The 267,008-nt window shown below is 43.3% G+C and overlaps 1 protein-coding gene across 4 annotated transcripts; it reads left to right on the top strand.

Moving 5' to 3' along the window:
• The first annotated feature begins 26,788 nt into the window (after positions 1-26,788).
• PLEKHM3 (pleckstrin homology domain containing M3) lies at positions 26,789-229,012 on the top strand. 4 transcript variants are annotated; one of them, XM_040984565.1, is made up of 8 exons: positions 26,790-26,885; positions 63,350-64,267; positions 85,770-86,705; positions 113,492-113,637; positions 129,409-129,602; positions 149,498-149,561; positions 199,814-199,971; positions 227,660-229,012. In XM_040984565.1, the coding sequence occupies exons 2-8, from the start codon at positions 63,655-63,657 to the stop codon at positions 227,835-227,837; spliced, it is 2,289 nt and encodes a 762-aa protein (XP_040840499.1). In that variant the 5' UTR covers positions 26,790-26,885; positions 63,350-63,654; the 3' UTR covers positions 227,838-229,012. The 4 variants fall into 4 exon arrangements, with proteins under 4 accessions (XP_040840498.1, XP_040840499.1, XP_040840500.1 ...); XM_040984566.1 differs by lacking the exon at positions 227,660-229,012 and adding an exon at positions 200,112-201,241 and having other exon boundaries at positions 26,791-26,885; XM_040984564.1 differs by lacking the exon at positions 227,660-229,012 and having other exon boundaries at positions 26,789-26,885; positions 199,814-201,241.
• The last annotated feature ends 37,996 nt before the right edge of the window (positions 229,013-267,008 follow it).

Below are 267,008 nucleotides of genomic sequence, written 5' to 3'. Positions count from 1 at the left end.
CTCAGTGACGCCTGCCCAGCGATGTCTTCGTGGTAATCAGCAAAATAAAGAAAAAGGTATAAGGCTTAGCATGTTTTCCAATGAGGATTTTTTTTTGCAAGAAAGGATTTGTTTAAAAAATAATTTTGAGGGCCCAGCACGGTGGCCTAGCGGCTAAATTCCTCATCTTGAACATGCTGGGATCCCATATGGATGCTGGTTCTAATTCCAGCAGCCCCACTTTCCATCCAGCTCTTTGCTTGTGGCCTGGGAAAGCACTCAAGGACAGCCCAAAGCCTTGGGACCCTGCATCTGCATGGGAGATCTTGAGGAAGTTCCTGGCTCCTGGCTTCGGATCAGCACAGCACCGGCCATTGTGAATCATTGGATGGAAGATCTTCCTCTCTGTCTCCCCTCCTCTCTGCATATCTGCCTTTGCAATAAAAATAAAATAAATCTTTAAAAAATTATTTTGAGCCACAGAACTTTCAGAAGCACACACATGCAAATGATTGAATTTTAAACACCTTTGATATGATAAAAATTACTTTATGGTTGCTGAATCTAGAATACACATGCAAAGAACATTATGACACTGTGAAAAATGTTAAAATTTGTTTGATTGGCAGGTGAAGTAATAAGTAACCATGATGCAAATATTCTAATCAGACACAAAATTCTGCTCTTAGCAGAACATTTTAAAAAGAAACCAAAATCAAACTGCTTAATGCAAAAAAAAAAAAAAAAACACAAAGAGCTGCCATTCCTTATTCAATATTTCAACAGTGTTAGCCATTTTTATGAGATGGATCTTTTTTTTTTTGCTTTGACAAACAAGAAGGAAATAGCTCAATTGTGAAAATCATTGATGGGAAGATATTGGTGGGAAAAAAAAAGGTTTGCTGGAAACAATGCTTGTTATGGGGTGCAGCCAGTGGTAGCCAGCACCCGTTGACAGTGGGCAAATGAAATTTGGCTGTGTCCCCTAGCCTCTGTCCTGAAGGAGGTCCTAACAGCCATGGAATGTTAATTCCCTCCTCAACCACTCACCCCACATCCTCATTTAGCAGGATATTGGATACAGATGAGTCCAATTAGTCTAGGTGTTTTTAGCTAGGAGCCCAGTTCCTGTTCCTGCCCATCCCTACGAGCACTAATCAACTCCTTAACTCACAGCACTTAGGTATTCACTCCTGCCCACCTGTGACTCACCTATCAACTGAGAGGGGACGGTACCGCATTGTCCTGTAAGCACTCCCCTCACCATCCCCTTTAAAAGGCCCCTGAAGCAGGGGACTCTCTCTCTCTTTCTGGCCAGGTGCTTCTGTTACTCTGGCACCTCAACTCCTGGCTGACCCAGGACAGGTAATCAATCCCCTGAGCATGGTCCCTGTGTATTGCTTAGATGGGACGATGGATATAATAATGTTGTTTCTGGTTTGCGTACTAGCAGGAGTTCCAGGAGAGGTGAGGCCTAGCAGTGATGGAATGTGGGCAGAGAAGCCAGGGAAAGGTGAATGTCTGCAGCTTTGTAAGTGTGTCCAGGTTATTCACTGCATGTCTCTTAGGATAACTTATATTGTTGGGGAGGCTGGGACACAGGTCTTCAGCTTAATGGATAGACTTAAGGGTAATGACCGTATGGACTTGTGATTTGCTGTTTTTGGTGCACTCTGTTATCACCAAGCTTGGTTAATAAAGGCTCCTTAATAAACCTTAGACATGTCTGTGAACTCGCTCGCACCGCCGCCCCCCACAACAATGCTGAGAAGAGGACTGCTGTGCAAGACTGACTAGTGAAAGCGGAACGGATGCAGATACTGGCACGCGACACGCCAGCGCAGGCTCAGCTCCGACTTCCACCTCCTGCTAACGACACAAACTCTGGGCATTAACAGTGATTGGGTCAAGTGAGTAACTGCTGCTGTCCATGTGGAAAACACGGATAGGGCTTTGGGGGAATGCCCCAGTGGGTAGAGACTCCCACTTGCTGTCTCTCTCTTTTTGCCTCTTAGGTATCTCACATAAAAAATTTTAAAAGTAAAGCTAAATTAGCAAAGAAGAGCAACTTCAAGGAAAAAATTAAAATCAGGGGGAAAAATACTCTTTATAACAAACAACATGAACCCTAGTGCCCAACTTGCAGATGCTTCTCAATTCACACGAAATAATTCAACTAATGCCAATACGAAAATGAAAGCAACATTTAAGATCTGAAATATCTTTTTCATGGAAGTCAGACCAAGTCACACCTAAGGGAGACTCCATACTTTCAATGTTTTTAAATGTCATGTATGTCTCCAGATGTGGTACTGTTATCTTTCTATTGTTTCCATTTTTCTCCCCCTTGGAACCCGTGTTGTGGTGTACCAGATAAAACCACCACCTGCACAGCCAGCGTCCTCTGCGGCCACCAGTTTACGCTCCGACTGCTTCACTTCCAATCCAGCCCCCTGTCAGTGACCTGGAAATGCAGTGCAAGATGGCCCAGGGGTCTGGGCCACTGTGCCCACACGCTGTGCCCACACACACAGAGGTCGTAGGAGGAGCTCCTGCCTCATGGCTCCCACGTGGCCCCGGCCCAGTCCCAGCTGTTGCGGCCAACTGCATAGTGAACCAGCAGAGAGAAGAGAGCTTCCTCTCTTCTCCCTCTGTCTCTGCGACCCTTTCAAATAACTAGTAAAATATTTTACTTAGCGATTAGTTTGTGTCGATGTTCTCTTCTTTTTTTCTCACATGTATTTTTCATTTTTCAACACAGACAAACGCTGGGATTAGCAAATGTGTCGGGGCCCAGTTCATCTAGACTGGCAATGGAAGCACAGCTTTGTACACACAGAAGTGTGCTGGAGCTTCCTGGAGTAAGGTGCTAAAGCTCTGGGTGTTGGATATGCTTGGGAGGCCATGCTGCCGGTAACGGTCTTGGAGTTTATGTTTGTCAGAGCAGCTGGTGTCTCTTTTCCGGCCCTGTGCATTGGCAAGAAAAAAACACCAAGATCATCAATTTTGATGATGAAAAACAGAGTAATAAATTTCCTTATGCTCCCCCCTCCCCCAAATAGTTTGTCACTATTGCACAGAAACATAAAAGCTTGAAACAAATGCACTGGTGTTTGGTAATGGGTTGTTACTCAAAGAGGCACTGCAAGGGCCAGCTCCTGTCTGCTCTGGGATGCCCGGGACTCTGCTGTGATGACTTGAATGACCGAGACACTACAACGACCAGAGTTTGGCTGGTCACCTCCCCTCTCTCTAGCTCCTGTAGCTAGCTTAGGCTTCTGTGTTTGATGCCAGTTTCCACTTCGTCAGAGTCATTTTATGGAAACATAGGAGCCTGGTCAAGCTCCCAAGACATAGGAACTAGATTCCAGGTCAAGCTTGGAGCCTGGCAGAGCCCCCTGTCCTGCTGCTGCTCAGTGCAGACACAAGGGAAAACACACATGTTGCTCACTGAGACTTGGATCAGAGAAGGTGGGGTCATCTTCCATCTGTCGCATTTTTTTTTCAAGGTTTTTTAAAATTTTTATTGGAAAGGCGAATATACAGAGAGGAGGAGAGACCGAGAGGAAGATCTTCTGTCCGATGATTCACTCCCCAAGCGGTTGCAATGGCTGGTTCTGTGCCGATGCGAAGCCAGGAGCCAGGAGCTCTTCCAGGTCTCCCATGCGGGTGCAGGGTCCCAAGGCTTTGGGCTGTCCTTGAGTGCTTTCCCAGGCCACAAACAGGGAGCTGGATGGAAAGTGGGGCTACTGGAATTAGAACCAGCACCACATGGGATCCCAGCATGTTCAAGATGAGGAATTTAGCCGCTAGGCCACCGTGCTGGGCCCCCATCTGCCACATTGTTATTACTAAGGTTATCATAATATCTTCATGACAACAACAAAAAAAATCAGGTTGAATTAAACTGCTACCCAGGTCCATTTAAAAGGAATGAACTTAAGTTCTTATCCGCCACACAGTGGTGTCTCATGATCAGCCAGAGACTCACAGCTCAGTCCACAGGATACCTTGTGTTTAAAATAATGGAGATTTGCACTGTGGCACAGTTGGCTAGGCTTCCACTTGCAATGCCGGCATTCTATATGGACACTGGTTTGAGTGCTGCCTTTTTGACTTCCAATCTACTCACTGCTTTTGGCCCAGAAGGCAGTGGAGGAGGGGCCAAGGTTTGGGCTCCTTCATCTATACGGGAGACCTGGAGGAAGCTCCTGGCTTGAATTCAGCTCAGCTTCCCCACTGTGGCCATTTGAGGGTAAATCAGCAGATGGGGGATCTCGGTGTTTCTGTCTCTCCTCTCTGTGACTCTGCCTTTCAAATAAAACACAAGTCTTCGTAAAAATAAATCAATCAAATAATCGGACTGCTGGCCCTTGGCCACCCCTCCAGACACTGCCCTCCCTCTCCTGCCCCTGCCCTGTGTCCCTGGAGGCACATTTTGGCGGTCTGGCTCTGGCTGAGGTCAGCCACTGGGTGATACCAGCAGGAGGTCACCAGAGCTGCTGGGGGTGAGTGAGGTCACTGTGTTTATTCCCCTAGCTCGGTCCTGGCTGAGTCATTGTGGTCTGACTTCCCGGCTCTGCAGGCAGCCTTCCCCATTTGGTTACCCCATATTCTTTCTGGGTTCAGTCAGACCCAGGGTAGTGATGGCTTCCTGGGCCTTGCCAGCTGGCCACAGGCTGTGCTGTGATGCCCAGGGATTTGCCTCTTCTGACTCTTTGTTGAATTCCCTCAAGGCATCCTGTTTGAGTCTTCCGATTGCTGATGGCGACCGACACAGATGGCTTATTTCCTATATAACTAATGGACTAAACTTCCCCTAGTTCTGCCTGATACGCTGAGCTAAAATGGAAAGGGAAAGACCTGTTGTAGTGCAGTGTTTTGTCAAACTTTTCTTTTAATCTTTATCAAACAAATGACATACTACTATCATTTTAATGATTTTGACTGTTGTAAAATTTATGACTGAGATTAAACATGTTTCTTTTCGTTATTGTTTATAACATTTGCGCCTTCTTTTTTTTAGTTTTTTTAGTTATTGAACTCTTCAATAGGATCATTAATCTTTTAACCAAAATGTAAATTAAAAATACATTATTTTTGAAAAATATTTTTAAAAACGTTTCTACCTACTTCTTAGTGGAATCGCCTATGAATGTAGGCAGTTTCACCATTTGTCTATCAGATTTGGGTCTCTTGTCCTTTACCTAGGACAAATCTTAGAAATATGTCCTCCCCGATTATTAGTTGTTTATGATTTTGTAGTGGAGTTTTAACCACACTTGAGGCCAGCCACTTCACATTTATCAATGTCAGATTAATCAATCTTTTATTGCCTCTAGATTTTGAGACTTTTCTCTCAACAAGGTTCATTTGCCCGTGTTTGCTTCTAGAACTTGTAAGGTTTCATTTTTCTGTTTTGATCTCTGAGCGTTTAAAATTTATCTTGCACACTGTGAGAGATATGAATTTTATTTAATATTTTTCCATATGCACCATTTGTCTCAGACTCATTTAACAAAAAAAAAAAAACAACCCACCTTTACTCAATGGCTAGAGATAGCATGTCCTTCTTATAGTAATTGTGTTTCTTCTGTTTGTGGGCTTCTTATTGCATCTCACTCACGTGCTTGTCCAGCCGCGGCCCGGACTTCGCATCCCGCTTTAGTGTCTGATGGGATCTGTTTCCCTTGAAGTTTTCCTTTCATTTTTAAATGTTCCCCTGAATATGGTTGGGCATTTCTTTCCCCATGTAAATTTAATCTCAACTTGTTTGGCTCCATTTGAAAAGCCCGTTGGTATTTTTATTAGGAATATAATCATTAGTAAATTAACTTAGGAACAACTGACATCTTTGTGAGGATATCATCCTATCAAATGATAAGAGGCATTTTTAATTATAGTTTTTGCTGTGCCATTGGTTGATATTCTCATGCAATTGTAGTAAATTCACTTTGGGAGAACGGACATGAATCTCTAAAATACTTTTTGAATGTACACACACACACACAGAGCAGGATCTAAAAATGCATTCCAGATCTACCAAGGGCCAACTTCAAATCAATAATGTTGACATATTCTCTACTGTTTGCAAAAATTGTTATAAAATCATAGTCCAAGCATTCACAAAAATAACCACCTGAAGGGGGCGATAAATGACTACAGTGAGCCTTCATGGCATTTAATACCGTATCCTCCACTTTAACAACTCTGAGCCGAGAAAGATGCTGCCCAGTTACCCATGGTCAGTGAATGCTTGCCGTCATCCACAGATACCCACACACTCTTTTTATTCTTACCTTTGCCGTATGCTGATGTGTTAGTACCCATTCTCCTGGACACAGCTAACATGCGTCCTCATCTCTACTATGTTCTTGTTCAAAGTAGAAGAAAGGATCAAGATGAGGCATCCTTCCATCCTGCAACTACTGACCGAGTGCCTTCTGTGTGTGAAGTTGCTCTTGGAGCTGAGCTCATAGGAAACGACTAGCACGACCACATCGTAGTTTGTGTAGTTTGAATTCTAGAGTCAGAGCCAGAAAACAAGCCAGTGAAACGACAGAGCCTAACTTTAGGTGGTGAGCAGGGCAGTAAGGGATCAGACAGTGAGGGGAAGCCTTGATGGGAGAGAATCTCTGGGCAGCCTGGGATGGCATGAAATGGAAAACCCCAGGAAGCTGCTTGGACAAAGCTTCCCAAACACAAGGAAGCACCTGAAGGGACAGCCTGGTAGCCTGCCTGGCTGCAAGAGAGAGGCAGAGAGAAAGAGGAAAAGAGGTTTGGGGTGGGCAGTGCCAAGATCAAGCAGGCAATCGAGGCCAAAAGGAGTTTGGATTTTGTTGTGAAAAAGATGTTTTTTTTTTAGCAGGTAGATGTCATGCACAGCCTGGTTTATGTTGCAAATCTGGCTGCCATGGAGTGATTGTTGTGAGGATGAAAGTGGGAGACTGTTCAGCCATGGGGCTGTTCCTGTGAGAGTTGACAAAATGTAAGCCAGCAGACAGCTGCGGAGAGGAAAATAAGTGGGAAAGGGGAGGAATGTGGGAAGGTTCTGGAAAAACTAACAGCTCTTATGCTGGCAGACTGGATTCAGAAGTATGGGGAAGGCAGGAGCCAAGATGGTGCGTTGATTTGGGCTTAAGCAACTTGCCGAACACCAGTACTGTATATTGAGAAGGGGGACTGCTGGAGGAGAAACGGGTGTGGGGCAAAATCTCACAGGTATGTTTTAGACAGCTATTCGAGATGCATATGTGGTTACCAGTTTTTTTTCTCAAAAAAATTGTTTATTTGAAAGAGTGACAGAAAGGGAAAAAAAGAGAAAGGAAGAGAGGGGATTTCCACCTGTTGACCCATGCCCCAACTGGCCACAACAGAGAGATCTGTGTCAAACCCGAACTCCATCTTAGTGTCCCACACTTGCTAGGACCTGAGGACCTAGGCCATCTTCCACTGCTTTCCCCGATGCTTCTCTAGGAAGTTGGATCAGAAGCAGAGCAGCCAGGAAGGTGGACAAGTTGGGTGTAAAAGAAGATATGATATATGATTATTTGATTACTTCTCAAGGCCTCAAGCACCTTTGTAAAGAAATGACTAAGTCAGTATTATTTGATATTAAAAGCTGCTGGGGGTTGGTGGTTGGGAATTTGGCGCCACTTGGGATGCCCATGTCCCATACGGGAAAACCTAGTTTTAGTTCTGCCTCTGCTTCTGATTGCAGTTTCTTGCTCATGTGTCCCCTGGAGGGCAGCAGATGATGGTCCAAGTAGTTGAGTCCCTACCATCCACCTGATAGAACTGGACTGAGTTGCCAGCTCCAAATTTCAGGCTGGCCGAACCCCAGCTTTTGTTGGCATATGGGGTGTGAGCCATCATATAAAGATTTCTCTTCCTTGCTCCTTTCAAGTAAAGTGAACATAAATTAATGAAAATATAACAAATAAAAAGCTTCAGTTTGGGTGAAAAATTGCTTGACATAGATAAACAATAATTATTTGCACTTTGTACCATATCGTACATGCATTGTTCCCTTAATTGCTATTAGCATCAAGGAACTAATGCTGGGAGGCTTAAGTCTCAGCCCTTACTTATAATTAGGCACATTAAGCCTCAGTTTCCCCATCCAAGACTAGATGAAACCTGGGATCTCTTCCAGTTTTAAAATCCTCCCCGGTTTATCTGAAATATGAGCCTTTGCTGAGATGCACTTGCTAAGATGCAAATTTTTACTTTCAAATATTTTATCTAAACTACATGTTTCCAAGCTATGAAAAATGGATCACGTTTTGAAGGAAATTCGAAGGCTTTGAAGATGGGGCCTATTTACAGAACCAATTTGTTTCTCTGCATTATTTTAGCATGCACCTCTTCTCTGGTCCTGCAGCTTCCTAAGTATCTGAGGCTTCCAGAAGTGGGGGTGGAGGAAGCTTATTGCCATGGAGATAGATGGGAGCAAATGGTCACATCATCAAAAGCAAACTAGAAATGTACAAAGCTTTTGTGATGCTGATCCTTTTTTTTTTTTAAGTAAGAAGAAGAAGGAAAAAAAGGCATAAATAAAAGGACAGATCTCTCTCATTAAATCCAACACTAATTTAGTAATCAGTGAAATAAAGCTACCCTTGAAAGCCCGCTGCCAGCAACTACAGCACAACAAAGAAGCACAGAAGGTTGTGGCTGCCAGGTGTAATTTCCAGGTACTCCAAGCGCATTTGGAGTCCCTGTTCTCTTAGCTTTTCTTTACAGATTGGCCATCTTCATGGTGGATTCGAACTGTCCATTTAGTCACCCTAGTGTGTTATCCAAATATTTAGAAGGAGAAAAATTGCAGGAAAATAACCTTTAATTTTATGATTCTCCAAAGGAAACTGCTCAAAATTAAGAGGTATGATAAACTAAGAATGAGTGCTAATCTATTTTTCCGTTGCTGTCACTCTGGATAATCTGGACAAAATATTGACAGCCAGGGAAGTGTCAAAGGTTAGATAAGAGTCCAAATCATGTAAAGTAGCTTATATTAGAAAAAAGTCACCCTCAATTAGATTGCTCGCATATACGTGTGCTTATTGGTTGGTTCTATTATATTTACCCGTTTACTCGTTGCTTCGTCTCACTCTGGCAGAAGCTGCCAAAATCCTGAAAGCAGAGAAGGTTACACTCAATTCTTCCTAAATGCCCCACAGAAAAGAAGTCTTTGCAGAATCAGCATGGAAGTTAATCACTTGAATTAGAAGTCTGCTCTTAGCTTTCAGCCTATTGATCACAAGTAGTAATGACATACTTTTAGGATGTTTGAACGATCGAGATGATATTTTAAAAACACGTTGTGCTACCCAGAAACAAAACACAATTTACATATTTTAAGATGTGAATGATGAGGAAAATCGTCTCTCCTTATCGTCCTCTTTCTCTTCCTCCTTCTCTTCCCCAATTTCTCCTTCCTTTTCTATCTTGGTTATTTCATCTTGGTCTACCGCATTAAAAAAGACGATTCACAATTGCAAAGGCAATGATTTCCTCAATTGATTTGTGAATTCAGTATAGAGCCAAATAAAACAAGATACTCTTTTAGCATGACAAAAATGATTACTAAAATTAATCAGGAAATATAAATGAACAATTAGAAAAATAAGAGTAGTGAGAGGATCACTATTCCTAATTATACATTCAAAACAGTTACAGTAATCCACCTATTTTATTCTAAAGCATAAATAAATAATAGAATACAATGATCAGAGAGGAGGCAAACAGGGGTGGGAGGAGGGCGTGTTGTAGCAAAGTGGGTTACACCACCACTGTGACACCAGCATTGCTTCTAGGAGTCCTAGCTGCTCAACTTCCAACCCAGCTCCCTGTTAATACAGCTAGTAAGGCTGTGGAAAACGGCAAGAACTCGGATCCTTGCTCCTCTCCCCCAATGGGAGACCCAGATGGAGTTCCAGGCTTCTGGCTTTCGTCTGGCTCAGCCCCAGGCATTGCAACCATTTGGGAACCAAAAGATGGAAATTCTGTTTCGTCTCTCCATCTCTCTATTGTTCTCTCACTCTTTCCCTCTCTTTCCCCCTCTGTAACTCTACCTTTCAAATAAATAAAACATGTATTATGAAAAAGGTAAATGGGGAAAGTGCTAGAGAATACCAGGTTAAGCTAAGAGTTCAAGTCCTGGCTGCTCCACTTCCAATTCAGTTCTTGTTAACATGTCGTGGAAAGTGACACAGGTCAGTCCAAGTGCCTGGGTCCCTGCACCCATGTGGGAGACCTGTAAGAAACTTCTGGCTTCTCACTTCAGTTTGGTTCAGCTCTAGCCTAGCTGTTGTGACCATGTAGGGAGTGAATTGGTGGAAGGAAGATCTCTGTAAATCTGCCTGTCAAATAAAAATAAGTAAAGCTTTGTATTATATATATATGTATTCTATTACATTTTATAATAGAAATACACCAAATCTTGGAACCTAAAGGGACTACTCTAAAACACAAATTTCCAAGGTTGTACAAATTTTAAAAGAGAAAAATAAATTTCACTGTATACAAACAGATCGTTATCAATACACACTAGTTTGCACAATATCAATAAGTAAAAACTAATCAATGGGAATCTAATCAAATATATTAAAGTCTTAATTTCAACCATAAAATTATGTATAGAACAAAGAGTACATTCACATAACGATGAGCAATTTTTATATTATTTATTTATATTATTTATTATATTATTTATATTAGCCAGTGCAGTCTGGCTTGAAACACCACCAATACCATCATTGAACATTGATTTCATCACATCACTCACTCGTGCAAAAGCTTTCACATTCCTTCTAGGGGAAAATGTCTTTGATTCTTAGCTTAGATTTTAAACTTTAGACATGGCTCAAATCTGTCTTTCCAATCTCCACACCAGCATCACTGTTTGCTGTATGAGATTTTTGCTTTATCCCTAAGTCAGCCAGTTAGTTCCTTCCTCTCAACCCATTCTGATCATAGCTTCTCTTCAATGTCCAGCTTCAGTGCATTTTACTCTAGAGCCTTCCTTGATCACCCAGTTCATTACAATAATCATAATGACCATAGACTCCTTGTAAGTTCCTCTCAGAATTTGTATCTGTATGGTTTGTTTTTGCAGGCTCTTGATTTCACACGACCTAGAACCAACTCTATAGGTGACTTTTCCCTATATCTTTAACTTCTCATTTTTTTACTAGCTCCTATCCATCCCCATATAAATTTCTCAAGAGCCTCCAAGTATAAATGAAGCAGAAAGTACATGGTGTAGTGAAAGATCTGATACTGCTAAGGAAAGCACTGAGCAGGGAGTAAAGAGGAAAAACACACTAGCAGTGACTTCTGGGCTTGCCCTACATTAACCTTCCGTTACCAGAGAATCAAGCAGTGGGCTGGTGGGGAGAATAACAAGCATATTGGAAAAGAGTTCCATAAGGAAGAGCTGCAGAGGGTCATCTCCCTTGATCCAGCAATTCCATGCCTAAATACATACCCTGTGGAATTCCTGAGTATGTGGACATGTGCACAACTGATCATAGCAATATGTTTGTCACAGCTCCGATCCCAAGGCAACTCAAATGTCTATCAAGAATAGAGTAAACAGGAGTGGATATTGTTCAAGTCCTGGCTTCTTTGCTTCCAATTCAACTTCCTGTGAATGAGTTTGAGAGGCAGCAAATGCTGGCCCAAGTACTTGGGCCTCTGCCACCCAAATGGGAGGACAAGATGAAGTTCCTGGCTCCTGGCTCTGTCTCAGAATTGGGTCTGAAACAGTGGATGGAAGTCTCTCCTTCTATCAGTATCTCTTTCTATCACTCTGCCTTTCAGATAAATAAATAGCTCATTTAAATAAATAGCACAAATAAGTATACTTATGTTGGAATGTTCATATATGAATTATGGTACACTTGAAATGTAGAATATTACTGAGTGGTGAAAACGAATAAACCAATGTGACCTGAAACCACATAGATGAATCAAAGCAGGAGTTAAGAAAGAAAACCCCTGACGTCCGGGAGCTTCCCTGATTATATCCGACAGCCACTCTCAAGTTAATGTTCTGTTGAATGGCAATGATTTCACATTATGTAACATCAGACAAAGCACATCAATGACCGTGATAGATTGAGACAAAAATGAAACTTCTCTGTAATCAAGTCTGACCTCAGACAAAACATGGGTAAGGCACAAACCACAACAACGACCAATTATCCTCGTAGCCCAGCTAGTCTGCATGATAGCTGCTGTGTAGCCTTGGTCTAGCCTTCCCTCCTTCTAGATAACAGTCCATGATGCGTATTAGTGCTTCCCAATAATCCTCAGTAATGGCAAAGCTCTACTTTCCAAAACTGTCCCCTAAATCCCCAAAGAAGAGCACACATCTTATAGGGAGTCCCAACTCCCTCTTACTAAGTTGCTGCCTGCTTCCCATCACTGCAATAAGCAGCCTGCTCAGCTTGTCGGATTGCAGGAATGCTCCTGTTGGACGGGAGGACACTGACACGTTGAATCGAACAAAAAAAGCAAGTCACATCAAAATAAAAGCTTTCATTAAAATGAGCTCATAAATGGCAATACTAGTTAAGCCATCTAGGTATTCATTATCATAGTTCCCCATAGATGATAAACTGTAGACATAAAATTATTATGAGAAACGTTGAAACAATTTGAGATTTTTTTTTTTATTTTTCATGATACAGTAGCTTAAGAATTTCCCCTTCTGCTCTCCCCATGCCCTCTTGCCCCCATCAGTGTGAGTTCTAAGGGGAAGGAATGGGTGGGCAGAATTGAGGAGTGGGCATCCGTGAACGACACTCCTGCAAGGGTTCCCAGATTGGAAACGGACTAAAATCCAGCAATTGATGGCAATGCTGCCTGGGTGACCTCTTTTCCAGATGTGTCTGAGAAGAGATCAAGCATCATTTCACTTGACAGAGAATGGATTTGGGTGTGTGTCTGTGATAAGTCTTCAGTCTGGGCATATGCTATCTTCCTCAAACATCAAAACACTGCAGCCTTGCGAGGAAAATTCTCATAGAAGCAGAAAAGAAAAAAGTCCACAAGATTCCTGGGTAATGCCCTGGAAATCAATTACTACGGAATAAATAATAGGAATCTGACAGCCTGAATGGGCACAAGACAGTTTTTTTTAAGAGATAAATTATGAGTTATTAAATGGAAGGTATAGGGGGTGGGCATTTGTCATAGCAGTTAAGGTGTCACTGGAAAACCTGCAATCTCTTATTGGAGTCCTTAGATCTGCTTCTGATCCAGGTTCCTGCTAACACTCGCCTTAGGAAGCACAAGTTCCAAGCCATGTCCCAGATGAAATCAGTCAGGAAAAATCTTCACCTAGTTACACTAAGAGGCAGACATAAAGAGAAACACACAGAGAGAACAGCTCTATCTTAGAGAGAGAGCTCCCATCGGCCTGAGCTGGAACTGAGTGAAACTAAGAATTGGGAACTCAATCCAGGCCTCCCTTGTGGGTGACATCAATCTAATTACTCAAGCCATCACTGCTGCCTCTTAGGGTTTGCATTAGCAGGAAGCTGGAGTCAGGAGCAGGAGTGAAGTATTGAACCTAGGTACCCCAATGTGAGACACAACTCCTCAACCTGCATCTTCATTGCTATGCTCTAAAGTCTGCATTTCCAATAACATTCTCAAGTCATGTTGATGTGTGGGTTTTGGAGGCTCTGTTCTAGAATGGAACAATTTAGGACTCAGTGAATTCTCTTGTTTGCTTTATTTTTGGAAATACATACCTCTTTCTTTAGACTGCAGGCTTTTTGTAACAAGAAACCATGTTTTACATTTTGTTATATTCTCTGCAGTGTGAGAGCCAAGAGACATTCATAAAACACATGTGACTTGAGGATTGCATGTCTCGGTATTTTAAACAGGAGTAAAGATTATCTAAGACCAGACTGCTGTCTCTTCCACTGGTACAGAAGGTTCTCTGGCCCTGGCCCTGAACTTGAATACCCCTGGAACACACAAGTGAAGCCAAGGTAGAGTGAACACACCTTCTTCCAAAGCACTATTATGTTGTGGGGACTTTGATGGTTTTAAAGACTTAATTTTATGGTGAAGTCTTCTTTCTTTGGTTTTCAAATTGTTCCTTAACCTGCAGGACTCCTGAAAATGGTTGATGCACCTTGAGTATGGTAGAGCAGTGTGAATCTCTCTGGTCACACTAGGTGTGAAAGGTAAGCACAATTTACTTCTAACTTCACTGTTGAAAAGAGTGATGAGACACATGGCCCTAGTTGGCCCACTGCATGAATGCCCAGTCCTGTTCAGTGTGAGTCAGGGGCACTCTCCTGATTGTGCTTAGTTGGCCTGCTGCTTATCTTCCCAGGACCATGCAAAGCAACAGAACACATACCTAATGTGTGCTGTTACTCTGAGCTGGTCCATATCCACTCAGTTCCCCCGGTACATTCTCTAACTAGTAGAGAATGCCCAGTTTTCCTGGAGACCACAGGCAATAGTCATAATTGCAGCCACCCACCTTCATACCCTGAGTACTATACATCTTTATATCATATGCTCTGATTCCTAAAAAACCCCAAACTGGGCCAGCATGGTGGCACATCAGGCTAATTCTCTGGTCTGTGGTGTTGGCATCTCATAAGGATGCCACTTCACACTCCCATTTCTCCACTTCTGACCCAGTCCCTACTAATGACCTGGGAAGGCAGCATAGAATGGCCTAAGCCCTTGAACCCCTGAGCCCAGTGAGAGACCTGGAAGAAGCTCCTGGCTCCTAGCTTCAAATCAGCTCAGCTCTGGTCATTGTGATCCTTTGAAGAGTGAGCCAGTGGATGAAAGACCTCTCTCTCACCTTCTCTCTGTAAAATCTGCCTTTCAAATAAAAATAAACTGAAGAGAAAGAAAGAGAGAGAGAGAGAAAGAAAGAAAGAAACTTTAACCTTAGCCCTACAATTTTCTTTGGCTAGATCCTATATTCTTTCCCACTGGGTTCTAAGCTAGATGGCAGATGTCATGGAAGTCTGAGTGTGTTTAGCTGTGTCTGTGTCGCTATGTAAAAATATTCTCACTGGGGAAGTGAGGATGTGACTCTAGTCCTGATTTTGATACTAGAAAATTAATATTTAATTCTACGGAAAAGGAGAGCTGACCCTCTACACTGATACAAAACAGTAGTCCCAAAAACAGTAGTCATGGAAAGCTCTCAGAGACCAAACTTGGGCTGATAAAATGAAAACAGGCATGGGAGTGGGGCACAGTACTGTGAATCACTATTTATAAGATAACAAATATGGATTAAGCTCTCAGGTCACACACGCTATACCAGACACTGATGCTATAATGGCATACACAACAAACATAATTATTGCCTAGGGACTTAATGGTTATTCTTATGACGTTTACAGCCTCACAAGAAGGTAATTACTCATTTAAAGCATTCTAGTGAGTGGAAAAGTTTAATTACTGTTAATTGCTGTCAAGAGTAATATTGGTGCTGTAAATGCATGGAATAGAAGTCATTGACCCAGGAAGGGCTATGAGGGAATGATTTCTGGAAGGTCTGATGACTGAGCTGAGAGCTGAAGAGCAGTACTGGCAAAATTGAGATATATATATATATATATATTATATATATTGTAATTATATATATTACATACATATATAATATACATGTGAAATCAAGTATGTAGGCATACCAAATGTGTGTGTGTGTGTATGAATGAAATTAGATCTCAATCTATCACCATACACAACAATGAACTCAAGATGGATAAAAGACCTAAATTTAAGGGGTATGAGTCGATGACTCAGTGGCTAAATCTTTGCCTTGTGCACACTGGGATTCCATATGGGTGCTGGTTTGCATCCTGGCTGCTCCGCTTCCCTTCCAGCTCCCTGCTTGAAGGACTGGGAAAACAGAGGATGGCCCAAAGCCTTGAACCCCTGTGCCCACATGGGAGACCCAAAAGAAGCTCCTGGCTCCTGGTTTTGGATCAGCTCAGCTCTGGCTGTTAGACACTTGGGGAATAAGTCAGCAGACACAACTTTCTCCCTGTCTGTCCTTCTCTCTGTAAATCTGCTTTCCAAGATAAATAAATAAATAAATATTTAAAAAGAATGTTAAACAATGATTATTTTAGTGATATGTGACCACTTTAAATTTTACTGTGTATGAGTGAAATGGTCATTTTTGCATTCAATAGTTGTTTATAGCTGTTGTCTATATTCCAACAAAACTATGATCTTCCTGTATTTTACTTGTGAAATTTCATATGTGATGATGCATTAAGTACCTTCTATTGTGATGTGAATTTAAAATGCATTATTTCAAAAACTATAAAAAGCAAAAAAAAAAAAAAAGGTCAAAAGAGAAGGAGGGTGGGATGGACATGGAGGGAGAGAAACATTATCATATTCTTAGAATTTTAACCACAAACTACACAGTAAAATGAATGCACGGTCAGCAAAAGCCCCAGCAAGGGTGATGTGCAAATGTCCCGTGGCGTGAGTGAGCATCACATCTTCTTGTATTGAAAAATGCCCTGCATGCCAGGGAGGATGCAAGGACCATATCCTAACTGGTCTCACAGATGGCTTTCAGAAATGAGAAGTCTCTAAAGTGTTTATTCACATGGTTTCAAAGAGCTATTCTGGTCATTTTAGGGAAAAGGGACAAAAAGAGCTCATTGGAGACTACTGCACTCAGAAAAGACCGAGCTTGGTCTAATATTGGGCAGAAGAAAGGAAAAATGGACAACTCTAGCCACTTCCCAGCCCAGACTATAACACGCTTCCAGGAGAGCAGAGTGTGGGTGGCTGGCTATGAAGCGGCCATTTGACTTTGGCTGGCCTTCCCAAGTCTGAAACACGAGTGATTGGCTTCTAGCTTCGTATTTTTAATGAATTAATGCGACAGGTACTTTTTCTAGAAAAAGTCTTGGGCGGTATGTAGAGGCAATGGGTTCAAGGTGAAATTTCTCAGGGATGTCATTATGCTCCACTACAGCTGAGAGCTGGTGTTGCCAATGACAACTGTCCCCAGCCAATGGGTCTGGGGACGCATGGGTGACACTGGGAGGAAAGAAAACATCTCAGCAGAAGAGGGGAAGGCAAAGCTGCTTGCTGATTCTGAAAACCCGAGTCCTCAGCAGCAGAGGTCCACACCAAGTTTTTGTGAGGGACATTTTGCTGGATGGTAACTTCTGGCTTCACTGCCAGCATCTCGAAAGACAGTCGCCTTCATAAAGGGGCCAAGAGGGGGCTGTTTTAGAGCCATTAGCGCACCCCTTCCCCCACAGCCCCATTAGGCGGCCTTATTAAGCCAACTCAGACAAAGAGCAAAGATGCCCTAGTTAATGGAGAGTCTCCGATAATTACTCTGCTCAGCCGCTCCTTTTAGGGTCTGAATGGTCTTTAAATAATGTTTCTCTTGCTGTGGTCACAGACAATGACCTAGTGGTCGGCTTTAAGCGGTGCCAATCCCATTAGCAGAAGAATAGCAAAGCCCAGTGGGTTTCCGCATGCCAAGGAGAGAGAGTATGTGTGTGTGCAGTGAGGAGCTCAGCTTATGACAGGAATCAGGCTTTAGAATTGCTTTCTTCCTCTTTTCCTCCCTTCCCCTGTACACTCATCCTTCAGGAAGCAAACACATCCCTGTGCCTTTTGAGTCATCCTTGGGGACAACCTTCCCTCAGCTGCTTAAGGAAGATGGTGCACGTTCCTATTTCCAAAGGACTTCCCTGTTGGATGCAATTTGTAAGCATGCATCTGCCTTCTGAAAGCTGCAAATAACACAAGGTCATCCCAATAGATGTCTGCTGCTCTGAGCAGGAAGATGTCTGAAAACTTCATACATGTGGAAGAAAAGGAGTGAAGGGATAAAAGTTATGGGATGGATCACCAAGCCCCTGGAATATCGTGTTCTTCCATGATGTTTATAAAAGCTCCTCCTCTTCTTCTTCCTCCTCCTCTTCTTCTTCTTCCTCCTCCTCTTCTTTTGATAACTGGAATCATAGTATTGGGATGGACATTGCCGCACATTGGGCTAAGCTGCTACCTATGACATTACCATCCCCTGTGAGTACTGGTTTGAGTCCTGGCTACTCCACTTCAGATCCAGGTTCCTGTTAATACATCTGGGAGGCAGCAAAGGATGGCTGAAGTGCTTGAGCCCCTGCCGCCCACATGGGAGACCTGGAAGGAGGTCTGAGTTGCTGGTTGTTGCAGTCATTCTATGAATGAATGACTCTCTCTCTCTCTTTCTCTCTGTGTATTCATGCATCTCTATTTCTATCACCCTGTCTTTCAAATAATTTTTAAAACCCCAATGTTGTATTTAAAAGTAGAGTATATCCTGGACAGAGAATGTAGGAGTAGGGTAATCTTAACTTAGGTAGGAAGGATCAAATTCACTAATAGGAAAGTGAATAAGTTCAACTGTGAGCTTATGTATAATGAAAATAGGCAAAATAGCATGCAGGAACATCTTCTGTAGCAGATGGAACCTGTTAGAAATCTCCTATTGTCTGCCACATTTGTCTAGAGAACTTTTCCAAGGGTTCTAGAATGGTCTGATTGGGAATGAGTTATTTGCGCTTCAAAGGGCATCACGAAGCCTCCGCAGGCCTACCCGTACCCATGCCACTCAATGTCAACTCCTGGGGGGGAAATGAGATTGCTCAGCCACTCAGGACCACCCAGGAGCCGTTTCTGGTGCCAGGTGCCACAGAGACACCATAGGCAAAGAAATATTCTACTTAGGAAAACTAGAAGAATGCTGCATTCAGCTTTCCTTGTGACTTCATATATGTCATACATGAAGTTCTTTCTAAACAATGTAATTTAAATGTCTGATATTTCTTTTCAAAAGAATGGCATGACAATCATTTGAAAGGTGTTGGTTTCTTACATGTTGCTAACAGTCCTTCTGCTGGGCAACAATTCCACTTGCATACTAATTAAACCAAATGTGTGCCATAAGGGGTGGTCTGGCAGAACTGAAGAACCCAGGTGTGGGAGTATTGGATCCTTTTGTATTAGTGACTCCAATGTTGGACAAAAGGACTGAATCATGTAAAAGCTAAACAGAGAGCTGTTGTTGGACCTTGGGTTAAATCTAAACAAACAGAAATCAAATGAGAAAACAACTGTTTCGGTATTATGGAGCAGTGCAGTGGATTAAGATTCTGTCTGGAAGCCAACTATCCTGCGAGTGCCACTTCTGATCCAGCTCCCTGCTGACACACCTGGGAAAGTAGTGGAGGATACCCCAACTGTATGGGTCCCTGCACCAACACAGGAGACCCGGCAGGAATTCCAAGCCTCTATCTTCGTCACCATTTGGAGAGTGAAGCAGCAGATGAAATATCTCACCCTGTGTGTGTTTCCCTCTGTCTCTGTAGCTCTGCCTTTCAAACAAGTCTTTTTAAAAATGATGGCATATCAGGTAATCCTCTACTTGTGGCACTGGCATCTCATATGGAAACTGGTTTGAGTCTTGGCTGTTACACCTCTGATCTAGCTCCCTGCTAATGGCCTGGGAAAGCAGTGGAAGATGTTGTAAAGTGGTTAGGAGACCCAGAAGAAGTTCCTGGATCCTGGCTTCAGACTGGTCTGCCTCTGGCCATTGTGGTCATCTGGGAGGTGAACAAGTATATAGAAGATGTTTCTCTCTGTTTTTCCTTCTCTCCCTGTAAAATCTGCCTTTCAAATAAAAACAAATACGTTTCTAAAAAAATCATCTTGACAACCAAATGGAACCCTGGAATCGACAGTCTTCAACATTGCAGCTATCATTTGGATTTAGTTAATGTGGGCCATTGCTGTGCAAGGTGCTCTGAAGAATCACAAGTACAAGTACAATAACTTGGGTCAGTTACCTAGGGCTTCAAAATTCCCTGTTTTATTGTTTGAGGGCCTGGTTGTACCTGCTGATGAATGCTAGTACAGGAGGTGGGCCAAGTGAGGCTGGGACAATTACCGTCTGGTGGCATGAGATCTGCCACTGGCAGGTGGCTTGATAGAGCAACTTGGGAAACTCTGTCACAACACAGTCCCTGTTGTCAAGTGCAAGAACCAAGATTGGGAGCAGCTCAGACCAGGCCAGGTTACGGTACCCACCAGCAATGTGTGGGTCAGATGGGCGGGCCAGGCTGGGCCATCTCATAACACCCACTGGCAGATGTGAGAACCAGGATAGGGTGTGGGACAGGCCAAGTTGGACTGCAACACCAGCCCATTCACATTAGGGCTGGAGTAGGGGACTGGCTGGGTTGAACTAGGCTGTAGGACTCACCAGGATGAGCTAGAACTGAGAGTAGGCCTGGCAGAGACAGGCTGTAGTACCTGCCAGTGAGTTCCAAGGTGAGGTGGATCATGTCAGACTGGGCCACAGCAGCACACATGGACCAGGGTTGGGTAGCACTGCAGGGGTTTCCCAGCTGGGCCACTGCTCCCACTGGTAAACGTGAGAGTTGGGACTCAGGGTGGATCAGGTTGGACACAGCTAAGAAACTTGTTGGCCTACATGTAAGCTGGGTTAGGGGAGAGCCAGGCAGAGGTAAACTACCGTATCCACTGGTACATGAGGGAGTCAGAGTAAGCGCAGGCTGGTCGGGCTTTGCCGCTACATCAGCTGGCAAGTGCTGGGACTGGGGACAAATCCTGTCAGGCTAAACTGCAATATCACCTGGAAAGTACAGGATCTGGGGTTGGAAGTGGGCCTAGCAGGGAAACTGTGAACACCTCCTCTGATGGTGAACATGAGAACCAGGGCTGGAGGCATGCCTGGTTGAACAGGTGGTAGCACCACCTGCATAAATGTGGGCTGGATGGCAGGGTCAGTTGGGCTGAGCTATACTGTAGCACCCATTGATGGGTACAAGAATCAAATAGGATGTTGGACAGACCAACCTATTGCATATGCCAGCATGTGCAGGAACTGAGGTTGAGATCCAGCCTGGTGAGATTATTGCAGCCATATTGTATCTTTATATTTAGCGTTGGTTTTAAATGTGCAACATGTAGAACTTACAATTTCTGTTACACAGTGGGAGTAAGGGGTTTGGGTGGTGCACAGGAAGGGAACTTTCTTTCTTTCCTTCTTTCTTTCTTTCTTTCTTTCTTTCTTTCTTTCTTTCTTTCTTTCTTTCTTTCTTTCTGTTTTTAAAGATTTATTTATTTATTGGAAAGTCAGAGAGGAGGAGAGACAGAGAGGAAGATCTTCCGTCCAATGATTCACTCCCCAAGTGAGCGCAACGGCGAAGCCAGGAGCCAGGTATCTTCCAGGTATCCCACACAGGTGCAGGGTCCCAAAGTTTTGGACTGTCCTCGACTGCTTTCCCAGGCCACAAGCAGGAAGCTGATGGGAAGTGGAGCTGCCGGGATAAGAACTAGTGCCCATATGGGATCCCGGTGCGTTCAAGGCAAGGACTTTAGCTGCTAGGCCACGCTGCCAGGCCCAGGAAGGGAACTTTCATACCAGCCAGGCTGACATGCAGACCAGGGCATGTTATGCATGTACATACAGTATTGCTGTGGGCAGCAATACTGTTCCAAGCTATGTCAGCTAACAGAGCTATCCCACAGGAGTGGGAGCTGGCAGACGTCATCCTAAGCTCCTGTGTGGGTTGCCCTGAGCCGTCCTGTTGAACATCAGCTCTGCACTACTGTAGCTGTATTCTACGAGCTGACAGCCTCAGCTGGCAAATCGCAGTTTGGCTGGGGTTGTCAGGCTGCTGTCTGCCAGCTAACACGATCTACCTTCCCATATCATTAATGGAGGCCTTTGGTTAGTGCTGTCCATCATACAAGTCACCAGGAGTCCATGAACCCCTGCCTAGAGGACAGTGAATTTCTAGACTGTGCTTATGATTGACTACATTCAAATTGCCCTATGAAAGAAGGTTTACGTAAATTTCATCACTTATTCTTGATCTTTCTGATTTAAAAAGTTTTGGTGTTAAGTGTGACATCATTGAGTATACTGCTTTTCTAGAGGTTTTTAACTATTTTCTGTTAGCTTATTTGCAGGAGTGATGATCAAAAGATCCAAATAATGTGTATTCCTCAGTAATTAATTAGCCAAAAATAGTCTTGATTCTAATGCAAGAATGGGGTCCTGGAAATACTATCCCAGCAAAACAGGATCAAATATTAGTACTTTTGGTTTGATCTTAGAATGAAGCGGGAAGCTCCTTGGAAAGAGGCATTGGGACATTTACAAAGAGACAGAAGCTAGTTGCCATGTTGTATGGAATTGTTTCATTATTCTAATAATGGGTACGACCTTGTGGGTGCTTGCCAGTTGATTAACAGACTTATTTATGCCTTTGATAAATGATTCCATTTTTAATGTTAATGTTTATGCTGCATGTTTTTCATTTATCTGGGAAGACACACTAATTATATTACTCCTAATGAACACTCGTCTTTACTTGGATGTGTTTTGGGAAATGAGTGAGGAATATCTGGCTAGCAAACGTCAAGCTATAAACCACACCAAACATTTCTGACTAGGCTTAAAATATTTTTTATGAGACTTATTATTTCTTGGAAGACACCTTTACTGTATTGATCATTACATTGGTAAATGAAAGCTAAAAGGAAGAAAAATCTAATGAAAGGATATAATAATGGCATATTTTACATGCCACTCAGTATTTTATCCTGAGAAACATTAATGAGATTGCTCACTCGGTACAGTGATAAGTAGTAGAAAATGCAAGATCCCTGCCTTTCAACAGACACAGAAGGACATATAACAGATAAAACGTTTCACTTGACAATGTCTCAGTTTGTTTTCTGTGTAATTAAATAACTAAGACTGTGTAACTCATGATAAAATGTGTTTCTAGAGTTGGGAAATCCAAGAGTAAATGTGTATATTAATGTGTGCAGAGTAGCAAGGGAAGGCTGTGTGGGCAGACACATTTGGAAGGATGGGATGTTAGTCAAGAAACTTCCAGCTGTAAAGGACAGAAGTCAGCTCAAGCACTTTGACCAAAGTTAAGTTTAATTTGCAACAAATTGAGTATTCTAGGAGAGGAGCTTTACTTTAGGCCTGGGGATATTGTGGGACCCAAACAAGGCCATTGTCTCTTTCTCTCTCTTCCCTCCCATTGTCCTTCACCCCTTACAGTAAATAGCCATTCATTCTTTGGTGTTGCCCATTCTACCCAGTCAACCTTCTTCCCACATGATGGGAATAATGACCATTAAGACATCCACTTCCCAGCCTTTCATCCCTGTGGCCCAACATGCAAAACCCTTTCCATCACTTTAGATAGAAACATTCCAGGCGTGGACCCTGATGGACTGGATCCATACCTGTAGCTACCACTTCTTAACCAGGAGACTAAGCTCTGTGGCTTGAACATTTGAGGCTCATTTGTCGGAAACTTAATCCTCAAATCCATATGTGAATTGTATTTGGAGGTGCAGTCATTGGAGATAATTGGGATTAGATGCAGTTGTGAGGGTGGGAGCCTCCTGAAGGGTTTTGTGGTTTTGTGAGATCAGGAATAGCGACCCCAACCTAGCATGCTTGCTCCATCCCTCCATATAATAATGCAGAATGAAGCCTCTCCCAAGGAGCTGAGACCAAGATGCCTTTGGACTTCTCCACTTCCAGAACAGCAAGCCAAACACAATGTTATTCTTTCTGAATGAAAGGTGTTTTGCTATGGAAGCAAAAACAGACTAGATCACTAGGGTACCAAAGATAGTAGGAGTGGCTTACCATAGATCATTCCATGCTTAATTCTGGGACCTAGAGATAAGAGCAGTTATCCAAAGGAAGTGGAAGTGCTGACAAAAGAAAAATAATACTATGTTCCTCAAGTAGGATGAGTCAATGAGGCCAACCGCCTCTCATATCACCTATAGAATCTGAACTCCCGGCACTAAGAGGCCAAGATTTTGCACCAAGTAAGTGGTTGTGGATAATGGTCTGTTCTAGATCATCTTTTGAGTGTCTTGTCATTCTGATTATTCTAAGAGAGGACTTGCCTAATGCCAGTGTGTTCAAAGATGGTGGCTGTAATGTTAACTGAGGGTTATGATGGTGGGTTTGTGTAGGTTGAGGGAGTCTAACAAACACAGCACTGTGATACAGGATAATGCCAGAAAAAGAGCTTATTTTGCAGGGGCAGGAGATCTATGATAACTCTTCATTTGGCTGAAACTAAAACTGCTCTTTATATATATATATTACTTTTACTAAAATATGGGGCTGCTGTTAGCAGGCAGCTTTTTTGAATAGAGACATGAATTCAAATATTTTAAAATCAGAGGAGCCCAGGGAGGCCCAAGAGCAGTTAAAGAGCTGAGATCTTTTGTGGTGCTCCACTTCACCTTCCCTTCTGGGGCTGGCAGTGGTATTAGCAGGAGTGAACATGTTTCACAAACTTGACTTTTAATATATTTTTACTCACCACATTGTTTTTTTAATGCACAGTGGAGAGCAAGGACAAACGTAGCCCTACTCTCAAACTTCATGGATGGGTACAGTTTTGTTCAGGGTGATTCGTAGATAAACCACATGGTAGTTGGGGCAAGGGAAGTGTTGTGTTAGGCACTTTCTATAATCATGTGACCCAGGAACTGTGACATCCAAAAAGCAGCATCATCTGGAATCTCATGGGGTGCTTAGGCCTCCTCCTAGAACTGCCCAAACAGAATTTGTGTTCTAACAGGAGCACTGCACACTGAAGTCTGAGGAGCAGCCTCTCAGAAGACTGCGTTGCAACCTGAGTGTTGAGAAATGCTTGTGCAACTGGAACCATCAATGATGGTCATGGATGAAGCAGCGCAGGGGGTTGAATGTATTCCTAGAGGAACATGAGGGTTCCTTTAGCAGTGCTCTCCACTGTGCATTAAAAAAACAATGTGGTGAGTAAAAATATATTAAAAAGTCAAGTTTGTGAAACATGTTCACTCCCGCTAATACCACTTCCAGTCTCAGAATAAAGGACTGGTCCCAGAAGGGAAGGTGAAGTGGAGTGCCACAAAAAGGTGCAGGAGAAGTTTCCAGAAAGGTGTTGTGGTCTAAGTTAGGGCCAAATATTTATTTCCTAGATTCTTGTCTCTTACTTAAAAAAGCATTGTAAGCACAGGCACAGACATGGCTTAAGCAAGTGGTGAAGTTTATTCAGAGGCTGAGGAACACAAACAAACGTGGGCCACATTCAGGGAGAGTGAGGCAGAAAATGGAAGGGTAAGGAAGAGAGACTGCTGCCTCTTGTTCTCCCAGTCAGCCAGCAGGGAGCAAGAGAGTAAGCGGGTACACAGCCAGAGCTGGAGAGTGTGGGAGGTGGAGAGAATTGAATGAAAAAGTGTGCAGCCCAGAGCCCCTCCCCAGCACAGGCTTTTATGAGGCTTGAGAGGGACGTGGCTAGATAACCACACAGCACCACTCTCCCACGTACCAGATAATGACTGAGTATGCACTCTGATGCACCGGCGGGCACAATGTATGACACAGGCAGTGGAGATGCAGTTTCCAGCTTGTGACCCTGCACTAGCTACTGCCTAGACTGTATCAGTACACCATCACCTTCTTAACAACAAGGAGAAGGACATAACAGGTAAAGCCACCTCCTGCATTACAGGCATCCCCATAAGGGTGGGGACTCCTTCACGCCCTAGCTCCTGCTAACCCTGGCCCTAGTGTTTGGGCTCCCTCACGCCACCCTGCTACACACATGGGACATGCAGAGGAAGTTCTGGTTTCGTTCAGAGCTGTTGGGGCCCTTAGGGAAGTGCAAGAGCACATGGGATCTCTCTCTCTCTCTTGTTCTCGCTGTAACTCTAATTTCAAATAAATAAAAGTCTGAGAGTCAGAGAGAGAGAGAAGGAGGAAGAGAAGAAGAGGAAGCAGCAGCAGCAGCCACAGCAGCAGGAGGAGCTAGCTAGACTAAGGGTTGAGGAGAAGTGAGCCTTAACATCAGAGGAACCACAAGCACAAAGTCCTGAGACAAAAAAAAAAAAAAAAAAACTACAAGTTCAAGTTGCATTTTTTAAAAGGTTTTACAAACTTTTAGCATCAACCAAAGGGGATTTAAACACAAAATCTCAATGGTTATCAGTCTTTGGGGAGAAGAAATAATCAGATTCTTAGATTTCTGTGCTTTCTCTGAGCCCTCCATGGTTCATTTTTGCATTCTGTGTTCCGGGAATTAATAGATAAGGGGGCGGGGGCGTGGAGATAGGGAAACCAATGAAACAAAAATAAATGTGCAGTTATAAACAGAAAATGCCTATCAAGTGTGCTGTGATGGAGAATAAAGCAGGAAACTGCGAGAAGGGTCCCCAGAGCCAACCAGCGCATCCCTGTTCATCACGGTGGGATGGTACACTTCCCCATTCCCTCAAAACCATCCCTTCTCAACTCGCTGATGGCAATAGGAAAGGACTCTCAGCTGCGAACTTCAGGTGGCAAACAACCTCCTGACTCTGACAGTCCTGCTTCCGGAAAGAACTTATCTCCAAGTTACTCTTGGGAGTTGGCCCATTCCCGGTATGTTCCAAGTGTGACACCCATTTTGCTGTTAGGAAGAGCAGCGAAGAGACCAGGGAACCCGCCATTGCTTTCACTGCAATGAATGAGACAAGACTTTGTGGAAAAAACTCACAGCCACCAAGAGGCCTTGGTGCGTGCGGGTCCGATTTTGCATGACCATTCGGTCCCTCGGGTCCCTCGCCTGGGAACCTTGTATGCCTGGGTCTGGCTGCCAGCTTGCCCAGGGGGAAGTATTTGAGCGTGGGACTGCGAGAAGCGGCTTGTAAACAGAGCCGGGCCGTGCCGGTCAGCGGCCGGGAGCGCTGTCACCGTGAGGTGGGCACGCTGTCCACGCCGATGCCCCGCAGGGCGTAGACTGCAGGTCGGGCCGGTGGAGGGCAGGAGCCTCCGGGTGAGCGTCCGCCGGCTCCGGGGGGCCGGCAGCGTGCGGGGGAGGGGCGGGCTCGGGGCTCCCCGGGGCTCGGGGATGATGCAGGTGCCCCAGGGACCGGGCGCTGGACCGCCCTGCAGTGGGCGGCGGGTGAGGGGAGCTGCCCCGAGGCTGGCCTGCTGATGGCTGCGGACCGAGCGGGAAGCCGTGGAAGCGGGCCGGCTCGCGCTGCGCGTTGTTGCTCGCGCCTCAGCAGAGCCCACCTCAAGGCGGGGGGCTCCCAGAGAAACAGTGATTGTTCTTTCTATCGGCTCTACCCGCGTGTCAGGTAGAGTGACTGGCATCACATGACCGATGACAAGGATGCTTTGGTCTTATGTAGCAGGATTATGAAGCAAAAATGTCAGGAGAAGGAAACCGCCTATCCCCCTCCGCCCTGCTTCAGAGAACTAGTACTGAGATACAGAGCCAAAGGACAAATTGACATTGGCCTAGGTATAAGTGCAATATAATATCAAACGAATTTTATAATATCAAACGAATTTTGCCAGGCTAAACAAATTAAACTATGATATTATAAACTTATTGGTGCATATTTTTCTTTCCCCTCCTCCCTTAAAGAGCTAAACACTTGATTTTATTTATGTTTTAATTTCAGTAATCATGGTGACTATGATTTGCATTTGTAAGCTATTTTGTAAATACTTCATGTAAATTACAATTGGTATACTTAAAATTGGTCTACTAGGCAGTTCTTGCTTTGCTAATGTCAAGAAAATGCATTAGCAAAAATAGGGGTATCTGTACAGTCTAAAAGATGCTTCTAACTTTTTGTTAGGAGACAAGTATCAAGTTAAATTACACAGAGATGTGTTTTTAAATTGTGCATATCAAAGATATGACATTAATGCCTGATGAGTTTGTCTTTACAATGAATGTTTGTTGCGATGATCTCAGTCGTAGCAAGCAGCACAAAGCCAGACTGCTTCAGTTTGCATTTCTGCTTGGCCAAGGCCTGCTGTGCAACCTTGGTTAGTAGACTTAGCCTTGCAGTTTTCTGATCTGTAGAATGGGAATAATAACTCTATTGATGGTATTAGGAGAATTGAATGAGTAAAAATATGCTGAGAACAGTGTATACCATTGGATAATTTGATAATTACCATATACATGTTTGTTAGTAAATAGATAAGTATGCCAATGGGAAAGGTAGAATGCTGGTTCCCAGTGGCTGGGCGAGGGAGGGGTTGTTAGTCATTGAGTGGGTAGAGAATTTCAGTTGTGCAGTTTGAAGAGTTCTGGAGTTTGGCCTGTACAAACCAAGTGAATCTGCTTAATGGAACTGTACTTAGAAATGATGAAGGTGATAGATTTTAGGTGATGTGTATTCTGCCCACAATCAAGCGTTTTAAAGTATCAATGTTAGTAATAGTGTATTCCAGATCTTTAGTAATAATAACACACAGATGCCAGAGTGTCCTTTGCCCTGCTGATAGCTCCTGCCAGTAGCCAGTGAGATTCTTTTATTTAGCAGATTGATGCCATTGAGGTTTTATTTTTACATTTAGGGTTTCCTAACTTTTAACCATTTTCATTTTATATGTAGGGTTTTATGCACATATACTATTTTTCTTCAAAATAGGAATATTATTAATAGCACAAAGTATGGCTTCATGACAGTGACCATAAAGTGGGAAAAGATGGGTATATTATCATGTAAATCACTGCGGCAATATTAACTACCTACCAAATAATATGGAATCCACACAATTTTTAAAAATTTTTAATGATTTGAAAAGCAGAGTGACAGAGAGACAGAAAGAGAGAGAAGCAGAGGTCTTCCATCCTCTGGTTCATTGCTCAGAAGGTCACAACAGCTGGACCTGGGAGCCAGGAACTTGCCGGAGCAGGAACTCCATCTCCATCTCCCTTGTGAGTGGCAGCAGCCCCAGTGCTCCTGCTATTTTCCATTAGCAGGGAACTAACTGGATTAGAAGTCAAACATCTTCCAGCGCGGTGGCCTAGCGGCTAAAGACCTCGCCTTTAATGGACGCTGGTTCTAATCCCAGCAGTCCCGCTTCACATCCAGCCCCCCTGCTTGTGGCCTGCAGTAGAGGACAGCCCAAAGCCTTGGGACCCACGTGGGAGACCTGGAGGAAGTTCCTGGCTCCTGGCTTTGGATCGGCACAGCACCGGCCATTGTCGTCACTTGGGAAGTGAATCATCGGATGGAAGATCTCTCTCTCTTCTCTCTGCATATCTGACTTTCCAATAAAGATAAATAAATCTTAAAAAAAAAAAAAGAGTGGAGCGTTTAGGGTGTGCTCTGGCACTCCACTAGGGGAGACCAAGGCCTCAAGAACCAGCTTAACCCACTGTACCTCAACGCTGGCCCTTTCACATGATTTTTATACTCTGTTTATGTCAACTTTCACAACTAAGCGAAAACATGTGATATTTATCTTTCAGGGTTTGACTTACTTTACTTCACATAATGATCTCCAGTTCCAACTATTTTGTTGTACATGTTAGAATGTCATGTGACTGAGTAGTATTCCAGCGTATATACCACAGTTTCTTTATTCAGTCATTAGCTGGTGGACATCTTTATTAGTTTCATATCTTTACATTATGAATATGGCTGCTGTAAGCATGGGAAGGCAGGTATCTCTTTCATATGCTGACTTCATTTCCTTTGGATATAGTCCCAGAAGTAAGATTGCTGCATCATAAGGCAGGTCCATTTTTAGTTTTTTAAGAATATTCATACTGTTTTCCATAATGACTGTATACTTTGCATTCCCAGTAGCCTTATGTTAGGATTTCCTTTTTTTAACAACTTTTCCATTGTGTAATATGTTTTGATTTTTGCATAGGAGCATTGTAACTGGGGTGAGGTGATACTTCATTGTGTTTTTCATTTGCATTTCTCTGATATAAGACTGAACAGTTTTTATGCGCTGTTAGCCAATTATATTTTTTCTTTTGGAAAATGCTTATTAATATACTTTGCCTGCTTTTTTTTGTTTAAGATTTATGCGTTTTACTTGAAAGTCAAAGTTACAGTCAGAGAATCTTCCATCTATGAGTTCACTCCCCAAATGGCCACATTGCCAGAGCTGCACCAGTCTAAAGCCAAGAGCCAGGTGCCAGGAGCTTCCTCTGGGTCTTCCATGTTGGTACAGAAGGCCAAGTACTTGGGCCATTCTCTGCTGTTTTCCCAGGTCTTTAGCAGGGAGCAAGATCAGAAGTGGAGCAGCTGGAATTTGAACCAGTGCCCGTATGGGATCCGGTACTATGGGGGAGGAGATGAGCATGCACACCATGCCTGGCACCATTTGCCTGCTTCTTAACTGGATTGTTTGTTCTGTTGAGTTTCTTGAGCACCTTATATATTCTGGATATTCACCCTTTATCAAATGCATTGTCTGCAAATCTTTTTTTTCCCATTTTGTTCACTTTGCTAATTGTTTCCTTGCTGTGCAGTAAGTTAACTTGACATAATCCAATTTCTCCATGTTACTTTATTATTATTATTTTGATATTGGTTGAATGGAATCCAGTGTAATGACCTCTGGTCTCAAGGTTTCTTCATTGAAGGAGCACTTGCTTTGTTCAGGGAGTTAACACTGTTTTTTTTAAACCTCAGTCAGCATTTTATTACTGCCCATTGCTTCTTAGTATATTGGGAATGAATTCCTGGGACAAACGGTAAGAACAAGGGAGAAATTTTTCCTTTTTTCCCCATTTTTTTATTACATTTTTGAAAATCTTTACATAGTTAATTAGGGTAAAAAGTTCAAGGGCTATAGGAAAGTGGGTAAGACTATTATTTCCATATTGTTTCCTTCATGTATCTGAGGTTTAAAGGGGGATATTGAGGGAGAAGCCCCACCCAGTTTCCCACCCACCCAAGGTCCCGGATGTGGGGCATACTCTGAGATTCTTGCTCAAGTGGTTTTGATAGTTCACCAGTTATGAATCGCTGCCAATCTCGCCATTCCAAGCACGATGAGGTAGTTGAAGAATCCACTGATTGACATAGTCCATCATAGAGTCTCCGTTTGCCTGTATTTAGCTGCCAACATATATCTGAGGTGGTTGAATTGACTTGTTCTGTCTTCTGTCTTTTCTTGGTTAGGGTTCTAAATCCGGCAGTTCAGTTGGAGGGATCCCCAAAGAAACTTCATCAGAGGTGATCCCAACCAGATTCTTGTATGTACTAGCAAGTACAGGGCCCGGCACGTTCCATCGCCCTGATCAGCTGGTGGTTGCAATTGCTGGGCTGGTTCTGTTTTCAGCCCTGACTTCCACTGGAACCAATGGGTGTTGCAGTCCAGCCTGGTTCTGCCCAGCACACACTCGGCCCTCACATAAACCAGTGGGAGCTACAGCCTAATCGGAGCAACCCACAATAACCCCCACCAGACCTGCCCCCTACCCTGGTTTGCCAGTCTGTGTAGCAGACTAGTCCAGTCTGTCCCACATCCCATTTGGCTCTTGTACATGTCAGTGGGTATTAAAGCCTAGTACCATCTAACCAGCTCAACCATCCAGTCCTCATGGATGTTGTTGGGAGCCTCTCTGTCTAGCCAGCCCAGCCCCTGTCCTGGTTTTCATGCCTTCCCATGGGAGTGGTAACCCAAGAGGGAGGTGCCCAGTATTTCCCTCCCAGGCCTCTCCCACTCCTGGATTATGCACTCTCCAGGTGGTTCTGTGATTTGACTTGACAGAATTAGCCCCCAGTGCCAGCTGATGCTGTGGCTATGCCCAAACAATCTTCACCCACTCTAATTTTGTTTGCAGCAGTAGGAATAATCAGTCCAGCCTGGCTTTTTCCTGATCTAGTCCACAGGAGGCCCACAGGTGTTGTAGCCCTGCTTAGTCTAGTCTGCCCCCATCCCAGCTCATGCTCTCCAGTGGGAATAGCTGTCCAGCAAGGGAACCACCCTTTATTCCCCTGCCAGCTCACCCCCTCTGTTGCTGGTTCTCACACAGGCTGGTTGGGCGCTGTGTTCACATCAGTACAGGCAACCTCACCTTGACCTTCCATGTATTGTGCACTGGTTTTTGTCACGACTGAACATGGCTCGACCCACACTCTGTTCTGGTGCTTGGATTGGCCAGTGGATGGCGTGAACAGATTCAGCCTGGACTTCTCCTGACTCATGCCAAATGTATACTAGTGGGAAACTTTCCATGGCCTGTTCTGGGCTGTTTCCTATCATGTTTCTTGCGCTTACCTGCCAGGTCTGTGTCCTGCCAGAGTTGCCCAGGCTCTTCCATCAGAACCTCTCCCAATGCCAGATTTTGCGTGTCCATGAGCCAGTCCTACTCAGTTCACCTCCTGTCCTAGCAGGAACAGTGGCTTTTCCTGACTGGCCTTCAACCCAATCTGATCCTTGCTGTTGGATTTTTCAGCCCAGCCAAGACTCGTCTATACCCACATATGGCTCACACATGGCTCAGAAGGGGTTGAGACCTAGCCTAGTCCGTCCCCCATCTACCCAGGTCCTCCAGAGCACCAGAGGGTGTTGGAGTCTGGCCCGGCACTTGGTGCATCCAGTCCCAGTCCACACTTGTGCCAAAAGAGACTACAACCATATCCTGATTAAAATGCAGCCCCCATTTCAGGCCACGCACCCCTTGGTGAGAGCTCAACCCAGATAGGTTTGTCTCCTTAGTTCCCCAACTGAGCTTGTTTCCAGCCATAGATCACGCTCATGCCAGTGGTAGCTCTGACTCAGCTTGGCTCAGCCCCTCACCTGTCCCGACCTCTGCCTTAGACGCTGTGGCTTAGTGAGGAACGGGGCCCTCACAAACTAGTAGGTACAAGACCCTAGCTCAGCATGACCTATACTCCATCCTGATTTCTAGTTTCACTTGTGGGCTAAGGTTTGCTCAGTCCTGCCCAGTACACCCTGTTCCGTTACCAAATCACACATTGGCCAGCTGTTGGAGCTACTTTTCCTTGCTTGTCCGACCCCCGGGTCTGGATCACATGTTCACCAGAGGGAGCTATGACTCACCAGGGGAGTTTCCCAAGTTCCTCCACTTGATCCACTCCCAGACCCCGTTCTTATACATGCCATTGGGTTTTAGGCCAGTGCCCAGCGCAGTCTTGCCTTCCATTTGGCCTTGTATGAGCTGGTGGACGTCGTACCCCGACCTACTCCACACCCTATTCAGGATGCACATTTGGGTGCTGCTGCCTTGACCATTCCAGACTGTTGTTGGTTCCTTTACCTGTGATTGATGGCAGGCTCTTTGGTCACACCTAGCTTAGTCCATTATCACCCCAACTCTTGAGCTAACCAGAAGGGCTAGAATTTCCAGAGGGTTTGGCCCACACATCCCCCACAGAATCTACCCCCAGATAAGGTTCTCGAGTGCTAGTTAATGTCATGGCCATGCCTAATGTGACCCGTCTGCATGATCTATCATCATGTCAGGTAATAGGATATGATCCTGTTAGAGAAGCCCTGAGCCTTAGCTTTTGCATGGACTGGTGTTCGGTGGTCAGCATTGTTCAGTGATTATAAGGTCTTGAAAGGAAGAGTTACTCTGTCATTGGGAATCTTTAGGATTGATTCACATCCCAGAGGCACAGTGGGTTCAATGTGGAGCCACCTTAGCAGCGATTCAAAGAATCAAAACCCCAGAGCTCCCGGCTGGTGGCCAGAAGGTGGAGCCTGGCGCCAAGTGGTGCACTGGCTGCCTGGGGACAGCTCACCACGTATATGCAGTGGCTGGAGTCAGGGATCAGAGAATGGAGACGCTCCGGCCTGGCACCCACCCGCAGCCAGCAGGCTGCCAGAAGTTTCAACTCACAGGCCCAAGGTTGCCCCCTCCCCAATCTCATCCACCAGGGAGCAGCCCCTGGAGCCCAGGCAAGCCCAGAGACAGCTCACCACATGTATGTGGTGGCTGGAGACAGGGATCCAAGCATAGAGATGCTCTGGCCTGGCACCCACCTAACACTTTAAAAAAAATATTTTTTCGTTAAAGATTTGTTTATTTCACTTGAAAGTCATAGTTACTGAGAGAGGGAGAGACAGAGATAAGAAGGGAGGGAGGAGGAAGGGAGGGAGGGACAGATAGAGAGAGAGAGAGATACCTTCCATCTGCTGGTTCACTCCCCAAAGGCTGCCGTGGCAAAAGCTGATTTGAAGCTGGGAGCCAGGAGCTTTTTACGAGTCTCATGTGAGTACAGGGGTCCAAGGCATTGGGACATCTGCTGCATTCCTAGCCATTAGCAGGGAGCTGGATTAGAAGTGAGGCACCTGGGACATGAACCAGCACCCACATGGAATGCTGGTGCCACAGGTGGGGAATTAGCCTGATGTGACAACTTGCCAGCCTCTGTCTAGTTCATCTTTTATTGCCCATAGTTTTTGGAATCTTACCCAAAACATCCTTGCCTTAGGTTAATGGCTGGTTGTATTTCTCTCATGTTCTCTAGTAGTTTGGTAGCTTCAGGTCTTAAATTTGGTTGCTTAATCTATTGTGGGTTGATTTTTGTATGTGATGTAAAGCAGGGTTCTTGCTTCAAACTTCTTCCTGTGGAATCCAGTCTCCCTTATCATTTGTTGAAGAGATTGTCATTTCTTCAGGGAATATTTTTAGCATGTTTGTCAAAGATTAGTTGGTTCTAGAAGAGTGGATTTATTTCTGAAGTTTCTTATTGGTCTATATGCTTATCTTTATGTCAATACCATGCAGTTTCAATGATTGTAACCTTGTAGTAAGCTTTGAAATATGGCATTGTGACCAGACCACTTAGACTTAATCATAAGAAGCAGAAATAAATGTTAAATCAATACCTAAGACTCCATGGCTGGCAGAATTCTAAAATATTGCTGCACCAAGTTGCTCCCCCAAATCCATGGGAGCTGTATGTATATGTGATAAGGTGTCACTCATTATATTCTGTTACATCACATGGTTGAATTTAAGAGAGGGAAATTATCTATCTGGACCAAATCTTATCACAGTACCCAGAAGAGTGGACAGTTTTCTGTAGGAAATCAGAGATGGGAAATGTGAGAAGGATTTGACATGTTACTGTGCTTCAAAGATGTAGAGGATAGTTGCGAAGCAATCCAGACACTGTTGAGGAACACTGCAGAGCTGATGTGGCCGAGGGTGGCCTATGGCTGACAGGGGACAGGAATGGCAGTCTTAGGGCTCAGACTACAAGGAACCAGATTCTGCCATCCACCCAGGTGAGTTTGAAGCTAGACTCTTTACCAGAGTCTCTAGGTCTTCCTAATACACTGGGGACACCAGAGCCGAGAACCCACCCAAGCCTTCCTCAATTTGTAGCCTTCAGAACTTAAAGGCAGCAGATGAGTGGGGTTTTTTTTATGATTTATTAATTTTTATTGGAAAGGCCGATTTACAAACTTACAGAGACAAAGATCTTAACATCCGCTGGTTCACTCCCAACTGGCCACAACGGCTGGAGCTCAGCTGATCTGAAGCCATGGGCCAGGGACCAGGAGTCAGGAACCTTCTCCAGGTCTCCCATGAGGGTGCAGGGTTCCAAGACTTTGGGCCATCTTTGACTGCTTTCCTAGGCCACAAGCAAGGAGCGGGAAGGGAAGTGGAGCAACTGGCACCCAAATGGGATCCTGGGCATCCAAGAAGAGGACTTTAGCCACTAGGCTACTATGCTGGGCCCAGATGAGTGTTATTTTCAGCTACTAAGCTCATGGGTATTTGTTTTGCAGGAGTAGACAACTGGTAGAGATTCTAGTTAATTGTACAAAATAGAACACTGATACAGGCTCTAGATTATTTGTATAAAATAAAACTAATTGATACACTTATGTTTACATTCATCAAAGAAATGAAAATTAAGACACAATTCCAGAGTGCTGTTTTCCCAGCTCTCAAATTAACATACATTTCTAAAGGTTCTAATTGTGCAAGTCATTTATACTCTGTCCAAATCAGGCATACTGTGAAATGTGCACACCCTTGTAACCTTACTGAGAAAGCATTGGCCAAATGTATAACAGGCTTCAATAAATGTATCTACCTTTTGGCTCAGTACTTCTAGGATTCTGTCCAAAGGTACTTGTAAAAAATATACATGTATGTATACTATATATATATATATATATAACATATACAATATTTAACGTAAAAAGCCTTTATTTGGGGGACACAGGATCTAGTCAGACAGACCAAACCCCATGTCATCGCCTGACTCCTCCGACTCCTGTTTCTTCCTCTCTTGCTTCTCTGTTGCCGCAGGGGCCAGAGGAGCCGGAGGCAGCAGACACGGCCACAGCCCTGCCGGTAGCACACTGGCCTGCTTGCCAATGCCCTGGGCAATCGTGTCCTGGATGTGCTTCCCATTGAGCTCACTGATGACCTTGTTGAGCCACTAGTTGTCTGCTTCGATGTCCATGCTGTCCAGTATCTTCTTGATGTCCTTGGCGCTGGGCGAGGCATTGCCCCTGAGGGTGGTCAGCGGGCAGGTGATGTATAGCACATAACAGCAGAAGCCTCCCTCATGCTTGAGTCTTTAGGGGCATCTGTGGTGAAAAAGTCCTTATGGGAAATATTTTTAAAGTTAATGTTCAGGGCTTCACACAATGGTTCAGTGGCTAAATCCTTGTGTTGCTGGGATCGCCGGTTCATGGCCCAGCTACCCCATTTCCCATCCAGCTCCCTGCTGGTGGCCTGGGAAAGCAGTAGAGGACGGCCCAAAGCATTAGGACCCGGCACCCACGTGTGGGCTTGAAAGAATCTCCTGGATCCTGGCTTTGGATCGACTTGGCTTTGGCTTGCAGGCACTTGGGGAGTGAACCAGTGGACAGAGATCTTTCTCTCCTTCCCTCTGTAAAATATACCTTCCCAATAAAAAAAATTATAAAAAAAATTAATGTTCTCTGGTCAATATAGCCTTGTTGAAAAAAGTTAAGTATTGGCAATAGCCTAAATGCCCAACAGCATAGAAACAATTAAGTTATTGTATCATCAAAAATAGAGTGTTAGTACAGTTATTAACAAGGATATTTATGAAGAGGATTACTAGTATTATCAGTTTTTACTAAGTAGGGGGAAGGGCATATGATATAGAACTCTGTTTATAGTATGCTTCAACTGTGCTTTTTTTTTTTAAACAACACAGGGAAAGAGTTGGAAAGGTAAAATAGGGCAGTGTTTTTTTCTTATTGGAGAATGAATAACTTTTTTATTTTGCCTTTTGTTCTTCTTTATAGTTTCAAAATGTTGAACAATGAACTTGTACGTTTTTTGTCATCCCAAAAGTCAATAAACAATGCTATAAAAGCTGTCTACATGGTAGAGAGTACAATGAATTTAAGACATTATGTAGTCAGATAATAGAGATGATAAATCCATAATTTAAATGTGTGGCAAGGTAATTTAAAATAACATAATAGCAAATGTTAGTGGAAAGATTGGAAATAAAGTTTGCTCAGATTTCTCAGTAAGGTCATCAGTGAAAGCTTCACGCTGGAAGGATCCTTGGACATCATATAGAAGCAATGGAAGAAGACCCAAGGTTGAGTTTTCCCAAAAAGGCTATTTTTCCCTCTTAGATGAATGGATTTAAGCTTTGGTTTATGGACTCACTGCCATTATCCAAGTGAAAAACAAAGAACTGTGAAGAATTTATAGCCATCCTCCATCCGCTTACCCCCCTCCAAAAAAAAAGATGATGAAGAAAAAGAAAGACCTTTGCATGTTTTTGTTAGATGATGACCACCAACCGCCCAGCCGCTGGTGGAATAATATCAGCAAGTTGTTCAAAGTTGTAATGGAAGCTTTGTTGGAAAATCTGCTCCTGGGCCCCCTTTGCGCAGAGCAGAAGGAAGATGGAGGTGAAAAGGGCAGCTGAGATACCTGTCCCAGAGTTTTATACTCCTTTAGACTTGTGGGCTGGCAAAGGGGCTGTCTATGCCCCAACTGTGTATGGAATGTTCATTCAGGTGTGCCATTGGTCGGCTGGAATCCCACCAGGCCGATGACATAACTGGCTCCTGTGGTCCCTCCCATTCTGAACTGAAGTCTGGAGCAGATCAGCCCCTCACCTCCAGTGCCCTGGGTAGCCATCATTCCAGACTCTTGCTAATAGGAAAAGGGGTGACAAAGTCATTCTGGCTGCTACTTCCTGCTGGAGAGAGTCATAGTCCCTAATTGTGGTCCAGAGAGGGCTCTGTGGGCACCGGAATGAGGGATGGAGTAACGGTTGAGAGTGACGCATGAGACTTCGTAGATTTTCTTGTTTGGCGCACCTTGGAAAACAAGTTGTTAATAAAAGACCTATTACTGTTAATGGCATTAGTATAGGCATGAGCCAGGTACTAGGGGGGATTCCTAGATGTTAAAACCTGAACTTTTTGACCATATCAATCCCTTATTGATTGGAGATCTTTTTTTTAAGATTTATTTATTTATTACAAAGTCAGATATACAGAGAGGAGGAGAGGCTGAGAGGAAGATCTTCTGTCCGATGATTCACTCCCCAAGTGAGCGCATCGGCCAATGCTATTCTGATCCAAAGCCAGGATCCAGGAACTTCTTCTGGGTATCCCACACAGGTGCAGAGTCCCAAGGCTTTGGGCTGTCCTCGACTGCTTTGCCAGGCCACAGGCAGGGAGCTGGATGGAAAGTGGAGCTGCCAGGATTAGAACCAGCTCCCTATCTCATCACATGGGGGAAGACACATCATAAAGGAAGTGTGAAATTGGGGAGATATTCCGTTGACTCCCATTACCTGGAAGGAGAGAGAGGAGAGCTGGCCTGAAAAGGAGGCTGGTACAGAACAGATGGTGTCTCTGGATGAAATATACAGCTTTGCCTGTGATGTTGCTGACCCCAGGCCATCCCTCCATAGCGACGGATGCTTTGGGACCTGGGCAGAGTGAAGGGCTTTCTAGCTTGTGGCCCACCATGGTTCTGACCCAGGAATACTTTGTGACCCCCAGGACAGTTCCATTTCTAGTGGCCTGGCTCTTGGCAGAGCTAACAAGATTCTTTGAAAGCCACTTCTATCACTGGCAGCTGGTTGCCTGATCTTCTGTCTTCCCATGTTGCAAGCAGGTGCTACTTGAAGGTAGACTAGCCTTACTAGGTCTCCTAGAGAACAGGTTATGGTATAAAGCTGCATTAATGAGCCTCCTGCTGCCTAGCTCATTATTCTTCCTCTGGGCCCCAGTTAGAGTGAGCCACAGAGGCAGCCTTGGCATGTCAGCCAACAGGATGCTCAGTTCTATCCCTGAATTCCTTAATGGACTGATCTAGGAATTTGTAGTTACGGGCATAGTCCTGATAGTTTTAAGGTAATGCCTACGAGAAGATAATTAGGCTCCTTGGTCTGACAAGTTAACCATCCCTTTAAGGTCTGGGGATCAAACAGTGCAGCCTGTCCCAGTGTCAGAGAGAGAGAGAGAAAGAAGGGAGTGAGGAAAGGAGTTGGAAACACCAGATTAATTGCATAACATCATCAAGTAAAAACTCTCAAATAGAAGTTCTAGAAAAACATTTGCCAAAGGTCTGATGTCTGCTACAAATTTGAAACAAGCACACATTTACAGTTAACCTAAATTGTACATTAGAAAAAGCAATAATATCAATGATAAATATTTAGAAAAATGCTGTAGGCAATTTTAAGGACAATGATCAATTACATTGCACATAAACCATACAAGATGTATTCCTCTCAAAACTTTCATGATTTCCAATTCCTTCTCAACATGCTTTAACCTGGAAATTTTCTGTAAAACAATTGATAAAAACACATGGGTTTACCTCATGGCTTGGAATAATTTAGCAGTGGTTTAGAGCAACCCTATTACAGAACAAACTTAGTAACGGGTTTTTTCTTTTTCTTTCTTTTGATAGACATTAATTAGCTTATCTTTTACCCCACCCCTCTTAGCTAAGGGGTGGGAGTGGGGATGATGAAAGGAAAAAGTGTTAAAGCCAGTCACTGCAGCTGCAGCAGCAGCAGCAGGGAAACAGGCATTTTTGGGGTTAAGTCAGAAGAACCCAAAAGGGAGAGCAGGTTAGGCAGCAGGTGAAAATGGAGAAAGACGAGATGGCAGACAGGGTCCTGCCACATGAAAAAAGGCAAGATGGTGAGCAGGGTACTATCGGGTGGAGGAGAAAGGCAAGATGGTGGACGGGGTCCTACCACATGCAGGAGAAAGACAAGATGGAGGGCCCTGCCACGTAGAGGAGACAGATAAGATGGCAGACAGGATCCTGTCACATAGAGAAAGGCATGATGGCAGATGGGATTCTACCACGTGGAGGAGGGGAGGGGAGCTGGGAAGATAGTGTCAGAACAAGAAGTGGAGAGAAGGGGTTTGGGAACGTGACATCTGCTCAATAGTGAAGAAGATGGAGGAGGAAGGGTCTGAGTGAGGGAAGGTGAACCGGGAAAAATGGAAGGTAGAGAGGTCAGAGAGGTCCGTGGGCAAGGACAGGGGCCCTCTGTGTGGCAGCGAGAATTCACTGCACAGTGGGGAAAAGAAACAACAAGGAGAAGGATGGGATTAACGGGAATAAGGTGGGGCAAGGAATGGGAGTAGAAAGAATAAGGGAGGGGTGGGAGGAGAAGAGTTTGGGAACTTGGTGGAGAAATAAAAGGTGAAACAAAGTGACATTGCAATCCAGGGTAACTCAGGAAGTGAAGCAGGAGTCTGGAAACATGACAGAAGGACCAGGAGCAGAGAAGAGGTGACAGAAGAGGAGGTGAGCTCGGATGATGGTGGAGGGACTTGAGGGGTAACGTACAGAGGCGATGGGCTGAAGGCTCAGAGAAGGACCTGTAAGGAAGCTGGCAGAGGAGGTGGGGAAGGAGAAGGGGCAGTCGGGGTGAGTCCTAAAGGTTCTGGCAGCTCGGAAAAGTCCAAGAAATTCTTGTAAGAAGGGAAGGGCTTCGATTTGGCCAGGAGAACCTGAACCGTGAAACAGGGGAAGCATAGGGAAGGGCAGGACGGGGATTCTTTTTTTTTTTTTTTAAATACGATCTTTACATAGTTAATTAGGGTAAAAAGGTTCAAGGGCTATAGGAAAGTGGGTAAGACTATTATCTCCATATTGTTTCCTTGATGTTTAAAGGGGGTATTAAGGGAGAAGGCCCACCCAGTTTCCCACCTACCCCAGGTCCCGGATGTAGGATATGCTCCGAGGTTCTTGATCAAATGGTTTTGATAGTTCACCAGTTATGAATCGCTGCCAATCTTGCCACTCCAAGCACTATGACGTCTTTGAAGAATCCACTGATTGACATAGTCCATCATAGAGTCTTCGTTTGCCCTGTATTTTGCTGCCAACATATAGCTGAGATGGTTGATTGACTTGTTCTGTCGTCTGTCTTTTCTTGGTTAGGGTTCTGAGTCCAGCATTTCGATTTGGGGAGATCCCCAAAGAAACTTTGAGGTATTCCCAGACCAGATTCTTGTGTGTTCTAGCAAGCACAGGGCCTGGCACAGTCCATTGCCCTGATCAGCTGGTGGTTGCAATTGCTGGGTTGGTTCTGTTTCCACTTCAGACTTCCACTGGAACCAATGGGTGTTGCAGTCCAGCCTAGTTCTGCCCAGCACATACTCAGCCCTTGCATAAAGAAGTGGGAGCTACAACCTAGTTGGAGCAACCCACAATAACCCCCACCAGGCCTGCCACCTACCCTGGTTTGCCAGTCTGTGTAGCAGACTAGTCCAGTCTGTCCCACACCCCATTCCACCCGAGCCCCTGTCCTGGTTTTCATGCCTTCCCATGGGAGTGGCAACCCAAGAGGGAGGTGCCCAGTATTTCCCTCCCAGGCCTCTCCCACTCCTGGATTATGCACTCTTCAGGTGGTTCTGTGATTTGACTTGACAGAATTAGCCCTCAGTGCCAGCTGATGCTGTGGCTATGCCCAAACAATCTTCACCCACTCTAATTTTGTTTGCAGCAGTAGGAATAATCAGTCCAGCCTGGCTTTTTCCTGATCTAGTCCACAGGAGGCCCACAGGTGTTGTAGCCCTGCTTAGTCTAGTCTGCCCCCATCCCAGCTCACGCTCTCCAGTGGGAATAGCTGTCCAGCAAGGGAACCACCCTTTATTCCCCTGCCAGCTCCACCCCCTCTGTTGCTGGTTCTCACGCAGGCTGGTTGGGCGCTGTGTTCACATCCAGTACAGGCAACCTCACCTTGGTCTTCCATGTATTGTGCACTAGTTTGTGTTGCTACCGAACCCGGCTTGACCCACACTCTGTTCTGGTGCTTGGATTGGCCAGTGGATGGTGTGAACTGATTCAGCCTGGTCTTCCCCTGACTCATGCCAAATGTATACCAGTGGGAAACTTTCCATGGCCTGTTCTGGGCTGTTTCCTATCATGTTTCTTGCGCTTACCTGCCAGGTCTGTGTCCTGCCAGAGTTGCCCAGGCTCTTCCATCAGAACCTCTCCCAATGCCAGATTTTGCATGGCCATGAGCCAGTCCTACTCAGTTCACCTCCTTTCCTAGCAGGAACAGTGGCTTTTCCTGACTGGCCTTCAACCCAATCTGGTTCTTGCTGTTGGATTTTTCAGCCCAGCTATGGCTCGTCCATACCCACATATGGCTCACACATGGCTCAGTAGGGGTTGAGACCTAGCCTAGTCTGTCCCACATCTACCCTGGTCCTCCAGAGCACCAGAGGGTGTTGGAGTCTGGCCCGGCACTTGGTACATCCAGTCCCAGTCCACACTTGTGCCAAAAGAGACTACAACCATATCCTGATTAAAATGCAGCCCCCATTTCAGGCCACGCACCCCTTGGTGAGAGCTCAACCCAGATAGGTTTGTCTCCTTAGTTCCCCAGCTGAGCTTGTTTCCAGCCATAGATCACGCTCATGCCAGTGGTAGCTCTGACTCAGCTTGGCTCAGCCCCTCACCTGTCCCGACCTCTGCCTTAGACACTGTGGCTTAGTGAGGAATGGGGATTCAAAAACTTCTATATTTGGAGGCCATTTACCCCGCGCGACAGAAATTACCCAATTCCCTGAGGATCTGAAATTCAAACGTGCCTTTAGCAGGCCATTTGAAGCTGTTGTCCAATACGTGCTGTGGTCAGGCCACGGTGAAAAATGGAGAAGGCATTTTCAGTGTAAGTCCTGGCCCAGACCCAGAGTTTAAAAATTGGCCAGTAAACACCCTAAGGAAAGTTGGGGGTCATGGGCTTGGGACATTTTGTTTCCCATCCTGTCCCAAAAAAGTATCTTTCTGCTAATCTAGACACAAAGAAGGTGTCCCCGCTTTGAAATTCAGACTAGTGGCGAACCTGGTTCCCCATTAGAGGGCCAGTCAAAGGGGGAGTGTCTCATGCCCCATTGAGGGCCCTGGATGGGTGGGAGGTGGTCAGCGACCAGGGCTCAGTACACTGAGGGCTCAGTACAGGCAGACCACGTGTACATGGTTTGGGAGGTCTGCAGGAGGTTGGGGAGTACTTTTTGGGACAGGAGGAGCAGGGCGGAGGGGCTTGCCTCACGTCTGTCACTTCGTTGCCCGCAAAGGCTTGGGGCTGGCAGCTTGGATGTGGGACGAGGAAGAGGGGGCGCTTGTACCTCTTCCTGGGGTTCAGCACCAGATGTTAGATGATGATGTAATGGAAGCTTTATTGGAAAATCTGCTCTTCACATGGCGCAGAAAGATGGAAGCGAAAAGGGAGCTGAGATACCTGTCCCGGAGTTTTATACTCCTCTAGACTTGTGGGCTGGCAAAGGGGCTGTCTGTGCCCCAATTATGTAAGGAATGTCCATTCAGTTGTGCCATTTGTCGGCTGAAATCCCACCAGGGTGATGACATACTGTCTGCTGTGGTCCCTCCCATTCTGGACCGAAGCCTGGGAGACATGCCAGGTCTGGAGCAGATCAAGTCCCTTGCCTCCAGTGCCCTGGTTAGCCATCAGTTATGAGTAGAAATACCAGGCAGGAACTAGGTCAGTAATATCTGTGTTAAAAAACATTCAGTTAAGAATGTGATAAAAATGGCCACCAGTGATGGAGTCCATGCTTTATTTCATGGGTACTACAGCTCATATCAGAAAGTAACAACCTTACTTGGGTCCTGCCACCCATATTGGATACCAAGATGGAGTCCTAGTCCTGGCTTCAGCCTGGCCCAGCTCTGCTGTAGCAGGCCATTTGGGGAGTGAGTCAGCAGATACAAGATCTCCTCTGCTCTTGCTCTTACTCTGTTCTCAGTAAATGAAATAAATATATTTTTAGAAAGTCTTATGTAATTTACTTTGATGCTTTCAAGAAGGTAAAAGCTTTGTCTAGGGCATGGGTTTTTAATCTTGATGGCAATGTAAGTTATGAGGAAAACTGAAATAAAAATACAGAAGCCATTGCATTGGGATGTCAGGTTTTCTATTTTTATTAATGTTTTGTTGTTTTTAATATACATGTTAATTTCCAACTTGAGTTATGTGTTTCAAATTGGACTTCCCAATTATGTGCTACATTTATGAGTATGGTAGTGGTTTTTAAAATCTATTTATCCAGATTAATATAAACAGTTTGTAACTTAGCACAAGGCAAGGCTGCCTTGTTTTATTATCTAGTTTACATGTGGACGTTTATCTAATTGATAAATAGTAAAATATCCACTTTTCTTTATGCTCTCTCCATATATGTGTTATAAATGTTGATTTTTGAGTTATAGAACAGGGAACATGTTCTGTAGGTTAGAAAATATCAGAATTGTAACCAGAAATTTTGATGCTTCAAAATGATCTCCTTGCACTTGTTTTGTTGTTGTTTGTTTTAAGACTTAAGTCTTTGACATCCATTGTAAGATTGGAGCAGAAATCAGTGGGGAGGGGAGAGAACTTGGGAAGGTAGAGGGAATACCCCAGTGCCTATTAAACTCTGTCCTAAAACAAAATAAAAAATTTAAAAAGAAATATTTAAATCTTTAAAAGGCAGCATAATGAGGAGATTTGTCCTCTGCTGCTTCATTTCCCAAATGATCACAATAGCTAGCACTGGGTCAGGAGTTCCAGCTGGAAGCCACAAATTCTAGGTCTTCTACATGGATGACAGGGACTCAAGTATTTGAGCCATCATCTGTCTCCTAGACACTTCAGCTGGAAACCTGATCTGAAACCTGGCAATTGGTACTTGAACCAGTTCAGATACGGGACACGGGCTTCCCAAGTGGCAACTTACTGTACCAAAACAGCTGCCCCCTCCCATGGCTTCTTGATCCGTTTGTAATCTAATTTTCATTTTTCCAGAGCAATTTTCCTTCTACCTTCATGGATTCATTGAATTGTGATTCAGCAAGTAGAAGTTAAACATTTTTTGTGCCCTGGCACTTTAATTGGAGCAAGGAATATGACCTTGTGCAAGATAGGCATAGTTCTTGCCTTCATGAATCTCATAGTCTAAAGGGGACAAACAGAAGAGTAAATAGGCCTTTTTAAGGTAGCGTGAAAAGTCTTATAATATGGGAAATCGGGGTGCTGTGGAAGTGTATAACAAAACCATTCAGAGGGAGTGGTCAGGGTCTAAGTGATTCCTCAGCAAAGACCTGAACGCTGAGTTAGAAATCAGTAGGGTTGAAGATAAGGGTAGCAGAGAAGGGGAGAGAGTTGGTGGGGGAGACCATGGTGGTGAAGGAGGTGAAGGTGATGATGATGGAAACACGTGTTTTAGGCAGAGGAACCCTGTTGTTGAAAAGGCATGTGAGAAATTCTGGTTTCTGTAAATCTTATTGCCAGAGGGTTGGGATTGGGTGGGTGAGAGGTGAGGATGGAAGTGGAGAAGGAGATTCAAGAGACACACCCCTGGAAGGTAAGTGGTCATGAGCTCTTTCATTCAGGACATGTCAAGGAGTGTATGGCTTATTGAAAAAGTGACACAAGTTTAATTTTAGAAAGCCAGCTCTGGCTGCAGCGTGGTGAATGGATTGGAGTAGGACAAGGCTGAAGGGAAGAAAACTGCATGGTGCTGACCAAACTCAGGCTGTAGAGGTGGAGAGAAATGGATTAGCTTGGCAGGTATTTTAGAGGTCAAATTCAAATGGTTTGTTGATGGGGAGTGATTGTGAGTGAGGGAGCCAGGAGGACGAGGGATGATGTTTGTCTTTCTGGGGTGAATGATGATTTCTTTCATAGCATGGAGAATGCTGGGACGAGTGGAAGTTTGAGGGTAAGATGTGTTCATTTTTGCACACGTTGGGAGTAAAGGAGGGATGGTTTCCTGTGTTCTCTGTCTAGAGCTGAAGAGAGGAATCTTTGGAATCTCTCCCTCATCTGCCACATGGATTGCAGCTGAAGCCACAGGAATGGAGAGGATTGTCCCGTGGGAGGGTGGTAGAGGAACTAGGGTCATGGGGAAAATGGTGGAATATCCATAGTTATGATATGTGGCCAAGAAGGAGCCCATAGAGGGGAGTGAGAAGGGCATCTAGGGAGAAAAGAGAAATACTGCAAGAGAGCTTGTGGGTGGACTCACGAAAGACGCCTGTTCAGTAGGTCAGATGCTGCTGTGTGGTTGGTCAGTGGCTGAGTGTAAAATCCCCTGAGTTTAACAACAAGAACATTGTTGGTGGATTTTTTTTGTTTTGTCTGTGAGGTTTCTGAATGGACAGTATGGACAGTGAGACATGGTTTCTTGAAGAAATTTAGAAGAACTAGAGAGAGAGAGAGAGCAAAGTATTTTCTCTCTAGAGGAACTTGAGAGGCAAAAGAGGACTTTGCTTCTTCTCCTCTGTGATTCTCTTTGAATCGCCAAGTAGTGCTGCACCCCCCGAGTCCCTCCATTCCAGGGCCACCAGAAGGGCTGAGGTGCAGAGGCACTTGCTGCCTCCAACAACTCAAGAGGGAGTCTTGATTGAAACCTTATCGCAGAGCTTCTGAAACGGAATGCTGTCACCACTCTCTTCACTGGTTAGTTTATAATGGAAAAAGGTCAAAGGAAATGTGCTGGCCCCTTCTTTTATTTTTTTCTGGAAACCATACATATACCTATAGGATCCTGTACCCTGCTTTGGAGTTCACAGAGTACTACAGTATGTGCTTTTATTTGTGCTTCAGAATGACTACTAAAGATGAGATAGGTGTCCATATTAGCCCTAATTCTCAAAGTAGCTGAAACTCAAGTTTAAGTGGCTTGCCGAGAATTACGCTTCTGCTAGTGTGGTGTGTGAAGATAGAAACTGGAGTCTTCTGTTGTCAGGTCATATGATCAAACGTAGTTGGTCAATATAATTTCTGTATTTCCATAGTTGTGGTCATATGAAACCTTGTACAAGTATTCTTTTATTAGCTTTAAGAAAGAAAACTGAAGATTATAGGTCAGTTTCGTTTTGTTTGAACCCATATAAATTAACATTGGCACCCCTTTCCCAAACACTCAAGGAGGAGGCAATTATCGAAGCATGCTTTTATGTTTAAAATATGTTTGAATTACCTCCAGTAACATCCAATTTTAAAATGTTTCTTTTAATTCTTTTACCAGAAACACTTGTTTGCATATTCTTTTAAGCAAACATTTTTACAAGAGTTTCTGTTTGTTAGCTAAATGAAAAATGATGTCTTAGAGAACATTAGTAAAAAGGACAATTAGGGCTAGGTAAACATTTGCAAAAGTGCTTGTTTGGCCAAAATGAAGCCACAGGTATCATACCCTTGCAAACATTCCAAGTAATGTATCTTAGACAATGACTTTGACTCCATTTGTTCAGGGACCTCTAGTGCCATTTCCTTCCAGAACTTAGAGTGATGCAAAAGTACTACAGAGGTTTTTGGTTTTTAAAACTTTTTTTGTTGGGCCCAGGGCAGTAGCCTAGCGGCTAAAGTCCTCACCTTGCACATGTTGGGATCCCATATAGGTACCAGTTCTAATCCCGGCAGCCCCACTTCCAATCCAGCTCCCTGCTTTTGGCCTGGGAAAGCAGTTGAGGACAGCCCAAAGCCGTGGTACCCTGCACCTGTGTGGGAGACCCAAAACAGGCTCTGGGCTCCTGGCTTTGGATTGATGCAGCTTGGGCCATTGTGGCCATTTGGGGAGTGAATCAACAGATGGAAGATCTTCCTCTCTGTCTATTCTCCTTTCTGTATATCTGGTTTTCCAATAAAAAATAAAATACATATTTTTAAATTTTTTGTTTTTATTTTTGATAATATTTACATAGTTGATGAGGATGGGAAGGATTGAGGGTTAGGGAAAAGTGGGTATAATCATTGTTTCCAAATTTTCTATTTCTTCTTCCTGTATCTGGGGAAAAGAGGGATATAAGGGGAGAAGTCATACCCAGCATCTCAACCACCCTAGTACTCAGTGATGGGGAGTGGCCACTCGATGTCAACCCAGGGTCCTCGGTATGGCAGGTGCTCCAAGGGTTCTGTCTAGGTGGTTTTGTTATGAAATGCTATGAATCTTGCCGATCAACGGATAAGGAACCCCTTCCAATGTCCATCGGTTGACATACTTGAACCTAGAGTCTCCATTTGCCCAGATATTTACTGTCATCGTTTGGCTGGGGTAGTTATCTGATTTGTTCTGTCCTCCTTCCTCTGCTGTGGTACCAGATGTCCTTTGCAGGCCCATATGGGTTGCCGTATCTTCTAGGCCAGCCATCCACTGCTGTCTTTTCCGCTGAGGAGGCCCTGCTCTGACACATGAACTCCACGGTCAGACCACCAATCCTAGATGTGAGACCCCAGGCCCCCACACGCCCCCATCTGTGCCATTGCCAGACCCTTGTAAGCTCCACATCAGATTTCCATAAGTGTGCCTCAGTGTGTTTCCCCCCATGCCACTGGTGCCCTGAGCTCCCCGATGAGGGTCCCACAGGACCCCCTGCACCCAGGGGTCACAGACCCAGCATCCACCACACAGGCATGTTTTTGTTGGGTTTTGTTGTTGTTAGAGTAATTTTATAAACTAAGTATAAAGAGGGTACTTAGCATTTAACTCTGGGTCATGAGATTAACAAAGACTGAAAAATAAATTCTAGATGCATATGTGGTGTAGCAAGTTGAAGTGATGCTTGCGACACCTGCATCTCTTATTGAAGAATCTGGTTCGAGTCCTGACTCTTTCACTTTGAGACAGATGATGATGGCCCAAATACTTGGGTTCCTTCCACTCATTTGGGACATCTAGACTAAGTTCTTGACCCATGGTGTTGCAGTTATTTGGGGGAACGTAGCAGTAGATGGAAAAATCTCACTCCTCTGTCACTTTACCTTTCAAGTAAATGATTTTTAAAAATCTTACATAAAGTAAACACTACAATCAGTCATTGTGGTGTAGTGGGTTGAGCCACTGTTTGGGACATCCATTTCTCATGTCTGATTGAGTGCCTGGGTTCAAGTCCTGTCTCCACTCTGAATCCCATTTTTTGTCAGTGCTTCTGAAGGCAGCAGATGATGGCCCAAATGCTTGGGTTCCTGCCACTCCCGTGGGAGATTTAGATGGAATTTCTGGTTCCTGGCTTTGGCCTGGCTCAGACCTAGCTATTAGAGGCCCTTTGGGAGTGAATCTTCAGGAGGAAGCTCGCTCTCGATGTCTTCTGCTTTGCCTCTCAAGCAAATAAAATAATGATAAAGACAAACTACTTCACATGAATAAATAAAAATGCTAAAGTTGCTGTTATTTGTCACTAAAATTCAAAACATTCAGTTAATTTTTCTGAGTTGTCCTATGGGATTGTACATTGTAGAATCCTATTGGCATTCATTGACCATAATACCTTAGACCGAGTTACTCCATCTCTTTAAATTTAAATTTACTTCTCTGTGAAATGGTAATAATAATAATAATAGCAACTCTCTGATAGGGTTGCTGTGAGAATTTAACAATATAATATGATAAAGGTTTTGACCCAGCATCTTCTCTTTAGGAAGTTCTCAATAAATATTAGCTATGAGTTTTTCTCCTTGGCTTAGGAGTTTTAAAGAACAATATTTTATTTTACAACATTTCATTGAATGCAGCATTCCGCATGTAATGTCTGTCCATTGAAGGGGGAGGCTCTGTAGGACATTTTAAGGGTTTAGTATAGTAGTAATAGTCCCTAATGATGGGCAGATGTTTGAATCTCCTCTTTCATATGCTTATATTCCTAATATCAAATCAAAACAATCATGAATCAATCATAACCCAGAATTCAACTCCAGAGCATTCATAAAGGGCAGAATTGTGTAAAAATCTATTCTAATACTATTGGAATAGTTCATAATAAAAGAAAGTTAGACAGATTTGGGGTGTGAAATGTAGTTCCTACTCTTCTTATCTTTTATTCTTTGTGAAATTGTCTTCTGTTCCACAGGATGGGTTGCGATTTTTCCTGCCTTCATGTGTTCATGATTAAGTACAAGGACTCACTGTATTATTTCGCCTTATCTTGTGCTTATCTCTGAGGGTCAGAGACAGTGTTTTGTCTGTCTTTCCCAGCCTTGTTTGTTTCCTGACAAAATTGGGAAGAAGTTGATTGGTAGCAAAGGTTATTGTCACAGATTCAATCAGAAAGTAAGCGAGGGGTCATGGATACAGCCCATCACCATTGAGTGTGTCTCATAAAAGGTTGGTCAGCTCTGTTTATACCTGTCATCAGACTGGTACTCATGGGAGTCTGTTTAATACAAACACTGGCCCCATTTTACCATGCTTAGGTGCAGCAAAAGGAGAGAGAAAAAATGCCCATAGAATCTAATTGTGAAATATGTTAATCTATAAACTGGTTATTGTTTTGAAGAGTAGAGTTAACTATTCTCCCCTGTCAGTCAGTTGCCTGTGGAGTTAAAGTCAACAGGAAATGAGGCAGTTATTCATTTCACATAGCTTTCTGGCCACCCAGTAAAGGCCTGTGTTGGACTGGATGGTTTTGTGAGTCAGAGTCTGGGCGGCTTGTGAAGGCCTTTGCGTTATTTCCATAGGTGCAGTTGTAGATCCATGTAGCTCACCTCATGGGCAACCTTTGAAGCTGTTGCTGTAGGTTGGTGACTTCCACCAGAGCAGCATCCCTTCCAAGGCAGGTACAATTGGTTTTATATGTTGTTTCCTTTCTCTTTGAATTCTTTCAACTGAAGTCATCTCTGTTTTCATTTCATTGTGTTTTGTTACATTAGAATTTTTATTCTTCCTTGATTAGCACTGATTCTTATTTTTATTTGCATATTCTCTTTTATATACTGCTGTTAAGGCTTTTTTTTTTTTTGAGATTGCTTTTGTCTGTCTAGGCACTAGCAATTAAGCTAGTTATCAGATGTGTTTTATGTCCATAGTATTTAACATACTGCTTAGGTACTTGGTCCATCCTCAGTAACTCTCATTGGGTATTAATGTGTAGGTAGAAATGAACTAGCCTCTCATGAGAATAATCACCTGGTTACCTTGTATGAAGAGTTTTCACATATGTTACCTCCATTTGTGTCTCTCAGAGCTCGTGCTTTCTCTCTCTCTTTCCCTCTGTGGGTGCGGCAGACATCTGCAGGATTTACACTGTGGGTGAGGAGGACCCCAAGGGTCTGAGTAAGCCTAATGAGCTGGATGCCATTCTGTTGGGAAGGTAGTGTGGGATATGAACCCTTCCCAGTGTCAGAAACAAAGGGTTATTCTGCCTCTGTCCCACTGAAAAATTTAGTGCCTGGGCTGAGTGGCACATGCATTGGATTCCACCTGCCGCTTATTTATGATTCTGCAAACATCAGGGCCCCTCTGAGACTGAGGCTGATTTTAAAGTTAAACTTGGGTGGCCCACAGGATTCAGTAATTAGGATTTCAGGAACAACTGAATCTTCCCTAGGGGACCTTTAACTGAAAATATGAGTCATCTTGGCTTCTCTATCATCACCTTTAAAATAATCCTACTGCTTCACTCATCTCTTTCTTTTGAAACTGTATTTAAGTATTTATTTAAAAGCTCATCAAGCACTTTATAAACCAAATATTCTGTAAGCCAGGCATGTAAAATATTATTGTTTTTTAAAAATTTGCTTATTTTTATTGGAAAGGCAGATTTACAGAGAGGAGAGACAAAGATTGTTCAGTCCACTGGTTCACTTCCCAAATGGCCGCAATGGCTGGAGCTGAAGTGATCCAAAGCCAGGAGCCAGGAGTCTCCCATGTGGGTGCAGGGTCCCGAGGCTTTGGGCCATCCTTGACTGCCTTCCCAAGCCACAGTCAGGGATCTGGAAGGGAAGTGGAGCATCCAGGACATGAATTGGCATCCAAATGGAATCCTGGCAGATGTAAGGTGAGGATTTAGCCACTAGGCTATCACGCTGAGCCCAAATATTATTGTCAGTGAAATCAAGTAATTAATTCCTCAGGTTATCTCAACTTCAGGGGTTTTCTGAGAAAAATGGGTGAAACTCAATCCTGTCTTAGATTTGAATCATCCAAGCTTGAGCAGATGGTCTAAACAGTCACATGGGTTGATAATCTTTCAGTCAGAAGCTCCTTTTTTGGGTATCTTACATTCTTGGGTCTCACTGTACGTCTTCGTTACACTGGTGGCTGCTGGCTGTTAGGCATTCAGCCCATGAAGCTGGTGAGGCTTCCATGGCACCTGCATAAATCTATCCACCTACTTCATGTTGCACTTGGAAGTTGACATGGAACAACACAGTCTTCTTCACTCCAGTCCCAGAATGAAGATATCTATGTGGCTCTCCTGTTTCCTTTTTAAATCACTGTTCCCCGACCATGGAGGCCAAGGGAGATGGAAAAAATCAAGTCTGCATTTTTAGACACTTACATAACTGAAATGTGTGCCTGTCTGCTTTGTTTCTAGGAGCAGCACACACTGGAACTCTGGTGGTTTTGTGAAACTGGACTTTCCAACCAGAAACTTTGGCTTCCCAATCCAGTGGTTGAAACAGGGGCATACTAACATTGCTGTCTTTGGTAGAAAAACCACCTGAGAACGAAGTGCCATACTTATATTTAGTTTGGCTTTTGGGAAAATATCTCTAGGCATCAAATGTCTCAATAATTTTGCAGCTGGCAAACAGGAAGCGAGTACAGGGCTGTACTGAAAAAAGCTTTAAATTGGTTGAGATATTTCAGAAGGACATCTCATTACTTGTATTAGCAAGGGCTTGACCTCTGAGTCATTGGAAAATGAGACCAACCAAGTTGCTGATATTATAGTAGTTTGCAAAATGATTCCTGAGTGTGCATAGGTACATTTTTTTTTCTAAAAAAAGTCTGAGTAAGGTCTTTGCCGTCTGATCTTTACCAGACTATTCTTTCCCTCTTTATGCTTTGCTATTTTTAAGACTTGGTATCTACAGCTAGAAAGCTTTATTTATCAAGAAAAAAATTTAAAACTTGGATTAACAAAAATGTATCGTAAAGTGAGTCAAATTTTACTTATATGACTTAACGAAGAATACAAATAAACTTTTGCCAGAAATTCAGAATATAAATTGTATATGTATTTGCACATATCAATACTTAAAAAGTATGCTCTTTATTCAGTTATCATTGAACAAATATATACCCATTCTGGCCAAGACAACAGTTGTAGGTCATGTGAATGTTGCAGAGTTGCCTCTGTCAATTGCTGTAAGTTCAGGTGGATACATGGCCTCAGCCAAATAAGTTGGCATCTGTAAGGTTCACAGACCAGCAGGGGGAAAAAAGCCTCTGCGGACTGTGGATGAGAGGCCTTCAGTGGGTGGAAGTCTGTTCTCGGGCCTTTTCTTAGCACAACGGAGAGACAAAGAGAAAGCGGAAAACCATGGAATGAAAAGGTACAAATAAAGCACATAAAGAAGCATGCAGGAGACTTTTATACCCGTCCTGAGTGGAAGCCGGAGTGGGTGCCAGCTCAGATCCTTATTACGAGAGGAAATGCTGCATCATTGGTCCGACAGGGTTCCACTGCCCTGGTGACATGCTGGGTCTACACTCCTTCTTCCGGTCTGGGTCCTGCTGAAAGTGTGTTGCATCTTACACAGACTCAACCCACCTGCATAGCCGCAGTAACCATCAGCATCTTTGAGCATCAGTTACCTTATTTATAACATAAGAATAAGAAGGGATGGTGCTGGCTGGTTAAGCTTCTGTCTGTAGCACTGGATTCCCAAAAGGGCACCAGTTCAATTCCTGGCTATTCCACTTCTGATCCAGCTGCCTGCTAATATGCCTGGGAAAGCAGTGGATTCTGGGTCAACTCTTTGAGCTGCTGAACCCACCTAGGAGGCCTGGGGGAAGAAGCTGCTGTGTTTGGCCTGGCCCAACCCTGGCCTTTGCAACAATTTGGGAGTTGAACTAGTGGATGGAAGATTTTTCTGTCTCCCTCTCTCCCTCAGTAACTCTGCCTTTAAAATAAATAAAATATATGTCTTTTTTTAAAAAGACAAATATAATAGCAATCATATGATATATTGTGAAGCTTAGAGCAATGAAGTACCAAGTAACAAACCTGGCGTTAGATAGACTTTTACATAAGTTGTTGTTCAGAGAGAATAGGTAGCATGTAATATATGTTTATGCTGTAGGAGTGGGCCCAAAGACATTCTGTGGCAGTTTAAAGAAAGAACAGACCAGATCAGAAGACTGATCAAAGGAAACTTATGGAAGATGAAGCATTTAAGCTGGGTTTGAAGAGTAGATAGAATTTCAGCAGATAGAGGTGGGGAGGGCGTGTCTCAGGCAGCTGCAGAAAAATGCTTGAGGTTGGAAAGGTATAGGTACAGAGAGGCAGATCTACCATTTGATGATTCATTCACCAAAGGATTACGCTGGCTAGGGTAGGCAAGGCTGAAGTCAGGAGCCTAAAACCCTATTTAGGTCTTCCACATAAGTGACAGGGTCCAAGATCCTGTGTCATCTTCTCTACTTTCCCAGGCACATAGCAGGAAACTTATTAAGCCTGGATCGGAAGTGGGACAACCAGAATCCAAACTAGTGTCCATGTGGGATGCTGGCATTGCAGGCAACAACCAAGCATGTTGCAGCACAATCTCATTCCCCATGGCATAAAATTTGAGCTATAACATCTCAATTGGAAGAAAAAGAGTGTATGTACAGAAGAAAATGCAGTGTTGGACAGACAAGCAAGGACAGTATTACGAGTGGCCTAGAGCATCAACTTTGAGTTGAATCTTATCAGTGGGAGCTTCAATGAAGTTTTATTTACAGCTGCTTTCCCAACACCTAGGCTTTCATGAAAACTCAGTGAATATTTACTGAGTTAAAACAGAATATGGATTTAGGAAAACTGAGCCTAAATTAACTCTGAGATAGCCAAATAGAAATGTCCTCCATTTATTTGGGAACATAGGACAAGTATTCAGGCCTGAGATTGATACTGAAAGTAGATTTTGAGCAGCATGAATATAAAACAGATTGTTTAAGTTGTAAGTGGTAGCCACATTGTCTTAGGAAGAACGTGTAGCTGTAGTTAAAAAGCGGAGCTCTAGTAATGCCCCACATTGGTGAAGAGGCCAGTGAGGGAGACAGGAAGGTGATGCATATGGTAATCATGAAATCCTGGAAAGAAATTTCACAGAGGAGCTAGTTCACACGTTCACACACTCAAAGAGGGCAAGGACTTTGGAAAACGTTGAGTATGCATGATGAGCAGGTCACTAGATGGCTGTAGGTGAAAAGCATATTTAGGGGAGCCTTGTGCCAGGTTCTAAGGTATAGATAATAGATCTAACCTTTCCTGGAACAATCTTTCTTCTTTTTCACAAGTTTAGCACTGGTTGTTCGGAGCATATATTTTAAAAAGGCAAGGTTCCCAATGTGTTCTTGATTCCTATTAAATACTGGACCAAGACATGTTTGTGGGTTTATGTTTTCTGAGCTGTGAGATCTTAACTGATTTTTGTTTTTCATTTCATTATCTGTCAGTACTTCCTTGGTGTCTATGACTATTTATTACTTAGGAAACGGAAAAAACACTGTACTAGCTAAGGTGGAGAGGTACAAAGAGTGAATCTTTCATCCACTGGTTCACTCTTTAAAGGCTGAGAACCACTGGGGTTAGACAGAACCAAAGCTAGCACCTGAAACTCCATCCAGGTGGAGTGGATGGCAGTAATTCAAGTATTTGAGCCATCCTCTGCGGTCTCCCAGGTGCCATTATGGGATCCAGCATCACAAACATAGAACTTCAACTCATTATGCCACAATGCCAGCCCCCCAGTTATGTTTTTGAAAGGTATGTTTCTTATGTATTGTTTGCCAGTACCCTTTTACTGATATTTGGATGTAATGTAACCTCCAAGCCTAGGAAACAAAGTGCACCTGTGTTTTTAGCAGCCTACCTCATCAGTCTCTCTTGTAACCTTATGATCCAGAAAGGTCATGTGACTATAGTCAGATCCTCTTGTGGTTGCTGCTTTACATTATGTCACTCTTAGAAAATTCTCTGTCAGCACAGCCTTCACCAAAGAGAAGAACATGTGAGAACCATGAGGGCTGACCATCCTTGGAATCAGCCTTACTTCTCGTTTTTGAAAATGTCAGGACAGAAACAAGTTATTCCCGGTGTCTTTGGCATTGCAATTTCCTTTCCAGTTTCTAAAACTACGTGGTCCTGGACACTTCCAACATTCATTAAATTCTGATTTCAAGTCATTTAGTCAAGGAAGGAAATTAGTGCTTGGGAACACATAGCATCTCTGTGTGGGGCCAGGCTCCTGTCATTAATCATATCTGCCTGTACCTCTATGTGGAGAGGCTACTGTGTTCATCTTATTGAACGTGTAGACAGAAGATTTATTTGTTAGAAATAGCAATGCACTGCTTCTGCATACTTTTATGCCTTTTTGATGCATGCATGGGATTCTTTGGGTTGAGTTTTTCTTGCCATACTGACAAATGAACTACTAATTCTCACTTTAAATGGGGGAAATGTGAGGATACTCCAAAAAGTTCATGGAAATGGCTGGCATCATGTTGTCGGAGGTTAAGCTTCTGTTTGTGATAGTGGTATTCATATCAGAGTTTGAGTCCCAACTGCTCCACTTTCTTTTTTTTTTTTTTTTAAAGATTTATTTTTATTATTTTTTCATTGGAAAGGCGGATATACAGAGAGGAGAGACAGAGAGGAAGATCTTCCGTCCGATGATTCACTCCCCAAGTGAGCGCAACGGGCCGATACTATGCCGATCCGAAGCCAGGAGCCTCTTCCGGGTCTCCCACGCGGGTGCAGGTTCCCAAAGCTTTGGGCTGTCCTCGACTGCTTTCCCAGGCCACAGGCAGGGAGCTGGAAGGGAAGCGGGGCTGCTGGGATTAGAACCGGCGCCCATATGGGATCCCGGGCGTGCAAGGCGAGGACCTTTAACCACTTGCGCCACCGCGCCGGGCCCTCAACTGCTCCACTTTCCATTCTAGCTTCCTGCTAATGTGCCTGGGAAGACACCAGAAGGTGACCCAGGTACTTGGGTTCCTTCTACCTGTGTGGGAGACCAGGATGAACTTCTCCCTCTTTTTTTTTTTTTAGATTTATTTAATTTTTTTATTGGAAAGTCAGATTTACAGAGAGAAGAGACAGAGAAGGATCGTCCATCCGTAGATTCACTCCCCAAGTGGCCATAATGGCCAGAACTGAGACAATCTCGAACTAGGAGCCAGGAGACTTTTCCAGGTCTCCCACATGGGTGCATACTCCCAAGACTATGGGCCATCCTCTCCTGCTTTCCCAGGCCACAAGCATGGAGCTGGAAGGGAATTGGACAGCTGGGACATGAACTAGTGCCTGTATGGAATCCCAGCACATGCAAGGCAAGGATTTTAGCCTTGGACTACCGCATTGGACCCCAGCCCAATGTTTCCTGGCTTCAAGTTTGCCCAGCCCTGGCTGTTGCAGCCATCTTGGTAGTAAGCCAGAAAGAAGAATCTGTGATCTTACTCTCCTTCTGTTACTTTGCAATTCAAATAATTAAATCTTTTTAAAAAATCTTCATGGAAAAATGTGTGTTACCAAAAACCTGCTTACATCTCAAAAAATTTTGTGTCAAGGTAAACTTACTTTTTTGAAACAATTTACTTGAAAGGCATAGAGACAGAGAGATGGCCCATCTTCTGCTCAACTCCATAAACTCCCCCACAACAATCAGGGCTGAGCCGGGAGCCTGGAACTCAATCCAGGTTTCTCATGTGGGTTGCAGAAACACAAGAACTTGAGCTCTCACCTGTTGCCTCCGAGAGTCTGCATTGACAGGAAGATGGAATGGAAAGTGGGAGCAGGGCTTGAGGATTCAGTCTGCATCCAGTGCCACTATCCAAGTGGTTTTTATTTTGTTTTTACTTTAAGAGGAAGAGAGAGAGACAGCATATGAGAAAGAGCTCTCTTATGCACTGATTCCCTCATTAAACACCTACAACAACAGGAACTGAACCAGGCCAAGATGGGGAGTCAACAACTCATTCTGGGTCTGCCAAGTTGGTAGAGGGACCCAAATACTTCAGCCAATACCTGCTACTTCCCAGAATCCACATAGCAGGAAGCTTAGATTGGGAGTGGAAACAGGACTCAAACCTATATACTCAAACCCATATAGGATGCGGGTGGTATGGGATGCAGGCCTCTTAACTGCTTCTAAATTTACTTTTTAATTCTTTTTCATGAACTTTCTGAAATCTTCTTAATTATCTTTTTACAGAAAGAATATTTTATATAAATACAGGATAAGATGTCTATAGGTAACTGAGATTGGCTGAAAAGTAGTGTAACCAAATCCTGGTGGTTGGTTGCTGAGTTTGCCCTTTGGGGGCTGACAAATCAAGGAGAAGCCAGGTTGTTGGATGGATGAAGTTTAACAGATTGCTCCCTAATTATATGGCAGTGTACATTTTTAAAGACATTTTTAAACAGCTACCTAGTGAATGATCCACGTGTAAAGCAATTTGATATTAGCAACTTTACTGGATACAGGTGAGTAAGACACCCAGTGGTTAGAGGGTATGCCAGAGGCCACCTAGCAAATGTGTGGCAGAGCCAGATTTAGAACATGGTTCTAATTAGCCAACCTACAGAAGATGTTGTATAGGGATGTAAGTAAGATACTGTGTGTGCTGTGGGGTAACTCAGAGCTTAGAGTGGAATTTGGAGATTGGCTGATTGTTTCCATTCACTGTAGCACACTCAGGATGCTCAGAGCCTGAGAAATTGGAAAAGCTTCCCTAATTTGCACAAAAGCATGGAAGAGTATGGTGACAAGGTGAGCAGTGATTAAGAACCACAAACTGGAGTAGCCGGTAGTTCATGAGGGGCAGTGAATGTCATGCAAAGAAATAATAATGCATTTACTCAGCATACATCTATTGGGAAGGGGCCTTATACTACAAGTTAAGGCTCTAATTGAGACGTCTATAACTCATGCTGGAGTGTTGGGGGTGGATTCTCCCATTCCAATACCTTCAGTTCAGCTTCCTGTTAATCTGCCTGAGAAAGCAGCAGATAATGGTTCAGATATTGGATCCTGCCATCTGCAAGGGGGACACAGATACTGAAGACAAATTAGTGGCACCTGGCTCAACCCTGACTGTTGCAGGCATTTGTGAAAGAGAGAGTCTCTCTCTCTCTCTCTCTCTCTCCATCTTAAGGACTCTTGTTTGTTTGGAAGGCAAAGTGACAAAGGCTGCTTTGTCTTTTTAGTACCTTATTACTGATCTCTATACTCAGGGACATACTAGTGAACAGAATTAATAAATTCCTGGCCTCATAGAGCTTGTATTTGAGTATGTGTGTATGGGGAGGGGGGGTGGGAAGCCCTGAACATTAAATAAGTAACTTAAGTCATATGTTAGAAGATGGTAAATGCTTAAGTGAAAAGACTACTTCAAGCCAGGTGATCTTAGCAAGACTAGTACTGAATCAGGTTGTTAATGCGTACCCTCTGTATGATATGGTGAGAGCCCACTTCACCTCTGTAGGTTTCCTCTCAAAAACATGTGGCCTAGTCTAATCATGAGCAAAGCATCAAATCAATTCCAAATGAGGGATACTCTATAAACTTCCTGATCAGTATTCCCTAAAACTATCGAGGTCATCAAAAACTGGAAGATGCTGTCACAGCCAAGAGACAACAGCCAGAAATCACATGGAATCTATTATAGGGTCCTGGAATAGAAAAAGGACATTAGAGAAAAACTGAGGAAATCTGAATGAAATGTGGACTTGTTAGAAATGTCTGTGTAGGGCCCTGCATAATAGCATAATGGCTGAATCCTCACATAGCATCTACCAGGATCCTAGCTGGATGCTGGTTCATATCCCAGCTACTCCACTTCCCGTCCAGCTCACTGCTTGTGGCCTGGCAAAGTAGCTGAGGATAGCCCAAAGCCTTGGAACCGCGCATCTGTGTGGGAGGCTGTGAGGAGGCTCTTGGCTCCTGGTTTCAGAACAGCTCAGTTCTGGCCATTGCAGCCATTTAGGGGGTGAACCAGTGGATGGAAGATCTTTCTATCTCCTTTTCTTTATATATCTTCCTTTCCAATAGAGAAAAATATTGAACTTTAGAAACAAAAAAATCTGTATGTTTGCTCATTAGTTGTGACAACTATACCACAATAATGTGAGGTGTTGCATAAGAAAGCTGAGTGTTGGGTATATGGAAACTCTCTGTTCTAGTTTTGTAGTACTGTAGACCTAAAACTGCTCTAAAATAAAAAGTTCTCTCTTTTTAAAAATTTGTTTTATTGGAAAGTCAGATTTATAGAGAGAAAGAAAGACGGAAAGAATTTCTGCCCACTGGTTCATTACCCAAGTGGTCACAATGGCTTGGAACTGAAGCCAGGTCTGAAGCCTGGAGCCAGGAACTTCTGGGTCTCCCACACGAGTGCAGAATCCCAAGGCTTTGGGGCCATCCTCTACTGCTTTCCCAGGCCACAAGCAGGGAACTGGATGGAAAGTGGAGCAGCTGGGATATGAACTACGGCCATATGGGATCCCCGGCATACAAGGTGAGGACTTTAGCTGCTAGACTATTGCACTGGGCCCAAAGTTCATTTTTTTTTTTAAAAGAGCAAGAATCCAGGGCAGATATGTCATACCTTTATTTTTATAAGATAAGTTTGATTGTCATATATTCTGAAAGTCAGTTCAAGCTCTTGTCCACCTCTTACGAGGGAATGGTGGTGGTTCTTGACTGTGGTTGCATGGAGCTTTTCAAGTCACAGATCAGTAACAGCAGTTCAAAGGTGGCCACCGTGTGTAGAGTTTAATGGCCTTCTCCTAAATAGGAAGATCTTTCTTCTTCTCAACTACTACCCAGGAGGATGTAAAAGAAATGTAACTTAGCACTGATTTTAAGAACATGTATTAAAAGCTCTAAGCTTCACCTGGCTTTGTGTGGTGTTCTGTAAGGCATCCCCATGTTGTAAAACATTCTGTCATGCTAGTATGTTGTCATTTTAAATATGGAAATCTTGGTAAGACTCACTGGGAAAGGGGTTTGAACAGTCACTTAGAAACATTGGCTGGCTTGGTGCCTGGATAAATAGCCAATACAAAGGCCCTGTAGTGAGCACGTGTCTGCACATTTGAGAACAATGTGAAAGTGCATGTGGGACCTTTCAGGTTCTCAGGGCCTCGATGTCCTTTTTGTGAAAGTGTGGGGCTGAAAGGGTCATCTCAAAGGAAAGGTCACATCCTTGTCTGATGGCTAATGGTTTTAGACTGTGGGAAAGAAGTATTCTACAAGCCAGCAGTGCTGGGCCTCAATGGTCATGTGCTTACAACAGCCTCTGAGCCCAAGGAAAGGATACAGAAAATAGCCCCACAGATTCCAGGAAGTTAAAACAGGAAGGAGGGCAGGATCTCTCTGGAGGCATTTACTTTCTCTTTAGCATATTAATGACTGAAGTTGAAACACTGGAAGGGATCACATGATCACAACTTAATGCTCCACGCCTTGACACCTCGTCTATAAAATGAGAAAGATATTGTAGTAAAGAAGAAATTGTAAAGAAAGAACTGAATGGCTTTTCTTTGTTTTTTAAAGATTTATTTATTTTTATTAGAAAGGCAGATTTACATAGACAATGAGAGACAGAAAGATCTTATGGGATCTCAGCAGATGCAAGGTGAAGATTTCAGTCACTAGGCCACTGTGCTGGGCCCAGAACTGAAAGTTTTAATGTCTATTGTATATTCCTCTTTTTCAGTTTCTGGTATTCTGGATGAGATTTTTTAAAAATCCTGTTTCAAATTTAAAAACATACTTAAAACTCCATTACACAGTTTATGATTCCAAGGGCTTAATTTTAGACTCAGGAATAAAAGAGGAAAACCTTTTGGTAACTAGTAAAATTATATGAAGAAGTAACATAATAACATCAAAACATATAAAAACTGGAAAATGTGTAGTGCTTCTCACTTCCCAAGAGAAGAGGTCAACCACAGAGCTCTTGTGAGTTACAGCCTGCCTTGAGAGTTCTGAAAGGAAGGTCTGCATATACTAACCCAGTTGACACACGTTAGACACACACTGAAAATGGGTGCTGTTAATTAAATATAATAGTTTGATTACCTAAAGTTTCACTAACCATGAAAATAATAAACTTATTTGTTTAAAGAAATCCGTTTGCGTTTGAAGTAACATAATAATATTGCAAAATTTCCTAGTTTTACATACTGCTACTATGGAGAAGGCCCTTGTCTGTTTGTTATATTTGTTGGTAAAGGTACAAAACAGTAAATTACTGTCAGGCACTTGAAATGCGACTCATGTAACTGAGGAACTTGCATTTTAGTAAATTTAGATTTGAATAGTCTTGCATGGCTTCTGTCGTGTTGGACAGCATCGCTGTCGAGGTCTGGGCTAATTTTGCCTGCCCTTGGAGAGCTAGCATTTCCCAGAGAGCTGATACTCACAAAGCATTCTTAGTACTCAGGTGGAACTGTAAGCTTTGGGGACTTGCAGTCACAAAGAGAGAAGAAGCTGAACTAAAGCCTGCCAGTGCAGGCTGACATTCCACACTGGATTCCCAGCCACCCCTCAGGCTGGACCTTAAGGCCTATCCTCAAGGTCCAGGCATAAAGAGTTAGGAAACTGAAAGCTACAGAAGACTGGAGAAATTTTAAGACCCAGAGTTATCATTAGGTACTATCAAACCAAAGAAACCAGAAGCAATAGCATTGATATTGAATAAAAGGGCAGAACCTCCTTCTGTACTCCCCCCCCTTGCACTTTTTCACACAGCAAAAGCTCAAACATGTGTAACTTTCAGCCTGATTATGATGTAGGCCCAGTCACAGAATTCCTCGTCTCTTTTTGCTTACTATTTTAGGTCAGCATATCAAAGGTTGGTCAGGATAGTCTTTTTACAACTGCTCTCAAAGGCTCTTCCGTGGGAGTAAAAGCTGTTGACCTTCTTTCCCTGTGCTAAGAGCTCCTCCCTGCTCTGTTAGTACAAAGGAAGGAGTGATGTGTACTCCTAGATATGTACTCGCTAGAAGAAGAGGGGCACAAATGTAAAAATAGGCAGGCAGATTTGTATACTGTAGAATACAGTGAACCATATGCCAATGTTGTCTTGTTTCTTTTCTTCCAGGACATCGGGAATTGGCAAGGTGTTGCTTTGACAAACACTTTTCCTTTTGACTTCATAGAGATCTCACTGAAAAACAATCTCAAAGGAACGTTTCTCTGCTTATACCCCAGGAGCTAGCCAAGGCTTTCAGTGACCTGGGAAGCATCAGCGACCCTTGTCCTTGGCCTGCTCCAAGGAAGCTGAATGAAGGTGTCTTCAAGTTGTTTCCATAGCTCTATTGTGGAAGCACCTCCTTGTTGGATGAATGTCCCTGAAGCCCTTCTCTCACGCAGCACAGGAGGTGTAGGCCTCTTGGAACCAATGACATGGAAGCTTTAGAAGTGGATGATATCAGCCCAGCCTTAGAAGTGACGGAGGATTTCTTCAATACTTTTGATAGTAAGCTAGAAAACGCAGTGCAACAAGCAGAGGTCTATGGGGTTCATGAGGTCCCTGAACTGGTGGGGCACGAGCTACTCAGTAACATTACGGACAATGGTGCTATGAGAAACCCTGTCTCTCTTGGCAAGGGGGGACTGGTTTGGGACCACTGTAAGAGCAGGCTCTTGGAAACCAAAGCTCAAAATGTCTTTCCTGCCAAAGAACAGTTTATGGTCCAGAGAGGGACAACCCCTGATAATCTTTCCTGGATGGAACAAAAGGAAGCATCAACCTTTAATTTTTTCAATGTGTGTCAGCGCCGGAGGGACAGACCTCGTTCTGTGAATGATTTATTGGATGAGAGCTCTACTTTCAAGCCGGGCCATGCTCGATCAAGGTCTGATATTACCCACGTGGACTGGAGGGTCATTCTTCAGACGATGCCACTGCAGCAACAGCCTCCACCTCCGCAGCCATCTCTTCAAGGCACTCACTTCACCAGGCCCTCTTTTCTGTTATCCTCACCAAATACGTTAGAAGATGCCCAAGGAAATACTGGTAAGCTTTTATATCTGTCTTGTTTTGAACCACTGTTTTTTGTTGTTGTTGTTTGTTTTTGTTGTTGTTGTTGGAAAGTTAGACATACAGAGAGGAGGAAAGGCAAAGAGGAAAACCTTCCATCTGTTGATTCACTCCCAACATGGCTGCAATGCTTGGAGCTGTGCTGATCTGAAGCCTCTTCTGGGTCTCCCATGTGGCTGCAGGGTCCCAAGGCTTTGGGCTGTCTTTGACTGCTTTCCCAGGCCACAAACCTGGAGCTGGATGGGAAGTGGGACCGCTGGGATTAAAACTGGTGCCTATATGGGTTCCTGGCACATTGAAGGCAAGGACTTTAGCCACTAGGCTACTGTGCCAGGCCCTTCCTTTCTAATCTTAACTGTTAGAATATTCTCATATATAATGTAGTTTCTCCCTTTGAACATTGTATGATACTATTTATTCCTATCAGTCAATGTTTATTAGATCCCATGTTGGGCTTAGTCTTGGTTAGGAAAGTCTAAGACACATGAAACACTTGAAAACACAATGCATGATCTAAAGAACTTCCCATCTGGCTGAGAATAACAGATAACTAGCAAAGACTCAATGGAGTACCCAGTCAGTGAGGGACAGTGAATGATCAACAGATGTGTGTAAGCTATTACTTTACTCCATACGTGAGGGGCAGTGACAAGGACAGAGGAAGACACTGGGCTGGGCCGTCAGGAAGGTCTTTCAAGGAGTCCTGGAGCTGAACTGCACATTTTTGAAGGACACTAACTTAGAGAGTCTTGGAAGAAGACAGGCAGGCTAGACAAAGGTCCTCAAGGAAATGGGATGCTGAGGAAATCACGCGAGTGGTGGGAGAAGAGGGCTGGAGAGGACGGGTAGAGCCTCATAGTACAGGACTTAAATTTTTTTCCTCATAATTTATATGATACATGTGCACATGGCCATGAACTCCTGTCCTCACACATGAGCATTCTCTTCTGTGAGACGTGAGAAACCGTTTCCATTTCTGCCAGCATTCTCTTTCAAGAGAAACTTCAAGAGAAAATGATACAGGCTGTCAAATTTTATGACTGATGAATCTTCAGCCACTCATTTTAACAGATATCAATCCTTAGTTCAGAAGGCTTCTCAGTTCTCTGGGTTATCATTCCTTGTATTTTGCTGCCATTTAGATTTTTCTATTTATTTTTTATGTGGGAAAGAGATACACAAAGAGGAGCACATGGATAGAGAGTGACCTCAAATTTCCATCTGCTTGTTCACTCCTCAAATGCCCATGGCAGTTACTGCTGGACCATGGCCAAAGCCAGAAACCTAGAACTCAGTCCAGGTTATTGCACATGGGGCACAGATCCAAGCACTTGAACTATCACTGCTGCCTACATTAGCAGGAAGCTGGAATCAGGAACTGGAACTAACAGAAAAACGAACCCAGTTATTCCAATGTGAATGCAATCATCTTTTTGATTTTTATAGATTTATTTAGTTATTTTATTGGAAAGGCAGATTTATGGAGAGAAGGAAAGACAGAGAGAAAGATCTTCTATCTGCTGGTTCATTCCCCAAGTGGCCTCAATGACCATACCTGAGCTGGTCCAAAGCCAGGAGCTTCTTCTGGGTCTCCCATGTGGCTGCAGGGTCCCAAGGCATTGGACCATCCTCTACTGCTTTCCCAGGCCACAGGCAGGGAGCTGGATAGGAAGCGGAACAGTGAGGATATGAACCAGAGCTTACATGGGATCCCAATGCAGGCAAGGTGAAGACTCTAACCATTACGCTGTTGTGCCAGACCCAAATCCAATTATTGTAACTGTGATAAATGCTAGGTTACTGCTTGCTGCTTTATGGCTATTTTAGACTCACTTCAAGCTTTACCATTTCTTGGTATTCTGTTGGTATATTTAGCATTTTAATTGTAAGACTTATTTGTAACTGTAACCTGAAGCAAAGCTTTAGTTTAGTGCATCTATTAAGGAAATGCAATGTTCCCACCCACGAGACAGCGTGTTATCTTCATTTCCAATTCAAACTTGTTTTAAAAATCATTTTTCCCTCCAGTCAAGTGTATGACTATAATTTTTTGTCTTCTTTGCTGGGCTCTTCCCAGTCTTACAACATCTAGTCAAGAGTGATGGTGATTTTAAAAAAAATGTAAATATGTTACAAAGCATAGAACTTGATGACTGACTAGATATTTGGGGGCAAACAACTTGGGACTCCAGTGCCTGAAAGAATGATAGCTTTCCTTGAACTCATATACAAACCAAAGTATCGTTTGATAAGCAAATAACCTCCAAAGCTTTTGGTCTTTGCAGTATTTTTATTTGTTTTTATGTATTTTTTGTACTTTTTTCATTTATTTTTAGTTTTAGATGATGTTAAGATGGTTAATCAGAGGGGATTGGATCAAGGGTTAGGGAAAAGTGGGTGTGATCATTGTTTCCAAATTTTCCATTTCTCCTTGTTTTGGGGTGGGGGGAGAGAATAAGGGGAGAGGCCACATGGTCTTAACAGCTGTATCACTAAACCACCATAATCATTCCAAATCACTGGTATAGCCCAAGGTAAGAGTATGGTGTGTCTCCAATTTCATTTTTCCTGTTTTGTTTTGGCTTAAGTGAAAGAACCAGACCTTCATTAGGCTCTTGAAAGCTCTAAACTTCTCCCTTGAGGGTTTGACAGACTATGGTTATTACTTTTAATCCTTAGTTTTTAAAAGGGTTGAATATCAAATGGTGTTGAAATGTAAGGAGTAGTATTTTGAAAAGTAAACTGTTTGCCTTGGCCTTTGCTCCTACTGGTAGGCTATTTCCTGGCCTCCTCTTGGTCATTCATGAGACACTCATCCTTCAGGGAAGGAACACACTCAGAGATGTGCCAGATTTCTCACACTGCTCTTTCCACATGCTCTGATGAGCAGGCAAGGTAAATATTTTTCTTCCTCCCCAGGTGAAGGGCAGGTGCAAGCAGTGGCCTTCTGTTCCTGGGCTGGGAGTGGTAAGGAGTTTGGATGTAGGACTAGTTACCTACCCTGATGGCTGTCATCCTCGCCAGCACTAAGGAGTGTGTGTCCCAGTATCCAGGACTTGCATACCAATCAGAGTCTCACAGTCTTTGAGTAGAGGTTGCTTTAAAACCTTCAGCATGAGTAATCCAAACTGAGGAGGACTCATTGTTTCTCCTGGGAGAATACACCAAAGGCAGAGGGAGGCAGGATTGAGTCTTGGTTAGTGCTGGAGATGTGGTCCCAGGAGATTTGGAGTCAGTCGGCCTTGACCATGACCTGTGAACTCACATGTACATCTGTGTGGTGAATGTTTCTGTTAGAATCTATAGACACCTGAAATTCACTGTGTCCTAAAATGACCCATAATGCTGCCATCCCCGACTCCTCTTACTCTAAGGCTTATAGTGGCTAATGGGAGGCTAGGGGGTTCCCAGAAGAAATAATGTAATCATATGGGTTTTTGGGTTCAATCAACTTTTTTTTTTCGGTCTAGTACTTTTATTCTCTTCCTTGGTTGTTATTGCATTGTCTTAAATTTGGGGGGAGGGGGTCTTAACTTTTTCAGTTGCTGTACACACTCTCCTCCTAGATGCTTTTGTGATCCCACCTTGGATAACTTTAAGATTTACCCACAATGGTTCTTCTCCTCCATGTCCTCCCCTTTTTCTTGTATCCCTATCATACTTTTTCCCTCCTCCTTAACAAGTTTAAAGATAACTGCATTACATAAGGCCTCTTTTTATGGTAACTTCATTACCATAAGCCTCAGTTGGTGATGTATAGCTGGGTTCCTGAGCCTTCCTGAGAGTAAATGCTGCTTTGGGTATAAAAGAAATCACATTCTGGTAAAAGGGAGCAGTGGGTAGTTGGAATGTAATGGCAGCTCTTTTTCTAATTGGTATAACTGTCTAAAGAAGGTCTTCTACTCAAATATGATGGCATATTGTTTGAAAGTACAGATCCAGGGCTGGATGCAATAGCTTAGTGGCTAAATCTTTGCCTTGTACACTCTGGGATCCTGTATTAGTGCTCTTATTTCCCATCCAGCTCTCTACTTGTAGCCTGGGAAAACAGTAGAGGATGGTCCAAAGCCCTGGGACCCTGCACCCACGTGGGAAACCCAGAAGAAGGTCTTGGCTGTGGGTCAGCTCAGCTCCATCTGTTATGGCCACTTGGGAGTGAGCCAGCAAATAGGAGATCTTTCTCTCTGTTTCTCCTCTCTGTAAATCTGCCTTTCCAATCAAAATAAATAAATTGAATAATTAAAAATACAGATACTAAACTGTGACTGCCAAAGTTTCAAAACTTGCTCCTTTGCTTGCCAGCTATGTAACAAATGGCAAGCTTCTTAATGTCCCTTTGCCTTCATTTATTTTCTCTCACTAAAATGTGTGTGATAATGGTACTACTTCAAGTTTAAGAGCATGAAGTACATTAAAATTCTGAAGCTCTTCCTAGAGCTGTGTTTGGCAAGTACTAATGCTTAGTAAGTTTTAAACATTGAATGAGGATTGGGTGTTGTAAATGTAATGGTTAAGATGCTGTTTGAGATACCCACATCCCATTTCAGAGTTGATGATTTGAGTCTCAGCTCCTCTTCTGATCTAGCTTCCTGCTCACGAATGCCTTAGGAAGCAGCAAGTGATGGCTCAAGTGCTTGGGTCCCTGTTTTCCATATGAGCTATCTGGATAGAGTCCAGGCTCCTGGCTTCAGCATGGCTCAGTCCTGGCCATTGTGGGCACTTGGGGAGTAAGTCAGGAGATAGAAAATCTGCCTTTTCTATCTTCCTTTATTTCAAATAAATGAAAAATAAATATTTTCAGGATTTATTTAATTGAAAGATTGAGAAGAAGTGACATATGTAGAGAGAGAAAGAGAAGCTCACCTGCTGGTTCAGTCCCAAATTGGCCCTAATATCCAGGACTGGGCCTGCCTGAAGCCAGGATCCAGGAACTACATATGAGTCTTCAGTATCACTGGGACAGGCCCAAGCACTTGAATCATGTTCTGTTGCTTTTTGAAGCTCATTGGCTAAGAACTGGATTAGAAGCAGAGCAAGCAGGAATCAAACCAACACACTGATAGGTGTTGCAGGTATTACAAGTGATTGCTTAATTCGCTCTTCAACAATACCAGCCTCTAGGTGCTGTTGCTTGCACTGGTGGATGAAGAGCACTCCCACTGGGTTTCACTGAAGAGTGATGTCAGAGGACTAGCTCATAGAATGATGGGAAGGCATAGATTTTAAGTCGCTGTGATATCACAGCCAGGTATGTCAAAAAGGACCTCAATTGTGTAGTAGGGACAAAGCCCACTCAGGATCAGCTCCTTCCTTTACTGCCATCCCACTGTCTGCGGGCTTTGGGGAGCTATAGCTGTGTGAGTGAAATTAGCCCTGAGGGAGGGGCCCAGTTCTACCACAGAATGGATCATTTCTAGTCTTAGCCCTAATTTTGGTTCTATGAAGACATGCTCTTGACTATAATCTATATTTTATTTTCTCCCTTTCTGTGTCCCTATCATCCTAGTCTTGTTGATTGAGTAGTAGTACAAACACAGCACAAAGGGATTTCCAATGGGATAAAGCAGAGATATTCCTGACATTACAGAATTATAATTCAAATACAAATATATCTTATGAATAAAAACTTATATGAACATGTGGTCATCAATATTGTTATCCATTGGAGGGTACTTCAAAAAGTTCACAGGAAATAGAATTAAAAATAAGTTTATTTTACTACAGTTTTTTTAAATTAATGCATTCTATGAAGGGTCTTCAAAAAGTTCATGAAAAATGAGCATTATGAAAAAAAAATCAACTGCTAGAACTTATACGAGAGTTTGGCAGAGTGGCGGGGTACAAAATTAACAAACGAAAATCAACAGCCATAGTGTACGCAAATAACACCAAGATAGAAGAAGATCTAACCAACAGGATACCATTCAAAATAGCAGAGAGAAGTATGAAGTATTTGGGAATAAATCTAACCAAAAGTGTAGGAGACCTATTCGAAGAAAACTACAAACTATTTAAAAAGGAAATTGAACAAAACCTCAAAAGATGGAATAACATCCCGTGCTCCTGGATAGGCAAAATCAATATCATTAAAATGTCTATACTACCACAAGCAATATACATTTTCAACGCAATTCCAATCAAATTGCCCAAAACATTCTTCACGGAACTGGATACAATGATTCAAAAGTTCATCTGGAAACACAAAAAACCACGAATAGCTAGAACCATCCTGAAAAATAAGAATTTAGCAGGGGGAATCACAATCCCGGACCTCTGGACATACTATAGAGCAGTGGTTATCAAAACAGCCTGGTACTGGCACAAAGACAGAAAGGAAGATCAATGGAATAGAATAGAAGCACCAAAAGGGAATCCGCACAGATACAGCCAATTAATCTTTGACAAAAAGACCAATGACAGCTTAAGCAAGTGGGAAGGACTCTTTAGTAAATGTTGTTGGGACAACTGGCTGATAGCCTGTAGAAACAAAAAGATAGACCCACATCTATCACCATACACTAAGATCCAATCTACATGGATAAAAGACCTAAACCTACATCCAGAAACCTTCAAACTCTTGCAAGAAAATGTAGGAAATTCCCTGCAAGACCTAGGAGTAGGTACCAACTTTCTAAGAAGGACACCAAAAGCAATAGCAGTTGAGAACAGAATAAACAAATGGGACCTCATCAAACTAAGAAGCTTCTGTACAGCAAGGGAAACAATCAACAAAGTAAAAAAGCAACCCACAGAGTGGGAGAAGATCTTTGCACACGATATAGGCGATAGGGGGCTAATTTCCAGGATATACAAAGAACTTCAAAACAACCAAAAAACCAAAACAAACAAGCCACTCAAGAAATGGGCACGGGAAATGGGCAAACATTTCACAAAGGAACAAGTCCAAATGGCAAACAAACATATGAAAAAATGTTCCAGCTCCCTAGCAATAAGGGAAATCCAAATTAAAACATCGATGAGGTACCACCTAACACCAGTAAGATTGGCCCACATAAACAAGAACACCAACGACGCTTGCTGGCGAGGATGCGGGGAAAAGGGAACCCTACTCCACTGCTGGTGGAGCTGCAAATTGGTACAGCCTTTATGGAAATCAGTCTGGAGAACACTCAAACAACTCAAAATCTGCATACCATATGACCCAGCAATAGCACTCCTAGGAATATATCCAAAACACCTGTTTTACGACAAACCAACATGCATCCCTATGTTCATTGCAGCACAATCAGTAATTGCGAAAACATGGAAGCAACCGAAATGCCCATCAGCAGAAGATTGGATAAGAAAGCTTTGGTTCATGTACTCCATGGAATACTACTCAGCTATTAAAAAAAACAAAATGCAGTTCTTTGTGGCTAAATGGGCACAACTGGAAACTATAATGCTAAGGGAAATGAGCGAATCCCAAAAGATTAGATACCACATGTTTGCCTTGATTTAACCTGTAATTTTTTGTTTGGTTGTTTGTTATTTTTTGAACCTGTCATTGATACTGTCTCAACCCAGATGTTTCGAAGAATGGAACTTGCATTATTTTTAACATATTGTTTACCCAATACTATGTCAATTAATTCCATAATGTTGTATAATGATACTGAGGCCTTGTCATGAACTTCAAAATATTTTTGCTCTGGAAATAAGGTTGTTTCAACTCAATTTGCCCATAGATTTTCTGAAGTATCCTTATATGAAAACTAGATTAGGTATAAATACAAACACAGACTTAGAAGAATAGACATGGAGTTGAGGAAGATGAAGCTAGACTAAAAGAATACTCAACTAGAACTTGAAGTGTCCTGTCCCTACTCTCCTAATTTGCTATGTAAGTTTGGGAAAGCCACTTATTGTCTTCTCTCTTTGCTATATAAACCTACTAGGACAGATTTACTTCTGCCCACGATCCTTCCCAGCTCTAGAATTATATCATTCTAGGATGTATTTGAATTGACCTTGACTCATGCTTGTGTGGGAGCTAATTACTATAGTCAGATTTATAATGAAAGGTCATGATGGGAATATGGGTATATAGTTGAAAATATTTAAAACAGAAAGATTTCTCTGTGCTTTGTAACTCTACTTCTGAATGGACTGCTGTTTCAATTTTTAAAATGGAAAATTATAAAAGAAACTCTTTACATTAGCTGTAGTCTCAGAAACTCAGCAAACTACCAAAATCTAACTTCCTTTTCCCTCCCTGACTGTGTTCACATTTTCATCTGCTTAGCAAGGGCAGTGGTCAACTGGGCTTTTGTTCCTATAGGCTGCACTCTCTGGTGACCTGGTACCAATCCTATGCCTGTATTTCTTGTTCTGAGTACTTTATGAGAAGGTGTCAAGCAGAGATTTTCTTAAGGGCTAGAAAAACCATGGCAGTTTAGTGTCTTTATGCTGGGTTTTATGTTACTCTCTTTCAGTTCCCTTTTTCCCCATTTTCACTTAAAAAAAAAAAAAAAAGCCAAATTTGGGACTTATACTGAAATGACTGCTTTTTCAATTATGGTGTTTCTCAAAAGCCTTGGAGCCAGTCGAGGTGGGAATATTCCTGCAGGCTTCGAACAAGTGAGGTCACCAGGACATGGTCTCTTGCTGAATTTATGATTCACCCTTCAGCAGGATTACTAAGAACAAAGAAGTTGCTAAAATAGGTCACAGAAAGTTGATTTTATATGGCTGTATAGTTTCCATTGGTTACATTATTGAATGTTGGCTGTGGCAGATATTTGGAAGCCCAGTGTACTTCATTGCCAGCCTGCGTTCGGATTCCTCACACTACTGTATGGGAACCTTGAAAAGGGAATGTCTGATTTCCTTTGTGTTTGCTTTGTTCATTTATTTTATCTTTTTTGGTTAAGGAAAGCTATGGTTACTGATTTTATAGACTACTTGAATATCTTCCTGAAACACAAATCTCTTTATGCTACTCTGTTCTTAAAAATAAAACATAATTCTCAAGTAAACTTTAGAAAGCATTTAAGTATTTTTGCAGTCTCACTGCTGACCCCTTCCTCCCCAGGAGCTTTTTGGTTAATGTGCCATGTATCCCACATTTCTGAGCCTGTGCTGGTACTTTTCCTTCATCCTGGGAAGCTCCCTCTGCCCTTTTTCCTTTCCAGAAGTCCTCCATTATCTTTCAAGGACCAATTTAAATATCACATCCTCCCTGAGACCTTTCCAGATTTTTCTCCGTTTCAATTCTTTTTTGTTCTTTCACTTTGGGAATCATGGCTTATTCTATTGTGCTTTATAGTTAACTGCTTATCTATCCATATTCTGTACTATATTGGACAGCCTTTGAATATATGAACCACATTATAGAGAATTCTGTACTATAACAAGTATTGGTCTATGAAAGATTGCTTAGTTCTATTGTGGTTTTTCCCCGTAAAATGGAAATGGTTTCTCTTTTCCTTCTCCTATTTACAGCTTGCATGAAATATGTTACTAGTACTACCAGCAAAAGCTGTCATGTAATGACAGTTAACTTTGTATCTAGTGCCATGCTAGAAAGTATTCATTTATTATCTTATTTGATTGTCATAGTTATTTTACAGTAGGAATGATCTCATCCTGATTCTATTGATGAGGAAACTGAGGCTTAGGAAGGTCGAGCTCATTCATGGCCACACAACTAGTGTTTAAATAAAGGACTAGAACTATAAGGCAGCTAACTCCTTAGACAGCACACAATTCCATTATTACTGTGCCTCTCAATACTGAGGAAGCTTGGGATTTGCTTTCTCGGCTGCAAATAGTGTGATCTAGATGCAAAGTCTGAACATTGTAGTTCTACTCTAAACTTGCCCACTTTGTGGTATATCTTTGGCCAAGGCATTTGACTTTTTCCAAAATCTAGTTAGTCAGTTAGAATATTTTCATTTGCAAGTTGTAGAATACTCAATTAAAAATGGAATAAAAGTAAGACTAATGCCATCTTAGTCTTTCTTCTATCTACCAGAAAATACTTAGGAATAGCAAGCTCTGTATACAATAAACATTTGACAAGAAGGCCAACTACACTATTGCAGTAAAATGGGGAAAATCTGTTGGGGATGTTGGGAGTTTGGGGAGGAATCCCAGCCTATACAAAATTGTACCACGTAATTTAGAATTCAAAATAAAAATATATTTTAAAAAAAGAATATATGTGCTTTCCCTCATTTTGCTCTGCTGCCTCAATATGTTGGTGATGTCTCATCTCTGCGCATATTGGTGCAAAGTATCAACAGCAGCCTCATGGGCCATTTTCTTATGTGTTGGCAGCCATAGAGTAGATAGGGCATCTCCTCTCAGTCTGCTTCCCAACAGTTTCCTTTTAATGGCCGGACCTGGATTGCTTACCTTCCCATAAGGCTATCTCTAGCAAAGGGAAATAGAGTTCTTGTGACTAGAATCAGGAAATCATTATTGTTTCCGTAGGATAAGGGAAAAGATGCTTCCCCTGAGCATATTATCATCATATCTGAGCAAAATTAGGGCTCTGTTGATGAAGGCAACTTGTACCTTCTGTGCTGAACTCATCAGATTGTAGCTCCCTCTGGCTCCAGGTTTCTTCAGTTCTGTAGTTTGCACAAACACATAGTAACAGATTGCCATGTATCTTTAAAATCAGTGGCCTAAGAATGAGCGATTCTTTTTTACTTAATTTCTGTAGATTAGTGAAATAGAAAGACTCACCATGGCAAAGAAATCATGCAGTTTGAAAGTTGGTATTTAAAAATTGTAAGGCAGCTTCTGCTTTCAAGAAGTTGAATCTGTGGTTTCCTAGTCAGTTGAGAAGTGAAACTGACCAGGACTGTATTGACTTGTGCTGTATCACTGTTGCCCATAGCAAAGAACTTAAATGGAAAAAATTCCCAAGCTGATGCATCTAGATATGTTACAGGTCTATTTCTGCTAGAATCTAAACAGATAATTTGTCTTTTCCCTTAGGTTTACAAAGGGGAAAAAAATGAATGGGATATTATTTTTTCCCATAAATAAAAGACTACAGAGTAGCCATAGAAGGATCTCATTTGAGCCTCATTCATTTCTACCAAATAAGCTGGTTAACAATGTGGGATAACATTTATAGACTTCACTGAGCAACGCTGCTCTGGGACCTGAGGAGCATATTTGCAATGCACATTCACAGTCCCCCTGGTTCCTGTAATGTAACCACTCTCCCCATATTCTTTGCTTTGGACATTTGTGGCAGAGCCATGATTAATGTGGATCTCATTGATTTCATTTTCCTCAAGTACTTGTAACGAAGAGAGTAAATTAGTTGGATTCTTTTCTGGATTCTTTTCTGGATTCAGTGTCTGACTTGAATCCTGTAACATGAAGTAGACTTGAGAAACTGTGTTTTATTAACCAGGAATGCAAAGAAAAGAGTCATGATTGTGATCAGGAATGCTAGCAGTTTTCATTGAGGAAAGGGTTTTTCAACTGAGTCATCAGGTTAAGCATGAAACCAAAGTGGGAAGAAGACAGCCTCTGTGTGGGATGATTAAGGGGCCAATCTGGAGTAGGGTGCCGGACTTTAGCTCCAGCTGAGTTTGGAACTCGAGAAGGGTGTGTGGATGAGGCGTAAAGAAAATAGACGAACCACCAGGATTCCATGATCATTGTGGACAATGCAAGAAAGCCGTCTGCTTTTTTTATACAGAACCAGACAAACTCTGGCTCAGACTTTTTATATCATGGTCAAGTGGGTGTTTCTAAGGATAATTCTGCCATTTGTTTCACCTTAAAGCAGGGTGTTATCCATCCTGGCACCATGGTTAGGAAGTTCTCAATAGGTGGGCATATCAATCAGTAACACATTCATGCAACAATCCTCATTCTACAGCTTAGTCTTGAATCAGTTAAGGGAGGAAAGGCGTCACAGAAGGAAGAACCTGAAGAGCAAAGAAAGAGGGAAAGAATAGATTCCCACTACACCTGGGGACGGAACACCCTTGATTAGCATACGGTCAATGGGGGCAGTAGAGACAGCAATAATGAAAGGCCTTTTGGCTAAAATGATATCAGCAACATCAACTTCCAAGCTCACATTGGTACTAAACATTAGTTCCACAGAGGTAGACAATGCCTAAATAGATTACAGAATTCTCAGTGGGATTGTCCAGTGTCCATGCGAAGGAAGGTGGAGCTGCATTCAGGTGGCTGTAGAGACATCCACCGGGCCCTGCCATACAGCAGGAAGTTCCTTGCGGCCCTGCCTGCAATGGAACAATACTCTTCATACCTTCCTGTCTTCCACACCCATCACATGGATCCCAACAGTAGGGGTCTCTATTAGAGGAATGGCTTGAGGTATGAGAACAGCAAAGCCAGGCAAACAAATCCAGTGTGATACATCTGTCTAAAAGCACTCAGGATTGTCTGAGAATCCAGATTAAAAGGGTGTTTTAAGTCTGGAAGTTGGCAAGGGAAGGGGTGTTGTTGGGGTTGTGGTAATTCTCCTTTCCTGTAGCCTTATGCATTCATAGGAAGGCACATCAATTAGAACAGCATTTCTGTCTTTCTTCCTTCCTTCTACTTGCATGCTCCACCCTTGAGAAGGAGGCGTGACTTATTGGCAAGTTCAGGAGAGGAACCAAATAGCTCACCATTTCTCACGAGAAGCACTAAATGTGGTTTGCTCGGCTGTATCTGCTCCTTCAGGGCATCAGCCTTCCAGGGCCTGACTCCCCACGGCAGAGGCCTGTGGCTGTCCAGTGCTGCTTTTGACTCAGGTAAATCCTTATAATCCTGGGATTTAACTCATTGTAGACACACTGAATCCTCCACCTGGCTGTTTTTACCTGCTTGTGTCTAACTACCCTCTGTCAGTCTCAAATGGGTGATAGAAAACAATGTTTTGTATTAGATCTGCTCAGTCCAACAGTATGCAGAAAGGGTTTTGTAGGTGGGACGAATTAAAGGGAATGGAAACTGATTAGAAGCCATAACCATAATGTGGAGGGTTGTGGACTCAACTTAGTGTGACTTTTTTTTAAGATTTTAATTTATTTTTATTGGAAAGGCAAATCAGATTTATGGAGAGCGGAGACAGAAAGATCTTCCATCTGCTACTTCACTCTCTAAATAATTGGAGCTGAGCTCATCTGAACTCAGGAGCCAGGAGCTTTTTCTGAGTCTCCCACGCAGGTGCAGGGTCCCAAGGCTTTGAGCTATCTTCTACTGCTTTCCTAGGTCATAAGCAGGTAGCTGGATGGGAAATGGAACAGCTGGGCCACGAACCAGCACCTGCATGAGATCCCAGAGCTTGCGAAGTAAGGATTTAACCATTGAGCCATCACACCGGGCCCAACTTAGTGTGACTTTGGCAAGGAAGAAAAACTTGTGACGAAAGGAAGAAGAGGAACAAAGAACTATATCTGAATCTGGGGCTAGCTGGAGTATAATGGATGAAAGAAAGGAAAAAACTTAGTAAAGCCCTCCCATCTGGAGTACCCATTCCCCTTCCTGATTCTCTGAATTCCATACTCTTCAAAATTCATTTCACATACCATTGCTCTCAAGACATTCTTCCCAGGCCGAAGTCCGCTCTCTTTTGCCTAGCCCTTCAGCTATACTGTCAGAAAACTCTGAATGCCACATGCCTGCTATGGCACATACTTTTGGATTTGTCTTTTCTCCTCTGTGAAGCAATCATTTTTGTTGACAGGATCTGTGTCTGATTCATTTGATATCTCCACAGATCTTAGCATAATCTTTTGTTGACATATTCAAAAATATTAAGGGAGTCAGCCAGTGTTATATGAAGTAAAGAGATTTAGCAAGGTTCTTGCTCTCAGGAGGAGCCAAGATCTGCGATGGAAATAAAGCAAGGTGATGTGACAGAGAGGAACTGAGAGAACTCTAACTTGTATGGTAAAAAGTTGCCTCACTGAGGATAGCAACTTTGAGTTGAGAAACTGAGAGAAGCAAAAAAATGCAATCGAGCTGGTGAGGCAAGTTTCAGAAAGGGGCTGTAGCAACTGGTAGAAGCCTCCAGGCTGGAATGTGCTTGACTGGCTCAGGGAATGTTAGGATTGTGCCTGGAGCGAGAAGAGATATGGGATAATGTGAAATGAGATCAGAGCTATAGTCAGAAGCCAGATTGTGTGGAACAGGAAGTGGAGTCATTGGAAGAATTTGACATGTGAACCAAGGAGCCAGAGTAAAGGCAGGATAAAGGGATTAAGTTTTTTTAAAAAAATTATTTATTTGAAACAAGGGGGAGGTGGGGGGAGAGAAAGAGAGAGAGATAGAGATCTTCCATCCATTGATTCACTCTCCAAGTTCCCATTAAAAACCAGGGTTGGACTGGCCTGAAGCCAGGAACAAAGAATTCCTTCTTGATCTTCCATTTGCACTAGCAGGAAGTTGGATTGGAAGCTTGGAGTAGCTAGACTCAAAACTGACACTCCAGTATGGAATGTGGGCACTCCAGGTAGAAGTTAACATGCTGTGCCACAGTACACAGTAAGCAGGTAAGTTTTAATAGGCACAAACAATCCCTGTGATATAAAGACACAGAAGAAAAGAGATTAAATGGGAAGTATTCCAGCATGTTGTAGAGGAAGAAGTGGTAGACATAACAGGGCCAGCTTCAGCAAGGACACTGCAAGCTTCTTCCTTTGAGACGAAAAGACTGAAGTGGGAAGTGTCTATTGAACAATTACATAATGTCAGATATTGTTGCAAAAGTCCCTATTTCTTTCTCATGACAGTAAAGTGAGACGGTTTCTGTTAGTATAGCCCATTATAAACTGAGGTCTTATCATGAGGCTAATTTGCTCAAGATCACACAACTGATAAGCCAGAGCTGGGATTCCAAGCAAGATTGACTCCAGCAAATGTGGCCTTAGCCGGTGCTCTATGGCACTTCTGCGGGATGCTGATGAGTGTGATGTTGAAGTGAAGTCTAGTGTAATATATATAAAGGAGCCCCGTACAGTGTGCAGAAACAGATGGTAAAATTATGCATTGGGGGAATTAAAATAGTATGGAAATATTATCTTATGTTTAGGGATTGAAATTGTATATAACCAACATTTACAGTACAATAAGTAACCATTTTAAGTATTATTGGTAGCTCTAGCATTTAACTATATAAAACATCAAAAATCAGAAATATTTGTTATTGTCATCTTTGAATAAAACTGTATTTTAAATGTACAAAAAAGAGAAATTAATAAAAAAATGAATTGTCAGAATTCAAGTAATATGACTCTTTATTTGCCCTTATTAGCTCTCTGTGTCTTGTTCAAAAAGGTTGGACTTGAGGTGGGCATTGTTGTAGCATGTAGGGTGCTGCTTGGGATACCTGCATCCCACCCACATCAAAATACCTATGTTCAGGTCCTGCCTTAGCTTTTCATCTTCTTGCTAATGAACACTCTTAAAGACAGTGTGATGGCTCAAGTCCTTGGGTCCTAGTCATCCACATGAGAGACCTTGGTTGAGTTTATCTGTTGGCTTCAGCCTGACCAAACCATTACTCAACCCTGTCTGGTTGCAAGCATTTGCAACAAGATCCACTAAGTAGGAGTGTTCTGTCTGTGTGTCTTTCAAATAAATAATAAAAACATGGAAAAACTTTCAGAAAAAGAAGGCAAAGCTTAAATAGAAAATATGGATGAAAATGATGATCCAGAATTGGTGACTCCTGCAGAGTAAGAAAAAATACGTCTAACTATTGACTACAGAATCTAGGACAGGAAGGAATCCAGTGAAACAAGGAACAGCTTAAAAGGAGTAAGGTAGGAGGATTCTCTATTCAAGGCCCCCACACAATTGGAACAGATGAGCACTTGATAAGGTGAATGGGGAAAATGACTATGTAAAAAACAAAGTACAGTCAATGGCAGTCAATAAGAGCCTCCTGTCTCTGCTCCAAACAGTGCCAGGAGGGGCTATTATGCTAAACAGAGGATTGGTGGAGCTAAGGTCAGGCCAGTCAGTGAGACATGAAGTCCAGGAATGCCCCTAGAATTAGAGATGGGACTGGATGGAGCAGAGTATCAAATCCTAGAGCTTGTGCCTAATCCCTGGGAAGCATACAATCTCGGAGAAGAATGAGGTAGAAGGTGACTAGAAGATTCTTTGGGGGCTGTATGTTTCTAAGGAAGTCTAATCACATTTTCCCACTGCAGGCAGGCTGGCACTTGGCCAGAGCTGTGAGGTCAAATAAGTGACATGGCAGCCTGAAAAGCTGGAAACAGGGTCCATCCATTGCAATTGAGTACAGATCATTGCTATTACCTGTGAGTGAAGCAAAGCAAAATCGAAGGAGTGTCTTTATTCTGCAGTGACACTGCTGTTTTCCTTTTATCTTAAGATAATCAATTTATATTGATGTTGAAGTTTAATATTAAAGCTACTTCTTAAACTAAATTGTAAACACATTAAGGACTTCCATCACTTTTGTGTCCCCAACAAAGCTGAGCTCCCTGCTCTGCACATAGTTGGTGCTCAGTAAATGTATGTGGAATTGCTTTGCTCCCTTAAGCCTGTTAACAGTTCTAAACCTTGATTCCTAAACTTTCAGATCTTAAAATCATCTTTCCTTCTGGCTTTTCTTCTAATGATACCCTAGATAATCTGTAGAGACTCTGAAAAGAAAGGTGTGTATGCTTGAAAGAAGTGTAATGTTTCTGCCAAATTTTGCCCCAAAAAGGCAAGCCTGTTGAGAGTACAGGGTAGTACTGTGAGCTCTTCCACTTCCATTTTGGTTTTACTTTACGTTTATGAATCTTTTTATATGAATTTCAGTATTTCTTTCTGATTTAGAATATAGGCACCCCATGGACTCTGGGTTTCTTTGGAAAGGTTTGGAAAGTGTGCTGTTTTCTTTTCCAGCTGCTGCCTGACCTCAAACTCAACTGTGTTCAACTCACTGTGTTCACTCGGGCAGGCCAGGTTTTCTTTGTAAACTAGATTACCTCAACCTGTCATTGATTGTCATCTGGGAAATGGCATTTTTAAAAAGAAATATTGCAGTTGGTCATTTATAACAGTGGCTAAAATGCTGCTTGGCCCCAGTTCTGATCGAACTTCCTGCTCAGGCACACTGTCATGGGCAGCAGGGGATGGCATGAGTAGTTGGCTCTCAGATTGAATCCAGACTTCAGCCTGGTCCAGCCCAGCTGTTGTGGGCATTTGGAGAGTAAATAAGTAGATGAGAGGTATCTTCCTTTCAAATAAATAAATGTTAAAAACTTAAATTAACAAGATGAAATTGCATAAAATAAGCAAAGTGAAATCACATAATGGTTCAGTAACCACATCTGTTAACATGTGTTAAGACTCCTAATTATTTTACCATAAATATTTGGGAATGTCACACAGAGACTATGGATGCAAGATATAGAGCCAGAACATTCTCTATTTTTAATAGATTTACTTATTTGTATTGGAAAAGCAGATTTACAGAGAGAAAGACAGAGAAAGAAAGTGGCAGCAATGGCTGGAGCTGAGCTGATTCAAAGCCAGGAGCCAGGAGCTTCTTTCTTGGCCTCCCATGTGGGTGTAGGGGCAGGCCCAAAGACTTGGGCTATCTTTTACTGCTTTTTCAGGTATATTAGGAGGGAACCGGATAAGAAATGGAGCAGCCAGGACTCAAACCAGTGCCCATGTGGGATGATTGCACTATAGGCAGAGGCTTAATTACCATACCACTGAACTGGCCTCCATTTTTTTTTCTTGATTGATCTTGGAATCTTTTTGTTATGAAGCTTAATGAATATTGGGTGAATATGAAATAGCAATTGAAACATAAGACCAAAGTGAGTCATCAGAGTGTTAGAGAAGGAGGCTCAGAGAAGGGTGGCTGTTTTTAACCAAGAAGATGAAGAAAAACTTTAGATGAAAAGATGAGATTTCATACCTGCTCTTCATATCTAAGGAGAGCTGTGAGCAAGAGAGGTGAAGAGAAATTTAAGTGGGAAAGCAATGAGAAAGTCCTGAGGACTGGAGAGGGTGAGTAAGGGACACAGCAGTCAGCTCAGCAAACTGGAGAGTGGGATCTTGTGTGATAGATGCCTAGCAAAATTTATAATAGAAGGATCAGGATGAAATCTTCCAAGATAGTTCCTCAATTGATCTTAACATTCCTGAAAGTGGAACAACCATGGGGACCAGCTTTGTTGCGTAGAACCAAACCAGGTGCCATTTTGTGTAGGAATGCAAAAGTTGTGGAACAGAACTACTCATGTACTGAGCTGGGAGTGAACTCATTTCTGGCTCAGTGAACTGCAACAACATGGCATTCTATAGGTTCCACCCAAGATAGGTAGCTTTCAGACCTTATAGCCAGCAGATCAATAACTCTAGTAGTGACACATCAGGTTCCACTTTGTACAGTGTGGAAAGGCTACAGGGACAACAGTGAGCTGTGCATGCACTAAGCTGGGAGCAAACTCACTGAGCTTAGTGCATTGCACCGGTCTCACAGGGCTGGTTTGAGCAGTTCCCAAGATTAGGGAGACACCAGGTGTCAGAGGCTCAGACAGAGCAGTGGACAGCATATCCAGGTGCACATGGAGGATATGGCAGTCCATTGGAACCTACAGAGGACACTTGGTACCAGAACAGAGGATGGAGGACAGAACAAATCGATCAACTACCCCAGCCATATGTAGGCAGTGAAAATCTGGGCAAACGGAGACTCTAAGTTTTGTTTTTTGTTTTTGGGGTTTTTTTTTAATTGGAAAGGCAGATTTCCAGAAAGAAGGAGATACAGAGAGAAAGATCTTCCATCTGTTGATTCACTGTCCAAGTGGAAGCAATGGCTGGAACTGAGCCAATCCAGACTCAGCAGCCTCCTTCAGTTCTTCCATGCAGGTGCAGGATCCCAAGGCTTTGAGCTGTCCTAACTGCTTTCTCAGGCCACAAGCAGAGAGTTGGAAGGTAAATGAAGCAGCTGGGACATGAACTGGCACCCATATGGGATCCTGGCTCATGAGAGGTAAGGATTTACCCACTAAGCCATTACTCCAGGCCCTGTACGTAAGTATTTAAAAGAAATTTAGAGAGACTTAAAAGAGATATTATCCAATCAATATATGAGGCTAATGAAAATGGGTCATTTGCAATGAAAGTAAATATTTTTTAAAGCCTGAGAGCATTTGATACAGTCTGGGTATTAAATAAGGAATTACTAATTTGGGGAAGGGGCTAAAAAAGTCTGATATATATTTTGAAAAAAATTTTTTAGGGCTTATTTATTTATTTTTATTGGAAAGTCAGATTTACAGAAAGGAGGAGAGACCAAAGAATTTCCATCTGCTGGTTCACTCCCCTGATGGCTGCAGTGGTTGGAGCTAAGCAGATCAAAGCCAGGAGCCAGGAGCTTCTTTTGGGTCTCCCACACAGGTGCAGACTCCCAAGGCTTTGGGCCATCCTTAACTGCTTTCCCAGGCCACAAGCAGGGAACTGGAAGAGAAGTGGAGCAGCTGGGATATGTACTGGCACTCATATGGGATCCAGGCATGCAAGGCGAGGACTTTAACCACTAGGCTACCTTGCCAAGCCTTTTGATAGATATTTTGAAGGTCTTATATGTTAAAAGTGGAGATAAATTCTAAATCATTTTCCAGTGAAATGTAAAATGTCTGTGATTTGCTTTTAAATATCTCAGCAAAAATAACTAAAAATAGAGTAGAAGGAGTGGGAGAAATGAAGAATGGTCAAATTTTGACTTTCAAAGCTGAGTGATGAGTATATGTTGTTCACTTTATACCGTTCTACATGTTTTTCAAGATGCTTTTGGTTTGTCATAATGAAATATTAAAGGCCAAGCTAGGATTATATGCTTTACTGTGTGACACTTTTGTGGCACCTGTGAAGTTTTGTCCTTGGGATGGGTGTGGGAAGGACAACGAGAAAGTGAGCAAACAGCCTGGTAGCAGTGACTCAAATGGCCACAAAGGAAGAGAATGAAACCCTGATGATGGTCATGGCCATGAGAATGGAAGCTATTTTGAGAATGGATAGAGGAAATAATAGTGAAAGAGGAACTCTTTGTGATATGGCAATAAGGAAGTGAATCAGGAGCATGACAGGAAATGCCTTTCTTCCTCTTTAGTCAGTTTTGGTTACTGTCCTGATACCACTGCCCTGGGTTCTATAAAGACAAGGAAGAGAGGATGCCAGAATCTTCCCTGTGGACTAGTCTGCATTCTGGCTAGAGTAGAAACCTCTAAGAGGGAAGTAGAGTTCTGAGATGCTTTCTTTGAATGAATATTTTCTGTCTCGTGGTTTCAGTGTGATATTCACAGGCATAGTGATTCATTTTGGATGTTTTTCCATTTTCATTGGGGAAATAAATGGTGAAATTCTTGGGAGTGATCCTATCTTAAGAATTCATATTAGGTAATTATTTTAACCTTTATCTGATCTTTATCAGATTATCTTATTGATTTGTGAAACTGAATGCTTTAAATGTGTGGAGTTCACTAAATGAGTTGAATGTCAATATAAGTCGACCTGTGGTGTACTAAAGAAAGCATAGGGGGTGGACATTGTAGTGTAGTGGGTCCCATGTTGTATTGCCTGGGTTCAAGCACCACATCTACTTCTGCTTAGCTTCTTGCTAATGTGTACCCTTGAAAACAGCAGGTAATGATGCAAGTAACTGGGTCCCCGCCACCCACATGCGAGACCCAGATGAGTTTCCTGGCACCTGTCTTCAACCTGGCCACCTCTTCACAGAGATCTAACAACACCACATTATCAGAAAAGATAACCTGAGCGTGAGCATCCATTATCTCTTCTTACAAAGGAATTAGTTTGGGTTGCAGGAAATTAATGGCTTTTGAGTTGCCACAGAAATACTAATGAATGTCAGGACCAGAGATGTAAAGCAGGAAGAATTGGCTTTTCTCTGCCTCATTTCTCTTATTTTCTCCTTAGCTTTCTATTTTTAAGATCTAGATCTGGTTCAGTCTCTTTTTATTTAGCCAGAAGCAGAAATCATACCTGTTGGGACTGTGATTTGTCTTCCCTAGGGAATGACTCGATTAGAGTGTGATAGTCTCCAGTGTATGTGTGTCGGTAGGGATTGAGAAATGTCTCTGAAACTAGCATCTCTGGCAGGGAGGAGTATTCTCTCTTGCATGGGTATATTTTCATATCTCATAGTCTCAGAAAGTCTCTCAAGTGACAGTTGCCTTTTATTAAAATACTGAATGTTGCAGTTAATCATTGACTAAAGATGCCATTAATAGATAAGGTTGTGCAACTGGAAAGAGGAAGAGAAAAAAAATTATACCTGCTGTGTGTAGGGCATCATACTATGAGTTTGTTTCTATGTCAACAAGTGTTGCAACAAGAGTTACCTCTTACCGATTAGTACTCATCTTAGAATTGTACTATTTGTTCTCTGTTCACTTTGAGCCAGAAGTATGTTAAGTCCTGACCTGTTTGCTTTCTTGCACCTACCTTCTCACATCTGGTTAATACTTTTTTCCCTCTCTTTTTCTAGAACACAAGCAAACTTTCCCAAATATTCTGAAAAAGGGTTACCTGGAGATTAGGAAGGACCACGACAGTTACTGGCAAAGCTGTTACGCAGAACTCTCACCCTACAACTTATACTTCTACAGCCTTGACAACAGTGGCAATCAAAGCCTGTATGCCACATACCAGCTCTCGCATTTCCAGAGCATATCCGTTTTGGGCAATCTTGAGGCCAGGATGGTAGACACCGTTCTGTATGACAACACCCAGCTCCAGCTGAAGGCAGAGTCACCATGGGAAGCCCTGGACTGGGGGCAGAAGCTTTGGGAAGTCGTGCATGCTTCAGTGCCTAGTTCCTTGGGGCGGCAGGATGAGCTGGCAAACTCGCCAGCACTTGGCCATCCCGTTGACTATGCCCAGAACCATTGTTTACAGAAGAAGCCCAGTGGGCTGCCTCCAGCATCGTGTGTCTCAAACAATCCCAAGCAGTACCAGAATATCCTCAAGTCAGGGACGCTCTACAGACTGACTGTCCAGAACAACTGGAAGGCATTCACGTTCGTGCTGAGCAGAGCCTACCTCATGGCTTTTCAGCCTGGCAAGCTAGATGAGGATCCCCTGCTGAGCTACAATGTGGACGTGTGTCTGGCTGTCCAAATGGACCCCCTGGATGGCTGTGACTCTTGCTTCCAAGTCATTTTTCCCCAGGATGTTCTCCGCCTCCGAGCTGAGACCCAGCAGAGGGCCCAGGAGTGGATGGAGGTGCTGAGGACTGCTGCTAACACTGCGAGGAGTTCAGAACAAAACCTGCAGGTCACCCTGAGGAACAAACCCAAGGATCATCCGGGTGGGCACGAGCTCAGGAAGAACAAGCGCCAGTCTGTGACCACCAGCTTCCTGAGCATTCTGACGACCTTGTCTTTGGAACGAGGGCTCACTGTGCAGAGTTTCAAGTGTGCAGGTACAAAGCCAGTTTTCAGTGTAAAACTCCCTTAAAAAAAATCCTTAATCTCACGACTAGATTTCACTTTAAAGAACCCCTGCCCGGCTCAGTGGCACTGCAGACTAATCCTCCACTGGCAGCACCTGCATCTCATATGGGTGCTGGTTCTTGTCTGGCTTTTCCACTTCCAATCCAGCTCTCTGTTTGTAGCCTGGGGAAAGTAGTGGAGGATGCCCGAATCCTTGGAACCTGTACCCACATGGTAGACCCAGAAAGAAGCTCCTGGCTCCTGTCTGCATCAGTTCAGCTCTAGCTTTTGTGGCCACTTGGGGAGTGATCCAGTGGGCAGAAAATCTCTCTCCATATCTCTGCTCTCTATAACGCTTCCTTTTAAATAAAAATGTGTAAATCATTTTTAAAAACCCTCAATAGAACAGTTGTAGCTATCACATGTTTATAAAAGGCATCTCTTCTTCAAAGAGTCTTCTGTATTAAAACATCTCTCCATTCTCATATTAAACATGTTAAGAAAAAAGAAGAGAAGAAAAAGAAATGAAAAGAAAACAGACATGACAGCCCTCGCTGAATCTGACTTGGCTAAAACCTAACCAGAGTAGAACTTAGGCTTCCTAGTTTGGCTGTGATTCTGCACTTTCTACCTTTTTGGGTCAAAACCACTGTGAATATAGAGGTCTCAGATTGTCTTCTATGAGACATTTAAGTTCAAAGCTGACTATAAACTCTCCTTGGGCTAGGCACACGTCCTTGGTAACTATTACTGATGGTGACCTTGTCAGATCTTGTTAAGGTATAATCTAGAAAGTAAGCCTTGACAGAAAACACAGAGGTGGCTGAAAGCAGCGTGGGTGATTATTCAGCAGATGGCCTCTGAGTCACCATGGGCCTGTGCCTTATCATGGGGAAGCCTGGGGCTTCCGGAACTTCTGTGGTAGGGTGATCCACCAAGTGCTGTTCAAGGCCAGTAATGTTTTAGTTTTTAATTTTAGCTTTAAAAATATATTTATGTATTTGAAAGGCAGAGTTCCAGAAAGAGAAGGTGAGACAGGAGAAATCTCCCATCCTTTGGCTTACTCCCCAGTAGGCCTGGCCAAAGCCAGGAACCAAGAACTTTATCCCGATCTCCCATGGCGATGACAAGGACCCAAGCACTTAGACTATGTTTTACTAGGCAATTAGCTGGGAGCTGGAATGAAAGTGCATTAGCCAGGATGTAAATCGACACCCATATAGGATGGCAACCACAACATCGCTGTCAGGCAGCAGCTTTACCTGTTATGCCACAATGGTGGTCCCTAATTTTAGTGCTTTTTTTGGTTTTGTTTCAATATCCCCTCTGTAAAGTTTTATTTATTTGCTCCATTCGTTTGGGAGAGAAAGGGAGATGGGGTGGGAAGGAGATTAAACTCTCACATGCTAGATCTCTCCCCAGACATCTGTTGGTCTGGGACAGTCTGAGAACTAGGAACTAAATCCAGGTTAATTTTAGTTTTTTAAATTAATACCTTTCTGTCATTTCATAAATCCCAATTGTTGCATCTCTCCTTTACTCCCATTCTTTCCACCTTTCCTAAAAAAGTGAACCAAGCATGGGGGGGAACCTCAATAAACTATTTCTGTATGTCTACTATAAACTAAGTTAAAATTTGCCTTTTACTAAGCCCCATAATTTGTAACAGCACATTGCTGATCTGGAAGGTTTTAAGCCCATTAAGTGTATGTATCCTGTTTAGCAAAAGAATATAAAGCTCACCACCAGCTAATACCAAATTTGAAATGTTATTATTGTTTCTGCATTGAAAAAAGACAAATGGTGGTGGCAAAATGAAAGTTAGCATTGTAGAGTTAGGTTAGGTCTGAATATGGCCTTTTCTACAAAAAATGAATTTAGCAGAGGGAAGGATGGGATCAAATGGCTCATCCCTGTCCTGACCTGTGGGCTCCATGACTGCAGAACAGAAACCCACACGTGGTACCAAGACCAGAAACATGCAGTCGGTGGCAAAGCAGACTAGTTGACGTGCAGAGGGATACCGTATGTTAAGTCAGGGTGCTGGGGTTAGGGTCAGCAGTTTATTTTATTGTTCTTTAGAAATTATTGGTATTTTGGTGTCTTTTTACTTATGCATATATTTTATTTCAAAGTCAAGGCGTTCGATAATAATTTACCAAGTGCTTACTCTGTGGCCATCCTAGATTTATGGTACAGGTCTGTGACTTTGATCAAACCATGCAATCTGTTGTTATTGGAGTAGGTTTAGTTCTCTAGGTGGAGCAGGAGCTGCTAAGTAAAGAAACAGTAGTAGGAAGGGGGAGATGTGCCTCTGATGACGTCTACTCACTTCTTTCGCCTTCTGCTGGGAGGTTTGCTCCCTTATGGAGAGCGCGTTGCCTGCGTTCTTCACTTCCGGAGTAGCTGTACTAGCTTCAAAAGAAAGAGAAATGCGGATAAAGGGTGCCATTCCACAAGCCCAGTGAACCAGACAGTTGGTAAAATGAAAGGAAGAGAAAGACCAGGGTGAGTAGAAGAGGTGGGAAGAAGGGAGCCAGATAGAAAAGATGAAAAGTGGCAGATACTGGGCACAGCTCTTCCTGGCGGCTGCTGCAGGTTTAAGTGCTAAGATGCCTCCCTTTGCTGTCTGAATTCGGTGCTCACAAAATCCGACTGTCGGAGGACTGACTGGGGAATGGTAGCAAGGGGGAATCCGGGGAGTAGGGCAATCTAGTCTAGAGGGCATTTGCTGTGCTCAATTTGTACCTTCACTTGCTTTGAGGATTCTTTCAAAGAGGCATAGGCAGGTTTCTAACCGGGGTGGAGGAGTTGATCCTAATTTTTGCAGATCCCAGAGTAAAAATAAAACCAAACAATGTGTCTTATTTAAATGCCCCTTCTTTCATCAGTGCTGTGTACAGCTGCCTTATGACACACATGGCTTTGTCAGGTCCTCCTTGACACCGGCTGGTGACATACTGGTTTCTTTTCTCAAGCAGGAACACCTCATCTCCCGTAGGGGGCAGAGTCTCAAAAGAAAAAGGCGAAACACTTGTTCAGCAAACCTGTGTTTTTTAAATTACTTGGGAGGCTGTTCATTATATCGTAGATTATGATAGCAGATGGAACTTTAAAAATTGATCTGTGTTTCTCTCAAGCACAGTTAATCTAAACCAGCTGCCTCTTCCTTTGGTAGCTATATCCTCCAGCTTTGCAGCCTCATAAAAACACAGGCTGTGGAAAACCTGATTATGTAGCACGTTCACCTACCTCAATGCCTCCGAGTCTACTGCATTGTTTGGCGTGAACTGTAGTATTGGCTATGTGTGTTACTGAGGGAGAAGCGGACTCACAGTATTTCCTGGTTTACGACATCTCTGTGGACTGTGAAATTTTTGGCTACTTAGTCCATCTCTCTTTAAATATTTTGGGTGGCTAGGTTTGTACCGAGTAGCTTTTGATTATGATGTCATGTAGTAGCTATTCAGGGAGCCACTAATGTTGGCTCTATAGCTACAAACTAATGCCACTGGCTTTCTGAGTATTTCACTAAAATTATTTCTGTAAGTAAAGAATTTCCTATATCCTTTAAAGTTTAAAGAACCCCTACCGAGGGAATGAGCCATCACCATCCAAAAATGTCTGAGATTATAATTTTGAGAATATGTGCTAGTTCATAACTGTGTATATATAATAGCTATGCATTATACATGTTAAGTATACATATGTCAGTTTATTTATTTGAAAGCATGGGGGAGAGAAAGAGATACCATCTGATTATTCACTTCCTGAATGCCCATAATGGCTGGGAATGGGCCAGCTTGACACAGGAAGCCAGGAATTCTATGCAGGTCTCCCATATGGAGACAGGAACTCTAGTACTTGGGCCGTTGTTTGTCTTCCAGGTATGTTAGCAGGAATGTTAGCTGAAGCAAAAATGGTAATAGGTGGGATTCATGCTGGCACTCTGATAAGGGATGCGGTGTCTCCAGTGGTGACAACCTGTTGCTCTGCAATGCCTGCCCCATAATGCTGTACTGTAACATGTACTTAGCCTTTTGGTAGTGATGTTTGAGTGTGTGTGCTTATCCCATGGCTTCCTCTGCAGCTCTGAGGCCTGCAGTTAACAAGCTCTGGCCATAGTGGCTTTCTTTCTGTTCCTGGCACTTATGCTGGTCATGTCTGCCTCCAAGGCCTTTACATTTACTAATTCTGGGTCCTGAAATTGGAGAATTAAGCTTTTTCATTCATTATGTCATTTACTGCAGAAACCTGAATTGCCCCGAAATGAGTCAGTGCTCCAGGAAAGCAGGTGTGGCCTCTGCCCTTGTGCTCCTTGCAGTCTCCTAGGGAAGATAAGATGGTGATCAACTAACTAGCTGCGTCAATGACTGCTGTCAACTGGAAGCTATGGCAGAGCTACAGAAGTGAGGCCCACATGGGATGAGAATTGTCCAGGGCAAAGTCAGGAGAAAATAAATGAAATTGCGAATCTCCAGCCATTTTTGACATGTAGAAAGAGACTATTTGCATGATTAAACTTAGCATTTTAATTAGCTGATTAAACATTATTTATTCCAAAGACACACAGAGAGATCTTCCATCTGCTAGTTCACTCCACAAATAGCCACAACACCCAGGGCTGGGCCACATACCTGTTACAGCTAGGGAGGGGCCAGGCTGAAGCCAGGAGCCAGGAATTTAATCTGAGTTTCCCATGTGCATGGCAGGGATCCAAGTACTTGAATGTATCATCTGCTGCCTCTCTGAGTATACATTAGCAGGAGGCTGGAATGGTAGGTAGGGCTGGGACTAGAACCCAAGCACTTGGATATGGGCTGTGAGTGTCCCCAAATGGGGTCTTAACCACCACATCCTCTGGAAGAGTCTTGACCAGTAGAGCATACATCAGGGAAATGGTGTTTAAGAACAATTAATTTGGTGTGGTTTAGTACAGTATTTCTGGAAAAAAAAAACCTGTCACAGAAAGTAAGGTATAATTTATGCTGATTCAGAATTTTGTTTGGCATCATGGAATTTGATGTTAAAATATTGATGCTAAAACAACTAATTATGCAAATTATTAAAATACTTATGAAGTATTTATTATTCTGAGCATATCTAAATTAGGCTTTATTCTTAAATATTTATTTTATTTGAAAGGCAGAGTTATAGAGAAAAGGAGATGCAGAGAGAGAGAATCTTCCTTTTGCTGATTCACTTCTAAAATGTCCACAACAGGGGCCCGGCGCGGTGGTGCAAGTGGTTAAGGTCCTCGCCTTGCACGCCCGGGATCCCATATGGGCGCTGGTTCTAATCCCGGCAGCCCTGCTTCCCTTCCAGCTCCCTGCCTGTGGCCTGGGAAAGCAGTCGAGGACGGCCCAAAGCTTTGGGACCCTCAGCCCGTGTGGGAGACCCGGAAGAGGCTCCTGGCTTCGGATCGGCATAGCATCGGCCGTTGTGTTCACTTGGGGAGTGGATCATCGGACGGAAGATCTTCCTCTCTGTCTCTGCTCTCTGTATATCCGCCTTTCCAATAAAAAGATAATAAAAATAAATCTTAAAAAAAAAAGATATATAAAATGTCCACAGCAGCCAGGGCTGGGCCAGGCTAAAGCCAGGAGACAGCAGTTAGGAGCTTTTTCCCTGTCGCCCACATGAGTACAGGGATCCAAGGATTTGGGCCATCTGCTGCTGCTTGCCCAGGCACAGGAGCAGGGAGCCAGATCAGAAGTGGAACAGCCAGGATTCCAACCAGACTCCATATGGGATTCAGCTTTGGAGGCTGCTACCTAACCCATTATGCCACAAAGCCAGCATTGCGGTTATTCACAGAATGATATTTGAATCCGTTTCTAAGGCAGAAGCTACGTTTCTTTAGGAATTTGGCATTTGTGTCTCCCTATCTGTACTCAGTATATAATTCGTTTTCCTGGCTCTTGCAAACCCAGATATTTTTCTTGTAATTTCCCAGCAATCAAGAAACCTATGGACAGGCACCATGGTGCAGCAGGTTAATCCACTGTATCCCATTTGAGAGTGGCTGGTCAGAATCAGGTACTCTGTGCCTGTATCAAAGTCCTTACTAATGCGCCTGGGAGGCAGCAGATGATGTCCCAAGCGTTTGGGTCCCTGCCATTCCCGTGACAGACCCACATGTTCAGTGTCCTGGCTTTGGCCTAGCTCGGTATGGGCATTTGGTTGAACGAACCAGTGGATGAGAGATTCTCTCTGAGCATTTCTCTGACTTTGTAATTAATGAAGAAGGGCGGGAAGAAGAAAGGAAGGAGAGCTAGTTAGGAGAGGACGCAGGGACGTGCATGGTCCACCTTTAGAAGTGTTTCTTGGAGGTGAGATCGGATGGCCCCCAGCGGGGCACTGCTGCAGACTGAACCGTGGTATAACATGTTGAGGGCAGAGACAGTGAGAGAAAAAGTGTGCCGCAGGCATTCCCTACACCATTTCCACAATGTCAGTTTTATGGTTTTACTCCTGTGGCTGCTATTTAACCTCTTGGGACTGCTGTTGGTAATTACATTTCCTTGGCTTTAAGAGCTTGGGCTTTGCTTTTTTTTTTTCCCCCTCCAGCCTTTGGGAGGGGGTAAACCCAATGGGGGGAAAAGTTTTGCTGTGAATTCTTCAGCCATTTAGTGCAAATTCCTGTAATTACCGGCATTGTGTCTTCCCTGAATGGCACATAATACAGCAGAAGCCATTCCTAATTGAGACCTTACAGGAGGTACAAATCCCCTCTTTGTTCAGCCTGACAAATTAGTGCCAGAAAGTGGCAGGGTCCGAGTGGGAATCAAAGGCAAGAAACACAAAGATGGAACTTAAGGCTACAGTAATAACTCTCTCTTGTCCTGACGGGGGAAAAAGTAATGACCAATGAAAAATGAAGCTTTTTTTTTTTTTGGTGATAAATTCCCTTGACATGACAGCACCTCAGGGCCGCTCTATTTATTTAGCAAAAGTGATTAAATAGTAATACAACAGGCCTGCCCATTGTTCCCACCTCACAGACCCCTGCTGCCTCGGCTAATTGATTGACAATGAGCCTCTGATAAAGAAGCAGGTTGTTAGGACCTGAGGTGGGGGTAGCATTTCCCCCTCTTTGTGTATCGGAGTGTGTGTGTGTGTGTGTGTGTGTGTGTGATTTTTGTGTGAACTGCATTCAGTTTTTCTTTGCCCCTCCCCACTTCTCACCCTTGTTTTATTTATTTCCTTCCCCTTCCTCAAAAACTGGTCTGCAATTGTTCCCAGCTGACATTCACAAGCAGGTCCACGACACGTGGAATTGTCCCGCCAGCCTTCCACAAGTGTGTCTTTTAGGGCTGACTGCCTTCCGTCCACCTGTGCCGCTGCCGTCTAAGGCAGAAGGACAGTATGAGAAGAGAGAAAGGGACGAGGGGACTGAGTAGCTGTGCTCAATAATGTTTTTGTTGCTGGCTTCAATGTTATTGATTGTTGTTGTTTACTTTTTCGTTTGGAGGGGAACTTTGTGCTGAGGCTTTCTCTTAAATTCCTTGCTCAACTTAAAAAAAAAAATCTGTGCACTGATAACATTTCCAAGTTGCTGGATGGGAGTGTGGCATAGGAAATGAAAAGCAAGGCTTTGCATCTCCCTTCAGTGCTGGTTGATTGTCTGAAGATCCAGTCGGGCTGTTTCTATTATAGCTCTTTACCACAAGGATGCTGCAAGCTGTGGGAAGATGACCAGGGGCCTCTGGACGTGTAATTAATAGCTCCTGGTTATGTATGCTCAACTCGCTAAGCTAAAGCTAAATCCCTAATTTAACTCCGTTACAGCTGCAAAAACAAATCATTTCAAGCCCCTATGAAAGAAAAATATATTAAACAAACAGTATCGACCTTGTTAATCCCACATGACATTTCATGTGATAAATGAGGACGTATTTCTGGCAAAGGCCTGTTTTATGACATCGTTTAGACATGAAGGATGCCTTTACCCTAGCAATACAAGCATCCTGATAGAAACTATGGGTGGTTAATTATTCATTAAATGGCTGCCAATCTGGAAGTAAGCAATATTTCCATATTGGACCTAGTTAGTTACTCACTGGCCTTGGGGTAAATCATGCAGAATAGCAATTATTAAGAATTAGAGAAACTGGACTTGGGAGTTAATTACACGTGGGTCTATACAAAGGAAGATCTATTGGTTTCTAAGAACAAGCAGAACAGTTGTATATTTTGCTCCTGGGGGTGGAAATTCTAGGGTAGCCCAAATGGGTTCTGATTCTCACTGTGGTCTTTTCATGGCCAAGTGCCAGATCTTCTAAGGAAATTAGATGTGGGAACAGAAGGCAGTTAGCTTTCCTTGATATTCCAATACTTACCTTTACTGCTGTTTTCAAATTGCCTCTCTTTTGGGAGGAATAATAATAATATGAAGATTTATTTGCAGGCAGATAGCCAAGCAGAGGAGTGAAGTGTAGTGAAGAACACTGAGATAGGCCACTCAACCATGTGCAGTTTGGGTAAATAAGAATTGCCTGGTTTGTTTTTGTCTTCTCACTTTATATTCTCAGTCATCAAATTGTTTCTGAGGACACCTCCTTCGATGTGAGAGTGTACGTCTGTGTGTATGTGTGGTGTGTGTGTGCTTTCCCCAGTCCTGAAGATGCCCATCAAGGAGCTGCTGGTAGTAAAATCCTTAAGAGCAGTTTTAATGGAGGGTTCATTTCAACAAGACATTTTAAACTCCTCATGTGTGCCACTGATGCTCTGCCAGGCACCTGGAGGTGTATACAAATGTGAGTGAGGTGTAGACTGTGCCCTTCAAAGGCTAACAGAATCCTCTTCGTCCTGCTGAAGAAGTAGAGAAGGTTCAAAAGGAGAGAAGCAAGAGAAGCAGAGTGGCTGCTCAGGGCTCAGACCATTCTCCACTGGTTTGGAGGCCATCACATCCCTGTCTTTGCTTCTGCTGTGGCGCTCCTTATTCTGTAGAGTCTGAAGCCGTTCCCCACATCCTATCCTATTTAAAATGTTCTCTTCACATTTCCCATGGAATCAAACTCTGGGAAAATCACCTTGGTTTTTACCACCACTTATCAAAGATAAAATTGGCATTTTTCAAAATGTGGTTATGATCTGTAATCTCAGGAATTTACAGGATGCACAAAGGAAATTGAGAGATAGTAGATTATTAGGCCAGGTTCATTAGTGTTTAGAAAAGCATCTGGTGGGCCTGGTGCAATAGCATAGTGGTTAAAATCCTCAAGTTGCACACGCCAGGATCCCACATGGACGCCGGTTCTAATCCCGGCAGCGTGCTTCCCATCCAGCTCCCTGCTTGTGGCCTGGGAAAGCAGGTGAGGATGGCCCAAAGCCTTGGGACCCTGCACCCACTCCGGAGACCCAGAGGGAGGTTCCTGGCTCCTGGCTTCGGATTGGCTCAGCTCCAGCCATTGCAATCAATTGGAGTGAACCATCAGATGGAAGATCTTCCTCTCTGTCTCTCCTCCTCTCTGTATATCTGACTTTGCGATAAAAATAAATAAATCTTTAAAAAAAGAAAGAAAGAAAGAAAGGAAGGAAGAAAGAACGAAAGAAAGAAAAGCATCTTGCAAAAACCTCTAAACAGAAAATCAGTTTAGCAGAGTTTACGTTACATCACTTTGTAAATGGCAGTCTTACCCAAGAGTTGTGGCTAATGGCTCACTTCTAAGCTAGTAATAAAGAGCAAGGACGCTAGAGCCAGACTGTGTATTTACAGATCTCACTAGCTCTGTAAGCATCTGTGGATATATTTAACTTCTCTGACAATCATTGTTTTTACCTCTGATGTGTGAATATCTACCTTAGTACTTACAAGTGAGAATAAACATGTTTACAGAGTTTATAAGAGTATCTGGCATGTAAGTAAGCGCAAAATAGAGTTAGCTATTTTTAGTATTTATTCACTTATAATAATCACCTGCATAAAAATATCATAGGCATAGTTATCAATTTTTGCAGCTACCATAAGGCAGTTGTGGCAACTGCTTTTTTAAAAAGATTTATTTATTTTTGTTATAAAGTCAGATATACAGAGAGGAGGAGAGACTGAGAGGAAGATCTCCCGTCCGATGATTCATTCCCCAAGTGACCGCAATGGCCGGTGCTGTGCCAATCCGAAGCCAGGAGCCAGGAGCCAGGAGCCAGGAGCCAGGAGCCAGGAGCCAGGAGCTCTTCCAGTCTCCCATATAGGTTCAGGGTCCCAAGGCTTTGGGCCGTCCTCGCCTGCTTTCCCAGGCCACAAGCAGGGAGCTGGACGGGAAGTGGAGCAGCTGGGACTAGAACTGGCGCCCACATGGGATCCTGGCGTGTTCAAGGTGAGGACTTTAACCACCAGGCCACCGCACCGGGCTGACAGCTGCTTTTGAGATTCTGAAACATGAGCTAGAGAAATGGATCAAAACAGAAAGAAGAGAACATATCCTTACTTCTGCCCTGGCCATGCAACCTCTCTAAGTTCAGTAATAGATTCTGCTCCTTAAGAACTCTCAGTGTGGGCTAAGATAGTGAAGGGACTGAAAGCTATAGCATGCAAATGTAACCTAGATTAGGGAAGACACAAAAACACAAAAATCGCCTCCACGTACTTGAAGGCCACCATGTAGAAGATAAAATAGAATTACTCTGTAATTCTCTTGGGCCAAGGTAACAATACTGTGGGTAGATTCAATTTTCCCCATTTAAGACAAATCAGGGCCTGGCATGGTAACCTAGTGGCTAAAGTCCCGACCTTGCATGTGCCAGGATCCCATATGGGCTTCAGTTCATGTCTTGGAGACCCCGCTTCCCATCTAGCTCCCTGCTTGTGGCCTGGGAAAGCAGTAGAGGATGGCCCAAAGCCTTGGGACCCTGCACCCACTCCGGAGACCCGGAAGAAACTTCTGGCTCCTGGCTTCAGATCAGTTCAGATCCAACCATTGCAGCCACTTGGGGAGTGAACCAGGAAGATCTTCCTCTCTGTCTCTCCTCTTTTCTGTATATCTGACTTTCCAATAAAAGTAAATAAATCTTTTTAAAAAAATTCAGTGTTGATGGGTTAAAATGAATAGAATGTTGAGTGGATTGGCCAAGAAGCCTGGAAGAGGTGAAATCTTGAACTGAAAGCAAGTCACTTAACTTGTCTGATCTAGAGGTTTCTTGTCTGTAAGATAAAGAGATCCATTCATTCATCCCTTCTGCAAATGTTTATTGAAGCTGTGCACTGTGCGTGGAGAACAAGACATTCCCATTGTGATCTCACACAACTTAAAGAATTGGAAGCTAGGCAAGTAAATAAGTAATTATAACACACAATTGGGCTTAAAGGTCCAATTCTTCCAACACTGTCTAGCATATTTTAGAGGAAACGACCATATTATCTGTAGTGTCTTTTATCTGATTTTCTGATTCTTTAAGTATCTAAAAGATGAAAAAATTAGATTAATGTAGTCTTCTATTTAAACTTTATTTAATAAGTAAGACCTTTTGTTTTTCAGGAATGGAACTTAAACCATAAACGATATCATTTGACCAAGAAGACTGAGATGGGAATTCTTTTCCTGGCTCTGATATCTGTCATTGGATAAATTGCCTAAGTTTTGCCCTTTTTTGCTGTCTGAGTTTCTAGATCTAAAAAAAAAATAAATTAAATTAAAATAAATATATAAGAGTATGAATACACATTGAAATAGTAATGTGAATCTATGAAGGAAAACTATTATATAATTTATGTTTCAAACCATTCCACATCCTAAAATACAAAGAGATTTGATCACTTTATATAAGGAGACCTTTTGATTTTACAGGATATAAATTTGCTTTTTTTGATTTATTCCTGGTATTCTCATCATAGAAGTCACATGTTCGTCTTTGATATGTTTCAGAAGAATAAAATCATTTTGAATTTCAGAAGCTATGGATCTTTTGATAGACCTTCCTGAACTTCATAGACCATAGCTGTGCTCTTTTTTTTTTTTTTTAAGTGGTTCATTTCTGCCAGTCTTTGTTGCTATACTTTGGTCTGGAAAGTTCTTGTCCCTTTTTGTAGCTTCCTCTTTGGATAACATTGTTCTCATCATGTGCTCATTTCCGTTTAACTTCTAAAGAAAGTGTTAATGTACTGTTGGACTCTACAATAAATTAAATGTTTGTATTTACTGGCTTTTCCCAAGAGAGAACTTAGCCTCAGTGAGGTTTTAGGATAAGCCACGGTCAAGAACCTCCTTGATTTCTTGCTATGTTCCTTTAAAAACTAAGCTTTTCATGGACCTCCTACAAGTAAGAGCTACCTACAAGGCTTTCTAATGCAATTCATTTTGCCGCCTAGGGACAGAAAAATACTTAAATGAAAAATTAAGCATTTTAAAAATACATCTTTATGTAAGCAAACCAATTAATATGGCAATATCAATCTATTTCTTTTTTAAAGATCTTTTTTACTTATTTGAAATTCCAAGTTACAGAGGAAAGAAAAAAAGAGAGAAAGAGAGAGGAGTCTCCTATCTGGTTGTTCTCCAACTGGAAGCAATGGCAGGGGCTGAGCTTGGCTGAAGCCAGGAGCTAGGAGTTTCGTTTGGGTCTCCGAAGTGGGTGCCAGGGGGCCAAGTACTTGGATTATCATCCGCTGCTCTTCCTGAGGCATTAGCAAGAAGCTGGATTGGGAATGGGACAGCTGGGCAGGAACTGGGACTCCTGTGGGATGACAGCATCACTGCGCCACAGTGCTGGCCTGGTCTTATTTCTTGTATTGATATTTTCATCAAATCATTAATGCATTAAATAAACATGGACCACATACAATGCCAGAAATAGAGGTGTGAGAGTAAACTGAAAGTTCTGTCTATATATGTTTATACTTTGGAATACATTAACATAGGAAATGCAAACACAGGAAATCAGACTATTGCAAAAACAAAGCTACATGAAACTGCTTCCTCTATTGGCAGTTAAAAACTGGAACAGTCCTGCTAAACCCTGGCTCCTAGGATCAGGGATATCAGCCCATGTGTGAATCAGTTTGTTACGGTTCTAGATGCAGGTCTGTACTGTTTTCTGTTGGTGACTTTAAGATTTTTTTATTTGAAGGGATTATAGAGAAGAATCTCTCTAAGTGTGATCTGAACATCATTTACATCAGATCCATGAATGAGATGTGGGGAAGGGCAAATAGACCCTGCGTGAGACCTGTTGAAATCAGAATTTTGGTTTTTTTTTTTTTAACAAGTTCCCCAGTAGGTTTGAATGTACAGAGTTTGAGAAATGACTGGCCTAGTCCATTAATAGGCAGAGCTACACAGGGAAGGAGAGACAGAGATCTTCAACCACTGGTTCACTCTTCAAACACTGGTGGCTCTCCAGGTGGCCACAATAGCTGTAGTTAGGCAGGTCTGCAGCTGGAAGCCAGGAGCTTCTTCTGTATTTCTAGAATATTGCCATCCACTCCAGTACTCCAGTTCACTATTAAGGTCACAACTTAAATATTGCTCTCTCAAGAACACCTTCTCCAGCCCTAATCTGATATAAAACCTATTCATTCATTAAATTTTCTCTACTATAATGCTGCCTTAGTGTCCATACCTTGATCATAGATGGGACTGTATTGTCATTTGTGTAACTGTTTATTTAATGCCTGCTACCCCCACTTGGCTGCAGATGCCAAATAGCAAGGACTGTGTCGGTTTGTCCATTGTATTTCCCTAGCTCTGTATCTGGCCTGCAAGAATATATGCTAAGTATTTCTGACCATCTCTCTTTTGAACCTCCTATCCGTGGGTCTTCTACTTTCACTGTCTTTTCTAGGAAACCCTGCTTGAAGTTCTCTGCAGATAAAGTGAACATGTAGTGAGACTGATAATCTAGGTTGCTTAAAAAAGTGAATGCAATAGTAGACCCCAAATGTGCCCCTTTGGGAAACCAGTTATGATTTTACAGATTTCCAGGGGCTATGTTTTGTTTGTTTGTTTTTCATTTTTGACTACAGAATCTCTTAAAGCCTTTATTATACTAAGGTGAGGGATAGTATGCAGTGATTCCAAACTCACTTAGCCATGTTATCTTTTCTTGGCCAAATTGGGATTCCTCAAATGTAAGGTACAGTTCCCTGTTCTGGCCTGTCAGAGTTTATTTGCCACTTGTGCATATTCTGTTTCAACCCCAACTGGTGCACTGCAGTTCAGTTCTTGCACCAACCACCAGCGTTAGCACAAACTTCAGGATTTAAGGACTCACTCCTCTGCAAGATTGTTCCACTGTAGATGCCAAGTTTAGTGGTCCCTAGGTTACTCACACTGACTTGACTGGCTGACTGACTGACCGACTGACTTTAAATTAGAGGTTCTCACGAGTGTCTCAGTTTGGTAATTTGCTAGACTGATTTCACAGAACTCTGGAAAGTGCTGCACTTAGAACTGCAGGTTTATTAGAAAAGATACAAATCAGGAATAGGCAAGTGAAGAGACTTGGAGGGCAAGTTTAGGGAGTTTCTCAAACTCTAGAGTTCTGTGTCCTCTCCCTGTGGAATCAGAGCCTGTAACCCTCCTGACACATCAGTATGTCAGTCAAGAGGGAAGCTCCACTGAGTTTTTATTGAGGTTTCTTTTGGCCGTGTGAATGAACTCAGTCTCCAGACCCCTTCTCTTCTCTAGTGGTCAGGCTGGCTCAATGTCTCAGTCCTCTAATCATGTGGTTGATCTTTCTGGTGACCACCCCCCATCTTGAAGCTATTTCGTGGCCTACTAAGAGTTGTCCATTAGCATAAACCTAGGTTTGATCTAAGGGGCTCATGAATAACAAAGACATTGAGATTTTTTAGAAGCTCCTTGCCAGACACCAAAGACAAAGCTCAGATACATTTAATTTAATTTTTTTTTTAGTAGTACAGAATATTGAATGGACATTGTTTCCCAGCAAAAATAAAATCTGGGTGAAAGGGGATAAATGATGTATGTGGTTGTTCCACAGCGAATAAAAAATTCTCAGCTACTCACCATTTCCAGGAAGCTACTGGGGATATAGCTTCCAGCTTGGCTGTCTCTGCTTCGGAATGAGATTTTTGGTGCTATTATCCTGGGTGCTTCTGGAAGCAAGCAGCTATAGAACAGGCAAGGCACTGGCCAGCTCCAGATGGCCAGCCAGGCCCAGCCCTCTTGGTGTCCCAAGTCAAGGAGGTCTCATGATGGACAGGCACACTGATTTTATCATTCCCCCGTCTCTAGCCTAGTACTATTTTCAAATCATGGATAAAATAGAAAGTATTTCTTTTTAAAATGGACATAAAAGTAGCCAACAAAATCAATTTTGTTGTTAACTGAAAAATATTTAGTGTGTGCCTTATGCCATTTCTAAAAAGAGAAGTAGGATTTCAAAACCTAAGATATGTGGGCTTCTATCAGTTTCTGAAAGACTAAAAATCACATTCTAACCAGATACATACCAATAAACCAACTGTGTGTCTTGTACCAATTTTGTTCAGTAAAGAAACTATATATCATGTGGAGTTGAACTAAAAACCTTGCTGAAAACCATTTCCCTTTCCTTTAAAGAAAATATATTTATGTTATTTGTATTTGAAAGGCAAAGTTACAGAAAAATGGAGAGAGAAAGATCTTCTATCCACTGATTCACTCCCCAAATGGCCACAATGGCTAGAGTTGAGCCAACAGAATCCAGGATTTTCTTCTGGGTCTCCCACATGGATGCAAGGGACGCAAGGACTTGAATCATCCTCCATTGCTCTCCCAGTCAACAAACAGGCCTCTAGAGCAGAAGTGGAGCAACTGGAACAGAACCAGGGCCTATACTGGATGCTGGTACCACAGAAGACTTAGCCTATTACACTGTGGCTCCAGTCCCATTTCCCTTTCAAGTCATTTGGTCAGCACAAATAGGAGAGTCTTAGTTGGAAAGTGCTGGTCTCTTTCTCTTTTGTCGATCAGAATGTCCTTCTTGAACCACATACTTTTAGAGACCAGCTCCCCCAACCCCAAATAAACATATATGATGTGGTAGGTAGGAGACATCAGATGTGAGACAAGTGATGGATTAGCATCACAAGAGCTCAATCTTGTGTTTATAGCTGTTACCCCAGCCTTCCCAACTTGGCTGGGTTAACATCTTTGATGCAATCTGAAGGAGAATTCAACTGCCTTAGCTATATACAATTCAAATGTTAGCAAATAGTCATTTGACTCAAAGGTACATACCTTAACTTGGAAATATTATACATCACTGCTTTTTTTTCCCTCAGAAACTATGAGGAAGTTCCCCAAGGGAATCTCTTGGATGAACGAAGTCTTACTGAAGCCTCTCCATGAATAGGAACCCTTAAAGCAAATGATGTTTCTCCCCTGTTTTTAGGATGAAGAGTTTTAAATAAGTGGTACCTGGCAGCCCCTGGAGGCTAACTGCACTGTGGCTGCTCACCTCAGCCTTGGCCCACCAACATGCAAGTGCTGATCCTCCCACCCTCACCCCTTCCCATTATCAGATGCTACCTGTCTGAGCTATCATCCCTCCAAGGGCTTAACAACATAATAAATAATCCCTTTTCTTATTCGTCCCAGAAGATGTGTGTTCTTTCTAGAACACAGTTGTTTTATAATGTGGCCCTGAATTAGCCAGACTTACTCACCTGGCCACAGGTGGTATCTCTAAGGCTGTGCCCTCTTAGTACAGAAAACAGAAAATGTGCACCCTTAAAGTCAGGTTCCTCCTTCTAAACTCCCCAGTCAGATAGCTCACTACCCTGTCTGTGAAGAAGGCTGAGAAGTTGGGAGTACTACTCTAGGCAATTCCTTCCCAACAACAACATGGAATTTCAGAAAATAAACAGTTCCCACCTGTAGGTATTTCCTGACTTGCCTATGAAATCTTACTAACCTGACAGAAGCAGCCCATCTGCATAGGCCAAACATTTGGTTAAAAGAAAGTTTTGGAGATGTTCACAAATGGGTGTTTTTTAGAAAGACAGAAAATTTTGCCAAAAAAGGCAAAAGGAAAAGAATAAAGAAAAGAGACCAAGGCAGTTCCTAAATCTGTAGAACATAAAGAATTTAGTTTGGAGTAAAAATGAGGAAATTCAGGCCTGGATTTAGAAGAGGCTGATGAAAGTGATCTTTTTCACTTTGAGACTGTTCTAGTACTATTTGGATCCACTCTCATGACTTTAATTTTATCAAATTGTTGTCATTACTAAAATAGCTGAGGTAAAAATTACTCTAAGAGATGCTGTCAGGGTTTTTTCTTTTCGTTGATTTCAGCAAAGAACAGGAAAGGTTGTGTTTTAAAGAAACTGTAAAGTTCAAAGCAATGAGCTCTCCTAAAATATAAGGAAAGAGAAGCAGGCATGAAGCATAAGCAGTGTGACACGAAGAGGAAGTCAGAGGAGACCCTGATGGGACACGATGTGTGAAGGAAGCTGCAGGCTAGATGGGCTTTTTGTCCCTGTCTAGGATCACGTCCTGGCACCCCCATGCTTAAGGTAGACCTGCCAGAGAAAGGAGGACGAAGTATGACAGAAGGCCATTAGGACCACCACTAATAATTTTCATATCTGAAATAATCAACTTAACTAAGCCCTTTCTGTTTCTGTACTTGTTTCTCAAACAGGGGTCTTCACGGGCAAGTGTTTCACCAGATTGATTTGTGGAGAAAGAGAGGCTCAGCTGCTGCAGATGTTATTGGGAGGCTACCTAGGAGAGAGTACTGTGTTGTAGATGAGGCACTTCTTAAACTTAGCATCATGCATCATTTTCTTTGGATAAGAAAGTAGAAATTGTGAAAGCATTTCTCCTTCTTCCTGGAATGCATGGTCTAGCTGTCGCTGACAGATGAAAGGGATGATGTAGGCTCAGTAGTCAGATCTTTTCTTTTGCCCTCTTTGTACTGTACCAGTGTTTTTCAGCAATGATACTGTGTATTTGTGGCCAGATAATTCCTTATTGGTAGGGGCTGTGTTGTACATTGTAAAATGTTTGGTCATATCTCTGGGCTCAACCTATTAGGTGTAAATAGCTTTCCCCAACCAACTTTTGTGACAATGAAAACTGCAGACATTTAAGATATCCCCTATTGGGACAAAAATCTTCCCTCACTTAGAGGCGCTGCATATGCGCACCATCCAGCCAAGCTCAGATTCGTGCAATAACTTTACAACTAGTTCTTTTCCAAATCTGATTTTTTTTCTTTGCCAGCTAATCATTTCAAGCAAGTTGCTATTGTGTTTCAAACCACTCAGATTTATTTGCTTGCTTGTTTGTTTGTTTGTTTCAAAGTCAGAGCTATAGAGAGATTTTCTTCTGCTGATTCACCCCCCGGATGGCCACATTGGCCAGGGTTGAGCCAGCCCAAAGACAGGAGCTTCATAGGAGTCTCCAACGTGAGTATAAGGGCCTAAACACTTGCTTTCCAAGGCCATTAGCAGGGAGCTGGATTGGAAGTAGAGCAGCAGGGGGGGCAGGAAGTGTCACCCGTCTGGGATGCAGGCCTTGCAGATAGCAGCTTTGCCTTCCTATTTCTTATTGATCAGTAACGATTGCTCACTCTAAACATTTGAAATTCCTATGTTTTAACTCTATTTGTATCATTTTAAGTTCTTTTTTTTAAAACAACACCCCCCTACTTACAGTGAATCCCAGATAGCTAGCAGATTCATTGTTTTCCACGCATGTTCTTATCTTTCTGGTTTGAAATTTATTCCCCTTTCCAAAATCTCTTGTCTTCCTTCAGGCCCAGCATCCCTTTGACCTCTATATCCATGTTGTGATAGCTTCCGCACTTGCTCATTTCTCATGGCCTCTGCTTTCCCTCATGCTCCCCCTTCCCTCTCCATATTTAGAAGTCCAGCTAATGCTAATAAGGTCCTATGCTAAATTCATTGATGAACTAAGTTATCTTCTTTTGTATAAATTGATACACATTTTCCATCCTTGTTATTTTGCCATCCACAGGCAACCAGTTTTTATACCTTCCACAAGGATAGCTACATGGAACTTCAGCTTTTTAGTTGCTTGGTGTTGTTCATAGAGTGCGATATCAGACACTTCTAAAAGGCACTGCCTTTTTGCCAGTTATGTAACTATAGTCAGAGTTATTTTATCACACTACTTCAATTCTTTATTTGTAAAACGGGGTAATATAGACCATACAGATATGGTATGAAGATTATGAATACATACATAAATATGTGTGTAAGGTGCTTATAATAGTAGCTGGTCTATGATAGGCATTCATCTATTTACATATTTATTTATTTGTTATTTTAATTTTTAAATTTACCATTCTTAAAAAATGTATTTACTGATTTATTTAAGTTTTTTCTTTTATAATTTGAAAGGCAGATTTACAGAAAAAGAAAAAAGAGAGAGAGAGAGAGAGAGAGATCTTTCATCCTATGATTCACTCCCAAAATGGTTGCAATGTCTGGATCTAGGTAGGTATGACGCTAGGAGCCAGGAGCTTCTTCCAGGTGTCCAGTGCAGGTGCAGGGACCCAAGGGCTTGAGCCATTGCTTTCCCAGGCCACAAGCAGGGAGCTGAATTGGAAGTGGAACAGCCGAGACATGCATCAATGCCCATATGTGTTATCTGCTGCAGGTGGAGATTAGCACACTATGCCAATGATCCAGCCACCAAATTCATGTATTTTAATCTTTGAAAGCAGAGATATCCAGAGAAAGATGTAATACTTGTTGACTCACTCTTCAGATTGCTCTAGCAGCCCGGGCTTGGATAGGTCACGTGCTGGGTGGCAGGGCCCAAGCCCCATTGCTTGCCCAGGTACGTTAGTTTGGAGCTGGGTCAATGGTGGAGTCGATGAATACAGAGCTAAATGAGAAGCTATAGACTGATAGAAGAAGACAAGGATGGACAACATACTAAATTGTTTTAAATGCACTAGAGCTAAACTTATAGCATTTTATTATTAAACTTATTTTACACTAATATAAACACTGCTATGAAAGATCTTATTATGAGAAAAAAGTAAGAATAACTCAATAATAAATCATGTGTTTGGATGTGAAAGTCTGTGACATATATTATGTTGCACATTATATTACAACTCAACAGATACTTGTAGATAGAAAAGCAGTCAGAATTTCTAGAAGAGAGCACATATTTACTTACTTGCCTTAGCAAAAATCAAGATTTATTGCCTTTCAAGATAAATTTTGACTAAATATTGACTTTAGGTTCTCAATCATTGTTTACTTGAAAGACCAATAATCTTGACACTTCTCAACCTAAGTTGGAACCTACTTGGTATTTATTAATTTATTTCACACGATTTATAATCCTAATAACAGCATTCCATGAGATTAAGCAAACATTGTAGAATTTAGCCAGTTTATGTTTTCAATCAGCAGTAGTTACTTGACACACCTTTTTTCTAACTTAAATATAGTATCATTAGCACTCTTATGACCTAGGCCCCACAAGTCAAAACTTACTTAGCTATTTAAATATTCAGTGCCAAAAAAGTTAATAGATAAAAGTAAAAAACCAAAACACATAATCACCAAACAACTTAAAGGATATCTTTAGATTTTAAACCAGTCAGTATTTAGTTTGGCTTTTTTGATTGCCTTAGCCAAGGTGATTATGCTTCATAGAGAGCCTGTCTTGGACAGTTGATGTCCCTTGGTTCCAGTCTCAGTCTCTGTGAACATATTGTGTGTAATACTTTACAACATTTGCCACATTGCTGTGCTGACAGGAAAATTCTTTAGTTGGGTACATGTATTTTGTTCAAGAGGAGTTATTTACTTCTGTTATATTCTTAAAGCCATAGCTGTCCTCACAACAGCTGCAGTCCATCCTACAAGTGCCAGCTTAAGTTAACCTAAATGTGTGTCAGCCACGGTAGGAACTGTTTCCTTCAGGTTTTATTTATAATTTTTAGTTGTCAGCCCTCTGTGTAGTGGAAATTTATGAGTCAATGTCTTGGCTAACAAGCAATGACAATTTCTCATATTTTGTCTCTCACTGATATAAAATTTTTAGATGAGCATAAAACAACTCTTTTCCGATGAACAGAAAGAAATGTTAGCCTAGCTTTCAGAGCAGCCAGTCAGTGTATTTCAGGATTGTGTTTGAGCATGTATATCCCTCTTATCTGTGAAGGTTTCCATCTCTGTGGAAAGGGCCTTAGAACCTTACAAAGGAAATCATCCCGAAGTGTTGCAATCTAAAGCAGGCCCATATGACTAAGTTATTATCTTCTACTTTTTGGGTCACCACCTTGCCCCAAAGACTGAGTGACTTAGATGCTTGAGACAAGAAAACTTTTAGGCCCAGATTGCCAAGTCAGTGTTTCTTAGTATAACCCTGTGCTCCTCATTCATATATGACTGTATGTATCTGTAGCATCAGTCCTACCATGTTACCTACAACTACATATATGCAGTCAGTCTCAGCATTATCTCAGCTCCACCCTCTACAATATGGAAGATGCAAGCCATGGGCCCCATTAGCTCTGCTCCCACTTCCTTTAATGGATACCAGAATTACATTGAACAAATGGCTCTGCCGTGTGCCAAACAATCCTTTGTTTAAACACTGTGCCCAGATCTGTGCTAATCCCGGACTGAATAAACAAAACTTTCAGTTATATGCCAGATGTAACACTTTGGTTTTTTTAAGTGTATGTTCAAAATTTAATCACTTAATGAGCCAATGATTATAGACTAAGCGAGGAAAGCTAAGTTCTTGATGACTTTTTCCCCCTAAGTCTAATAAAATGCCAAGTCTTTGAGCCTTCATTTCTGGTTTCCTTTATTTTGGAAAGTCTCGTATCAAGAGAATATGATCAAAGCCCAGGCCTTTGAGCAGCATTTTATGTGGTGCTTACCACAGCTTGCTGGACCTTGCCAGGACACAGTGGGAAAGGGAGATGGGGAAGGTGCCTCTCTCTTTCTGTGGACGTCTGTCCCTACCCCATGACTCTGAAAGTTGACAGGTGTTTTCCTCTCTTTATTCTTCATCAGAGCAAATGAAGCTGTGTCCTCTCAGTCTCTCTCTCTCTTTCTCCCTATTACAGAGACGCCTTGTCTTTGTTTTTCTTTGCCCATTTTGATTCTTAGAGCATTTTTACTTTCAAATACAAAACTCCTGAATTGACTTAATCACATTAGCTTGCTTTAAGATTCAGAAAGAAGCTAGCCTGACTGTCATGCCAGGGACGCAGTGGAGTGCAGTTGCAGCTCCTGTTGCTGCCGCCTTCTGCCCCCCGAGTTTTCCCACTGCTGCCCTGTGGAAGGAGGGCAAAGGAGGGAGCCGAGAAGCACAGAGAAGACGGTTGGCTCCTCCGCATAGTCTCAGCTTCTGTAACACCACATGGCAGCCACTTGAGCTCACCAGTACTTGTTACAAGAAAGATTGTGCTTTTGTGGAGATTTATGCCACAGTTTCTTTGGACCCCCAGCAACAGATTCTTCGGGGGTGTTTTAGTGAAAGGCCATTTGGGAAATGGACTGTACATGCAGAAAATGGGATTTCAGTTTAATTGTTACATTTGTTTCCAAAAGTGTATCTGAGGGGAGGCGAAGCTCTTCAGAGTGTGTTGTTCATTAGAGGTTTGAAGTGGGGTGGGAAGCAATGAGGGGGAAAAAAAAGGCCAGTGGATTCTCTTGTGAGATAGTTTTTTGTTCCTATGAATTGAATACACTCTGAAAAGTTTCAAAAAGAGACTAGGAGGAATGTTATTTGCTTTGATCCAACATGTGGAGTGTTCCCTACTACAAATGCCCTTTAATTTAGAAACATTGTGGAAATGTCCGTTTGAAAGTACATAAAAATACATGTAAATAAGCTCTAATTAGTTATTTCAATTAATTATTTTTTGTCTGTACTTCACAGATCTGTTTTTCTCCCCATAGTGTTGTTTTTCAGAGTCCAGCCTTGGCACCCTCCAAAAAGACATGTTTTTGTCACTGTATTTATTAAGAAAACACATTTTTGCCCCTGTCAAAAGCTTCACCATGATAAAGGAAAGTCCCAAATTGTGTATCTTTATGGGAGAACTATTGCAGACATTTTTAGTCTATGATTTACTAGCATGATATTAAAGGAAATCATGCAATTAATTGAAACAACAGGTGTTTCCTTCTTCAGATAAATGATGTGTGTTGTTTTTCTAGAAAATGAGTCTACGTTGGGCCACTAATGAACCTCTAATCTTCTTATCCAACCATCTTGTGTTCTTTCAGAGACAAATTTCTTGTGTTTGGGGGTTAAAAGTTTTGATTCTCTCTCAGTTGAATAGATCACTTCCCAGTGGAGGCAAGAATGCTCTGGAAAAACACTGGTAAAATGAGCTCAGGTTGTTTCTTACATGGCCAATTTCTAGAAATCAACTGAGAGCCTGAAATGTTGATTTTAGAAGCCTAGAAAGTAAACGATGTGACAAATAATGAGCTTCTCACTCAGCAGTGTGTGTACCCTCGGCACATTTTTTGAATACAGTCAGAATTTTATTAGAACTTGGAGGGACCTTGGAGGTCATCTGGAAATTAGGGGCGAAGTTTCAACATTTACCAAGAGTTCCTGTTGCTGGTGGATGCTCATTACAAATGCAGATTCCTGATCCTCACCCCAACTCAACAGAGACGGTCGGGGTTAGGAGGAGATGCATTTTTTAATCAACACCTTCAGAAAATTCAGATGCTCTTTGAATGTGGCAACCTTCCAGTTTAAGATATTCCCTGTATTTTGTGGTGAGGAAGATGAACTGGAAAGTTGTGTGGGCCAGGTTCACGAAGCCCAGGCAAGAACAGACATAGGCCTTGAGACTCCAGACTAGCACCTGCCTTTTTTTTTTTTAAGATTTATTAATTTTTTAATTGGAAAGTCAGATATACAGAGAGTAGGAGGGACATAGGAAAAGAACTTCCATCCACTAATTCACTCCCCAAGCAGCCACAATGGCTGGAACTGAGGCCATCTACAACCAGGAGCCAGGAGCCTCTTCCAGGTCTCCCATGCAGGGTCCCAAGGCTTTGGTTGGTCCTCTACTACCTTCCCAGGCCACAAGCAGGGAGCTGGATGGGAAGTGGGGCCACTGGGCTCGGGCCCTAGGACTTGCCCTTGTACTACATGTCCCAATCAGTCCCAAAACAGGCAAGTTCAAACATACTTCTGGGTTGGATAATTTTGGCACTGAGAGTAGAATAGCATGGTCCTAAATAAAGTTAAAAGGTAAAGACCCCCAAGGTCTAGAAATAGGAATTTATGTGCTATTGCTTTGGTCTAACTCAAAACCTGAATGAACCTTAGCCATATACTCCGTCTTTCTATAGTGTATCCAGACACCTATAGGAAGCTGTGAGCTCATTTTAGTTAGCTCATGTCCTTCACTCCCTATCATATTGGGTTGGACATGTGTGCTCAGTTGATATAAATATGTTTAGGCACTATTCTTCATTAAATGCACATGTATATTTTAATATTGCCGATATATGTTGCACCCAGAAAATTGTAATAAAACCAGTGAAATTATGGGTTGATAAGCCCAGTGGTACTTACTAAAGACTATATAAATATCTAACAGCTGCTTACTAACATTTATTGTACCAAAATATAAATAAACACAATGCTAAAATAACCTAATTTTGTTTTTCATCATTATATGATGAGAATTTTGGCTATAATTCTGAATCTCTATAAGATCATAATCTCCTTATAAAATATAAGAATGATCAAATTCTATTCAGTATCATTGTAGTGTTACATCAATTTAGCTGTCTACTGATTTTTAGAAACAGCAATATCCTAGTGTCCAGGTTCCGCAAAACTACTTCCCAGTTTTTATTGAACACATGTTTAATATGTAGTTCATAGAAAGGGCAACTGTTTTAATAAGGGGTACTAGTGAAAGTTGGCTACTGTGAGAGACGAGCAGACAAGAGGATCAGTTTTAGAACAGTCATGGGAAATTAAAATTTCTTTATGTAAATATGAGTGTACATGTGCCAAACAATACTGTTTATTATCCCATCAACATAAACATTTATGGGTTGTCTGCTATGTGTAAAGCTCTGTGTTAAGTGCTGAGGATTAAAAAAAGTGGGGGGGGGGAAGAAAAGAAAAGAAACAGGTCTGAGGAGTTTATGGTGTGATTCTGGCTGGACAAGCCCATAAAAAGGCAGGACAGCTCAAGGAGGCTCATGCTAAATGCCTAATGAGCAATGCAGCGGGTGAGTGCAGGAAGCTGCATTCCAGCAGTCACAGCCCTGTGATTATGACAATCTCCTCTGTCAAACAGAAGCCTGCTTGCTTCTTCCTCATCTTTCACACGTTTCTCATTCCTCAGCCAGTCAGGTAAACAGGAGTGGTTCTGGTTTGGTTACCACTCAGTAGCAGAGAAAACAGTCTTTCTAGGAAGGAGCAGATCAAGCTTTTGAAGATCAGGTTTTTAAACTAATAGATTTATTTGCTGTCTTTCCGTGCCTCTTGTATTTTAAGAACAGTAAGGTCCAACTCTTGCTGGAAGATGCGCTGTGAAACTATACTGATGCCATTTTACTTGTAACAAAACTGAAAGTTACATTGAATTGTGAAATTTTGATTCATGGAGTTTGTGAGAACCGTTGTCTTCTTAAGCTGACAGTTGATTACATAAATGTATTTGAACTTCTTGTAAGAGAACTGGGGTGCAGTATTCATTATTATAGTATTAGTATTACCAGTAGAGAGAGTAATTCATTTTTTGTACCTACATTATGAAATAGACTTTGTGTCAGAACTCTTTAATAAATATTTTGACATCCAACCATAAAATAGGCCAAATGGAAGGATCCCTAAGATCAAAACTGTTTATCAGAAATTCTGGAATAAATGGTGCTGTTCTTATATGCTTGATTACCTTTTCTGGGGCTTGCAGAATTTTATCCTTGGGGTTGATAGGAACAGGATTTCCACAGTCATCAGTAGAAGGTAGGCAGTTCATCCTATCTGAAGAAGCACAATGGCTTCTTTACAGTAGGGCCGTGATTATTACCAGGACTGTATTCACAGAATCATGGACTTTCTTGGCTATGAAAAGGCAGTAACAGTCATGTGCAGGTCACCAATGGCCTTGAGCAATGAGCAAGATTTGTTAAGTAGAGAACTTAGAAGAGGATGTTGTGTAAGAAGTGATATGTACAATGTATGGAATGAAATGAAACCTGTTGTGTTTATTTGAAGCACAATATGGTGAGTTCTGTGAGTGGAACAAAAAGGTGCTACTCCCATGGGGAGTGGGAGGGAAAGTTGCAAAGGTGAAATGGGGCTGAAGGCCAAATTCCTTAATGTTGATTTTGTAAGCAAAGGAAGGATACATTATCAGTTTTAGGATCATTTTAGCCTTCTCAGCCAAATCCAAACTACCTTTTTATTGGCAGGGTAACATTGCATAAAATATTTCATTTAGTGAAAATCATGGTTTTTTTTATATGTAAAGTAGAGCTGTTAATATCTTCCTCATTGGAGTTATGCAGATTAAGTTAGATCCTGTAGGAGAAGTGCCCAGACAAGTGCCTGTTGTAAACAAAATTTCTGAGCAGGCAGCTGAAGAGGTAAAGATGGAATTGAAAGCAAACTGACAGCAGCAGCTGAGATGCAATCAGAAGAGACCAGAGGTAAAGCACCAGTCAGGTGACACAGAAATCCCTCTGAAGGCAAAAGGGGTGTGGGTTGAGAGATTAGGAAGAAAGCAACACATCTGTGTATGTGTTCTCTACAAACTCTTGCCTGTTGCCAGTTTTTTTTAGCTTGAGATTGGTACAGCAGCAATCATGAACTCTTTGTTTTGTTTTGACCAGGGTGCCAACGATCCATTGGTCTTTCAAATGGAAAAGCCAAGGTGTGCAATTACAGTGGGTGGTATTACTGCAGCAACTGCCATGTGGATGACAGCTTCCTCATCCCCGCACGCATAGTCCACAACTGGGATACTTCAAAGTACAAGGTAGGTGTGAACATTGGGCTCTTAATAATAATAATGTAGGTGTTCATTTGTTGTCAGGTGGATCATAAAGATAACAATAAGAAAATTTGAAGTTAATTTGATAGCCTCATAAAAGCTACAAGATCTTTTCTAATAGCACTTATAGATTTAGCTATTTAAAAGCTTCTTAGCTATGATTCTTATTTAAAAAGATATGTATAGTGCTTTTAGTTTTGGGGCCTTGATATTTAGCTAAGAGCTAAGTGAGAGCTAAGGGAAAAATCTGGTGGTGCGAGAAAACTTCCTACTGTTTTTTATTTTATTTTATTGTACAATTCCATAGGTGCAGAGATTTCCCTTAACTCCTCCCTAAATCCCTCCCACTGATATACTCTGTATTGTTACAATAGTATAGTCCTTCATAAGCAGTCATAAATCTGTCATTCTGATATTTAAGTGTATTAAGTGATATTTAAGTGTATTAAGTGACATTTCAGGTACAAACAATGTGAGAGTCCAGCATCCTGTTGTCAAGGTATATTTAACAGATTCACTGGGGGTCCATGTTTGATTTGGAAGTAGAGATGCATACTGTATTGTATCTCCACATCTGGATATGATAATCTCTATTACACTGTAGGAATAAAAAAAAATTTACAATGCCGTGATGTTGTTTAACACTCCTATTGTTTCTTTTTTATTATTATTATTTATTTAATATTAATTGCATTGCATTATGTGATGCAGTTTCATAAACTCTGGGATTCCCCCTACCCCTCCCCATACCCTCCTCCCATAGTGGATTCCTCCAATTTGGTACAATATTACAGTTTAAATTCAGTCAAGATTCTTTCATTGCAAGCATATACTAAGCATAGAGTCCAGCATCTTATTGTCCAGATACATCAATGGTTTCTTGGGGAGACTATCTCTGGTCTGAAGGCAGAGCTGGCAGAATATCATCCCAATCAATTAAAAAGCACAACATAACATCAACAACAATTTACAACATTATGGAATTATTTGGCATGGTATTGAGTAACCATTATGTTAAAAAAAAATGCAGGTTCTTAACCACATCCTGTGACTACTTCATTGACATTTCAATTTTAGTTCATATACAACTAGCTTCTGTACACCTTAAAATGGCTATAGGGTAGTATTCAGCTGTCTCGTGTCAATTTTCATTTTAGTAACTCTTACTGTTTCTTACTAGATTACAACACTCAGGGAAGATAAAAAATGGGAAAATAGCAAATGCATAAGCATGATACTTATCTTTGGAGAGGACTTATACAATCAAAGGCATTTCTTTTGGTAGACGTACGTTCCTGCTTATGTGAGTGTCAGCCTTCAAGCAAATCCAGCCCACAGAACTGGAAACATGAGAGAAGGCAGGTGGGCTTCTGGCCAAGGTCCACAGCAGAGAACAATGCCCTGAGCCTTCTTCAGGCCTTCACCTGGGCTGGTGTTTATTGCAAAAGGGAACTGAATGAGATGAGTAACCATGTGCTAATGGCTTTGCAAAGGGTCTGCTAACAGCCAAGCAGGATATGCAAGAAGTAAAAATAGCAGGCTTAGTAGCTGCAAAAATGCAAGTCAATAGAGAGGGCAAAGATCCTAGGTATACTGGACTACTCCAACTTTTAAGGGCAGAGAGGGACCAGCAAAGGAGGCCATGAAGGAGTGAGCAGTGAGGTAGAAGAATTCCAGGGTATCTGACAAGCCACTTGAAGAGCGTTTCCAGATGAATTGTGACAGATGCTGATGGGTCAAGTAAGATGAGCACTGAGAATTGACCATTGACTTTAGTAATGTGGAGGTAATTAGTGATCTTAATGAGAGCAGCTTGAATGGAGTGGGGGAGCAAAGGTCTGATTGGAGTGGGTTCAACATAGAATAAGGAGAGAAATAAAAGACAAGAATAGGGGACCCTTGTGAGAAGTTATGCTGTTAAGGGGAAGAGATAGGGACGGAAAAAATAGCTTATTTTCTATTTTGATGTGAACTGTTCAGGAGAGAGGAGAGGTGTTAGAATGATGTTACAGTGAAGATATAATCAGGTAGGAACTAAGAAGTTTGGCCTCTGCTTTAAGTATGGAATAAAAGAAAACACAGAGGGGCCCAGAGCAGTAGCCTAGCTGCGCCTTGCACACATCGGGATCCCATATGGGAACCAGTTCTAATCCCGGAAGTCCTGCTTCCCATCCAGCTCCCTGCTTATGGCCTGGGAAAGCAGTCAAGGATGGCTGAAAGCCTTGGGACCTTGTACCCGCATGGAAGATCCAGAAGAGGCTCCTAGCTCCTGGCCCTGGACTGGCACAGTTTTGTCCATTGTGGCCGCTTGGGGAGTAAATCAATGGACAGAAGATCTTCCTCTGTCTCTTCCTCTCTGTATATCTGACTTGCCAGTAAAAATAAAAATAAATCTTTAAAAGAATAGAGAAAACAGAATCTTTGGACTGAGTGCCAGTGAGTGGGTAGGTGGGTAGGTTGCCCTTTATTTGCATCAGTAATTTTCATCAAATTCATTCATTGTCCGTGATCTGAAAGAGATTAAAGACCCAGACCTACTCACTCTGGGAAGTACCTTTACCATTGACTTCACAGAGAAAATAGGAGTGTTAGGCAATAATTCCATCGACCTAAAACATGGTCTATATCTGAATCTTGCACATGGTTCTTCTCCCAGCCACGGAAGGAACATACTCTTCTTCTGATGGCTTGTTCCTTTGCTTCTGCTTGTGGTCTCAGTCCCTCTCCTTGCGGTTTGCCGCACCGTGTTCACCCTTGACAGTTTCTTTTTCTGCTGGACGTTTTGATGTGTACTGTTTGACCAGTTGGATCATGTTCTGCTTGAATTCCCTGGGTTTTCTTCCTGGTTCCAATGCTCCTTTCTCAATCACTTTCTCTGATTTCTGTCTTCTCCCTGTATCTTTAATATTAGAATCCTGTAAGGTTCATCCTTTCACTTCCTTCCCCACTTTATACTCTTTCTGTTTCGTGACCCACTTTTGTGGTTTTCACTACCAGAACTCATACAGTGATAGTTTCTGCTTTCATCAACAGCTCCAATTTTGGTATTGAAATCAAGGTCTTCCATTGCTAATGGGCAACTTTAGTCTTCCAAATATGTGGGTTGGTTAACTGTCTTGTTTGGCATTTCTAACCTTGCGCAGTCAAGGGAGTAGAATTTGGCAAATGCGGGAATCTAACCTCACTGGATCACTAGGGAGTTAGGGTTTTATTACATGTCTTACTCATGAAGCAGATAACATAATCCTTCTACCTGGTATGACTGGAAGCTTTTGTGTTTCTTCAGGCAGACATTGTGACATCTGCCTTGAATGACCCTTCCATGAATGGTGCTTCCTTGCAGAAACAGCCTGTTTTTGTGCTTCCTTACTGATAGCTGAGGCTCACTTGCCTTGTGACTGGGAGAAGTTTGCATGGCCCTGTTGCTGTCCACTCGTTGGAATCTCTGAGGTCTACAATAAACATGGAAATTATAAGTGACCAGTCAACCTGCCTCCTTTCCTATGTGCCTGGGCAGCTTTCTTTTGATCTGCTCAGTGACCACTCAAATCTTCACTGTCTTGCCTCCTATTTAAAGGAGAAAATTGATATCATGAGATATGAACATAAGTATCTATAATTCTGTATTTGTACCTTTCCTTATTGCTTGCCATTTTACGTATTTATTTTTAAATTCTGATTTATTTATTTGTATTTCTTATTTGAAAAGCAGAGAAATGCACAACAGAGAGAGAAATCTTCCATGTTTTGGTTCATCCCCTAAATACCTGTGATGGTCATGGCTGGGCCAGGCCAAATCCAGGGACCTGGAGCTCCATCTCTATCTCCCACAAGGATGTTAAGACTCAAGTACTTGAGCACCCCTGCTGCCTCCCAGGGAGTGCCTGATCAGGAAGATTGAATTGGAAGCAAGCTGACCTAGTACTTGGACCTAGGCACTAGGGTAGGGGATGTCTGCATTCCAAGTGACATCTTAACCATTGTGCCAAATACCTACTCCCTCTTCTATTTTGGAATAAAGCAGACACTTTTCATGTCTCATCCTTCTGCAAGACCTCCAGATGTTTCTAACCGTCTGGGGAATCCCTGCTTATTCTTCCTGAGTGAATACCAGCATGTCCTCCTTGATAAAAGCGTATGTGGTTCCAACCTCTCCCCCAATTTGATGCAGTTTACTTGCTGCTCTGTGCCATCATGATGCCATGTGTGACTATTGAACATTGCATTTTTAAAGAATTAATAGCAGGAGTTTGGCATTAAATAGGTATTTGTCCAAATCATCCTCTTACCTCTTTGTTCAGAATTATAAAGCTACTCTTTAAAAAAAAAAAAAGATTTATTTTATTTGAAAGTCAGATATACAGAGAGGAGGAGAGACAGAGAGGAAGATCTTCCATCCAATGATTCACTCCCAAGCAGCCACAATGGCTGGAGTTGCACCAGTCCAAAGGCAGGAGCATGGAGCCTTTTCTGGGTCTCCCACACGGGTGCAGGGTCCCAAGGCTTTGGACTGTCCTCTACTGCTTTCCCAGGCCTCAAGCAGAGAGCCAGATGGGAAGTAGAGCTGCCGGGATTAGAACCGACAACACACATATGGGATCCTGGAGCTTGCAAGGTGAGGACTTAAGTAGCTAGGCGACACTACTCTAAATATCTTATGGTACACCCCATGAGGATTAAAAAAAACACCTTAGAGAACGAGTTAAGTGTATGCCCGAGGAGTGGCCCAATGGACAGAAACTACAAGAGGGGAAGGCAGCGCAACTGGGAATCTGCTACAGATTCTGGAAGGAGGAAGTACCATTGGTGCTGGGACCTGTGAGCTCCCTGGGAAGAAAGACAAGCATGGTGGGACTAGCACTCAGTATGCAGCCAAAGAGCAGGAGGGTTGGACGTGAAGCCACGGAACTCAGACTTGGATTCCTCCTTCTCATTTGCCTTTTTCTGCTTCTGTTGTGTGGTCTCTGGGTCACTTTGTTTTATCATATCCTTGTTCAGACAGGCAAGCTCATGATGGCTACTGCAAGTCTGGGTAGCAGTAGTGGCTCTGGCCTGCCTCCATTGCATTCCTTGTTCTCTGTGACATTGTATTTCTACTCTTTATTAGATGCTTGATGTGTAGGGCCAAATTATTCATGCTTCTCTGAGCCTCAGTTTTCCTATCTATAAAAAGAGTTTAGATTGTGTTGGCTCAGGTTTTGGCTTTGTCGCTTGTTAGCTGTCCAACCTGGACAAGTTAATCAGTCTGTGTTTCCATTTACTCATCTGTAAAATAAGGTTAGTAACACCTCATAGAGTTCTGTTGGTCAAATGGGCTAGTTTTTGTAAAGTATGCCTGGAACACAGTATGCCCCAAAGAGACCAGTGTTGTTATAATTCATATTCAAGTATTTACCTGGGAGAATTGTGTGAATTTGGGTTTTAGAAACACTTAGCGAATGACTGTAATGAATACTTGCTGAGTGGGAGATGCGATTGCTTTTGTTGACATCATATTCATATGACAGCTGTTGGTTGGACTTTTTTCTCTATAAAGATATGCTCCCTGAATACAAGTAGCATGTCTCAGCATAATTCTGACACACAGTAGGTAAGGAGGAATGCACTTGGACACCACAAACTCAGCATGCACCAAACTGATTTGAATCATGTTCAGCAAGTATCCCCCATCATATAATCACCTGCCTTGTTGAATCCCCGCTGCCAGAGCAGGGAGCCATCCTGGACCCCGCCCTCTGTCACATCTGCCCTGTGTTGGCAGTTAGTAGGGACACACAGATTTATGCCCTGCATTTTCACCCATGAGATCATGCTTTTCCCACCACACTCACCCATACCCTGACCAAAACTCAGCATCCCTCAACCAATGTTTCACCCCTCTTGGCTGATGCAATATTTTAAAAAAAACCTCCTTCTTACTCTTAGTTTCTTCTTTAAGATGCAGGGACTAGTCACAACTATTTCATAAGGTTGCTGCTTACTAAAATGATCATTCACAGAAAAGTACTCAGACAGTGTATATAATAAACCCTCAGTTTAGGTCGCCTTTTCTACAAAATAAATGCAGTCCCCTCAGCCTAACAGGCAAGACGTTTTGCAGTGTTAGTCACCACCTGCCTTTCTAGCCCATTCCCACATTCTCTTTGTTAAGACCATGTGCATTCCTATTCCCTAGTCATGCCAGCCTGTTTCACACCTTGTCTTCCTCTTGCCCTCACACAAAACAGCAAATCTGAACATGCAACTTAAAACATTGCCTTTTCTGATATTTTTCCCCTTCCTCTCCACCAGAGTGTTATCTTTCTCTCCTCTGCATCTTGTATTTGACACTCTGGGTATAGGCTATAAATATATTTGCCGTGTGTGTATTAGATAAAAACATATTTAGAAGGAAAGAGAGCTAGTTGAGTTCAGTTTAATGGGTTTAGTAGATTAATCAGCCTGGGGTAGCCTTTTGATAGCTAAGTGAGGTACATGGAATGCAAGTGAAAGGGACAGGCCCAGCCCCTTGATCCATTCGGAACTTGGGTTGGTAGCACCTGCCTGCAGAGAGCGCCCCAATTAGTGGGACAAAAGCAGGGAAGATAGCACTGATTAAGGAAAATGGAAAAGGCAGGCATGGCTCATGAAGGCTTGAAATCAGTGGGGAGAGATGCAGGACTCTTTGCAGGAAGCTCAAAGGACTAGAGAATCCATCAGTGTAGCCATTATTGATCTTGGAATCTACCAAAAGCAGGGTGTTTTGTTGTAGGGCTTATTCAGGTGACCAGATTTGCTCCCACGAAGATGGGTAGCTCATTCAAGGCATGCATTAGGGACATGCACTTGATCCACATTGGACATGAGGAGGATCTCCTTTGCCGGGCCACTCTTTCCCAGGTTCTCTGTGGGCCAGTAAGGATTTTAGAGTGAGAACTGCATGCTATCTGGATCATCTCTTCCTGGCATGAACTCGCTCAGTTCCATTTAGTTCAGTATCTGTCTGTTCTCAGGCTCCAGGATTTAACTTAATGTGCCTAATTGTGAGGGTCAACTCAGACCTATCAATTTTCAAGTCCAGACGTTGTCTGTTACATCTGCCTGCTATGCCTAAAGCGAAGTGACTGGCTACAACATCCCTTTAAAAGAAGGAAAAAGGAATGGTTTTGCAGAGCAGAATAAAAGCTGTCATCTTAAGCATTTGCTTGTCTGCCCTGTGGAGTATTAATAATCCTAATTAATTTTAAGGTAGAATCTCATCTGTTTCCTGGTGTCCTGCAGATTAAATGGTGCTCTTAGATTAGGAGGTAGCTAAACCCCATCGTGAATTCTAAAGACATTTTCTAACACTACTCTAGGAAGATAACTTTCCCTTGGTCCCTGTTCAAAAGTATCAAGCGTAACGAAGAGATAGTAAGGACCTCAGACGGCCTCAGCTCTTTCTAAATATTTCCACTTAGCTGTGCTTTATTAAAACATTTTTTTTGTATCCCAGCCTGAACATCCACATTCCATTTTGCAAGGGGTTTTCCACGTTACAGAAAGCATTTTCTATCTCTACATCTTGAAAGGCATTCAAGGCAAGCCCTACTCCCTGATGGGGAAAAGAAAAAACAAAACACTTGGTCAGAGCCGTTTGGTGATTTTGAGAACAAATTGTAACTAAACTCAAGGTTTCCCAAGTCCTTTTCCATTAACACACAGTGCTAATTTTAATAGGACCAAGAGGTCATATGGAAGACTTTGGCTATTTTTTTTTTCCCCAACAGAGATGTGGATAGCTATTGGAAAGAAGAGTTTTACCAGAATGTGTGGTTATAGCACATAATTATGGAAGCTTTTTCCTTTCCTGATTTTTATTCTCTAAATGTTCAGTGATGTAATTGTATTTCTTTTATAATTTTGTAAGATGTAACTCACTGATATATTGTACTTGAGAAAATACATATTAGAAATTAATCTGTTTACTGTTCTTAAAATTTCCCTCCCCAGATGCACACCCCAAGTGACCCTTTTAACGCCTCAGAATGATAAATATAATGATTGTTCTGTTTTCTGGTAAATGACCTCAGAGTTTAATGTGCTGAGGGGAGATGTTTTCCCTGAATATTTGGGATTTACACTGCTTTACTTTTATTCCTTGTTCTTGTTTTGGATATTATATAGTATAGTTTAGTGTGGTATAAGATTCAAATAGTGTGAAAAGGCATGCATATATAATTCCCTTCTGCCAACCCTTCTTACCTTTCATAAACAAATTGCTTCTTTCTTGCGTATTCTTCCAAAAATATATTACTTACAAATTTTTTCTCATAAAGATAGCAGTAAACAATATAGCATAGACTATATGCGGAAAGCTTTCCTCTATTTAGATCATAAAACTCTTCCTTGAACTTTTTACATTTATTTACTTATTTTCAACTGCTTTCCCAGGCCACAAGCAAGGAGCTGGATGGGAAGTGGAGGCACCACCAGTACACAAACCGGAGCCCATCTGGGATCCGGTGCATGCAAGGCGAGGACTTTTGCTATGTGAGGACCAGTCTGCTGCACTGGGCCCTGTTTTTTTGTGTTTTGTTTTTTGTGTTTTGTTTTTATAATAATTTATGTAAAAGGGTTGGAGACAAAGACATTTCCCATCTCTGGTTCACTCCTAAAATGGTGAGGCCAGGAAATCTAGAATTTTGTCCAAGTTTTCCATATGGGTTACAGGGACCCAAGTACTTGGATAATCATAAATTGCCTTCCCAGGCAAATTAATAAGAACCTGAATTGGGAAGCAGAACAGCTGGGACTTTGTAATGTGAACACTCTAGCATGGGATAGTAGTGTCACAAGTGGTAGCCCACTGGACTAGGCACAGTGCTAATCTCTGGTTGTGTTTCTGCCTTGAATCTCCTTGTAGCCACCATTGTTCCCTTGGTACAATTATATGGCAAATGTTACCTCTGTTGGCTACCCTTCCTTTTTTTTTTTTTAATCTTTACTGATTCTAAGGATGTTGTGAAGTTAGAAACAAATAACCAAGCTATTAGAAGGAATTGTATCTAAAGTGGAGTGTAAGGTCCAAGGTCATGGTTAGAATATTATAAATTACTTACTTAACTATTACTGTTCCTGACATTGGAGACATAGTCCCTGCTCTCATGAATGCTCTTAGTCCAAGATAAAGAAAATAGCCAAATGCATAAAGAAATGATTTTTAGATACATAAAATGTCACTGCATCTTAGTTTCTGTTTTACAGCTAAATGCACGCCAGTATACTCCTTAATTACATTATAGACGAATCTCCGTTTATAGTCTACTTGCTTTCTGTTAGGAAGGGCAGAAAAGGGCCTAGAATCTTTTATAGAACTGGTAGGTTATGATAGAGTAACTTGAAAATTAAAAGAACCATCACTTATACTCTCTAGACTACATTTCTATTTTCTTTCTTTTTCTAAATATATATATGTACACACACATACATGTACATATATATGTATATATGTGTGTGTATCTTCTATTTATCTGAAAGTCAGAGCAACAGAGAGTGGCAGAGATCTTCCATCTGGTGGTTCACTCTGCAACTGTTCACAACAGCTGGGATTGGGCCAGGCAAAAGCCAGAAGGCCCAAGCACTTAGGTCTTGTTCCACTGTTTGCCTAGACGCATTGGCAGGGACCTAGATTAGAAGTGGTACACCCAGGACTTGATTCAGTATAAGATGCCAGCATTGTGGATGGTGACTTAACTTGTTATGCCACAGCTTCAGGCCCTGGAAATGTTTTCTCATCTGTTAAGTATAAGTCGTGGGCTAATTGAATGTTTCTCAACAAGAACTCCATGAAGCATCAGTGGGTGTTATTAGTCCTCTGTAGGAAGGCTACAGATAGGCAGTGTTAGGAAAGCTACAAAAGAATAGCGCAGGGGAATACAGTGCAACAAGCTCCCAGTGTGGCAGAGGCACGGGGTGCGTTAGAGGTAGGAGCCTTGCCTCCAGTTGGTGAGCAGACCCAGGCTCACTTCTCCTCCCGCCTGTCTCTCAGAAGTCCTGCGCAACCCGAAGCAGTCCTCAAGTAGATGGGTTTGGAAAGTAACTGGGTGAGGCAGGTTTTCTTGAGTACAGAAATCTCAGAGGTTTTGTTTTACCCGATGTTTTTAATTCTTATTCATTTAACTTATTTGTGTAGTACAGAGTTAATTTGAGATCTGTTGTATTCACTGAGTGATGATCAAAACAGATTACTTAGCATGTCCATCTCCTTGAGCCCTAAGCAAGTTTTTGATTACCATGTGATGATTGTTCATATTATGGGAGACAGTGCAATATTTCAATAAACATGTTTGATGTGTACTGATCAAATCGAGGTGATTAACAGCTCCTTCTCCTTTCCTCAGACTTTGAATATACTAACATTCTACCCTCTGCATGACCAAGGAAAGATCTTGTTGGCTCTCAGAATATCCTTTTTTGTAAGGGGCTGATACTTCTTAGAGCACAAATTAAGGAAAAACTAAGCTAGTTTATCTTCACCAGTCTTTGCTATTCTGAGAGCCTATGTTTGATTCTGGTTTATTTCCTTCCTTTAATGAAAAATGAATCCTCCCCGTGACTGTCCCCACCATTATATGATCCCTATATCATTGTCTGTGGTCTTACAGCCCCTCTGCCTCATTATTTTCCTGGGACTGCCTAGGAACAAACCAAACCACCATTCCAAAACACCTCTCTCAGGATTAGGCAAACCACAATGTTTGAAAACTTTGCTTTTAAAAAGTAGTTGTCGGGCCCGGCGGCGTGGCCTAGCAGCTAAAGTCCTCGCCTTGAACACGCCAGGGATCCCATATGGGCGCTGGTTCTAATCCCGGCAGCTCCACTTCCCCTCTAGCTCCCTGCTTGTGGCCTGGCAAAGCAGTTGAGGATGGCCCAATGCTTTGGGACCCTGCACCCTTGTGGGAGACCTGGAGGAAGCTCCTGGCTCCTGGCTCTGGATCGGCACAGCACCAGCCGTTGCGCTCACTTGGGGAGTGAATCATCAGACGGGAGATCTTCCTTTCAGTCTCTCCTCCTCTCTGTATATCTGACTTTCCAATAAATAAATAAATCTTTAAAAATAAATAATAAATAAATAAAAAAGTAGTTGTCACCAGCTTAACAAAAGACATGTTGTGTCTGAGTCTGTACCCTTGACATTTAATAGTTCAAATAACACATGTTTACTTATAAGTAAATGTGCATATATGGCAGATTTGGCCACTGTTAGTTTGTAGCTAACTATAGTTTATCGTTAACTATAATGTATAACGTAGTGGCTGCCTCACTTCCAATCAAGCTCCCTGCTAATGTGCCTGGGGAGGCAGCAAAAGAGAGCGCAGCTGCTTGAGCCCCTGCACCCATGTCGGAGACCAGGTTGGAGTTCTAGGCTCCTAGCCTCATTCTGGTCCCACCCCAGCCATGGTGGCTGTTTGGAGAATGAACCAACAGACGGAACATCTTTCTGTCTGTCTCTCTTTCTCTATGTAACTCTTTCAATGAAATAAAATACATCTTTTAAAAAAAAGTGAAAGAATTACAGAGAGGAGGAGACACAGAAAGGAAGGTCCGTCTGCTGGTTCACCCCCTAAGTGGCTGTAAAGGCTGCAGCTGCGCTGATCCAAAGTCAGATGACAGGAGCCTCTTCTAGGTCTCCCACATGGGTGCAGGGTCCCAAGGCTTTGGGCCGTTCTCTACTGCTTTCCCAGGCCACAAACAGGGAGCTGGATGGGATAAGTGGGGCCATAGGGATTAGAACTGGTGATCATGTAGGATCCCAGTGCATGCAAGGCAAGGACTTTAGCCACTAGGCTACTGCACCAGGGCCCCAGAGAGGGATCTTATCCCCCCCCAAAAAAGAGTGCTAATCAAAACCAGTCATTAAAAATGAAACAAAGGGCCCGGCGCGGTGGCGCAAGTGGTTAAAGGTCCTCGCTCTTGCACGCCCGGGATCCCATATGGGCGCCGGTTCTTTGGGAACCTGCACCCGCGTGGGAGACCCGGAAGAGGCTCCTGGCTTCAGATCGGCATAGCATCGGGCCCGTTGCGCTCACTTGGGGAGTGAATCATCGGACGGAAGCTCTTCCTCTCTGTCTCTCCTCTCTGTATATCCGCCTTTCCAATAAAAAAATAATAAAAATAAATCTTAAAAAAAAAATGAAACAAAGTATTGGGAGTATCAGATTAATCCATTTGCAGCTGACTTTAAGTAGAGTTTTTATTTGTCTCAGAAACAGCCCTTAACTGATGTTTTTCATAATTTTGATTGGTATGAGGACAGTAGCACTTGGTTGGAACTTACTCAGTGTTCACAAATAACTCATGTAATATTTATCATACCAAGAAAGAAACTTTCCCTCACATCAGAACATCATTGACTTCTTGTCTTTATTTTTTTAACCATTTTCTGTTTTTTAAAAATGTTTTCATTTCTAGTTGAGTTTGAGAGTGGCATCCTTAAGCCACGGTGGAGAACTTAGGAAACTAGTGGGGACTATTCTGTTTTGCAGAATTAACATTTCATGCCAAATTTGAGTTTCTTCCGAAATGCCTCACCAACTTTAGTGGTTGATTCACAAAAGCTTGAGCCAGTGCTCAGCCTTGCTGCCAAGAGAGGCCCGCGTGGCAGGGCTTTGTTGACATGCAGAGCAGCAGTGGGGGTCCCCAGGCTGGCATGTGCTCCTTGCTAGTTGGTAGTCTGGGAACTCACTGCATTCTGTGGCAGTGAGACGACCCCTGTTTTTATTTTTTGTAATTTCAGTTTATGAATCCTAATGTCAGTGGCTGCCATCCCATTTGTCTCCCTGCTTTTACTGTCTCTGTAAAAGATTCTGTTTTTTTTCCCCCCTTTTGGAGCTTAAGTACCACCTGAAGAGAGAAGCCTTTTAAGGCCTGGGAGACTAAGCAGTGCCCTTTGTCCTTCTGTTCACCTACTAAAAGGTAGCCCTGTTAGCCTAATTCAGCAGGGCAGCTGACTCAGTATAAACACTGCCCAATAGAGCCAGAAAGACTAATTGAATTGTACAATACATCATTTTTTAACAACAGTTTCAAGTGGATTGTACTTCATTTTCCAGAACACCATTAGTTTTTTCCTTATTTAAGATATTTAAATACAGCAAATATTTAAACATGATAAAGAAAATATTTAAACTCGATCCTGTCTTTTCCCACTCAGCTGTGAGCTACCTGAGGACCACAGGGCCAAGCCTGTTTCAGCCTTCCCTGGTGCCCACTGCAATATCTGGATTGTTCCTTGAGAACCAGGGGGGGAGTTTATTTAGTTCTGCTACTTTGGAATAACTATTGTTTCCTGCCTGATTCCACAGTTGGAGGTTTTAGTGAATTTTGAGTGTGTGGATTTGGGACATGGACTAGCAAAGGCTGTAAGTTTTTTTAAGTCTATAACCGCAGAGGATGCCATATACCACATAATACAACAGATACCTCACAATACTTGCTTTTTGGGAAAAAAAACATAAAGCCTTGCAAGCACTTACTGTAAGGAACATAAACTTGTACATGATACGTGATCTTCATACTATAAACAGATGATAATATTGTATTTCATGCATGTATGTAAGACATTCATGTTTTTAGGCCCTATACCATAACCATGCACTCAGTTATCAAATGTACATGTTAGAGGTTTTGTTGTGTCTGCCTATTACAGTCTTGTCTCTTGTTCCCTTGCCCACCTAGTGTATTTCTTTCTAGACCAGATATATTACCTGCCTCTCCAGGCCGACCTTGACCACTAGCTCTCCTCCTGCTGGAGAGTAGGTTTCTCCATCCCTTCCTTTAAGAGACCACTGGGCTTCATTGTACTGCTGTCACTGCAGGTCAACAGGCTTCATGCTGCATGTTGGTTTTGTTCTCTCTTTTTGACTCATACTAAACAGTGAGTCCCTGAAGTAGACACTGTATCTTTCTTAGCCTCATTAATATGTGATCCTGAAGTGTGAAGCACAGTGGGTTTCCAGGATTGGATTTTTAAAAAAGACTTATTTATTAATTAATTTGATGGTTACAGAGACACAGAGATCTTGCATCCACTGGCTCACTCCCCAAAAGGCCGCAGTGGCCATTTCCACTGTTTTTCCAGACACATTAGCTGGGAACTGAAAAGGAAGTGGAGCAGCCAGGGCTTGAACCTAATTCATATGGGATGCTGGAGGTACAGGCCAAATCTAAAATCACTGTGCTATAAGTTGTCCTCTCAAATTCTTTTTAATAAGCAAAATTGCTTGTTTATTTTAATGTTGAATTTCAGTTTTGCTACTAGAGATGCTTTAGTGGAGATTTTTAGAAGAGTTTTTATCTTCCTTAAATAGAAACTGAACCACCTCTTTTTAAGTATATTCCTTATCAATCCACATTTCAGTATCAGTGAATTTTTAATGTAGAGTCCCAAACATTACCCCATTTATACATCAAGCTGTTCCTTCTGTAGTAAGAATGCATTGCATGATTTACTATTTTTTAAAAGGAGTTGTTTTATAAAATATTGTGAAATATATGTTTATGCAGTTTTTAATCACCATTACTGCTAAAAGTCTTACTGAATTTTTTTAAAATTTCGTGTTTTACCATAATTATAGATTCACAGGAGGTCGCATAGTTAGTACAGACGGTCCTGTGTACCTTTTCACTCCATTTCCCCCATTGGTTACATCTTAGAAAGCACAATAAATAGAAATCCCAGGGGTTTGACGTCAAGACACAATCCATTAAGCTGCAGCCTGTGATCTGGCATCCCACTTCCCATCCCAGCTCCACTTCCAATCCAGTTCGCTGCCTCTGCACCTGAGAAAGTGGCAGCAGATTGCCCAAGTACTTGGGCACCTGCCATTCTTAAGGCAGGCACGGAGTTTTCAGGCTCCTGCCTTTGGCCATATGCCAGTGTGGCCATTTGTGGAGTACAGCAGCAGATGAACGATCTGTCTTTCTTGGTCTCTGTAATCACCTTCCAAACTGATGAGTAAATGTTACCAAAAAACAAAAAAAGAAAGAAAGGAAGGAAGGAAGGAAGGAAGAAAGAAAGAAAAAGAGAAAGAAAGAAATGGGTTTGAGGGGCGGGGAGAGTATGGCGTGTAGGTTAAGTTGCTATCTGCAATGTTGGTATCCTATGTGAGTGTTGATTCCAAATCCAGATGTTCTACTTCTGATCTAGCTCTCTAATAATGCACCTGGGAAAGTAGCAGAAGATGGTGCAAGTCACTGGGCTCCTACCATCCAAGTGAGAGACCTGGATGAAGCTCTTGGCTCATCTCTTTGGCCTGACACAATCCCGGTGGTTGCAGAAATTTAGGAAGTAAATCAGCAGATGAAAGATCTCTTTGTCACTCCTTTTTCTATAACTCTGTCTTTCAAATAAGTAAGTAAATCTTTAGAAAGAAAAGCGAGAGAAAGAAATAAAAGGAAAGGAAACAAACAAACAAACAAACGAAGAAGAAGAAAAGAACTCCAGGAGATTGGCATTGGTGTGATGGGTCAATCCAGTTGCATTGTTTTCTTACATGCAGAGATTCAAGTAGTCACTGCCACATCCAAGAGACAGAATCTTACAGTTGAGTTTGTGAAGGAGAAAAAGAAGGCAACACCTGTGATGTGTTTACCTGCGGGCTTTTCAATTTGGCTTTGTTCAAAAAACTGTAATGCTCCGCTAACATTTGAGCCATGGTTCCTACTTTGGGCAGGTGTGGAAAGCTGACTGAACTAGCTGCCTGCCAGAACTGACTGGCCAAACTTGTTTTGCAGGTGTCCAAGCAGGCCAAAGAGTTTCTGGAGTACGTGTACGAAGAGCCGCTGATCGACATCCAGCAGGAGAACCCCATGCTGTACCTCCACGCCGAGCCGCTGGCGACGGTGGTGCGGCTGCGGCAGCGCCTCAAGTCCCTCCGAGCCTATTTGTTCAGCTGCCGGGCAGCGGTGGCCGAGGATCTGCGGCGCAGGTGAGTCACTCAGGCAGCCAGCTCCCGGTTTTCTTGCCCACCCTACGAGAGGGGCTAGATGCTCTCTGGCGCTTCCCCAACTTGCTGCATGCTTTCGAATTCTGTAGCTCTTCCTGCCATTCTCCACCGATGATGATGCTTTTCTCTGGGTTCCTCCTCCATGTCTTCCTCTAAGCGTCTCTAGTTGACTGAACTCAGCAAAATGAAAACAACACCCAGTATGACTGAAGGCTTTGAACCCCTGACTGGAGCAAGTAGGATCAGGAGGGCTTCTCTCATTCACATGCTAATGTCAGTAATAACCATAGCACTTCCTTCACTCACCACCTGTGGAGTGTGTTGTACTTCCCAAATTAAGAATCTTACCTATCAGCAATCAAAAACATGCATGTTTAAAATGTTTCAGGACTAAAAAACCTTTTTAGTGGGCAATAGAATATCGTGCATGCGGAAGCAAATAATCAAAATCAGTGAATGAAAATAGAGAGTAAAAATGTGCAGGCCTTGGCTTCATCTTAGCGCTACTGCAGGATGCTCCTCTAGAGCTTAGGCAGCACTTAGCTCACGGAATATTCAAGTCCAAACCAGGCTCAGATGCTGAAAATAAAATGGAAATGAAAAGTGCCTCCTCTCATAAAACCCCTTCTTTTACAGTGAGATTTTATAGGCATTTAAATTCTCGTCCTTAGCAAACGTGAACTAGCTTAAGCTTGAAATAATTGTTGATGGTGTCCATAGGTCCCTAAAAATATCTCTTAAAATTTTGTGTTTGTTTTAATAGAAATGACCAGCAGCATGTGTTAGTCATGTTGGAGGTTTGTGAAGCCAAGCCTTCCTATTTTAGAACCTTTGGGGAGTATTAAATTGATAGAGTTTGCAATTTGAGATCCAATTCGATCCAAAGAAACTGACATAACCTCAGGCATCTAAAGAAGAAATTTTAAAAAAGAATTAAGAGTAGATAGTCAAGCACGCATAACACAGGGACAAACTCTCATAAAATAATAATGAAAAAGCAGATGCCATAAAGCCAGATCCTTCTCAACGGTCGTCATTCTGTGGCCTGGTTGTCTTTCAGAAGGTGATTGGGATTTATCCTTACAAATTCTAGGGATTCTAGGAAGAACTTAATATTGAAAGATTAGGCTTTTTCCTAAAAGGCAGTGGAATTACATGCCTCCAACTAATTTACTGGCTAAACTAAATATAAGATATTCAATGTTTTTTTTTCCATTCTATTATTTTCAGTACATCCTAGATTTGCTCAGAGCCTGTTTTGCTTGTGCTTATATTTTTAGATGATATTAAAATCCACACATGGGAATCATGGTAGGCACCTCTCTGGTATAATGTTTTGCTTTGGCTAAAATATGCCAAATCAGGGCACACATTTAGAATTAAATGGGAGGTCTGCTCCCTGTGGATGACTAAGTAGCCCTCCTCTCTGCCAGCAGTCTGGTGGTTTACCACCATGTACTGTGCCTTATGGCCAGACCACCAAGAGAGAGATGGAAGTTCTAGAAAGAAGACACTCCCAAAGCTATGAAAATGAAGACAGTGGTTCTTTTTTTCCCCTTTTTGCTTTCTGGATTTGCGCATGACCTTTACGTAATGCAGTGCCTGGCACAAGGTAGCTGCTCAGTAAGCATAAGGAAAGGAGCAGGGAGGGAAGAATCAACGGATAGTAAATGTCATTTACTTTCCATCACTGACCCATAGCTAAGAGCCCCGTTTTGAGCAAAGGATGGTCTCTAAATTCTTCTTGTTATTCCCTGTTAATACAGTGTCTTGTCCATCCATAACCATCAAATCACATCATCCTCCCCCAGATTTCATTAGTGCTTTTTTGAAGTGACTCTCAATTTTTTTCTCTCATTTTTATTTCCAGTGTACACCCTCATTGCACGTTAACTTGTCTAACTTGAGCTTCTCCTATCCAACTTTGACATTAAACAAATTATTGAAGTATGGAATTTCAGCTCTAGCCCAGGGCATTATTCTATAAATGACTATACTTCAAGCAAAAATTATTTAACTCTCCACTCAATGTACTCTGTAATAAGAATTAAATGGGTTTGTAACAGCTAGAATGTTTAAAATAGTGCTCGTATGTGGGCATTTTGGTGCACTAGACTGAGCCTTTACTTGGTATGACTGCATTCCATATCAGAATGCTGGTTCAAGATTATGCTATTCCACTTCCAATACAGCTACCTGTTAAATGTGTACCCTGGGAAGCATCAGATGATGGCTGAAGTATGTCAGTTCCCACTACCCATATGAAAGACCCTCATGGTGCCTGGCTTTAGCTTGTCCCAGTCCTGGTTGTTGCAACCATTTGGGTAATAATTCTCTCTCTCTCTCTCTCTCTTTTTCTCTCTCTCTCTCTCACTTACCCTCTACCTCTCTCGGTCATTTTGCTTTCCATATAAATAATCTTTTTTTTTTAAGATTTATTTTTATTTTTTTTTTATTGGAAAGGCGGATATACAGAGAGGAGAGACAGAGAGGAAGATCTTCCTTCCGATGATTCACTGCCCAAGTGAGTGCAACGTCTGATACTATGCCGATCCGAAGCCAGGAGCCTCTTCCGGGTCTCCCACGTGGGTGCAGGCTCCCAAAGCTTTGGGCCGTCCTCGACTGCTTTCCTGGGCCACAGGCAGGGAGCTGGAAGGGAAGTGGGGCTGTCAGGATAGAACCGGCGCCCATATGGGATTCCGGGCATGCAAGGCGAGGACCTTAACCACTTGCGCCACCGTGCCGGGCCCATAAATAGTCTTTTAAAAAATAAAATAGTGCCACTGTGTCAGGAAAGGAGTGAGCAAGAGAAGTGAGTGGGAAAGCTAGCTGCGCACAGGCTTTAGGTCCTAGGAATACAGTGCGTACACACTCATGTGATTGTTTCCTAACATCAGTGAAACAGGGTCTCCCGGAGAGCAAACACCAACACATTGATTTAGAGAAGCTCAGAGGAGGCACATTCAGATACATTACAGATATGCACACAAACATATGTGATTTTCAGATTTTCTATATTTTTATACTGTTAATGACTAGAGTTACCATTTGTCTCCATCTTAGAGCAGTACCAATAACAATGAGTACTCTTCTAACATCAATTCAGGTAGTTCAAGTCGGAATGGGTTAGGATGAGGGTAGTATTGTTTCAAAGCTTTTGCGTTGTTGACATACTCTCTAGGAAAATTTCTGAAGTTTTCCTGGCTTGCTGAAGTGAACTGCATTTCATGCCAGCTACGCTACCTGCTACATCCACACAAACAACCATAAACACCAAGGGGAGACAGTAACTTTGTGTGCTAGCGGCCACCTCACACCTGTTTCTACTTTTTAAAATCATAATGCATCAGCAATACCTTTAGAGATGAAAGCTTATCCCAAATTGGTATTCAAGATTGCCCTTCCAGCACAATGGCTTGGTGGCTAAATTCTCTTCTTGCAAGTTCCAGGATCCCATTTGGGCTCCAGTACGAATCCTGGCAGCCCCACTTATCCCATCCAACTCCCTGCTTGTGTCCTGGGAAAGCAGTCGTGGACGGCCCAAAGCCTTGGAACCCTGCATCCATGTTGGAGACCCAAAAGAGGTTCCTGGCTCCTAGCCTTGGATAGATTCAACTCTGGCCATTGCAGCCACTTGGGTAGTGAACCAGTGGATGGAAGATCTTTCTCTGTCTCTCCTTCTCTCTGTAAACCTGCCTCTCCAAAAAATAAAAATAAGTAAATCTTTTTCTAAAAATTGCCCTTGTTTCACCTGATCACGTAACAGCCAAAGTAGAGGAAATTTCAACAGTGAGTCAGCCTCCTAGACATGGCTAATCCTGCATACCCTGCTGGAAATTTAAGAGGGAGGAGCTATGGGCTGTAGGGGAGCAACAACAGCAGAAACCCAAGAGAATCCAGTTCTTATCTAGTCGTAAATGGCATTCTCTCCCTGCCTGGTTTTTACCTCAGTGTAAGAGTGGTCATTAATCTCCAGCAAGTAGGCCCAGCATGTTGAAGACCTGTCAGCACCATATAAACAGAAAAAAGCAAACTGTTAATATTGCTGTCGTGAGAACACCAAAAACAGACTGATTAATTGTATTGGCGCTCGCCCGCCAGGGAGCCAACTTTGGTCGTCACCTTATTAGGGAAGTCACAGTTTGCTTTTAGACCTTCCATTATGATGACTGTCCAGTTTTCATCCTCACTGTTTTTGTAATTGTTGTTAAATGAACGCCTTGTTCTTGAACCCATACAGCAAATCTTGACTGGCAGAAGTGATTAGTTTAGACACAGTCCGCATCCTCTGTGAAGCCTATTATGTTTACAGTACTGCAAAATCATGTTTCTGAGGACTCCCAGATGGTGACCCAGCCGCCTTGGTTCAAGGCCTAGCTAACTTTTCTTGAGAATTAGTTACCAAGTCCCACATGAGAGTGCAAGAACAACTCTGTGGAATATCTCAGGCATGCACGGCAGTGTCGGGCACATCCGGGTCAGCAGCCAAGAGGGAAGTCATAGGAGGAACTCTTCTGGTAGGGGCCTTAGCCCTCCCTGAGCTGCTGAGCACACAGTGGAGTGTGTGTAAACCAGAGGTCACAAGAAAGCACCGCAAGGCCACATTGGCCCAGCAGACACGTCCTTGGCCATACAGAAATAATATTCAGATTTTGATTTGATCCAAATTACCAGCATTTAAATAATTGGGAGTTTTCACATACACACAGAATGAATTTTCTGATGTTTCTTGAGAAACAAAACCTCTGATTTTTGCAAAGAATTTCTTTCATTTTTATATGGCAACGATCAGCTTTAAAGATTGGACTCTCTTCTATGTCATTACGCCCCACTGCTTCTGTTGTCTCCCCAAACCCAATTTTACTGTATTTTTAAAATTTAATTTATTTTTATTTACTTGAAAGACAGAGAGAGATGGTCCATCCATTTGCTTACTCCTAGGTGCTCAAAACACCCAGGATTGGACCAGCTAGCAGCCAGGAACTCATGCCAGACCCCCCACGTGGGTGACAGACCCACCTGAGCTATCACCTGACACCTGCCAGGGTGCCCCTTAGCAGGAAGCTAGAACCAAGTGGAGCTCAGACTCGGGCACCCTGTACCCAGGCACTCTGCCTTAAGATGGGTCCCAAATGCCAGGTTGGCTGCTACTCCCACACCCACCCCTTCTGCTGATTGTGCTTCTCCCCAGCTCTTTTGTGGTAGCACCTGGGTCTGTAAGTTTTTGAGGTTTTGACCTCATCTGCACGTGATAGAATTGATGTCAATCCATGGCTCTTACTTTGATTGAATGGTCCATTCTAAAGGATGGTCTTAGATTTATATTTTCTCAGAAGACAGTTATGACAAGGCTTTTAGAACCAGAAGAAGTAACATCGGGTTAACTGGGATGTCCCTTGGAAGCTGGGCTGGGGTGTCCCAGCGCTTGGGTTAGGATATCCCACATGCATGCAGGAATCTGCAGTTTGGTGACTTGAGGAACATGTTCTGATGAGCATTTTGTAATGATTCCTGGAGCTAAAAGGTGGAGCTGAATTGCTGTATCCAAGTGGGGCAAATCGAGAACAAAAAACACGATGAGAACACAAACAGAGGTAGTTTTTTTAGAGTCCCTAAAGTTTCATTGCCAGTGCTCACCTCTTTCTCTAATGGCCTTCAGAGTTTTCTGCTCTACAACTAGGAATAGTAATACAACCCCATAGACAATGACTGAGGACTAAGTTTATGCCTTGGACCTGGCACAGTAGCCTAGTGGCTAAAGTCCTTGCCTTGCATAGCCATGGATCCCATATGGGTGCCGGTTCTAATTCCAGCTGCTCCACTTCCCATCAACCTCCTTGCTTGTGGCCTGGAAAAGCAGTAGAGAACAGCCCAAAGCCTTGGGACCCTGCACCGGCAAGGGAGATCTGAAAGAAGCTCCCAACTCCTAGCTTCGAATAGGTCCCAGCTCCAGCTGTTACAACCACTAGGGGAGTAAACCAGCAGGCGGAGGATCTTTCTCTCTGTATCTCCTTCTCTCTGTAAATCTGCCTTCCCAATAAAAATATATAAATAATAATTTAAAAAGAGTTTATGCCTGAAATGGAGTAAGTACAACAATATTGCAGCTACGATTTTTTACTATATGTAAATCAAAATTGATAAGCCAACAGGTGAACAGCTGGCAAAAGATAAGTGAGCCTGGGACTGAAGTTTTCCCCACTTTCTGTCCAGAGTACACAGCTTCAGGAGGGGTGATGAGGTGTGGAACTCCAGTGGTGGGGACACAGCAAGCTCCTTCCAAGAGGATCCCTTAGTCTCCCCTCCTGCTCATGTACTTAATGTCTTGCTCACCAAATTTCCTTCACCTAACCTAACACTTAACCATAGCAACAAAAGTCTTTTTCCTGCTCTTACTAGTAAGCTCACATACTGTTATTTATAATTCTCCATGTCATTTTGCTGAGTACAAGAATGGCAGGGAATGGCACAGAGTAGGGAGCCGGCATTGCTAACACTGGCATGCTGGCGTCACTAGCATGCCCCAGAACCCATGGAGGGCCCGCGTGACAGTTGGATTGGTGCCAGCGAGGACATTTTCTCTAGCTCAGCATTTGCTGGATCTTCCGTTTTCCAGACCTTTAATATAAAAAACAAAATTGTAGAAATATGTATAGAGTTGCCTTGTGTTCTTAGCCAGAGCAGACACAAAAACAAACAACACATTACCATCTATTTCTCATTGCCATTTCATGGTAGCTATAAAAAAATTACATAAACTATTTCAGAATTCAGACAGCTTTTTGAAATCAAGTAGGTTAACAAATCATTCTATTGATTTTCCTCTTTTTGTGTTGGGCTGCTTAAAATATCCACAGCCAGATAGCATCTTTTCAGAAACCCCAATTTAAGTCATATTTCTCTCTTTTGAGACCTGAAGTGAAATCATGTAGTGAAATCCTCCATCCCAGGATATTTCTGTGGATGCTTGGGTGTTTCTCTCCCTCTATCAACCCAAGTATGTCTTGTAGATTCAGGGTTGCTGAAAACCCAAAATTTCCATTTGGATGTAACTGTAAACCTGGTTTTCCTCCAACACTAAATGAAGGTAGTAATGAATACCAAGCCTGTTTTCCCAGCTACTTGGAGTAGAGCTGTGTCAGTTCTCAGGGAAAATTAGTCCCACATGTTTGTGATGTCTAGTTCCTGGTGTAGACAGTTCTGAAGCAACTTAAACACTTGGTCATCTGAAGATTATATAAAAGTTGATCCTTCTGTCTTCTAAACTACCCTCTCTTGTCCTATGCTTCATTTGAAGTTATGATTAGATCCAGCATGACTTCCCACCGGACACAGAAAATTACAACATGAAGATTGTCATTTAAAAAAAATTTTTTTAAAAGACCAGGCATTGTGGCACAGGTGGCATTGTGTGCCACGTGGGATTCCGCAGGCCCCATCAGAGTGCCTACTTTGTGTCCTAGCTGCTCCATGCGTCCTGTTAGTGTGCCTGGGAGTTAGTGGAGGATAGCGTGAGTACTCGGGCCTTTGCCATACTGCGGGAAGCCAGCATGGAGTCCTTGGCTTCTGGCTTTGTTATGCCCTAACCCTGGCTGTTGTAGGCATTCAGTGGTGTGAACCAAGTGGATGGAAGACCCTCCCCCCCAGCTTCCTCTCTTTGTTTCTCCCTCTCTTCCTTCACTCTTTCAAATAAAATGAAAATGTCTAAAAGTATAAATATTTATTGATTTGGCAGAGACACAAGGAGACATCTTCTACCTACTACCTCATGCCCCAAAATTTACCCCTATGAACCAGGGCTGGACCACATTTATTAATGTGAAAATCCAGGAGCTGTGAATACTATCCAGGTTTCCCACAAGTGTGGCAGAATACAAGCCTTGATGTAGCTGCTGCCTCCCATACTGCCCATCAGCAGGAAGCTGTGCTGGAAGCAGGGGAGCCTGGACTCGAACCAGGCTTTTTGAAGTGGAATATGGGTGAGCCAAGCAGCCACTTAACCACCATACCAAATGCCTACCTGGATTTCTATTTTTATTAACATTATTTATCTTGGTCAGTACCAGAATAAATCAATAAGGGAAGAGAGAGATGTGTGTATGTCCTGTCGGACCCTCAACTACTTGTTTAGTTCTGAGACAAGCACCCATAATGTCACTTGGCTTAGCAAGACTCCCTTTGCATTTCTTCCTTTGTTACTTCAGGGGCAAAAAGGACTATTTATAATGTATTCACTGGAGATAAGACTAGGTCCAGAGATTGAAATCATTAGAAGATGGAAGATGTATTTTTATATATAGTATTTACATATGCATATATATAGTATTTCAAACTTAATAGATTCAAAACTGACCTTCTAAAATCTTTAACCCCTACCACTACTTGCATTGCAAGCTGCACTACTTACTGGCAGTCTTACCCTATTACTTGCTGATACTTCCATTCACCCAGCTAGTAGAGCCACAACACCTTCCTCTTATAATTTCACATCTCAGTTATCAGTAAATTCTGTCGAGTTCTGCTTGAAACCATATCTGATAGTCGAGACACAGGCCATGAGATAGCAGGTTAGGCCTGTGTCTCTAGTGTTGGCATCCCATATGGACACCGGTTCCAATCCCAGCTGTTCTACTTCCCATCCAGCTACCTGCCAATGGTCTGTAAAAGTAGCAAAAGATGGCACAAGTGCTTGGGCCCCTGCACCCAGGTGGGAAACCCAGAAGAAGCTCCTGAATCCTGGCTTCAGTTAAGCTCAGCTCCAGCAACAGCAGCCATTTGGGGAATAAACCAGATGGAAAATCTCTGTCTCTCCTTCTCTTTCTATAACTCTGCCTTTCAAATATATTATAGATTTATGTTTACACTCACACACACAGATGCCCCTCTGCTGTATCTCCCACTACTTTCTCATTCTCTCGGTTCCAGTCACACTGACCTTTCTGGTGGTCCTTAAGCACAAGCACCTCCTACTGAGCTGCTCTACCTGCTCTCCACTGATACCTGCAGAACATGCCTTATTACCTCCTTAGATCTTTTGCAATTGTCACTTTAAGAAAACATCCTTGATGCTCATTTTTAACTTGCAGCCAGTGTCTGCCCGCCCTACACCTCAAGACTTTTTTCCCTATGACCATACAGTGTATGACATGGTATTATATTTTGTCCGTGCCCCTCTTTTAGGCCATCATGATGAGTTGTAGAGACTGTGCTTTGCTCAGCATGCATTGCCATATGCAGTAGCCCTGTTTTCCCCGACCAGATGTAAGTTGTACTAGTCATCACTTCTTTATCTGGGTTGATCACTGCAGTGTCCCCAGGGCCTAGAACTGTACCTGACATGCAGTATGCTAATAAATGTTTGCTGAACTAATCAAATGAATGAAATATTGTTGCCAAGATTATTCCCTTTTCACTTCGTCAGACCTTTTTTTTTTCTTATTTCAGAAGTATTCTTCTTAAAACAGAAGAATAAAAAAGCTTTCATTATCCTACTTCCACTTTGGCACATGTGCTTCTAGACATTTCTTCATTTTTTTTTTTTAAAGATTTATTTTTATTATTTTTTCATTGGAAAGGCAGATATACAGAGAGGAGAGACAGAGAGGAAGAGCTTCCGTCCGATGATTCACTCCCCAAGTGAGCACAACAGCCGATGCTATGCCGATCCGAAGCCAGGAGCCTCTTCCAGGTCTCCCACACGGGTGCAGGGTCCCAAAGCTTTGGGCTGTCCTCGACTGCTTTCCCGGGCCACAGGCAGGGAGCTAGATGGGAAGTGGCGCCTCTGGGATTAGAACCAGCGCCCATATGGGATCCCAGGCATGCAAGGCGAGGACCTTAACCACTGCACCACTGCGCCGGGCCCAAACATCTCTCTCTTTTTAAAGATGTATTTTTTTTATTTATGGGTCTGACGTGATGGCTCACTTGGATAATCTTCCACCTGTGAGTGCCAGGTTCCCATGTGGGTGCCAGTGAGTGTCCTGGCTATTCCACTTCCTATCCAGCTTCCTGTTTGTAGCCTAGTAAAGTAGTCAAGGACGGCCCAAAGCCTTGGGATCCTGCACCCTCGTGGGAGACCCAGAAGAAGCTCCTAGCTCCTGGCTTTGAATCAGCTCAGCTCCAACGTTTGCAGCCATTTGTGAAGTGAACCAGCAAATGGAAGGTCTTTCTCTCTGTCTCTCCTTGTCTCTCCAAATCTGCCTTTCCAATCTTAAAAAAAAAATGTCATTGTTTTTATCAAAGGCAGAGTTATAGGAACAGAGTGAGATAAATAGACAGGAGAGAGTGTATGATCTTCCATCCACTGGTTTCAGTCTCTCCCAAAGTGGCTCCAGTGGCTGGAGCTGGGTCAGTCTGAGGCCAAGAGCAAAGAGCTTCTTCTGGATTTTCCATGATCCAGGGACATCAACAGGAGCTATGTCGAAAGTGGCGCAATCAGGACTTGCACCCATATGGGATGCTGATGCCACAGGCAGCAGCTTTACCCACAGTGCCATGGCACCAGCCCCAGAACGTCTCTTACAGGACCGTACTTAGAACACAGTCTATGCAGACTGCTCTTGCTCTGTTTCTGAACTATATGTATGGAATATCTCAAAACTAAAACCTGAGATCTGCATGTGCAAAATGGTTAATGCTAAATTTTAGAAGAATAAACCCAGTTTTGTAATAATGTTATCACTAAATTAGTTTTGTTAAAAGATCAATGATTATTAGTGCTTCACGGATCCTAGTATTGGCAACATGTCTTTAAGCTCAGTAAATGAACACAACTGTTTATATGTTCTCTATAAAATTTAAGGTTGACCAGAGTTATGTGACTAGTTCTCTTTCTTTTCTTTTTTAGAAAAAAAATATATTTCTTTATTTGAACAGCAGTGTGACAGAGAGAGGAGCGATATTTTCCACCTAAATATACATAATATCCATGTCTGACAGGGCTGACGTCAGGAACCCAAGCGTTACTATCCAAGTATTCGAGCCATTTTCTGCTGTTTCCCAGGCACGTTAGGAGGAAGCTGTATTGGAAGCAATCAAACCAGCGCTTTGATATGAGATGCCAGTATCACATACAGTGGCTTTACATGCTGTTTCACAACTCTGTACTCTTGTGGCTGATTTTTCAGGATAGTCAACTAAAAACGTTAGGAACAGGCATTTGATTCAGTGGTTAAATCTCCACTTGATATGTTCCCACCCCATGTTGGAGTGTCTTGTTCAGTTACTGACTCCTCTGTGTCCAATCCAGCTTCCTGCTAGTGTGCAGATGGTGCGGTTGGAGCTCCTGCTTCCCACAGGGAGACTCAGGTTGTGTTCCCTGCTCCTGGCTTGAGTCTGCCCAGCCCTGGCTATTGTGGGCTTTGCAGAGTGAATCAGTAGATGAAAAATCTCTTTTAGTTCCCCTGCCCCCAAATCTGCCTTCCAGGTAAAAGGAAAATTCAATAAATAGAAAATTTTAAAACAGTCACCATTACCTGAAATTGGGACTCCAGCCAATATAAGAAAAGCTGCATGAATCTATCAGGGCTCAGAAACTTTAAAAAGTTTTTGTTAATATAAAGGGAACATATTTCATAGAGAGCAGAAACTATTAAAATAAAGGATGTCATTTTGTTAGTTTTTGAATGCAGCTGTTCTGATTCTACTTCCAGAATTTTATTTTTCCTTGGATGGCTTCTCAAGTTGTCATTTGTCTTCCTGTTCTTAGCACTCTCCTCCTTCCTCCATTTTCTCTAGAGATCTCACTCGGCAAATGATCACGCACATCAGCCCTCTGAAAGGGAGCTACACTCGTCTACAAGAATGTCATTCAAAACAAAATGTATTTAGAAGCTTAGAAAATAGAACTCTAATAGTTCTATTTAGTGCTAATTCCACTAAGCTGTACACATGCATAGCCCTTTATTGAGACATGCTTCAAACAGGAAGTGATTTATTTGAAGGTTAAACCATCTAATTTTCTAAGAAACAGCAAAGTATAAGGCAAACTGTAGGAAAAGCTGTATCTTCTTGCAACATTTAAAAATATCTAGCATTTGCGCTAGGGCACATGACAGCTGTGATATAATATTTCATTGTTATAATCAGGCCTCAGAATAATGACAACCCAAATTATTTCCCAAAGATTGCTGCTCCTGGCTTTATATTGTCACTAAGAAACTTAAGCACAATTTCTGAATGATTGGGTAAAAAGACACTCTGATTTAGTGTATCTGTCTGCCAAGGTATAATATCTGATGCAATCTTGCCACTTTTCCAGCCAATGAGATTAGCAAAATGAGGTATCTGGAGAAATGATTGAAGCTTGTTTCTTCCACATGGGTTGCTATCAAAAGATCTGCCTTTGATTTAAAATTGTTTTTCCATTAGCTCAGAACATGGATGGATGTTTGAGTCCCATCCACATCCAGCCTAATGTAACTGTCTCAGGAAGAGTTTGCAACCCATATCAAGAACAGCAAATTACACCTCCCTGGGTTGCTTCGTAGTGCTTTTTGCTGATTTGAACATGGATGCGTGCGCCCTCCAAAGAAAGAAATTGTGGCTCTCAAACTCAGTGCAAATGACCTACCCTGGAATATGTGTTCTTGGAAAACACATGAATACTATGTGAATAAATGGTTTTCCTTTTTAAATCATTCCTCATGTCCTTCTCTATGTATTCTTTTATACCCTTATTATTTAGAATCGTAATCTAGAAGTTTGCTTTTGGTGTTGTGTTGTCATTTTGATTTTGGTAGTGGTGTGGGTCTTTAAACACTGGATCCTTTAAATGCCACTTATGCATGTCTAAAAACTGAATTTCAGGAAAATGATGGTGCTCAGTATTAAATCTATCAGAAGCCTGCAGAAGGTCTGCCTCCTTCAGAGGCTGACCCAGTGCCTTTTTTTCTCATGAACATCACAGCTTGGCAGGAGCTGAGTTGAACTCAAAAATTAGTCAAGTTAGATGAGTTTTGATTTATTTGACTTAATGTCGTGGAACAAAATGGACTGAGGGCCCCCTGCCTTTTTTTTTATTAAGACTGCTACCTTCTATTTCACAGGCAATTATGTGTGCATTTTTAACCCCAAGTACCAGCTGGATAATATAGGGCTCTGAATTATACATAACCTTTTTCCTTTTAATTTTCTACTGCCCTCACCTTTCTCATTAGAGCAGTCCGTAAATGAAGCCTGTTACCTTCCCAGTGTGTCCTGCAATTGTAGAGATGATAAAATTGAAAATGGTGGTGGTGGAAGTCAGCCTGGTGGGATTTCATGATCCTTTAGCAGGTTTCTTCAGTGTTCTGTGGTACCAGGGAACTCCACAGTGCTACCTGCCAGTGCTGCAGTTTCCGTTGAGGGAGAAGTGAAGTGCAAAGTTGACTCTCCTTATCTCTTCTGTCCTTTGGCTTCAGTGTCAGGGCCAACCAGATGAAGTTGCATGGTCAGGAGAAGGGCAGCGCATGTGGTTGGTCTGCTGAAGCAGCGCTGGCAGGCGTGATGATTAATAGGACTGCAGTGCAGCGAGGTCCCCTAATGCACAGACAGCCCTAAACATAGCAGCCTCGTCAGAAAACAAAAGGCAGCACCCTCCTGCACCAAGAATCCTGTTTACTCAGGGACTGCCAAGTCAGATAACCTTCAGTTTGTTTGCATCTGTGGGGTCCTGTTGCATTGAAGCTTGGAGTGGCGATATTCATAAGGACCTTTTACATAACATTTCAGTAAAAACTTTAAACACACTGATGAAGAAAATATAGTGTATGTATGTGTCTCTGTGTGTGTCTGTGCACATACATATGCACAAGCACAAACCTGTACATTTGAAACCTGATTTCTTTTAAAGATTTATTTTAATTTTTATTGCAAAGTCACATATAGAGAGAGGAGGAGAGTCAGAGAGGAAGATTTTCCATCGAATGAATCACTCCTAAAGTGACTACCATGGCCATTCTGAGCCGATTCAAAGCCAGGAGCCAGGAGCGTCTTCCACGTCTCTCACTCAGGTGCAGGGTCCCAGGGCTTTGGCACGTCCTCAACTGCTTTCCCAGGCCACAAAGAGGGAACTGGATGGGAAGCAGGGCTGCCAAGATTAAAACCAGTGGCCATATGGGATCCGGGCACATTCAAGGTGGAGATTTTAGCCGCTAGGTTACCGCTCCAGGCTCACTAACCTATGTATTTGAAAGCACTTCTTCAATCTGGGTCCACATCCCATTTCCTCTAGGCTTTTCCAAAGGCAGGCTCCATTAGTTCTTCTCACTGTTACATCTTCAACTTCATCTGTCCTGATTTCATTTCAACATATATCTACACCCAGGTCTCTCCCAACTTCTTTTTAAAACACCTTTTCTTAATCCTACCTCCTTTCTTTTAGCTGTGGCCCAATTTTACTCCTTCCCTGTGTAGTGAACTTAGAAGAGGAGGCCACAGTGGTCACCCCTCTGCAGCCTGGCTCCCTCTTCCTCCCTGGAATCTGTGCTATCTGAGGTCCCTGAGGACTTCCTGTTTTCCAAATCCAGCAAGCACTTTCTGATCCCTTGTGTTATTTGACCTTCCCACTGCCTTTGATGCCACTGACCCTCTTTTTCTTGATGCAGTCTCTCTCTGCTTGGCTCCCTGATGCTGGCTCTTCGTGCTCTGTCTCCTCTTCCTCACACTGTTCCTTCCCACTTTCCCCTGCATTCACTCCTTAGAGTACCGTTTCCCCAAGGCCCACTCTTTTCTCATTGCCCAGCATGGTGTCCTGGGCTCTCACTCTCATGGCTTCACTGGACACCTAGAGGCTGGGACCACAGTTGCTCATGTGGACTTGGAGGTGGCTCCACTAGGGCATTTGTGGACAGCGTCATCCTTCTGCCCCAGCAGCTGGGACACTCTGTACCTCGCAAAGACCACTCTTATTCCTTGGCTCTCTATCATTAAATAGAACTTCAGTTACCTGCTTGCCCTGGCTGGAAAGCTGTGACAATCTCGTGCTTCTTCCTGCCATTTACTTCCTACTGGTCATCATGACTTGTGGATTCTGCTATAGAAGCTGCTCTGCTAGTAGGCCCATTCTCTCCAGCCCTCTCTATTCTGTTCAGGACCTCATCGCTTCTCCTTTAGTTCCTCCCTAAAATTATCCCTCCTGTAAATCTCTCTGTGTCACTTTCTACTGTCAGCGATCTTTTTAAAGGAACAAAGCTTCTCCTTTTCTGCTTGAGGCCTTTCTGTGGTATCCCATCCCATTTGGAGTAGATTCTTTTTTTTTTTTAAAGAAGTATTTATTTTTATTACAAAGTCAGATATACAGAGAGAAGGAGAGACATAGAGGAAGATCTTCCGTCCGATGATTCACTCCCCAAATGACTGCAACGGCCAGTGCTGTGCCGATCCAGAGCCAGGATCCAGGAGCTTCCTCCAGGTCTCCCACACAGGCGCAGGGTCCCAAGGCTTTGGGCCATCCTCGACTGCTTTGCCAGGCCACAAGCAGGGAGCTGGATGGGAAGTGGAGCTGCTGGGATTAGAACCGGCGCCCATAGGGGATACTGGCGCATTCAAGGCGAGGACTTAAGCCACTAGACCGCGCTGCTGGGCCCTGGAGCAGATTCTTAGCAAGCATTCAAGATTTTCTCATGTCTAGGTATAAGCCAACGTTCTACAGTGCATACCCTGCAGCTTCTGCTCCCACACACATGCATGCATATAGCTCCAGGTCCCAGAGAGTTGGTCCCCTAAAACCATCATATTAGTGCCAGCATCTGTGCTCTCTCACCCGTACTGCTGCCTCTGCTGGGACAGCCATCCTGCTGCTGCTTCCCACAGACTCCAGTTTGTCAGCTTCTGAGGCCTTTTCTGACCCTGTGTCCTGCTGGCTTCCCTCACCCAAACATAAATCTATAATAAATAGTGGTCTCTTCAGATCACCAGGCCCGAGCTCAGTACCTGGCACCTCCTGCATGTCTAGCATCTGCTTAGTTGTAATTAAACGTGTGCTTATTTGGGGTTCTGAACCACAGTGCCAAGTCAGAGATCATGATGCTGGCTTCATTTACATTAAACGCATGAGAAATATGGAGATCACCAGTGTTTTCTAACAAAAACAGTGAAATCATCCATTCTTATTTTTTTAAAAAGATTTGTTTTTATTTTTATTGCAAAGTCAGATATACAGAGGGGAGGAGAGACTCAGAGAAAGATCTTCCGTCAGATGATTCACTGCCCAAGTGACCACAACAGCCGATACTGCGCCAATCTGAAGCCAGGAGCCAGGAGCTCTTCCAGGTCTCCCACGTGGGCTCAGCGTCCCAAAGCTTTGGGCCATCCTTGAGTGCTTTCCTAGGCCACAAGCAGGGAACTGGGTGGGAAGTGAGGCTGCCAGGATTAGAACCAGCATCCATATGGGATCCCAATGCATTCAAGGTGAGGACTTTAGCCACTAGGTCACGCCACCGGGCCCAATCATCCATTCTTAATAGTAAGATTCTTTATTAAGCGCAATAACAGTAAAATTAACACTAACCTGACTGTCTTAGGGGGACCCCAAACATAAACAGCCACCCTGTGGATTCCCATCTTTCCTGGTCCCGAACAAGTCTTGGTCTCCCAGGTTCTCTGTAACCCCCTCTTATAATTTGGAGTTTATGGACAGCTGGCTCGTAGGATTCCCTGCTTATTCCATCCATTTTCCAAAAGGCTTCTGATTGACAGACTAGTATGTAGAGCATTAACAAGAGAAGAGCCCTCGTTGTCATCCAGATGGGGAGGTGCTATGGGCCCCCTTTTCTGAGTTTAGCTTTCACATACTTAATGTACTCTGTGCTTACCCCTTGGTTAGTCCACCCTAAGAAGATATTCAGAGAATATCTTGATTTCATCCGGCCTTCAGAGAAAGAGGAGCAAGTTCTGAGAGCCTTAAGTTATTTCTTCCTGCCTTCAAAACCCTCACTCCTGTCAGCAGAAGGAGCTGCAGAAAACTCCTTTCCTCCTCTGTTTATGGTAGGAAGTATTGCAGTGTCTGGCAGGTGTTTGGTGCAGTGGCTAAGCTGCCACTTAGGATAACCACATCACATATCTGAGTACCTGGTTCAAGTCCCAGCTAATTCACTTCCAATCCAGCTTCTTGCTTCATGCGCACGTTAGCGAGCCACAGAGGAGGGTTCAAATGCTGAAGTCTCTGCCACCTACACAGGGGGCTCAGATTGAGTTCGAACTCCTGGCTTCAGCCTGCTTCTGCTCTGCTTTTGCAGGCCCTGGAGGGAGAGAACTAGCAGATGGAGGTTCTCTGTGTGTGAGTCTTTCTGCCTTTAAATTAATTAAGTAATATGAAAATTAAAATATCTCTACAAGAGATTCACTGTCTTACTTACCAATCTTTTCTCTCAGGAAATTTATTCTCACATTTGACCTCAGTGCTTCTATGCTACGACTTTATCCTCCGTAAAGAAGGAAGGCTAACTAGTATTACTTGACTTTAAAGTCTGAATTTCAGTAGCCACCACTAAGTCTCCTGGACACACCATTTTCTCCAGACACAATAGCTCAGTACATTTATCCTTTCTGCATGTATTTATCTTTTTAGTTCCTTATTATGACTGACTAATGTAAATTATATCATTAGATATTGATGAGTGATAGAGGGAGATGGTAAAGTGCTTCTGGAAAGGCCTCAAATCTCTTCTAAAGAGAAAGAAAATAAATGTGAGAAATATATGTACGCATAGAAACATGGAATGAAAACATAGCCAATGGAAGCCGTACAAATTAATGTTGAAGGAGTATTAAAGATGTTTATGGCCAAAGCTGTTTATTTGTTGGGAAAGGATGATGAACTGGATGTGGAAGCCAGAGAGGCCCCACTTAGAAAGGAGAAGCTGGAAATTCTTCGTTGTTCATCAGTTGTGTTCATTGAAGCATCCACTTGCAACACTTGGCTCAAGGCCTGGTTTACTTGAGATAGTGTTCACTGTCACAGCCTATCATGCTGTAGCAAGGGTATGCCAGTATGATCTGATTGCTAAATAAATTATTGTATCCTGTTCATTGCCTTCCAAACCAGAGCGTTATTCTATGGCAAAGCTCATCTCACTTGGAAAGATTGAGCATTTCCCTACACTGTGTAGGCTGTGCTGGTATTATGCTCTGCTGCCTATCACAGCGCAGTACTGAACTGTTAGAGCTGAAGGAAGCTCAGCTCAGGATCTGCATCCTGTTGTCTGGAATAGAACACACTTGTCACCCAGTTGGTCTGTTCTCATTTCTATGTGTGAAATTATGCTTGTCAGCAGAATTCTTCAGTGCCCATCCTACATTCTGGGAGAGCTCCAGACTAGAATATGCCTGTCCTGATTTCCCATTGGGTAAAGACTTGGGTTAGTTCAAGACTTCTTATAGTTGCCTAGTGTGGTATCTGGTAGGTACACAATTATGTGCTTAATCAATATTAAATAGACAGAGGGATAGATGATTTAATTTCTAGGATTTGGTAACTTAAAAGACTGAGTATGGAATTTCCTACTGAGCTGGATAATAGGATAGTGGTTCTGGACCTTGATTATACTAATCACCCAGAGAGGTGTTTTGATTTGTTTAACTCATAGTACATAACAACATATAACATAATGCATAATGCCCTGTTGTTTTCTAAAAGCTGCACAAGTAATTCGGGTACATCGAAGGTTGAAACCCATTGTATGCAACCATCATAAAAATGTATACCTAATGAAAGAATCTTGACTGAATCTGAATTGTAATACAGCAACAAGGTGGAGGAATCCACCATGAGGGGAGGGTACGGGAAGGGGTTGGGGGAATCCCGGAGCCTATGAAACTGTGTCACATAATGCAATGTAATTTATATATATATATAATATACATATATATAATTATTATATTATTATATATAGATTATATAGTAATAATATTTAAAAATAAAGAAAAATGTATAACTCTACTCACTTGTAATCGTTGCATTGTAATTACCAATTTATGTATCATGCTTTCACTTAACTTATGTTCCTTGAACTCCAAAACTAGGACTATCTTTTTAGTAGTTGTCTTTCTAGTGCCTGGACTGTGCTTAATATATAATGGGTAGCCATAAATGTTAATTTAGTAAATTGGTGATTTGCTTCATCTTAGACATAAGAAAATTTCATGGTACCACATAAGGCAGAGATAGAAAAAGCTAGCACTGTGAATTTGGTTTAGGGTTTAGTCAGTGTGTGTTTTCTGACCATCTGCACGTTGGTATGTGTTTGCTTAGCTATATGAGGTTTTTTCCTGTTCATTCATTGTCATCTGCCTAAATACTGTCAACAGCCAAAGCTACTGGGCTTAATTGAAAAGGTGCAATTGAAAATATTTTGTCATGTTATTCTCATCTGTATCTAGGTTCTATAAGCTATTCATCACCATATATATAAGAGGATAATTCACATTAGTGAACTGTAAGAAAGCATGGAAGCCTCTAGACACACATGGCTTCCCACTCCATTTTTTCTCAATTCCAAAATCAAGAAATTTCAACACAAAATAATATAGCTAGAAAGTTATTTTAAAACCTTGAATACAGTCACCTTCATTCTACAGTGAAGAATCTGAAGCCACGTAGGTTTGGGGAATTGCCTGAGCTCACATGTGTTTTTTAGGGATATGGCTGATACAAGAAACCTGATAGTCTGGTCCTCAAGCCTAGACCACCTTACTGTGGTCATAGCATCTCAGATCGTGTCAGAAGAAAAGGATCAGTCTTCTACTTCCATTGTGGTGTTTGTGTTTTTCAGATTAGAGGAGTTTGGAGGATGGGGAGTGGACAGAGAAAGGGAATTCTTGAGTGAGACTTTGTAACATTGGGAGGTATGTTTTGTGTCAGCAACACAGTTCACATATGTATCCTCCCTTGTTTTCAGAATTTTCCCCAGAGAATACCTCCTTCAACAGATCCACCTGTACTCCCTTGCAGACCTGCAGCAGGTAAGTAGGTGATTAGGAGGGCCATATCATGTTTGTTTTCTCCCTGGGGAAGGCTCTCTGTTGACTGGAGCCTTGGCACTGATTCTCCCATCATTGGAATAGTTTTCATCACAGGCCTTGATACTCAATTAATTTCTGTTCAGGATAAGAAAACAACTCAGTATGAAAAGATATTATAGAGCAATAACAAACGTTGGCAAGGATGTAGAGAAACTAGAGCTCTTATACATTGCTGGTGGGGATGTGAAGTGGCCCAGCCACTTTGGAAAATAATTTGGCTGTCCTTCAGAAACTTAAACAGAGTTGCCATATGACCCAGCAATTTCACTCCCAAGTTATTACCCAAGAGAATTGAAAGCATATGTCCACATAAAAACTTGGGTACAGATGTTCAGGAACAACATTATTCATGGTAGAAAAGACACGGAAACAACCCAGATATTCATCAGCTGCTGAATGGATGGACCTTGTATGTCATACAATAGAACATGACTCAGTGATAAAAAGGAGTGAAGTACTGCTACATGCTGTAACATGGATGGACCTTGAAAACAGCCTGCTAAAGGGGAAAAAAAATAAAGAACAGAAAGAATATTATAGGAGTCTATTAAAAGTGAAAGGTCCAGAGTAGACAAAGCCATGGTCACAGGAAAGTAGGTTAGTGATGGCCAAGGCCTGAGAACACCTGGGAAATAACCAAGTGCTCATGGATATAGGATTTCCTTTCAGGGGGCTGACACCGGGTGTTCTGAAATTAAATAATGACAGTGGTTGCCCAGCCTTGTGAATGGACTAAAACTCACAAAATTGCTTACTTTAAAATAGCAAATTTTATGGTAGATGGATTTTATCTCAATATATCTGAAGGAAAACACATAAAAGGCAATTAATGTATTAGGTCCTTTGTTTTTGTTCAAGCCACAGGTGATTGGCCTTTCAGCTTTAATAACTCATAACAGAGCATATGAAGAGTCAAAATGATCTTTTTGTCCTTTTATTGGCACATGGGCTTTTAATGATTGACCAGGATAGCAGCCTGGAAGAAACTGAAGCTTTGTGTGTTCAGCCCTAAGTTCTAAATATGTGTAGCTTTGGTTAATCATTTAAACCAACAACTCACTCCCTAAGGAGCTGTTAACCACTGAATGAAGGTGTTACTTTCCTTTCTGGATATACATTGATTCTTTCGAGAGTCAATTAAAGAAAAGCAATTGTGACAACAACTCATGTGATTCTATTCATTTGTTGTTGTTTTCCTCTCTGGTTTTCTACTGAAGAAATGAAGTCAGCTTTAAAACTGTGCTCTTGTTTTTCAGTCATTTTTCAGACATTAAATTACCTTTCAAGGATTTTTTGTTTTGCTTTTGTTTTACTGTGTATCCCTCTTTTTTCTTTTTAATTTAAAAACATAAGACTTTTGTGCTTATCCTTGTGGAGGACAAAGGTTCATTTAAATGGCAGAAATAATTGTAGAGCGTTTGGTTGAGGAGAACCTAGAGAGAGGACTCAGGATTTTAATTTCCACGTGGGTGTTGAATTTAAACCCATTTGGCTATGTTGAACCCCCACATGCCCTTTGCTACTTGGTGAAGCAGCAGTGATCTGCAATTGGTGGAAGCAAGGGTATATTTTGAGTCACAGTGTCCAGCAGTGGTCAAGGGGAAGAACCAGCTGGAACATGCATTACACGTGAGTCAGTTTTCTGACATTCCATCTGATTAACGCATCAGAGAACCTTGACACTACCACTTAAGAAGTATGTTCTAAGATACCTGGCATTCTTGTCTGTGAGTCCCACAGCAAGTAATCTTTCAGGAGGCCTTTCGAGTTTTAATATTAGAGGAAGAGAAAGAATCAAAGTAATTCCATATTCATTTTAGGGTGTCAAAGTAACATATATCCATTTGGCATAATAAAACCTGCTTCTTAAAGCTTCTGTATACCCTGCTGTCTTCTTCCCTGCTTTTGCTTTCTTCCCCCTTGTAATAATCAAACCATACATGCCAAGCAGCTTACTTAAATCAGTGGCTGTGCTGCTCTTGGTGGGCCAGGCCATTAGCCCCTGGAGCCCCATAAGCAGCTTAATCAGTTTTCAGGCTGGGCAGTAAAGTGATAGAGGCAATCAGCAGCTTATCAAACTCCCCGTGGGCGGGGCGGCTGGAGCTCAATGCATCCATTTACTTAGCAGCTCACACTAACCTGGTTCTTTGTGCCTGGCTTTAAGAGCCTCAAACTTATCATATTTAGAGGAAGTTTAATTCAATTACTTTTTTGCCTGAGGTGGGTTAAATTGGATTTTAGCTTTTGATCTGTCTGCATCTTAGCTATCAGCACTAAAGGGCCCCATCTTCCTCTGGTTTCTGAGTAAATAAAAGCATATTTGGTACATCTGAACTGTTCTTGCAAATAAGTAAGAGAACAGACAAAAGCAGAAACGAAAAAAACACTATTGCTTGTGAAGGAGCATGATGGGTGACAGCAAGACGACCCTTCCCAGCTGCCCCAGCCGCCAACCCTGTGTTGTCTTTTGCCATTTAGCCCTCCTCCTTTCTGCTTCATCATTGGGTTTCATGTTAACTTCAGAAGCTTTAGACTAAATCAGTTTTCCCTGTTTGGTTCTCTCCTACTCCCACAGTACTATACAACAGCAGATCTTTCTAATATGTAAAATAACTATAGAAAAAGGACTTTTGGTACAATTTCTCACTAGCTTTCATTGAAAAAATAAAACACACTCCCTTTACTCTCAAAAAAAAAAAGCAACAATTCAATAAACATGATAAAGGGAGATTTATAATACATACATAATTTTATACAACATAGTATAGAAAACATCAATAATATTTTAAAATGCCACAATAATTCTAGTACCAAAACATTTACTACTTTTTTTTATTGGCTTTTTTGGTTTGTTTGCTTAAAAGACAGAATAAAAAGGGTAAGAGATCTTTCACCACTTCCCAAGTACCTATAACAGACGGGACTGGACCAGGCTGAAACCGGGAACCTGGAACAAAATCTCCTGTATGGTGGTGATAGGGACACAAGCACGTGACCCAGTATCTGCTGGTTTCCATGATGCACTTCAGCAGGAAGCCAACGTGGAACTAGAGCTGGGATTTGAACCCAGGCACTCTGATCTGGGATACAGGTGTTCCAAGCAGTGTCTCAACCACCGCACAAATACCTGACATCAGTCTTTTCTCTCTCTCTCTCTCTCTCTCTCTGGTTTCAAGTGTATAAATAACATTTTAGCATATAGACTCAATTCAGTAATTTGACTGGAGGTTGCAAACTACCTAATGCTTCTCTTGTTACGTTCCACTTAGTTCTCCCTCTTCTCATTGTTTGCATTTTCTGGCCTCTTTGAATGCAATCGCCCTTCTCCTTTTCTGACATTTGTCAGCAAAGGGGAACTCCCAGTTGGTTTAGAAGCTGTAGTTCCCTTCTCTGCTGGTTGCTGAACACCAATTAAAGGCAAAATCTATGCTGGTGCTGAGTCCCTAACTGTCTGTTCATTTCAGTGGTGGTTAAGTTGCCCACCGGGCATCCATGGCACACTGAGAAGCTGGTAATTGAACAACACATAGTTATCATCTTACTGCAATATGTTAACACCATTTAGCCGCAACACAGGAGACAGAGCCAAATGCCCCTTGTTTTGTAGCGGCAGGGTTGAGGAAGGGGCATAAGAAAGGGGACACAGGGTCTGCAAAGCCTAGGAGCTTCGTGTTTCCCAGCTGATTCACTGTTTTCAAGTAGATATATTTCTAGAAAAACATATTCAACCTATGTATTTTGAGCATAGATCTAACAGAACATACTGTTAATATTTTTAAAGAAGTCTTTTGAACAGAAACTTTTTTCCAGGATTATGAATGTATAGTTGTTGTTTTTTTTTTTTAATCTGACAAAGTGTCTGCTTGTAAAGGATTTAGGAAATAATGACTAGGCATGTGTGAACAGGAACAAGTATGGGTGCGTATTTGAGTGGGAAGACTACGGTACTACTTTTTAAGAGCTTTTTCTTGGTTCGATACTTTGAGAAGGGGAAGTAGATTACAATTTGTCTTGCTATTTTCACTCTATTCAGCAATATCACCATCTATAGGAAAGCGTAAAGACAGGAAAGCAATTAAAAAAAATAGGCTCAAAATGAGACAGCAAGGAAAATCCCATAATTCTCAGAGTGTTAACTCTTTAATAGCCATCTCCTTTCCCTAGTAGATATGTGGCAGGTCACCACCTCATCCACGTCCACTTGGCTCTTTTAACGCTGACAAGAAGGTTCCAAATTTTGCCAGTAGAAAACATTCATATTAGCTATGTTAACATTCAAAGGCTCTTAGTTACTCTCAAGAAACAAAATCAGAACCCTGGTTTAAAGTGTCATTCCTCAGACTATGTAAATGATAGGAGAAGTCTTCTAAAATTGCTGCTACTTGCTCAAAGGAAAGCTCAGTTTTGACTTCTAAATTTTGGCTACCTGTGCTCTTGTGACAAAACCTAAAATGTATATTAATGACCAGCTCTTCTGGTGTTACTCACCTTGGGGCATTTGTAAGTTAAGCATTGAATGATTCTATTTGTGTGTGATTCATGAGAAAGGATACTGAATGATCCCCTGGGTGAAGTGGTTGGTTAGAACAGCCCCTTACCACTTCCACCCCTCACCCCCAATAGACACACCCCTCTGTGAGACAGTCGAAAGAACAGATTTACCCATTTTCACTTTCCATGGGCCCTAAATTTCTAATCTGTGCCCTAAGGCAGTTTTATATTATAGTTAAAATAAAATGTACTACCAGAGAAGCCTAAATTATTATTTTCAAATAAATTCATTTGTCTTATTAGTAAGTCGAAAACACAAGATAGAGTGGAACAGAGTGAAGATTTTGAAAGAGAAGCTTTAATGAGGAAAGATGGACCAGGCTGGAATCTGGAATCCTTCCTTAAGAGCCGTGAGTAGAGAGGTTGCCCCAGCAGAGGATCCACGGCACTCAGGAGCCACGGAGGAGGAACGTAGAGTAAGCTAATGCACCACTCTGTGGGCTTGCCGAGAAGAGTCCAAGTCATTTGTTTTATAGTAAGCACCTGTACTAAATAACTAACATAGCCTATGGGACATGTAAATATTTAGTAAATGGGTGAGCAGGTGAATATATACATTCATACCACCAGGGTGCTGTAGAAAGTTCGTGGGAAAATGGTGTTAAATGTCAAATCTGTTTTTGGTGCAAGGAACATTCAAAATCATGTAGTTTTCTTTTTTTTCCCCCCCCCAAAGTTATATTTATTTTTATTGGAAAGGCAGAGTTGCAGAGAAAGGAGAGACAGAGAAACTTTCTATTGACTTCACCCCTGAAATGGCTACAACAGCCAGAGCTGAGCTGGTCTGAAGCAGCAGCCAGAAGTCATTAGCAGGGAGCTTGATCAGAAATGGAGCAGCCAGGACACAAACCAGAGCCCATATGAAATACGTCCCCAGAAGTTGAGGCATAGCGTACCATGCCATGTCACAGGCCCCCAGTGAATTTTTCGATAACATGCTTTATTTTTTTTTCCATGAATTTTTTTTAAAACTTTAAAATTTCATTTTGTTATTTTTTTAAAGATTTTATTAATTTTTTATTGAAAAGGCAGACTTACAGAGAGAGAGAGACAGAAAGATCTTCCATTCTCTGGTTCACTCCCCAACTGGCTGCAATGGCTGGAGCTGAGTTGATCCGAAGCTAGGAGCCAGGAGCTTCTTCCAGGTCTCCCAGATGCGTGCAGGGTCCCTCTACTGCTTTCCCAGGCCATAAGCAGGGAACTGGAAGGGAAGTAAAACAGCTGGGATACAAACTTGTGCCCAGATAGAATCCTGTCGCAAACAAGGCGAGGACTTTAGCCATTAGGCCATCATGCCAGGCTCTAAATTTTATTTATTTGAGAGGGGCAAAATGTGTAAATGTGTGCTCCCAACTGTTGGTGCACTTCCTAAATGCCCTACGTGAACCAAAACTGAGCGAGGCCAAAGGTGGAAACCAGGAATTCAACCCAGGTCTCCCCTTGCACGGTAGCAGCCCCATTGACTGAGCTATCACTTTGCCTCACAGGGCCTGCATTAACAAAAAGCTGGAGCCAAAAGCTGAAGCACTCCAGTGTGGTGCATAGGCATCTTTATCAAAGGCCAACTGCCCGCCTCTCCATGGACCTTTTTAGGACCCTTTATGAATATACTACCATTAGCTCTCTTGGTTTCCAAAAGAAAAGCAAGCTGATGGACATTAGGACCTAAAACAAGTGAAATACAGATACTTGTCTGTTAATAACAACGCACAGAATTCTAAAACCAAATAAAAATGTCAGAGCAATGATGAATTGTTGCAAACTTCCTAAACACTCACTAGAAATCTGGAATGGCTAACTTTTCCGTTCTGTGACTGCTGCTCCTTCATATCCACAGAGACTAGAAATTGTCATCTGTGGGAATGAAATTGTTGTCTGAATTGGCTCCTGAAGAAAGAACAAGTGGTGGCCCTAACTAAAAGAATCTTGGTGTTTTTCAGAAAGTGAATAAGATCTCCAGAAAGCCACGTTTAAGGATTTCCCAGGCCACTTTTTAAAAACAGACTGCTGAATTCTTCTTCAAAAAAGTTATGCGAGTTATTTTGTATGGTCCTGCCCCTCCAAGCAAACACATAATCAGAGACTGTTATTCTCTGCGGGTGCGGTTATTCACAGCACAGCAGACAAAGGCCCGAGCCTAAGTGGGCACCCAGCACAGCTGCCCTTTCACCGAAGAAGTAACAGGAGCTGACCTTTATTCACACGAAGGTTGACATCTTTGAATCCACAGCCCACAGGAACACAGCACCTCAGTGCCCACAACCAAGTCACCAGGCCGGGAGCCTCAGGAGCCCAGGGAACTTGTATTCACACACAGCCTCTCAGCAGTCCTGATCCCTGCGCCATTGTCCAGCAAGACGTTAACAGGCAGGGTAACTAATTAGGAGCATTTGGATTTAACAAGCACAAAAACAAAGCGTGACAGCTCGCCTGTGTTGTTGCGTAGCCAGAGCCGGTGGCCGCTGCCGCCAGCCCTGTGCGTGTTCAGGGGCGAGACGGAATGCGGCCTCCATTAAAACATCACTGAGTCTCTGTTAGTTGCTTTAGCTAGGGTTGCTCCAGCCCATTAACAAGCTAGGAAAAAAAGGCTCACCCGTTATTTGGGGAACAAATCCTGCCTTTTAAATCAGTGCAGTTTTTTTTTTAAAAAATGAATGTGCTTATTTCTCTTGGCGATCTTTCGGGGTGGGAGGAAAGGATGGTTGGGCTTTGAAGGCCTGACAGATTGGCAGCAGGGCAGAGGGAGAGTTGCTGTTCTCGGGAGGTGTAGCCTGAGCAGGTGCTGACAGTGTCTGCTTCGTGCTTCCCTTCCCCGGGCATATCCGATCTTATGGGAAGGGAGAAGGGCAGAGTGACAATCACTGTTAAGTGCCAGTTCAGGCTTGAAGTCCAATCTCCTGGCTCCTCATCAGAGGCCATCCGTCGCTGGTGTCTTTCCCACCTGCTGAGCATAACGACTGGGTTTTAGTGTTTTAAAGATGGAGTCAGTCGCAGGTGACTAGCAAGGTGATGGTACAGGTGGGTCTTTGTGCACACTGGTCTGTCTGTCTTTTCTCAGAGAAAATTTAAGTTGTTCAGATGAGTCTGCACCACAGCCTGCTTGCTACTGCCTGGCCCTCGGATGTACTGAAGGATTGGTGGAAGCGGTCAGCAACCATAGCAGAAAAGGTAGATGACTAAGTGTGTAGTAAGTGAGAATAGAAAGATAACTGTGTGTATTAGACAGGTGTGAAAAAGGTAGATTGAGCTAAGGATTCCAGAAGCCACTCCTGCCTGCTCAGAAGACTTGAATGACACAGTCACAAATGAGGATGCTGCCACAAAAGTGCTGGTGTTGAGTCAGTGGTAAATTCACTTAGCTGGGAGTTCAGACTCCTCTTGTCTTCCTTGGCTTCCACATGGTCATGTTACTGGGTTTTGTTGTTATTTCCCATTTATTAAAAAAACAGTCTTAACGTTAGCCATGTGAAGGCTGTTTACAAAGCCCATTCACTTAAACAGAGAGAAAAAGAATTAATCCCATTCTTGCCAGTGAGCTCTTTCCTGCCCAGCTGCTCAACTCACTAGTTGATGCAGGATTGTTGTTAACGACTAGGGACCAGTAAGAGAAAATATGGGTCAAAACTAACCTATGACATAACAGAGAGACTGAAATGCCTGCCATACTGTTGGTTGGTTTCTAGGCATAGTCTGTATACTGCTTATACTTGCTGCATAAAAAAATTACCCTAGAGCTTAAAAACTTTAAAGTGAACAGCAGTTGTCTTGTGTGACTTATATGGATTGGGAATCTGGGAGCGGTTCAGCTGGGCAGTTTGGGCATGGGGTCCTCTGTAATGTTGCTGTCCAGATGTGTAGTTGAAACTGCAGCTGTCAGCCAGAGCTGAGAGCACTGCTACCAACATGGACTACTCCCATGGTTCGAAGTTGCTGTTGGATATTGGTGGGAACCTACGGCTGCATGGACCTCTGCACGAGTTTCTTGAGTGTTTTCATCATGGGAAGGCTGGCTTAAGAATATTCTGGGAGCATGAAAGCTGGGCTAGGTTATCCTTTTTATGACATTGTCTCAGACAACTATTAGCATCACTTATGCCACATTCTGTTCATTGGAAATGAGTCTGCAGATCCAGCCTGTGTTTAAGAAGAGGAGAATCAGACTCTGTTACAAAAAGAGACATGGTAAAGAAAATGTGCACATATTTTAAAACCACCTATCCTATGATAGAATCTTATATCTGTATTTCGCTTTACATTTTAGCAAATGTCACTTCCATTAAAATATGAGATAGATCTGCCTTTTAAAATATCCATTGGATATACAAAAATACTAAGACTTAGGGTGAGATAAGACACGCACGTCTCATGTCAGGGTGCCTGCATTCAAGACCTGTCTGGAACTCCTGACTCCAGTTTCTAGCAGACGCAGATCCTGGGAGGCATTGGTGACAGCCCAAGTGATTGGGTCTCTGATACCCAAATAGGAGAACAGGATTGATGTTCCCACCTTCCACCTTCCACCTTGGCCCAGACCTGGTTGTCATAAGCATTTGTGGAAAGAACTAGATGGTAGCTCTCTCTGTCTCTCTTTCTTCCTATCTCTACCTCTTATATATAAAGAAATTACTTAATTAGCTAAAAAAATTTTTAACCACAGAGACTGAGAAAAATTAATTGGCATAGCAAGGCTGCATAGCTTCTACTAAGAAATGAACCAAGATTGACATCCAAGTTTTCCAACTCTCTGTGTCTTCTTCCTACTGGGTCAGATGGTGGAAGTGTATAGAAAACAGCTATTGTCTAGAGCAATCTCACACTTGCCATTTCATGGCAAGAGATATAAGGAAAACAAACATAGTAGTGTTTTCAAAACACTCAGAAAATAGGAAATTTTAAATTCCTTTATAGAAGATCATGAAAAAGTCAGATACTTATTTCAATACAAAAAAAATTGAAATAGTGTATTCATGGAGCCTTCAGAAGTTTCATGGGAAATATGTATTCTGAAAAAACAATCATGGATTTCAAAAAGTTTTGGAATCCAAGTAAACTTTTTAAATTTACTTTCCATGAATTTTTTAAAATGCCTGTGTAGGAAGTCAGTGGTGATTCTTTTTTCTTTCCTTTCCTTTCCTTTCCTTTCCTTTCCTTTCCTTTCCTTTCCTTTCCTTTCCTTTCCTTTCCTTTCCTTTCCTTTCCTTTCCTTTCTTTCCTTTCCTTTCCTTTCCTTTCCTTTCCTTTCCTTTCTTTCTCTTTCTTTCTTTCTTTCTTTCTTTCTTTCTTTCTTTCTTTCTTTCTTTCTTTTTCTTTCTTTCTTTCTTTCTCTTTTAGAGTGATTTATTTATTTTGAAGGATTTACTGAGAAGAAGGAGAAACAGATATTCCTGCCTCTAGCTTACTCCCTAGATGACTGTAAGAGCCCAGACTGGGCCAGGCCAGAGCCACGAGCCTGATCCAGCTCTGCCACCCAGGTAGCAGGGCCCAACACTTGAGCTCTCTTCTGCTGCTTTGCCTATGCCATTAGCAGGGATGCCAACATGGCAGGCTGCAGCTTTATGCACTATGCTACAATGCTGGCCTGTTTTCCTAATAATTTACTGTCCTCCTCAAATTGCTCTTGTGTTACCACAGCCAACATGAAGTGGGGGACCCAGGAATTCTTCTACTACTTTCTTTTTTGTTCAACTCAGTTCAACAAATATCAGTTATCTTCTGTGTGCCAAGAACAGAGGACAAAAAGGTAAATAAGTCAGATACTGATATTGTATGCAGTGGGTTAAGCCACCATTTACGATGCCATCTTCCCTATTGGAACACCATTGTGAGTCCTGGCATCTCTACCTGCAGTCCAGTTCTCCACTAATGTGCCTGGGAAAGCAGCAGAGGATGACCTAAGCTTGTGGGCCCACATGGGAAACCCAAGAGAGTTCTGGCTTTGGTTGAAAGTCCAAGGAGAGAGGCATATAAGCAATTTTTTTAAGTCAATGGAGTTGAACACAGTGTACCTGGGGTATAACACAACTAATACATACGAAGATTACCATTTACAAAGATGACCACGACAATATTATATCTCCCACCCTATGTGCCCTGCTCATGCTGTGACTAACACTCTTCCCTTTGAAAGGCAAAATCTGTATTTGCCTTTTTTTAATTTGTGAGGGCCCTAGCCATAGACATGATGCCATGTGATCTCTACGGTGAGGTCATGGAAGCTTCTACCTGGAACTCTGGGGACGCTCACTCTCAGAATGCAGCTGCCATGTTGAGGAAGCCCACATAAGACCACAAATGAGCCACGTATTGTCATTCTGGCTGATACCCCAGCTGACGCATAGGTGACAGCCAGCATCGACCACCAGACATGTGGGTGCAGATCTCAAAATGATCCCAGCTCCTAGTCTTTAGTCTTCCCAGCTGAGGCCACACAGGTGACTGCACTGTGTCCTGTCTCAATGCCTGACCTACAGAAGCTGTGAGCATAATAAAACAATTACTTTACACCCCTATGTAATGGGGTCATTTGTTTTGCAGCAATAGTAATTTGACTGTTGTGGAAAGCTTAGAAGCTGTGATTATAAATTAATTTGTGGGGCCAATAAACATAAGCCAAAACTTTTGGGGTTGCTTGGCCTCAGACCTCCCATGACCTAATCCATGGTGTTCCTGTCACGGAGGCAAGCAGAAGAAAGTTTTCATTACTGACACAGCTAAAGAGAATTCTGTCTGCCTGCCCCAGGCTTATTTTGACAAATTGTCCCTACAAAACGTTCATGGAGTGACTGTGATGGATAACATCATTTCACATCTGTCAGAAATGAGATGTTCCATGATGGACACAGAGCTGCTTTGGGTGAGGAGTAAGAGTTTTAGTCTTTCCCTCTCACTTGTGCACCTGAACCGTGACTGCATCTCTCTGCCACCGAATTCCAGGCTAAGTGTTTCCTCTGTTTATTTATTCATTCATTCATCAAACATTTATTAAGCCCATACTGTGTGCTAGGAGGTACATTAGCTCTGAAATTGAAAAGGCCCATTTGCTCAGAAAGGGACTGCGTAGTGTTAAAATCCCATACTTTCCCTATGCTTAGAACTCCCAGTACAAGACAACTCATGCTTTCTTTCAACACAGTGGTGTCCAATGGGATTATTTCCCGTGGTGCCTCAGGCCAACCACCCCACCGTGTTTGCTGTGGTTTCTTCAAGGGGCCAGAGGATATTAAGGCCATGGCCTGACACATGTTGAGGGTTAAGACAGTTTTGGGGCCTGGAACGATAGCCTAGTAGCTAAAATCCTCACCTTACATGTGCCGGGATCCCATATGGACACCAGTTCTAATCCCAGCAGCTCTGTTTTCCATCCAACTCCTTGCTTGTGGCCTGGGAAAGCAGTGGAGGATGGCCCAAAGCCTTGGGACCCTGAAGAGATCTGAAAGAAGTTCCCAGCTCCTGGCTTTGGATCATGTAAGCTCCAGCCATTGCAGCCTCTTAGGGAGTGAATCAGCAGGCAGAAGATCTTACTATATGTTCTCTCCTTCTCTCTGTAAGCTGACTTTCTAACAAAAATGAACAAATCTTTTTTTAAAAAAGAAAAAAAGACAGTTTAGGCGTGTTATATAGTACAGCCACTTAGAGATTGCCGGGAGATGAAACCAGCAAGTCTAACAGCCGCACAAGACAACAGTAGCGCGTGTGTCTTAGCTGACACTGTTACTGAGACAGGGACCTGCAGTTCCAGCTCCTTTTGGAACTTGCAGATTTCAACAGTGTCACCTTCAGTGTTGCTGAAGAAACCTGGAAGTGTGACTGGGACAGTTTTCCATTTCTGTTTATTGTTTTATTGTAATCTCTAACAAAGTCTTAATGAGCTATCAGCAGCACTGGCTCCTTTAATTTTAAACAAAATCTGAAGTGACTTGTAAGAGCAGGAAAGATCTTTGGAGCATTACAGATCAGGTACAGGGAGCAACATCAGTCACTGAAGAAACTGCTGATGTGTCAGGAAGCCCCAACTTCTGTAGCTGCTCAGTGGGTTTCTGTCAACCAGAAGTGCGCCTGCGTCCTTCATGAAGTCTCCATCCCTGCAGACGGTGGTAAACTTGGATCATATGTCAGCACTTGCAGTGGGTGCTAGATACAGGAGGGACACTGCCCTCCATCCTGTGCTGGGGTGGCAGATCCAAGAGGGGTGCAGCCTCACAGGTTTCAGGGAAGTGACTTGTAGCTTTGAAACAGAGCTGTGTTGCTTGGTATGCCTGCAGAGACAGGCCAGGAGTGTGTGTGCCCAAAGCAGTCTGGAGGTCAGAGTTCAGGTTGTGTCAGTGACCCCAAAGACATCCTCTGCTTCCAAAGGGGGTAGCTGCTGCTAGCTAGCCCCACACTCAGCAGCTCTTCCCATTTTCCAAGAGAAACCGGAAATCCGTATTTTTATGTGAAATTTCTCAATATTTAAACACTCCGCAGGCCAAACAAAACACAGCCACTGGTTTTGACCTCTGCTTTATAATAGAGAATGCCTGCTTTTGTTCCAGCACACTAATGAATGCTCAATTATGAGGAGGAATTTGGAGGTTAGTGTTAAATTCTGCTCCTCAAAAGGCTGCAGACCCCGTCCCAAACCCTTGAGATCCCAATTGACAGACTTGCTCAGGCTGACAGCTGCACCCTGAAAACAGATCCTCACAAGGAAGCAGGCAAGCTATCCCAGGTCGTTCTGCAAGGTCAGGGCAGAAATGCAAACATTAGGAAAGCTGAAGACGAAGGTCAGGTGGTAGCAAGGAGGCCCTGTGTTTCCTCGAGCTGTTGGTTAATAAATCATATTCTGAAAAAGTCAGCAAGCTCCCTTCCCTAGCATTGCTTTGTGAGGTGGAAAATTAAATAGAAATCAAAATTAAGATGGCTGTCAGGAGCTCTTAAGAAACCAGCATGCCAGTGTGAGGCCAATGCAGGATGAAACTTCTGCCTGGAGCAAAGGTCTCTGGAAGGGCAGTGATACCTGCCATGGGGCAACGCAGAGGGGCTGTTCGCTGCAGTGAGCACGGGAGCTCCACTGGGGCTTTGGGGATTGTTTGCCTGCCTTCAAATGCCAGCTCACCCTACATGTACCAGATGACTCTGGGTAAGTCACTTTTTTTCATGCCTCAGGCACAGCATCTCTGAAATGGAGATGATATACTAGCCTGCAAGAGTGTTGTGTGGCGTAACGTATAAAATCCCTAGAGATATGAGCTTGGCTAACAAACAGGTACTGGTGTTAGAGCGGCCATAACGTGCAGACTCCATCAGTGGCTCCCTGGACGAGGCTGCAGCATCACAAAGACACTGGGTCCGTGGACACAAGGCTGCAGCTGTCTTCAGAAGGAATGTGTGCTACGTGGCCAAATTCTGTTAGGGGAATGTAGGCCACAGGAACCTGCTGCAGCCACAACTGCACATTCACCAAAGGGAGTGGCCCTTGCAGAGGGAAAGCAGGAAAACCCTGAGCAGCTGACTCTCTTGCTTGCAGGGTGGTCGTAGGCCAGACCTCCCCAGGGCAGGCTTTGAGGGGGAGAGATACACCTGGAGACCCTCAACCCCCTCAAGCTTTCCCACGGACAAGCCTAGAGTGAGTCAGAGAGCTGTGCCACCTTTCCTTGCTCTTGCTAAGAAGTCTGCAGAGTTTGCCCCCCAGAAAGTTGGTGTCAAGATTGATTTGTTTGAAAGGCAGAGTGACAGAGAAGGAGAGAGGGAGGTGGGAGAGGGAATGGAAAGGGACAGAGGGGTATCCTCCATCTACTGTCAGGAGCCAGCAACTCCATATGGGTTTTCCACATGGGTGGTAGTGGCCCGAGTACTTGGGCTGTCATCCACTGCTTTCCCAGGCTTGTTATCAGGAAGCTGAATGAAAAACAGAGCAGCCAGGGACTCAAAAACCTGCGTTGCAGTGTGGGATGTGGGCATCAGAAACAGCGACCGCACCTCCCTAAGCGCCACACCAGCCCCAGAAGGTGCTTCTGGCTCATTTAAAACAGCACCTGCTTTCTGCACCTGTGTCTTTGGAGAAGGCATCTTCTTCCAGTGGATTGTACAGACACCGTTTCAATGTTAACAAACAGCATTTTTCCATAAATTTGTAGTCATAGATATGCATGTTAACACTTAAGAAAAACCGTAGAGTCTGTGCTCTTCCTGCAGCTTTAGAAAGGAGCTGCTTCCCAGACTGAAATGTTGGCAGAAACAAAGAGAAGCCATGTTCCTTCCCACCTGCAATTATAGTTTTACTGGCTTGTAAAGCACACATAGAATTTGCAGCACATTCTTCCCTTGCAGTAGGGGAGAGGCCCTGCTGGGAATGTAATTGGCTTTCTAGCTTCCTTTAACATTGAGGTGGAAGGGAGCTGGACTGAAGGGCCTTTACTCTCAGAATTAACTGATGTTGAATTGTGTTTCAATTCCATGGATCTCCCTGAATGCATGTATTCCATTAAGTATTCGTCAGAAGTGGAAACCCAGCTACCCTCTGAAAATACTCCTGTCTCTATCACTCTGTAAAAGCTGAGATTCTTTCTCTTTCTTTTAAAATCGATGTTTAACTTAACATCGATAAGGATTATTTTGACCACAGTTAACCACAGTTAGAGATGTACATCATCTTTAAATGACAATTTCACAAAGAGCATCCTGTTCAGATGACTTATTTCTCTGGCTTTGGCTTTCCATTGTATCTATTCCCAAGAAGATGACCATAAGCATATATTTGGACAGCAAAGCCTTGTTTACTTCTCAGATCCTGAATTTCCTCATTTATTGTTAACTGAGAAGGTTGGGCTAAACAATCTTTACAGCCTCTTATAGCTGAGGGCATTATGCCAGGATTTTATGATCCTTGAGAAGTGACTGCGACCAGGATGGCTCAAAGCCTTGGGACCCTGCACCTGCACCGGAAGAAGTTCCTGGCTCCTGGCTTCAGATAGGCACAGCACCAGCCGTTGTGGTCACTTGGGGAGTGAATCATCACATGGAAGAATCGTCCCCTCTGTCTCTCCTCCTCTCTGTATACCTGACTTTCCAATAAAAATAAAATAAATCTACAAAAAAAAAAAGGAGAGAAGTGACTGCTGTATTCTCCAAGCGTATCTACTTTCTGGGAATTCCCAGCCAATTTTCTGAAAGCCACCAGGCTTCTGGGCGCACCAGGAAACCTGGAGCAAGAGTCAGATCTCTGACTCAAGGCCCCAGCACCCAGCAAGACTGCCATAATTTTTTGTCATTAGATGCCAGTTGTCAGCATATTCACACATAGAAGTGATCTTTAAAAGATATATAAAACGCATATCATATAAAAATAATGCATAGATTTCAAAAAGGGCACCAAAATAAAAATTTGAAAAAAAAATTATTTGAGTGGGAGAAACAGACACGTATAAAGAGCCTTCCCTCTGCTGGTTCACTCCTCAGATACCCATAAGAGAAAGGGCTGTGCCAGACTTAAGACAGGAGCCAGGAATTCTCTAGTTCTCCCACGTGGATGGCAAGGGCCCAACCACCAGAGCCATCAATGTTGCTTCCCAGGGTGCTCAGCAGCAAGAAGCTACAACCAGGAGTTGAGCCACAACTCAAACCCAGGAACTCCAGCACAGGAAATGGACATCCCAAGTAGTGTACTAAATTATGCCTAACGCCCTTGCCGTAAACTTTTGGAAGTAGCCTGTGTGATCTGAAGGACAGATTATAGAAGTAAGTGAAATGTATGCTGCTTTAAAACATGTCTTTTTTTTCCTTTTTTTTTTTTTAAGATCTATTATTTTTGTTGGAAAGTCAGATTTACAGAGAGAATGAAGGACAGAGAAAAAGATCCTCCATCCACTGGTTCACTCCCTAAGTGGCCGCAACAGCCAGAGCTGAGGCAATCCAAAGCCAGGAGCCAGGAGCCTCCTGTAAGTCTCCACGTGGGTAAAGGGTCCCAAGGCCCTAGGCTGTCCTCCACCACCCTCCCAGGCCACGAGCAGGGAGCTGTGAGGGAAGTAGAACAATTAAGATGTGAACCAGTGCCCACATGAGATCTTGGCACATGCCAGGTGAGGACTTCAGCCACTAGGTTACTGTACTGGACCCAAAACAGGTAAAATAATGTTCAACACACAAAAACTGGCTAATAAACGTATTCCAAAGGTAGCATACTATCTAGTGCATTTCCTACTGAACAGGTGACATCAACCAGGTGACATCAGGTGAAGGACGACGGGTTGACAGCAGAGAACCTGTTGCAGCTCAGTGCAAGAGGTGAAGCTATTTAACAATTTAACAACGCGTGATATAAAGGACAATGGGAGCAAAAATAAGTTTGGAACTGAAGAAAAAAGAAGGTTAGGAGAAAGAGAGGAGTGGCTAGAGCAGAGGTCAAGGGTGCAGAGAGAGAAAGTAGGCAAGGCAATGGCAGGCAATAAAACTACTGATTTGAGTTTTACCTCTTTGTGCCTTCAGTGCTGCTGCCTGCTGGGAACAGGGACTGCTCACCCGGCAGACAGGCAGGAGCTGGAGCTGGCCACGATTCTCAGCCTGCTCACTCCCTGCATGAGTTGCAGAGGCTCAGAACCACTGATGGTACGGGACCTGCTCATTTCACTCTTTTCATAACGCTGAGTTGGCCAGAAACCCATGACGTAGGATGGCAACATTCTATCCTTTACCAAGTCACATAATACCACGGGTGCTTAAAATCTTTGTCTGTAAAATGAGAAGGTTGTACAAAATAATCAGATTAATAATAGCTCCTTTTTATGATATGCTCAAGAAATGTTACTTACTGTTACAATTGAGTGCTGACTTCAGGCCAGCCGCTCTCCTAAATCGACACGGATTATCTCATTTAATCCTTACAACAGCTCTTGGAGATAGGCACTATTATTATCTACATTTTTTCCAATGACATTAACCTGCCCCACAAGCCATCTAGCTAGAGTGAAGAGCTGACATTCAAGCCCAGACTGTCTTATTCTTGCACACAACCTGTTTTGCTTTGTTCTTTCTCAATTTTGTAGGAGATGTTTTAGACTTATCAGAAACAAAGAAGAGACAGGCAGTATAGCACAGCAGGCTAAGCTCCAACTTGAGATGCCCATATCCTCTACTGGAGTACTGGTTCTAGTCCCTGTTGCTTCCCTTCCAGTCTAGTTTCCTGCTAACACAACCTTGAAGGCAGTAGAGATGGCCCAAGTGCTTGGCCCCCTGTTACCCATGTGGTAGATCTGGGCAAATTCTGGCCTCCTGAACTTGACAGACAGTCATGGAGTGAACCAGTGAATGGAAAGTGTCTCTCTCTTCCTTCTGCCTCTGTCACTGTGCCTTTCAAATAGATAAAAATAACTCGAAAATTTTAAGGGCTTGGCATGATAGACTAGTGGCTAAATCCTTACTTTGTTTGTGCCAGGATCCCATATGGGCACCAGTTCATGTCCCAACTGTTCCACTTCCAATCCAGCTCCCTGCTTGTGGTCTGGGAAAGTGGTAGAGAATAACCCAAAACCTTGGAACCCAGTACCTGCATAGGAGTCCTGAAATAAGCTCCTGGCTTCAGATCGGCTCAGCTCCAGCCATTGCACACACTACGGAGTGAATCAACAGACGAAAGTCTCTCCTCCTCTCTGTATATATGACTCTGCAATAAAAATGAATAAATCTTTAAAGTAAAATAAAATAAATGTTAAAAAAAATTTAAACAGACACATACACACACAGGACTAATGTGGCAGCAAAGTGGATTAAACCATCATCTGTAATGCCAGCATCAGCATTGCTCCACTTCCAATACTCTTTGTAGCTAATGCATCTGGGAAAGCAACAGAAAATGCGCCACATCTGTGGAGCCTTGCACCCATGCATCAGACCTTGATGGAGTTCCACATCCCTGGGTTGTTTTTTGTTTGTTTGTTTGTTTGTTTGTTTGTTTCTTGCCCAGCCCTGGCCATTGTAGCCATTTGAAAAGTGAGCCAGCAGTTGTGAAGGCTCTCTCTATATATCTTTTCCTTTCTGTATGTAACTCTACCTTACCAATGAGTAATTATTTTAAAAGAAAACACACACACACACACACATAAGAACCAATAATACCAACAGTAGCTGGTGCAATGGGAGGAATACTGTCACTAGGGCCACAGGCATACATTCTGAATTCCTTCACGTTAGACTGTTCCCTTCCAGCACCAACAGTCTCTATTTCAAGAGGCAAAGTGTTTCCAGATCCTCCTGTCTATAGGGCTGAAGTTCAACCACATCTTTTTCCTTGGGCAGAAGGAAGAAATAATAAAACAAAGAGGGGAAGAGAAGTACACTGGCATACCAACACAAGCCCAAAGCACCAGTGGCACACATGGTCACGGACCCAAAGCCCAGAGAGACTCCATATGGAAGCTGGGATGATGGCCGACTTTCCTGCCAAGGCACTCCTAGATGGTAACCCCTAAAACAACTAATAGGTCAGTTTCAGCCAATGCCATGGCAGTAAAAACATTTCCATTCTGTGCAAACAAATGATCTGGAGTCACCAAAAGCAGTAAGATTATGGAACTAAAGATAATCTGCAGAATATCCTGAAGCCCAAAAGAGAACGAGGCTAATCACATAGGTATTTGTGACACCATGAATTTGCTTTTTGTTTCTTTATTTTAAAAATGGGAGTTAATACCTTGTTTATGTATAGCCATGGCCGACCTGGGTCACTGTGTTTATGTGTCACTGTGTTTAGCTGTTATTCCCAGTGGGGTAGAATTTCTCACTCCCCTACTCATTCTTTCCCTCGCCTTTTGTCTGTGTGTATGTTTTCATAACCATGACTCCTTTTAGGGGCCTGCCTTCGCATGGGTTTGAATCATTGGTACACATACTTATCAATGAGGATCCCACTCAGCATCCCTCGTGCCTGCAGCCCTGCTCGCATCCCTCCCACAGAATGTGGTCAGAAAATCCAACCCGTCTAGAGTTGCCATCAGCCCCTGGAAGGATAAGAGAGCAAATCTGTGATGCAGCTGACATTTTAGGTGTGTATATAATTTTCCAAATTGGTGACCACTGAGCTCTTAGTCCGTGGTCACAGAAGGAATTAGCAGCCCTCCCCTGCCACCCGAAAACCCGAAGAAGAAAGGGTGTTACTTGGCTCTGGCCCAGAGACCTACTGGCACTCACTGTCAAACAGCAGCACAATGGTACATTTGGCTGCAGAGGCTTTGGGGTGGTAGAAAGGGCCAAAATAGTTGTGGCATAAGTTGGCTAGGATATTAAGCAAATCTGAGTTTAATTTAACTGAGAGATAACAACCCTTTTTTTGTTTTCCAACTGGCTGCTGCTTTCTCTATTTCCATGGGACCGGAGATTCCAGCCAGGAGTTAGTTCATGAGGGCGTTCAAGTCCTTTCGAAGAGAGACATGGAATGGTCTTTACGCAAGTTTTTACGTTGCCTGGGCAAGATGGAGTAAGGATAAAAAGGCCCATGGGTAGCTGATAGCAGCTGAAAATGGATCTTGAGGCTTGAATTCCGTCTGTGAGTTTGCTTAAGCCACATTGCCCGAGCTTAGAATAGAGAGGCAGGCAGTCTGTCTCCTTGGGATAAGGAAGGATTTGGAACTCAGCGACTGTGAGGTCTTGGCCCCTCCTATGTTTTCTGGTTTGTTTTGTTAGCAGGAGCAAGTTATTCTAGTTGCTTGCTTCTGGGTTTTTCTTCAGCACATTTTAAGTGATGAGTCTCCACCCCACCGATGGCCATGGGGTGGATGGAATGGGATAATGAAAGGGGTGGGGAAAGAAGTTGATTCAGCTGCTTAGGATGAGGGAGGCGAAGCAACTTCAGATGTCTGAGCTGGCTTCTGAACCCTTCAAGATTGCAGAGGGCAGGGGGTGCATAGGGTGAAATGACCTCAGCCTGAGAAAGCTAAAGTCTTTCAGACAAACTCACATGTCCAGCGTACTAGCTCAGAGAACCAGCATATTGTCAGAACTGAGGTTTTGTTACCCATGGAATAGTTAACACTGGAAGAGAAGCAGCAATACTCAGACGAGTAATCATGAGGAAGGAACAAATGAATATGAGATACACCTAAAACTGGATACAGTGCTCAATTTTATCTTACTAACACTATCACAATAAGAATTCCCTTTATAAAAATGGTTTCCAGAGCTTCAGGAGGGTACCAACATCTGTGTGACATAAATGGGCTATGTGGCTTAGGACCTTTCAAGGCTGCTCAAGAGTGTGAAGTGCTAGTACCATGCGCTATGAAGTAGTAACTTCAAAATATATATGAGACAAACATGCATTCTGGGTATACGTAGGCTACAAGATTGCGCTGAGCTGAAAGGAGAGAAATCTGGGAGGAAATTGTGAGCCTGTCAAACCAGGGTCTATAGCAGCCTGCCCAGCAGGCCCCAGGCTGGGAGCACAAGAGGATACAACTTGGTGATTCTTTCCCAGACTGTGTTATGCCTTCCCAAAATAAAATACCACTTGACAGACTTAATTCTTAGGCTGGCTTGCAAGTGCATTTAAAAATAATCCGTATGTGAAAGATTCAACCTGGAATGCCATTCTTGTATCTTATCTCTCCTGGACACCACTGCTGAGAACAGACCTGAGCAGGAAGAAGTGCCCAGTAAACCAGGGGTGGACGAATGACTCAGCTTGGGGAAGGAAGGGTAAGAGAAGAATGAACTCAAAGGCTGCTGTCTATTCATTCTAGCTGTGTGTTTTGTTTTTGTTTTTTAAGATTTATTTTATTTTTATTGGAAAGATTTACAGAGAGAAGGAGAGACAGAAGCATCTTCCATCTGCTGGTTCACTCTCCAACTCACTGCAACAGCCTAAGTTGAGTTGATCCAAAGCCAGGAGTCAGGAGCTTCTTCCAGGTCTCCTACATGGGTGCAGGGTCCCAAGGCTTTGAGCCATCCGCTACTGCTTTCGCAGGCCACAAGCATTGAGTTGGATGGAAAGTAGAGCAACCAGGATTAGACCAACATCCACATGGGATCCCAGTGCATGCAAGGCGAGGACTTCAGCCACTATGCTGTTGTGCTGGACCCTCAAGCTGTGTTCTTGCAGAAGTGAATATTTGTCTTCACATTTATTACTTTTCCTTAGAACTTTATAGATTTTTGTTTGTTGTTTATTGGCTTTGGCTCTGAGATCAAGTAAAACTTCACTTCCAAATCAAGTTTTAAATAACCTCATGTGCGAGTTAGCTTCAGCTTGCCATTTGAAAGGCAGTTTAAGGTAACAGTTGAGGGTATAGGCTGCAGCCAGACAGCCTGGGTTTGAACCTCAGCTGCATTCTTTACCTGATGAGTAACCATGAGTACATTTTACTCCTCCATTTTCTTCTCTGTAAAACTAGGGTTATCAACTGTCTCTCCGGTGTGCGAGAGTGAAGAGCAGATATGTCAAGTGCTTAGAATAGGTGACACCAAGAGACTGCATTGTTAGTACTATTGTTGAAATGCCCTCATATAATATTGCCAAGGTTCATTTGATTTACAGCATTTTAATGTGCCTTTCTCAGATCTCCTGTGATCAGATTCTTGCTTTACCTATTTTTTTCTTTGTTTTGAGCAGCAATTTAAAAAGCTACCCTGATGAGTAGAAGAGCACCTTCACTGACATTGGGAATGACCTGAGGGGTGGAGAGGGGATTCCCAACAAGGCCAGCTTGGCTTGATTTCCCATCCTGTTTTCACTATCACTACCATCATTCTTATCTAGTTTAGGTGCCTTCACTTGTTCTCTTTCTGACATGGATAATGATTTACTTCCCGTGACTGATAAGGAGGCTAATAAAATATATACTGAAATTTTATTGAAGTATGTTAGTCAATAATTAAATGTAGTAAAAATGCTTTTTCAAGCCACCAAGCAGAAGTCACTTGAGGATGGGTTTTATAAAATATAAAGTAATAGTTATTTTCTTTGGTAGTCATGGCCTTTAAAGACAATATTGTCACGTTATGTGACTGTATAGTACAGTAGGAACAGCAGAAGCAAATAGACCAAAAAATGCTTAGTTATCATGACATAGAGAAATCTGAATATAGAAATTCAAAATCCAAGTTTAGTGAGGTGATATCATTATCACCATGGCATACTAAATGTTGACCTTTTCTATTTTTAGGTCCTATAGGATGTGTTTTTAGTAGCAAATTAGTTTATATGTAAATATACACAAATATATTTGCAGATATGTATCATGATATATATGCATTATATATATTGCCTTGTATTTAAGTTTTGTATTTCCATAGTTAAAAAATCCTTGGAAACCCCATTGTATTAACTTGGATTCTCACTTGTACTTAACTACCTGTCTCCTTGGAAACCCTACAATTTGTACTTCTGTCATCTTGTGACTGGGATTATGGGTACAATAGTCAGTTTCCAATTCTAAAAAGCAAATAAAAATAAAGAAAAAATTAGTAACCTGTGATTGGAGAAGGCTGAGGGATAGCAGGAGGGAGGGAGGAAAGCAACTTGGCCAAGAAATGGCATTGGAAGGGGGAGGAAAAGAGAGCTCTCTGCCTCAAGACGTGTTATTTTTCCTGTGGCTTTTTGTTCCCTCCACCCCCACCTCTTCCAGTCTGAGCTTTGAGTACAGTTGAGTTTTCACCACAAAACTTGGCTAAGGCTCCTAAGGGACTTTCTCTTTCCCATCTTTCCATAAATTATAGGTTTGTACATGAGAACAGAACAGATGATTCCCATTATCTTTTGGGTTGGGTTAGGGGTGTGTGTGTGTGTGTGTGTGTGTACACATGCCCGTGTGTGTTTAAAAAAAAAAAAAACCTGCCCATTCTCAAGTGTGTATCTTCAGGATCATGAGACCTTTGTTACCATAAGGGCCTGTCAGTCAAGGAGTTGGTCCCCTGCTCTTTAGTAGGATGGTTTTAACCTGGTTTCCTTGACCCATGTTGACTGGAGTCATTTTGCCTGGCCTTTAAATATTTGACCTTTAAATAGGAAGTTGTGTCTTCATCAAAGCCAAGGCCTTGTTTGTGTACCCACTTCCCTAGCACCTGAAACTCCTCATGACGGGTGTATGAAGATGTTTCTCCTTATTTGCGAGACAAAGTAACACTTCCAGGACACCTTTTTACTTTTATATGTGACCCATTCAGATCACTACAAAGTAATTGGACACTTCCAAAAAAGTAGAGATATAATATGAATCTCTACGTCTGAATAAAAGATAGACTCCCAATGAAACTGTTAAATATAACTTGACACGAAAATGCTGGACTTTATACCATTCTCTATACCTACAATGCCAGGATACACTTAAATAGATGAATAATGGACTAGTGACTGTTGTTGAAGGGCCATACTGTTAGTACAATATAGGGGAAAACATTGGAGGAGTAGGGGTGGAAGAGGGTGGAAGGGGAAATCCCCAAGCCTAAGGAACTGTATAGTGAAAAATGAAGAATTAAAAAAAAATTCTCTTACGCTAGAACATGGAAACCAGTTATGGGTGGAGGGTAGAACTCACTAAGACTGGAACCACTGCTCATGGTTAAGTTTAAGATACTCCAGTGTGTGGCACTCTTTGTGCAAATGCAGTGATGGATGGGGAAAAGGAGTTTACTGCATTACATTTGAATTTCTTCCGCTCTTTTTGGTATCCTGAAGTACTCAAGCTTAGCTTTGCAAGAGAAATAGTTCCTGTAGCAAAGGTACAAAGATGAATGGAAAGATGTGGCTGATGTAGTGAGGGAGTAAGTAGAATGAAATTTGTTTCAGGATGTGGAAAAAAACTGTGTTGCTTAAAGAGATAATAGGAGTAGAGTAAAGGAGTTATTACAAAAAAAAAAAAAAAGATGGCCTTGACCTGACACTACATGAGGGGTAAGCAGTAAGAAAGAGTAGTCATTTAAAGAAGAACATTCATGTTGGATGTGCAATGTGACAGCAAAGTTGAGGGACCTGGGTGAAAGCAGAGCCACCAGGCTGGTGACTTGGCCTCCAGTGAGAAGTAACCTTGCAGGGGAGAGGTCTGTAGAGATGAAAAAAGCATGTGAGCCACAGTACGGAAAGTGATAGAAGGCGGCCTTGATGCAGCGTAATGCTCAACGTGTGCTGGCAGAAGAAACCACCAGAGTGAGGCGGAGGGGGGAAAGAGTGATACAGGTATCATGGAGAAACATGCTATAGGGAAGAAGAAACTGCCCCTCCACTGCACAGCCAGGGTCTGGTGAAAACAGCTATTCTACAGTCCCAATCCCTCCAAATGAGACTACTGTCAAGTTATGCCTCAAGTGAGACCACCATGAACTTTTAGTGTGATCTTGCCTTGCTTAATAAGCCAAATATGCACTTGTCCGCTATCTCCTGCCCTAACCTTGACCAAGTCCCACTGAATTAATACCCTCTCTTTCTACATGGCTGCTCTGGCGGCACTGTTCTCTGTACTAAATATAGTCCCAAGAACAAAAGGGATGAGACACATGACAGGCAACAGCTTAGGATACGTTAATATATGTCTTTCTTGTTCAGAACCAGCTAATCCATCTCAGGAGCCCCCTGGAACTCTGCTTTTTGATGTTAGCATTTTGTTTGGTGAGGTCCTGAGAAGTAAGTCCTCCCTTACTGTATTTCATAATATGAATTAAATTATAACATGTGTAACCACTCTGAGGATTAAATCCTACATTAATTCTGCTGTTTACACTAAGTAGATGAGACACTGATCTCATCATTTAAAAACTGTTGTTGGACAGCCTTGTTTACCTACATAGTGACTTACAGTCAAGATCCTAAAAGCTTTTCTCTGTGGTGTGACATTTTTATGTCAAAAGCAATGTGTACAATGCCTTAGGGGAAAAAACATTATTATTTAGACTCACTGTTAATCAGGTAAATGAGGCATGAGCAGTAAGTCACCTTAAATGCAATTATGTGGTAAGTTACTCATTTTCATTTAAATGAGCAAATGAATTGTCATTCTTATTCCCTTGCTCTATGTTCTTTCTAGAAATGTTTTGCAATATTATGTCTGATATAGACCAAGTCCAATGTCCTAATTTGATGTTTCCCAAAGTGTGGCAAATATTTTTGACCTCTTAATATGTGCCAGTTCTGTTCATTTTTAAATGATTATTTTACTCATCTGAAAAATAGAGAGATGGAGAAAGAGCTCTCTCACCTGCTGATTCACTCTGCAAATGTCCACAACAACCAGGGCTGGGCTGGGCTGGGCTGGGCTGGGCTGGGCTGGGCTGAGCTGGACTGGACTGGACTGCTGAAACCAATAGCTAGGAAATAAGTTGGATCTCCCACGTGGTGGGCATGAACCCAGCTACCTAACACAACACCTGCTGCCCCGGAGTGTAAGGCTAGAATCAGAAGCAAAGCTGGAACTCAGACCCAAGCACCCAACATGGAGTGTGGGCATTCCGAGCAGCGTCTAGCCACTGCACCAAATGCTTGCCACCTGCTAAGTGCTTTACATGTGTCTGTTCTTTTGATCCCCAACCCAACCTGTAAAGTGGATCCTGACAGTCTCATTTCACAGACAAAAACTTTAGGCAGAGAAGGGGGATGGATTGTCCAAGGTCATTGAATACATGGAAATGTCAGAATTTGAACTCAGAAGAGGGTGTTTTGACCAGTATTCTTAAGGATAACTCTGATGCCTACCAAACATTTATTAGTTGGTACAACAGATCATTTTTGGCAGTATACAAATATGGCTTAAGTTAGCATTGAATTATGTAATGAGAAAATTATTCCTTTCATTTCTCTTTTTGTCCTTTAGGTTAAATGAAAAAAAAAAAGTTACATTCTGCGGCTGTGACTTGAACCAAATCTAACACCTACTAATCTCCCTTTTCAACAGAGTTGGCTGCAGGCTCAGGGCCTTCTGGCAACTGTGTTAGCTTGATTTTATAGCAGTGGGTACTAGTTTTCCATTTATGGTGTTCATATAAGGCTTTCATTTTAAATAGACATGTTTAAATACACAAATGACTCAACTAAAGCATTAAATAAATAATAACACAGGTGGAATGCAGTGAGGGCAGTGACTGTGAAGGTGTTTCACATGACGGCAGTCTGGGAAACGCTGTCCCAATTCTTCCTGTTTGAAATTCACTGTAAAGCAGTGCCTTTGGCCTCGGATGACTGCAATGGCTTTGAATCTCTAGGTTATGTCTTTCTCTCTCTCCTTCTTGTTGGAATCCCTGGTTCTCCTTTCACAAAGATTCCCAACTTACCTCTGCAAATCTGTAGCACATGTGGGAGTTTTCACTAGACCTTAATTGTTACCTGGATATTTAACTTAAAGTATTTCTTTTTTTTTCTGGAATCATTATTGTCTGTACAGTTCTTCCTATTGAAATCGCCTTTTCCTTTTTGTGATGGTAACAATGGATGACAGAGTATTTGGTTTGTTTTCTTTAAGTGTCCTTACTTGGCAAAATTCAAATTTGCGGACTTGTTAAAAATTATGTCAGTGCAGGGTAAGACAAAACTTGAATAGCACTCCTTGGTCTCGGTGAATGCCAATTGCCTCGCAGTCTTGATCGCTTGAGAAAGGATAATAAAAACTACCAACCTTTCTTTCTAAATTGTATTCAAGCATTTTCTTTAGGCAACGTTTTAAAGTGCTACTGTTTGTAAAAATCTTTTATGTCTGTTGCTCTGAGTTATACTTCTTCTATCAGGACTGCAACCTTAATTCTTAAGGAAACATCGTTTAAGAGCGGTATCTCAAGTAACTGATTGTCAGTTCACTTGAATACCTAATTTCCAAAATGGGAACTACCTAAGCCGTTATAGTTTTTGTTTGTCTTCTTTAGAATTAAGGCTGCTGTTTCTAAGTGTTGGAAAAACCAATCAGCTAAAGCTGCACATATTTAGGAAAGTTTAAAAAGTTATTATATCTTTATCTCTGCTCCTTCTCGTCTTGCTTGGTGAACACAGTATGCTGCATGGGATTTCAGAGCTGGTCCACAAAGAGGCCCTTTAGAAATGCTCATGGGATTTGTAAAAGAAAGAGCAGGAAGCCCAAAATGCCCCCTGTTTAGGGAGGCATGAGCTACAAGGGTCAATGACAAGGCCAAAACACAAACAAGAAGCAAACTTCAAAACTTCAGCAAGATTTAAAGCAGTTTATCAGGACATGTGGTTGTCTGAATTAGCCAGGGAAGATCTGACAAGCTCAAGGTCAGGTTTGGTCAGCACACCCGAAACGGCAGGATCGTTCCTGAAAGGAGAGAGCAGAAACTAGTTAAAGAGTGTTTAGACTAAAGTATTCCTAGGCCCCTTTGCGTACTAACTGGATGTCACTGGCTGAAGTGAAGCTTGAATGACCTTGTGCTTTAAAGGATCTTAGTGGAGAGACATGTAGGCTCTTGCCCTCGTCTACCCACAAACCTCAGTTTGAGCAGCCAACAGTGGTAGGTCATTTCTAATCTACTTTAGCCTCTTGTTCATCTGGAGTGGTTCATGATCCAGCCCAAGGGGTAACAGAGCAAGCCTGTCAGCCTGACGTCTTCAAAGTAGACATGACTCAGAAGAGCTGCAGGAAGCAGCACCAGACTGAACTATGTGTGCTCCCAGGCAGGGGAATAACTTGGCATCCTCCATATTGATACTGTTGAAACGTTTCAATCTATTTTGAAATAGTATTGAATGTATTTAGTAGATAAGAGAAACTGATTTCCTATCAATATGTGCACAAGAGGTTCTTCCAAAAATTCATGGAAATATGTATTATGGAGAAAACTGCAAGAATTTAAAAAAAAATTTTTTTTGCATTAAATTAGCTTTAAACTCCTTTTGAAGTCTCCTCGAGTAGATGCCTCTGTGTTCATGTTTCTTTTTCTTGCAGTAACACTACCTTTTAGCTTTCTAGGAGTGTGTGATTCTTAGTAAGTTTTTCTGTAACTGAACTAGATGATGTTAGTCATAAAATCTTTCAAGTAGAAGCAATATACATGGATATAATTACAAAGCCTTGTTCAAAATATATTTAAAAGTTATTTTCCTGTGTCTCATGTCAGTAAAATGTTTCCAACTTTCCTGTATATCAGACCTTGTCATCTAAGAATACAGCTAGTTTTACTTCTTCCTCTCCAATTTGAAATTTTTCACTTCTTTTTCACCCTGATTGCCCTAACTTAGAACTCTCCATGCATCGTTGAATAGATGTGCAGAGAGTAGACATCTCAGTCTAGTTTCTGATCACAGAAAGATGACATTGGCTTTCACCATTACGTAGGAGGAGATCTGTGTGTTTTTCTCATAGTCTGCGTCAAGCTGAGGAAGCCCCCTTCTAGTCTTTGTTTGTTGAGTATTTTTATCGCTGTATATTTGGTAAATGCTTTTTCTCTATTAAAAAGATCATATGGTTTTTGTTGTTTATTCCAGAGCCAGGAGCCAGGCATTTCTTCCATAATCTCCCACGTGGTACAGGGCCCCAAACAGGAAACTCGATATGAAGTGGAGCAGCCAGGACTTAAACCAGTTGGGATTCTGACATTATAGGCAGCAGTGTTTCCCACTACACCAAGACATGGTGCATCTCATACAGACTCATCACCAAAATGCCCAGGGAGCACTATTAAAGAAAATGTTTTCAATTTTAAATGTTCACAATTTCCAGTAATGTAAGAAGTGACTCAGAAAACCTAAACTCTCTCAATGTTTTAGTGCCAGGAGTTTTTGTAGCTATACAGTTTTATACCTATACAAACCTGTGTTATGGAAAATAATAATTTTTTTCAAAGCTGAGTTACAGAGGGAAGGAGAAACAAAGAGAGAGAGAGAGGCAGAGATCTTCCATCCCTTAATTCACTCCCCAAATGGCCACAATGGCTAGAGCTAAGCCAATTCGAAGTCAGGTGTCAGGATCTCCCATGTGTGTGCAGCGGCCCAAGCTCTTGCGCCAACCCCCATTGCTTTCCCAGGCCACAAACAGGAAGCTAGATCAGAAATGAAGCAGCCAGGACATGAACTGGCTTCCATATGGGATGCTAGCCCCACAGGAAGAGGCTTAGCCGACTGCTATGCCACAGCACAAGCCCCCATCTTCACTTTTCATTCACTTTCTGTTGGAGGAAGGAGACAGAGCATCCAGTTGAGCACATGATACCAAATGTTGACGAAGTCATGGGTGCAGATTTTCCCAAGTTTCAAGTGCGTGTATGGTGTGACTGGGTGAGCCAGTACCACGGATACAAAGACATAGACTCAGATCTGCCTTTTAGTCTAAAGAATCTACATCATTAGTGGGAAATGGTTTCTGTTATTTGATTAAAGCCATGAGATTAGCTAACATCAATTATGATAACCCAGACCTTCTCTGCCTTTTCAGAGAGGGAAAGAAAACAAGAGAGGCCGACTCTGACCGTGGTCTATGAGCCAGGCTTCTGTCACTAAGCAATGAAGAGAAGAGCTCAAGCAGCCCTTGCAGAAGTGGGAATTTGTGGTTTTGAAAGCTGCCCATTCCCCAACGACTAAAATATGTTATTGGCATTTGGCAGTGGTTCCTATGTTTTGCTCTCCTTAAATTTCTCTTTAAAAGGGTTTGAGTTTAAAGGCAGAACCACCGAAAAATGCAGTTTAATCACAGAATTGTGAAAGGCCGAGCCCCAAGTTAACCCCAGGATGCCCTGTGTTGTTCTTGTCAACCAGGACCCTGAACCAGGCCTGTTCCCGGGAAGTGGCAGAAGGCCTGACTGTAGTCAACAGGGTAACGGAAGAGAGGCAGAGCACACAAAGCCAGCAGGCCAGAACTGCCTAGAGATGGGAAGCAAGACCTTCTCTCGCTCGCTGAGCCAGAGGGCTCTTTGAAAACGTAGGCGAAAAGGGAGGAGTTTGAACTGAAGGGAACCCAGAGCCCAGGGAAGAAGGCAAGGCCTGGTGGTAGTAAGGACCGTCACGAGACAAAGCATAGAACTTCAAAAGGCCTTCTCAGCCTAATGCACTTTTCTTTAAACTTGTGTTTTTTCCTGATTATCAAAGTATGCAGAGAATTTGGGAAGCAAGGTTATTAAAGAGCAAACTTTCCTCCAGGCAGCAAGCAGAAAGGTGCACACACACCCTGGTTGCTCTGTATATATGCAGCGTGGCTCATTCTTACACAGTGGACCCATTTTTATTCTACTTTTTAATTTTTAAAACTTACTAGAACATCTATCTCCAGAAATACCAGCTATGTTGAATGCTATACAATCTCATTGCTATTGTTAGTCCAATCTTCTCCTTTTTAATTAACCTTCTCTTTTTTTTATTGGACATTTAGGAGATTTTTAATATGTTATTTTAAATAATACTATGATATACATTCTTATGTCAAATCATTCAGTGTCTGATTATTTCAGATTAATTCAGAAAAGAAATGGCTGTAATCAGAGGGTTTGAACCTCTTAAAGAGTTCTGCGATTAGTCCTGGCATGATAGCTCAGTGGCTAAAATCTTTGCCTTGCACACACTGGCATCCCATATGGGTGCTGGTTTGTGTCCTGGCTGCTCCACTTACCATCCAATTCCCTGCTTGTGGCCTGGGAAATTAGTAAAGAATTGCCCAAGTCCTTGAGCCCCTGCACCCATGACAAAGACCTGGAAGAAGCTCCTGGCTTCTGGATCCTGATCTTCCATCTGCTGGTTCACTCCTCAAATGGATGAAATAGCTGAAGCTAGGCCAAGCTGAAGCCAGGAGCCAGAAGTTTCTTCTGTGTCTCCATGTGGTTGGCAGGGGCCCAAGCATTTGGGCCATCTTTCTCTGCTTTTTCTGGGCCCTTATCAAGGAAGCAGAGTGAAAAAAAGAGTGTCCAAGCCTCCACCAGGGCCCTTATGGGATGCAGCATCCCAGGCAGCCACTTCACTGGCTTTGCCACAATGCCAGGCCTTTGATTCTGTTTCTAAGCAATCACTTTCACTTCCTCAATAGCAATTTCATTGCCAGTATTGGCTATTTTAATGTTATGATAGATTTTGAAGTCTGACAGCACAAATATGTCCTCTTATTCTTACATTTTAAGATTGTTTCAATGCACATCTGGTCTTATATTCTTTCAAAGCAACTTTGGAATCACCTTGTCAACCTAGTTTGATTTTTGAATTATTTTAATTTTTGTTCTTATTCTGGGTTAATTTTTTTTAGTTTGGAGCTTAGACTATGTAGTTTAAATTGTTGCAGTCAACGTCTTAATTGTTTCATCATCTTCAACACAAAGATCAGTAATTAAGTGCTGCCAGACTTTGTCAGAAAGCAGTTGTAGACTTAGCTACTTCTTGTCACCTTGTGAGACTGAGATTACATATTAAGACTTATTTTGGGGCCCCGCGTGGTAGCCTAGTGGTTGGAGTCATCACCTCACACACTGGGATCCCATATGGACACTGGTTCTAATCCCGAAAGCCCCGCCTCCCATCCAGCTCCCTGCTTGTGGCCCGGGAAAACAGTCAAGGACAACCCAAAACCTTGGGACCCTGAACCCACATAGGGGATCCGGTGTGGGTTCTGGGTTCCTGGCTTCGGATTGGCCCAGCTCCGGCTGTTGCGGCCACTTGGGGAGTGAGTCAGCGGACGGAGGATCTCCTTCTCTGTCTCTCCGTCTCTCCTCTTCTCTGAATATCTGCCTTTCCAATAAAAATAAATAAATCTTAAAAAAAAACCCAATTCACTTTCAATGTGCAAAAGAAACTGAACATGTACCAAATGTTCTGATAGATAGGTGCCTTTTATCCTATGTTATTAACAAGACTATTAACTCCTATGATAAAAATGCTTTTAGGATCAATTCAAAAATTGCCCCTAGGCTGCCCATAGGCTTTGTCCCCCCACTGACCCCCGGTTTAGAGAGCTGGACAGGTCATCCCTCAGGAATTGCGCATGTCCCAACATCTCATGAATCACACATCCCCTGCAACCTCTTCTCAAGCACACGTGGTGCTTAGCTGGCAGCAGTTTCTTGGTGCTCATGCCATTACGCTGTATTCCCATCTGGTCAGGCTTGCCCTTTCGTCTGGACAGAGTTGCAATTTAAGTGTTTGGATCCGAGACCTGCAGAAGAATGTTCCAGGAATATTCAGTTTTAGCTTTTGGAATGCAGAGGTTGGATGCACTTGAGAAGGCCTAGAATGCAAATAGTGCAAGAGCCAGTTGTCCATACCAACTGATGGGTGACAGAGAAGGGAGCATAAAGGGGCAAACTGGTGACCAAAGTAAAAAATACTTTAGGGAGGAAATGAGCTGCTTGGAAGATGATGTGACTTGAAAGAAATTGTATTAGAAAAGGAAGAGCTAAACATTAAGCTCAGACAGGGCAGAGTTCAAACTCCAACTGTGATGACCATTGGCTCTCTAACCATAAAATATCTTAATCTTTTTATGTTTACTCATCTGTAAAATGAATGTTGCAAGAGGGTGCTCCACAGAGTTTATGAAAAATGGAATTAAAATATATATCTACTTTGGTGTAAAAATTATTTTTGAATTAGGTGCATATATATTTTTTGTGATATGGTTTTCATGAACTCCTGAAGACCCCTTGTACTTATTTTGGGATGCTGAGGTAAGAAGTAAAAGTAAATATAGAAAGTACCCAGAACTAATGCATGAAATAGAAATGATAATTGTCATAATGGCAGCTTTCAGAGAACAGGAAGACAGCACAAGAGCAGATGATTTCAAGTTTATGATATACCTATGGACCAGAGCAAGTGTGAGCAATCTGTTCGTGGCTGATGGGAAGCCCTTGTAGGGTGTGCTGAGAAACTAAGATCTCATTCAGTAGAGGCACCAGAAGCTTCAAGGAATTTTCATTAAAGAAATACTAGCTGTAACAAGAACATGAAGCACAGCAGCAAGGACTTGGGCTCTGGGAGGCCAGCTCCCTACCATGTGCTTCCACCCAAGCCTTCTTCTTCTTCTTTAAGTTTTATCTATTTTTATTGGAAAGCCAGATTTATAGAGAGAAGGAGAGACAGAGAGAAAGATCTTCCATCTGCTGGTTCATTCCCCAAGTAGCCACAATCGCTGGTGCTGAGCCAATCCATAGCTAGGAACCAGGAGCCTCCTCCAGGTTTCCCATGCCGGGTGCAGGGTCCCAAAGCTTTGGGCTGTCCTCAACTGCTTTTTCAGACCATAAGCAGGGAGTTGGATGGGAAGTGAGGTTTCTGGCTTCAGATCAACTCAGCTCTAGCCATTTGTGGCCATTTGGGGAGTGAACCAGCAGATAAAAGATCTCTCTCTTTCTCTCCTCTGTGTAAATGTGCCTTTCAAATAAAAGTAAGTCTTTAAAAAGCACACTTCCTTTCTTTTTTGTTGTTATTATTATTTTCTGTGATACAGTTTTATAGGTATAGAGGAGAAGTATTCAGACTGAGTAATATACTTGAACACAGTGCCCTGAATTAATGTGAAATTATTGGTACCTCTGGATGGAAGGATCATGAATTTAAAAGAATCAGATTCAAGCTAGGTGTTTGTCCTAGAGGTTCAGCTGCCGGTTGCAATGTATGCAATGTATGCATCCTGTTATCACATGCTGAGTTTAGGTCCCAGCTCTTCGCCCTGCTCGAGCTCCCTGCTGCTGTGTGCCCTGCAAGACAACAGGTGATGGCTTAAGAAGTTGGTTCCCTGCCACCCGAGTGGGAGACTTGGACCCAGTTCCTGGCCCCTGGTATCATTTCCCACAGGTGGCCACTGCAGGCACTGGGAAACCTCTCACCGTTTCTATGCACCTCAAACAAAAGAAATAGAAATTTCTAGAAATGTAACACAAATTGTATTTCTCCTCGTTTTACTTTTCATTGAAAAAAACGGAGTCCAAAATGACTGTAATTGATGAGACCAAGACGGTGATTGCAATCCAGTAGTTTGCCTGTGGGGCTGAAGGGGCAGGAGGGAGGCAGCTCTGGTCAAAGAAGACCATAGTTGAAAGGTGACATTTAAAACCTGAGGTGACTTTTCAGAAAACGCAGTATGTATCCTAAGTGATTGCTTGCTTGCTAACTCCTAGTCAAATATCTAAAGAGATAAGGGTGAATGTCTAGAATTCAATGATAATTATGTAAACAAAAATTATAACCCTAAATTGCCTGGTATTAGATATGGCTATTGACACTCCTCCACATATCTGTTGTTTTTTAAATTTTTATATGCATGTCTTATAAGTCATCCTAGTTGAAGGGGCAATGTTATCTTCCAAAACCAGAAAAAAAAAAAATCCCAAAAGTAAGGGAGCATTCTTATTAGGCAAATAGGCTAGAAATTTCAAATCTAATGTCATCACAGCAATTTGTTAATGCAGTTTTCAAACATTTCTATGAAAATACAAGAATAACTGGAAAAGTTCATAGAAAATGAGATTTTCAAATTAAGTTTACTTTGGTGCAAAAGATTTTTTTAAAAACCTTGCATACTTTTTTATAAGGTACATTTTCCATGAATGCTTTTGAAAACCTACACATGCATGCATTTGGAAATTTTTCCCCACAAAATGAATTCATCTTTGTTTGTTTAAATCTTTGTTTGAAAGGCAGAATAAAGGGGTGCATTGCGGCAGAGCAAGTTAAGGCACCACACAGGCATTGTGTAAGAGCAGCGGATCAAGTCTCGGCCACTCCACTTTGATTCCAGTCCCTAGCCAGTTCCCCACCAAGGCCCCTTATAAAGCAGCAGCAGACAGCCCAAGTGCTCCAACCCCTGCAACCCACTTGGGAGACACAGCTGGAGTTCCAGTCTCCTGGCTTGAACCTGTAGGAAATAAATCAGAGAACAGACTATTCTCTCTCTCCCAGATTTATTTAGCTGAAAGAGTTACAGAAAGAGAATATCCATCAGTGATAGCCATGACTAGGCCAGGTTGTTGCCAGAGGCCAGGAATTCCTTCCAGGCGTCCCCTCTGGGTGACTGGTACTCATGTTCTTGAGCCATCTGCTGCTTGCCAGGTACATGAGCAAGAAATGGAAGAGCCAGGATTCCAAGTAGCACTGAAAGATTGACAGGGAAAGAGATCTCACTTCTGCTGGTTCACTCCAGAAATTATCGCAATGACCAGGCCTGGGCCAGGCTCAAACCCCAAGGGTTGGGATTCCATCAGAGCCATCAGAGCAGGGCAGTACTCTGGTCTAGGATGCTGACATGCTGACATTACAGGAGGAAGCTTAATCCACCTTACCACAACACTGACCCCCAGAATTACATTGTGTTAAACTCTGCGCTTGTTCACATCCTGCTTTGCAGAAGTAGCTTTTGTTCACCTTACCAGCGTATTGCCCTTCAGAACAGCTGTATGCGTTTCACTCTGGGAAAAAGCCCCGCTTCTTCGGTTTCTCACGCACATGCGCACAGGGAGGCATTTTGCTTTTTTTCCCTTTGAGCTGTGTTTGTTTCTTGCTTTAATAAAGTTACTTGTCCAGTTTTGGTAAATAGCCTAGGCTTTATGTTGATGTTTTGTTACAGAAGTTTATGCTGCTATCATTTATGAATTTCCCAGTAGTTAAGCTAAGGTAAGACAAAGGTTACTGTTTTTTGGTTTGTTTGTTTTTAGTGGGATCAAATCCTGCTACCTTTGTGTGGCTTGTATTTGCCTCTCAACTACGTACTGTGGGCATCTGGATCTAAGTGCACGCTCCATGCTCATGCAGATTTGCCCCATTGTTTTAATCAGCTGCATAGCATAGACACTTTATGAGTAACTCAGGTTTAAATTAGGTACATCAAGCAGCTTAAACCTAAAGACTCCATTTCCCTGAGCATTTGTGGGAAATGTGTCTGTAGTATAAATTCATTGAAGTAAGACTGCTAGATCAGAGGGGTATACATGCTTTGTATGGTTTGATAGATTCGCCAGCAACCTACTGAAAAAGTGGAACTTATGTATAGTTCCATTCAATGTCTTGAGAGCTTTTGTTTTCCTAAATTCACACTACATTCCTATAATAACAATATTTAAATCGCTGCCGATCTGAAAAAGTGCAAATAATTTCACATCGTTGTTTTCATTTGAATCCTTCTTACTGTAAGACTGAGCATCATACTCCTGTAGTTGTTGGCCATTTACAGTTCTTATCAATTGCCTATTTAATTAATCTGTATTTTAACTATATCCTTAGTGTTTTTCTTATTAACTTGAAGGAAACCTTTGTATATCAAGGAACTTGGCACTTTTTCATATAAATATTTTCTCCAGTTCTTTTGTCATTGATTTTGTAAGTTTATATTGTGCAAATTTTAAAATTTTGAATATTCAGACTTAACATTTTTGTGACTTCTAAGATTATAAAATATGTCACGTAAATATTTTAGTATGTTTAATATTTTTGTAGTTTAATAATACTGTTATGGTTATCTTTTTATATTTGTTCTTTCAATTTCTTGCGAATTGCGTTTTCCTGACATGCGTTAAGGATTCAGTTGTATTTTTCCTCCCCTAATGGCCAACCGGCTGTTTCAGCATTACCCATTAGATAATTTGTCCTTCAAAATCTTTATCATACACTGAACTCTCTTGCATTTGAGTCCATATTCTGGGTATACAAATGTCCAGGCATACCGAAGCCACTTAGATGATAATATTCCAGAAAAAAACAAGATGTGCAATGAATATGGTATTGTCAGTAGTGCCTTATCACTTGCTAATACCTGCAGACAAAGAATAAAAATTACGGACCATCTTGGACCGTGCTGTGCACACTAACAGGGAGCACCTGTTTCAGTTGACTCGCAAGGTTGTTTTCCTCATCAGCAACCCAGTGACTTCTTACATCACAGCCTGCTGGCCAGGAACTCACTTTAGTTTCTTGTTTAATCTGAGATCTTGCTGGTCCCATAAAAGCTGTTCGGTCCTAATCATGTTGAGCACTGATATTGTACTTTCCATCCCTAAAGTACTGTATAAACATTAGCTAATTAAATGTGTTGATGAAAGGAAGGGATTTGCAGAGGGCTTCAGGAAAACCCATCTCTGGTTGCACACCTGTGAGGGGATGATTCGTAAAAGGCCTCACGTCTGTCTGTGAGTGGCAGTCAGCAAGCAAGGAAATCAAAAGTTGGTGACATTATTTCACTTCTGTTGAAAATGTCCTGGGGTATCTTCTAATTAGTCTGGCTGAACTCACCTTTTATCTGTGTCCCCGGATATTCCCTTTCTTCATTCCTGGGTCTATTCACCAAGCTTCTTTTGATGTTTTCTCCATTGGTTAATGGCAAAAAAAATCATAGAATCTTCAAAATGGAAAAGATCTGTGTAGATCACGCACTTTTAAATGACTTGGCACAATCACTTTGTTTTGTAGATGAGGAAACTGAGGCATGGAGAAGTTAAGTGACTTATAGTAAAGGTCATACAACTCACTGGGGACATAGCCGAGAATAGACACCAAGATTTCTAACTCCTGACTCAGATCTCAAAGGGCTTCACCCTTTGATTCTCCTGTGCGGACATCTCTATGGCCGTTCTCTGGTTTTCTGCCTTTCTCTTTTCTTCTTTTTTTCCCTCCCTACTCTTCCCTCCTTCTTCTTTTTGCTTTTGGCCTTTGCTGTGTCTCCTAACTCTCACGGTTCACTCCTTTCAGTACCAGGTGATGTGGCTTTCGTTCCTCCTGTTTTTGCAGCACTGCTTCTATGTGAGGTTTCTTAAGATGTCCCATACCGGCCTCCAGTTAAATCCTCTGTGAAAAAACCCTGTTTCTTCAGTTTCTCACCTAGAAGCACACAGGGAGGCACCTTGCTTTGCTTTTTTTTTTTTTTTTCTTTGAGCTATGTTTGTTTTTCGCTTTAATAAAGTTGCTTCTCCAGTTCTGGTAAATAACCTAGGGTTTATGTTGGTGTTATCTTTGTCTCAGAAGTCTGTGCTGCTATCATTTATGAATTTCCCAGTAGTTAAGCCAACATAAGACAATATTCCAAATCATCTCCATATTCAGAAAACCTCACCAGATATGTCCATTTTAGAATATTTTTGCATAACGCAAGTACTAAGCATGCTATCTTTTCATAAGCCATAGGCGGATCCAGTTCACATCAGAACTGGGAGTTGAAGTTCAGGCTGATCTAGATTGTACATCCTGCTACTGTGCAGGGATCGAGGCCATTTTAGTAATCTCCATTTCTTCATGGTGGGTCAGTGGGCATCCAGTGACCTCAGAGTCGCAGGACTGCCCTCTGACCCTAGGTGCCCTCAGAAAGACCCTTTCCTGGAGCAGTGAGGGGCAGTTAGGAGGAAGGGTCAGGAACTGTCACTAACTGAGTTAGGCAGCTCTTGTCACCTCTCTGGGCCACAGTATTAAGCACATTGAAAGAAGAAGATTGCTTAGGACTTTTCCTCGTTTACTGTTCAGTGAGTAATAATGTCTTGAATAGGTTCAGAATGAATAGAAAAGGCCTAAATCAGACACATTTCAGGCATGTCATTAACAGAGATGCAAAATTCTGTTAATCATACTGAGAATTTTCTGGAACTACCTTAATTTAAATTATTTCCATCTGTTTCCCTTGTAAGTGATGCACCTCTGTCTGTATCAGACCATATCATCTGTTTGGGGCTACAAATGTTGAGACCACATTATTGTACTTGTGTCTTTGCCAGTGCATCAGTCAAGTTCCATGGAGTTGGGACTTCACTATGCCACCCTACTTGAGTTGCTTTACTTAGTGCAAAAAATTCCACCTAAGCAGAGCACATTAAAAAAATGTGTTCTGGGTTCATGTCTGTCATGCTGACCATTGAAGAAAATTGAAATTCCTTTACCTTTTATTCCTTAAGACTTAGTTTCCAGTACAAAGCAAAATGTAATTTGATAGGAATGATGGTGGCTACTCACAAATCGATCCAATTACATTAACCCAGATTAAATTGTCACATAGTTTCCAAAGTTTAAGTAGAAATTGTCACCTTTGGGAGACACAGATAAGAGTTAATTGGTGGCATCATAATCCCCCCTCTGTGAAAAGCTTAATTAGCCAAAATCTAAGTCCTGTTAGTGCAGTCTCAGAAAGCATGGGAAAAAACAGAGCTGCTAATTAAAGGGACAGTTTGTGTTTATGCACAAATATCCCAGCATTGAGCCATGATGAACTCAAAACTCAATGTTGGGAAAATGGGATTTCAATTTTCCAAGTATGAGTATCTCATAAGCTTTTACAGTCTACTTTTTATTTTCTATTTTTAAGATTTTATAAGTAAGCAGGATGGAATTTCAAGTGGAATGAAGAATTCTTACTGGGTGCTAGAACTTGCAAGCAAGAGCAGAAGCCACAGGCTGTTTCCTAACTTCCTGCGGACTCTCCTAACTTACATCATGTGACTTACTTACCTATCTGTTAAGGCTGAAAAATGACACACAGAAGCAAAATGCCACCCTTCATGGTCACCTGGCCATGCAAATGGCAGATTAGATTAGAAACTAGTTCATTATCTATTATCATTGTGATTCTTCTGTTTCATCAAGCTAGCTTCCTTCTACTAAGTGGCAGGTGGCTTCATTCAACATGAATTGCATCTTTTAGTTGGACTTTTAGAAAAGGAGCTATTTGTCAAGTGCAGCAACCCCATTTTCATCAAAGTCTTCTCAACAGTTGTCCAGGATCTGGATGTCATGAAATGGTTGAGGAATGTTTATTTTGAAATGGAAGGTAACTTGACAATCAGAGGGGTGGAATTAACGAATGCATAAACAATTCAATGAGAAACAGCCTTCCCTTTATTTTTAGTGTCCAAGTTACTTGTGCTCTGTGTCCCTCCCCGTGGTGATTCTGAGTTTCATGGTGGTGCCCAGGGAGAGAAGGTGACCAACATAAAAGGATCATGCGTGCCCTCTTCCCAATCCCACAGATATCTATTGGCTGCAGGCCTTGAACATGACACTGCAATTTCCTGGTGCCACACATGAGTAATAAGCAGCTGTTTCTGAAACTGTGGTTTGGATAAGGCAGCACTAGGTTATTTTTTAACTTAATTGTAATTTTTGATTGGTCTGCAAGAAAGTAAATCAAATAAAGTCTGTTGTCTTAGTCTGCAAGAAAGCCATAGGCCTCAAATTCCAGTGCTGACCATCTTGACCAGAATAGAAGAGGAAGAAAAATGTGTGTCTCCCCGAGCTGGGAGTTCAGTTAAGCAGCAGTTCATGGGCTGCCCTCCCACGGGCAGGGTAACCATATTCAGTGTAGTGTGTGACTGCATCACGGAAACTTAACGTCTACCTGATACAACAGTGAAAATAATCTGTAGAGAAATCACAAGAGGAAAGCTAGAAAAATCCGCAAGAAGATATTGGTTTGTGTTACATTTTTGTCCTTGTCCTACTGTGCAATATGATGGCATAATTCTTCATTACAAATGTATTTAAGTGTTTGAGGGATCTTCAGAGAACTGATGGAAAAGAGGAATTAATGTCTTGTGCTTATAAGAGATATACGTTTTAAATGTGAATTTTATTTTTCTACATAAGCTTCATCAAGTTAAAGACACCTGCCATGGTTGTGCTTTTACTGGAAAAGACATATTTCAAACCCTCTTATAGTTCTTCCAGGACTGCTTCAGGATCTTTTTTTTTTTTTTTTGAGGATTTTTTTTCTAAAGATTTATCTATTTTTTTAAAGATTTATTTTTATTATGTTTTTTTATTGGAAAGGCAGATATACAGAGAGGAGAGACAGAGAGGAAGATCTTCCATCCGATGATTCACTCCCAAAGTGACCTCAACGGCCAATACTATGCCGATCCGAAGCCAGGAGCCTCTTCCGGGTCTCCCACGCGGGCGCAGGGTCCCAAAGCTTTGGGCCGTCCTCGACTGCTTTCCCAGGCCACAGGCAGGGAGCTGGAAGGGAAGCGGGGCTGCCGGGATAGAACCGGCGCCCATATGGGATCCTGGGGCGTGCAAGGTGAGGACCTTAACCACTTGCGCCACCGCGCCGGGCCCAAAATTTATCTATTTTTATTGGAAAGGCAGATATACACACAGGAGGAGGGACAGAGAGGAAGATCTTCCATCCGGTGATTTACTCCCCAAGTGGCCCTAACGGCTGGAGCTGAGCCAATCCGAAGCCAGGAGGCCAGGAACATCCTCCGGGTCTCCTGCAAGGTTGCAGTGTCCCAAGGCTTTGGGCCATCCTCAACTGCTTTCCCAGGTCACAAACAGGGAGCTGGAATGGAAGTGGAGCAACCAGGACACAAACTGGCAGCCATATGAGATCCCAGCACATGCAACGTTAGGACTTCAGCCACTAGGCAACCGTGCTGGAACCTGCTTCATGATCTTGATCCCAGTTGTTGAAAATTGCCACTGAAAAACTTTGCTCTTTGCAACTTACCTTGGTGAGTGCAGCAGGTTTGACCCTCATCAAGTATAAAGTTTGCCTAACTCTAATTCTTTAGTCAGAATTGTGTAACCTAGACCAGTTGAGAAGTCTGTGGTGTTGGCTATTGTTTCTGCTGTTAATCATTGGTACTGTTTAGTTGGGGCATGAGCATGATTAATTTTTCCTTCATAAATTCATGTGAATATATACAGTACAGGCTTCATCTTCAGTATCATCTGTCCCTTATTAAGATTCATTGTCCATTTGTAATCTGCTGGGTTCCTTTGGATAACTGTTCTCTAAACCTTTTGTAAAGCATAAATTGTTTCACCTTTCCTCCAGCTAATTTTCATCATAAATTTGTTGTTTTCTCTTGTTTTAATACAATTCACGTTGATCAGATAGGAACCTTCTTTAAACCTATATCTTATCTTTTACAAGTGATCCTGTTCAGACACGTTATAACAAGTTAGCACAAGTTGATTATGGTGCAGAAAAGCTTCTGCCTAATTGTTTTCGTGTACACAGTCCCTATAAGGTTTTTGAGGACTCCTCATGTACACTCAGTCACCACAAAGCAGTCACTGATGCACACTCCCCAAGTAAGTAAATCAGAATAGGATGTTCTTGGTAGGAGAAACTAAGTTTCAGACTTAGCACAGTGGTATGAGCCACGTTAGGGTGCCAGGATCCATGTCAGAGCACCAGTTTGAGTTCCCTCTGCTCCACTTGTAATTCAGTTCCCTGCTAATGCACCTGAGAGGCAGCAGGTGATGGTCCAAGTACCTGGGCCCCTGCTGCCCACATGACAGACCCCACGCTCCAGGTTTCAGCTTGCACTAGCCCCAGCTATTGCAAACATTTAGGGAGTAGGCTACTGGATGGAAGATTCTCGTTCGCTTGCTCTCTCTTTACCTATTATACATCTCTCTCTGTCTGTCACTCAGCCTGCCAAATTAATAAAGAAATCTTCGAGGAAAAAACATCAGTTTAATGGAAAGCGAAAACAAAGCCTCGTGCCCTGTTTTGGACCTCTGCCCTTTCTCAGTGAGGTAGAACAACTCAGTATATGGTAGAAGTGAAGGAGATTGGGTATGAAGGATTGATGAGATGGGGGAAGAACTTGAATGCTTTTCTTCCGATTACTTTGTCATGATTTTATTCATGCAGATATGTACTTTAAAGCAAATAAATCAGGAGATAGGTTAGGCTGAGTGGCTTATTTCACCATTACTCATGACATCCAGTTGGCTATGTTGGTTTACTAAAGCAGCCTTCTGATACTGAAAATGAAATGTCTTTATGATTTATGATGAATTTTTATAAAGTTTTATTTACCTTTCAGTAGTTTAATTCCTAGGGGAAATGGAGTAAAAACGGCACTTTCCAGGTACTGCCAAGTTGTTATGTGAATGATTTCAATTATGTTTGAAGTGTGTTAAGAATTTCCCCCAGGCCCTGACGCAATGGCTTGATTGGCTAATCCTCCTCATTCGAGTGCCGGAATGGCAAATGAGTGCCAGCCAGTTTGTATCCCAGCTGCTCTACTTCCCATCCAGATCCCAGCTTGTGGCCTGGGGAAGCACAGGAGGATGGCCCAAAGCCTTGGGACTCCCATGTGGGAGACCTGAAGGAAGGCTTCTGGCTCTTGGCTTCAAATCAGCTCAACTCAACTCAAGATCTTTTTCTGTGTCTCTCCTCCGTGTAAATCTGACTTTCTAATAAAAATAAAATGACTCTTTAAAAAAAAAATAACATTACCTTCATATCTTTTTGTCCTCTTGCTATTGTAAATTGTGCTTAAAAGGAGGGCTGGCTCTTTGCAGAACACTTTGTGATATTCTTCTCACTTGTCCAAATCACTCACTGTGCTCAGTGCCTTCCGTGGATAAAATCTGATGATTCCTTCAACCCTGCACGGTTGTAGACACCGTCCTGCTTTTTCAGTTGAGGAAACCAAGTCTCAAAAAGAGGTTAAATGACCTGCCCAAGTCTCAGAGTTGCCAAGTGATTGAAATGAAATTTTACTCAGATCAGTGTTGCCTTATCCACTCTACTCCCTGCTTCCCAGCACCCAGGCCTTGACAGCTCTGTGTCAGCCTCTCAGGGAGACTGCAGAGTGAATCCAGTGTGTGCTCGAAAAAAAGCCCATTTTTGTAAGGAGATAAGAGTCACCACGGCTAGCCTGCATTCTTCAACAAGCTTTGTCTGGTTTTGTTGAGAAGGTTCTTTTGTCCTGATGAGCCCTGGTGGTTTTTTTTTTGTTTGTTTTGTTTTTCTCAATGATGTTGAAATCTCCTGCATCAGCTGCACAGTTGGTAGAGTTTTTAACCTTCCCGGGATCCAAGGGAAACCAACATCACTCTAACGAGGCATGCAGATTTAGATTTGAAATAGCAGAAGTTTTACATTTAATGTCCCTCAAGCTATGCACTTGATGGCCCACTTGACTTTGTCCCATCCTTAATCACTTCACAAATCCATTTGTCTCCTGGCAGCTATTTTCTACTCTTCTTTCTTAGTTAGGACTTGAAGTTCATAGATTCCTCTGACATTCATCTTATCAAGGCCACACTCTTTCTAGTGTTTGTGAAATAATGCCCTGGGACCAGTGTAATAGCATAACAAATTAAGCCACAGCCTGTAATTCCAGCATCCTATTCAGGCACCAATTCATGTCCTGAATGCTCCACTTCCAAAACAGCTCCCTGCTGCTAATGTGCTTGGGAAAAGCAGCAAAGGATGACCCACGTACTCTTCCTCTGCACTCACATGGAGACCCGGATGGGGCTCCCGGCTTCAGTCTGGTTCAGCCCTGTTGTAGCCATTTGGAAAGTAAACAGTAGGTGGATGTGTCTCTGCTCTCTTTTTAACTGTGCCTTTCAAATCGATAAATAAATGTTAAAAAGAAAAAAGGAAGGAAGGAAGGAAAGAGAGAGAGAGAGAAAGAAAGAAAAAAGAAAAGACAAGACAAGAAAAGAAAAGAATAGGATAGATGGCCCAAAGCCACCAAGATGCTAGGAAGTCAGGAGTAAAAGACACAAGCCTCTTGGGTAGTGGAAAGGAGATGGTAGGAGGAAAGATAATTTATAAAAGAACCCTCTGAGATGTCACCTCTCGAACCCACTTATTCAAGCTGATAAAATCGCTAGACCAGAAACCAGAAATAGCTGGATTGTGTTCCCAGTATTCCAGTAGTTGTGTCCAAAGACAAGATTTAAACCTCTGGAAAGTTTTCCTCTCTATAATATTAAAAGAATGTTTGTAAATTTAAAAATAAGCTTATTATATTACTTTAATTTTCTGAAAGCATGACTGCCAAAAGCTTCAGCCATCTGGAGCATGGCCATGAACCTAAGCTGACATGGATAAGCAATCAATCAAGCATAAAGAAGCAGATAGGTCTATGCATTGCTAAGCCACCACCACCTCCGTGCATTATGCTGCTCCCTAAATCACACAGTAGAAGGATTGCAAATGTTTCTGACATCAGGACAACCTCCACGAACTGACTGTTGACAACCAAGAGAAAAGACAGGAAAGTATCCTGAGTCAACAACAACTAAGGTGCTTGACAGAGAGAATTTAAAGTAAATACCCTCATACAATTTATATTCTCCTAGGAGTTTATATTTCCCCCATTTAATAGGACATTTTTATAGGTAAGAATAGTTAAATATTTTTGTATGTTTGATCTATATTTGGATAAGTCAAAACAGTCACATTAAACAGTAACAAATAGCATCAGATCCTGTGTGCAAGTATAGAGTGTGGAAGCAAACGTGTAGAAAGAAGCAGCATGAATGATCTGTGGTGACAAGTAGCCAGATGAAGCCAGAATAGATCTGAGCCATGAAGCCTACTTGAAATGTAAGGAGGTCTTAGGAAAAGAAGGGAAGCTTGGGAAAAAGGAAATGTCACAGGTAAAGGCACAGGAGCAGAAGAGAACATAGGCCAGACACAACAGGTGAGCGCTGAGTCACACTAGGTGAGTCAGAGGTGTGCCGAAAGTAATTCACAGAAGGTTTGAAGAGAAAGATGATGCAGATGGAGATGATGTCTAAAACTGATGCATGTGTATGGTAGATAGGTCAGAGCACAATGATACCCAGAAATAAGGCAGAGACTCTTCAATCTTTTTAAATATTTGCTTATTGATTTAGAAGGCAGAGTTACAGAGATGTAGGGAAGCACAGTGAGAAGAGAGATCTACCATGCCCAAATGTTCACAACAGCCTAGGCTCGACCAGGCCAAGGCCAGGAGCCTGAAACTCCACCCTGGTCTCCCATGTAGATATTAGGAAACAAACCTATGGGTGTTGGCTTCACACGTGATATATCAGCTCACTGTGCCACAACAGCAGACCCTGGGAGATTTTTTTATGAATCCAGACATGGATGAAAAGAATCTGGGGTAAGATGGAAAAAGAGAATTACCTTGGAGACAATTTAAAGAAAAGCAGGGGCTGGTATTGTGTTGAGGCTGGCAAGCCAGTGCCTGCAGTGCTAGCATCTAAAGTGAGTGTTAGTTTAAGACCTGGCTGCTCTACTTCTGATCCAGCTCCCTGCTCATGTGCCTGGAAAAGCAGTGGAAGATTCCTGAAGTGCTTGGACCCCAGGCCTAATGAGGGGCACTTGGAAGATGCTCTGGGCTCCTGGCTTTGATCTGGCATAGCCCTAGCCATTGCTGCTATTTGGGGTGTGAACCAGTGGATAGAAGAGCTGTGTGTGTGTGTGTGTGTGTGTGTGTGTGTGTGTGTGTGTGTGTGTGTGTGTAACTCTGCCTTTCAAATAAATAAAAATAAATCTTTTTAAAAACTTTTGACATAAATGTTGAAGTATTTTTTGCTAAAAGAAAGAAGCCTGTCCCAAAAGACCAATTCTTTTATGATTTCATCTCTGTGAAATATCCAACACAGGCAAACCTATGGAGACAGAAAGCAGATCATTTGTTCCTAGAGGCAGGGGTCATTACTTGAAGGATATGGAGTTTTGGGAGCAGGTTGGTGAGATGTTAGAAAATTAATGGTGTTGATGACATTCAACTCTGTGAGGAAACGAAGAACACTTGGACACTTTGGCTGAATTATATGATATGTGAATTATTTCTCAATAAATTATTATTGAAAAAGAAAAAGAAGGAATCCATAAAATATTATGAGTAACAAGATATATGTGCTTGGTGAAGAAAGTGAGTCATTCAGTACAGACTCTGTAATTTCCTATTTAATTCTCATTGAAATATCAAGAATGGCCACTAACATCATTATTATTTATGGTTGTTTTAGGAGCCCTAGATGATACAATGATATATAAATCATAAGCAAAGAGTACTAGAAAAGGAAGGAACCAGTTATTACATCCAGAAAACTTAAATGAATCAACCAAAATGGGTAGCCCTGATGAAAACTTAGCAATATGGTCATATGTACAATATATACAAATGTCAATACATTCTAATAGCCTAGCATTTGCAAATTAAAAATGAAGCCTACACAAGTCTAACCTTGAAATAGTCTTAATAATGAGTGGCTTATAACAGGAAATTTTATTAAGTAATAATAAATGAAAATTTGATAACATTGAAGATAGTTGCCATATTCTTTGATAGAAAGGCTAGTTGTGAAGATTTAGTCCCTAAATTAATCTTAAGTTTTGTTTTCTCTCTTTTTGAAAAAATATTATTTATTTGTTTATTCATTTAAACAGTAGAGCAATACAGAAAGAGAAAACGAGGTAGAAGAGAAAGTGAGAGAGAATTCTTCCATCCATGGGTTCACTTCCTAAATGACTGCAACAGCCAAGTCTGGGCCATACCAAAGCCAGGAACCACCAACTCCATCCTGTTATCTCCCAAAAGTAGCAGGAGCCGACTACACGGGTCTTCTGCTGCTGCCTTTTCAGGTACATTAATAGGAAGCTTGATTACAGGCAAAGCTACTGGAACTCAGGACTTCAGCCCACACTCTGATATGGGATGCTGCTGTTGCAAACAACAGTTTAATAACCTGCTGTACCACAAAGCTGACCTCTAGGTTTTGTCTTTTCTTTCTTTCTTTCTTCTTTCTTTCTCTCTTTTTCCTTTTTTTTTTTTTTAGCAATTATTTTGTTTTCCATTTTAGTTATTTGAGAGACACACGCATCACAGGGACAGACGTACAGAGTTCTTCCTTCTGCTGGTTCACTCCTCAAATGCACACAAAAAACCAGGCAAACCAGGAGCCCAGAACTCAATCCAAATTGCCCACTTGGATAGTAAGGACCTAAACACTTGGGCATCACTGCTGCCACTCATGGTACGCAGTACCATGAAGCTAGGATTGGAAGCAGGGCTAGAACTCAAAGTCAGCCACCCAAATATGGAATGTAAGCATGAAGCAATGTCTTAGCTGCTGTGCCTAGTGCCTACCTCCCCACCCCGAGAAGGTTCTTCAAGTTGTGATAAAGTCCTAAGCAAGAGTAGATATACATTGCTGGCAGTGTATGTTTGGTGGAATTGTTGAGAACCTTTCAAGTATCCCTACTGATGTCCCGAGAAAATCTAGTCGATGGAGACGAAACTCTTTGCTTGAGATAGCCACGCTTTGCCGTTGGGTCCTGGATCACAACCCTCCTGTCTTCCCCAGTGCTTCTCCTCCAGTATCCAACTATCATTCCTTCACTGGCCTGCTTTCCACACTGTTCCATGTCCTACTACATGGAAATAGCGTTACTACCATTTGGGAATCACCCTGTGACGGGGGGAAAGGGTTTCCTGGTGCATGGGTCTATGATTTGGCAATAGTTATTAGAAAGTATGTACCATGTGTTGATGTTAGGAGCATGCCCGACTGGGGTTTATGAGGGTTAATGAATCCCTTAGAGCCTGTGAAATGAGGTCTAGTTGCAGCTTCCTGAAGGTAATGGAGGGAAAGGGAAGTTAAAGAGTGGTGCAAAACCTACTCCAAAACAGCCCTGGTAACTCTGTCCTGTTTATTAAGAAAAAGAACTGCACTCTTAGAAAGCAATAAATCTAATCTTTCTATTCACTTTCTTCATTTTAATGCAACAACAATCCATATTCACTGTTTTCAAAAACACAGCTAGGTGGTATATAGAAAGACTCAGGCTTGCTTCTCTGACTTGTTCCCCAGCCTAGAGTAAGCCATTGCTATGTTTGTTTTGAAAGTATCATGGGCTTATTCTTATCTTTGATTTTCTGAAAAACTTCCTGTATTACAAAAGACATGATTACATTCATTGTAACATTCTATTTGTGCAATCCAATTGCTACTACTTATTCACCTGGACATTGTAATTTCTCTGAACAATGTGTTTTACCACATTTCCCTCAGATGTTATTTTTAAGTCAAATTGTAGTTTCAATCATGAATTCATTTGTAAGACACTGTCCAGCTAGTACCAAATTAAAGGCAGTCTTCATTTCTTATATCCAAATCAGCATATACATGCATTTGTGTTACTAAGAGAGAAATAAAGACAGATTTTATCTTGTTAGTGTGTGAAATGCTGGTAGTCTTTGAAGCCAGCCCATGAATATTACTCATGTGTGAAACAATGTGACTGAGTGTGGGGTCCAAGCTCATGGTTGTTTGTGGGGCAAGAGAGTGAGGTATCCTTGGGAGAGGAGCAGCTCCCATCCCCCAGGACACATGCAGCACCTGGAGGACATGCAGCCCCCTACTCAGAGCCAAAGTCCTGGATTTCTGATTTTTTGAAAGAAGCCAAGAATCTGAATTTCTATGAGGAATCTGCTAATTTATAAATGGCTCATTTAAAAAAAAGTCTACAAGGTAAAAATCTATAGGATAGAAATGGTCCTCAGATTGCCATCTATTTTATTATATCTACCAGCAGCCAACGAAACTCATTTTGCTATGTTTGCTGTATGTTCTTTGGGGGAATGATGAAAAAAAAAACTATCCCGTTAATTCAACAGAAAAAAAAATATTACTGAATTGATATAACATCATCTTCTGTGTTCCTATTTCCTGTATATTTTAATCCTATTTTGGGAAACCTACCACATTCCTCCTGTACCACATCATGAATGTGAAGTTGGTCTAGGAAAATAGGGTTCCCATTTGTCAGTCCTTGATCGCCTTTACCACAATGCAAAGAAACATGAACACAAACCAAGTTCTGAAATCTTCACTCTTTCAGCCTCTTACAATGGCTTAAGCCAGAGAGTTCTTTTGGAGCAAAAGAAAAAAATAATAGAGTATTTTTTTTCCCCACAGAGTTACCAAGAAATTATAATTAGAGGTTTTCCTGTTGTTCCTGTTGTATAAAGCAAAAGGCATGTCCTTTCCTTTTCTGTGTCTGCAAGAGCTGTGTTCCCAACAAATCTATTTCCCTGTCTCATTTCTCTTTCTGCAGGTGATAGAGGGAAAACTGGCTCCATTTTTGGGCAAGGTCATCAAGTTTGCCACCTCACACGTGTACAGCTGCAGCCTTTGCAGCCAGAAGGGCTTCATCTGTGAAATCTGTAACAACGGAGAGATCCTCTACCCCTTTGAGGATATTTCAACAAGCAGGTACACAAGATCTTCTCTTAGAATGTTTGAATATGCAATTTTATTTGGCTGTGTCTCTTTTCTCTTACCCTCAATCAGGGTTCTCTTGCATTTGCAGAACTTCTTTTGCCCTTTGACTTGCTGTCTTTGTGTATTCCCAGCTCTTCTCTGCTTTTCTCCAGACCGAGTTAACAGAGTTTGGAAGAAACATTGCCAACTCTACCTTATTAGGTGATACAAAGCGTTCAGGTTCATTTTTAGAATGAAGATTGTGGAGGAAGAATCTCCACAACCTTTCCCTGGCCAAATAATGGGCAATGGGGACTTGCAGTCTCAGAGCAGCATTGGGAACAGGTCAGCCAGCACTGAGAATCAAACTGGAGGACACGGGGAACAGCTGCCTGCTCCACCACGTGCGTTGCCACAGATACTCTGTAGGCTAGTGGTGATCATTGAAGACCCAAAGGAGAGAAAAGCAGGAGTTTATGTTGGATTATCTGTATAACCAAAGTAAGATTTGGGCATCATCACAGTCATTCATTGATGGAGGATTTTGTTTAACTGGAAATCAGGGTTTTTAGTGTTTTGTTTTTGAATCACAAATGATACATATCATTTTCCCTCTCATCCCAAAAGCACAATAATAATATGTTCTGTGTGCGTGTGTGTGTGTGTGTGTGCACGCGTGCGCGTGCATGCCAGCTGTTCTGGGCATGAATGTCATGGCTCATTTCCCACTCTGCAGGGCTCATTGACACTGAGACTTAGAGCAGAAGGTGAGGCATGTGGCCAGGAAAGCCTGACGCCTGTGGGGCAGAGCTGGGGTGGTGAGAGTTGACTCAGCCATTTTCACCTCATCTTAAACCAAAGACTGTTTGTAAAACATTCAGGAACTTGGATTTGTCCCACATACAGGTATACAGACACATAAATACATAGGTAGAAAGAAATACACACCCAGAGCATCCACTCTCTTATTTCCTGGATACAGGTATTTAGCTTATAACCTAGAGATGAAATACTTCGCAAAAATACACAGCACACAAAAAAACTTCTATGCAAATAATGGTAGTGGAAGTATTTATAATAGTCAGCAATGGAAGCAATCTGAGCATCAACTGATGAATAGGTAAATAAAATGTGAAAAAAAAATCTATTCAGTGGAATATTATTCAACCATAAAAAGGAATGAAATCCTAGTACAAGCTACAACATAGATTAACCTCAAAAACAAGGGCCCAGCACGGTGGCCTAGCAGCTAAATTCCTCAGCTTGAACAGAACACACCTGGATCCCACGTGGGTGCTGGTTCTAATCCCAGTGGCCCCACTTCCCATCCAGCTCTCTGCCTGTGGCCTAGGGAGACAGTTGAGGAAGGCCCAAAGCCTTGGGACCCTTCACCCACACAGGAGACCTGGAGGAAGTTCCTGGTTCCTGGCTTCGGATCAGAGCAGCACCGGCCATTGAGGTCACTTGGGGAGTGAACCATCGGGTGAAAGATCTTTCCCCCTTATCTCTCCTCCTCTCTGTATGTCTGACTTTGCAATAAAAATAAAATGAATCTTTAAAAAAAGAAAATAGAAAACAAGCTAAAAGAAAGTTCTATTTATACGATACATCCATAATAGGCTAAACTGTAGAGACCACAAGTAGATTAGTGATTGTTCCGGAGAAGAGGGAAAGGCAATGGCCACTAATGGGCAAGGTTTCTTTTAAAGATGATGAAATGTTCAGAACCAGACTATGGCGATTGCAAGGTCTTATGACCACACTGGAAATCAGTGAATTATAATAAGAGTGAATTTAATAGTACACAAATTATATTGTAATGAAAATGTTTAGTAGAAATACTAAAATTAAGTTTAAAATCCTTCCAACTGAATAAGCCATATACCAGTCCACAAAACATATTTCAATAAATTTTATAAGATTGAAACTGTGAAAAATATGTTCTCTAGCATATAGTGTAAAAGTTCTGCAATAGAAAGAAAATGTAAGAAGCAAAATATTTGAAACTTAAACCATATACTTTTAAATAATTCATGAGCCAAAGAAGAAAACACAAGGTAAATTTTCAAATATTTGGAAATGAATAAGAATTAAATACAAAATATAGAATACATTAGATTCAGTTAATAACTGTGTTTAACAGTGAAGTTTATGAACACCTATATCAAAAACCCTCATATTAATAACCTGAATTTCCACCTTAAGAAACTGGATAAAGAAGAAGAAATCAAATCCAAAGCAAACAAAAAGAAGCAGAGAATGAAAATCATGACATAAATCATAAAACAGAAAATAGAAAAAGCAATGGATCAATGAAAGCACAGTAGAAAATAAACAAAATTGACATCCTTCACAATAGCTAGCCTAAAAAAGACATTAAGGAAAAAGACACAACTTGCCAAAATGGGGAATAAACAAGAAACAGAAATAAAAGACTTATAAAAGAGTGCTAGAAACTACGTGGACACCTTAAGTAAAATGAAAGAAATCTACATACAAGAAAAATCACCAAAATTGATTTAAGAAGAAGCAAAAATATTAGAGCTAGAATTTTAAGTCAATAAATTGAATTAGTAGTTTTTGAAACATTCCCAAAGAAAAACCAGATGTTTGCACGGTGAATTATGTTGAATATTTAAAGAAATAAAAACAAGTTCTTTTCCAAAAGACATAATAACCCTTAACCTGTTGAAACAGAAAGATAAACTACATGAAGCAAAAGCATATAGAGCTACGGGAGAAATAGCTGAGTCCAACTATTGTAGTTAAGAGATTTCAACACACCTCTCTCCGTAGCTGATAGGTCCAGCCGGCAGAAAACCAGTAAGAATTCAATTAAAACAGCACTGTCAATCAACTGAGTCTAATTGACACCTGCAGGTTGTTACAACCAATGACAGCAGAATACCTGATAGTGCCAGATTCACATAGAACATTTACCTAGAGAGACCATACTCTGGGCCATAAGACACATCTGAAAAAATTTAGAAGAATGTAAAACATATAAAGTATGTCTTCACACTATAATGAAATTAAACCAGAAATCTATGCCAAAGATACTGAAAGATCTCAGAATATCTGGAGATTCAATTAAATACTCCTAAGTTGATAATTTATGTTCACACAAAAACATGCACATGTTTGTTTACAAGAGTGTTTACAGCAGCTTTATTCATAACTGGCAAAAACAAAACAGTGCCTTTCAATGGGTTGATGGACAAACAAATAATGGTATGTATTCATACAATGGCATATATTATTCATCAGTAAAAGAGATGAACTATCAGGCCACAATAAAACATGGAATAACCCTAAATCCATGCTGTGAAGTGAAAGAGACCATTCCTAGAGACCATATACTAAATGACTTCAGGTATGTGATATTCTGAAAAAGTTGAAATTATACCAACAATAAAAGGACCAATGTTGGCCAAGGATCCTAGAGCTGGAGAAGGATGACAAAATGTAAAACAGGAGATCTTTAGGGCAGTGAAACTATTCACTCTGTGGTTAATAGTGTTATACTTTTGTCAGAATTCATAGAAACTACACAACAAACAGTAGACCCTAATTTAAACTTGGTGAGTGATGATGTGTCAGCATTGATTCATGAATTGTAATAGTAGCACCATACTATCATACTAATGTTAAGATGTTAATAATATAGAAACTGGGGCTGCGGCCATGGCATAGTAAGCTAAACCTCCACCTGTGGTACCAGCATCCCCTGTATGTACCGATTCCTGTCCCAGCTGCTCCACTTCATTCTAGCTTTCTGCTTATGGCCTGGGAAAGCAGTGAAGAAGGGCTCAAATCCTTGGGCCCCTAAACTCACATGGGAGGCCAGAAGAAACTCCTGGCTCCTGGCTTCGCATCAGCTCAGCTCCGGCCATTGCGACCACTTGGGGAGTGAACCAACAGATAGATGATCTTTCTCTCTGTCTCTCCTTCTCTCTGTATATCTGACTTTCCAATTTAAAAAAAAACAAAAAAACTAAATCTTAAAAAAATGAAGTGTTGAAAGAAAAATTCATCAACTTTAAAAATAGATAAAACTTTCCAAAAATAATATGGAAACTGAAGTAGAGAGACAAAATATAGGAACTTTATGTTCAGTTTCTCTATGAAATTAAAACTGTTCTAAAACATAGTCTGAAAAAATAGTTGACTCTGAGATCAAAGCTAAATAGACAATGTTTTACAGAAGAATCACAAAGATAGTAGAGTTCCCATGGGCCACAGCTTATATCTTTTTTTTCCAGTTTTTTATGATACCACATCTCACATTTTACTTATTTTTGTTGACCTTGAAAGTTTTTTGGAGAACTGATGTTTGTTAGAATCCCTTTGTAGGGACATGTCTGCATTTTTCTTTAAGTTTAGACTGGATTTTATGTGAGTACAGAGGAAGACCATAGAGATAAAGTCATGTTATCAGCAGAGCATTTCACAGTGACAAGCTTTAAATCTTTCTTTTTTGAAAGGTAGAGATACTGAAAGAGACCTTCCATCCACTGGTCCACTTCCAAACGGCCAAAAGGCCAGGGCTGGACAAGGCCAAAGCCATGATCTTCATCCAGATCTCCCACATGGCTGCAGGGCTTCAAGGACTTGCGCCATCTTCTGCGTTCCCAAGCATGTTAGCAGGGAGAAGGATCAGAAGTCCAGCAGCCGAGACTTGAAACCGTGCCCATATGGGATGCTGATGTTGCAGGTGGTGGCTTAGCCTGGATGCCACAACACAAACTTTCAGTTACACCCTGTCAGCATGACTTAATGAATGCAGTGGTGCCATGTCAGGTTTCTCCATTTAACATTACTCTTTCTCCTCCTCCCTAACTGTACTCTGTGGAAGAGATTTCTGTGAGCATTTCATATTAACAAGTGAGGAGGCAGACGTTATGCTAACAGTGAGTTAAATTAATACTTAGGACACCCACATTCCCCTGTCAGTTCTAGTCCACAGCTACTGCATACTTCCACCCCAGCTTCCTGCTAATGCACCTAGGAGGTGAAAGGCATTGACTCACGTGATTGGACCTCTGTCACCTATATGGACGATCCAGAGATCTGCCCCTAGCTTCAGCCTGACCTACCCCTGATGTTGCAGTTATTTGGAGAGTAAAACATAGAATGAAAGATCTGTGTGTGTATGTGGTTATCTACCGTCCAAGTGGAAGACAATAAGTATTTAACAAAATGAATGAAAACTGTTTCCCATTCTTTTAGGAGAAAAATATATACAAAAGCATTTGGGAATCCTTCTGCCTAAGAAATTTGACCCCTTTTACTCCATTTTTAAAATCTTTTAATTGGAATGAGCATCATAGCATCGTGAGTAAAGTCACTGCTTGAATACCTGCATCCCCTATGGGCACTGATCTGTGTCCTGGTTGCTACACTTCTGACCCAGCTCCCCACTAATGGCCTGGGAAGAGTAACAGATTATGTCCCAGATATTTGGTTTCCTGCCATGCACATGGGAGACTCAGATGGAATTATTGGCTCGTGGCTTCGATCTGACCCAGCCCTGGGCATTTCAACCATTTGAGGGAGTGAACCAATGGATGGAAACTCCTTCTTTCAATGTCTCTCCTCTCTCTCTCTGTGTGTCTCCTCATCCCTCTCTGTATCTCCAAATTTCAAATAAGCAAATAAATCTTTTAAAAACATTTTAACTGATAAAAATTGTGCATGGATATGGGATGTTCATATTTATGTGATATTTTGATTATGTGATGATTGTGTACATTGTGTGATGTTCACATTGGGGTAAATACCTCTCCTTAAACATGGATCAATTCATTATGTTGTATTTATTTTTCCAATTGTTTGCCTATTCATATCAGTGTGGATGTATAGTATAGTTTGGGTTGCAGGCCAGTATCACTTTATTTCAGACTGCTGTAGTGTTCACCATGCAAGTTCTAGGTTATTCCTGTATACCTTTGACATACCCCCACCTGCGGGGTTTTTGTCTTGGGGACTGGCATGGTGTTCGTTAGCATTTCCTTGTGTGCTGGCATTATCAGATGCTCCAGGCTTGGGCTACTCTTTCGTACTTCTTTCCTTCATGCTAAAAGCAGGTATCTGCCCAAGGAATCCTGGTTCCCTTTGTTGGACAAAGGTTTGAGAAACCCAATCTGGGCGGTGAGTTTCAAGCACATGTGTAAAGCCCTTGGCCTCTGGGCTGATCTCTGGACTGGGAGAGAGTGCTACCTCTGTAATTTCCTGTGAGACTTGATCTGTTTATACCGTAGAATCTGTATCCTCAAAGACTGCCTAAGATTATGAATCACCATGAGAAGTCAGTCCTGTACTTAGAGGTGTAGCTGTTTCTCACCGAAACAATCCCGTTAGTACAGCTGCAGGCTCACAGGGGCATGGGCCCTGCTGGAAAGAGCATGTAGCTGTTTAGCCTCCTGAATTCCTTGGTCAGAGTAGTGTTTGCAGTTTGCACAAAGTCTGAGTCAGAGGAAACTTGACCAACTTTCCTGAAATTCCAGGTTGATAACACTTTTCAGGAACCTGCTGAACTTCCTTTAGTGTTCAGTTTTCAGTCATACTCTGGGAGTGCTTCAGACAAGCCTGTTGGAAAAGGTATTAATGAAACACTCATTGAATGAAAATTTTATTTAGAAACACCACATTGTCAATTCCAAACATACAGCAAATATATATTGAATAAATGGATATGATAAGTGAAAATAAATCTGAGGGCCCAGCATGATGGCTCAATGGCTAAATCCTCACTTTGCAAGTGCAAGGATTCCATGTGAGCACTGGTTCCTGTCCCAACTGTTCCACTTCCCATTCAGCTCCCTGCTCGTGGCCTGGGAAAGCAATAGAGAATGGCCCAAAGCCTTGGGATGCTACGCCTGCATGGGAGACCTGGAAGAAGCTCCTGGCTCCTAGTTTCAGATCACCTCAGTTCCAGCTGTTGCAGTCATTTAGGGAGTAAACCAGTAGATAGAAGAATTTTCTCTCTGTCTTTTCTCTGATCTGCCTTTCCAATCTGATCTTCTATTTCAAAAATAAAAGTAAATGAATCTTTAAAAAAATTTTGAATAGTAGGGAAATTTTTTAAATATGTGTATGACAAATCTTTATGAAAGAAGCAATATGGTCTGAGTTTGATTAAAAGTAATCTGATGGAGGAATAAGGTTTGTGGATATAAATGATAAGGATTGCCATGAATTAGTAATTGTTGAAGCTAGATGAAGGGTGCATAGAAATGATGGGTACTTTTGGATATCTTGAAATTTAATAATCTGTGTGTAGAGATTGTGGTACAGTGAGTTAAGCCACTGCTTACAATACTGATACCTCTATTCAAGTGCTGATTTGAGTTTCAACTGCTCTACTTTTGATCCAACTCCCTGCTCATGCACTTGGGAAAATAGCAGAAGATGACCCGATGTGGGAGACCTTGATGGTGCTCCAGGTTTCTGGCTCAGCCTGGTCTTGACCTAACTGATGCAGCCATTTGGGAAGTAAATCAGCAGATAAGAAATTCTCTCTCTCTCTCTCTCCCCTTCTCTCTCTCTCCCTTTCTTCAAATAAGCAAATAAATCTTTTTGTGTGTAAAAAAATCTTAGAAATACAGCATTTAGTGAGTGTATTACCACATATCTTTGATCATCCTAGTGAATTCAGCCCATCTGAGTCTTCAGAAATGTACTTACTATCTTTGTAGATCCAAATATCATTTGAATAGCGTAATTACAATTCAGTACAAAACATGTCACAAGTGTTTGAACTCTTCATTCTTTCAGCAAATGGTGCTGTGAGTGTATTCTGTGCGTTGCACTAAGTTCTAAAGACAGGCAATGAGCAGGGCCTGCTTCTGACTCACCAAGAGGTTCCAATCTAATGAGAGAAGAGCCTCAGGCAGTGCCACTGCAGTTCGGGAGGAGCACAGCAGAGGCAGGACCTGAACTCCAAGGGGGCTGCATCATCCTTAGGAGCAAGATGTATTGCGAATGATAAAAATAAGCTCCACAATCTCAAAAAATGCTAGGAAACTCCAAGTTGCCCTCTGAAGCCCTGGTTTATATTCTTCAGAATTAGATCACACTCAAGTTTAACATGATGATTTCATTATGACCACAAATATCAAACACTGATCAATTCTTCAATACATTGTTTTCATAATGAAATTGATCATTATACTGTAGGAAGCTTCATTGATGTGTAATTTATAATGTACCCCTAGTGTTCACATTTTCAGGCTTATATCTGATAGATACCATGCCTGTGCCTGGGCTAATAGGGGCATGTTGTTAACTTTCATTTGTGCTAAACTAGCAATCTATAGATCTCTTTATTCAATTCTTCCTTGGTCAGTCCTCTTGGCCAGGCATGTTATCTCTATTTTAATAGTAAGGAAACCTTGGTTCAGAGAGGGCAACTAACTTGGAACACAAGATAAGGTCAAAACATGAACCCAAGTACATCTGACTGCAAAGTCTGTAGTTCTTTCATTACAGGACATGCTTCCTCCATACCTCTAGTTTCAATTCACTCCATGCTGTACCCACTACACTAATTTCATAGACAGTGTGTGCCTTTGTCATGAAAAAATCATCTCCAGACTATTGTTTTAATTGCCCCTTTGCCACCTTGGGAGTTCATTTCTTGGAGTGTGAGCTCCAGTTAGGTTGGGATGGGAGAGAAAGAGAGAGATGCCTTTTCATTGTAAAATGGACAAAGGAAGAGAGGACAGGAGATCCTTCTGCCTCCTGCACATCCCTCAGCAGGGGAGGTTGGCCCAGATGCACCTCCAGAAGCCAAGCATGTGTTAACCTAGCTGTGTGCCACAGCTCCCTCCCCGTGTTCTCAGTCGGATGACAATGATAGCTTTACCTAGAGACATCCTTTCTTCTCGACAGAAATTAAATGGATATCCCTCATTAGCCTTAGTAGGAAATTGCTAACATCTAAAGTGCAAGATTTAAAATACTGCTGGAAAATCCTGAATGGCGAGCCTGCTTTGCTTCAGTCTAATCCAGCCTCGCCCTCCCAGGAGACAGGGAAATAGACATTGGGTTACAACACTGACAGAATTCCACATCGTAAAGAGATAGAAATGACAAAACAGCCTCCTTGATTTAGATTGAGAAACAAAGGTTCTATCATTTAAGGATTACAAATAGAAGATTAGGCTGCTACTGCTCTAAGATTTAAGGGAAGACAATAAATGTAAAAGCCAAGAAGCTATATAAATCCACTAAACGATCCTGGACTTGGAACTGTGTTTTTGTTTTGCTTTGGGTTTTTTTTTTTTTTTAATCCCTAAATTGTCTCTCCTGCAGCTTTCTTTCTGACACCTCTACATATCACTAATCTCTTGGTGTTAAGAGTACCTCCCTAATACAGCTAAGGACAGCATCCTGCTTTCAGCATTTCTCTGAAGATGCCATTGCTGCATCTCAGAATGTTTCCAGCTCACAAGTATACTCCATCTCAACACAGCCAGCGTACGTCGTACCGTGGGATTTGCAGCCTAAACCAGCTCTCATCACTGGGCTGCATCCTTTCCGTCCTGATCCGTTTGGCTTTGCTGACTCTTTTTATGTGACATCCAGCTCATCCCCACAATTCTTCAAACTTTGTGAGCCCCAAAACCTCTTGGGCTGTAACAGATGTGTTCTTAAGATGATGGTGCTTAGCGCTGAATAGAGTGTCCTTCAAATGGCAAGCAGTGCATAAGTATTTATTATTTGGATCAAGAGTGTATGTATTCATAAGAACACTGGCATAGCTTTCTTTTTTTTTTTTTAACCAACTAATTAGTGAAGGAAATTTAGAGGACTTCCAGAGCTAAAGAAGCATAGCAAAAGCCTGAGGTAACACTGCAGCTTGACACCTGAGGCTGAGGCAGCTGACCTACCGTTGAAGGTATGCCTCTGGCAGGAGTGTGGGCAGCACACGGCCTAGCAGAGGCGTCAGTGTGGCCTTGTCCTGTGTTCCTGGGATCCTGCAGCCCCGTGGTTACCCTTCTAAAGGTACATTGCTTCTTTTTTTTTTTTTTCCAGAACAGCAGGGTTCAGAGGTGCAGACTGACCATTGCTTGCCAATTTTTCTTTTTATACAAGTGGTTGATCACTCTCTCTCCTCCCCTCAGAAATAATGATGGCATCATCCAGGATCTTGAACTCACTAAAACAGACTCTGCCATCACTGCCAGTCTGTACACTTCAAATGAACATATCCGACATCAGTCTTGAGAACAAACATAGGCCTCCTGGAAACGTCCATAGTACGCATATTTCTAACAATACTTACCCTCTTTTTCATTTTGTTAAAATCTACTTTGTTAGGTTAGTTTACAGAAAAAGAAGCCCTCTCAAAAAACTCGGTCCAAGCCCCAGCGCCTTTATCCATCTGGCCATACTCCAGAGATGTCTAGCTCATCCTGAAGAACAAGGACACTCCTTACAACGCACCAACCTTATGAACTAGTCTTTATCATATTGTACTTCAGGGCCACCTATACCACCCTACCTCTGGAGACCTAGACTTGTTGGGGCACAGATTTTGTTCTTTGTCTTGGCACTTTCTGGCCCTCTTTAAGCTTCATGTGTACATGAAGTTTCAAACACCTAATTGTAGTCAAGCCCAATAAAGATTTGTTTGAAAAGAAAGAATCCTTTTATTATAAAGTGTAAGATTACTTCCTCCCGTAGAAGATGCTAAGATACTTAATCTTCCTCAGCACAACGGGAGCAATTTGCCGTTTTCGTCTGATTGGCCCCTTTTAGTACCATATGTGGAGAGGCTGCCTAGAGGCTGACTTTGGAGACAGCTTTACCTATAATTGCTCACTTACTTATGGACCTAAAAAAAAAAAATGTCAAGCCCCACATTTGCAAGTAGCCTTAACAAGCCATTTATCTGAGGAGCTTGTTGTAGTGTATTTTTTTTTCTAAGATTTATGTATTTGAAACAATGACAGAAAAAGAGAGAGAGAGAGAGGCAACAGCAGAAGCCAGGAACCTAGGACTCCACCTGGGTTTTCGCACAGCCTTCTGCTGTTTTCCCAGGTGCAATAGCAGGGAGCGAGATCAGAAGTGGAGCAGCCAAATATCAAACTGAAGGTCAAATGGATGCCAGCATCACAGGCAGCAGTTTAACCCACTGCTCCACAGTGCTGGGCCCCAATTTGTCACTTTTTTTTTTTTTTTAGCAAAGAGTGAAGTGTTTAAGCAAAAAAATTGGTGGATGTGGGTCAGGGGTTGCAGGTGGAAAAACTCCAGAGGAGCAGAGAACAGCACTGCCCAGCAGCAGCTGGTCTTGGCGGTGACTTCCTATTTGCTTAGTCTTGGTTTTTGTGAGTCTTTGCACAGACTGAATACCTGGATTATGCCCTCATCTGGACGCCAATACACACACATTACATACCCTTTTCTCACCAATCAGCCTGACACATTCCTTTGTTGGTAAAGGGTTCCAAAACAAACACTGTCCATGTACCTAATTAGCAGGTCTGTGGGCTGCACTTGGCAGTCTCCTCGCATCCTGCTCAACAATAGAGAACAGCCTTGGTGAGGCCTGCCTGTGGGCCAGAGCAGCTTCCCCTGATGTATATACACTTTTTTTTCATAATATTTCCCTTCTGTGGCTTTTCTTGGGAGGCAGCCACTCAGTCCTGCAAGAAGGTGCAGTCTTAGAAACAGCTTAGGGAAGTTAGGGTTCCTCCTCCTGGGTACCGTGTCTGGGAAACTATTTGTTCCCATCTGCTTGTTGCCCTGCTGCCAGAAAGATTGAGGAGGCACATTTCAAAACACTTTCCTAGCAATACTCGAATACTCATGATAAAGGACAAAACTCCTGCCTGTGTTTTGGAATTTCATCAACAGAGATGCAAGGGACCATCTATGCACTTGGGGAGTGGTCAAACCCAAGCCCAGGGGCTGGCGTCTAACAGAGCAGTGAAGATTTAAATCCCATTGCAGAGTGCCAGAGCTCAAGACTCAGCCCATCTTCCCATTCCAGCTTCCTCCTGCTGCACACCCAGGAGAACAGGGGATAATAGTTCAAGTTGCTCTGTGGACCCATGACACCCAGAGAGAGATACAAATTAAGTTCTTGTCCCCTGGCTTCAAGCTGGCACAGAGCCATCTGCTGCAGATGTGTGGGGAGTGAACCAGCAAATGGGGGAGGGAGGTGTCTCTGTCTTTCAAATAAATTAAAAACTAAAACTAAAACCCAGAACACTCACATGCTTTGTAAGTAGCAAAACAGGAATGATGACTTGGCCAAGATGGATTTCTCTTTTGTGACTATACAACTGCCCATTCTGCAGTGTTTATTGTATTTGTGAAGATCTTTCTTGCTATAAAAAAAAATCTTGGGGCTGGCGCTAAGTCTGGATCCTATTCGGGATCCAGTTCAAGTCCCAGCTATTCCACTTCTGATCCAGCGTCCTGATTATGGACTGGGAGAGCAGGGAAGGATTGCTCAAATCCCTGGTTTCCTGCACCCTTTTGTGGGACCCAAAAGAAGCTCCTGGCTTTGGATCGGTTCAGCTCCAAGTGTTGGGGCAGTTTGGAGAGTGAACTAGAGGATGAAAAGTGTGTGTGTGTGTAACTCTGCCTTTCAAATAAAAATAGATAAATCTAAATAAAAAAAAAAAAACTTCAGCACACCACTAGGTTGGTTGGTTGACTGTTTTTCAAACTTTGATCAAAGAGTAACTTGGTAAATAACATTTGTCCTTGGCCTGGTGGCTCTCATAGTCATGTTTCAGAATAGCACCAACTTTTTTGTGAAACCCTCAGAGCTAACCCTTTATGCCTCTAAGCCATTGAACACAGCCATGGCTGGTGAAGTCACCAGTATGTCTTGAGGCCATTTGATTGCTGCTTTATATGGCTGTTGTCCCCAATTAAGCACATTTCTTTTTTAAGATCTATTTATTGTTATTTGGAAGGCAGAGTTACAAAGAGAGAAGGAGAGACAGAGAGGTCTTCCATCTGCTGGCTCTCTCTCCCAGTTGCTGCAGTGGCCTGAGCTGGGCCAGTTCAAAGGCAGGAGCTTCTTTCAGGTCTCCCACAGGGGTGCAGGGACCCAAGGACTTGAGCCATCCTCCACCGCTTTCCCGGGATGTCAACAGGGAGCCAGACTGGAAGTAAAACATCCAGGACTGGAACCAGCACCTGTATGGAATGCTGGCACCACAAGCTGGGGCTTAGCGTGCTATGCCGGGGTACCTGCCCCATTCTATTTATGGATCTTGAGTTGTCTGTCTGATTAATATTGGGTTAATTATCTTAAACATTTCAAGCAAGTTATTTTGGTGGTTCAAATGGGGAAATGATCACCATTGTCATTTACATAATGTTCCTTTTAGAAAATTTGGAAACATACACAAAAATATAAGAAGGAAATGTTTCCTGTAATTTATTTCTGTTACTGATATATAGTTAGGTAAAATGGAGATAATGTTAAACATAATTTTATATCTAGCTGCTTTATCATATTATGTCAGAACCAGGAAAATAGTCACATTTCATGGATTAAATTTTTGATTTATTGATTTTGAAAGCATCACAGAGTGGTAGCGGGAGAAAGATCTTCCATCCGCTGGTTCACTCCCCAGATGGCCACAGTGACTAACGCTGGGTCAGGCTGAGGACTGGAGCTAGAAGCTTTATCCAGGTGTTTCGCATAGGTAGTTGGAACCCAAGCAGTTGAGCTGGTTTTTTTTTTTTTTTCTGGTTTTCCCAGGCCATTAGTAGAGAGCCAAGTAAGAAGCAGAGCATCCAGGACTTGAACCAGTGTCCATATGAGAGGCTGGCTTTGCAGATGGTGACTACCACTAAACCACATTGCTAGTCCTTCATGTATCAACTTTTTAAAGTATCTGTTTATTTATTTATTTTTATTTATTTGAAAGGCACAGAGCGAGTGAGAGAGAGAGAGCCACAGCTATGTCTAGACTGGGCCAAAGCCAAGGACCAGGAACTCCATCCAGGTCTCCCACACAGGTGGCAGGGGCTCAATTACTTAGGCCATTTCCTACTGCCTTCCCAGGCACGTTAGCAGGAAGCTGAATTAAAAGCAGAGCAGCTGGGATTCATACCAGTATTGATGGGTACCTCCTACAAAGAAAAAAAATTAGTTCTAATAATAAGATAATTTTAAAAAGTCCAGGTAGGTTAGTTCATGGAAAGAGGACTAGGTTAAAAATAAGTCTAGTTATTTTGCTTGTGGCCTTTGACAAGCCAATACCCCTTTGGACTTACCTACTAGGCATATGGCACTGTTCTAAGCTGTTAATGACAAAAGAGCTTAGATGTTTGCTACAGCTTCATTGCTTAGTGTTTTGTGTAGGTCAGTTTGCCTTGATGTTTTTAGTAAAGTTGAATGATTTTAATATAATTTGCACAAGATTAAGATAAAAATTAAAAAGATCAAAATTCAAATGACAGCTCAGTCCACCATTTTGAAATAGTGAGAGCTCCAAGAACAAATAAGACATTTTCTGCTTTGCTTATTACCCCATCTAGAACATCTCATCCTGACTGCTCAATACATACTCATGATAAATGAAGCGTTTGCTGTATTTCAATCTTGCAAACCTGTAGCTATCAACACGTTTTAAACAGCTCCTAAACTGATTCCATGAAATTGTCATTTAAGTAGTAATTGCCAAGAAATGTCACTGGAGTGAATGATGGTTAGACAGCATTGTACGTTAATTACAGGTGGGTTTCACTGAGCTAGCAGAGACCATAATGTTAGGAGAGAGGTGATGTCAGAAGATGGAGCGTTGCTGAATTGTGTTTCATGTGATTTTCACAATATCATGTAGGTCTCCTTTTAGCAAGCGCTGTTTCCTCCCACTCTGACTGTAAATAAGTAACCTGACTTCACAATAGGGAAGAGAAGGAGTACTTCCCTCTCTACACAAAAATGTTGACATTTCACACTGAGCGCTGTGTTCCAAAATGAACTGTTTTATGTTTTAAAAATTACACACAGTCTCCTGATTATGTCAATTTATGTTCAGGATATCTAGAAACATTTTTTTTTACAGTTAATTAGGGAATAGAGATAGTAATGTCTCTCCAAAGTTGTCTCTAAAAAATTATTGCAAGTTTAATGTCAACGTCTAATACATGTAATTATACCTTTAGTAAGCCCTTTCAGTCTTGTGATTGTTAACCCTGTCACTGAAGCTGCGCCAGGGAACACCTGCACATGCTCTCTACAGCTGCCGCTAATGAGTATCCGTTCTGTCCCCGTTGCTCTCAAAGCGCTTAGAGATGAAGGGGCAAGCATTTCACCCAAGGTGAAGATGCTCTCACTAAGACACCCACATTTCACATGGGAGTACCCGAATTTGATGCTCTTGACTCCAGCTTCCTGCTAACGTGCATCCTGGAAGGCAGCAGTCTTTGGATTCCTGCCACCCACCCAGGAAGCCTGGTCTGAGTTCCTAGTTCCTGGTTCCTGGCTGCAGTCCCACCCGTTCCCAGCTAGGCAGGCCTTTGAGAAGGCAAGTAACCTGTGAGAGCTCTCTCTCTCTCTCTCTCTCTCTCTCTTTCTCTTTTATTTCTTTCTCTGTCTCCCTCTCTGCCTCTCAAATAATTTTTAAGAACTTTTCAATAGAGATAACTATTCTGTCTATAGATGCTCACACTCTGTGCAAATGTTGTCATTTTGGACAGCATCACACCTGGGTATAGAACCTTTTGCAGAGCCGCGGGGGGCTTATCAGTCACCTGCTCTTAGCTGGCACTCCTCACAAGGCAGACTTGCCCATTCAGCACCAGCCCATTCAGCACCACGTGTAGTGGTGGGGGAGTTGAATCCCAGTGCCAAGTCTTTTCTGCACATCCTGTTGTCACAGCACTAGCTTGGAAAGTTCAGGGGCCCACCAGCCAAAATCGGGGTAGAAACTCCAGCAGCCTCAGCTAGTTACACTTAATTTCCAGTGTGGTTGGGGGAACTTTTCACCACTGCTATTCATGGGGTGGATTTTGTAGCTTTTGTATACAAAAAAAGGGAAAGAATGTATAATCCCTATAAAAAACAGAAATATGGGAATTGTCATTTTTACAAACTCAGTAATATAATAGACAAAAATATCAACCAATAGCTTGTTAAGAGTATGCATAGAAAACACTGGGAGCCACTGCCTTGTACTTATTTAACTGACAGCAGAAGATCTAGTTTGAAAGGAGTTAGTATCCACTTATTTCAGGGACTCCTTCATGATAGATGGAAAGAAAATTGAAAAGACTTGGTGGGAAATATATTGGTGGGAAGGCAGCTTTTGGCAATCCAGCTGTAAGGAAGACCCCAGAATGGGGAAGAAGTGGAGGGGAGGCAGGACTGGGGTCACCTATGAAGCAAGCAGGGTCCTTATACAGTGTCTGAAAGAAATATCAGTTCCAGAGTTTGGAGGCAAGGTGATGTGAATGCCAGACCCTCCCCTTCCTCCACTTCCCTAAGAGTGTATTTAACACACTCCAGAAAAGAGGGACCTTGTCAGGGGAGCCTGGTGCCTGGAAGCACCTCAGTGTGGTATGGAAGCTGCCTTCCCTATCTTCTCCTGGATCTGATTTTCACATGGAGAAGTGTGGAGAACCTGCTCAGGCCACCGCCTGGAGCCCATGATGGAGACAGGAGCATGGCTGTCCCTAGCTGCCGCCCACGCTTGCCCTTGGCATCTCTTTTGCTGCACAGCAGTAGTCTAGAGAGAAAGGAGTGTCAGGAACTCATAGTGCCAGCACGTTGAGAGAATTGTCTGATGACAGGGGACAAATGGGGGAGTGATCTAAGTAATGACTAAATACTGCGCACCTTTTGTTTGAATGTGTTTCTCCTTTGAAATGTGTATTAATGATCAATAACCAATAGCAAATCTTAAACAACTAACCTTGTTGCTTATAAAACTGGATAAGGCTGGTTTTCTGGATCTTTTTACATTTCGCTAAAGCAGTCATGCTTAACATATTCTTTAAAAGAAAAAAAAGATTATTTTTATTGGAAAGGCAGATATACAAAGAGGAGGAGAGACACAGAGGAAGATCTTCCATCCAATGATTCATTCCCCAAACGAATGCAGTGGCCATAGTTGAGCCGATCTGAAGCCAGGAGCCTGGAGCTTTTCCTAGGTCTCCTACACGGGTGCAGGGTCCCAAGGCTTTGGGCCGTCCTCGACTGCTTTCCCAGGCCACAAGCAGGGAGCTGGCTGAGATCCCGGCATATGCAAGGCAAGGACTTTAACCGCTGAGCTAACGTGCTGGGCCCACTTAACATATTCTTTTATTTCAGCTCTACTAACCGTACTTTAAGTAACTGAAATGTGATGTATTAAAAGTGTGTCAGACATGTGTTCACCTATAAATTATTATTTCTGTTAAAATGGCTTACTTCAAGAACTTGACAGTTAAAGCTTTTCAGTTCTACAGGGGAAAAGGCAGCGTGATCAATCAACACACATGCATATATAAATTTACTTATTTATATATTTATTTTGGAAGGCAGAGAGAAAGAGACAGAAATCTCCCAAATCCTGGTTCATTCCCCAGATGCCCACAAGAGCTAGGGCAGGACCAGGGCAAAGCCTGGAGACAGGAGCTCAGGCTGAGTCTCTCATGGGGCATGCGTGCAGTGCCTTAACTTTAACATCAAGCGCCTACCCTGTAAGTCTACCTACAAACCAAGAGTATTTGTTTTCATTTTTTTTTAAGATTTACTTATTTTTATTGTAAACTCAGATATACAGAGGGGAGGAGAAACAGAGAGAAAGATCTTCTGTCCACTGACTCACTCTCCAAGTGGCCGCAACAGCCAGCACTGTGCCAATCTGAAGCCAGGAGCCTGGAGCCTCTTTGAGGTCTCCTATGTAGGTGCAGGGTCCCAAAGCTTTGGCCTGTCCTCAACTGCTTTCCCAGGCCACAAGCAGGGAGCTGGATGGGAAGCGGGGCCACTGGGATTACAACCAGCGCCCATATGGTATTCTGGCACATGCCAGGTGAGGACTTTAGCCGCTAGGCCATCTTGCCAGGCCCATTTGTTTTATTTTCTATCAATCTAATAGTATCCTCATACACAATTACCTTTACGTTAGATATAGCCAATTTTTTAAAATGCAGTCATTCTACATTCTTTTATTTTTAAGATTAATTTATCTTTATTTGAAATGTAGAGTTACAGAAAGACAGATCTTCCATCCACGAGATCGCTCCCCAAATGGCTTCAATGATCAGAGGTGGACCAGTCCAAAGCCCAGAACCAGGAGCTTTTTCTGGGTCTCCTGTGAGGTAGCAGGAGCCCAAGGACTTGGCCATCTTCTGTTGCTCTTCCAGGCTCAGTAGCAGGGAGCTGATCAGAAGTGGAACAGCCAGGACTCAAACCAGCACACAGATGGGATACTGGCACTGCTGGTGGAGGCTTAGCTTGCTACGTCATGGCACCAGCACCAGATTTTTTTTTTAAGACTTATTTATTTTTATTGAGAAATCAGATTTACAGAGACAAGGAGAGACAGAAAGATCTTCCATCTGTTTGTTCACTCCCCAAATGATTGCAACAGCCAGAGCTAAACCAATCTGAAGCCAGGAGCTTCTTCCAGGTCTCTCACGTGGATTCAGGACGCCAGGCTTTGGGCCCTGCACTACTTTCCCAGGCCATAAGCAAGGAGCTGGATGGAAAGTGGAGCAGCTGGGACACAAACCAGTGCCGATGGGATCCTGCAGGTAAAGGATTAGCCAACTGAGCCATCATTCTGGGCCCCAGCACCAGATACTTTTAAACATTTCTTAAGTATTTTTGACTCATCTAGGAATTTTTACCCAGAAACATTGCTATCATTTATAGTTCTCTGCGGCTACAATTATAATAGACACTAGTTTTCCAAAAACAGTAGAAAATGTATAAACCCTCCTGTCATTGCCTTACTTTCTCTAATACTAAACAAATTTTCCAAGAATGGATGGGCATTTGTTTCCTGAGGATCATACTTAATGGCCAGGTGAATCTTAAAATAAAAAATTTAAGATGTCATAAATATACATTTTTTTCCTATTACTGGAAAATCATTTCATTGTTATCAAATTTGTTTCTACACATACATAGGGCATGACTGAGGTGCTCTGTCATCAATGTGAACTGGTCAGTAGCATTTATTAAACATTTGCACAAAGGATGCTAGTTGAGTTAATGTCCCCAGTAGGGCAGCAAAATTAACAAATGAATTAATTAACCCTTGTTTACATTCTGTTTGAAAGCCTGGATTTTAAGTAAGGCTTTGTCAATGGTATTAGCTGAGCTTGGTTTACAAACTAAAAGTGCAAGACCTGTGAAAGCCAAATGCTTTGTGGCATGCAATCAGGGGAAAACTCTCCTTAATTAACTCTGGGGCTTAAAGGGTAGATAAAAAGATCATTGCAGGACGCATCAATTGTCCTGACCAGATTTGAGTCTTAGCAGATATTGGAGTGTGTGCTGAATAACTGAAGGGACCGTGTGGCTAGTTACAGGGAAAGAGGGCAGATTTCAAGACAAAAGACTGGAATCAAGGCCAAAGTGGCTTGCCCACTTGCTAGCCTGAAACCAGATTGGTGGTCAGGCTTTGCATTGTGTCTATTTATTTAAGGACTAGCTTAATCAAAATTATAAAATAAAATAATGATAATGATAAGAGAGCTGGTATGAATATTTTTTAAATTAATTTATATGATAATAGGAGCAAAGGGCTATATAAATATTGCCTAATTTAAATGTCTAATCTTGATCTTGCTGTATTTGTATTCACTGTCCAAAACTATTAGAAAAGCTCTACGAACTACTGCAAACGCCCCTTAATTTGCCAGACATGGATCCAAAGGAGTTGGATTTCTGTAATCTCAGACAATTCAAACCACTGCTATGCCATCAGCTAAAAAGAGGAAGGTCACAATGAAGAATCATCCCAAATGCCCAAACCTAGTGCATTTTTCGTTCAGCAAGGATCCACCATTCCCAGCATTTCCTGTTGCATCCCTTCCTCTCTTACTCCCCATCCCGCCTGCTGCTCTGGATCTCAGTAGTGCTGAGCAAAGCTGCCTGGCATTTGCAGAGTGCAGACTTCGAGTTAACCTGGAGCAAGCTTTGATGGGAGATGGTGCTCTGTGCAGTGGCTGTGAAACTTGGACACCCCCCCCAGATGTCAGCACCCAGCCACAGTCCGTTTCTTCCTGAACTTGTATGTTAACTTTTTCTAGCTTTAATTCTCCTACTCTCCCTAGAAGAGTGGATGTGTTAGATCTTGACTGCTTGCTTACATGTTATTCAATGGATTGTATCGTAGAATGTTCAGTACCATGTTCTGAGCAGTACACGTCTGTGAATATCTGTACAGCACATATACACACATGCAGGCACACACCACGCATGGCGTGGGCTCATTTCCTAGGTAAGCAAATGACAAATTTTGTTTGCTTATGTTCGTTTGCTTACACAAGACAGAAGAAAACACCATGCTGAAATGTAAAATAACCAGGCCCCAATAACTACCTCCCTGAGCTAAGAGATTGAAATAATCATCTTGGTTTCTTGGAAAAACCAGTAATAGCTAGTGGCCGTTCGGGGCGCCTTACATAGTAGCCATACACAAAACCGCACGCGCATGCCTGATAACGTGCACTTATTTCTGCACCCCACCCTGCTGCTTGCAGGCTCTGCAAAGTGGAAACCAGCCAGCCCTGCCCTCTCTGCAGGCCTTGTCCTTCTGCATGTCAGAGTTCCAGCCAAACTAAAGACTGAATTTCAATCCAAGTAAAATATCTGAGGCCATTGCCTGAGCCAAAAATAAAAACACGGCAGGAGGAAGACTTGACTTGAGCAGAGCAGGAGCATTTCAGTGACCTCAGCTTGGGGCAGGGGCCTCTAGCAGCTTCCTGTGACCTCCCTGTGCACAGCTGGACTCTGGAAGGGTGCAGACAAAGCCATCGAGCCTGGCTCTAATTGGTCTCACATCATCAGCATTCCAGAACAGGAAACTGTCTGCAGCCAGGAATTCTTGCTTCTCTGCCATAATATAGGAGAAGCCAGCCTTCCCCCTGCCTGCACACATTTCACTCTGCCTTCCCCCTGTGCACATTTCGCTCTGCTGGCCGGCAGCACGTTTGTTTTCTTGGTTTCAAGAATACCTGTAATGAGAACATCAAGTCTGTCCAATCTCTTGGCAAGGGGCTGTTAACTTTTCTAGGTGAGGAACTTCCCTCTCACTTGCTGTGGGGCAGTAAGCTAATATTGAGATCAAAGATTGTTCAGAAAATGTATAGTCTCATTCCAGGGTACATTGACTAAGCCGCCAAGTGAGATCTGCATTGCCTCAGGACAGTGGAGACTTTCCCATACTCCAGTCCTGGAACACCCAGGTACATACGGTAATTCGCAGTGTTGTCCAGTCAGCGGAAGCAGAACTCCAGTTCTTCCTTTCTAGACCCACACCCATTGGCACATCCAATGCTGAAATGTAGCGGTTTCGCTCCAGTGCAGCCATCTAGATGGTTAAAACACCAAACTATTTCCATATAGGGCGGTCAATGTTGGTTGCCTCTAGCCAGCCTTTCCCTGCCCCTAAAACACCCCACAGCTTTTAACAATTCTGTTTTGTTCTTGGGGAGGGGGTGCTGATGGGGCCTGGGAGAAGGCTTAAAAAGGAATCCTTGAGGTTCAACTGAGATTTTATGAGTTAGCAGCAGAGTCAGCTCTTTTTGGCTGAGTTCCTGATAATGCCAGCTTCCATATACACAAGTTCCTATAAGCTGTTTCATAGCTTGATTAACCAGTGCAAGTGAATAAAATGAAAAGCAATGCTATATACATTAAGGCTTATCTCATTCAGTGCTTGCTTGTCAGCCACGCTTTCTGAGCAAGAAGCAACACATAAGCTCAGTCCCCCAGACCTGGGAGCAAAAACACTTAGAGAGAGGAGAGCATAGCCCACGGAAGTACCCTGCCCCCCAGCCACGCACAGAATCTGCAGGTTATAAAAATCAGTCGCATCTAACCCAGCCTTCTCTTTGACTTCTGTGGAGAGTGAGTCTTAGAGATAATTACCCAAGGTCGCTGCGATGCAGAGGCCAACCTGGGCCAAGGCCGCTGAGCTCCTCGTGCCAGTCAAGTTCACCCTCTGCAGTAAGCAGCCTCCTGGATGTTTTATTCACTTCCTTTTCATTACAAACATTACTGAAATCTAATTTTCACATTTGTGTGGGAAGCAAATGCACAAAATTTTGTCTTAGCTTTGTTAGATGCACTGGATAGGGCATGAAAATGCAAGGAACAGTATAGACAGACAGCTCAGAGAGTCTTGGCCAAACAGCAAATAAACATATCTGTGTATAGTGGGCTTTGGGCATAACAGTTAAGACAGACACATCCGTGTTGTAATGGCTGGGTTTGATTCCTCGCTCCAGCTCCTGGAAGGCAACAGGGATGACTCAGGATGTTGGATTCTTGCCGAAATAAGCGAGAGCCCTAGACTGAGTTCCTGTTTCCCATCCTCAGCCTGGCCCCGTCCTGGTTGTTGTGTACATTTGGGGAGTGAGCTAGTGGATGGGAGATGTCACTCATACTCTTTCTCCCTCTCAAATAATGGTAACAATAATAAGAATAGTGATTTAACTATTTATTTATATTTTTAAAAATTCACCTGTACCCAGCATGGTAGCCTAGCGGCTGGATCCTTGCCTTACACACACAATGCTCCATTTTCCATCCAGCTCCCTGCTTGTGACCTGGAAAGGCAATGGGGAATGGCAAGGGTCCCAGGTGAGCCAGGGGAGGAGTTTGCTACAGGCATCAGTGGGTAGAGATCCTGAAGGGTGCTCTCCGTCCTGTCGGGGTGCTGCGGCTTGGCTGCCTAGGGAAACAAGCAGCGTATGCTTTCAGGAAAGCCATGGGAAAACCCACTATTGGCTGACTTTGGCCAATAGGCAGATATTTCTCCCTGCAGTCACATTTTCTGTGGCACTCGAAAGGCAGGAGGCATGGTCTTTGTTCTGTGTGGCGTACAAGAGCGAGCTGAAACCGAGGCCAGCACTCGTTGCTGCGACTGGCTGACTCCGAAATGAAGACACTAGCTTTCAGTGATGTGTCATGCAGGAACACCAAAGGGGTCTTTAGAAGCTCATCCATTACCTGCTGCAGTTTTCAGCAGAGATGATGACGGTGGTGGATTTCTCTCCTATGGAAGATGCATTTCTGTAAGTTACATGTGTTAAATTTTATTTCAGAGTTGGGGAGTCAGTAAACACTCAAGAGCCAGTGAATCTTTCTAAAGTGAAAAACCCGTCAAGAACAGCAAAAAGCAATCCAGTTAAGAAATTGTCAAGGGATCTGAATAGATTTCTGAAGAGAAACACAAATGGTCAACAAATGCATGAAAAAAATGCCCAATATTGCTAGCCACCAGGAAGATGCAATCATGACCACGGTGAGCGGTCACCTCACACAAACACACAAACACATGGCCGTGTGTGTCAGAGAAGGAACCCTGGTGCACTGTTGGTGTGGCTGCAAGTTATTATAGCCATTATGGAGAGCAGCATGGAGGTTCTTTAGAACTAAAAGTAGATCTGCTGTAGGACTTAACCATGCCACTTCTGGGTATGCATACAAAGGAAATGAAATGAACAAGTGAAAGAGGTACCTGTATTTGCATGTTCATTGCAGCCCTATTCACAGATAACCAAGGTAGGAAATTGGGGTTGGCGCAGTGGTGCAGTGCATTAAGCTGTCGCCGGCAGTGCCAGCATCCCAGATGGACACAAGTTCAGGTCATAACTACTTCACTTCTGATCCAGCTCCCTGCTGATGTGTCTGTGAAAATAGCAGAAAATGGTCCAAGTCCCTGAACCCCTGCCACTCACATAGGCGATCCAGAAGAAATGTCCAACCCAGGTTGTTGTAGCTATTTGAGAAGTGAACCAATGGATGGAAGGTGGTGTGTGTGTGTTTGTCTCTCCTTCTGCCTCTCTGTAACTCTTCCTTTCAAATATATAAACAAATCTTCTAAAGAGAGAGATACAGGGAATCAAGCAAGGTGTCTATTTGCAGATGAATGGTGAAAAGGTGAGATATATAATTACTTATTTGTATTTATCTTAATTATATTTATTTGTTATATTTGTAATAATTTATTATAATTATTATATGTGTATATATATTAAATGGAGTATTATTGGGGCATAAAAAAATGAAATCTTGACATTTTCAGCACAGTGAGTCAAACTGGATGAAGATCATTATGTTAAGTGAAATAAGCCAGACACAAAAATAAAGTGTGTTCTCTCTTACATTTGGAATTTTTTTTTTTTTTTTAATGTGGATCTGACCTTAGTGTAGTGACTTCTAGGGCCTGGAAAGTGTGCGGCGGGGGAGGAGGGAAGTTTGGTAGCAGGTCTTGCAACAAACTAACAAGGCCTAGTGTTGCACAGCACAGTGTGGCCAGTACAGTTCACACTAATGTAGGGTCAGCAGAAGACAGAAAGGACAGGTGAGCAGGGCCGGGAGACACCACATACAGGGAAAAGCCAGAAACTGGAAGGCCTGGCTGTCTCATTTGGATGGTTGGCCATGTGTCTCTGTGTTGAAATACTATACTGTACCCCAGAAAAATGTATTGTGTGTTACTCAGAAACAATTTTTATAATTTTAAATGAAAAATCCCTTGGAGCAAAGTCTTGCCCTTGAAGAGAAACATACCTAAATATCACAGCACCTGATACTGAACATACAAGTTGACTGCTAATACTTCACCTTCTCTGCATGTTCCATTTTTTATTACAAAGTTCTGTGAATTTTATGTCACAATTTTATCGCAAAGTCCTATGAATGCTTTCTCTTTCCCCTTCCTTTTCCTGCCTTTATTTTGCTTTGAAGAGGAAGTTGAAGGTAGGGGAAGGAGCAACCATAGATTCTCCAAATTGAGGAATGCCACTGGATAATGATCAATCCAGCCATTCGTTTCAAAGATACCTGCTGGGTTACAAATTGCTAGAAAATAGGACTTCTTTCTCTTTTTTTAACCATTAATTTTTTTTAATCTCATACCATTTTTTGTTCAGTTACTGACCTTTGACTAGAAGGAGCAGGTGCACTGGTTGCCTGCATCATTCCCTGGGTGTTTGTTGCACCAGAAATATCCGATAAGGCTCAATCTCCTGGCTCACAGGGCCCGGGTATCGGCAGAGATAAGGGAGTGGCACTGAGAGAACCCAGTTTTCTCCTTATCAATCACTGCCCTAGGGCAACATCCCTGGGTGGATAAACCACTGACTAACCCAGCAGGGCAAAGGGGCAAGAAGGAGGAAATTTATTTGATAAAGTTATCATTAGTGTCATGTTAGCGATAGGAGGTTACAAAGGTGTGACCCGGGTAGGACAAAGCCACTGCCACTAGGAAGGAAGTGGCCCAATGAGAAGCATGGGGAGCCCTGGAACTGACCTTCATTCCCCCTGGAGGAAGGGTGGAAGAGGGCAGAGCTGACCCCGCCAGGGGCAGGATGGTGCCACAGAAGGTGATGACCTAGCTGCCATTGGCATGATCCTTCCACATCGGTTTGCTCCTATTTTCTTTACAGTGAGCAGGAGGGACATGCTTGCAAGCAGCAAATGATACACAGGGAAGCCAATGCAGTGAGAAAGTAGCAGCCCGAGTCCCTGAGCCCCCGAGAAATCCGTAACTTGATACAGGTGGTCAGACTTCAAGCCCTGTGCCTTACTGCGCTGTGGTGCTGGGCTCGTTCCAGTGGCCAGGTTCCAGCCTAGAAGCATGGCATGTGGGCAGGGGTTCGGCTGGGCTGCCTTGAGCCCTGCAATACAGTCACAGCTCTGTCTTCCACCCTTGCACCCCAGGACACCATCAGGTACTGTCCCATGGGCCTCCTTTCTCATGTGTACCATAAAAGGGTTGATGGAGGTGTCCTCAGGTCACCCTAGGGGAGGCTGGGCTGTAGGCAGCCTCCCAGAAAGGCAGCAGTGGCCTGGAGGTGCAGTGGAAGGAGCAGACCCAGGCAGTCCATGAGGCACTTAGCCCATGCCTGCCCGTGCCTGCCCGTGATGGACGCCATGTCCAGGTGCTTGCTCAAGCTGTCCTGCTTGGCTGAGCAGGAAACTGAAGCTCAGGCCCAAGTCATTTGCTCCACGGACTTGTCTTTCTGGGACTGACATACAATATGCCACAGCCTGGGTGGCCACGACAACATGGCACAGACTCCTCAGGGGTCTGGAAGCCTCGGGTCCAGGTGCCAGCAAGGTCCAGGGCTGGTGAGGCCTTTCTTCTTGAAGACAGTGATTCTCTTTCCTTTCCATTCTCAAATGACCTTGCTGCATCAAGGGAAGTGGCAAGCTAGCTCTCTGGCGTATCTGCTCCTAAGACACTAATCCTGTGGGGTCAGAGCGTCACCCGAGTGACCTCACTTGACTTTAATTACCTCTGCCACAGTTTACCTTGGTACAGTCATGTGGGAGGTAGGTCTTCAACACATGAATTTTAGGGGGGTGCAATTGAGTCCACAGCAGTCATCCAAATCTGGAAGTGAGCTGCAGCGCCCTGCCCACTCTCCTGACCAGGCCACATTTCCCTGGACCCTGGGAGCTGCCCTGGGCTAGGGACTGCTGGGTGCAGCAGAGGCCCCGTCTGCTGGAGCAGCCAGCCACCTCCTTCATGTCACCTTTCCATGCCACTGCCTGCTCCCCACAGGCTAAGGGTGTGGAGGAAGGCCGCCCTTTGGCTAGTGCCCCTGACCCGTGAGCCCAGTCACCAGGCTGAGTGACGGGCCAGGCCCTAAGGACTGACGCCTTTGCAGACACCACAGGCTGAGCAGGAGCACGCAGGTACCGTTGCTCAGGCTGCTGCGGGGACCAGGCAGCTTCCCTGGGCATCCCCTGAGCCTGGCAGGGTGAGGCCGCATGAGCAAGGCTGTCCCTGGAAGAGCCAGAGTTGAGCTTGTCAGGTACTCATTAGCAAAACCCAGGGAGTGGAAACAAGCCCTTCAGACTCCCGTACAGGCCTCCACGAAACCGAATCCCCCCACAGGCGAGTCAGCCACCGGGAATGTCTCCACGGTAAATCACACTATCTCTCCTGCGGTTGGGAAAGGGGTGTGTGGGGGGGGGGGTTCTTCACCACTCTCTATGCTGAATTTCTCACACTTTTATTACAAATCTGGGAAGGCTTTCCTCCTCTTGAAACACTCACTAAGAGAAAGATCCCAAGGTATTAAGCTACATTTTCACATGCGCCCCGCCAGGCAGGTCCCTGGTATGCGAGCAGTGTTGGTTGGTGAGACTTGGCCCCCAGTGTGCCTTGCTTCCCCCTGGGTTACTGCCCACACTGTTTCTGCTGCACAGAGCTCCTGGTGCTCTGCCCATTGTCACTGTCATCACAACGCTGCTAGTTGACTGGCAGCCCCCCTCCCTCGTAAGCTGTAATTCTCTCCCCAGTCTCCTGCTAAAAAGGAAAAGGGGTGGGGGGGGTGGGTATGTTTTTCAAGTGAAACTTAACCTTGAGCATTTTGGAAAAGGAAGCAGCCCATTTCAGTGAGTCATTTCTCTTCCCATGCGCAGGCATGCCCAGAATTGTGGAAGACTAGCTGGTGCCCTGGCTGCCCTATGCCACCGGCCCTCATGCCTTTGCGTCACACTCGTTCAGTCCTATTCACCCTATCCGTGGTTGGTTTTTTGCAGATGTGAAAGCTGTGGAGCTGTTTTTCATTCCGAATGCAAAGAAAAGTCTGTCCCCTGCCCGAGATGTGTCCGTCGAGAGCTGCAGAAGAAGCAGAAATCCTTCTGGCGGCGGCTGAACATGGACGAGAGCCTGGAGGAGGCGTGCGCCATGTTTGAACTCTCCTACCAGGACACCTGACTCCGGCTGCCCGCCCCCCCATCAGGATGCACCCAGCAACACCCGCCAGCCCTAGTGGCTTCCTAACTAGCCAGTTAGACCCCTTTGGAAGAGGAGCCTGTCTCATCCTCAGCTCGATATAGCTAGATATCTATCTATTTATTTATATATACACATTCGTCCTGTGCATAGGTTCGTATAAATCATTGTCGGAGGGTTTGCAGAGCCTCTGGGCTACCAGTGCCTGTGTTGCACTTAGCCATGACTTGCAGCCTGCTCACCCCCAAGCACAGAGGGGTTTCGAGGCCAGGCTTCGGAGTCCAAACTGTTTCTCTTCTGGCTCCAGAGCCCATTTATGACACAGCCGCAGGTGGAAGCATTTCCTGCAGTGTAGAGTGCTCCAGGGTATTTCTGAGGTATTTATTTTTAGCTCTCTCAGAGGCTGAGGTGACCCAGGCAAGCACCCCTCATCATGGGATTCATGAGAAAATGTTTAAAACCCGATAATGCTCCAGGCCCCAGTGTCCCTTGGCCCTCTTGCCTCAGTTCCTCCCAGAGAGGGAAGGGGCACCTAGGCAAGGGGCTGTGGCGGGGCTCCTGATGCGAAAGGAGAGCTGGTTCTGCTTGGGGTTAATGTCAGAAGGAAGAGGCCTCAGTAAGCTGTAACAGCCGTTTGCAGGTCTGTTTGCTGGTACAAATGATGGGTCCAGCTAGATGCTGTGACTGTCCACGGCCCCTGCCAGGCTGGAAACAGCTGTCAAGACTTGTTTTCCAAGGGTGTCATGGGTGATATTTAACAATCCTAGAATTGTGGTCAAAGCCATGGGTGTATTGGCTGGTACACAGGGTATATGGTGCGTGCAAGACGCTCTTCAGTTCCTTTTCATAGCTCCTGTGCAAGCAGCTCCTGCCTGTCAGCTTACAATGCTTTGTTTCTCCCTGTTCCACACTGCACTTCCTTGTGGACATTTGTCAGTGCAGCCACTCTGGCTTTCTCATTGTTTTACTCTATTAAAAACATCATAATAACATAGAACTTCAGATACCAACCTTTTTTTTTTTTTTCAAATGTATTTATTTAACTGAAAGGTAGAGTTAGAGACGGGGGAGATAAAGAGGTTTTCCATTGACTGCTTCACTCGGAGATGGCCACAACAGTCAGAGCTGGGCGCAGTTGAAGCAAGAGCTTCTTCCATGTCTCCCATGTGGGTACAGGGGCCCAAACACTTGGGCCATCCTCTGTTGCATTCCCAGGCACTTTAGCAGTAAGCTGGATCAGAAGTGGAGCAGCTAGAATTTAAACCAGTGCCCACATGGGATGCTGGCACCTTTACCCACTATGCCGTAGCACCAGCCCTCAGAATATCAAATTTATTATGAAAATTTAAAGCTTCCAAAAATAGTAAATTCAATCTAATATTTAAGTAAGTACATTCATACATAATTCCCACCTTAAAACAAAAAGCTCAAATAATATCATATGAATAAGGACTGCAGTAAGTTGCTTTGCTACTTGGAAAGTAGCCCTCTCCCACTGCAGTGCCCTTTTAAGAGCCAATGCGGCAGCCACTGTGACCAAAATGGCAGGTCAGAGTGCACTGGAGACCTAGCGTCCCCCAGTCCTTCTTTCCCAGTCAGGAAAACGTGCTTGTCGTGAAGCAGTTCCCCATAGAGCTCACTGGATGATTCAAGGGCTTTTGCACTGAGCAGATGCCTACTGTGTCATGGGTTAGTCGTTGCACGGCTGTTGGGAAGCAGGTAGTGGGTGGCTCCCCAAGCGCACAGCACATCCAACCCCACTCCTCCATTCTCCACCCCTGCTCCCTGCAGCTCCCATCCCATGATGTTCCAGGAGGTGACACTGCAGTCCAACGTGTATGCGTTCAGATGTCAACATTTCACCTCTCAGCCCACGCCAGTTCCTCTGGCTGCAGAACACACAGCCCAGCCTCAGAGCTGAGCACGACACAGGCACTTCTTCTCCGACTCTACAGTAGTCATAACCAAGGCATGGAATCTTGTTCCGAGGCCAGAGCCCTATTCACGAGCTGCCTCCTGGTGCCTGTTACTCTTAGAAAAACAGGTTGACTTTCCCTTGCCTCCAGTCGTCGAGCAAGTTGTACGCAAAAGGAAAAGGGTGGAAAATCTCAAACACTTGGCAAACAGGCAAACAAATTTGATCATCTCCTTTCCTCCTCCCCTTGGTGAAATACAGTATTTATATTTTCCAGTCTCGGAGAAGATAGCAGAACATGATCTTTCACTAGAGAATTATAGACCTGCTTATTATAAAACAGATGTGCTCCCATGGCAAAGTGCCTTCTCCCTCCGCCCCCAGCTCCCTGTCACTGTAGCTTACTTTTGCCTGCGCTGTAATTAATGTATCTGTGATTCCAACTGTCAGCAGGGCCATTCCCAGCACACTGCCTTTGGAGACCTCAAGTGCACAGCCATCCTCCCCTCTGACGAGCTTGCTGTACGTACAAGAGCCTCCCGACCCAGCTCGCAGACACCTGGGCTTGGAGCTGCCCGTTCTCAAGCCAGAGCACAGTCCCAAGTCTCTGATCTACCACACCCCTGTTAGTGCCACTACCCAGGGAGAGGGCCCCCTGCTCTGCAGGTACTGTCCCCATGAATTCCAAAACCAAACTTGCCTCCCATGGCACTTTCTGCTTCTTCTCTAAAGGGGAAAAAAAAAAAATAGATCACCATCAGCTACCCAGAACTGGAAGCTTCTGTTTTCTCTTTCTGGTGGACAGCCCTGACAGCCTGGTCAGTGGCCGCCGTGGACCTTGCCATGACCTTCTCTGCCACCACCGCCCAAATCAGAGAGGCCAGAACAGTGGCAGCTGAGGAGCTGAGCCTGGTCATGCAAACTCAGAATTGTGTTTTTCAGTCCCAAATGCCTTAGAGCCCACAAACGCCCTCACTGTCTGCAACCTGAACAAATTACTTGGGGCACCGTTAGGTAACTGTTCCCCTGCTTAGAAACTGTCGAAACTAAAGCACATCTGTGGATTACCACCTCTCCTTAAGACCAAGCTAATACCTGCTTTTCCTCGTGTTCCATTTTTCATCCCATATTAAATATCTCACATGTAAAAGCATCTGAGAAAATGGCCAGTGACTCTCCGGGAGCTGACAGCCAGCTCCAGGGAGCTGCTCTTCACTGCAGGGTCTGTTCCCTGATGTGTCACTTGAGGAAATCCCTCCTCCCAGTGCCAGAAACTCCTGTGTAAGACCGTCCAACCCTGGTGAAATGTTGGCATCGAACCCTGCAATAAAGAAGCCAGGTCCTAAAATAGACTGCCCAGCGCACGGCTGCAGGAAGGCCACAAAGCACTTAAAAAGCCGTCAACTGGAATGGGAGCCGGCTTCCTCCCAGGGCTGCCTAGTCCCAGAGCCTCTTGAGACAAAAGCCATGTGAAATCTCTTTGTCCACTGTTGTTTCATTGTCTTCTGCAGGGGACTGTGTCATGCCCACACACAGCCGGAGTGCTGTTTGGCCAGGAACCAGACTTAGCACCCTGGGTTAGCTGAAAGGGTGCTTGCATTTAGGTTCTCCTTAGACCAGGCTTCTTCCAGAAGGGGAGCACGGCTGGCATTAAGGGGGTGAGGAGAGGTGCTCTCCAGCATGCTGGGGAGGGGCCTGCTTGCCTTGGCATTGGTATAGCCCTTGGGCTGCTGCTTGCAGCCCTGCCGAGAGCTGCGGTGTGGCCTTGGACAAGGCGGCCTATGGAACATTGTCGCCTCAAAGAGGCCCCACTTCCCAACCTGGGGGCTTCCTCTCTACTCATTGGCCAAAACCAGACCCCTGTAAGTTACCATCCATCAGGCAGGGCGCAGGCGGTGCTGTGTGGACTCAATCCCTGAGGGCAGAGCTGGGCAGTTCCTTGTATGTTCCCTTGATCTGTTACTCAACTAATTTAAGCTCTTGATTCTCACACTGCTGGTCTGCAATGCAAATATTATTATTATTATTATTACATAGAGATCTGTGCAATTTTTCCCCTTTTTTATTTCTTCAGTTTTCATTAGAAAACTCAGAAACAGAGTGAAGAGGTACAGAACATGAGGAGACATTGCAAGTGTGCGAATCCTGGGCCGCGTTCCCTCCTCATGGTACTGCACTCCCCTGCACCTTGCAGCACACTTGCTTGCCTGAGTGGAGCTCACTGCCCTAAATGCACACCAGAGAGGGAATGAGCCTGGCCTGGTTATCTAAGCAGACAAATGTTGATTTTTGTCACATGGGACAATGTTTTGAAGTCCCAGTGCCCAGCAGTTGTCTTATTGACACACAATTCTAATTTCACCGGATTCAACAACCTCTGACTCAAGGGTTTTCCTCTCCTGTGTTTCAGTGGAAGTTGCACTGATGGGAAACCCAGGCTGTGGTTCAACTCTAGCTAGAAGCCGAGAGAAACGTGCAGCGTGCCATCCCAGGCATGGCCACAGTTGTCAGGGGTTTTATTTCAAACAGTTTCCAGAGATCTTATCACGTGGCACTTTCTTTGTCAGGCAGCCTCTGATGTGAGAGAAGGCCTTACCTAATGCAAATGAGCTGCCACAGGTTTTGCTTTGGTTCCTCCCTCCTGGGAAGAGGAGCTACAGCCTGCTTAGGAAGCACAGTCTGGTTAGGAAAAGCATGAACGAAGTCGGTTGTGGCCGGGGTAAGAGGTGGGTGCCTTTAGTGCAGTGACATTCCCTCCCATTGGTCACAAGGCTGCCAGCTGCCCTCTCTCCGGTTCGCCCCATCTGCCTTGCCTGCACTCAACCCTGATTAGCAGCCTCCTGGCTAGTGGGCTAGCTGCCTGTAGCAGCCCGTGGCTCCTTCCCCACGCTCCCTTCCCGTTTATTACTCCTTTCCCTGTAGGAGTGCCTTAGAGTACACCTAGTGCTACGCTGTCGGCCCCGCACCAAACTTGTGGCATGCTTCCACTGAGTACACAGCCTTTTGCCTCTTTCCTGCTGGCCACTCTTGACACATGTGCTTGGAGTCTGTGGACTCCAAGATACCTGTCAAACCTTTCACCGTCCTTCAACCTGGTGCCTTAACTTCACGGGGAAGTGAGTTCAAACACACAGTTCAAGTAGAAAGACAATAACACTGGCTGCTCAGTGCCATCAGCCCTTTCACCGAGAAATACAGACGACACAGCCACAACTACAAAAGGGTTCACTTTGTTCTCTGCTCTTTTTCTCTCCCCTTATCCCTCCTTGTTGGCTGGCTGGCTTTCCTTATCCAAACTCAGGGGGACATCATGATGTCACTCAGGACGGTGGTGTAGGGAACAGAGGCCAATGGGTAGACTTGAATCCCGCTATCCAGAACAGAACGTACAAAATCAGTGCACTTGGCCTTCTTTGTGCTCAAAACTTAACACACAAGGATTTTCTTTTCCTTTACTGCATGAAGATCTTATTTTGCTATTTGGTTTCCACGTGAAAAGTGGAAAACCTCTTAGATAAACTGTGATTTTGTAAAATGTCCCTTGATGTGGTGTGGGAGGTCCCCTGAGGTGTCAGGTTGGGCTTTTACAAACATTGGCAATGTACAACAGTGACCGTGCAATGCCAGCTATGTCTGTATAGCTTGTTCTCATGCTCCTGGTTCAAATCCATCATCTTTCTTTATTTTTGCTCACGCAGTGGAGGATTGACTAAACTTTTAGGTGTGAACTATTATCTCCCTCTGGGCTAAGCCATCTGTAATAGCTAATGTGCTTATCTGTATTGTTGTTGTCTTTATTTATTTTCTTTTTGTTTTAGCATAGCATCCATATTTTTGTTTACATCTTTTTTTTTATAAATGTAGTAACTGTGATAATATAAAAGTGAAGTTGTAATGTTGACAAGACCCCTAGTTTTTATGGCTGTCTGTCACATAATTTAAATGCACCTGTTCCTGATGTACAACGTCATCTTAATAAACAATGCAGAAAGTATTTTCTGTTCTCTTAACCTCCTTGTCTTTGAAGAAGTGGTGAAAGCCCATGCTGAATGCTGGCAGTTATTTCACAGTTGAGATTTACTTTATTGAAAGATGTCTTTATTTTACAGATAGCCTTTGGTTTTCTTAACTCATCAACTGGCAATAGTTATATCAGCTTCTCCTATGCTCACAGGAAATCTAACTTGGAAAAAGGCGCAGGTGTCCTGTTCTGGGCCTCGCTGGCTCAATCAAAGCATAAGGACTTCCACTGCTCATGCATGCAAAGCTTCCAAACCAAAGCCCTTCCCAGGTCTTCTCGCCCTGGCTGCATCCATGCTTCTGGCTGTGCAAACCAGAGGCATGGTGTGCACAGTTGCCACAAGGTGCAAATGCTCCCTGCAGGCTGTCTTGGGAACCATGAAGGAACAGAGTGAGAAGAGCAGAGATCGGCACTTAGGACAGATATCACTTAGGACAGCCACCCTCTGGGAGCTGAGAAGGGATTGGGAATTTCCACACTCCCTCCTCCCTGGGCTGCCCAGCCTCCCACAAAAAGGACTTTGGATGCAGAAGCTCTCCACTCACAGCCTTTCAAAAGCACCAGGTACAATGCACTTTTCTAAGGAGAGACATTGAGAAGCAACTAGCAAAGGTGTGGCCAGTGAAACATTTACCAAAAGGTGCACCCTGAGCCTTCCTAGCCAAGACACACCTCGATGCCCTCGAGTCAGCCGCTCCCACCTCACCCTTAGGCAAGCGGTCTGGGCTCACGCCCTCTCTGTCCATGTAGTCACTGGACTTCATCCCCACACGAAACCTGCTGTGATCCATGATAACAAGAAACAAGTTAATGTTTCACTGACTGAGCTAGACCCACAGTGTGCTCAGAGAACAGATTCCTAGGACAGCTTCGCTAGCCCCTGTAAAGCTGTTGTCAGAGGAGTGGGGAGATGTTGTTTTGTCATCTCTTCCTGTCCCCTGTCCTGTCCTTTGATGATGGCTTGAAATGCTGGAGCAGTCCCCACGCGAGAAACTCGGACGCAAGAGGAAAGCGTGAGGGCCTCATCAGACCAGGGAGTCAGACTCTCTCTGATTGAGCCCTGAGTCAACTCTCTCAGGCTGACTCAGATGCCTTCTGAGAGCTGAGAACCACCAGTGTCAATGAAGCAGGTGACCCTGAAATCAACATAGTGGTGGTCAACAGTGAAGCAGTGTCCAAAGCATGTGGAGGGACTGCACCCCTTTGGCGAAGATCCCTTCCTCCAGACACAGAACTGAACTTTGGAACTTGCTCACACACTGCCGTCACCTTCATAAAATCCTACCTTTGCACCCAGGTCCTTTTCCTCCAAGGTGTGGTTCACTTCTGTTTGTCCAGTACATACTCTGACCGGAGCCTCATCATGGCTGCAGGTGACTAAGCTGGCCTGGAACTCTCCTTTGTCTTGTTCACTCCTGGTTATTCTGTGATTGCTCCTCGACTGTGGCTATGTATCTGTTCCCAGGTCAGGCCCATCCAGACAGCCCAAAGCTCATCACTCGGGATGGTGGTGTTTAAAAAGAAAAATCTCAAGGGTTTCATGCCCACAAAGGCCTAGAAAATGCAAGGAATATTAGATCTGTAGAAGAAGTGCACCAATCAGTCACGGCTGGGTCAGACACCTGTAGCGCTGGTGGGGCTTCCGGTCACTGCAACTCACAGGTGAATGGAAACTGAGAAAGACAGGAATTCTTTGACGTGTTCCTCATGGATACAGCACTCTACCAAAGAGTTCAGGATTCTCTCACAAACAGGTGACTCCCCTTGACCTTAGTGCTGGGCACACTGGGAGCAGCGACAGCAACAACAGCAAGCAAGCGTGGATGCAACTACAAATCCGAGTGGGTCTGCGGGGGGGACTCCCTTGCAGCTTCCTCCAGAGCAGCATCATTAGAAGCCATGCTCCTGACTGGAGGAAGAAAAATGTTGTAAAGTTATTTTCCTATGACCTGGCTTCTGATTGGGGTGGAGGATTCCTCCCTCGGAATAACTAAGGCCCCAGTACAGAGCACCCGGGAAGCCTAAGGCAAAACACATCCAAGGGAAACATGAAGCTCATTCTCCTCATTTGCCTCCGTTCCCTCCGAGCTGGGGCAGAGGAATCTAGCAGGAAGCACATGTTGTTCCTGTAGCTGAGCCTACAGACATTAATTTATATGCACTGATTCCTAATTTACCTGGACAATAGGAAGATTCATTACTCCCTCCCTTCTGTTTCCTGTCCCTCCATGATGCATTGTTCATTTTAAAGCAAATCTGCTGGAGTTCAGACACCGTTTCAGGTCCTGCCACGCACACTCCGGCAGCGGCGGTGGGGCGAAAGGAAATTCCTCCAGCTTTTGTCCAGCCTCTCCCAATATGGTCTGTTGTTCTCAGGCCCAGGAGCTGCTATTAGCACTGTAATTTTTCTAAATGAACATTGAGCTAAATTATCTCCCGTGTATAAAGGAACATCTCTCACTGTGTTATGGAAAATTGCCTCCTAAATTACAAGACTATACAAAGCACATATTAATTCTGGGCCCAAGGACACCCAAATTGCCTTAGATTCCACACTGCATTGTGGTAACATGCTGTTACTAATGTCAGGCTCTGAGGACACCACAAAGTACGCGCTCTTAGGAAAATACACTGGAGTTTTTCTCCATTAGGATCATCATGCACACGTCTAAGCCCAGCAAGAGGCATTGTGCTCTGAGATTCGAGCCTTTTGCAGAGGAAATAAATCCCAATTGCACAGGCAGGGAGTGAATTTTAATTCTAAACTGGGTCGACCTTCCTGAACAGTTGTTTCATTGCTGTCCCTGAGGGAGGCAGCCCAGGAAGTGGCTCCTGCAGCCATGGTGCCCAGAGGAGATGCCCGCCTGCAGGTACCTGCAAGAGTGGCTTCTGCCAATGCATGCTCAAAGGGAGAGATCAGAGGCCAAGCTCCAGCTGATGGGCTGTGCCGAGTGCCAAGTGCCAAGCCTGCAGGGAACCTGTGTCAACACAGGGTTGGCAGTATTCCCCTGTGCATCTGTCAGGTCATATGCCAGCTATCACACAGTGTTTTCAATGAGGCATCCCCACCCATCACCATGCACATGCTGCCTGTGTCTAACGGGGGAATCAGCCATCTTGTCGGTCCCCAAATCAATCTTTAACTGCACTGTGTGGTGCACCTTAATGAAAGGACCTACGTAGTGGATGGTACCCGGATGATGAATCATGGAGTGTGAGAATCCCTTCATCCCCAGTCATCTCCCCCCTTACTTGGCATGACTTGTACTTTGCCTCTTCTGCTAGGATACAGTAAAGAGGAAAATAGCCCCAGTGTCAGAGACCAGATGCAAATACTCACCTGTCCTCTGGGTGCTCAGAACACCCATGAGCCCAGCAGGGCATTGGGGCTCTGCCGGCACCTTGCCATCACCTCTGCTGAGCCCTGCATCCCTTCTGTCTTTCCCTCATTGCCCGTCAGCACACGCTGCAGCTTCTGCTTCAAGAAGATGGAGAAGGGAGAGTCTCTCAGCACGTGGGCCCTGCTGACAGTCGAGGCTCAAATCTGCCCATTAATTTATAATATATCCAGTGCTGAGGGCCCACGTGGGTGCTGCTTTTTTTTTTTTAAGATTTATTTCCATTCATTTGAAAAGCAGAATTATAGAGAAAAGGAGACAGAGAGAGAGAGAGTTCTTTCAATCACTGGTTCACATCCCCAGATAGCAGCAATGGCTGGGACTGGGCCATGCTGAAACCAGGAGCCTGGTGTGCCAACTGATCTACCACATGGGTGGCAGGACCCAGACACTTGGATTACTTTCTGCTGCTTTCCCAGGTACATTAGCAGGGAGCTGAATCAGAAGTGGAACAGCCAGACTCCAATATAGAATGTTGCTAAAGTAAGAATGATGGCATCCGAAGCAGCAGCTTAACCCACTGTGCCCCAATGCTGGGACCCTCAGGTGCTTGTCGGGACCCCAGGCCATGAGGAAAGTGTGTATAAGGATTCTCTGAGGTCTCCTCCAATACAATAACCTAGAAATGGAATTAAAATATAAACATATTTGGTGCAAAAATGTTGAAATCCAGAAAAAACTCTTTAAAAGGTATGTAGGTGGCCCAGCACAATGGCTCAGTGGCTAAATCCTTGCCTTGCAAGCAGTAGAATCCCATATGGGCCCGGTTCGTATCCCAGCTGCTTTACTTCCCATCCAGGTCCCTGCCTGTCACCTGGAAAAGCAGCCCAGGACAATCCAAACCCTTGGGATCCTGCACCTGTGTGGGAGATCTGGGAGAAGCTCCGGGCTCCTGGCTCCTGACTGGCTCAGCTCCAGCAGTTGCAGCCACTTGGGAAGTGAAGCAGGGGACAGAAGATCTTTCTCTGTCTCTGTCTCCCCTCTCTCTGTAAATCTGCCTTTCCAATAAAATAAATAAGTAAATCTTTAAAATAATAAAAGGTATGTAGAAAATACATATTGCAAAAACAAAAACAAAAACTAGCTCTGGACTTCAAAAAAGTCTGCCCCTCCAAAAAACTCCTGTTTGCATTCCATTTTCCATGAACTTTTTGAGGTCCCCTCATATTTTCTAGAAATATGGGCTTGCAATGTGGTTAGCTGGGCACATAATCCATCCTTTTCCCCATCAGATACAGATGGCTACTTGATTGTTATTTAAAGCAAGCGAGAGCCTAAAATTATCTGTCATTATGGTGAAAACTTCTCAATTTTAATTTCCCTTGAACAAAACTCTTGATCTCCGGCTACAGACAGGGATAAGGGCAGGAGAGGACTCCATAGCTGCCCCAGGAACAGGCAATGAGGCCAGAGCGGCCCTTCTCAAAGTTGGGAAGATGCTAGAAGCGTGCCTTCTAGGCCCTGACCTGGACCTGCATTCTCAGACACTGGGTGGGTGGGGACAGGGAGGGATCCGTGCTTGGACCCACGCACACGAAGAGCTGATTCCGATGGGCTACAGGCTGGACGCCACTGCCAGTGGAGCAGCTGTGCTAACCTAGTCCTCCCTGCCACCCCCGCCCTTCAGCCGGCAAACCTTCCCCGGTACCCTCCTGAGTGCCAAGCGCGCAGTTGGCACTGGGGATGTGAAGGCAACAAAGACCCAGGCCTTGTTGTGTGCAAGCACAGCGTAGCGTAGGCTGGAGTACGGCATCGTGGACTGGGACACAGACACCGTGCTCCCTCCCCTGCTGCGGATGCTGGAGGTCCCCGAGCCTGTGGGAGTAAAGCAGAGGTCTCCGTCCCGTGTTCACCCCTCGCCTTCCGAGAGGATGAACAGCAATAGCCTGGCCGGGCGACCATTGTGAGAGTAAAGCGAAATGAGGACCTCTTGGCTAGCAGGGAGGGATGGGGTGGAGGGCAGATGTCCAGGTATGCCCTTCTCGGGGTGCCGAGGGAGAACCGTCCTCCAGGGCCTGGAGGGCGGTTGGTCCGGGCAGGTGTGCCAAGGAGGGGCAGAGGTTGGGGCCAGGCAACTCTGAGCGCGGGCTTCGGAGCCCAGAGCTGTTATTTGGCTCCCATTGTGTCTCGACTCCTCTCAAGGATCATTTCCAAAGTCAGACTCGCCTTCCGCATCCTGACTTCCTGGGAGTCAGTTCCTGAAAGAAATGGCTACACCTTCTGCTGCTCTGGCTGCCGGGCCACCATCCCCACCCCGCAGCAGCCTGGGCGATCTCGGGGCTTCGCCTTCAGCCAAGCTCAGCAACCAGTCCCTGGGTTTCTCACGAGAATCTCCCACCTTCCTGGGGCTGGCGGAAACTCGGGAACACGGGCTGCCGAGGCCAGACCCACCGCTTCCCTTCCCACGGAGTGACCACCCCCACCCTCACTCACACCCACTGTCAAGGCTGCAGCAAAGTCTTCCTGGTCCCGCCACCCCACCCCCAGCCCAGCTCCCAGTAATCCTTGCCTCCTTCATCTTTATTATTACTTTAGAAAGCCCCACACAAGCCAGAGTCCAGCGCCCCGTCTCTGAGTCTATACACCCCTCCTCTCTCCATCAGGAACCTGGGCCTCCGGCCTCCTCCTCCTCCCCTCCTTTTATTTCTGCGGCTCCCTGATTGGGAAAGCGCGGCCCCCTTCTTCCTCCCCAGCCCCACCATTATCACCGCCAATTAGTGCATTGTTAGGACACACAATGGCGTTACTGTAGCCAGCGGAATGGGAGCCCTTTGTGCTTCTCCAACCGGCCGTGGGGGCAGTCAAGTTTCATTTAGAGACTTAAAACACAGCGCCAGAAGAAAAATGCTATCAGAAAAGCAAAGAGAAAAAAAGGGGGGAGGGTGAGGGGGGAGGAAAAGGGGGGACAAGTACACACACACACACACACACACACACACACACACACGGAAAAAAAAGAGAGAGAGAAGGTAAAGATGAAGGAGAAGAAAGGCGAGAGGAGGGGGCCGCTATTCAGGAGTTAGCCCGAACTCATGAAAAGACAAGTGGCCGCTCCACACTGCAGTCTTCCTCGGAGCACAAAAAGGGTCCGAGCTTAACAGTAATTAGTGGCCTGGTTGTGCTTGGAACGCTGCGTGTCTTCAGTGGATTTTTTCAAATTATTTTTTCAGACTTCATCAACGAACAGGATGGGAGGAGAAAGGGGGGAGAGGGAAGAGGCCTACACGACATGCCCCTCATCCCACACCAGCTTTCCTATTAGCAGGTGAACTGACTGGACCCTGTGACACTTGGAACCAGTAATGGAGGTCGGTTGTTTCTTGGTAAGAAAGCAGCAAATGGGTGCGCTTGGAGTCACGGTTTTGTCTGTTTCAAGTAGCTTTCGAACAGTTTTTCGCAACCTGGAAGATCCCCGCATCCCCCTCCATCTCCCCGCCCCACCCCGGAGGTCCAGGCCTTTAATTCCGCAGCCCAGGGACAGCGGACCTCTGTCAGTAAAACTTGGGTGTCCGGGAGCGCTTTTCCCGTGCGCTTCCCGCTGGAGCCGCCCAGCCGGGCGGGCCGCCTGCTCCCCGAGGGCGGCGCCTCGGAGTGCCCAGGCGCATCCCATGCACCTGCAGCTCCCAGGCTGGGCGTGCAGGCCATCCAGAGCTGCCCCCAAGTTGAATGCCCCAGTTCAGTCCCCCTCCCGCTCCCTGCTGCTTGCTTCCCCACCTCTCCTTCCAATTTCTGGGGAGTCCAGACCCACCTCACCAACTCAGTTTCATCACCACGCAAGGGCATTCACATATTTCGGGTTGATTTTTTCTCCCCAGGAACCAGCACAGGCCTGCACTGCAGCCGGTTCACTCCTAGTCTACTCTGAAGCTTGCTTCCTGGTCCCCTGAAAACACACCGAATACGCCTCGCCTTTGCGTCGCTCGGGGTCAGAGCCGAACTCTAACTTTATTTACAAATTAGCTCAAGGAGACAACCACCTCGATCAAGGGAAGAGATCCCTCCGCGACGTCACAGATCAGATCATCAGAACCTGTTCCAGACTGTCTCCTCCCTGTGGCCGTTCTTGTTTTTCTGTCTGCCCCAGGCCTGCGGGAAGGATGGTGGGGAGGGGAGGAAAAGGCAGTCACCATCCTGGAATGTGAAGACCGGAGTCCTAATCCACATCCCCCAGCAGGTGACCAGGGGCAGGTGGCGGTGTTCAGGTGTTTAAAAAAAAAAAAAAAGAGTGCCTGGGCTCTGCTAGGACATTGTAATGAGACTGCGAGGACTAAATGCCAGGCTCTCACCCCCGGCGGCCTCGGCCTCGCTGGCTTGTCCCTCAAAGAGGGCTCCTGGAGGTGCCCTCCGTGCTTGGCTGTGGCACTGAACCTGTTCTTGGTGGATGCGACCCCTCCCTCCCCCCCCCCTCCCCCCAAAAAAGGCCTGTCCTGATTCAGCCAGAAAATAAAAAGGGAAATCTTCTGATACTGGCCCATAAAAATGATCCAAATACCCAGGTCAAACCATGCAACTCTGAAGGAGGGGTTATTGAAATAATGATTAGGCTTCCTCTAAACTGTGTAACTTTTTTTATGATGTGTTTATTTATTTGAAAGAGAAAGAGGGAGAGACTCAAAGAGAAATAGATCTTCCATCCGCTAGTTCACTCCGCAAAGGGCAGCAGTTCTCCACAGCCGTGAATCTGGAATGCGGTTGGCAGGGACCCAGGCATTTAGACTACCGTCCGCTGCTTCCCCAGGAGCACTAGCCGGGAGCTGGATTGGAGGCCAAGCCGATGGAGCAGGATCAGGCTTTCTGTGTTGAGGTGTCACTGTCACAGATGAAAGCGCAACCCCCGAGCCACACTGCAGACCCTAAATGCTCTGCGTCTGCATTGGAGTGGGAAGCGCATTGATTTGTGCTCGCGCACACACACATATAGAATAGAAAACCTTTAGCCTCTGTGGAAAACGGTAGAGGATTCCTAAAAGGATTCTAGGGCCTAGAGGTACAACGCCTGCCCTTTTTTGCTTCCCCTCCACCTCTGCCTTTCTCAGGAACCCAGAATCCAGAGTCTACCAAGTTAGCCTGAGAGATCTCAATGGAAGACAGCCCTGGCCCCACATACACACCCAGGCCTGGCCCCACGGCTAACTTTCCGAGTCTGCTCTTTTCTGACCTGCACCAAAGTGGCCTCATTCCTTCTCCAGGCCATTTTAATCTCATCTTTATCGGCCTTCCTGCTGGGCTCCTTCCAGTGCTGACCTCAAGGTGGCCTTTGTAAAGTTCAAGCCTGGTCTTGCCTCACCGCAGCAAAACAGCCTCTTAAGGGCTCTCAGTTGCCTGCAGGACACTGTCCCAGCTCCTAAGCACAACCTGAAAACTCCTGGTTTGTAGCTTCATCTTCTGACACTAGGATGGCTGTGATGTGGCCAATAATGCATTAATTTTTTAAAACATGTGTTTATTTATTTACTTTTGGAAAGGCAAAGACAGAGAAAGATCTTCCATCTGCTGGGTCACTCCCCAAATGGCCATAACAGCCACAGCTGTGCTAATCCAAAGCCACTAGATTCTTCTGGGCTTCCCGCCTGGGTGCAGAGGCCCAAGACTTTGGGCCATCCTCTGCTGACTTCCCAGGTCGTAAGCAAGGAGCTGGATGAGAAGTGGAAGAGTCAGAACACAAACCTGTACCCATACAGGATGCTGGCACTAGGTGGAGGGATAGCCAGCTGAGCCATTGCCGCAGCCTTAGAATATATTAATTTTTGACCCAATTCTTATCTCCCACAGAGACAAAAGCACTAGACAGACGGGTGTCCTGTGCAAGTGGGAACACAGTTTATTCGGCAGTGAGGGAATACATTCACACGTGATTGTGGGATGCCCATAATAAGAAAAACCTTATGTAAATGGGCCAAAGAATTGCTCTTGCACTAGAAAAAGGGAGAAAAATGAAAATGCAAGCTCAGCAGCAGAGGTGCATCCAAGGCCAGTCCTGGTGCAGAGAGAATGGCAGAGCTGCTTGCAGTTCCTGGTGGAGAGACAACCAGACGCGTCTGCTTAGCGAGAGAGTTCCTTCGCATTCTACCCCTTTCTGTAAGGAAGGGAGTGGTACTCCAATGCGGTGTACAAATGGCACGGGGCTTAGCATTGTCCCTGTCCCAGAGGCAGAATAGAGTGCACCCTGGGCAGGTGAACAGTTTGTCATGCAAAGAAGCAAGAGTTCTGGCTTTTCGAAACTAAGGTCCTCCCCCATTTTCCCCCTCACCTTCTGCTTCGGCATAGGACCAGCACATCTGCTGGACTTCAGGTTTGCCTGTCATCACTTTAAAACTGCAAGCAATTTTTCCAAAAAAGCTTATGAATTTACTAATGTGGTGATGTGGTACTCTTCCAGGCCAGGTCTAAAAATATCTATGCATTTATTTGAAAGACAGTGACACACAGTCTCTGTCTTGTAATTTAAGTGAAAATAAGTTCTTTGAAAAATAGTAAATTAAGGGAGGCCCGGTGCTGTGGCTCAACGGGCTAATCCTCGCCTGCTAGTGCCGGCTTCCCAAGTGAGCACCAGTACCTGTCTTGGCTGCTCCACTTTCAAAACAGCTCCCTGATTATCTCCTGGAAAAACAGTAGAGGACTGACTCAAGGCCTTGGGCGCCTGAACCCACAAGAAAAACCCAGAAGAAGTTCCTGGTTTAGGATCAGCTCAGCTGTGGTCATTTGGGGAGTGACCCAGTGGATAGAAGATCTTTCTCTGTCTCTCCTTCTTGATATAAATCTGCTTTTCCAATAAAAATTGATAATTTTTAAAAACTGTAAAAATACATTAAAATATTTAAGCAAAAGAAAATTGAAAGCAGGTTCACCCTCTTGCTCTCCTGGCCCTTCTGCTGTGGCCAGAAAGCCCTGATTGATGCTTGAGCATTGCACCTTGGTGTAGGCTTCCCAGGAACCAGAACTGTGGGGAGTAACTTTCCTTCTATATAAATGACCTCATCTGTGATATCCCATTAGAGCAAGAGCCCTGGTAAACGTGGGCCGGTTCTGCCGCTCTCCCTCTTCCCACTCCACAGCACCCTAAGGCCCAGTCTCTTCAAGTTCACCAAACCGTGTCACAGGTCCCTCGATTTGAAATGTTCTCAAAGTCTCCCTTCAAAACTTCGCTTACACTCTTTCCAGTTTCCCTCTCCAAAGACTGTATTTCCCTTTGGCCAGTGTGCACCTGCCAGCCCCTCACAGCGTATTATTGTTTATTTGCACAGTGCCAAAGTTCCTGGTGCTTACTGGAGTGACAGTGAGCCAAGTGCTACATTTAAGAACTCAATGTTTATTGACACTAAACTGGCATGCCAATAAGTTAATCTGTAGCATCTTTACAGGCTTATTGTGGCAGTATCCTTAGTGCAGCCTCACAAGGTGCCCCTGGGGCCATGGTGTGGCTTGCTACTACCCAGGTCTGGCAGGTGGCTGCTGCTGTGCAATTTGCTTTATTTGTTTTGTTTTGTTTTTTAAGCTTCACTCATTTATTTAAATGAGTTTCAGGGGGAGAGAGAGGGAGAGAAAGAGAGATCTTCCATCTACTAGTTCCCCATATGACTAGAGATTCACTCTGGACCAGGCCAAAACCAGGAGCCTGCAATTTCTTCTCCCACAAGTGTGGAAGGAGCCTAAGCACTTGAGTCATCTTCCACTGAGTTCACAGGTGCATTAGCAGCGAGCCAGATCTCAGGTGGAGCCAGCCTCTAATACAGCAGCTTAACCCGTTGCATCTCAATGTTGGCCTCATGTGAGAGTAACGTTATCTGATAGAACATTGCAGGATGAAAAAAATGTGTTGCACTTGAGCTATCCAGCATGCTGCCATTGGATACATGTAACACTTGCAGTATAACTAACACAACTAAGGAATTGAGTGTTTAGCTTTGTCCCATATGTCACTTAACATGGGGACTATTTTCTGAGAAATGCATAGGAAGGTTCTTTTATCATTGTACAGCAGCATACAGCACCCTCACATGAACAAAGATAGATATAACATACCAGGAGTTTACGTCACACATGGAGTCCAGCAGCACAGACCCCGATGCTGTCATCCAGCACAGGACCATTCCGTAAACGTGACTGGTGGCTCTGCCACTGATCATACAACTCTTCCTTGCTGTGGGCCAGGGTGCAAGTCAGCCCCCAAAGTTTATTTCTTCAGAAAGACTTTTCTGCAAATCCCAAGCCTTGGAACATCTCCAGAGGAAAAAGATTCTCAATGGAGACACAGGCTCCTCTGTTTTCCCTGGCTGATAGGAGCAACTTTTCTTTTTTTTTTTAATTTTTATTTTGAATTTTTGAATTTTGTGGTATGATTTCAGAGAGACTGGGATTTCCATACCCCCCAAAACTCCATCCTCCTGACTGGTTTGCCCCACGTTGCCACAATAGCGTAGTCCTTCATAAGGAGTCACAACTTCGTCAGTCTGTTACTTAGGAGCAACTTTTCTTAATATGCATTCTGCTGACAAGCCAGTTTGAGACCCTCCCTATTGTATATGCACTTGACCTTATCTGTGAAATGAGGGGGCTTTCTGTATCTAAGAGGAAGATAGCTGTTGGGTCAAATACTCCCATGACAGTTACCAAGGGTGATGACCCTGGCTTACACTTCCTCCAGAGTTCTCAAAGAGTTCCTGTGAAAGTTATGGCTCTTAGTGCACCCTAGAATCCTGGGCATGACACTGGTAGAGCCTCATCAGGTGCTGCGACTGAGTACAGCAGAGATAACACCATTTTCAAGGTGCCCGTTTCTTTGTTTGAGGACTTGTGCAATGGATACAGTAAAGAGTTGATTATCTGGGACAACTGTATGCCAAGGAAGCTGGGTGGCAGCAGGTGCATCAGCTCTGGATGACCCAGGAGACAATCCAAGAAGAAGATGAGCACCGCCCCCCCACATCCTGTTTACATCTGAAGTGGCCACAAACTGGTAAAAAGGAGAAAATGCCTATAGAGTCTGAATCGTAATTTAGTATCATTGTAACCAAAAGGACAGATTAATTTCTGTTCTCCAAGGGAAAATGTGTTTCTTTTTTCTCACCTCAGAGCTCATCCTCTCCACCATGCTCTGTGTCACCCTAACTGGCCTCCAGTTTTCCTCGGGTTTTTATAGCCCCACCCCCAGCAGGCAGAAGATGCGAGAAAAATAGTCACCCTCAAAAAGTGAGAAGGAAAATGAAGAAAATGATGGGGTGAGGGGGGAGTGGGGTTGTGGATGTTCCAGATTCCGGTGGGTTGCACAGCCCCCTCTCCTGAGAGGGCTCTTCCCTCTCTTTCCCTCCAGGAAATGACTGCTCATCCTCACTCCCCTTAGCCGACTCGCACAGAGGCTCTGAAATGGTCACCCACTAAAAATGTACTTTGGCAGTCAATATTTGAGTCCAGTGTCCCGTTTTAGAAGAGGTACACACAGACACGTGACTCAGGTCCCTAACCTCAGTGACATCTCTATCTGCCTGGTGGCCAGGGAACAAGATGTAGAGAGCAGTGCAAGAATGAATAGTCCCCCACATGCAAAAGAAGAAAATGTGTGTAAACAATGGTCTCACCCACCATCCCCTGATCCTCAACCCTTCCCATCCTGATCAACTGTGTAAACATCATCAAAAAAGAAAAAAAGAATAGAAGTCTATGTCGCGATAGGAATTACAGACTTCCTGGACAAGGCTGAGATCTCCAGGAGCTAAAGTCAGGAGGTGAGGCCACTGAGGGGATGGCCAGAGCCTTCAGAGGTGACAGCAAATTCTAGCATCATGCTGGCCAGGACCCAGTGTTCTCAGAGACTTGGCTATGAGACTGTGGACTTCTGAGCTGGCCACTTCAATCTGCACCCCCACACCCCACCATGGGACACCAAGTCAAACCATGGGATCCCTTCCTGCTCCCCTTCCAAACACACACACTTCTTTTAGTAGCCCGGGGATGCAGAGCAAAATAGCAGAGAAGGCTGCTGTGGTTGACACCAAAGGGACAGCAATGGCTGCCCAGCTCCGCCTCTCACCACACCTGGACGAACGCTTTCAGCACCTCATTGGCTTTCCTGAGCTCCACGCATCCGCAGGATGAGGATGAGCCATCCTTTGTAGGATTATTACAAACATTGGATGAGATGAATAAGGCTGGGCCGTGCTAAGGGGTGACCTGGTGTATACTAAGCCTGTATTAAAGGGGAGCAGTGGGATGATCTAGCCTGAAGAAGAGCTAAGAGGGGGGTAGCCAAAATAGCCCTTTGTCCTTTTTCATTTCTTTAAAATCCTTTAAAATCTCTTTCACCTCTAACAATTCTCATTAGTGCTTTTGAAAGAGGGCAATATTTTTTAAAAAGATTACTTAAAAGTTTACTTATTCCAATTGAAAGAGTACTAGAGGAAGGGAGGGAAAGAGAGAAACAGAGTGATTGTCCATCTTCTGGGTCACTCACCAAATGGCCAGGCTGAATCACACCAAAACCAGGAGCCAGGAGCTTCAGCAGGGTCTCACATGTGGATGGTCTGCCCTCAGTACCTGGGCCATCTTCTGCTGCTTTCCCAGGCACATCGGCAGGGTGCTGGACTGGAACTGGAGTGCTGGAACCAGAACTCCTTTATGGAATTCCAGTGTTGCAAGTTGCAGGGTAACCTGCTCAACCATAATGCTGGCCCTTCTACATTTTTTTAATAGCAATTTAGCCCAGTTCTTTTCTTTCTTTTTTTCCCCCCTCTCACTGAGACTGACAGACGGGTTAAACTTAGGGAAAACTATATAGTGAAGTATCATGTAGAATTTAGTTTCAGGATTTCGCTGGTCACAATGAATCATAGGAATAGAAACACAGACAGAAGCGAGTACTTTCCCAAATGAATGTCATCTTTCAGAAAATGTACACAGCCCACCCTGAGGCAGCTCACAAGCTGGTTGCCTGTCTGTGGCTCTTATTTCTGCAATAGGTAAAACTTGCATCAATAAATCTTTCTTAAATAGCTGAAATGATAAACACTTGGATCAGGAAGGACATGAAATCTTATTTTAAACTGAGTATGGGGCTGGTACCATGTTATAGTGGGCTAAGCTTCCACCTGAAGTGCCAGTATCCCATTTGGACACTGGTTCATATCCTGGCTGCTTTACTTCTGACCCAGCTCCCTGCTAATGGGGTGGGAAAGCAACAGAGGATAACTCAAGTCCTCGAGCCCCTGTATCCACATGGGAGACCCAGAAGCAGCTTCTGGCTCCTGGCTTCAGACTGGCCACCCTCTGGCCATTGCAACTATTTTAAGAGTGAGTCAGTAGATGGAAAATCTCTCTTTCTCTCTCTCCCCGCCTCTCTCCTTCTATTTTTGTAACTCTGCCTTTCAAATATAAATAAATCAGGCCCGGCGCGGTGGCGCAGTGGTTAAGGTCCTCGCCTTGAACGCCTGGGATCCCATATGGCCGCTGGTTCTAATCCCAGCAGCCCCGCTTCCCATCCAGCTCTCTGCCTGTGGCCCAGGAAAGCAGTCCAGGACGGCCCAACCCGGAAGAGGCTCCTGGCTTCAGATCAGCATAGCATCGACTGTTGCGCTCACTTGGGGAATGAATCATCGGATGGAAGATCTTCCTCTCTGTCTCTCCTCTCTGTACATCCACCTTTCCAATAAAAATAAAATAAATCTTTAAATATCTAAATAAATCATTTTTCAAAATGTGTATGATTTCACATATAATCAAGTTATATAAAGATGGTCTAAAATCCCATTAAAAATAAATCAGACAGTGGGAAATTTAAATAAAGATTTCTTTTCTGGTCAACAAATGCATGAGGATACAGTAGAATATTATGTTGTGATTAAAAAAGACAAATAAACAGGGCTAGAGTTGTGGCACAACAAATTAGCCCCCTGCCTGTGTTGCCAACATCCCCTGTGGGCAGCAGTATGCCCTAACTGCTCCACTTCTGCCCCAACTCCCTGCTGATGACCTGGGAAAAGCGGTGGAAGGTGGTCCAAGTGTTTGAGCTCTTGTCATTCCCATGGGAAGCTTGGATGAAGGTCTGGCTCCTGGCTTCTGCCTGGCCCAGCCCTAGCCTTTTGGGGAGTGTGCCAGTGGATGGAAGTTCTCTCTGTATCTTCCCTCTATGTGATTCTAATTTTAAAAATAAATAAATCTTCTTTAAAACACAAAATTACCACATATTCTAGCATATTCTCTTCTACATCTGTACAACAAATTGAAATCAAGGCTCCAAATATTTGTACACCTGTATTCAAAGCAGCCAAAAGGCGGAAGGTACTCCAATGTCAGAGTGTGTGCACAAACACCACGTGTCTGACCAATGAAATAGTTTCCAGCCTTCAAAAGAAAAAACATATGGATGCATGCTCTAATGTAGCGGCATTGTGAAGACTTCACATGCTAAACTAGGCACAAAAAGATAAATCTAGTATGATTCCACTTACAGGAGGCATGAAAGCAGTCAGATTCCTGGAGACGGCAGGTGGCAGTTGCCTGGAGCTTGAGACCAGAGGACAGGAAGTTTGTGTCCAGCGGGTTACAGTTTAAGAAAACAACACAGTTCTGTTGTCAGAGGGGCTGCTGATTGCACAACGCAGTGACTGTGTTAAAACACACTGTGTGTAAGAAAGAGAAGAGTCTTCAAGGAGACACTGCAAACTGGTTGCAAAAATAATTTTGAGGTGATTATCTTTATTGTTTACTAATTTAAAACGAGAGTTATGTGGTATGTGTTTGATAGAGCCACTGCTTTGCTACTTCAGACACCAACCACCCATCTTGGAGAACCTGTATTTGACTCTTGGCTCTGCATCTCACTCCAGCTTCCTGCTAATGTACATCCAGGAAGGCAGTGAACTTGAGTCCCTGCCACCCAAGCTGAGTTCCTGCTTCCTGGCTTTTGCCTCGGCTGTTGTAGGCATTTAAAGATAGAACACATCCTCTGCTTCTGTCCCTGCCTCTCTCTTTTTCCCTCTCTGCCTTTCAAATAGTAAAGAAATATATAAAATTTACAATGAAATAGAACCTTGGGGGTAGCAAGAAAAGCCACTGCCTGTGGTGCTGGCATTCCATATGGGCACTGGTTGGGTCCCAGCTATTCCATTTCCAATCCAGCTCCCTCATAATATCCAGGGAAAATCAGTGAAACCTGAGTTCTTTTATTTTTTTTTTTAAGATTTTTTTAAATTAGAAAGTCATATACAGAGAACAGGAGAGACACAGAGGAAGATTTTTTGTCCACTGGCTCACTCCCCAAGTGATCACAATGGCTGGAGCTGAGCCAATCCAAAGCCAGGAGTCAGGAACTTCTTCTAGGTCTCTCACGCAGGTGCAGGGCCCCAAAGTTTTGTGCTGTCCTCGACTGCTTTCCCAGGCCACAAACAGGAGGCTGGATGAGAAGTGGCACCTCCGGGATTAAAACCAGTGCTCATATGGGATCCTGGAGCATGCAAAGCAAGGACTTTAGCCACTAGGCTACCACGCCAGGCCTGAAACCCAAGTTCTTAGGCTCCTGTACCCACAGGAGAGACCTGGAAGAAGCTCCTAGCTCCTGGCTTCAGCCCCACCCAGGCTCAGCCATTGAGGCCATCTGGGAAGTGAACCAGCAGATAGATTTTCCTCTCTCTCACTCTCTCTTTTTTCTCTCTCTGTGTAACTGCATGACAAATAAAACATAAATCCTTAAATCCCCAGTAACATGGTCAGAAGGCTAGTGTACTGCGAATATTGGGTTTGGCAAACAGGACACAGTAAAGTTATATCTAACTTGATGACAGGCTAATACATGGCCAGGGTCGCAGGCAGAGTATTATGGCAAATATTATGCACTGATATCTGTAGAAATAAAATCCTACCTGTGAAACCATGAGCTTCAGTTTCCATTGTGGAAAATATGAGCCACATCGGTCTGCTCCAAGAGGTCAGACGCTAAGACTTCAATCTGGAGCCAGAAATGTGCAAGTCTGCAGGGCACGAAGCTCCTTTGATTGCTGTGATGCAGGCAAAGTGTCTAATGTCTTCAAGCATCCATTGTCTCATCTATAAAATGGGACAACCATGCACATAAGGGGGTGGGGCTCGTGAAGTCAATAAAGCTTCTGGCATATACCAAACGAAATCTCATTTCATGAAAAAAAAAAAAAAATCCCTGGATCTAGGTGTCTACAAAACCTAGTCAAAGCTCTTTCTCTCCTTGGAGCAAGAAGTTGGAATGCAGGAGCCCTCACTGTTCTTTATCCCCTTGGCTCTGTCATTCTCAAACCTCAGTGGGCAGCTGAACAACCTTCAAAGCTTGTGAAAAAGTAGCTCCTAGGGGCAGGCATTTAGCCTCATGGTGAAGATGCCCACATGGTGAAGATACCCATGGGAGTCCTGGATGTGAATCCCAGCTCCGGCTCCTGGTTCCAGCTGCCTGCTAACACAGACCCTGGCAGACAGCAAACATGGCTTACAAAATTTGGTCCTGGATTAAGTTCCCAGGTCCCATCTTCAATCTCTCCAAGTCTGGGCTGCTGTAAAAATGTGGGGAGTGACTATTTTGGAAATGTATAATGATGGAGTACTGGGGTCTACCAAATCCAGATGTGGGGGTATAATGCAACATGCATCCCTGCTTCCAGAAGAAAGATAGATTCCCAATGAAACTGTTGGGCATGTGTAGACAATGGGATGCTGGACTGACATTGTCTGTACCAGCTATGTTGGGGTACACTTAAATAAGAGACTGATAGAAGTATGATTCCTTATGAAGGACTACACCATTGTAGTAAAATGGGGAAAATCTGTGTGGGGGTGGGGAATCCCAGTCTATATGAAAGTGTACCACATAATTAAAAAATTCAAAATAAAAAAAAATTTTATATAAATGAATTTGGGGAGTGAAAAAGGAGAATTTGCGGAGTAAGCTAATGGATGGAAGCCTTCCTTTCTCTCCAAACCCACTCAAATAAATAAATAAAAGTAGATTCTAGCATTCATCCCCTCCATCACAACATAGTTGAGGTGAAGTGTGACCTGGAAATCTGCATTTTACCTCCAGGGCTGAGTAGGGCACTTAAGAAGTCCCGGAATGCGGTTGAAAACAACCGGCACACCATCTAAATATCCTTTCCTTTTCTTCTTTACAGGAAACACACATGCCTTGTGTTTGCCTCTCGCCAGAGGTTTGAGAAAATGGTTTCCAGGAAAGAAGCCGTAACAGTTTGTCCCCCAAGGCTCTAAGACTGTTTTAGAAAAAGAAGGAAGGAAGTGTAAAGTGAAAGCAAAGGAAGGGGAAACAAAATGAGCTACCAACTGCTTGACCATGGAGTAGGACGGTGCCTGAGGCCCAGAGGTCTTGAGCTTCCAGTTCCTTCTCCATACGATCTGACGGGCAAGTGCACCTTTCCATCATCTGAAACAAAATCCCAAGGATTGTCCAGCTGGAGGGAAGCGTGCAAACGCAAGGAAAAGGGGGAGAGTGAGCTGGAGAAAGTGGATGAAGGACGTGGAGCAGCCAAGTCTAACTACAGGGCTGACCCTAACTTGGTGCCAGTTAGGACCAAACGAAAGGTCCTTTTTTTAGGACTTTTTAAATTTAAAAAAAAAAAAGTCAACAAATAAAAATAAAAACTTGCCTAATGCTCCTTTGAATTTCCTGCTGTTTTGCAAACACAAACTAATGAATCCATCTGCCGGGAAGGACAGCCCCTGCAGGGGGAGGTAACTGGCTACATACAGACTCTCAAGCCCTATCTGCTAAGTAAACTTGCAAAACAATGGGCTAGAAGTTAAGCCCCTTGTGTGGGGAGAGGCGGTGTGAAATTAATTAATTGCATCATGTCTGCAGCTGATAAAGTAGGTCTAGTGGGTGGCATATTTCACAGTCACAGGCCTTTAGGTGGAAGTTGAAAATCCAAATAGTTGCTTTCTTTAAGAGATTTGAGATTCCAAAGTCAACCCTATTCAAACCAAGATTGCCAGATGAAGTTGATCAGAGCAACCTCAAGAGCCGGGGTAGGGGGCGGGGGAGAGCTTGCTCAAGTCAGCAGCTAACACAGCCATTGCCCGGACTTTATAATTGCGTATTCATTGGTTTCTATTTATTCATTTTTTGAAAGGCAGATATGTATGGAGACAGAAACAAGGGGTCTGTTTTAGGGTTCACTCAGAACGTGCCATGGCAGCTAAGGCCAGGAGAGGCTGAGGCGAGGGATTAGAACTTAACTGGGAGGCAGGAACTGGAGGCTGTGTCATCACCTGCTGAAAATGGCAGGAGGCTGGAACCTGGAATGAAGGCAGGACTGGAACCCAGGCACAGCAAGATGGGATACAAGCATCCAAGCTGCATCTAGACCATTAAGCCAACCCCCCACTCTTTATCTGAAGTTTTAATTCAAAAGACAATAGAGATTTAAAAAAAAAGACAATGAAAATGTGTGTATGTCAATGGATGCCATTCAAGATCACCTGTTTTTCTCCGCAAGCAGAGTTCATCCAGCTTCCCTTTTTCTTTTTGTCTTTTTATTATATAAAATTACAAAGATGCATGGGAACTTCCACCTTGTGCACTTGTCACTGAGCCTCCACCGCAGTCAACTTGGGGTGAACTTGACTGTCAGCATCACCTGAGGGATGGCTGGGTCCTAGGTAAGACTGTGATTCAGGCACTCAGGTGTGCCCAGAGGATTTGCATTGGTAACAGGTTCCCAAGTGATGCTGACGCTCCTGGTTGGGCAACCACATGCTGAACACCATTCATCTATGTGCATCTCTGCGCTTTCACCCTTCTGGTATTCTTATTGCCAGTCCCAAACATATGACTTCATCTAACATAGTCAGCGCTCTGAAAGATAACGCTTTAATTGCACCTGAAATATATAAGCTAATTTATTCGTACACATTCATTCATTCAACACCTAACAAGTTCAAAATTTCCGAGGATTTGTGAATGTCATCACATTTTTACAACTTGTTCTTAAATCTTTAAAAAATTAATCTAAAGACAGAATCAGAGTGAGAAAGAGATTTTCCACCTGGTTGTTCACTCCCCAAATGGTCACAGGAGCCGGACTTGGGTCAGCTCCACAGGAACCCTGAGCTCAATCCTGTCTCCTGCACAGTCAAGGGACTCAATAACTGAGCTTTCTTCCAGAATGTGCAGTCCCAGAAGGTGATTCAGAAGCAAACGTGGGGAAGTGAATGGGGCTGATGCAATGGCTCACTGGCTAATCGTTCACCTCCAAGCACAGCATCCCATGGGGGCACTGGCTTGTGTCCCAGCTGCTCCATTTCCCATCCAGCTCCCTGCTCATGCTCTGCGAGAGTAGTAAAGGGTGGCCCAATTCCTTGAGGCCCTGCAACCACATGTAGGGGATGCAGAAGAAGCTCAGGCAGCCTGATCAACTCACCTCCAGCTCTTCAAGTGGAAGCTCTACACCGGGCTCAAAAACTAACAGTTCAAATTTGGAAGTGAGTGTTTTAACCTCTTCCCCAACACTCACCCTTTTACAGTTTATCTTAATCAGAAGCCAAATGAAGTTCACGTGTGTTTTTTTTTTTAAGATTTATTTGTTATTATTAGAAAGGCAGACTTACAGAGAGAGAAGGAAAGAGATTCACTGGTTTATTCCTCAAATGGCCATAGTGGCTGGCACTAAGCTGATCTCAAGTCAGGAGCCAGGAGCTTCTTCTGGGTCTCCCACACGGGTGCAGGGTCCCAAGGACTTGAGCCATTCTCTACTGCTTTCCCGGGCCACAAGCACGGAGTTGGATGGGAAATGAAGCAGCCAGATATGAATTGGCACCCATATGGGTTCTCAGCCCTTGCAAGGTGAGGATTTAGCCATTGAGCCATAATGCTGGGTCCCATATGATATGTCTTTAAGCCCTTTATTCTTTTTCAGGTATTATTATTATTATTATTTTGAGCGGTACAGAAGAGAGAGGATGAGCTCCTACCATCTGGCCCACTGTCCAAATTTTCACAATGACCAGAGTTGGACCAGATCAAGGCTGGAAGCTGGAAACTCAGTCCAGACCTCCCACTTGGGCAGCAGGGACCTGAGCACTTGAGCATCCACCTCTGCCTGCCTGCGTGTACATTAGCAGAAAGTTTAAATCAAGAATGGAAGCTGGGTGGGGAGGGGCGGTGCAGTGGTATAGCACGGCAATCCTCTGTCTGCTGGTGCCACCATCTCAAGTGTGCACTGGTTTGTGCCCCAGCTGCTCCACTTCAAATTCAGTTCCTCTGCTTACAATCTAGAAAAGCAGCAGAGGATGGCCCACGGCCTTGGGCCCCTGGACCCATGTGGGAGACCAGGAAGAAGCTTCTGGTTCCCAGCTCCAGATCAGTTCAGCTCTGGCTCAGGCCTCTGTCTCTCCTTCTTTCTCTACCTTTTAAATAAAACTAAATACATCCTTTAAAAAAAAAACATGGAAGCAGGAGGTAAACCTTCCCAGAATCTCAACTTCTAGGCCACACAACCACAATGGGTTCCTCAACCTTTAACTATTAAACTCTCCTTCAAGTCTTTTAATTCCTAGAAATTAACTTGTTGAAGGAGTTTCATTCATTTTTAACAGGTGACACAGCACAGCAGTAAGCTCTGGGGAGTCGACCTATCTGCTTGGCTCTGTCATAAGCTTTGTGACCTTGTCAGGTTAATTGATCTGTTTGTGACTTTTGGGTACTGGTAAATGTTTAACAACCAGCTATGTGAGGGGAAAAAAATAAAAGCCCCGATGTGCACATTGCCCATGTCTGTGGTGTAGACACTCCTGCCATGGCCACATGGCCACACTCATGCAGCACCACATGGGTGATGAGGAAGACAAGTGCACTGGCACAGGGTTCTGCAGTGTGAGGAGTGTGCAAAAAGCTCACAGGAAATGCATGTTATTAAAAAAAAAGAACAGACATGGATTGCAAGGTTTTTGTCAACATAAATTATCTTTTAGTTCCATTTTCTGTAAACTTTTTGAGGTACACATACTTTTCAACCTCTCAGATGTGCAGGCATAGACAGCCTCACACACAGAGATGCTCCTGGGGAGCAGCCAAGCAAGGGCGGGGCTCAGTACTGAGGTTAAGCCACCTTGTCCGGTGGCTGAACTCCAACTGCTCATCACTCCTATTGGAGTGCACGGGTTCAAGTGCCGACTCCACTTCCAGTTTAACTTCCTACTAATGCATCCCTGGAAGGCAGAGGAATATATAATTTAGACACAGAATGTTTAAAATATAATTTCCTTAATGATACATTCACGCAATTTCATTTTTAATAAAAGCCTTAACTAACAGCCAGCTTGCCAAAGGCCTCTTTGTTTAGCCGTAAGTTCTGCCACCTGCCTGCTGCTTTCGTTAAGCTGTGTATTTCTCACCTATGAACTTGGAACTCAGCTGTGGCAGTGACTGTGCTAAGGACTGAAAAGTGCATCCCTTAGGACGCTTGCTGGGCACAGCACGTTAAGCTGCCATCCGGATCTTGTATGGTTGGTTTTAAGTACACTCCTGGCTCAAGTCGCAGCTCCCTGTATCCTGGGAGGCAGAAAGTAATGGCTCAAGTGTCGGGTCCTTGCCGCATAAACAGGAGACCCAAATGGAGTTCTAGATTCCTGACTTCCTGGTCCTGCTGTGGCTGCGCAGACATTTGAAATGTGAAGCAGCGGGCAAAAAACGGTGTGTGTTCCCTTGTCCCTCTGCCTTTCAAATAAAAACTTCTAATGAAAACAAAAAACTCACGAGCAACAATTGTTTAAAAGAGGAAATGTATGCACTTGAGCACACAGTGACAATCGGTGAGCATCCTTGGTCAAGTGTATACAAAACAGTCACTTCTTCACCTGCCTTCCCTGGCTGGGCCAGCAAAGAGCCCTGCTGGGCTCTAAATCCCTACCCGCACGGAGCCATTGTCCGAATTCCTGGGACATAAGCAGCCAGGAGGGTGTGAGGTCTGCTGGGCCCAGGAATTGGCCCTTGGGCCTGGTGTGGTCACCACCTGAATTCCAGCTGCCCCAGCAGTAATGTGAGTCAGGTGACCTGCTCCGCCCCTCCACTTTACACAGCGGCCACTTAAACTGTTTGCTAAAATCAAGGCCCTTCTTCAGAGGTGGATCAGGTTACTTCCAAGGTGATTATTGCCTCTAATGGTCTGCAAACAGCTTCTCCACTGTTAACCCCTCCATCCTCTGGGAACGCGAGGAGGAGCAAACTACAGCACCAGGAGCTCACGGGGCCACACCCTGGCGTCAGGGAGCATTCAGTTCCAGCAATTGGGTTGATGCATAACTCATTGCAAGCTCAGTGCCAGGGGAAGACCCCAAGCAGTTGGCAAGCCTCCTGCAGGGGGGTCCCGGGTTCCTGGAAAGTCATTCAGGCTTAGCCAGAGGCTGGAGAGTTCCCTATCATCCTGAACACTGTCTCCGGGGAGATAAACACAGCAGGAAGCATCCAGTGGTACTAAATCCTTCCTGCCCATCACACTGGTTTCTCAGCCACCATAGCCACAGGGAGAGCTTGTCACTTCCCCGCATCATCATCTCCTCACCTCTTCAGTGGGGAATCACACAACACACACACCTGCAGGATCTTGGTGCAAATTCCTTATCATGCGTGGAGAGTATGCAATGCCCTGGCACCTGAGCTGTGGCTATTATAGCTATTTAGTATCGCAGTGCAGATAGTTACTGTTGTGGTTAACGAAATGCAAACCCACGTAAAAGCAGTACATTTAATAACTTTTTTCTTTCCATACACTCTTAAGATTTATTGATTTATTTGGAAGTTACACATAAAAGAGAAAGAGACATAACAAACCTGTGCCACCATGCCAATCAGTTTCCTTATGTTTTCCCATTGGATTTCTCAGTAGTGTCCTGAGAAGTAAACTTTGGAGTATTTTGGTCCTCACTCTGAAGGAATGTGGCTCCAGCCCAGGGGAACAGCATCACTGCCTCCACAAGCCTCAGGAAGGCTCAGGATGACACGCAACAGGTGTGATGGAGAAGACAGCTGGAGAGTAAACACATCATCTTAGAAGAAAGGAGAGAGGCAGGTATGAGAAGGAAATCTGGGATGGGAAGGGGTGGGAGGGTGTGGTTCCCTTCAAGGAAAACCCAATTAGGAAAATATGACATCAACAAAGCAGTCTTTCTCCTATGAGTGACAACCTGCAAGATCTGAATGTTCTCACATGGAAAAGCTGGGAGTATTTAGTGAAACACACAGCGTTGTCAAGACTCGGAGATGACTCTTTGCTGTTGTGTTGCTAACCATACAGCCAGCTTCCTAGAACTTGGGCACAGTCACAGGGCGAGCCCCTGTGCGTAGATGCCCACGTGTGGACTTGACCGCCAGAGGGGAGTCCCAGCAAGGCTACTGAGTGAAATGAATTGAATGAAATGACTTAACTCCCAGGGTGAAATGCACACGTGGGAAAACAACAATGTTGCTTACTTTGATACCTTTGATGCAAGAGTTATGCTCTACGTTTTTTGCCTGTCAAATTCATGTATAATTTTAATATTAAAGTGCATAATTTGTAAACCCAGAGTTTGCTCAGGTTTTTTTTTCATAAGAATGACTTACTTATTTGAAATAGAGACAGAGAGGTAGAGAAAGAGATGAGAGAGAGAGATCTATCTTCCACTGTTTACTCCTCAAATGTTCCAGCAAAGTCTGGGCCAGGATGGAGCCTGAAGCCTGGAATTACATCCAAGTCTCCCAGTCGGGCAGCAGAGACCCAAGATTTGGTCCATCTTCTGTTACTTTCCCAGGCATTATTAGCAAGGATTTGTGTCTAAAGCCAAAGTAGCTGGGTCTCAAATGGGATGCCAGCTTCGCAGATGAATGCTTAACCTGTTGAACCCCAATGCCAACTTTGCTCAATTCTAATGAATGCCCACGCCCATGTCGCGTCTATCCCTACCAAGGCATGGAACGTTTTCAAGTTATACAGCTGCTTCATAAACTTCCTTCACATCTCCTCCTAAAAAATGTTCTCCTCCTCCTGCAGCCCTGTAAGCCCCCTGTGCATCCAGCCCTTGAAGCCCACATTGTTTTTACCTGTGATGGGACACATAGACAGAACCATGCCGTATATCCTCTCTTCTGAAGCTGTGGGACTCAGCGTTCACCCATGTTGTCAACGTGTCAGCAGTTTGGTCCTTTTCATCGATACTTCATCGCATGGACCCACCACTGTCTTTGTTCTTGTCTCTCAGGGGACACCTGCACTATTTTCAGTTTTTGATTATTATGAAAGAAGATCCAGGAACAACAACAGAAAAATCACATCTAAGTTTCTGTTAGGAAAATACATAAGAATGGAATTGCAGAATTCAGTTCAGCTCTTTCAGGTGTCCTACCATACTCATGTCCTCATAATCTGCTGCCAGGTTGAAGTGGAGTCAGGATGGAGTGGGGCAGGGTTGGCTTTGTGGTTCATTGCCTTAAGTTACCACTTGATAGTCCCACATCGCATGTCAAATGCTGCTTTGAGCATCGGAAGTGGCTCCTCCACTTCAAGTCTTGTTTCCTTGTAACACATCCTAGGATGCTTCAACTACTGGAGCTCCTATCACCCACAAGGGACACTCACATACAGTTCCTGGCTCCTGGCTGTGCCCTGGACCAGCCTCGGCCACTGTGGCCATTTAGAGAGTGAACCATAGGATGGAAGTGCTCTCTGTGTATGTCTCTCCTTATGAAGAACAGAATGAGAGAGGGAGAGAGAGAGGAAAAGAGAGAAATCATTCAACAGCTGGAGCTGGGCTGTTTTAAAGCCAGGAGGCAGGACCTTCTTCCAGGTCTCCTACATGGGTACAGAGGCCCAAGCCCTGGGCTGTCTTTTGTTGTTTTCCCAGGACATAAGCAGGGAGCTGGATGGGAAATCGAGCAGGCAGGACTGCAACCTGTGTCCATATGGGATGCTCATGCCACAGGTGGCAGCTTCACCCACTATGCCATGGTACCAGCCCCAATAAGTCCTTTTTTTTTTTTTAAGGGTGAGTATAACACAGGGTGAGTGCTGGAATAAAGGGGATGCAGCACATCTTGAAAATCCCAGGCATTGTGATTTGGAAGATGGCACAGAAGCCCTGGCTTCTCCTAGGACCATACCATCAGGGAAGCCAATCACTCAGAGTCCCCGACTCCTCACCCTTAGAAGGGGAGCAAGAATGCTAAAGAACGGGAATGAGAATGGGAGCAGAGGAGCATACTTGCAGGTGGATGAGGATGAGGCGGTTACTAGAGGACTTGCCTTGACCTTTAATTGGGAAAACATGGCCAGCACCCCTTCATAAAGCACAAGTGGGGAGAAGATGGCAGTCTTCGTGGCTTTACAGGCCAAGCTGTGGAAGAATGAACAAGTGACTTGTCTCGATCCAGGCAGTCTCTCTGATTAGCCTCCAGCTCACAGCCTTGAGGTGAGTTTGCCTTTTGCTTGTGTACTTCCTTCCCCCGTGGTTCAGCAGAGCAGCCAGTCCAAGCCAGATCTCACTTGCAGATGAGCTAGGGAGCTAGGGAGCAGATAGAAGGAGATATGCTGGGTAAAGGGGAGATGTCGGATAGGTGTGCCCCTTGGCACTTGGTGAAGGGAGCTCTCTTGCGGAGACATCAGCCCCGCAGCCTCACCTTGACAATGCCTGCCAGGTTGCTGGTCACCCTGGACCTTGACTGCCACTCAGCTGTTTGTCTTCCCTACTGTCCTGTGATAAACAGGAAGTTGGGAGAGCCAGGTTTGTACTTTGTATCTCTTTCACTTCCCTTCAACAGTGAGGGTCTGTTGAATACCTAATGAACGAACCAACCATTCCTTCCCTGACTTCAAGCTCAGGAGAAAACTGGCTGAGGCAACACTGTTAGGGCAGCAAAGGGAAGGCTGAATCGTTGGGTGACCTAATGCTGGAATCATTATTTCCAGAGTGTTAGGTTTTTCCTGCTGCCAATTCCAATGTAAGTGTCAGAATTTTAAGTTCCTCCCATGAAACCTTTCCCTTTGTTTATAAGGAGGAACGCTTTCCCTCTGCTTCCCTGCCTCTGGCAGGATTTTCAAGATCGTCAAGGCAGAAAATACACAGCTGAAAGTAGGGTTTCAGGGAAGGGAGAGAAAATGGGAGAAGATGTGAAGGTGATTGTTTTGTAGATTTTCTCCTCTTGGCCTGTGGAGTATCTGTGGCTCTGATTACACTAATTTTGTCTGGTTCTGTTATTCTTTCTTGGCTCCCAAAATCATGGTCCTGGGAAAAGATGCCTTGGTAGCTGAAAGACCCGTAGGAGCAGGAGGGAGATAGGGGTTCTGAATTCAAATGCAAGGCCGAGGTCTGAAAGGTAAAGCCGTGGCTGTTGCTTTCCGAATGCTGCAAAGCCTTCTGATTCCAAGGAACAATAATGCACTGACTTGTATTTCAAAAGGAAAGAATGGATGAAATGTGACAAGGAGCCTTGGTTCCTAGCCCTGATCCAACTGTATGCAAGGTGACTTGAACAGACCGCCTCCCATCCGGCCCTTGCAGGAAGCTGCCATTCAGTAACACCCATAGGGAAGGAAGGGGCTAGAGCTGTGGTGCAATGGGATATGCCACTGCCTACAATGCACCCTATAAGGGCATTTGTTCGAGTCCTGGCTGCTCCACTTCCTATCCAGGTATCTAGCAAAGTAGCAGAAGATGGCCCAAGTCCTTGGCACCATGTAGAAGACCCGGATGAAGCTTCAGCCTGCTAGCTTCAGTCTGACCCAGCTGTAGCTGCTGAGTTCATTTGGGATTCATTACAGCTCTCGCTCTAATTTTATTTTAACTTATAGATTAGAAAGCAGAGAGATAAAGTGACATAGGGATCTTCCATCTTCTGGTTTACCTCCAAAATGCCCATAACAGTTGGGGCTGAGCTAGGTCAAAGTTAGGAGCCAGAATTCAATTTGGATCTTTCACGTGGGTGGCAAGGACCCCACTGCTCCAAAGACGTTACCTGCTTCCTCTTGGGAAGAATCTGGATTGAAAGAGGAGCCAGGACTTGAACCCAGAGACCCTGATAATAGATTTCAAGTGTCCTAAGAGGCATCTTAACTTCTGTGTCAAACACCTGAGCCACCTCCCCCTCCCCCCCGCCGCCCCGCCCCTGAAGGTTATTTACTGAAAACCTGCATGACTTGTTTTTAAAGTACCTGAATTGGAACCCAGTGCAATAGCCTAATGACTAAATCCTCACCTTGCAGCTGCCCGGATCCCATCGGTTCATGGCCCAGCTACCCCACTTCCCTTCCAGCCCCCTGCTTGTGGCCTGGAAAAGCAGTAGAGGATAACCAGTGTGGGAGACCCAGAAGAAGCTCCTGGTTTCTGGCTTCAGATCATCAGCTCAGCTCCAGCCGTTGCAGCTGGGGAGTGAACCAGAGGATAAAATATCTTTTTCTGGATCTCCTCTTCTCTGTTAGTCTGACTTTCAAAGCAAAAACAAAACACCAACTCTGAAAAAAACACATGCAATTGCATGCATAGAAATGCTAGATTGTACAGCTAAGCTGTTCACGGCAGCAGTGGGAACTACTGAACACCTAAATTGTGGCCAGTTTAGGGGAAAAAAATAACAGATTTTGAAGATTTAGTATTAATGGTAAAATATATCAGTAATTTATTTGGGTAGTATGCTAAAGTGATAACATTTTGGATTCAATAAATATTGTCAAAGCAATAAAATATATTATTGAAATTGATCTCACCTTGATTAAACTGATTTTTTTAAATGTGACTGAGAATATAAAACTGAAAAAAATGTATAGTTGCATATGTGACTCGCTTTATACTCCTGTGGAGCAGCTGTGTCCGAGAGCAGGGGTGGTAAACTTTGGGCTGAGGGCCAATGTGACTGAATCCGGCTTTTGTGAATCAAGTGCCATGGGGACAGGGTCAAGCATACTTGCTTGGGTGTGAGACCTCTGAGTTTTCTGCTTGTCTGAGCCAACCTTAGGTTTCCCTCTCTGTTCTAGTGGAATCCAGTCTGAGCAAGGTCTTGCTACATCAGTGGAGTGAAAACCCCCCACCCTCGGTATCTTATCACCCTGACCTACCTTGAGCAAGAATTCTGTTGAGTTGTCCTAGCAAGAATCCCCTTCCTTCTGCTGTTTCCTAGTAATTTTCCATCCCCTGACCCCAGCTCTGTTCCTTGAAGGTAAATCTCTACTTAACCCTTGTTGGAGTCAGAATCAAGCACCATCCCACTCCATGACCAATGGGAAGGCAGACGGCATCGGATGTGTCCCCCTTGCACACGGGCTCCTTCTCACCTGCAACCAGAATCATTCACACTGTTTTCCTGCTAGTGAATCCACAAGTGAGTGTTTGCAATAGAGAATGCCCAGCTGGAAAGACTGGAATATGTATTATATTGCCATTTATAGGAAATGGATCTTAGCATGGCCCCAACTAATGTTCTAGAAAAATCCATAGAAACTATTGCCTGTGCTGACTCTTTTCAGTGGCTCAGATGAAGGTAGATTCTTAGATTTTTTCGCCTCCTTTCTAGTTACCATGTGTTGGGGCAGGCATTTGGTTTAGCAGTTATGACACCACTTAGGGTACCTGAAACCCATGTCAGAGGACCTGGGTTTGAGTCTCAGCTCTGTTCTTACTTCCGGCTTCCTGCCAATGTACACTCTGGAGCAGATGATGGCTCAGATGTTTGGGTCACCACCAACCATGAGCTCCTGGCTTCCCTCTGCCTCAGTCTTTGGTATAGCTGGCATTCGGAGAATGAACCAGCACATGGAATATCTGTCTTTCCCTTCCTGTTGCTCTCTTTCTCTTTCTGTGACTTTCAAACATGTACAACTTTAAAAAAAATTTTTTTAAAGATTTATTTTTATTAATTTTATTGGAAAGTCAGATATACAGAGAGGAAGATCTTCCAACAGAAGATTCACTCCCCAAGTGACCACAAAGCCAGAGCTGCACTGATCCAAAGCCAGGAGCCATGAACCTCTTCCAGGTCTCCCACGTGGGTGCAGGGTCCCCAGACCTTGGGCTGTCCTTTGCTGCATTCCCAGGCCACAGCAGGGAGCTGGATGGGAAGCAGGGCCCAAGGAATTAGAACAGGCACCCATATGGGATCCTGGCGCATTCAAGGTGAGGACTTTAGCTACTAGGCCACCATGCGGGGCCCAAAAACTTTTTAAAATAAAGAAAGCAACATTTCTGTCAGCATGGGAGAAAAAAGTGAAACAAACTGGAAAAAAAAAAAACCTGACCACAAGGGGTACACAGTTTAGGATTGGGCAAGCAAATTTGGAGCTAAGGAGTCAAGGAGAAGTACAAGGTCGCAGTGGGATATTTGGAATGTAAAGTAGACAACAATAATAATAGCTGGTAATTATTGAAAGCTTTCTTAGCATCTGCCAGGGCTTGCAAAGTAATGTTTAAAAACAGGAATAGCTTTACTGATTTTTATCATTGTAAATGTAGTACATGCTCCTTGCAAAATTTAGAAAATATAGAAAAGCATGAACTCTGTCACTTAATGCCATTGGTCCATAAATACTATCTGATAATCTGCTATTTTTGTCAACAATAACTTTGAGCATCGTTCCATGATAAGGGTTGTCACTCCTAACCGCAGAATATGTTCTATAAATACATCAAGTTGAACTTGATGCTGATCGGTAATTTAATTTAATTAAATCTTACCTTGATCGCATCACTTCCATCTTACAGTTGAGGAAATTAAAGCTTGGAGACGTTAAATAACTTGCTCAACCCAACATGTCCAAGCTCTTACCCACAATGGACTGTCCTGGAGAGCCAGCCTGCAGAAGTAGCACCATAGAATCCAGGAGGACCTCAATAATTACTTCCTCTGCCTGTATGCTTCTGTATTCCTAGAGTTGCTTAAGCTCGAAGTACCATGTGTGGGAGCTGTGCTCCTCTGGCGCATGCTAACTGCTTTTAAAAGTCTTTCCTTGGGCCAGGTATAACGGCCTAGTAGATAAAGTCCTAGCCTTGCGTGTACCAGGATCCCACACGGGTGCCCGATCATACCCCAGCTGTTCCACTTCCCTTCCAGTTCCCTGCTTGTGGCCTGGGAAAGCAGCAGAGAATGACCCAAAGCCTTGGGACTCTGCACCCACGTGGGAGACCTGGAAGAAGCTCCTGGTCCCTGGCTTTGAGTTGGCTCAGCTCTAGCAACTGCAGCCACTTGGGGAGTGAACTAGCAGATGGAAGATCTTTCTGTCTCTCCTTCTTTCTGTAATTCTGACTTTCCAATAAAAACAAAATTTTTTTTTCTTTTTAAGAAGTCTTTTCTTCATGAGTGTAGCCATCTTGTAATCTAGTTTAATGATTCAGAAGCAATAAGTGCCTTTCTCATCCTGCCCTTCTAATGTAACTATGGTGTCTAGAAGGTTCTCCCCAAACCTGGGGTATGACCTCCCAAGCTACGTCATGTGTCATGCTTTTAGCAGAGCTGGCACACAGTGATACTGTCACTTGCACACCCAGCATGGTTCTGATCACACAATAACATTCATAATCCACTTCACTGTTTTTATTTTTTTTCTTAAGATTTATTTATTTTTATTACAGAGTCAGATATATAGAGAGGAGGAGAAACAGAGAAGAAGATTTTCCATCCAATGATTTGCTCCCCAAGTGAACCCAACAGCCAGTGCTGTGCCAATCCAAAGCCAAGAGTCAGGAACCTCCTCCAGGTTTCCCACATGGGTGCAGAGTCCCAAAGCATTGGGCCCTCCTCAACTGCTTTCCCAGGCCACAAGTAGGGAGCTGGATGGGAAGTAGAGCTACCGGGATTAGAACTGGCACCGATATGGGATCCCAGAGCGTTCAAGGTGAAGACTTTAGCCGCTAGGCCATGCCGCCAGGCCCCACTTCACTGTTTTTAACAGTTACATATTATTTGATAACCCCCTTTGTTGGGTGAAAAGATCAGTTGAAGTTCTGGCTAAATACTAGGATAATAACTTTTTTTAAAAGCAATTTTATGTTTTAAGATTTATTTATTTTTATTTTGAAAGTCAGATATACAAAAAGGAAGATCTTCTGTCTGATGGATTCACTCCTCAAGTGCTCCAACGACCAGAGCTCAGCCGATTCGAAGCCAGGAGACCGGAGGCTCCCCCCTCCCCCCGCACAGTGTCCCATGTGGGTGTGCGGGTGCAGGGTCCCAAGGCTTTGGGCTGTCCTCAGCTGCTTTCCCAGGCCACAAGCAGGGAGCTGGATGGGAAGTAGAGCAGTCAGGATTAGAACTGGTGCCCATGTGGGATCCTGACACATACAAGTTGAGGACTTTAGCCATGAGGCTACCGTGTAGGGCCCAAATAGTAGAATAATAACTTTTAAAACAAGATTTGTTTATTTACTCAAAAGGTAGTGTCCCAAAGAGAAAAAGAGAGAGAGAGAGAGAGAGAGAGAGAGAGAGAGAGAGAGAGAGATGTTGATTTTCAACCTGCTGCATAAATCCACAACTGACTACAGCAACTGCCCAGAGCTGGGCAGGTCCAAAGCTAGAGAACAGGAGCCTCCTCCAGGTCGCACATGCTCTTGGCCATCCTCAGCTGCCCTTCCAGACCCATCAAGAAGAAGCTGGATTGCAAGTGGAGCAAGTGATGCTGGAATTGGTGCCACACAGGGATTCTGGCACCACAGGTGGCAGCTAAGTGGCTGGTCCCTAGCAGATAACTTTTCAGAACCATTTTACCAGTTTGCTTTTGCCTTCAGCCAGGAAATCTGTGTTCATGATTTGGCTCTGGGAATAGTGACAGTTGGCACAGCTTCAAATCATGGAGAAAGACAGAGTTCCCATCAGTTTTCAACCTGTGACAGTGTGGGGACAAAAA

This window comes from Ochotona curzoniae, unplaced genomic scaffold (assembly GCF_017591425.1).
Source record: "Ochotona curzoniae isolate NIBS_2020 unplaced genomic scaffold, NIBS_Ocur_1.0 contig_4148, whole genome shotgun sequence".
NCBI lineage: Eukaryota > Metazoa > Chordata > Mammalia > Lagomorpha > Ochotonidae > Ochotona > Ochotona curzoniae.
Note: the sequence above shows the minus strand (reverse complement) of the source record. Positions and strands in the feature narration are given on the sequence as shown.

What these genes read in the sequence shown, in the direction of transcription:
- PLEKHM3 (XM_040984564.1), top strand. Translation starts at nt 63,655, where the DNA reads ATGGAAGCTTTAGAAGTGGATGATATCAGCCCAGCCTTAGAAGTGACG. An exon ending in GGGATACTTCAAAGTACAAG is followed by an intron (nt 113,638 to 129,408) that starts GTAGGTGTGAAC and finishes CTTGTTTTGCAG; the next exon opens with GTGTCCAAGCAGGCCAAAGA. An exon ending in GCCGAGGATCTGCGGCGCAG is followed by an intron (nt 129,603 to 149,497) that starts GTGAGTCACTCA and finishes CCTTGTTTTCAG; the next exon opens with AATTTTCCCCAGAGAATACC.